Raw genomic sequence first — 288,358 nt, forward strand, 5'->3', positions numbered from 1 at the left:
CTTTCAAAGCTGTTTGTCTCTCCAATGCTGTTGTTACTGTATAAATTGTTCTTTTCGCTCTGCTTACCTTGTTCTCCATGAAGAACTCATTGTCTTGGAAGTCAAGATATAGAGTAAGAGAAATAGTAAAGCTTTGCTTCCCTAACAAACCTTCTCCACAAAGATCCCCAAAACTACACCAGACCTAATTCTGATTGGGAACACCAAGGAAAATTTAGTGAGGCATTTTTCCAGCCCCGGGTAATTTAGGGAGACAAAGAGTCTGGAACCCTGAGGACAGAATTTGGCCAATACCATGTATGCTAGTGCCCAGGGAATGAAAAATATCTGAGACTAAGAAACAGGGCAGGAAGCACCTGGACAGGAAAAAGTCCCAGGGATCCCTAAACTAGCATAGGGTACAGTGCACCTAGTTCACTGACTACCTACTTCACAGTCATACTGAGGAGGACACAATCTGCAAATGGGAGTTGTGAACAGAAGGAACAACTCATGGACCCTAGCTATGTACTGGGAAAGAAACAAGTCTAAAAACAAATGGCAGTGTGGCTCTGATGCCAGGAGAAGAGCAGGATCTTAAGTCTAGCCTCCAGTCCAGGGTGGGAGCCTTCAGTGGAATAACCAGGGCAGGAGTCCTAGACCAAAGGGGAGCCTGAAATTCAATCACTCTGAACCTAGAACACATCCCAGCTCTGGACTCAGTGGCTGACTCCAGCTGCAGTCTACTAAAGCCCCTAACCAGATTCAAGCTGAAAGACCCAAATCTGGGTCAGGAGCATGCAAAGCTCTGATCAGGAGGGCAATGAGCAGAATTCAAACCCCAATCACATCACTTTGGGAGAACTAAAAACTCAGACTGGAAGAGTTAAGGAGTTTTGTTTTTGATTTTGTTTTTAACCTAAAAATGATTTTAAAAAGCAAATGAGAGCAGGAGAGGAAAAAATGAGGAAAGAGATGAGAGATATGGAAGAAAAATGTTAAAAAGAGAAATAACTGCTTGGAACAAGACATATGAAATCTTGCCCCCAAAAACTAACTCCTTGAAAATTAAGATGGAGCAAATGGAAGCTAATAATTCTATGACACAATAAGAAATGTTAAAGCAAAGTCAAAAGGTGGAGAAGATAGAAGAATATGTACAGTATCTCATATCAAAAACAAATGACTAAAAAAAAACCCTGAGAGATAATTTAAGAATCACTAGACTATCTGAAAGACATGACCAAAAAAAACCAGATTAGACATCATATTTCAAGAAGTTACAGAAGAAAACTGTCTAAATCTTTTGGAAATAGAGGGAAAAGTAGAAATTGAAAGAATCTACTGGTCACCACCTGAAACTCCAAAATAAAAATTTCAATAATATTACAGCCAAAATCAGAGTTCATGTGTCAAATTTAAAAATATTACAAGTAGAGGCGGCCAGGTAGCACAGCAAGTAAGAGCACCGGCTCCAGTGTTGAGAAGACCTGGAGATCGAATCCTGGGCTCAGACACTTAGCACCCACCCAGAAACACCTGGCCGTGTAACCTTGAGCAAGTTACTTAACCCCGATTGCTAAAATTAAAAAAAATATATATTACAAGTATCCAGAAAGAAAGAATTCAAGTACCAAGGAATCAAGAGTCAGGATCACACATGATTTAGCATCTACCACTTTAGTAGAGAGCCTAGAATATGATATTCCAGAAAGCAAAAGATCTAGGCTTACAACCAAGAATAATTTACCCAGAAAATATGAATATAATTTTATAGGGGAAAATGGACCTTTAACAAAATAAAGTACTTCCAAGCATTCCTGATGAAAATAACAGAGCTGAGTAGAAAATTTGACAGGCAAACACAGGAGTCAAGAGAAGCACAAAAAAAGGTAAATATAAGTAAGCAATCATAAAAGACTAATCAAAGTTAAAATCTTTATATTCTTAAATGTGGAAATGATATATGCAATCCCACAGAACTCTATCACTATTAAGGATCATAGACAGAAGATCTGAGAGTATTTTCTTATTTTTTATGGTCTTAAAAGAAAAATAGAAAGTGTGTGGAAAAGGAATACACTGGAGAGGAGGGAAGGGAGAGAAAGAATATGGAAAATTATCTCACCTACGTGGTGTACTCAAATAGAAGTCAACAAAGAGGAGAGAGTTTGGGGGTGGGGGGAATGGGTGACATTTGACCCTTACTCTTATCTGAACTGATCAAAGGAATATACATGCACACACAGATGGGTAAAAAATATATTTCGTTCAGCAAGGAAACAAGAGGAAAAAGGATTAGGGGAAAGGAGGGGGAATAAGAGGGAAAGTAAATTAAGGGAGTGATTAGTCAAAAAGTAAAACAAACCCCAAACTCTTAAAGAGAGGACTGAAAATAAAAAGAAGGAAAAGCATAAGAAAATAGGACAGAGAGGAATACACAATTAGCAGTCATAACTGTGAATATAAATGGGATGAACTTGTCCATAAAATGGAATATGACAGAACTAATTAGAAAATAGAATCCAATAATGTGTTGTTTACAAGAAATACATCAAATATAGAGATAAACACATAGTTAAAATAAGGGTCTGGAAAAGAATCTATTATTCTTTTGCTGAAGTGAAAAAAGGCAGGGGTAGACTGGGGTAGGAGTGGGTGGGAAACTTCCATTTATCCCTCTCAGATCTGGAAAAATTTAGCAAGAAGAAGAAGAAGAAATGAAGGGCCTAAAAAGAATTTTAGAAAAGTAAAATATCATAGATCTCTGAAGAATATTGAATGGGAACAGAAAGGAGTGTACCTATTTCCTGGCACTTTTAGAAAAATTGACCATGTATTAAACCATAAAAACTTCATAAACAAATGTAGAAAAACAGAAGTTTTAAGTTCATCTTTTACTGACATAATGCACTAAATATTATATTCAATAAAGGACTTTTGAAGCAAAGATTAAAAAGTAATTAGAAACTAAATAATTTAATCTTAAAGAACAAATCCTAGAAACAATCAATAATTTAATTAAAGATAATAGTAACAATTAGACAACATATCAAAATTTGTGGAATGCAGCCAAAGCATTACTTAGGGGAAAATTTATATCTCTAAACATTTTCATCAATAAAGAAAGAAAGAACAGATCAATGAATTGAATGCATAACTTAACCAAAAAAAAAAATCTAGGAAAAACTAACAAATTTTAAAACTCCAATTAAATACCAAAATAGAAATCTTCAAGATCAGAGGAGAGATTATCAAAATTGAAAGCAAAAAAAAACAAACAAAAAACAAAACCCAAACCCTATTAAATTAAAAATTAAACTAGGAGCTTTAAAAAAAAACTAGTAAAAAGATAAGCTATTAGGTAACATGATTTTAGAAAAGAAAGAAGAAAACCAAATTACCAATATTCAAAAAAGAAAAAAAGAGGAATTCAAAATCAATGAAGAAGGAATAAAAACAATTTTTAGGAACCATTTCATCTAAATATATGCCAATAAAACTGACAGCATAAATGAAATTGATAAATATTTACAAAAATATACATTGTTCAGTTTAATTGAACAGGAAATAGAGTATTTAATAGCCCTATCTTAGGGGGAAAAAATTATATAAGCCATAAATAAACTCCCAAAGGAAAAAAGCTCAACACCAGATAGATTTATAGATGCATTCCACCAAACATTTAAATAACAATTAATTGCAATACTATATAACCTTTTTGGAAAAAATAAGAAAAGAAAGAATCCTACCAAATACCTTCTATGATGTAAATATGGTCTTAATACTTGAACAAGGGAGAGTCAAAACAATGAAAGAAAACTAATGAATGTTGATGCAAAAATTTTAATTAAAGTATTAGCAAGGAGACTCCAGCTACATATTACAGACATCATATATTATTATCAAACTGGATTTATTATGCCAAGAATGAAAAGCTGATTGTATATTGGGAAAACTATAAGCATAATTGACAATATCAATAACAAAAATAGCAAAAATTATGATTATATCAATTAATGCAGAAAAAGCTTTTGACAAGTACAATTCACATTCCTCTTCTTATTATTATTAAAATGCTAGAAAATATGTGAATAAGTAGAACTTTCCTTAAAATGATAAGTAGTTATCCATCTAAAACTAAGAGTTAGCTTTATATGTAATGGAGATAAGCTAGAGGCTTTTTCAAAAAGATCAAGAGTAAAGCAAAAATGTCCATTATCACCATTACTATTTAGTATTTGCTAGAAATTCTAGTTATAACAATAAGACACACACAAAAAAAATTGAAGAAATTTTGTTGTTGCTGCTGCTGTTATTTAGTCATTTCAGTCATATCTGACTCTGTGATCCCATTTGGAGTTTTCTTGGCAAAGATACTGGACTGGTTTGCCATTTCCTTCACCAGTTCATTTTACAGATGAGGAACAGTGACATAAGTGACTCGCCCAGGGTCACAAAGCTAGTAAATGTCTGAAGCCAAATTTGAACTCAGGTCCTTCTGACTCTAGGACTCTGTATCATCTAGTAGTGAAAGAATAAGCATAGGCAAAAAAACCAAAAATACTACTTTTTGCAGGTGATAATAAATAAACCCACATAAATCACCAGCATTCCTGTATATTATAAACAATATCCAGCAGGAAGAAATTAAAAGAGAAAATCATTTAAAATAATTACAAAATGTATAAAATAGTTCGGTGTCTACCTTCCAGGACACACACTGGAATTATAAGAACACAATTACTCTTTACACAAATAAAGACAGATCTAAATAATTGGAGAAATAGTCATTGTTCATGGGTAGGCCAAACCAATATAATAAAAATGATAATATTACCTAAATTAATTTATTTATTCAGTGCCATGTCAATCAAACTACCAAAGAATTACTTTATGGAGCTAGAAGAAAAAATAATAAAATGCATCAGAAGAAACAAAAGATCAAGAATCTCAAGTGAATTGATGAAAAAAAAAGTGGAGAGAAAGGGATCCTAGCAGTACCAGATCTTAAACTACACTACTAAACCATAATCATCAAAGCAGTTTGTAGTGGGTAAGACATAGAGTTTAATCAGTGGAAACAGATCACAACATAATATAGAAAAGGAAAAAAGTGCAGTGTTTTACAAATGCAGAGATTCCAGCTATTGGGACAAGAATTCACTATTTGACGAAAATTGTTGGGGCAGCTAGGTGATGCAGTGAATAGAGCACCAGCCCTGGAGTCATAAGAACCTGAGTTCAAATCTAGTTTCAGACATTTGACACTTACTAGCTTAATGATTTTGGGCAAGTCACTTAACCCCAATTCCCTTGCCTATCCCCCTCCAAAAAAAAATTGTTGGGAAAACTGAAAAGCAATCTGACAAAAACTAGGTATAGGATAGCATTTTATACTGTCTTACCAAGACAAGCTCCAAATGAATGCATGATTTAGACATAAAGAGTAACATTATAAACATAAATTAGGGGAGCATAGAAGAAATTACCTGCCAGATTTGTGGATGGGGGAAGGGTTTATGATCAAACAAAAGACAGAGAAGCTCACAGGATGTAAAATGGGCAATTTTGATTGCATAATATTTTTTAAAGCTTTTTTTGAACAAGCAAAATCAATGCAGCAAAAATTAGAAGAAAGAAAACAAGGGAAAAAGTCTTTGTCACGAGTTTTGATAACAATCTGATCTCTAACATATGTAGGAAACTGATTAAAATTTCTAAGAATAAGACCTATTCACCCACTGATAAATGGTTAAAGGATATGAATCCACAGCGTTAAGAGGAAAACATTCAAGGTGTCAATAGCCATATGAAAAATGCTCTAAATTACTACTAAGTAGAAGGATGCAAATTAAACAAGTCTGAGATATTGCCTCACAGCCATCAGATTGGCAATATTTAAAAAAAACAACTAGCAGTGGTGGGGGAATGACAAGAAAGGCTAGAAGAAATCAGGTAAATTAATACACTGTTGCTGGACTTGTGAATTGGTCCAGTCATTCTGGAAAGCAATTTGGAACTATGGTCAAGAAGTTATTAAATTGTGCTTACCCTTTGACCCAGAGATCTATACATTAAAGAGATTAAAGAAAGAGGAAAAAGATCTATAAGTTTACAAAAATAACACCTCTTTCTATGGTGGCAAAAAATTGGAAACTGAGGGGAAGCCTATCAATTAGGGAATGACTGAACAAGTTATGGCATATGAATGTGATGGAATACTATTGTGCTATAAGAAATGATGAATGGAATAGGATGAATTCAGAAAAACCTAGGAAGACTTGGATAAAGTGGTGCAAGGTGAAGTGAGCAGAACCAGGAAAACAATTATAGGTAATAACAATAACATTGTAATGGAGGAGTGTCCTAAGCTATATATCTAAGACTTAACTTCCTTCCCACCAGATTCCATTTCCATAATAAACACATATAACAGCAAATAAATTCATTTATCCAAGTTAATAACAAAACAGAAATCAGAGAAAATATACATAGGAGAATATATACTACATGATACACAGAATGAATAAGCTCTCCTTCTGGGAGTGAGATAACTCAGCTGAACCAAGAGGGAGAGTCCCATATCTCTCCTAAGGGGAAATTCCCCAAAGTCTCTAGTGTGATAGTCTGGAAATAATCTGATGTTAGTGATTGCCAGCTCCTCAACATGGAGGGCTCTTCCCAAAGTCTTTCTCTTCCTTCAGGGTCCTAAAGAGAGACTGGAATGCCTTATCTTTTCTATAGAAGCTGGAAGCCCTGAAAAAGACCAGGATTGTCTTTGAGAATGAGAATCCTATGCAAATGGATTTTTTGTTTGTTTGTTTTTGGAGGGGGAAAGGCAGGGCAATTAGTTTAAGTGACTTGCCCAAAGTCACACAGCTAGTTTATATGTTATATGTCTGAGGCTGGATTTGAACTCAGGTCCTCCTGACTCCAGGGTCTGTGCTCTATTCACTTTGCCACCTAGCCACCCCTGCAAATGGCTTTTGAGCCAAGGGTTATACTTTTTATGGGTATATGTTATCTCCTCTGATAGAACTTAATCTCCTTGAAGGCAGGAATGATTTAATTTTTATCTTTGTATCCCTAGCACTTAGCACAGTGCCTGTCAAGCTGTGCTTGATAAATGCTTGTTGATTGATTAATTGATTGACTAGACACTGGGCAGACCAAAAAGAAAAGATAGTTGGGGAGGAAAGGGAGAAAAAGAAGATGGAATGAAGGGTAGTTTGGTCAGCTAGCACTGCAGCAATTCACCTTCCTGTCTTTGTTTATTCCCTTCCCTTGTTCTGAAGGGAGCACAGGACGTCAGAGCTTAGAGCACAGAACATGAGATTTGGAAAGAATCTTAGGACCCAGAATGTCACAGGACATTGAATTTTAGAAGTCAAAAATTCAAACTCAAAAAACAGTAATTAAACCCCTGTTGAGTGGGCAGCCAGGTCGAGCAGCAAATACAGTATTGGGCCTGGAGTCAAGAAAACTCATCTTCCTGAGTTCAAATCTGGCCTCATTCATTTACTGTCTGTGTGACCTTGGGCAAATCACTTCACCCTGTTTGCCTCAGTTTCCTCATCTGTAAAATGAGTTGGAGAAGGAAATGGCAAACCAGTCCAGTATCTCTGCCAAGAAGCTCCCAAATGAGATCACAAAGAGTCAGACATGACTAAAAGCCCCTATTAAATTAAATTCAACAAATATTTATTATTTATTATCATATTCTCTGTACAGGCTTGATATATGATATATCATATCATGATGATATATCATATCAATATCATAATATTATCATATTCTCTGTACAGGCTTCATACTAAGCACTGGGGATATAAGGGCTAAAACAAAGCACTACCTGCCCTCAAGGAACTTACATTTTATTGAGTTATAACATCAAGTAAATACAAAATAATTTAAAGAGAGAGAGAACAAGCAATGGGGGATTTAAAAGACTTGGTGGTGGAGATGGAAACTGAGCTAAACCCTGAGGAAAGATAGTAATTTTGAAAGGCATAGATGAAGAAGGAATGCATTCTGGGAGGCTGGGTAGGAAGATGGCTAAGGTGAGAGAGTGCCTGGAGGTGAGAGATGAAGTGTAGACTTTCAGGAACAGCTTAGTAACCCAATTTGGCTGGAATGGAGAGCTCAGAAAGGAGAGGAGGATAAAATAAACCTGGAAAGGTAGGTGTTAGTGAAATTGTAGCAAGCCTTGAAGGCCAATTGAAAGAGTTAGTATTTGATCTTAGAAGCAACAGGGACCCACTGAAGGTTTGTGTGTAGGGCAGTTAATGGTCAGACTTGTGGTTTAGAAAGATTATGTTGGCTTGAAGAAAGGATAGACAGGAGTCAGGGAAATCAATTAGGAGACTTTTGCAATAGTCCAAGTGACAGATAATGAGATACTGAATTATGATGGTGGCTGAGAATCAAGAGACACAAGTAGAATCAACAGGACTTGAAAACTAATTAGATATGGGGGTTGAGGGAGAAGGAAAGTTAAGGATGACTCTGACATTAGGAAGCTAACTGACCAGGGAAGTTTAGGGGCGGCTAGGTGGTGCAGTGAGTAGAGCACCGGCCCTGGAGTCAGGAGGACCTGAGTTCAAAGCCGACCTCAGGCACTTAACACATAAACTAGCCATATGATCTTGGGTAAGTCACCTAACCCCAACTGCCCTACCTTCCCCTCTCCAAAAAGAAAAAAAAAATAGGGAAGTTTGGAGGAGGGTAAGGTTGGGGGGGGGGGGGTCAGACAGGGTAGAGAAGAAGATGAATTAGGCTTTAAAGCATAATTGAGTTTGAGATCCAAGGTGAAATAGAAACATCCAGCTGGAATGAGTAGGAGTGATTGAAGGATCTGTGCTGAGGTAAAAAAAAGCATTGGATTTCTACTCAGAGGTCCTGGGTTCAAATCTCACCTCTGCTATTTGGGAAAATTTCCTCTCTCTGGGCCTAAATTCTTTTGAGGGATTAGGATAGACTGCTACTGCAGTCCTTTCTAACCCTAAAGGCTATGACTGATTGCAGCTGCAGAAAACAGGCACTTTCTGTCTGCTAGAAATGAGGATGGAGGATTGCTCAGACTTGGTGGGGGGGAGGGGAGTAAGGGAGAGATACCAAGAAAGGCCTACTGGGAGGTTGCTCCTGCTTGGGAAAGCACAGTTCACTGCTCATCTCTACTGGGCTCTGCTGAGGCATATTTTTAGCTTCCTTCTGCACAGGGCCTCATCAGGGGCCACCCTCCTCCTAACCTCCCAGAAGTACAGGCATCCCTTAAATCTCTGATTGAAGTTTTCACCAGCTACCAGTCTCATGGGGCAGTCCCTCCCTACCCACCTCACTACCCCAGGAGACCTGTTTAGTGATTTTCATGTCTTTTGAGGGCAGTCACAGGCACATTAACAACCTTCCCCCTCACCTTCACCCCCAACCCTCCGTTGGATCCCTGGGGAAATCCATATAGGCTCCATCTGGAGAGCCCTGCCAAATGGCTCTTTCAGTTGCCAATAAATAAAAACTCTCTAAAAAAAAGCTTTCCAAAATAATCCAGATAATTGACCAAGTTTAGAGAGTTCTAGATTCATTAGATTCCAAATATATCAAATTATAAATTCTTTAAATTTCAAATTTTAAATTCCCCCTGACATGGTAGGAAAAGGCTGTACTTTGAATCAGAAGGCCTAAATTCCAGTTGCCACTCGACTAGCTGTGTTACCTTGGACAAGTCCTTTCCCTTCTCTGGGTTTCAGATGGGGGTGACAGCCATTTACATTCCAATAGCCCTTTAAAGTTTACAGAGTATCTTCTTTACAATACCCTATGAAAGAGTACTATTATTGATGTTGCCCCATTTTACAGATGAGGAAATGTAGGCCCACAGGGATAAAGGGATTTGTCCATGATCACAAAATACTGGATTCAAACCCAGGTCTCCGAACCCATCTCCAAGGCCAGGGCTATTTCTACTTTACCACACTACCTCTGAGATAATAACACTGTTCCTCTTCTCTCACTGGATTGTCTGAGGTCCAAACTCCATAGTGAATACCTAGCACTTTGTAGTTCTAAAATACTTCAGAAGTGTTGGACATTACTATTATCCAGATGTTCAGCCCATGTGACCACAGCCGGAGGCTGGGAGCATCAGCCCTCTCTCCCTTCAGCTCTCACCCCTATACAGCTGGAAGGACATCTGTTGGGTTATCTTGTCCACTGCTTGCCCCCTCACTGTTCTGTGTGGGACTGGGGGCCTGAGAGACCCAGGAAATAGATGTTTTTGGAGGTCTCAGGCAGGGAGGATGTTTCCGTGGTGAAAGACACTGGTATAGTCCACCAATCAGAATAAGCGCTGCCTGTGTCATGGGGCAGAGTCCCTTCGGTCTGGTGAGAGGAAGCTGCAGGGGCTTTAGACCTCTACCCTGAAACCACTGGACTGAATTTCTGGCATTCTCATCAACTTCCAAACACCAGGCTAGGCCAGAAGTAAAGTCTGTATCCAAGTCAACAAACAGCAGAGTGAAAAGAGCTGGGAAGGCAGATCAAACACAAACAGAGACAAATGTAATTCATTATATTACATGTAAAGTGCATTATATGCACATGAAAAGATTTCTAAAAGGAAGGCAAACTCTGAGTACCTGGAAAGACCCATAAAGGTCCCAGAGAACAGATAACAAAAGATACCTCCCTGTCCTCTCACAGCAGGGAGGCAGAGGACTGACCAGTAACATTGTCAGATGTGGCCATTATATCAAATAATTTTTGTTTCACTATTTTTCTTTGTTCTACCTGAGGAATCAAAATGATTGAGATATAAAAACAAAAGGCCCATAAAAATTTTTAAGCACATCAGAGAGGAGTGAAACAAAATACTTTGTGAGGTCTGCTAGGTATCTCCAATTGCCTTTCAGATATCTTGAACTGGATGTCCAGTAGACATCTTAAACTCAACATGTCCGAAACGGAACTTATTGTCTTTTCCTCTGAACCCTCCCCACTCCTACCTTCCCTATTACTGTAGAGGGCAATACCATCCTCCCTCAGGCTCAAGACCTAGGACTCATCTTGGATCTTCACTATCTCTCACTCCCCATATTCAAGCTGTCAAGGTGTATCAGCAATGCCATATTCACAATGCCTATAGAGATTACAAATATGCTGATATAATTATCCATTAGAAAATACGTCATGTTTGCCATATGAGGAAATAAACTAGAAAATTTATTAAGATACCAAAAGACTGAGTCCCAAAACCAGAAAGTGAAAGCCATCAGAGTAGTTATGACATTGGCACAGGTAGATAAAGTAGAAAGCACCCACATTTTCAAGCCTTTAAAACAGAACAGGCTACCTCAGGCAAAGGTCCTCCTCTCCCCACTCACAGCAACCACCCAGCGTCCTGGAAGAGCGCTCCCAGCAGCTCCGGCCCCTGGCAGTCCTCAGCAGGAGTCCTTAGCAGAAAGTCCTTAGCAGTTCTAACTCAAAAAGGGCTTCGCGCTGCCACTGCCTCTGCTGCTGCCGCCGTCACCACCACCGCCAGCCACCGAAGGAACGCTAGCTTGGCTTCCGCTTCCTCTTGCTCCACCCCTTCCTGCTACGTCAGCAAGTCCAACGGGGCATGGAAGATCTTTAAATCCCATAACCCTTACACAAGGATTTTTGATTTCACCTTTGCAACAACTCTTCAATATACTACCTTCTCTTCTCTGACACTGCCACCACTCTAGTGCAGACCCTCATTTCCTTATGCCTGGATTATTGCAATAACCTGCCTGAGTCTCTCCCTACTCCAATCCATCCTCCATTCAGCCACCAAAGTAATTTTCCCAAAGTGCAGGTCTGACCATGTGTAGTGCCAATGTGATATTCACAGCACCAACGACAACTATGAATATGTCAGCGTAGTTCTGAATGGCAAAATATAACAGACTCTCCATATAGAAGGCAGAAGCAAAACATTTATTCAAATCCCAGAAAGCCCCAACATCAGAAAACCGAGTTCATCACAGCAACAAAGAAATCTATATACAATAACACCATGGAGAGCAATACCATCCCACAGCCTTCCCACAAACAAACATTCAAAAGTCTAGCTGTTTCCTTGCCTGCATCCTCTCTCTTCCCTCCATTGTAACTGCTCTCACCTCCAGCTTGCTCTGGGCTCTGCTCCACCCTTCCTGATCTACCCATTCAGCAAACTCCTCCCACCACAGACTCCATGTGATTACATCTGGCCTATTAAGGGACAGGGAGGATCTTCAAATTCCCATTACTATTATACCGTGTCACTCATCTACTCAACAAACTCTAGTGGCTCCCTATTACCTCCAGGATCAAATGTAAAATGTTCTGTTTGACATTCAAAGTCCTTCATAACCAAGTTACCTTTTCAGTCTTCTTATATCTTTCTCCCCAACACATACTCTTTAATCTCTTTAATCCAGTGACACTGGCCTTCTGGCTGTTTCACTAACAAGACACTCCATTTTTCAGCTCTGGGCATTTTCTTTGGCTATCCTCCATGCCTGGAATGCTACTTCATCATCTCTGCCTTCTGGCTTCCTTTAAGTCACAACTAAAATATCCATCGTTCCTAAGAGGCCTTTCCCAACCCCTCTTAATTCTAGCACCTTCTTTCTGTTATTTTCTACTTATCCCATATATAGCTTGTTTTGTTTATATTTCCATGTTGTCTCTTCCATTAAACTGTAAGTTCTTTGAGCACAGGGACTACCTTTTGTCTCTTTTTGGATCCCCATCACTTATCACTGTGCCTGGCACATAGTAGGAGCTTGATGAATGTTTATTGAATGACTGATAGAAAAAGGTCATTGCCAATGTCGTGGGGAGGGAAGATTGAAAGACTTTGTGATGGAAGTGGCCTTGAGCTGGGTTTTAAAGGACTGGGAGAAATATAGGGGGAAAAAAAGAGGGAGAGAAATTAATCTAGGTATAGTAAGCAGAATGGGACATAATATAGCATATTAAAAGGACTGTGAACACACCTTGGATCATGAAATTTAGACCTGTAACAATAGCTAGGTAGCATTTTATGGTGTGTTAAGGTTTACAAAGTACTTTATAAATACTATTTCAATTTAATCTCACAACAACTCTGGGAGGTAAGTACTATTAACATCCCCATTTTACAGATGAGGAAATTGAAGGAGACACAGGTTAAGTGACTTGCCCAGGGTCATAAAGTAGTAAGTGTCTGAGGCTAGACCTTGAGACTTAGCCCCTAAAGAAAACACCATCAGAGTGGAGGGAGTCAAGAAGTGATCAATGGAGAGAAATAAGGGGGCAGGGAGGAAGTTGAAATTACCAAAGATCTCTGGAAGAGGAGAACTTAAAGACCTTGAACACAAACAGATAAATCAATAGTCTTACCTGTAAGGGTTGGGGGGAGGAGAAGTTGGAGGGAGAAGAGCAATTGGCCCTCCTAAGGGCAACTTGGCAGGGAGATGCCTTTGAGGCAAATGGGGAAAGAAGGTAACCACAGGGAAGGTATAAATCAGTGGTAGACTGCATAATGAGGGATGTTGGTGGAGGGGTGTCCTACCATGGGGCATTATCATCATATCATCTGTAGGAATTGGCATCATTCTTGGACAATAAAAAAGGAGAATCCATAGGGTAAACTCTACAAGGTAGTGGCTGAGACTGCCTAGAGGAGAGGGCTCCGAATGGATCCCTGGAAAGTTTTGATTCCATGAGGAATAGAGAACAGAGAAGGACTAGACAATTATAGGAGTCATGAACCAAAGAATGAGAGTCTAGACTATACAGAGAGGATAGATAACAAGAGATTGAGAGAAATTCTCTCTGGAAAGGGGTACAAAAATGAAGTTTAAAAAGCTAATGAACAGGACTAGTTGAAGGGGAAAAGAGGAATGGGGGAATCTACTTTATTGAGAGAAAAAATAGAGGAAAAAATAAATAATCAGATAAAACAGAAAAGAAAGAAGAATTAATAGGCAAAACTCCAAAGGAAAAGGGATCAGGAGTGAGGCAAATCAAGTCACAGGGAATAGTGTCACTAAAAATGATAAAGCTAAAGTAACCTGAGAGACACAGAAGAGGGGGGAAAATCATAGCATGAAAGAGGAAAAGGACCCATATATACAAAAATATTGATGTAGTTCTTTTTTGTGAAACTAAGGGAGTGCCCATCAATTGGGGCATGGTCGAACAAATTATGGTATATGCATGTCATGGAATATTATTATGCCATAAGAAATAATGAAAAGAATTATTTCAGGGAACTCTCAGAAAACTTGTATGAACTAATGCAGATTTAAGTGAGCAAAACTAGGAGAACAATTTATATAATGGGGGGACGAGGAGAAAGGAAGGGAATAAAGTGTTCGTTTAACACCTACCATGTGATAGACATTATACTAAGTATTTACAAAATAATCCCATTTGATCCTCACAACAATCCTACAAGGTAGGTGCTGTTATTCTCCTCATTTTACAGTTGAGGAAACTGAGGCAAACAAGTCAGGTGACTTACCAAGGGTCACACAGCTAACACGTATCTGAGGTTGAATTTTGAACTCAGATCTTCCTTTCTCCAGGTACAGCACTCTGTGCATTGCATCACCTAGCTACAACTAAAAAAAGAATTAAGTATTCCCATAACAATGACAAAGCATGACTCCAGAAGACTGCTGATGAAAAATGCCACCTACCTCCTTACAATGAGGAGGTGATGGACTCAAGGTTGCACAATAAGATACTTTTCCAGAAATGGCCAATACAGGAATTTCTTTTGCTTGACTATGCACATTTGATATGAAGGTTTTGTTTTTCTTTCAATTTATTTTAATTTCCTTCTTAATTTCTTTCACTTTGATTGGAATTGGGAAGAGGAAAGTGAAAGCTACCGAAATGAGAGAGAGACAGACAGAGAAAGAGAGACAGAGAGAGAGAGGGAGAGAGAGAGAGAGAGAGAGAGAGAGAGAGAGAGAGAGAGAGAGAGAGAGAGAGAGAGAGAGAGAGAGAGAGAGAGAGAGAGAGAGAGAGAGAGAGAGAGAGAGAGAGAGAGAGAGAGAGAGAGAGAGAGAGAGAGAGAGAGGAGGAGAGAGAGGGAGAGAGAGAGAGAGAGAGAGAGAGAGAGAGAGAGAGAGAGAGAGAGAGAGAGAGAGAGAGAGAGAGAGAGAGAGAGAGAGATTGGAAAAGAGGTTCCTTGTAACATTTTAAAATTCACAGAAGAGAAAAGAAGGAACATCAGTAGGAAACAGACAAGCAGGATGGTTTTGATGATAACATTGAACCATGACCAACCACAATTCCAGAGTTCCCATGATTAAACAGGCTATGAAGAGAGTGAGAGAAATTCTCTGTGGAAAGGGGAACAAAAAAATGAAATTTAAAAAACTAATGAACAAGTCTAGTTGAAGGGAAAGAGAAGTAGGGGGAATCTAGCTTTTAGATCCTATTTATTGAGATCTATTTACTGAGTCTGATAGACTTAGATTGCAGATTGAGACTTTTTTTTTTTGGCCCTGGCCAATGTGGGAATTTCTTTTGTATGATTTTGCATGTTTATAATAGGGGGATTTTGTTTTACTTGCTTTCTCAAAGAGGGGAGAGGGAGGAAGGAGGAGGAAACTGTCTCCTCGTTTAGGGGAAAAAAAAGTAAATTAAATTAAAAAAAAAGAAATAGCATGCTGAATTTGTTGAATATTTGGAGAGAGAAGCAGGATGTACATAATGTAGGTTTGCTGTTACATGTACAATCCTCTTTTTCTGTTCTGCTCTCTGTATGGAAATGCTCATCTCATTTGTGAAAAGTTATAAATAAAAAAAAAAATTCAAACTAAAAAAAGAAAGGAGGAGCTGGGTACCAGCAGCAGATCCATCAGGACTTGACAACACAGTGGATCTGTGGAGTGTTGGAGAGAGGGATGGGGACACCAAAGAGGAGAAGTTGGAATGGGGGCAGGGAAGGGAGGGAGGGAGGTGAGAGGGAAAGTTCCTAAAGAGACACTTCCTATTGTTCAAAATGAGACCCTGATGGCACTTCCAGATTAATCTTACTAAAGCATAACTCAGATCCCTTCCCTCATTTGGCTAAAAAACAAAAAACAAAGTGCCAAACCCCATTATCCACCAGACAAGGTTCAGACTCTTAGACCTGGCTCTTGGGCCCCCACAAACTGATTCTAGCCTACCTATCTTGTTTTATCTCCTGCTGCTCCCCTGCAAGTACGGTAAGTGCTCTATGCCAGCCAAGCTGTCACTCAGTGTTCTGGGGCACACCCCTGCCCTGCTGCCTCTGGTCTGTATTTTTGCTCATCAGCCGCCTTAGGTCAGAATTCCTTCCTCTCCCACCAGTAACTCCACCAGTTAAAATCCTGCTCATCCTTGAAGGCCGGTTCAAATGTCACTTCCTCCAGGAAGCTTTCCCTGTAGCCTTCTAGTTCACATTTCACCATACCTTCTAGATTGTGAACTCCATTGGGGATGGGGGAGGAAAAAGGGTGTAAAAAGGGAATCACGTCTCATATGGAGTAATTCCTTTTTGTTGTTGTTCAGTCATTTTCAGATCTGACTCTTCGTGATCCTCTCCCTGGGGTTTTCTTGGCAAAGATACTGGAATGGTTTGCTGTTTCCTTCTCCAGCTCATTTTACAGATGAGGAAACTGAGGCAAGCAGGGTTTGGTGACTTACCCAGGGTCACATAGCTAGTAAATGTCTGAAAATGAATTTGAACTCAGAAAGTTGAATCTTCCTGACTCCAGGCCCAGCACTTTGCCACCTAACTATCCTGAAGTCAGGAAGACCTGAGTTCAAATCCTGCCTCAGAACTTACTAGCTGTGTGACTCTGGATAAGTCACTTAACCTCTGTTTGCCTAGGAGGCAGCTAGTCTCAGTTTTTTCATCTGTAAAATGAGCTGGAGAAAGGAAAGGCAAACCACTCCAGCATCTTTGCCAAAAAAAACCCAAAATGAGGTCACAAAGAGTTGAACATGCCTGAAAACACCTAAACAACAATAAACAATAACTTCCTGACTCTAGGTCCAGCCATCTATCCACTGGGGCACCTAACTGCCCCACATTCCTTTTAGAACCTACCTTATAGATACTTGGGACCATAGAATATTGGAGATGCAGGTTTTTATTAACTATGTAGTTAATGAATGAATGAATATTTGTCAAATGAATATTGTTGAATGAAATGAGGAGACTAGATTATATTGAATGAATATTTACTAAATAAATGAATGGGAAATAAGCATGGACCAGGTGGCCTTACTCATTAATGTGGCCTTTTTGGCAGCACCCTTCAGAGGAGAAATAACAGTTCTCAGATTTCTAAAGCACTTTCCTTACAGCTCCCCTGTGAGGAAGACAGTATAAGCATGACTATTCCTGATTTACAGACCAGAAAATTTAGGCCCCCAAAAAGGGAAGCAAATTGTTCATTCCCACTTAGCTAATTTTGGAGTTAACCCAAATCTGCAGATTCCAAGGCCAGTGCTATTTCTACTACACAATTCTGTCTCTTAAATAATCCTGGAGCTGGGGGTAGGGAGACAATTTGGGTCAGGAGTCCCTCATGCCGCACACCAGTCGGCCCCTCTCTATTACAGAGGTGTCAAACATGCTACATGCAGCCCCAGCATGCCCAAATGCTGCTGAACTAGTCTGAACTATTTAACAACAACAAAAATACAATAAAACATAGATGATATTATAATTTCAAACTAAGCCAATATGCAACCCTCATGGATCTTTATATATGTGCTGGCCCCTTGAGCATGTCCAGTTTGGCTAACATGGCACCTGCCGCATACCCTACCTACTATGTGGGTAGGAGCTGCCTCCTTGATTGGTTGCTAACATTTTAAAAGGTGACTGAGGCTGAGTAGTTAACTCTTTTTTTCTGCCATCTTTTCATCTTCACTTGTCTGTGTGCCCATTGGAAACCGTGAACTGAACTGGTGAGGGAGAGGAAAGACTTGCTTTCCCCTGTTTACCTTTCTTTTACTGCTGGCTCTGAGGAATGGGTCTAGGTGTGCTTGTTTCTGCATTGTTTGCCCTCATTTTCAGGTTAGGGAGGTGATCTATATCAGACTCAGGACTTATAGCCATGGCAACCTTGGAGACAGGATTGTAGATGGGGTGGAAACCCTGAGAAGCCAGGGTGCTTGGGACTTGAGCCCAAGGAGTGATTTGGACTTGGAACTGGAACTGTGCTCTATGAAAATCCAGTCCAGTTATGAACCTAATCCCCTTTTGCCTCTGGAGAGCCTGAGGTCCTGGTGGGGACTGGGGATGGAGGGAGAGGAGAGTGGTGTTAGAGGTGGGGAAAATCATTATGCCTCCCATTTGCTGTGGGAAGCAAGTTTGCATATTAGGCGGGTTTTTACCTTTTTTTAAAAAAAAATAGTTTATTTATTTTTAGTTTTCAACATTCACTTCTTGGGGCAGCGAGGTGGTGCAGTGAGTAGAGCGCCGGCCCTGGAGCCAGGAGGATCCGAGTTCAGATCTGGCCCCAGACACTTAACGCACACATACAAAAACTAGCCGTGTGATCTTGGGCAAGTTACTTAACCCCAATTGCCCTCAAAAAAAAAAAAAACATTCATTTCTGTAAGATTTTAAGTTTTAATTTTTCTCTCCCTCCCTTTCCTCCCCCATCCCCAAGACAATGTGCAATCTGATATAGGCTCCACTTATACATTCATATTAAACATATTTTCACATTAAGTATGATGTAAAGAAGAATTACATTTAATGGGAGGAACCATGAGAAAGAAGAAACAAACAAAACAACAAAAGGAGAGAAAACAGTGTACTTGCCTCTGCATTCTGGCTCCCCGGTTCTTTCTCTGGACGTGAACAGCGCTTTCCATCGTGAGTCTTTTGGAGTTGTCTTAGATCCTTACATTGCTGAGAGGAGCTAAGCCTATCAGTCAGTCATTGCACAATGTGCTTGTTACTGTGTACAATGTTCTGGTTCTGCTCATTTCACTCAGTGTCAGTTCATGGAAGTCTTTCCAGGTTTTTCTGAAGTCTGCCTGCTCATCATTTCTTACAGCACAATAGTATTCCACTACATTCATATATCACAACTTGTTCAGCCGTTCCCCAATAGATAAACATCCTCTCAATTTCTAATTCTTGGCCACCACAAAAAGAGCTGCTATAAATATTTTTGTACATGTGGGCCCTTTTCCCTTTTTATGATCTCTTTGGGATACAGACCCAGAAGTGTTATTGCTGGGTCAAAGGGTATGCACATTTTTATAGCCCTTTGGGCATAGTTCAGAATTGCTCTCCAGAATGGTTGGATCAGTTCACAACTCCACCAACAATGCATTAGTGTTTCAGTTTTCCCACGTCTTCTCCAACATTTATCATTTTCCTGTTTTGTCATATTAGCCAATCTGATGTCTAAGGTGGTACCTCAGAGTTGTTTTGATTTGCATTGCTCTAATCAATAGTAATTTAGAGCATTTTTTTTATATGACTATAGATAGCTTTAATTTCTTCATCTGAAAACTCCCTGTTCATATCCTTTCATCATTTATGAATTGGGGAATGACTGCATTCGTATAAATTCAATTCAGTTTTCTATACATTTTAGACATGAAGCCTTTATCAGAGATACTAGCTGTAAAAAATTGTTTCCCAGCTTTCTGCTTCCCTTCTAATCTTGGTTACCTTGGCTTTGCTTGTGCAAAAACTTTTCAATTTAATATAATCAAAATCATTTATTTTGCATTTCATAATGTTTTCTGTCTCTTGTTTGGTCATAAATTCTTCTCTTCTCCATAGATCTGACAGTAAACTATTCTTTGTTCTCCTTGTTTGTTTATAATATCAGCCTTTATATTTAAATCATGTACCCATTTTGACTTTATCTTGGTATAAGGTGTGAGATGTTGTTCTATGCCTAGTTTTTGCAATATTGTTTTACAATTTTCCCAGCAGTTTTTGTTAAGTAGTAAATTCTTATCCCAGAACTAAGAGTCTTTGGATTTATCGAATAGTAGATCATTATAGTCATTGACTACTGTGTCTTGCATTCCTAACCTATTCCACCAGTCTATTTCTTAGCCAGTACCAAGTAGTTTTTATGATTACTGCTTTATAATACAATTTAAGAACAAATACAAAGTCACCTTCCTTTGCATTTCTTTTCATTAATTCCCTTGATACTCTGTATCTTTTGTTCTTCCAGATGAATTTTGCTACTGTTTTTTTCTAGCTCTATAAAATAACTTTTTGGTTTGGGACTGAATAATTGCCATTATTATTAAAATAATTTGATTGGTATGGCACTAAATAAGTAAATTAATTTAGGTAGAATTTCTGTTTTTATTATATTACCTCAGCCTCCCCATGAACAACTGTTTTTCCATTTATTTGGATCTGACTTCATTTGTGTGCAAAGTATTTTGTAAACTGCATTCATATAGTTTCTGGGTTTGTTTTGGAAGGTAGACTCCCAAATATTTTATAATGTTTACAGTAACTTCAAATGGAATTTCTCTTTCTATCTCTTGCTGTTGGGCTTTGTTAGTAATGTATAGCAAAGGGGATGATTTATGTGGGTTTATTTTATATCCTGAACTTTGCAGGTTTTTAGCTGATTCTCTAGGATTCTCTAAGTATACCATCATATCATCTGCAAAGAGTGATAGCTTTGTTTCTTTTTTGCCTATTCTAATTCCTTTGATTTTTTTTCTTCTCTTATTGTTAAAACTGACATTTCTAGCACAATATTGAATAACAGTGTTGATAATGGACATCTGATTTTTGTATCTTTTGAAGTAAATATTCCTTTGTAAATGGTCCCCTGTGTTGCATATAGATTTGTTGTTCAGTCATTTTAGTCATTTCTGAATCTACATGACCTCATTTGGTTTTTCTTGGCAATGATGCTGGGATTGGTTTGCCATTTTCTTTTCCAGCTCATTTTACAGTTGAGGAAACTGAGGTAAACTGCCTGGGGTTAATAGCTATTAAGGGTCTGAGGCTGGATTTGAACTTAAGAAGATGAGTCTTCTGACTCCAGGCCCAGCACTCTATGCACCGCACCACTTAGCCTCGCATGCATACAGATTAGTGACCTGTTTCTTTTGGAGTTTGATAGCATTACTCTCTTTGTACCTAGACCAGACACCAACCCTTCCCATCCAGGACTCCCATGAAATGCAGTTTTCATTCCATCAGCCTCCCTCCCAGTTGAGCCTCTATTCTTAGAAGAAGGAAAGGCTTCTTAACCTCTTTTGTAGACCCTTTTGGCAGAGTGGTGACTACTTTTCAGAATAATGTGTATTGCCTATCTACAGAACTGAAGGAAATGCTAAATTTCACTTAGAGGTCAGTGAAAATAAAGATATAAATATTTTTCCATCCTTCCTTGAAATCTAGCCACTTAGGATCTGTGGACTCCAGGTTAAGAACCTCTGGAGTTCTTTAAGTTTCCAACATTTAGGCCCCCAAAAGGGGAAGAAGCAAATTGTCCAGTCTCAACTAGTTTTGGAGTTAGCTATCAGTCTAGCTGATAATAATATTAACAGTAAGTCAAATGTATATAGTTTGCAAAAAAAAAAAAAACTTTGCAAAACAGTATATAACATAATAAATGTTTGCCTTAATCCAGAGAAGAATCCAGAGAAGAAAATAGCAAACCACTTCAGTATCTTTGCCAAGGAAACCCCATGGACAATATTGGCCTGCTATGTCCATCGGGTCACGAAGAACTGGATACGACTGAAAGACTGAAGAACAACAGTAAATGCTTGATAAATTTGTGTTGATTAATTGACAGAAATAAACAAACAAAAAGCCTTGATTCTTCTCTGATGAGACCAGGTACCTACAGGACTGAACCTGGTCCATTGGGAGTGGAAAACTAGAGGACACAGTGGGAGAGGGTATCTCAGGTCTTTGGGCCATCAGGTCCATTTACACTGATAACTGGGGGAGGAAACAAATTGGGAAGCCAAGCCCTGGGTGTTTGTGATAAAATGTAGAGGAGGGGGAAGACCGGAAATTAGCATTTGACTTGAATGACCTTGGTTTTGAAGCTCATGGAGCCTTCCTATGAGTGAACGATGGGAGAAGATATTAAATATACCAATCTCTGGGCAATTTCAGGAGGGTTTTCAAGATTCTTGGTATAAACCCTCAGAGCCCATTCTGTTTTCAGAGTGTGGCAATGAATCTTAAATTGTGGGTATATGGAAAGAGTGAATTCTGGAACTAGGCAGATGTCTCTGGCCATTGAGATTGTTTGGTCCAGGGTCCTAGTGAGAATTTCCAAAGTAATACCAACATTTGGGAGCAGTGAAGGCGGGCCCTGAAAGATCCGAAGATACCTGAACAGTTCTGAGCTCTGTACCGAGACAGAGAGAGACAGACAGAGATAAAGACAGACAGACAGACACATACACACATGCGTACACACACACAGACAAAGACAGAGACAAAACAGAGAGAGAGACACACACACACACACACAGACAGAGACAGAGAGAGGCACACACACAGAGACAGACAGACAGAGACAGAGAGGGGCACACACACAGAGACAGACAGACAGAGATGGGAACGGAAGGGGAGGGGGCAATCACAAGCAGACGGGCCACAGCTGTAGAGTGCTGGTGTCACTGTGTCCAAGTGCATGTTAACCCAGACCCAAGGGGCCTAAAAATAGGCAAGGTCTGCAGTGCCTAATTAGCAGGGGACTCTGTGACTTCTCTAATGTCTCTTCCAGACTTAACATTATATTTATTTTCTAACATTTTCTTGCTCAAAGGTCCCTCCAAGCTCTAATAATCTATGTTCTATTTTCTAACACTCTATAGTTCTAAGGTTGCCAACACAAAATTTACATGCTATTCCTCAAAAACAAAAAACCAAAACAAAACTGGAGACAAACTATATAGAAACTCTTTAACTGTGTCTCCATCTTAGAGAAAAATGGAGGGCACAATCACTGAGCCAGTAAAGCAGAGAAATTTCCCTTCTGGCCTGAGGGAAGTAGGAATGCAGATGTTTGCTAATCTGTAGGAATTCCTCTTCCCTTGGCAGCCTAGGACTGGAAAGAAGAGGGTGGAACCATCTATTATCTGCTGGGTGCAAGGGGGCACATTCCTTGGCCATTTGCTTTTCTTTCGCCAGTCTACCCCCAGTTAGAACGCCAGAGAGATCATAAAGTGGCTGCTCCTGTTATTTAAAGGTCAGTGCTTTTTGACCCCCTCTCAAATTTCTCAATTGGGCATAGCAGAAAAAATCTTTGGGAAAGTTTCAGGTTAGAGCCGCTCGCTCTGGCCCTTTCTACCTTTATGACTTTGGGCAAGTTACTTCATCCCTCAGTTTCCTCTTCAACATCCTCTGCCCGTGAAGGAAGCAAGGCGACAAGTATTTATTTATTTATTAAAACCTATTTTATGCCAGGCATTGTGCTAAGAGATTTACAATCCTTATTTCATTTGAAACTCACTGCAATCCCAGAAAGTAAGTACTGTTATTATCTCCATTTGACAAATGAGAAAAGGGCCAAGGTTAAGTGACTTGCCCAGGGTCAAGCAGCTAGTAAATTTCTGAGGCAGAATTTGATAATAATAAAAATAGTTGGGGGCAGCTAGGTGGTGCAGTGAATAGAGCACTGGTCCTGAAGTCAGGAGGACCTGAGTTCAAATCCAACCTCAGATACTTGACACTTAATTAGCTGTGTGACCCTGGGCAAGTCACTTCACCCCCAATTGCTTTGCCATCCCCCGTCCAAAAAAAAACCACCAAAATAATAATAATAATAATAGCTAACATTTATAGAGCGCTTACTCTGTGCCAGGCACTGAGTTTGGCACTTTACAATTACTATCTGATTGGATCCTCACAACAACCCTGGGAGGCAGGTGCTAGTATTGTCTCCACTTTGCAGATAAGGTAGATATAGGTTAAGTGACTTGCTTGTGGTCACTTGACCAGTGAGTGTTTTGAGGCTGGATTTGAAGGTGTTTGTGGCCCTACCTAGCTGAGTCCAGGATCATAAAATGAGCATAGATTCATGGCTGGACAGGACCTCAGGAGGGTCTGATTCCTTCGTAATATATGGGAAAACTGGGACGGTAACGAGACTTGTCCAGTGTCACGTTACCAGGCCTCCAGACTTCAAGTCCAGTGCTTTTCTCAGGCTATCCTCATTCTTCTGTCCACTTACACAAATCCCAAATCTTCAAAATTCAGTTAAGCCCTCCTCCTTCCAAGAGCATTAGAACTGGGACTTAGCACCGTGCCTGGCATACAGTAGATGCTTAATAAAGGCTTATTGACTGACTGGGAAATCATCTAATCCAATCCCTTTATTTTACCTGAAAGGAAACTGAATCCCTCAAGAAGGGAGGTGCCTCACCTAGGGCCGTTCATCTAGCTGGTGGCAGAGATGAAACTAATAAATGATATTAATAATTGTCATGTGTAGTACTTATGGTTTTAATATTTGCCATTATAGTGTAATAAACTTTGTGAAGGGTCTTATGTGTATTATTTGATTTAGCCCCATGGGAAGTGCCCTGATTTTAGAATCAGAAGACTTGGGTTGAAATCCTACCTCTGACTCCTGATTTTCTTTTTCTTTTTCTTTTTTTTTTTTGCTTTTTGGAGAGAAAAGGTAAGGCAATTGGGGTTAAGTGACTTGCCCAAGGTCACATGGCTAGTAAGTGTCTGAGGCTGGATTTGAACTCAGGTCAAATGACTCCAGGGCCAGTGCTCTGTTCACTTTGCCACCTAGCCGCCCCTGACTCCTGATTTTCTATGTGACCTTGGACATTTTACCTATCTGAGCCTCAGTTTTCTCATCTGTAAAATGGGGGCTTGAACTAGATTGTCTAAGATCCCTTTTTACCTTAAATCTATTATCTTCACAACAATCCTGTCAGGTACTTTAGATGTCATTAGCCTTAATTTTTTAGATAAGGAAACTGAGACTTAGAGAAGCTTGCCACTGTTACTAGTAATAATAATAGTAGTAGTAATAGTAATAATGATTGCTAGTATTTATATAGTACTTTAAGGTTTGCAAAGTACTTTACAAATACTATTTCATTGTTATCTTCACAACAACCCTGGGAGGTTGCTGTTATTATTATCCCTATTTTATAGATGAGGAAACTGAGGCAAGCAGGTTAAGTGAATTACCCAGGGTCATATAGCTAGTTAGTGTCTGAGGACAGAATTAAACTTAGGTCTTCCTTATTCCAGGTCCATCTCTCTCTCCAGCTTCATCTAGGCTATTTTGGAGTCAGATCTGACTCCAAGGTCAACACTTATTCCATTACATTGGAGAAAAAATGTAAGTCTTCTGAATTATAGTCTAGGGTGCTTACCTCTTCAATACAACTAAAGAATTTCAGATTTGTAGGGAACCTCATTGACCATCCACTCTGAACCTGATGGGGCTGATGGGGCAATGGGACCCCTAAAAGAGAAAGACCCTCAGTCCTTGAACTTTCTCACCCATTTCAGCCCCATCAAGCTCATCATATACGAGAAAGGATCAACCTCTTCAGTATAACTGACAAGTGGCCATCCAGTCTTTCCTGAAATACTTCCAATGAGGGGAAATTCATTCCCCTCCCACAGCAACCCTTTCAGCTTTTGGTTAGTTCTAATTGTCAGGATTTTTTTTCCCCTTAAATCAAGCTTAAAATTGACTCTTTGCAACTTTGCACCCACTGTTTCTACTTTTGCCCTATGGAGCAAAACAAAACAAATCTAATCTTTCTTTCCTGGGGTCAGCCCTTCAAATACTTGAGGACAGCTCTCACATTCTTCCTGCCCCCCTCCCCTTCTCTTCTCCAGGCTAAACAGAACCAGTTCCTGCTCTTTTGTCATGAACTTGAAGCCCTCCATCATCCTGGTTGCCCTCCTCAGGACAACTCTCCAGTTTATTAATATCCTTCCTAATGAAACACTTTCCCTATGAGTCACACTGAGTGTGAACAAGTCAATGTGTTTCTCCACTAGGGATGTAGATTGGAGCAGCTGCTGCAGGATGCTGTGTCTATAAACTACCAAGTGATGCTGGAAGCTTGATCTGCATCAGCTCATTCTAAAACCAACCTGCAAAGGAGTGAGTGCCTCAGTCCCCAGGCTTTTCTTAGAGCTCGTTCCAGTGCTCCAAATTCCCATCTAAAGAGTATGAATAAAGCTGTAGGGGGGGAAACATCACTGATGACTCTTTTTGGCTTTTCTCCCACAGGGGTGACCTACAATGACCAATTTTAGTACTGGGTGAGAGAAGGGATCAGGCCTTTTTTTCTTCCCATTCCCTGGTTCATTATATCCCCATCCCAATGTATGAAAGATAATCTCTTTTAAAAAAAAATTTATTGGGGCAGCTACCGTGTTTCCCCGATAATAAGACACTGTCTTATTAATTTTTTTGGACAGAAAAACACCAGAGGGCTTATTTTCAGGGGAGGGCTTATTTTAATGAACATTGACAGCAATTTTAATAAACAGGTAAATGTGAACAAAAAAATGTACCTTTATTCAATAATGAATTCAATAAAGAATAGGATGACGCACTCACTGCTGCAGCTCTGATTGGATGCAGCTCGGAGCGTGGCATGTGTTTCACAGGGGGGGGGGGGAAACGGTGCATACAGAGGGTACCGTAATGTAGCGTGTAGCACAGGGGATCACCTTCACTACAGTAGCAATCTCAATAGGGCTTTTTAGAGGAATCTTACACAGTAAGGGGAGGGCTTATTTTCAGGATAGGTCTTATTATCGGGGAAACACGGTAGGTGGCACAGTGAATAGAGCACCAGCCCTGGAGTCAGGAGAACCTGAGTTCAAATCCGGCCTCAGACACTTAACACAAAAACTAGCTGTGTGATCTTGGGCAAGTCACTTAACTCCAATTGCTCTGCCTTTTCCCCTCCAAAAAGACCAAAAAAAATTATTTTATTTTTAATTTATGGAATAAAACAAACATTTCCATAACAATAACTAAAAGATGATTGCACATAAAACTGCAAATCTACTGTGTACAACTTGCTATTCCTTTTAATTTTTTTTTTGTCTTTTTGGAGGAGGGAAGGTAGGGCAATTGGGGTTAAGTGACTTGTCCAAGGTCACACAGTTAGTGTTAAGTGTCTGAGGCCGGATTTGAACTTAGGTCCTCCTGACTCCAGGGTCAGTGCTCTATTCACTGCACCACCTAGCTGCCCCTATTGCTATTCCTTTTAAATATATAAAAAAGTTATTATTTCTTTTTTCTTTTTTTCTTCCCTCCCCCTCCAACCCTAGAGATGGCCACTAGTAGACACAAATAGGTGTATATATAGATGTATATTATACACATATACACACATATATGCACACACATGTATATAAACATAAAATTATCCTATACATACTTCTGTTTTTTAGTTCTTTTTCTAGATGCAGATAGCATCTTTCTTCATGTATTCTTTACAGTTAGTTAATTTAATAGTGAAAATAAATTTTATATATTAGTCAAAAAAATTTGCAGTTAATATAATAATCAAAATAATTTATTTGCTCAAAGCCCTTCAATAATCTCTTAAATAAAGCCTAAGTATGGTTCTTGTGTAGGGTTTCTAAAAAGAAATTATCAAGGTCCTTTCCAGTGAAAATACTCACTGTACAAAGTCCTAGACATCAGATATAGGACAGTTAATTTGTTTTCTCTACCACAAAAGAAATAATTAAAGCAAAAGACTCATAAGTCTTTTGAATATGTGAATGAACACATTTGATGTATCATTCTTCTCTCTGGAGCACTTTGTGGATCTGCTGAATAGACCACACATATTTAGCTCAGATCGGAGGAGCTCACAAAGTTGAAATCTCCTGACAAGTGAGAACATGTGTTGGCCTTTAGCCCAAGACCCAGACTCTTCTTGGTGCTTTCTCCTGGAGCTGGTTTGTCTTCTCTCACAGAATTGCTGTAATTACAGAATCTGGCTCCCACTTCCAGTCAGTTCCTAAGAACTGACCTCCCAGACTCATGGGCTTATCACCAGCACCAGAAACATCCTTCTCTCAGGATCACTCTTTGGTTGCTTGTATTCAAAGAACAAGCAGACAGGGATTTGAGGTCCAGTCCCCCCAGGCAAACACGTGTTCTTACTGCCACATGCATATGGCTGCCCTAGCTACTGTAGGCATCAAACAGCAGGACCTCCACCACCATGATTCCATCTAAGTAGAGGGGTCTCAGATACTAGGCTCAACCAGGAGCCAAGCAAATGCTCCATACTCAAGAGATCTTCTGGATCCGTTTTCTCCATGGGTTCAGGCAGGTTCCTAGGGACCTTATCACTGGATATTTACCAACCCAGACAGAAAACACTCTCCCTACTGGTTCAACCCCAGTATGTAAGAGAGAACACAAGGCCTAATCAAGACTTGTAGCTCCAGGGATGTGAAAAATATGAATGTGTGTGCTGATATATATGGGAGTGCACATATGTCAGGGTCTTAGACAGGAGTCTTCTATATCTAGTAAACCCTTACTTCCAACTGATATCTGATAGGTAAAAATACCTTTCCCCTGCTACCAAGAGAGAACTTCTCTCTCATCCTTGTCTATCTCAGCCCTATCCTTCTTCAACACCCATTCTTCTATTCCATCCTTCTATTTTGTTTGACTCAGTTTCCTCAGTTGTAAAATGAGGGTGATAATAGCACCTACCTCACAGGTTGTTGTGAGAATCAAATGAAACAATATTTATAAAAATAATTTAGGGGGCGGCCAGGTAGCACAGCGAGTAAGAGCACCGGCTCCAGTGTTGAGAAGACCTGGAGATCGAATCCCGGGCTCAAACACTTAGCAACCACCCAGAAACACCTGGCCGTGTAACCTTGAGCAGTTAACCCCAATTGCTTAGGGGTGGCCAGGTAGCACAGCAAGTAAGAGCACCGGCCCCAGAGGCAGGATGACCTGGATCAAATCCGGGCTCAGATACTCAGCACCACACCCAGAAATAACTGGCCGTGTAACCTTGAGCAAGTTACTTAACCCTGATTGCTTTAGGGAAAAAAAAAAAGAATTTAGCACAGTGTCTGGCACATAATAGGTACTACATACTTATTCCCCTCTCTTTGCCTCCTCTTCCTTTCCCTTCCCTTCCCTTCTCCTTTTTCCTTTCCCTCCTCTTCCCTTTCCTTCCCTACAGTCCCCTCCCCTCACCATTTCAATTATCCTCTCTGGTCCTGACTCCCCTCACCCCAATTTCATTGCTAACAAATCTCCTATCATCCTAGACTTCTTCCTCTAACATTTTTTGAATCTTCTTGCCCTTGTAAAAACCTGGCTCCTGATGAAAGACACTCATGCTCTTTCCTATCTATGTAATCATCCTCTCATGTCCTTTGAAGCACTGACTAGGAGAGATGCTCTGGGCTCCTTCTCTAAGAGTCAGGCCTGCCATATCTCTGGTTCAGGGTTCTAGGGTTATTCCCTAAGGGATTGGAGTGTCTATTCTCTAATGCCATGAACTCAAGCCTCCATTCTTAGAGATTCCCAGATGGCTCACACTCCTGATCTTTCAAAACTTAGAAGCTTGTAACCTCCCACTTAATCAGTCTCTGTCACTTTAAAAGAAAGAACAAAGCAGGGTAGCTTCTCACAACATTGTCTCTCACCTGATATTGTCTAACAGGTAGAAGTAAGCCAAAGAAGAAATCAAACCAAGGGAAGGAGAGGCCCTTTGAAGTAGCCCCCTTCACCCAGTTCTGGTTCAGCAAATCCAGTCACACCAAAGAGGCTGCAATTCACTACATGGTTGGCAGACCAGAAGTAGTTACAGAATGTTTGCACACACTCCTAAGACTCTCCAAGGCACTTCTATTATGCTTCATTGCAATTCTCCAAAAATCAGGTTCTCTGGCCTTGTCCACATAGGGAATTATATAAGCATGCTCTGGGCCTTTCTCTATGGTACAACAATTCTTTCATTCTTTGATTTACTCTCAACCACACTTGCTATGGGAACTGTTCTAAATGACTTATCTCCTCCAGCACTCGATACTCCCTTCCAATACCCCTCAGAAGAGTAGGACCTCTCCTCCTTCTTTACTGAAAGAATCCAGGCCAACTGTGGCAAGCTCCCTCTCCAACCTCATAGCTCAAATCCTACATTATCTCCTGTTCTTTCTTCCATTGTTCCAGTCTCTGGGAAAGAGGAAGTCCTTCTCCTTGCTAAGGCCGTCTTATCTACATACACCCTTGATCTCATCCTTTTCTATCTCTTCCAGGAGCTTGCTCACCCACCTACCCACCAGAGTGCTCTCTACCTGATTCTAGCCAACCACATGTGTAACTTAGCATTTGAGTGTGCCAGAGAAGACAAATTCCCTAGCAAGGGCCACGAAAACTAAGGCATCTAGCCATGTTGAGTCCTCCAGCTAAAAAGACTTGGTGTTTTGTTACAGTATGGCAGCTCTCACAGGATAGGGAGATTACCAAGGCACCACTGCAGGTTTCCCCTGTATTCCAAAACATCACATGGGCAGAAGCAGCCAGGGAGTTCTTCATCTCCAGTGCACTCAAATGCTGAGTCACACAGGTTGGCCAGAAGCAGTCAGGGAATATCTGTGCACACTGGGAGCCAGGGAAGTGGAGGAAGGTGACAGTGATGACCTCCACCATCCTCCTTTGATCGTCTTTCCCCTCTTATCTTCAGTCTCTCCTTGTCTATCTAATTGTTCCATCTCTGCTATATATGAGCATGTTCAGGTCTTTCCCATTATTAAAAGATTTCACTTGACCCTGCCATCCTCTCAAGCTATATGTATTTATATTCTATATATCTTCTCTCTTTCATAGACAGATACCTATCGCTTTGACTTTACATATAGAGATGCCTCCCCCCAAGCCCCATCCCCTGAATTAGAAACCTTAGATTCCTTCAAGGTTTAGTTGAGTTCCCCTTCCTATCATCCCCCCAGCCCCCATGGCTTTCTCGAGCCCAATCACTACCACCACCCCACAGTTGTCATTACTACCTTCCTTCTCAAACAAAGGAGTTATTGTTTTTACTTATCCATGTATATGTTGAATCCTCCAATAGAATGTAAGTTCCTTGAGGACAGAACTATATTTTTGTGTTTGTATTCCTAGTGCCACACTCATGGTAGATGCATAATAAATGCTTGTAAACTGAATCTAATAGTCTATGGCTTCTGATATTTACATTTCTGTATCACTTTAAAGTTTCTGAAATCCTTGGCACACACTAACCCTATAAAGGAAAAAATACAAGGGTTAGCATCTCTGCTTCACAGATGAGAAAAGCAGCTGAGAACTTAAAATATTTCTGCTCACATGACTAGTAGGAATTGGAACAGGTACCTGAACTCAGGCCTTGTGGCTTTACTACCCAGATTCTTAGCACTGTATCATGTCTCTCTGACCCAGTGTTCTTGAACACTGAGCCAGCCTCCAGGATAAAAGATGGGAAATAGGTTCTGGGTTATAGGACCCTAATATCCAGTTGATTGGGGACTGAGCCCTGCACAGGTAACTGGCTTTGGGACACAGATGAGAGGCAGTGGATGGGGGGGAAGGGGAAAATGTGGGCAGGGACGCTGGTGTGGGTACCAACAACTCTGCGGTATTTAAATCAGCCCATAAATATTTCACACCGAGCTTAGGCTAAAATAAACCTTCTGCCTGGTTATTGCAAGGCTGCAGCGGCCTGTCTGCTTGTCTTAATTTGTAGGCAGCTAGTGGGCTATTTGTGTGACATACAATTCCGTTAGGCCTCCCAGCAGAAACCCAAGAAATCAATGGCCTTAAATAAGTAATTAGAATTAGCTGACGACATTTTGGTTATCAAATAGCAAATGGTATAAATAAAAACTCATAACCCTGTCCTTATTGCTATTAAAGATGCCTGCTACATTTATTTGTCAGGTCAAGTGGGGGACACAGAGGCTACAGTGAAAAAAGATTTAGATGAGCAGGGAAAACAGTGAAAGACAGACAGCTGGGAGCAGAGAGAGAGCCCTGGGCTTGGATTCCCAGGGATAAGATGCAATTCCTGACTCTTCTATTTACTCCCCATGTGACCTTGGGATTCATCTGTAAGATGAAGGGCCTGGATTAGGTGAACTCTGAATTCCTTCCTAACTCATAAGCCCTTTATGATCCTATGATCTCCTAAGTATGGTTAGGGATTATTGCATCATGAAAATGGGAGCTGAGTTTTAAGAAAACTGATTCATCGTCAGGAATGAACAATATTTCCATTTGTTCAGCAAACAATTATTAAGTACCTACTGTGTGTAGAGCTCTCCGCTAAACCTGGAAGGGTTACAAGATAGCTCTTGGTACAGCAGAGGGGGATTAACAATACACAAATTTACTTCCTAAATGCATTAGAGAGGTACAAGAGATAACTAAAATGCTATCTGAGGCCTGAAGGGAAGAGTCCTTACAGATTGAGGAAAATCAGGTAAAGGTTTCTGGAGGACAGCATGGTGATTGTGATGCACCTTAAGAAGAAGCAGTCTTAGGGGAAAGAGAATTGGATTTGAAATCAGAGGGATTCACTTTGATTCCCTGTTCTCCTACCTTACAACAATGTGACCTTGAGCAAATTACTTAATGTTTCTGAGCCTCTGTTTCCTCACCTGTAAAATGGGTATAATAATTTTACTAAACAAAAGCATTGTGAGGAAATGGCTTTGTAAACCTTAAAGTACTATAAAAATGGGAGCTATTGTTATTAAGAATGGATAAGACTTCAACAAGTGGAAAGAAGAAGGGAGGGCAATCTGGGCATAGAGAACCACAGAAAAAAAGGTATCAAGGTGGCAGAGTACAGTGCATTTCCTCAGGTAGAGAGCTATCCATTTTGGCAGGAGTATTGAATGTTTATGGGTAACAAGGTGGCACCATGGGGCACAGAGTGCTGGACCTGGAGTTAGGAAGACCCATCTGAGTTCAAATCTGACCCCAGACACTTACTAGCTGTGTTACGTGGGCCCTCAGTTCCTCATCTGAGAGATGAGTTGTAGAAGGAAATGGTAAATCACTCCAGTGTACTTTCTAAGAAAACCCCAAATGGAGTCACAAAGAGTCTGACACGACTGAGATGCCTGAACAACAACTGAGTGCTTGGAGGGGAGTAACAAAAGACAAGACTAGGAAGGGAGTAGCATGACCTGAGCAGTGTTTACTTCTCTAGTAATCTGAAAAGCATGAAAGTGGGAGTGTGTGCTGGTGTATATGTGTGTGCATGCAAGTAGCATTTATCAAGCAACTTCTAGGTACCAGGCATTGTGCTAAGCACTGGAGATACAAAGGAAGGCAAAAATCAAATAGGCCCTGGTCTCAAGGATCTCACACTCTGTCTGATAGGATAGGCAACATGCAAATACCTGTACAAAAAAAAAATATATATATATACATATATATGTATATACATATATATATCCAGTTATATGTGTATGCATACATATATATGAGGTAATCTCAGGTTCCAGTTTCTTTTTTTATTTTTTGGAGGGGGAAGGCAAGGCAATTGGGGTTAAATGATTTGGCCAAGGTCACACAGCTAGTAAGTATGTCAAGTGTCTGAGGCCGGATTTGAACTCAGGTCCTCCTGACTCCAGGGCTGGTGCTCGATTCACTGCCCCACCCAGCTGCCCCATATGTGAGGTAATCTCAGAGGGAAAACACTGAAGACTAGGAAATACTTCTTAAGGTGGGACTTCAGATAAGACTTAAAAGGCAGCCAGGTTATGTAGGAGGCGGAGATCGTTCCAGGCACAGGGGACAACTACTGAAAATGCTTGCAGCTGGCAGACTGAGCGCTTTGTGCAGGAAACATGGAAGAGGCCTGAGTCACTGGGTTGCAGAGTAAGTGGGATAGAGTAAGGTATAACAAGACTGGAAAGGTAGAAGGGGCCAAGTTCTCAAGGACTTTGAAAACCAGAGAATTTTATGTTTGATCCTGGAAACAATAGGGAGTCACTGAAGTTTATTTAATAGGGAGGTGATCTACATTTAGGTCTACATTTTAGGCAGGAGACAACTAGGTGGCTCAGTGGATAGAGCACTAGGCCCGGAGTCAGGAAGACTTGAGTTCAAATCTGGCCTCAGACAGTGACTAGCTGTGTGACCCTGGGCAAGTCACTTAACCCTGTTTGCCTTAATCCACTGGAGAAGGAAATGGCAAACCACTCTGGTATCTTTGCCAAGAAAATTCCACAGACAATATGATCCACAGGGTCACAAAGAATCAGATATGGCTGAACAACAACACATTTTAGGAAGATTAATTTGACAGCTAAATGGAGGATGGATTGGCAGGAGGAAAGACTTGAGTGAGAAAGACCAACCACCAGGCTATTGCAATATTCCAGGCATAAGGTGAAGAAGGACTGTACCAGGGTGGTGGCAATGTCAGAGAAGTGAAGGGGTATATATGAGAGATGTTACAAAGGTGAAATCTGTAGGATTTGGCAACAGATTGGACATGGGGGATGAGAGATAGAGAGGAGTCAAGAATGACACCTAGGGTGGCACGCATACCTGGTGGACGAGGAGGATGGTGGTGCCCTCAGCAGTAATAGGGAAGTTCGGAAGCGGGGAGAGTTTTGGCATAACATAATGAGTTGATTTTTGGACATGTTGAGTTTAAGATTTCTATAGGACATCTGATTCAAGATGTCTAAAAGGTAGTTGGTGATTGGAGACTGGAGATCAGGAGAGAGGATAGGGCTGGACAAACATGTCTCAGAATCATCTGCATAGAAAATGATCACTGAAACCATGGTAGCCGATGAGACCATCAAGGGAAATAGTAGAGGGAGAATAGGAGAGGGCCCAGGAGAATGCCTTGGGGGACTCCTATTGTGAGCCGGTGTCCTCGGTGAAGATCCACCAAAGGAGACAGAGAAGGAGAAGTCAAAAAAGCCAGAGAAGTGAGAGAGAGGGAGAGAGAGAGAGAGAGAGAGAGAGAGAGAGAGAGAGAGAGAGAGAGCAGTGTCACAGAAACCTGAAGAGAAGAAAATATCCGGAAGAGGGTGATTTTGGGTGTCAAAGGCTGCAGAGAGGTCAAGAAAGATGAAGACTGAGAAGAGATTCTTAGACTTTACAATTACGATATGTTTGATAACTTTGGAAAGAGGAGTTTCAGTTGAATGATGAGGTTGGAAGTCAGATTGTAAGGGTTTAAGAAGAGAGTGAGACGAAAGGAAGTAGAGGCACCTGATGTGGGCAGCCTTCTCAAGGGGCTTAGCCCCCAAAAGGAGCAGAGATACAGGATGATTGTCAGTGGGAATAGGCAGATCAAACGAGGGTTTTCTGAGGATGGGAGAGACATGGATATGTTTGTAGGCAGTAAAAAGGAGGCCATAGACATGGAACAAGTGAATCTAAGTGAGACAGTAGGAATGTTAGAGGGGTGGATGCTGGAGAAAGGGGGATTTCCAGAATGGGAGCTCTTATGCCTTGGCAAAGAGGAAGGCTTTGACTCAAGAGCCACTAGAAAACCTTCCTGATCATACCTCCCTCAAAGTGATTCTTTCTCTGCTTACCAGAGGACAAAGGAAGTGAGGAGTGAAAAGAACACTGGGCTTGGAGGGGGAGGGCCTGGGCTACTGGAATTTGGACCCTGTGACTTGTTCCTTTTGGGAAATGCCTTTGGGCGAATCACTTCTCATCCTCCAGATCATAGTTTTCCAATTTGTCAAATGGGGATGATTATAAGAAGTTATCAATGAATTACAATAATTATAATTACTATTGTTGCCTTCTCTCTTTGAGCTTCAATTGCATCATCTGTCATTGCCACATGTCATTGCCCTATTTCTGTTACCCACCTCAGAGGGCTGTTATTAGGACCATATGATATCATGGGTATAAAGTGCTTTTTAAATCACGATGAACTACACAAATGTAATGATAATAACACACACACGCATATATATAAAGCATTTTAAAGTTTTCACTTCTCTAGAGAAACTAAATTAAAAGTGGGATGTTAATTCCACCTCTGTGAGTAGTGAGTTCCCCATCACTGAAGGTATTCAAGTAGATACCAAATGACCATCTGTCAATGATATTGTATGAGGGATTCCTAGTCAGATCTCAGTTGCGCTAGACAACCTATAAGGTCATCTTCTAATCTTTTTTTTTTTTTGGAGGGAGGAAGGCAAGGCAATTGGGGTTAAGTGACTTGCCCAAGGTCTCACAGCTAGTAAATATCAAATGTCTGAGGATGGATTTGAACTCAAGTTCTCCTGACTCCAGGGCTGGTGCTCTATTCACTGCACCACCTAGTTGCCCCATCATCTTCTAATCTTGAAATTCGTTCTGTAACTTGAGTCCACAGGTAAAAGTTGAAGAGAAGCAGATTTTAGCCTCAGTTTCCTCATGTATAATATGGTGATAATAATATTTGGGAACCCATAGAGTACAGTATAGAAAGAAACTGGATTTGGAGTCAGAATACCTAGGTTGAGTACCACTTCTGATAATTATGACCTGGGATCAAAGTTTTGGCTTTATAGACTGGGTTCAATCTTCCAGGGCTTCTTACAAAGGTTTCCTATAGGAAAAACTCAACTTTACAACTCAAAGATTTTATGGTACTGGGAAGGAGGAAGGGAAGAAAAAGGAAGGGAAGGGAAGGAAGGAAGCAAGAAAGGAAGAAAAGAAAGAGGGAGGGAAGGAGGGAAGGAAGAGAGGAAAGGAGAGAGGGGAAGGAAGGAAGGAAAAAGGAAAGGAAAGAAAGGAAGAAGGGAGGGAGACCTAGTATTTCATAAGGTGCAGGGTATTTTGGTATTGGGTTTAGTGGGGTTAGTGCCTAGCAATTCCAAGAGGTGGTTAGTTGTAGTTTGGGGAAGATGGAGGGGGTCCTGTGCTGTGAGTCCCTGTCATGGTGAATCAATTGAAAAGACATCATTAATTCCTCTGACACTTTGTCCTCGGTTGTTTACCAGGGGACAGCTGAAGGGGTGGGGGAAGACCCATCCCACAAGAGCCCAGTTGCCTAAGCCATACAATGGGTCAGACAAGGGGTAATCCCTGCCTGCTTCCCATACCCTTATGGTCTCCCAGGGGCTTGGGCAGGCCCCATTGATTTCCCCCATGGCTGGAATGCAGTGGTCAGCTACCAACCACATGGTTAAATTATTCAGGATCCCCATGATTAAAAAGAAAGAGAGTGAGGGAGAGGGAGAGAAACCATTTACTTAAAACCATGCATGGTCATATCCCCTGCACTAGCAGAGCAGGGTGGGGAGGGACCAGTTGGTTAGATAGCTCCCAATAGACATCAAACCTGCCTGGTCCAGGCCCTGGGTTTGGAAACCTAAACCCTGCTGGAACACTTGATCACTCTGTGGCTGCCTCCGCCCAGTGCTTAAGTACTTGGGATTCAGTCAGAGGAGTGGGTTAGAATTATGGTTCTGCTACTTCCTTATTGTGTATCCTTGGGCAAGTCACTTCCTTCTGGACCTCACTTTTCTCCTCTGTAAAATGGGATGGGTGGGAGGAGAGTTAACTAGTTAGTTTTTTGGCTCTAAATCCTATGATCTCAATGGCCCTGAACTATCTAACTTGCCACCTCTATCCCATCAAGATGAGTCTGGGACAAATCATAGAATCCCAAAATCTCAAAATTAGAAAGAACCTCAACCTATATAGAACTATCCTCTATAAGACAATCATAGAAGCAAGCATTTATGTAGTGCTTTAAAGTATACAAAGTACATTACAAGTATTATCATATTTTATTCTCACAACAACACTGGAAGGCAAGTGCTATCATTGTTCCAATTTTACAGATGAGGAAACTGAGTCTGACAGCAGTTTTAAGACTAGCCTAGCGTCACACTGCTACTAAATGTCTGAGGCTAGGTTTGAACTCAGGTCTTCCTAACTTCAGTTCCAATGCTCTATCCGTTTTAACACCTTAGCCTCAAAATCCCTGACAAAGCTTCTCCCTGATCACATTCAGAGACAGAGAATTCACAGTCTCCCCAGGGAGCCAATTTTGCTTCGTGATAGCTCTAATTGTTAGAAATCTTTCTTTCCCATCCCTATTTTGAGATGCAAAGTTTCATTTATAAAGGCACAAGTTCACAGAATCTCAGAGCTGGAAGGGGCTTCCAAGGCCATATTTAGCAGCCCTTTTCTTCAGCAGGAATCCTCCCACCCGTGACATTCTGACAGGTAGGCACTCAGCCTTTTCTTGAATCCCTCCAATGATATGTTTGCGTGACTTCACATGTATAATCGATATCATAGTGCTTGCCTCCTCAAGGAATGAGGTAGGGGGTTGTGTTTTTTCTTCGTTTTCGCAGAGGATCATGGCATCAGGGAAATGACAACATGACTTGCAGGTGACTTTGATTTGAGCTGAGGGAAGGCTGTGCAAGGTCACCAGTCTCACTTTCTCCTCCAGAGCTATCTGGATCCAGGGACCAGACATTCATCAGGATGACTGGAGATAACTCAGGATGCAATGGGAGACTCTGGTTCTTTTAGACTAAGGCCTTTTCACCGATTCACTTACAGTGAGGTAATGCCCATTCAGTGAATAGGCCTCTTTAAGAAGTGAGTCAAGGGATGGCCCCTTTAATTAGAAAAAAAGAAAAAAAAAATCAAGCTGGACAGTGAAGACCCTCAAGTTTGTTGTTCCAAAGAAAAACAGTTACCGTTGACATTCATTCCAAGCCAGGAGGGCCCAAAATACAGCCATTAAGTAGAGCTTGGGCTGGGACCTATTGTGGTCCAATCTATGAACTTCAGATTGAACTGGTTCAAGGTTTTGAGGAGGGAGAAAGAAAGAAAGAGAGGAAGAAAGAAAGAAAGAAAGAAAGAAAGAAAGAAAGAAAGAAAGAAAGAAAGAAAGAAAGAAAGAAAGAAAGAAAGAAAGAAAGAAAGAAAGAAAGAAAGAAAGAAAGGAAGGAAGGAAGGAAGGAAGGAAGGAAGGAAGGAAGGAAGGAAGGAAGGAAGGAAGAAAGAAAGAAAGAAAGAAAGAAAGAAAGAAAGAAAGAAAGAAAGAAAGAAAGAAAGAAAGAAAGAAAGAGAAAGGAAGGAAGGAAGGAAGGAAGGAAGGAAGGAAGGAAGGAAGGAAGGAAGGAAGGAAGGAAGGAAGGAAGGAAGGAAGGAAGGAAGGAAGGAAAGGACATCTAGTTAATAAACCTGAGGTTAAGTGGGTAGCTTCTGGCCATCAAAATTTGCCTTCCTTTGGAGAGAAGGAGAGGGAGAGGGAGAAAATGAGCTGAGTTACCCAACTAGTTGGATTCCCATTCAGGCAGTTCCGTCTACTCACAGGTTGTCTTTGACTTTAGTATTTAAAGAGGACCATGGCATCAGGGAAATGATGATATGACTTGCAGTTGACTTTGAGTGAGAGAGGGGTGTGCAAGGTCACCAGCCATAGAAGAGAAGGAAGAGAATTTGAAACTCATGTTACTGGAAAATATTTAACAAAATAAATAAAATATCCTTTCTGCAGTGATGGGGAGTTCACTATTTTACAAAACTATCTAGTCCATCTTTGTCAGGGATGTCCTTCTTGTACTGAAGCAAAATTTACTGCTGCCCTCCCTCTATTACTCTGAATTCTGCCCTGTGAGGCTGAGCAGAATTGGTCTAATTCCTTCACTCCTGAAAGTCCTTCACCTAAAGTCTCGTATTTCACAGGGCAAGTATTCCCAGATGTTTCAGCTGATCAAGTTCCAGAATCCTAGTTATCCTCATCGCTGGTGCTTTGACCAAATGCTGAGGAGTCAAAGATTCAGAAAAGGAACCCTAGTCCCCTCCCTTTACTTTCAGTCCAGTGCTCTTTCTTTCTTTCTTTGCTTTTCGGAAGGGGGAAGGCAGGACAATTGGGGTTAAGTGACTTGCCCAAGGTTACACAGCTAATAAGTGTTAAGTGTCTGAGACCAGATTTGAACTCATGTCCTCCTGACTCCAGGGCCGATGCTCTATTCACTGCACCACTTAGTCACCCCAGTGCTCTTTCTTTCTAGAGGACAAGGCCATGGGCAATGTTACACCAAGACAAGATTACCCTTGAGGATATCTGGGCCTAGGCCTAGTAGGTTTTTCCTGAGTTCTCAAGTGCTTAGCTCTCTAGCTTAGCTTCCTTGATGTATGGACCTAGCCAACTACTGAGAGGACATGAGGAGGTATAGCATGCTGCCTTGCCTTTCTCACACTGCATCTTGTGGTTGTGTGTCTTCCAAATTGCAGAGATTTTTTTGGTGCCCTCTTGCCCAGAGCTAGACCATCCTGTCTTGTTTCTCCTCTAAAACCACTGAGGAGGATATTCTTCTAGAAATTGTGCTTCCAGAAACAAAGGGTTTGAGGACAGATGGCTTATCAGTGTAGCACAATGTAATGAGGCATGATGACTCTGGAGTCAGAAGATCAGCATTTGAACCCTACCTTTAACTCTGTGTGATTTCACATGCATTTAACGTTCTTGAGCCTCAATTTCCTTGTCTGTAAAAGGAGGTAGTTGGACTAAATGGCATCTGAGGTCCTTTCCAGGTTAGGTCTAAGAGGTGACCCTTCATTTCTAACATGATTTTCTAGGTTGCCTTCTGAGCTTTAAAATTCTAAGGCTCTTCCAACCCCTAACATTCCGTGTTCTAAGGGTTTCTTTCAATTCTGACATTCTGTATTCTGACATTCTTTATTCTAATGTCCCTTCCAGCTCTGTTGTTCTATATTCTAATGATTCTTTCAATTCTGACAATCTATGTTTGAAAGCACTTTAATCTTCTCTCCTAGCTCTAATTTCCATAAAGAGAAAGCAAAGACTGTGACAGATCTGCCGAGTGAGGCCCACATTTGTAAGTTCCACTTGGATTCTCCTTGAGAAGTGGAAACAGAGGTAGTTATCTCAAACTGCTGTCTCTACCATTCATACTACAAAGGGGGTCCCACCTATGTTGTTTTGTTTTGTGGAAGGGAAAAACAACCCCCCCCCAAGATGGAGCAGAGAAGTGTTCCCATGAAGACTGGCCTTGAATGGCTTTCAAGAATAGAGATAGTTTATTTAGAGGTTCCAGAGAAGAAGCCAGGCACACTGTTTGGAAACCAGGAATAACAATTGGGCTGTGTTTTTTCTCAAGTTTGATATAGTGCGGAAAACATGAGGCTTCATGTTAGGAAACATGGATTCAAGGCCAGTTTCTGCCCTGTCCTACCCTGGTGAAACTTAGATAAATCATTTCACTTTGGTGTAGGGATAGTAAGTACTAGACTTTATCTCAGAAAATAGGGGTTCAAATCCTGACTATCACATATTTACCTTAGACAAGTCACTTAATCTCTCTGGGTCTTAGCTTCTTCGCAGGTAATATGGAGATACCACATGGAATATAATACATATAATATGGGAAGATGTATGATATAATGGAGAGAGAGAGAGAGTCACTTGATGTGTGGTCAAAAGACCTAGATTTCAATCGCAGCACTGATACTTATGACCTAAAGCTAGAGCTGTGGGTTTACACAGATTGGGCTTCATTTTGAAGGGCCTCTTACCTAACTCACAGTACAAGGGGAGAGCAAGGCTGAGGTTTGATCCTCCATGTTGTGCCTCTATTCCTTGGTGCTACTTGCATCCACCTCCTGCTCGGTTCAGGAACTCACTATTGTTTGAAAAAAAAAAAAAAACAACTTGCCATTGATGTTCAGGACCTTTGGTCCCAGAATTCTTCTGATCAGTTGGGAAATTGGTTCACTATTCCACCATTAATACTCCATTGCTGTCACCTTGAGTTTTTATAAATGCTGACTTGGCCCAGGAACTCTTCACTGTTGTATGGTTGCCTTTGGCCACTACCATCTCTGGTTCTCTCTTTTCCTCTGGCCAAGTGTCTCCCTGGAGGTGCCTCAAAGATAGGTAGACTCTTGTGATAGTAATGGCATTTAAAGATTCCCCTGTATTGGCTTGGTTTTCAAATTGATTGTGTTAAAACCCAGAGTTGTTAATCCCACCTGTGGGATGGACTTGTTGATGTTAAAAGAAAGTCCTGAACTGGGAGGAGATGGTGACTTAGATTTGCAGAGACACAAGAGAGAGGCAGAAGAACTTTTTGGAAGCAGCACCTCGTGGAGGCAGAGAGAGAGACTGAGAGAATTGCTGGGGGCCACTTTGAATTGCCCTGGACTTTTGAGACCTGCCCCCTGAGCTGCCAAGGACTGAGGAGACATGGCTGTTTTGCTGATACTTTGTCTGTCTGTTTTGATGTTGTTTTGCCAGATTTGTCCACTGGTGAAAGACAGTCCTGTTGTTGAAGAAGTCCTGGAACCTGGCTTTTGGTTAAGAAGCCCTGAGACTGTCCTGCAGACAGAGAGTGAATACTGTCCACTGGTGAAGGACAGTGCTGTTGTTGCAGGGGTCTGGGAACCTTTCTGTTGGTTCAGAAGCCCTGAAGAAGGATTTTCTTGTTGTATGTTTACAGAAATCCTGGGAGAGGGTTTTGCTAATGTGTTCAGGGGTTCTAGGACTGTTCTACAGACAGAGGATGAATTAATGAAGGGACTGGCAATGTATCTTGTGGTTTTGCTAAGCCTTGTCTCCCCAGGAACTAAGATTGCTGAGAACTTGCCTCCTGTCAAGATGAAGAAAAGACCTCCATTTGGGTATTAAGTGCTGTGCTTAAACTTGATGTAACTCTGGGGTAGATTCAATTGTGATCCAGGGGTGGGGAACTTTTGACCTTTTTGTGCTCTGTGATTGAACAAATGAAGGTACTTTACTTATGTTTGGAAACTAATCTCCATTTGAGAAAAGGGGCTTTGTGGTGGACTAAATGAAGGTACAGCCTAGGGGTGGAGTAGTATTTAGAACAGGGACTTTGTAATTGATTGAATGATTGGAAGGTCCTGGGGTGGGGTAGTACTTGGAGATTATTTAATCACACTTAGTAAATGCTGTATTTTGAATGATGTCATGTTTTGATCTTCTCTGTTCTTGGTTTGTCACTGAATAAAATGGAGAGCACCTATGCTGGTATTTTGAACCTTGGGAAGTTGCCTTTCCTTGGCATTACATTACAACTCTCCCTATAGCAAACTGTGTCCCAATCTCTGTGTGCATCTCCTTTGCTCTCTATATCTCTTGTTATCCTGGTTCTCTCCATCTGTCTGTGTCTGCTCTTCCTTTTTTTTTTTTTTTGAGATTTATTTTCTTTATTTTTGACATTAGCATTCCAATATAAGAACAATAACAAAAGGAAACAAAGAAACCGAAATGACAAAAACAATGACATATAGATGAACCTATATTGAATTACATACTCCATTTGATTTTTGAAAGAAACTAAAGTTGTGTATATTAACTTTAATAATATATTCCAACGTATTTAATTTGGATTTTGTTTCTTTTTATTGTTATCTTTGTTAACGTATTTATATATATGGTTCTTTTGGGTCTTTACTTTGGGTCTTTACTTAATCTTCATGTCTTCTAATAATTCTTTGAATTATTCATATTTTTATTTCTTTTTTATAGTATTGATTTTAGAATATATTTTTGAATTAAATTTTATGTGTATTTTTCTCCCCATTTTTCAATTTAATAAGAAAATTACAAATTTTCTCCCCATTTTCCCCCTACCCACCACCCCAAAACAGTGATCCCATTGAATATCCCCTCCCCCAATCTGCTCTCTCCTATATTTTCATCCATCCTTCCTCCTACTTTCTAGTAGGGCCCGGTGGATCTCTATGCTCCAGTGCCTGAATATCTTATTTCCCAGCTACATGTAAAATAATAATAACATATATATGTATATATGTATGTATATATACATATATATATATTTTAAATATTTGATTTTAAAACTTTGAATTCCAGATTCTTTCCCTTCCTCCTTCGTCACCCACCCTTACTGGGAAAATAAGCAATTCAATATAGGTTGTACATGTGTAGCTATGCAAAACATTTTCATAGTGGATATATTGTGAAAGACTGACTATATTTCCCTCCATCCTATCCCACCCTCCATTTGTTCTATTCTCTACTTTGATCCTGTCCCTTTTCAAAAGTGTGTGCTTCCAACTTCCCTCTCCCACCCTAGCCTGCCCTCCCTTCCATCATCCCCCATCTCATCCCCTTCCCCCCTACTCTCTTGGAGGGTGAGATACCTTATTTAGTGTGTATGTCATTCACTCCCTAAGCCAAATTCAATGAGAGTAGGGTTTACTCATTCCCTTTTGCCTTCTTGTTCTTCCCCTCCATTGTAACAGTTTTCCCTTGCCTCTTTTATATGAGATAATTTACCCCATTCTGTCTCTCCCCATCTCCTCTCATTATATTCCTCTCTCACCTCTTAATTTCACCTTTTAAGTATTATCCCTTCCTGTTAAATTGGTCCTGTGCCCTCTGTCTATGTATACCTGTAAACATATATACACATACTCACATATGTATTCATATGCCCATATACCCTCCTATATATATATATATATATATATACACACACACACACATTTCTATTCTCTTCAACTATTCTAATACTGAGAAAAATAAATTACTATTATTGTTTTTCCATGTAGGAATGTAAATAGTTCAACTTTGAAAAGTTCCTTATGATTTCTTTTCCCTGTTTACCTTTTCATGCTTCTCTTGCTTCTTGTATCTGAATGTCCAATTTTCTATTCAACTCTGTTTTTTTCATCATGAATGCTTGAAAGTCCTCTATTCCATTGAATAACCATATTTTCCCTTGAATCATGATACTCAGTTTTGCTGGGTAGGTGATTCTTGGTTTTAATCCCAGCTCCTTTCACCTCTGGAACATCATATTCCAAGCCCTTCGATCCCTCAATATAGAAGCTGTCAGATCCTGTGTTATCCTAATCGTGTTTCCACAGTATTCAAATTGTTTCTTCCTGGCTGCTTGTAATATTTTTCTCCTTGATCTGGGAACTCTGAAACCTGGCTATAATATTCCTAGGAGTTTTCTTTTGGGGATCTTTTTCAGGAGGTGATCAGTGGATTCTTTCAACCTCTATTTTGCCCTCTGGTTCTAAAACATCAGGGCAATTTTCCTTGAGAACTTCTTGAAGGATGATTTCTAGGTTCTTTTTTTGATCATGGCTTTCAGATAGTCCAATAATTTTTAAATTGTCTCTCCTGGATCTATTTTTCAGGTCAGTGGTTTTTCCCATGAGATATTTCACATTGCCTTCTATTTCTTTGTTTGAATCTGTTTAATAGCATCTTGATTTCTCATAAAGTCACTAGCTTCCATTTGCTCCAATCTAATTCTGAAGGAATGATTCTCTTTAGTGAGCTTTTGAGATTCTTTTTCCATCGGGCAAATTTGGCTTTTTAAGGCATTCTTCTCCTTATTGGCTTTTTGAGCCTCTTTTGCCATTTGAGTTACATTTGAGGTGTTATTTTCTTCAATCAGGTTGTTGACTCTCTTTTCATAATTTTCTTGCATCATTCTCATTTCTCTTCCCAATTTTTCCTCCACTTCTCTTATTTGGTTTTCAAAATCCTACTTAAGCTCCTTTATGGCCTGTAACCAACTCATATTTTTCTTGGAAGCTTTTGGTGCAGGAGTTCTGACTTCACTGTCTTCCTCCTGTTCCATGCTTTGATTCTTTTTGTCCCCAAAATAGGAGTGTAAAGTCAGATTGCTGTGCTTGCTTTGCTTCCTTTGCTTGCTCATGTTGCCACTCAATTACTTGACTTTTGAGCTTTTTGACACAGTAGAACTCTGCTACCAGAGAGGGGAGCTTTGTCCCAAATCACTGAGTTTTTTGCAGCTGCTGGAGGTATTAGTTGGGTGTCCTCTCTGAAGCCTCCACAAGCTCTGGCAAACTGGTCACACACTCCAGGACCTCTACCCTACACACTGATCCAGATCCAAGCAGGTTAAAGCAAGAGTGATTACCCCTCAGACTGGTCACTTGGTCCCCCTACAATCTGCAAGCCAGGAGCTCTGAAGCAGCCACCACGTGGTGGCTACTTGGCTGTGGTGCCTCAGCTGCTTCTCCCTCCAGGGGGTAAAGGCCAGACTGCACTCTCAAACTCCTGGTTTCCAAAGTCCACACTGCACTGACCTCTCACTTTGTCCTTAGTATCTATATGTTGATGATTCTGGAAACCACTACAGCTACTGGTCATCTGAATTTCCTCCAGCCAGCTGCTGATTGTGGCCACCCTGAGGCTAAAACCTCTGGCTCACATGGGGCTGGGGCTCGGCTCCCAGAGAACTGCTGGCCCCTTCCTGCTGGTCTGCCAGACTGTCTTCAGTGGGAAGTTAGCTTCTCTCTGTTATTTTGTGGGTTCTGTAGCTCCAAAGTTTGTTTAGAGTCACTTTTTACATGAATTGGAGGAGGTGGAAGTGGGAGCCGCAAGGAAGTCCTGTTTCTACTCCCCCATCTTGACTCTGCGCCCTCTGCTCTTCCTTTTTAAGGCCAAGGCAGAGGATATGGTTCTGCTTTATGCCTTAATCAGCTGGTCTCAAATATGATGGATGTTTCTACCTGGTATGTTCAATACAGAACAATGCTCTCATTAGCATGTGGCAAGGAAGATCCAAGAAGGAAAAAACTTGTATCTGCCTCCTTACAATGTTTACTTGAGTAATCTTAGCCAAGTGGCTTCCCCTTTCTGGACCATCTGTAAAAAGAATGAGTTGGGGGCAGCTAGGTGGTGCAGTAAATAGAGCACCAGCCCAGGAGTCAGGAGGACCTGAGTTCAAATCTGGCCTCAGACATTTAACACACACACACAAAACTAGCTGTGTGACCTTGGGCAAGTCACGTAACCCCAATTGCCCTACATTCCCCCCTCAAAAAAAAAAGAATGAGTTGGATTAAATGATCTCTTATAATTCCTTTTCAACATTAAATTCCATGATCCTCTGAGTATTCTACAAAATGAAAATCCTGCCCTGTCTAAATAATTGGAATATTCTGAAGATCACATGAATGATTTTATAACATTTTATAAACCATGAGGTGCTATGCACATGTGATTTATTATTATTTCAATGGAAAGAGCCCTAGATTTAGAATCAGAAGATCTGGACTTGTCATTTCCTAAATGTGTGGCCTTGAGCAAGTCTCCTCTTCTCTCCATATTCTCCTCTGTAAAATACTAGCACCTCTGTGGTTGTTTCAGGGAAAGAATTTGTATTTTTTTTAAGTATGTGATAGGGGAAAGCATTAGGGAGGGGAGAATGGAGTGAAGAGAATGACAAGTGGGGTTTGGGATTTGTGTTCGATTCTCCTTTTCCTGAGTAGAGCTGGATGACTGACCATTGTTTCATAGGATGCCCAGACTCTCCCAGTTTCTTTGTTTCCCTTCCTCAAAAATTCCTCCAAACCACTGACCCTTCAAAGAACAAGATAATCATGTGTGACACCAGCCAGGAAAATAATTAAATAGAAAAATGTCAGAGCTGGGAGGAGACTTAGAACATTGAACGTCAGAGCTGAAATGGACTTTAAATCATAGGATTGTAGAGCTCAGAGGGTGTTAGAGATCATAGGGTCATAAGTGTAGAAGGAACTTGAGAGGCCCTTTAGTTCCAGCCCCCTTGTTTCATAAACAAGGAAAGTGAGACCAGGAGAGTTTAAATGACTTACCCAAAGTCAAAAAAACTTTTTGTGTAAATTCTAGGATACTGAGGTCTTCTAACAACGATTCAGAACTAGTTAATTTACTCTATTCCTTTCATTTTATTGAGGAAAAAATTGGAGCCCAGGAAGGGTAGGTAGAAAGAGTATTGGACTTGGATTTTAAAAGGCATGGGTTCAAATTCTGCTCTCATCTCTGACTAACTGTAATCATGGGTACTATTTACACTCAGAATCCTCATCTGTAAAATGGGAATCAATCAATCAACAAGCATTTATGAAACACCCACTATGCACTGGGCACTATGCTAAGTGCTAGTGATACAAAGACAAAAATGGAACAGTTCCTGGCCTCATGGAGCTTACATTCCACTGGGGGAAACAATATGAACATAATAAATATATGTAAAATAGACACAATATATTTTGGTAAAAGGAAGGGAGGAGGGCAGCGAGGTAGCACAGTGGATAGAGCACTGGCCCTAGAATCAGGAGGATCTGAGTTCAATCCAGGCTCAGAAATGTGACATTAAGGAGAAGCTAGGTGGAGCAGTGAGTAAAGAGCCGGCCCCGGAGTCGGGAGGACCCAAATTTGGTTCTGGCCTCAGACACTTAACACACACACACAAAAGAAAAAAAAAACTAGCCGTGTAAACTTGGGCAAGTTACTTAACCCCAATTGCCCTCCAAAAGGCAAAAAAAAAAAGAAAAGAAAAGAAAGAAAGAAATGTGACATTAGCTGTGTGACCCTAGGCAAATCAATTAACCCAGACTGCCTTGCAAAAAAAAAAAAAAAAGGAAGGAAGGAAACACTTATTAAGTGCCTATTATGTCCAGGCACTGTGCACTAAATATTATCTCTTTCCTTTTTATGCCATTTATATAGCACCTACTCTGCGCCAGGCACTGTGCTAAATATTTTATAAATATTATCTCATTTGATTCTTATAACACCCCTGGGAAGTATGTGCTATTATGTTTTTGTCTTTTTGTAGGGGGAAGGCAGGGCAATTGGGGTTAAGTGACTTGCCCAAGGTCACACAGCTAGTAATTGTTAAGTATCTGAGGCCGCATTTGAACTCAGGTCCTCCTGATTCCAGGGCCGGTGCTCTATGCACTGTGCCACCTAGCTGCCCCAGTATGTGCTATTATGATATCCCTATTAGAGATAAGGAAACTGAGTCAGACAAAGGTTAAGTAACTTACCCAGGGTCATCTTGTTAGTAAATGTCTGAGGCTATATTTTAACTCAGGTCTTCCTAGCCCCAGACCCAGCACTCTATACATTGCTCCACCTGGTGGGAGAGTACTAATAGCTGGAGGAATCAGGAAAGACTTCATGTAAAAGATGGTATTTGAGCTGAATCTTGAGGGAAATGAGTGATTCTAATAGGCAGAGTTGAGGAGGGCATACATTCTAAACATAAGGGTTAGCCAGTGCAAAAGAAAAGGAGGCAGGAAATGAGGAACAGCAGGAAGGACAGTTTGACAGGATCACGTAGTGAGAAAAGGCAAAATAACATATAATAAGATTGGAAACGTAGTTTGGTGTGAGGCTCTGAAGGGTTTTAAAAGCCAAACAGAGGAGTTTATGCTAATTCCTATAGGTAATAGGGAGTCACAGAAGTTTATTGAGCAAGGGAGTGATGATCAGACATGGGAAAATCACCTTGGCAGATCTATAGAGGATGAATTGAAATGGGGATAGGCTTGAGGGAGGGAGACCAATTAGATTATTGCAATAGTTCAGGCAAGAGATGATGAAGTCCTAGCCTAAGGTGGTGACTACATGATTGGAGAGGAGAAAAGAGATTAGATGGGTTGAGTGGAAACAAGGAATTAAGGATGACCCCAAGGTAGTCAGCCTGAATGATTGGAAGGAAGGCCGTGTCATCAACAGAAATAGGAAGTTTGGAAGAGGAGTGGGTTTGGGGAGAAAGAGAATGAGTTCTCTTTGGGGCAGATTGAGAAAGTAATGTCATGAATGTAGCCCATGTAAACTCCTAGGAGCCTTAGCCCAAGTTTTACTCCCATCCACAAGTTGGGTCCTCAGAGCTTGTCTTGCTACACTGCCCTATCGGGGCCTAGGCTACCCATGAGGAGGAAGGGATTATTCTCTACCACTGTCTCAAACCCCCTTGGTGTGCTTCCCTCCCAGATTGTCAGTTGAGAATCAATATTGTCAGTCAGCCTTGTGCAGTTTTTTTAAAAGTATTAACTAAGTATAATGAGAACATCTGGTACAAAACAATCCCCCAAGGTTTATGATGTGCTTCTCTCCACATGCACACAGGATACTGGGAATAGTGGGCTCAGGTTTAGAGATCCCATACAGCCAAGGGATAACTCACAGCTCCAAGGTGGTAAACATCCTTTCCTACCATTTGTGAGGTACTCATGGCATAGTTTCTTTGTTGTGCTTCTTGCAATCATAAATCCCATCTTTTCTGAGCACCTGATGCTGACACTGCTGTCTCTGGTATGGTGGGGTAGGAAGAAGGAAGGATGCTAGGCCACCAGCAGAAAGATGGGAAGTTCAAAATCCTCTGGATCCTTCAGAGTTCTCTAGATCATCCTCCAGCAAAAGGGACAGGGGGAGAAGGAGACCTGGTCGAGGGCAAAGCCAAGTCTCCTCTCTCTCTCCCAGATAGAGTCCCTCGGTGATGTGCTAGAAAGCCCTGCTTGCTACAGTTTCTGGAATTCAATTCCTTCTCAACTCACTTGATAATTTATAGACGATCCTTTTGGTGAAGCCAAGTTTCCTCTGCACATTGGAACAAGATTCTTGAGGAGTACGAGGCCTATGGGTGACTGACTGATTGACTGAGATGTGTTCTCAGCTAAAGCTGTTGTTGTTACTGAGTTGTTTCAGTTTCCAATTCTCCATGACCCCATTTGGGGTTTGGGGCAAAAATACTAGAGTGGTTTGCCATTTCTTACTCCAGTTCAATTCACAGATGAGAAAAGTGAGGCAAATGGGATTAAGTTTGTTTCCAAGGTCAGATTTGAACTCAGATCTTCCTGACCCTGGGTCCAGTGCTCTGTCCACTGTGCCATCTAGTTAGGATATCAAGGCTAAAATGGGGTGGGATGGTTTCACCCCAACCCTTACAGGAAAACTCAGAAAGGAGAATGTTCAGGAGGTATCCACAGTGTTTAATGCTGTACAGAGGTCAAGAAAGATGAGGAAAGAACAAAGTTCGTCCGTTTTGGCAGTGGAGGAGATGATCAGATAACTTTAGAGAGAGCAGTTTTAGTTCAGTGATGAGGTTGAAAGCCAGATTGTAGGAGGTTTAGGAGAGGAAGTGGAGGCAGGCAGCACCGGGTGTTGGCAGCAGGATAATAATACCTTTAATTTGTACTTCACAGGATGGTTGTGAGGATCAAAGCAGATAATTTATGTAGAGCATTTTGCAAGACTTGAAGTGCTATAAAAATGTCAGCTCCCATTATTGTCCCAGGATCACACGAGTAGTACATGACACAAGCAGAATTTGAATCTGTATCTTTCAACTCCCAAGTCCAAAGACCTCCCTATTGTGCCAGGTTTCACATGCTGCCCAGAAAAATCCTGCCTTTGTGGGAGCAACAGTATGCTTTGCAGAAACATCCCCATCCCCACCCCACCCCCCAGCAGCTTCCCAGCCCCGTTTATTTTTGGTGGTAGCAAACAGGTGGCCGCGTAGGCTGGAGCTGGGTTGTCTCTGAGCTGGGCCTGATGGCACTGCAGAGAGATCTGAGGGTTTCTCAGGCATTTTACATTCAAAATTGTTGGGGGATTTTAAGGGCTGGAAATTGCAACCTTCAAGGATGAGAGACAGGGGTAGCTCTTGGGGAGGGGTATTTGTGTGGTAGCTACAGATAGAGACCCATAGAGTGAGGAACCAAAGGTAGGGATATTGGGGGTGGAGAGGCATTATAGGAGAAAGCCTGGAGATGGAAAAGGTCCAGGCAAAGACCCTGAGGATTTAGGGTTTACAGACAGACCTTGGGGATCTTGGGGAGGACAGGCAGAATCCCCCGGGGTAGAGGTAGGAGAATATAACTTGCTAGAGCCAATTGTTAAACCTTCTGGGTGAGGATTTACACCTCAGAAATAAGGAAATGCTACAAATCAGGGCTTGATTTATTGTTTTGTTGATTGCCCAGACTTAAGAAAATGATGGAGAAAATGGTAATATACACATTAGACTTAAACGTGTGCCCTATACAAATTTTTTTTTGAAGAGCCAGTTGTTTTTTTGTTTTTTCTTTTTGGAGGGGGGAGGGCAGGGCAATTGGGATAAAGCGACTTGCCCAGGGTCACACAGCTAGTAAGTGTGTCAAGTGTCTGAAGCCGCATTTGAACTCAGGTCCTTCTGACTCCAGGGCTGGTGCTCTATTCACTGCCACCTACCCGCCTCATTAAAGAGCCAGTTGTTAAAAATATTTACAAACACACTGCTGGATAGAGGGATCATGTGCAGGGAACTTGGGACAGAAGGAAGTGTAGGCAGAGAAGCTAGGGATGGGAATGCTAAAACAAGGGACCTTGGGTCCAGTCAGTAACATAGGAAGAGCCTTGAAATGGGGGAAGCACAGACAGAGACAATGGGAATGGAGGGAGAAGGTGGTGAGGAGGAAGTCACAGATAAGTACCTTAGGAATAGCTCAACTAGAAGCAACCCAACCCAATAAGCATTTATTAAAGACCAACTGCATTCAACATACTGTGCGATAAAAAAAATTAAATAGAAAGTAATCCTTTCCCTCAAGGAGCTAACATTTGAAAAGGTGGGACTTAATATGTAAACACACATATTTTTGATAATTTCAGGAGATACCACTAACAATTATGAGGATTAAGAAAAGCTTCCCATAGAAAATGGTACTTGGGATGAGAAGCTAGAGATTGTAAGAAGCAGAGGTGGAAGGGAATCCATTTTAGGCATAGCAGACAGTCTGTGCATAGATCCATGGGAAAAAAAACATGGGAAAGAACAAGGAGGCTGGCTAGGCAGGAACGTAGAGTGTGTGAAGGGTAGTAATACATAATAATCCCAGAATGAAAGGCTGGCATCCAATTTTGAAGGGCTTTAAAATGTCCACAAATGGGAGTTTATTTTTTGTGACAGAGAAGCAATAGGGAGCCACTAAAGTTTCTTGAGCAGAGGAATGACATGGTCAGACTTATGTTTAAAAAAATTAATTTGATAGTTATATAGAGAGTAGATTGAACAGTTTTAAATTAATAAGTATTTATTTTTTCTTCCTCCTACCTCCTCCCCCTCATTGGAAAGAAAAAGAAAATAATTTTTAACAAATATGCATAGTCAAGGAAAAAAAATTTCCTACATTTGCCCAAAAATGTATATCTCTTTCTGTCCATCACCATCCTGTCAGGAGAAGTGGGTAGTATGCATCATCCTAGGTCCTCTAGAATCATGGTTGGCATTTGATCAAAGTTCTTAAGTTTTTCAAAATTGTTTATCTTTATAATATTGTTAATATAGATATCCTGTCTCATGGAGATTACATAACAAATTTGGATTGAAAACAGTTATCACAATTGTGTGACTTCCTGCAGTGGATTAGAGAGGAGGCAAATGGGGTATGTGAAGGGGGAGAAGGATTGGGGGAGAATATTACCCTAGGACTGGAGTCTGAAAAAGAGCAATAATAACGCAAGGCATTCAAGAGTTGAGGGCAATATATGAATCATAGGCTTATAATGTAACAGTAATGAGCTCTTCTGGGTGTAAGGCTGGAGTGCTATGCCGTCTCCCACTCCACGAAGGGACGACTCTGCTCTGGACCTATGAACACATTAGCAAAGTTCAGTCCCAAAGAGGCTAACCTCTAACAAGAGAGGTTAGGCTCTTTTTCTTGTACTCTTTGACTCTTTGCACCCCCTTCTTTAGAGCTCTGGGGGAAAATTACTTAAAGTGTAGATGTGGTTCCTGTCCAGGACCTTCTCAAATCAGGGAGTAGAATGGTACTCAGTATCTAGTCTAAATTAGGTATAGGACTGCTCCTAATTCCTTCAAACAAAGGAAATGCTAAAAAGAAAAGATTCACAAGGACACATTGATAGAAAAGTGTCAAAAAGTAGCAACAAGAACTTAATTATGGTTATACTCTCCTGGGAGGTTGATGCTTAAAGCATAAAGACATGTTTGCAGAATTATCAAATAGTTATTTGAACTCCTTTTTCATTTAGTAGTGATCCTCTCCAATAGAGGAACTCTCATTGCTGCCAATTAGCTCCAGGTAAGGGACTTTGGATCTCCAACCTCTCGAACTCAAAAGATTTCCTCCAAGACCAGATGTATCCATCCCAGGATCACTTTTTAGTCACCTATGCTCAGAGAAGAAAGTGCAAAATGGTAGCCAGGGTTGAGATCTAGTCTCAGGATGACCTAAACCAGGGGAGGGGAACCTGTGACTTTGAGGTCACATGTGGTCCTTGGATGTGACCTTTTGACTGAGTCCAAGTTTTACAGAACAAATCCTTTTGTTAAGGGGATTTGTTCTATGAAGCTTGAATTCAGTCAAAAGGTCACATTTGATGATCTAGAGGGCCACATGTGGCCTCAAGGCCACAGGTTCCCCTCCCCTGGCTAAACCAACACAGGTACTCTAGCTGTCATTCATTTTCAGTCTGCCATTTCTGCTAAGGTGTGGAAAAGGATGAGTCGTCCCTTCCCTCACCTTCTCGGGGAACTCAGAGAGAGAAAACTATTTGCCTTACATTCCAAAGACAGGAAGGAAGAGGAGGAGTCAGAGGTTATCTCTGTCTTTTAAACATCCATCATCGGGTTAAAGGATCATTAAGATGATTTCTTTTATATTCCAGAGTAGTAGAGTCCTTTAACCAGAGTCCTGGTCTGCTGAAAGTAGTGGGGGTATTCTGTGCTCCATGGGATGTGGTTCCTGTTACAACAGACTATTAAGGAAGGAAAATGAGGCCAGAGGAGGGATGAGAAAAGGGAGGGGTAGAGTGTCTAGAGGCAGAAACCCTGGGGATGGAGAGATCACAAGCAGAGATACTAGTGATGGGGTATAACACATCCCCTGAGGATGGAGGAGTCATAGGAAGAGGCCCTGGAGTCACTATTAGGCTCAAGGAGAACAAATTGCTTTACCATGGCAGTTCCTCCCACATTACCTAGCCACAGACAGGAAGACCTGAAAGCTGAATTATCCTATCCCCGTCCTGATGCAACCTACAACCAAAGAAACCACATTCAATGCAGGGACCTGTGGTGAGAAACTTTTGTTGTTATTCAGTCATTTTCAGTCAGGTCTGACTCTTTGTGACCCCATTTGGTATTTTCTTGGCAAAGATCCTGGAGTGGTTTGCCATTTCCTTCTCCAGCTCATTTTACAGATGGGGAAACTGAGACACACAGGGTTAAGTGACTCACCCAGGGTCACACAGCTAGTAAGTGTCTAAGGCCAGATTTGAACTCAGGAAGATGAGTCTTGCCAACTCTAGGCTTAGCGCTCTTTCCATTGTACCACCTAGCGGGGGTGAGAAACCAGGGGCACTTCAAACCTCTGCTTGGGCAACACTGTCAAGAACACAGGCAGGGAGAAGGTGCTGTCACAGAAAGGACAGTACTCTCTGCACATGTTTCCTCTCTCTATTTTTCGGTTGCATTTTTAGCTCCTTTTTCCTTGGTTGTCACTCAGCTGGCCAACGGTGTGCCTCTGGGTGTCTCTCAGGTCGCTTCTTTATCATCTCTATTCCCTTTCTCTTCTAAAATATCCACATTGCCATTCTTTGTTTTCAAACGAGGTTTATTTTCCAGCGGTGGAATGATTGACTCGGACTTCAAGAATCATAGGATCACAGGGCCATCGATTTAGAGCTAGAAGGGACCTCAGAGGCCATCTAGTCTAACATCTCCTCAATTTGCAGATGAAAAAACTGAAATCCAAAAAGATTAAGTGACTCTTTCATTTTAAAAAATGCTTTATTGATGATTTCCTCACATTGCTGTCACTTTTCGATGACCTCCCTTTCTCCCAATAAAATCTTCCCTTGTGACCCAGAAGCATAGTTAAGCAAAGTAAGCCAGTGTATTGGCCATGACTGACATGTGTCTCACTGGGCACCTCTCTGCCTAGAGGAGAGAAGTGGATTTTGTCCTTGAATCTCTGAAGTCAATCTTGGTCACTGTGTTGCTCAAAGTTCTAATGTATTTTCAAGTTTGTTGTCCTTTATAGGATTGAGGTCACTGTGTAAATTGATATCTTGGTTCTGCTTTAAAAAAAATGAATTTTTTTTTGGAGGGGGAGGGTCGGGCAGTTGGGGTTAAGTGACTTGCCCAAAGTCACACAGCTAGTAAGTGTTAAGTGTCTGGGGCAGGGATCTGAACTGAGGTCCTCCTGACTCCAGGGCTGGTGCTCTATTCACTGCACCACCTAGCCACCCCAATGTTTTCTTTCTTTATCTATTTATGTACATATTCATTCGTTCATTCACCTGGTTGCTTACTGCTTAAAGTAACTTTCCCAACATATCTAGTTAGTGGGAGGTTTCAAAGAAGAACCCAGGTTTCCTGTCTTCCAGTTCATTGCTTTCTAGTTGCTAGTGTTCTTTCCCTCCCCAAATTAGCACCTTTAACTAAAAGGAAGTCATACTATGAGTTAAGTGTAAAAACCAATATTGGTCCCAGAGAAGGGATGATGAAACATACTTCCCTTCTTTTGGCAGAGAAGCAAGGGATAATGGGGACATAATGTTGAATGCATTGTGAGACACATTATATTAGTTGTTTTTGCTTAACTGTTTTCCTTTCTTGTAAAAGAGAGTTCAGTTCTGGGGTGAATGGGGTATATATTATCCAGAAATCACTGTAATATAAAAATAAAAAATCATCAATATACCCCATTTTTAAATGTATCCTGCATATATTTATCTCTTTTCAGGTTGTATCCTACTTCCCAATTGAATGTAAGCTCCCTGAGGGCAGCAATGTGTTTTTGTCTTTGTATCTTCAGGCTCTTTGTTACACGATTTTGCTACTAGAAGGTGTTTAATAAATGCTTGCTGACTTGTATTGGAAATAGCAAGTTTAGACAATGGTGTCATTAGACAAATTGATTGTTAGAATTGGCTTTTTGCCACAGTCTTGTAGTCTGAACTCACTTAGCTTGCTTCTTGTTTGAAGCTAATGGGTTTTTATCGGGGCGGAGGCGGGGGCGGGTTTGGATAGGAGGGATGCTGGATGCTATTTGTCTTCCTGGCTTCCATCACTCTTTTGCCACATCCTGCCTGGCACTTAGTGCCCTCTCCTGGATGCTTATTCCAAGGTAAACTATTTAAAGATACTGCAATTCAATTCAATTCAACAACCTTCTAGAAACAATCCTTGTTTAAGCCAATCAATTAATCAATTAAACATTTACTGAGATCTGATATGAAAATGAATTGTAACTTGGTCCCCAATTGACAATGTACTCAGCCCGCATTAGACCCTAATAGTGTTTGCTTATTGATTGACTTTTAGACTCCCATTCCCACCCCCTGGCTATTTGTGTGACCTTTGGTGAGTCATTCTCCTTATGGTTCTTAGTTTCTTCATATGTCAAATTGAGGGAATTAGATTACAGGATCTCTTAATAGTCTATGTTCTAATATCCTATGTTCCTTTCTAGCTCTAAAATTCTGTGTATTAGCTTTCCCAAATTTAAATGTCTATATTTTAAGGTCCCTTTCAGTTCTCACACTTTTATTTCCTATAAGGTCTTCCTCTAGCTCTAACATATTATGTGTTATGCTCTAGCATTCCATATTCAAAGTTCCCTTATAGCTCTAAAAAAAATGCATGTAAAAGATGAAGCATGAAAAGCCTTTTATGATCATACTTTTTTATTTTGGTACTTCAGGGGAGTCTTGATTTCATCTCTTTATTGATGGAAATCACACCTCCCTCATGATTTTGAAATATGAGTTGTTATGACCCCAAACCCATCATCATGTAGGACCCACATGGTAATGAATCAGACTGATTTTCTATCACAAAGAATACTTCCCTGGACAAAAACTCTGCAGTTTGGTAGGAACTATGCCCTTGTTGACATAGCCTTTGAGAAACAATTTTCACTTTAATGGAGGTGAAAAGAAATTTCATTTCTTTTTTTCTTTACATATATTTTTAGTTTTCAACATTCATTTTTATAAGATTTTGAGTTCCAAAATTTTTCCCCCTCCCCAAAACAGCATGCAATCTGATATAGGCTATACATGTACAATCTTATTAAACATATTTCCACATTATCATGTTGTGAAAGAAGAATCAAAACAAAAGGGTAAAACCACAAGAAAGAAAAAATGGAGAGAGAATAGTAAGCTTTGTTCTGTGCTCAGACCCCAACTTTCTCTAAAGTAGATAGCATTTTCCATCTTGAGTCTTTTGGAATTGTCTTAGAGCATTGTGTTGCTGAGAAGAATTAAGTCTATCAAAGTTTATCCTCACACAACATTGCTTTTACTGTGTATAATGTTCTGGTTCTTCTCATTTCACTCAGCATCACTTCATGTAAGGAAAACTTTCCTAACAATTCTGCTGTTAGCAATGTGGTAGATCAGCTTTGGAGGTAGTGGACTTTCCATTGCTCAGCATTTGCAAGGGGAAGATGGATGGATAACCTCTTGTCCAAAATGCCATAGAGGAGATTCAGGCACTGAGTCGGAAGTTGTACTGGATAACAACTCAACTCTACAGTTCTAGGTTTTCTGCCTCTCTGCTCTTGCTCATATCTTCTCAAATATCTTTCCCTCTCTATTCTACTTAAGCAAATCTTGTTTCATCCTTAAAGATCCAATTCAAGTTCCCCCTCTCCTAGGAAGCCTTCCCTGACTTCTCTAACTGTTAACCGTCTCTATATCCTCCAAACTCCTTATAGTTAGTATATAATAACCTCCAAACTTACAATCACACAATTTAGCATGTAACTATCTACTATTTTGTGTCTTTAGATCTATACTTTAAGAAGATTATCTTGAAATCTGTGTTGAGTAGGAGTGAAGAGGCGGGGGAGAGGTTGGAAGTAGGAAGACCATCATCAATCATAAAGTAATTGCAATAATATAGATGAAGGATAGTAGCTGGTATGTAAGTTTAGAGGAGACAGATAACAAGAGATGTTGTATAAGTAGAACTAATTGAACTTGGTAACTAATTGGATATGGAGAAGGAAGGAAAGGAAATAATGAAGAATCACACTGGCATGACTGGAAGCCTGATTGTGCCCTCAGCAGAAACAGGAAAGGCAGGAGGAGGTTTGATCATCCAAATGGAGATGTTAAGTAGGCAATTGTTAATGTAAGATCAGCGTTCAGGAGGATAAGGCCTGGGTAAGAAGATTTGGGAAACCTACAAAAAGAGATAATAATTGAATTCATGGCAGGTGATAAGATAATCAAGGAAGGGTAGGGATCCAGGACAGGACTTTGGGGTACACACATGCTTAGGTGTTAGCAAATGAATGATAATTTCACAAAGAAGACTGAGCAGTTGGACAGGTAGGACAAGATGTAGGAAAGAGCAGTGTCATAAAGGCTGAGAGATCATTTTCTTTTGTTCACTCCCCATATCCAACCATTTCTAGATCTTGTCATTTCCTTCTTTACAATATCTCTAGCATATGTTCCTTTCTCTTTGTTTTCACAGTAACCATTCTGTTTCAGGCTCTTATCCCCTCTTACCTGGGCTATTGCAATAGCCTTCTATTCAATAGTCTTCTTGCCTCAAGTCTTTTCCGCACTAGGATGCATCCTTTACTGGGTTGCTGAAGGTAAAGTACAGGTCTGAACATGTAACCTCTCTGCTCAAATGACTCCCTATTACCTCTGGGATGTGAAGTCCTTTATTTCCAATCTTCTTATGAACTCTCTATCCCCCTTGGGGCTCACTTGCCCAGCTCTTTTAATTAATTGCTGGTTAGGAGTGCTGTTACTATCCCCAGAATTCTAGTAGTAATTCTGTGGGATCTAGCCTAGCTCTTGAGCCCCCTCTGGTATTTTGTTTGGTCATTTTTCAGTCACGTCAGACATTTTGTGTCACGATTTGGGGCTATCTTGGCAAAAATACTAGAGAGGTTTTCCATTTCCTTTTCCAGCCCATTTTACAGATGAGGAAACTGAGGCAAACAGGTTTAAGTGACTTGCCCAGTTTCACACAGTAAGTGTCTGAATCCAGATTTGAACTCATGAAGATGAGTCTTCCCGACTCTAGTCAAAGTGCTCTATCCACCTAGCTGCCGCTATGCTTCCCCTTAATTACCTACTAGACTTAGTTCTTTAAGAAATTATTTATTTGGGGGCAGCTAGGTGGTACAATGAATAGAGCACCATCCCTGGAGTCAGGAGGACCTGAGTTCAAATCTGGCTTCAGACAGTTAACACAAAAAAAAAACTAGCCATGTGACCTTGGGCAAGTCACTTAACCCCAATTGCCCTCCAAAAAGCAAAAAAAAGTTATTTATTTAAGTGACTTAGCAAGAACAATAGTTACAAACTATTTCTAGAACACTATGGCCACAGTCTCTTACAAACACATGCAGAGTCCAGGAGGGTAGAAGAATGGTCATGAATCCAGGTATAATGCTAGCTCCTCACCAACTTCTATTGCTAATTGGCAGCACCAGACAGTTCTGTAGGTCATTGTACACTCCTCAGCAGGGTGGGATGTCTCTGATAGACTGATCTGTTGATCTCCTGAGTTTGTTCTTTGCTGGGCAGTTGTAGTTCTTTTTTCCACCTTCAGCCAGGGGCTCAGACCAGCAGTACTGTGCTGTCTTTGGTTAGAATTACCCAGCTCCTTCAACTAGAGAAATAATCCTTAGCTTTTCTTTTTTTTTTTTTTAGTTATTTTCTTGTGTGTGTGTGTGTGTGTGTGTGTGTGTGTGTGTGTGTGCGTGCACTCACGCACGCATGTGTTTTGCTTTTTATGGAGGGGGAAGGCAGGGCAATTGGGGTTAAGTGACTTGCCCAAGGTCACACGGCTAGTAAGTGTTAAGTGATGCCAAATTTGAATTCATGTCCTCCTGACTCCAGTGTTCTATTGACTGTACCACCTAGCCACCCCGAATCCTTATCTTTTCAATGTATTATTATTATTATTATTATTTTGCTTTTTGGAGGGGGAAAGGCTGGGTAGTTGGGGTTAAGTGACTTGCCCAAGGTCACATGGCTAGTAAGTGTTAAGTGTCTGAGGTTCAACTAATTATTGCTGATTCTAATTTTCCTCCCCTCCTTAAGCTAATATGGTGCTGCCTTGGGATGATTAGGTTCAGTGTAGTCATTTTTCATCTCCCCTACTTCTTGGTGAATCTAGTTGATGACTAGCTAAGGACAAAGGTATGAATGTAGTCTGTGCACTAGAGGAATATTCCTTGTCTTTCTGTCCTCTTCATTTGCAATTAAAGTATTCACAACTCCCACCTTTTCTAGGGATGTTTCTGTCTTTTAGTCTCTGCAAACCTTCAGGTTTTGCTCAAGTTTCCCTGAGTTATTCTTCCTATCACCCACCACTCACAGTTAGTTTTCAGGATCATAGGCTTTATAGTGGGAAAAGAACTATTATTAGTCCAGGGGTTCTTAACCTGGGGTCTGCAAACTTGTTTTGAAAGATATCTTGGTAACTGCATTTCAATAAAATGGGTTTCCTTTGTAATTTTATGCGTTATGCCATAGGCTTCACAAGACAGCCAAAAGGTCTATAACACATTAAAAAAAAAAAGGTTAAGAACTTCTGATAAAGATAGTCCAACCCTTCATTTTATAGATGAGGAAACTGAGGCCCAGAGGTCATATGAAGTAGTTCAGAGTCACTCATGTATTAAGTGACAAAGTCAAAATTTGAACCCAGGTCCTCTAGTTCCAAATCCAGCATATAGTCTAATACACTACCTAGGACAAAGACGTTTTGCCTTCCTCTTTCTAAATAACTATTTCTCCTGAGAGACTCTATTTACCTTGTTCTTCCAGAACATCAAATTTGATATGGTCACTAGACCTGTTTGACTTCTTTTTTATTTATGATTTTTGGCTCATTTCCTAGGGTGCTTCCTAAAATAGCTTCTGATCTTGCTCCCTCACAAGAGCAGTGAAACCAAATCTTCCTAGACTGACTCCTTAGGCCATAGGCAACTTTGCCGATGTAAGCCTTCATTTGACTCAGAACTAGCCCATTACACTTTTATGCTTTTCGGCCTAAAGTCCCTTCAGCTCTCACAATCTGTGTTCTGAGTTCTAACATTTTGTGTTTTAAGATCCAGGACCTTCTGAGGTTCTAATATGCTCCTTTCTGTGTTCTAACATTGGGTTCTAGATTCCTTCTAGTTATAACTTTCCATGTTCTATGTCCTAAGGTTAGGCTATGAGGTCCTTGAGAGCAGAGTCTGTTTTGTTTTTGTTTTTGTTTTGCTTTGCTTTGTATTATCAGTGTTTAGCACAGTACATGGCACATGTTGTTGTTCAGTCATGTCTGACTCTTCAAAAACCCCAAGGACCATACATAGCACTCCAGTGCTGTCCATGGTGTTTTCTCGTTAAAGACACTGGAGTGGTTTGCCATTTCCTTCTCCAGTTCATTTTACAGATGAGGAAACTGAGACAAACAGGGTTAAGTGACTTGCCCAGGGTCACACAGTTAGTAAGGGTTGGAGGCCAAATTTGAACTCAGGAAGATGAGTCTTTCTGACTCCAGGTTTAGCACCTTATCCACTGCTCTCCCTAGAAGTCCCTTCTAGATTGGCAGGACTTGCCAGATCTGCTTTCCTGGAGGAGCCACTGTGACTCCATGGTCCCCTTTACATCCCCAAGAATCATCAGTGACTAGTGGAAGATTATAATAGCCATATAGGACTTAAAAAGTAATGTCTCATTCTGACAAACGTCCTGTTTTGAGGCCATTTCCATTTTCCTCCTTTCACCATGTACTTAATTTTTAAATTGAATTCAACAAACACTGATTAATCCTCAAGTAGGTATGAGTCCTTGATCTGGTAGTGGAGACACAAAGATTGATAGCTACAACCCAGGCTCTGTCCTCAAGTTTACAATCTAACATGCACAAATAACAGTGGTACAAAGGTACATGAAGTGTGTATAGAGGAGGAAAAGGGTGCCAAGTCAAAGCAGTTATCTGGAGAATAGGGGGTGGTCAGGGAAAAGGTAGTGTCTGAGCTGGGCCTTGAAGGAAGGGAAAAATTATAATAGATAAAGATGGAGGGGGGCATTGGAGAGGGAAGCTCGTTCTAGATGAGGGGCAGGGAGAGCTGAAGGTAGAAGAGTTTTGAGTAAAGGTATATAAATAGGAGAGGCCTGGACAAAGAATGGAAAAAAAAAAGAGTTGGTTAGTTTGCTTGGGACATTGAGTATGTGAATTTAAGACTAGAAAATTAGGCTAGAACCAGATTGTGGAGAACCTTGAATGCCAAGAGAAGAAGAAGGAGGAGAAGGAGAAGGAGGAGGAGGAGGAGGAGAAGAAGAAGGTGGTAGTGATAATGATGATTTTGGTAGGCTCTGCAGAGTCACTAAAGGTTTTTATCATATGAGTAACTTGCTTAGACCTATGTGTTAGGAAGATGATTCTGTCAGCCTGGAGAGTGAGGTAGGAGGCAGGCAATGGTTCAGGTGAGATGAGATGAGGACCTGTATTTGAGTTATAGGGCTAGGATATGGATCCCAAAGAAATGGGACAGACAAGAAAGGAGTACTGCTGCTCCAATGTTTTCTTTTTCTTTTCTTTTTTAAATTCAAGAAATATTTATTGAACATCTATTTTGTACAAAGCATTGTGTCAAGTGGCATACTAAGTATTAGGAAGGATATAAAAATGAACAAAGTATTGTCTGTGCTCCTAAAAAGACCTCTCTAAGTAGGAGAAATAAGAAAAGGCATAGTAGATGATATAAAGGTGCTCTGATGTTTCCTTGAGTTCCCAGTTTGTACCCTCTGTGCATCTGTGGTTACTAGTTTATATAAAAGAAAGCCCTCTTTCTGCAAAGCCCATCACAGACCTTGACTTTTGACCCAATAGTCTTTCTGCTTTAAGTAAATAGAACTTGGGAAATCCTCAGATGTTGAAGCAAGCATTTTTCTGAAAGTGATTTTCTTTCAAAGCCACAAATGCATTTTTCTTTTGATTTGAGGTGATATTATCCTTCATGTGATGGATGAATTTGGAGGCACAGCCTAAAGCCCTGTCTAGCACTCTATAAGCTTCCATTCTACATAAAAAGAGCAGAGACTTTTTTCCACTGTTAGGGAATGTGGATTGCTGGACAAAGCCCTCTTGCCCTATACAATTATTTTTCATTCCTCTTTAATATAACCTTCAGTAATATGGTTGACAAAATAAAAATAGTTGATCATAAAAAGACTATAGAAATGATGGCACACAAAGTATATAAATAGGCAAATTATAGAACATAAGCAAAAGTAACTATGAGTTACTTATTGCTATATTCTTTCAAATATAAGTCTCCTTACTAATACTATTTTTTGGCAAACAGAAACATTAGACTTATGTACAATTTTGTGTAACATATCACAGGGTCCCTCCTTTACTGGATAGAGAACTGGCCTTGAAGCCAGGAAGGTTCCTGAACCTTCACTCCTATACAGTGAACTATCACTCCATTTATTAACTGAGTGATATGTATCGACTTTTCCATGTTTTATATTTGGAAAAGGACCCTAAGGTAATAGATCTAGAGCTAAAAGGAGCCTGAGAGACCATCTGGTCCATCCCTCTCATTTTGCAGATGAAGAAACTAAGTCACAGAAATGTTAAGTTATTGCCTAAGCTCATATGGGTTTTTGTTATCGTTCATTCATTTCAGTCTTGTACTACTCTTCATAATCCCATTTGGGGTTTTCTTGGCAAATATGCTGGAGTAGTTTATTATTTCCTTCTCCATATCATTTTACAGATGAGGAGATGGAAGCAAACAGGTTTGAGTGACTTGCCTGGGTCACACAGCTAATAAATGTCTGAGGCCGCATTTGAACTCAGGTCTTCCCAGCTGTAGGCCTGGTGCCCTTTCCATTCTGTCATCTAGTTACCCTCACAAGGGTAATGTCAGAAATTGAATGAAATCTTTATTTTTCTTTCCTTAAAAATGCTTCTTTTGGAGCGGCTAGGTGGCTCAGTGAGTTGAGTGCCGGCCTCAGAGTCAGGAGGACCTGAGTTTGTATCTGGCCTCAGATGCTTAACACACACACACTCACACACACACACACATACACAAACAAAACACCTAGCCATGTGGCCTTGGGCAAGTTACTTAATCCCAATTGCCCTCCAAAAAAAAATGCTTCTTTTGTATGGAAATAGCTCTGGTTTGGTAGTTAGGTGACCTGGATTCATAATGGTTTTAGAGATCATTTGGTCTAACTCCTCATTTTATAGACAAGAAAGCTGGGGCCAACAGAGACTTAGTGACATACCAAAGATTATGCAGGTCATGTGGCAGAATGAAGATTCCAACTTCAGCTCCAAATCAAGTATTCTTCCCACACTGCTCTGAAGTCCCATCTATGTCACTAACCAGATGTTGGACTTCAAGAACAGTACTGTCCTTTTCTGACATTGTTTTGTCATCTTGTAAATAAGGAAAGACTCAGTTCACATTCCACCTTTTGTAGAAGGCTTTTCCCTGTCCCTCCCACCACTGCTAGTGTTATCCCTCTGAAATTGCCCTCCATCTCTTATGAATATGCGTCTCCACCATTACAAATATGAGCTCCTTGAGAATAGGAACTATTTTTTGCCTTTCTTTAGATCCCAGAGCTTAGCAGAGCATCCTGTAGCCTGTAAGTGTTTCATTAAATGTTTGTTGATTGACTCACTGACCCTCTATCTCCCAACTCCAGTCATTTTCGCTGGCTGTCTCTTATACCTGGAATGATCTTCCTCCACATCTCTGCCTCCTGACTTCCTTCAAGTCTCAGTTAAAATTCCACCTTCTACAGGAAGCATTTCCCTATCTCTAAATTCCATTTCCTTCTCTCTCTTCTTTCCTGTTTCTCTTGTATATAGCTTGTTTGTACATAGTTGTTTGCATGTCTTCTCCCCATCAGATTGTGAGCTCCTTGAGGGCAGAGACTATCTTTTACCTTTCTTTGTATTTCTAGTGCTTAGCACAGTGCCTGGAATATCCTATGGATTTAATAATTGTTTATTGACTAACTGACTGTAGTTGGACTAGACAATTTTGAAGGTTCCTTTTCAGCTCCAACTATATGTTCCAAAATCTTCCAGTTCTAACAAAGTTCTGACATGTCAGGTACTACAGTTCATTCCAGCTTTAACATTCTATGATTTAATTATGCTGAAATTTCAAGGAAAAAGATCATATTAACCCATGCTGTGTGAACTGGGTAAAGGTTTTTAATAGGCTAATATCTGTCAACCCTGAATTCTTGCCATATAGGTAAGTTGACAGATGTTAGCCTATTAATTAATAGTGTATATAATAGCTAAAAGCGTTTTTAGATTTTTAGATACCGGAAGTTCAGAAAGGGGTACTGCTGCTCTGCCGACCCAGACTGGAGGTGTAACTCCAGGGAATCACACAGGCAATTCTCCCAAAAGTCTTAGTGCAGTTTTAATCTTTAATACCTTAAAATTGAACTAAGATTTTCAGGATACCTTGTATAATAGGAACACAAGGGAATGGAATTTAGGAAAATTCTCTGGGAAGTATCAATTTTGTTTGTATTTCTATATGTATATGTCACCTCGCCTGAGGAAATGTAAGCTTGTTGAGGGCAGGGACTTTTTCACTTCTTTTTTTTGTCCTATCAACACCAAACACAGTGCTGGCACATAACAAATAATACTTGTTAATTAATTGGATTGATTGTTCAATTGAAGTAATCCCTATTTCCCTCTTCATAACCTAAATACCACATTTAGTAACCACAATAAAAAAAATGTATATGTAGGCTCCTTGTTAGAGTGGGGAGCATCTTTAATGATCACCTAGACCAAAGATTCCCAAACGACTCCCTTAAAAGAAAAAATTACTCAGTGCCCTCCTGGAAATCTACTTTTTTTTTCTCCTTTTGGAGGGGAGAGGGGAAGGCAATTGAGGTTAAGTAACTTGTCCAAGGTCACATGGCTAGTTTTTGTGTTAAGTGTCTGAGGCCACATTTGAACTCAGGCCCTCCTTACTCCAGGGCCAGTGCTCTATTTATTGCACCACCTAGCCACCCCATAAATCTATTTTCTTTAAACCTTTAGTGATTTTTTTTTTTAAGCAATCAGGGTTAAGTAACTTGCTCAAGGTTACACGGCCAGTTATTTCTGGGTGTGGTGCTGAGTGTCTGAGGCCGGGATTTGATCTCCAGGTCTTCTCAACACTGGAGCCGGTGCTCTTACTCGCTGAGCCACCTGGCCGCCCCTAAGCAATTGGGGTTAAGTAACTTGCTCAAGGTTACACGGCCAGGTGTTTCTGGGTGGGTGCCAAGTGTCTGAGCCCGAGATTCGATCTCCAGGTCTTCTCAACACTGGAGCCGGTGCTCTTACTTGCTGTGCTACCTGGCCTCCCCCTTTAGTGATTTTTTTGAAATTTGTATCATTTCAAAAAAAAAGAAAGTGTTTTTAATGATGCATATTAAATTTAATAATTTATTGTAAATTTGTGGTTTCCCCCCCAATTGAAATTTTGATGATGCAATATTGCATCATTTAGCCATAGGCAGATAGTATTGTAAACAAATCATTACATGCACATATTCCTACTGCTGCATCCTGGACTTCCCAATGGTGTGCAACATGGCTCACTTGCCAACACTTGCTTGTTAAGACTTGTTGGCAGATTTGACCACTGATAGGTTAAAACTTGCATTTTGTGGGTCTAATTGGAAAATAATGTAATCACTATGACTTTAAGTCTGTTCCGCAACAGAGGAAACATGAATGAACGGTTTTTCAAAATTTTCCACTACCTCCTTATTTTTATTCAATGCCCCCCAATTACACTCCAGGCTATCACCCCTCCCTGCCATTGTTCCAGCTTCCCCCAGGGGGCAGTATTCCCCACTTTGGGAACCTATGAAGACTAACCTCATTTTACATTTATGTAGTAACTTGCTCAAGGTCCCACAGAGAGTCAGCATTAAAACAAGGAGGAAAGAATTCAGTTGTTTTTTTTTTTTTCTGGTCATATTTAGAATCATAAAATCATAGAATGATGGGACCAGAAGAGCCTTTAGAGCATAGGATGTAAGAGATGTTAGAAAATAGAATGTTGGAGATGGAAGAGACCTTAGAACAAAGATGTGGCATTGGATACACTGAGGAAATAAGGCTAGTGAAACAGGTGATTCTGAAAGGGAACACATTGGAGATGCAGCAGAAAAAGTGGGCTTGGATCATGTTATAGAAACCCTTTCATGCCAAACTAAGAATGTCACTTCCTATGAGACAGAGAAAAGAGAAAGTCTTCTTTTTAAAAAGAAATCAATGTAATGTATGTCTTTTTGCATAAGATTTTCTCTGCCTCTCTATTGTAAGGTGAGCCAAGAGGGAATCTTTTTCTTATTAATTAACTAGGGTTTTATTAATCACCTTAGCAGTTAGCAGACAGCAATCTGACCCAGCTATTACAGGGACAAAATTAGATAAGAATTCCTGGGTTCTACTTTAGATACTTTTCCTCCTAACAGTACTGTAAGGTTGGTAGGGTAGAAATTATTACCTCCATTTAGCAGATAAGAAACAGAATGAGAGAAGGGGAAGGACTTGATTAAAGTCATGTAGCTAGTCAAGTGAAAGAACTGGGACACAAACCCAAGTTTACTGACTCCAGGACCAGTGTTCTCTCCAAAACAACACACTGTCCTCTCAGGAAGGTTATAGTCTAGTTGGTGATATGTAATGTTAATTAAGAAGCACAAGACAACATTATATTTACCCAATAGTGAACTGAAATGATTTACTGAGGGTCAAAGTTACAAAGAGAGCTAGTGATGAGGTGCAGGCTCTAGGAACCCCCTTGAGCTCTCTTTGCTGGAATGAAGAGGTATACCCATAAAGAGGGTTAGGGTTGCTCTGGGGACCCCAAAATACCAATACACCAAGTCGTGCTGAATGAATTAGACTCAAGTCTTCTCAGCCAAAGAAAAGTAAAGTTTATTAAAAGTTTGCTTGTATTAGACACAGAATAAGTCTGTGCTAGGTCATTCTATGGTGCTCTCACACACAGAGGGAAGATGGGGTCTTATATACAGAAAGCTGTGGGAGGAATCTAGGGGTGGTCTAGAGGAGGAGTTTGGGGAGGGTCTTTAGGAGAAGTCAGATGAGGCCAATGAGTGATTAAGGGTGGGAAGTTGCTGGAGGCTACCTGGAGCCAACAGACAATGATGGGCTAGGTCAGTTCACAGGTGGATTGATATTTTGATAGACTCAAGGGTGGGAAGTAGATGGACAATGGAGGGCTAGGGTAGTAACAGAGGTCTGGGCCCAGCCATAATGTAAGGCTTATAGCCTCATGCAAATGCCTCATCAAGGGGTGGCCAGGTAGCACAGCGAGTAAGAGGAGTAAGAGCACCTGCTCCAGTGTCAGGATGACCTGGAGATTGAATCCCAGGCTCAGATACTCAGCACCACACCCAGAAATAACTGGTCTGTAACCTTGAGCAAGTTACTTAACCCTGATTACTTATTTAAAAAAATGCCTCATCAAATGGGATGATTTAATCAGAGTTTAAGGGGAGGGGGTTCCCAGAGCCTGTACCTCAAAGATTCAAGGAGAGCTCAAGGGGGTTCCCAGAGCCTGCACCTCATCACTAGAATGAAGACTCAGGTCTAAGCCCAAAGTTATTTTCATTATAGATACTGGAGTGGTTTGCCATCATTGTGAATTTTACTGGTCTTTTTTGAAAATGAAAGGTGAACAACATTTTCACTATATCATAGGTTTTGAGAAACAGGAACGGTAGCATCTGAGGGTGAATACAGAGGCGGAAAAAAGATCCCTCAGGATCTCAAATTGGAACTAAATAGTAGTATAGGCAATAGTTTCTGTTTCCTCATCTGTAAAGTAATTGTGTCTGGATTATCTTATAGGGTACTTTCCAGATCTAATATTTTGTGTTCTAACATTCTACATGCTTTGATGGCTTTTCAATCAGGAAACTTTTACCTGTTACCCTTATAAGAACTTTACCTGTTTACCAGGTAAAGTTTAAACTCCTTTGCCTGGTAATCAAGGCTTCCTACGACCTGTAGTGCATTTTACCTTCCCTTCTACCATGATTTCATTCTGGAATCTGAAATCTTCCCCCATCCTACACTCCCTTCCAACCTGTTATTACTCTCTTCCCCAAGTACTTGTCTTGCATTTTTCCACTTCTGTATTTTCACTTATTCCCTTGCCCCTCAAGCTGGTAACTATTGTCTCCAGTAGGTGTTTGATCAATGAAATGATGGATCTTAATTAGTCCTTTGTACTTCTCTACAGTAATACACTATCATTTTCTGTAATCTCTCTAACATACCTTATATTTATGTTTTCTTCATAAGTACATAGACCTTGTCTTATTGTCATATATTGGAAAGAGCACTGGAGTCAGAAAATTTGGGTTCGAGTCTCCATTCTGAGACTTATGCATTAATTATTTGACCTTGGGCAAGTTACTTCATCTCTTCAGGCCTCAATTTACTTATCTGTTAAATAGGACTAAATAAATCTTCTTATGACTTTTCTGGTAAGTTTGTGGTAGAGGTGCCTTATAAATCTTAACATTAGGGGCAGCTAGGTGGCATAGTGAATAGAGTACCAGCCCTGGAGTCAGGAGGACCTGAGTTCAAATGTGGCCTCAGATACTTACCACTTACTAACTGTGTGACCTTGGGCAAGTCACTTAACTGCAATTGCCCTGCCCTCCCCCATCCAAAAAAAAATAAACCATAACATTATATACACATTAATAATTTATTTTTTATTTATCCCTGTCTCTTTACAGAACCATGATCAATGAATAAGAAGCCTTGTCTGGAAACAAAGGAGTGTCATATGGGTGCTTTACATGGTGAATAGAACATTGACCTAAGGGTCAGAAGACTTTGGACATGTTATTTTCCTTCTCTGCTGGTGTTATGGAAAAAATGCTAATGATGGGGATGGGATCTGAACCCCAAAAGGAAAAGACCATGTCTTTGGGATCTGGACCCCAAAAAGGAAAAGCCCCTGGATTTTCCCACTGTGGCCTAGGTTTCTGGCATTTGCCTGGGGCAATTTGCCCTTTCCAGTCAATTAACTGCCCCTTCATTGTCTGCACTATCTAGACCCCTTCTCTATTCCACAGTCTTCTGTATAAAAGATCCATCTTGCCTCCATGAAAGTGCTCAGATTCGATTTGACTTGTCAATACAAGCATCACAAATTCTTAGATTCCTTAAGAGTCTGACCGATCTGACCAATTTTTAGAATCACACCTACCCTCTATTGACTCGAAATCCATTTTCTTTAAAAACAAAACAAAACTGGTTCTAGACTTGGGAATCAAAATAAAAAAAAAAAGAACATTTCCATACACACAGCAGACCACAAAAAGAGGATTGTATAAGAAACTTGAATCTTGCTTTCATATTTCATGCTTTTAAATAAAAAAATATAATAAATTCTACATATTATTTTCAAAACTGTCCTGTTTGTCTATGTTTCCTTCTAAACTTCTGTTTTCTTCTATCTTAAAAAAAAGTTAGAATGCCCCACTCCTTTCCCCCCTTACTATTGCTAACTTCATCCACTTGTCCCTCCCATTAACCTGGAGTAAAAAAGAAAAAAATAAATAAAAACCTGTAACACATAAGTCAAGCAAAATGAACCCATACAATGGCTGTGTACGAATTCGCATTTCTTTGAACCTTATGTACATCATGTCCATCATCAACACTACAAGATGGGTAATGGACTTCATTATATAGCTCCTCTAGAGACATGGTTGATCAGTGCTTTGTTATAAGGTCTCACAGTTGTTTTCTTTTACAATGTGATTGTCCCTGTATAAATTGTTCTCTTGGTTCTGCCTCAGTTCATATTGTCTGGAGAACAAAAGATGAATAACGACAAGGGTTCTGCATGAAGTCTCTATACAGAGAGGATTTCCAGAGCAGGTGTCATGAGTTAAACCTTGTCACACATATTTCTTAAACATGTGCCTCACTGCAGTTATGGTGGTCTAAGTTTAAACATACTCCTTGCAAGATGTTTTGTATTAACTGGGTTTACCATGTTATCTGAGAATAGTAGTCATTTGTCCTCTGGGGACCAAACTTGTCAGTGTAAGCAGAAGTTGGGGAATGCTGTTATTTCTTCTTCTCCTCCTCCTCTTCTTTTTCTTCTTCCTCTTCCTCTTTTCTCCCCCCAAAGATGGAACAATTTATGGTTTTCATTTTTGATTTCTTGAAATGTAGCTCTGACAAGACAGACTTTAAAAAAATCATCTTTTAAATGGCACTACTTCACCTTAAAATTTAAATCCCTCTACCTTTCATTGAATGCCCCAAAATACCCTACCCAAAAAAGCCCCTACCCAGAGTTAGAATGAGTGTAAATAGCAATTGTTTTCTGTTCCAGTTGGAAACTGGAAGGGTCTTCCCTTTCAGGATTGATATCTTTGTGATGGTAAACTGAGCCATGTTTTGTCTCAACTGTTACTCGGCCCCTAGTCATTGAGGGGTGTGGCCTCAGACAAACTGACCCCCTTGGAAAAACTTTAATTTAGAAAGCCAAAGGTCACCCACTGCATACTGGGCCATAGCCAGTCTGTCTTGACCTTTGTCTTGCCACTCAACTTTGATGACTCTGGAGGAGAGAATGACACTGATGACTTTGTGCAGCTCTGCTTCACTCATTGAATGCGTGTGCAGGTCAAGACAGCATCCGTGTGATGTAATTGGTACTCTTCCAGAATGAAGGAAGAATAACAATATTGTCCAGTATTCTCTAAAATCATCTCTTTCACCATTTCTTATGGAGGCAGTAATAATCCAATACCTTCATATACAATTTGTTCAGCTATATTCCATTTGTTTACAAGAAACAATCTAAGGCCCTCCTTGAAATTCTAGTTTTCTTTCTTTTTTCTCTTTTGAAGGTCCTCCACTTAAGAATTAGGAAGTTTGTTTTCCTTGTTACCATTCTATCCCAGGTATTATCCTCCCTCTTTACCACCCCTTCCCACTTGCTTCCCTGTTGAGTTTGGTATTTTTACACCAAACTCTCTACATGTGTCTCTGTGTATATTCAACTCTTTTTTTGTTTGTTGTACATAAGAGTTAGGTTCATTTGATGCCAACTCCCCCACCACCTTCCTCCATGTTTGTATATTCTTTTTAAACCCTCCAGTTATAAGAAGTAGCAAATTTTAACTCTTTCTTCCTTTCTACACTAGTATATGCCTCCTTTTACTTTCCTTTTTCCTCCTTCTTAAAATTCCCAGAATGGAACCAATCTACCTTCTCCCTGGTTTTTTATTTCTTTGAATAGTCAATAAACATTTATTAAGCACCTAATATATTCCAGGCATTATGCTAAGTTCTAGGGATACAAATATAAAGAAAGCAGTCTCTGGCCTCAAAGAGCTTACATTTTAGTAGGGGAAGACATGCAAAAGGAAAATGAAAAGTATTGGGAGAAGGTACTGGACATGGAGGCATAATGGAGAAGTCCAAAAGGAGTGTAGCTGGTGGGAAATAAAGAGCTGACTGTTCTGGGACTGTCCCCTTAAAGGATGGTTTTAGAGCTTATGGCTCTACCCTCTAACCAGAGGAGCTAAGGGTGATAAGATGTGAATACTAAGACTAATTCTGATTTGATCTTATAAGATTTCCCAATGATGAAGATACAATGAAGAAATTTTTTTTAAATGCCCATTGAATACATTAAAATATTGAAGAGATGCTTGTGTCTTCTCTGTCTCTTAGAATGTTAACACTATATCATCATATAGCTCCTTCCAATTGCTCAAATAAATTTACCTTTATAGATTTTTTTGGACTCTTAGATTTGCATTTTAAAGTTCATATTCAGCTTTGGTCTTTTAGTCAGAAATGCTTGAAAGTGCTTTATTAAAGATTCAATATTTTATTTCCTGTAGGATATTACTAAGCTTTCCAGGGTAAGTTGTTTTAGTTGTAGGTCTATATATGTATGTATGTATAGAAGCTACCAAATCTTATGTGATCCTGACAGTAATTCCTTTGCACTTGAACTGCTTCTTTCTGGATACTTAGTAGCATTTTTTTTCTTTGACATGAGAGCTGCAAAACATGAATTTTGGTTATGACATTTCTGGGACTTTTCTGGTTCATTTCAGGAGGAGACTGGTGGATTTTCTTTCTTTTTTTTAGTCATGGTTTTCAGAGAGATAAATGATTTTTAAATTGTTTTTATCTCAGATACTGTGTATTTTCTTCTATTTTTCTCAGATCTTTGGATTTTATTTTTCTAATACTTCTTGCTGTTTCATGGAGTCATTGATATGGTTGGTCTATTCTAGTTTTCAAGGGATTATGTTTCTTCAGCAAGGTTTACTGGTTTGTCTTCTAAGAAACTTATTCCCTTTCCAATTCTCTCCTCAAGAGCTTAATTTTTTTTTTATAGTTTTAGCACTTGTTCCATTTCATCTAGACTAATCATGTAGTTCTTGTGGAAAATGCATTTTTTCCCTTTTATATCTGTGTGCAGTTGTTATTGAGATAGATTTACAATAAGTATTATACTGGATGATGGTAATTTCTTATATTTATTCATCTCTCCACTTTTAGTTCTTGATTTAGGGACTTTTATCAGGGCCTGACTGTTCCCTCTTGCACTTCCGGATGGAATAGTTGGTTCTGCTTGGTCTCACTCTGGATTCTCTGAATTCTTTTGCTGACTTCCAACTTCCACGTTCTGGCCCCTCTGAATCTTTGAGGTTTAGATGTTTGGATTTCTCTGGGTTAGGAGCTATCATCTTTTTGACTTCCTCAGTCTAGGGGGAATTTTTCTTTATGGAAACTTCAGTAAATGTTTGTTCAGCCACTACTGAGTCATGACAAAGGTGTGTTTCACACTTAAACAAAAGGTTCAGATGCTATTTTTTACACTTGTATAACAAGTTATTTTTAAAATCTTAAACTTGAGAAAACTCAAATCAAATATTATGACCTTTTGGAGAGAGAGGGTAAGAGAAAGAGAGAGGGAGAGAGAGAGAGAGAGAGAGAGAGAGAGAGAGAGAGAGAGAGAGAGAAATGCTATCTGATTGGAAAATTAGTTTATTTGATTTTTTGCAGCAAGGTTTTAACCTCTTTGAAAGTGCAGTTTAACTTCAAGAACTAAAGAAAGGGAATTTTAGATTGATTCTAGAATCTTGGATTCTAGTCTTACCTTTGCCACTAATTAATTGTGATTCAGGATAAATAATTTCCTTTCTTTCTAAATGTGTTTCCTCATCTGCAAACTGAGAGGTCAGAGTAGATAACCTCTAAGATCAGACATTGTGTTCTTTGTACTAACATTCTGTGGTATAATGTAAAATCCTAATGTATTTTATTTGTGTTCTGAATTATATCCTACTCACAGTTCTCCAAAATCAGTATTCTATCGCTATGCCTTTGCATAGGCTTCCCCCATTTCTTTAGTGCATTCCTTCCTCTCTCACATCTTAGAATCCTTAGTCTTCTTCAAAGCTTCGCTTGGATGATAACCTCCTACTGGAAATCTTTCCTGATCTTTCTCGTCAGTCCTATTTTCTGCTTTATCTTGCTTTAAAAGTTGTTTTGTTTTACATGCTCTATCTCCCAGTAGAATGTAAGCTCAAGAGCAAGGACTGTGGTTTTAAAATTCTGTATCCCAGACCCTGGCACAGTACCTTGTACCTTGGACACAGTGGGCACTTAATGTTCCTTGAATTTTCCCATTCTATGCTTTGATGCTTCTTTCAGCTCTATGACTGTGTGACTCTATGATTCTAAGTCATTCATTTTACCCTGGCTATCTGATTTTCCTCAAATTAGAGGGTATATAGCAATGGCCCCAAAGGAGTATTAGGATGGTGGTGGCAGGAAGGCCATAGAGTATTCATGTAACTTTCTTCAGTTCTAAAATAGGCTTTCAAGCTGCTATGTCCCCAAGTACGGACTCATGGATAACAAGTTTGACAAAGGTGTGAACAATGAAGAAAGCTGATTTACCTGTGTAAGGCTTTTTGTCCACTGCCCAAATATGAATCAACTCCCTATCTTCCCACTTTCAACAATTCAATTCAAATCAACATTTTTTTTTTTTGCATTTGTTACGTGTCCCTCACTATGTTAGGTGCTGGGGATATAAAGAGAAAACAAGACAATCTCTGTGTTCATGGAGCATACATTCTATTGGGGGGGAAACAAGAGTACATAGATGAGTTCATACAAATTTATACAAAGTACATGCCAAGTATAGAGGCTATATGGTGTAGTGGAAAGAGAGCTGGCCTTGTAGATAGAAAGTTTTCTTTAGATTCAGGAGCCCCTGGCTGTTAAGTCTTGTCTTTTGCATATTGGCTCTATGCTGAGTAAATCACTTAACCTCTGTGGCCCAAGACTATAAAAATGCTGTGTAGGTGTCAGTCTGTATTGGTAGAGGGAATCTCCTTACTAGAAATTCCTTATGCCATTTAAATCACAGACGGGGAAATAAAAATACAAAGTAATTTTTTTTTTGGGGGGGGGATGTGTAGTGAGGAGAAAGGGAGAACATTAACCACTCTGGAATCAGGAAAGATCTCATGTTGGAAGAGGCACTTGAATTGAGCATTGAATTCTAAGAGGCAGTAGAGAGATCATTCTGGGTCAATTCCATGCCATCTTGTTTTGGAAGTGCTTTTCATATTAGTTTGTGAACTCCAAGGATAAAATAAAGAATTCCACATACATAGTAGGCACTTAATAGAAGTCTGCTTGGTACTTGTCTAAAAAGTACCAGAACTGGGCTCCTTTGTAACTAAGAAAATGTAGCTCCTTAAAGGGAGAAATTGTGTTTTCTCTGATCCCATCCCCCAAATAAGAATTTAATAAATATTTGTTGAATTGAATTGACAGAGATATCATACTAGAACTTTTGATTCTATTTTGATTCTATTTAATAGACTGGCCAGACCTATTCTCCAGCAGTTTCTGGTTGGGGAGAAAGGATATATACATAAAAAGGTAACCAAAGGCACAGAGGTCTCAAGAAAAGGACCTGAGGTTTATGGATAAAGTATATTGGAAAGAGAACTGGATTTGGAATCAGAAGATAATTTGGATTCAAATCTTAGTTTTTCCACTTACTACCTGTATGACCTTGGGGGCAGCTAGAGTCCAGAGTATCTGAGATCAAATCTCATCTCAGACATTTACTAGCTGTGTCATTTAACGGCTATTTGCCTCAGTTTTCTCAATTGTAAAATGGGAATAACAACAGCATTTACTTTCCAGATTGTGAGAATCAAATGAAATATTAGTACAGTACTTAGCATAGTATAGCTTGGCACACTGTAGGCACTTAATAAATCCATTCTCCCCTTGGTCAAGTTAACCTCTGTAAGACCACACTTCCTCATCTTTTACAGATGAGGGGGTTGGACTAAATGATCTCTGAGATCCTTTTCAGCCCTAATCTATGATCCTATGACCTGTGTGACTTTGGGCAAGTCTCTCTGAATCTCAGTTTGTCTCCCAGCCCTTCCAGCTCTAGCTCTAAGGTTCTGTAACAATTGAGGGGCAGCATAATTTTCATGCAAGGTGAAGGGTATTAAGAGGTGAGAATGCATGTATTTTATAGTATTTGCAAAGAGTGACAGGAGCTGATTCTCCAAGGTTCTCACCAAGATTGAGTCACTAAATCAATGTCTTGGACAAATCATCTTATTTTTCCTACCCAATTAGAATGTAAGCTCCTTGAGGGAGACTGTTCCTACCAAAAGTGTTGGGCACATTTCTTTGCACATACTAAGCATTCAATAACCATCGCTGGCAAATTCCCCCCCCCCCCATCATAAGATCATTTATTCATTTCTCTAGTTCCGATTTCTTCTGTAAGAGGAAAGGGTTTGACTAAATAATTTCACATTATCACAAAATTTCAGAACTGAGGCTTAGAGCCCCTACAGTACACTTCCTCCCTCATTTGACTGAAGAGGAAATTGAAACCCAGAGGAGTGAAGCGATTTGCCAAGGTTACACAGATATTAGGTGGAAGGACTCTTGTTTATTGCACTTGTCGAAACGCACCTAGGGTCATTTAAATAAACTAAGTAAGCATTTATAGAAGATTTAGATAGGATGGAAGGGGCTCTAGTCAAATCTCCACCTTTTACAGGAGGTGGAGAGCGAAATGCCCTCCGCCAAGGTCACATATGGTAAATAGCAGGGAGGGGACTCGAACCTGAGACTTCAGACTCCAAATCTAGTCCTCTTTTAAATGCACCCTGTTGCCTTCCAGCAGTGAAGGCGGTCGTTTGTTTAAAAGGCAAACACCCCCTGACCCCCAATATTTTAAGCTCTCTTCTCTCCTTCTCCTCTGTCCTGGTCGCCACTATCTTCTTTTGCCTGGAAACAGCCCCAATAAGCACCGCAGGGAGCGAACCCCTGCCGGTAACTGGGGTCAGACCGGCTCCTAGGTAAGGAATCCGGCCCCCTCCGCCTCCTCCGGGAAGCGTCAGAGTTTCCGAGCCCCGAGCACGCAGCTCGCGCGCTCCAAGGTCCCTCGCTCCGACAATGGCGCAGCACGGCTCAGGTGTAGCCCTGGGAACGTGGGGAGAGAGAGAAGGGGAGGGGCCGGAGGGAAGCGGGGATAGAATTTCGGTCGCTCCGGCCCAGGCAGGTGCTGCCGGCCGAGTCGGCAGTTCCCACGCGTGCGCACTAGCGTGCCCCAGGTGCGTAGTTGGCGCAAGCGGCAGCGGGCGCTGGCTCAGGCTCTCAGGTGCGGCACAACAGGCAGGAGGGGGAAAGAGAGAGAAGGAAAAGGAGGGGGGGCGAGGCGAGGGCGAGGGGCGGGCTTCCGTTCCTCAGCGGCGGCGAGGCCCGCCCCTTCCCCAGGCCCACCTATGAGGAGACCTAGAGAGGTCACGTGCTCGCCGCCTAAGCCCCGCTCGCCGCCAGAGCAGCCGCGGCAGCAGCAGCAGCAGCAGTAGGAGCCGGAGCCGCCGCCGCTAGACCGAGGAGCCGGAGCTGAGGAGGCGGCGGCGGCGGCGGCGGTGCGGGGAGCCCAGAGGGAGCCCGGGTTTGGGCCCGGCAAGCGGGAACTGGGCGCCGGCTCGGGTAGGCGTCAGGGGGTGGTCGGGCAGTCCGCGGTTGGAGGCGGTTGACTGCGGCCGTTGTGGCGGTTGGGAGCCGGCCGAGCGCTGCTCCGCATTGTTTATTGTGTGTGTCCTTAGCAGCAGCAGCCGCGGCCGCGGGGAGCCCCTAGGAGCTTGGAGCCGGGGGAGGGATCCTAGCGCCTCCCCCACCTCTCCCGGGCCCGGCCCCGGCCCCGGCGGGGAGGATGGGCGGGCTTTGTATCCGCCGCCGCCGCGTCCCGGGAACGACAAGGGCAGGACGGTACATTCACCTTTGGAGGGGGAGGGGGAAAAGGACGAAGATGAAGCATGGGATATGTGTGGGAGAGCTAGCTCGCGCTCAGCCCGGCCAGATCCGGGAAGGGGAGAGGCTGGTGGTCGAGGATGGAGACGTGTGTGTGTGTGTGGGAGGGGTGGGGGTGGTCGAGGGAAGGTGGGGAGGGAGTGAAGGGGGAACTCGAAAATGGAGAGAGGGTGGGGAGCTCCGAGGGTAGGGAGAGGATGGTGGGAGGGTCGAGGATGGGGAGAGGGTTATGGGAGGGTCGAGGACGGGAAGGTGGAGTGGGGGCCTAGAAGATGGGGGGGAGAAATGAGGTTCGAGGATAGGAGAGAGGGAGTTCGAGGATGGGGAAGAGAATGGGGCTCGAGGATAGGGTCAGAGGATGGAGGCCGAGGAGGGGGTGAAAGTATGGGGGGGGGGGGTCAAGAACAGGGAGAGAGCCAGTGGTGTAGGTATAGTGAATGATAGAGAGACAGGAAAGGTAAGTATAGTGAGTTGGGGGGCTCGCGGCATTATAGTGGGGAGAGGTGTACGATGGCACCCAGTGGGAAGTAGTAAACGATTTGGGATTCTTATTCTAAGGAGGAAGGCTTGGGTAGTGGGTGGGGTGGGGAGCAGGGTTTTTTTTTTGTTGTTGTTGTTAGGCGAAGCACAGCAAAAGATCCTCTGGGTAAGGCATGGATAGTGAAGGTAGACTGTAACTTACCTGGTAGGTAGGGCAAGGATATGTTTGTGTGTGTGTGGGGGGGGGAGCAATAGAGGGAGGGGCATAGGTAGAAGAGAAGTGATGGGAGTGATGCAAAATTCTTGAGTTTGGGTTAAGAATAGAACAAGAACAGAAGGGCAGGATTGTTGGAGTTTGAAGAAGATATCAGAAAGGGCCTAAGTTAAGCTATTAGAGGTAAAAATAGGGTTTTTGGTTAGAGAAGAAATGAGAGGATGGTAGGGTGCTAGGGTAGTGGAAAATTGATCGGGCTTATGGATTTGAGGTTAGAGTAAGGTAATATCTTGGAGACAAGGTTCCCAGTATTCATGATAATGAAAAGTTGAAGGGCAGATCTCCCAAGATGCAAAAGCATTGTTTCCTTAGGGCAATGGAGGTTAGCTGGAAGTGGTTCACTTCCTTAGAATGAATGGGGAGGGGGTAAATGATAAGCAGCTTCTGGTAGGCCTTAAGTTAGAAGATTTGGGTTTAAGCTTTGATACTTACTAGTCATGTGAACAACTTGAGGTTACTTGAGCTTTCTGAACCTCTGTTCTTATCTGCAAAATTCTGAAAAATAATACCTGAGCTAGCTTACAGGTCTGTCAGATAGTTTTGAAACCGAGTTTAAGTAGTATCTAAGGGCAGAACTGCAAGATTAAGAGGAATATTCCGTGGAAGGGAGGGTTGGGGAAGGCTTTGAGATTGTGGGGCAACCTTCTGCACTGTTAGGTGTATCAGTGCTTAGGGCTAAAAGTTCTGAACTTGTGAGTGCCAAGCACCTTGGACTGGAAGATGGATGCATGAATGCTCAAATTTCTCAGGTAAGGTGTAACAAGAGGACAACTGAAAACAGGAAGATACTGTCTCCTGGTGATGGCCATACTCTTAGTGCCAGTTAGAGGTCATCTTGAACTGGAGAGCCAGGTCTGGGCCTCAAACTTAAGGGGATCCTTAAATTTCATAAGAGTCACAGAAAATTAGCACTTGGAGGGAACTTAGAAGGCCTCTATTCCTATCCCCTCATGGAGGTGACTTGCTCAGGGTAAGTAGTCATTAGCAGAAATGAGATTGTATCCCAAGTCTTCCAGTTCCCTGTTCAGTACTCTTCCACTTCATCATGCTGTCTTTCTAATTTAGTATGAAAAGAACTCTTTTGACTGAGCTGTGGCTGCCTGAAAACTGTTTTGCTTTTGTGCTTTTGGACACAAAAGTCCAGTAAAGCATTTGTTAAATTAAAAAAAATATATGTTATTGAACTTTTTCATTTTGTTTTTTTGTTGTCAAGTGTCTGTTATGTCTCTGGGCCTTCAGATGTAACTGGCTGGACACTTTGCCGTGGAGATTCTGCAAATAGTGTGTTCTGGTTAGTTTTTAAGTAGAAGACATGAATTTTATCCTGGTGACCTAGTCACTGGGCTAGAGTACTTGATCTGTTCCAGTTTTGTAGGCCTGCTCTCTGTGGCCTCACAGGGAGAAAATAGGTCTGCAGGAATTTATTTTACCATTTGAGTCTTGTTGGGTGTATTTTCTGTCATCCTGATGGGCCGGCCTGGCTTCTTCCTGGGCAGCTAGCTTTAGAGCTGTTGAAGTGAGCAGGTTCTGTGGCTGGTACAGGCATTTTTCCACTAGGCTGCCAAACACACGGGGAAATAACTGTTAGGGGTTTGAGGACAGATATTTTAGTGCTATTCCCACTCTGTATTCTGTGGCTAGTGTTACATTCTTGGGGATTTGAAAGGATCAAGGAACCTTGCTTTGAGTGCCTCCATAAGCTAGGTGGTTCCCTAATAGACCAGTAAAAGGTGGCCCTATTCAATGTCTCTCAATTTAGTCTATTTAGACATTTTAATGGCTAATTTGATCATATTTATCAGAAATGATACTGCTTCTCTGACTTCATATAATGTGTAATGTCCCTTGTGTGGTTTTAAAACAAAAGACTAACTCGTGAGCTTTCTGCACAATTGTTCCAACTTTTGACAATTTAGAAGATGTCTGTGAACATTTTTAGTTAAGGATATTCTTATTGGGTCTCTCCTTTGACTAAATTTTAACTATAAACAGGCAGGCTAAGTGGAGAGTGGCTAAACATAAAATAATTTGAATTTGTAAATGTGCACATTTTGAAATTATTATTCTCTTAGAATAAACTATCTTTAGCCTAATAGTTTTTTTAAAATTCCAGATCACGAAATAGCAAACTAAGAGAATAAATTTATTCCATATTCTCTTTGAAAGGAGGAAGAGTTTTTGAGAATGTGATTTGCCACAGATTTCAACTATACATACTGTGACACCTACTGGAAGCTCTGTTGAGGTGTGATAAAGCCTATGGAATTACTGTTATTGGCAGACATGTTTGACCTTAATTTTTTGGCAGTGATTTGTGCAGTTTTGGACAAGAATTGGGGGTGGGGGTGGGGGGTGTAATCTTTGAAAATTCCTATCAGCATTGCTAATTTTTTGTTTTGCATTTCCCATTTTTTGTGAGGCTATTTGGGTGATCTAGGGCTAGGAAGAAAATGACTTTAGAACATCGAATGTTAGAATTGGGAGAGGGACGTTGGAAATTGTCTACTTGTTCAACACTTTTTTTTTTAAAACTTCAGAAACTGAGGTGTAGTGCAATTTTAGCATAGTGGTTATACTTTGGAACTTTATGAAGTGATAGGACTCAGGACAGTCATTTCTGAATTCTTCCAAACTATTCCAAATTTATGAACCTCTGAACTCAGACTATCTCCTGAATACTTGGGAGTCTACATAACTGGGTTCCGGTTTCTATTTTCCCAGTGACTTGCTGGATGAGATACTTAATCCTTTTATACTCCTTTCTCCTACAGAAACCTGATCCTTCTCTATCTCAAGAGAATGGAGATGGTTTATATTAAGTAAGTTTGAGTCCTTTGAAAGAATAGATCTAAGTAAATATTGGTCATAAATGTTATTTCCTTCTGTCCTTTTCCATCCCCCTTTCTGCAGAATTAAAAAGTAGTTAATGCTTTCTATACTTTGTTATTTGTATGTTCATTTTGCAATGGGAACATTGGATAGAGGAAAGATTCTGTTTCCTTGAATTGTAGTTACTCTGCAAAATGAGGCTATCTCCTTTGCTGTATAGCTGTCTCATATATGTCCATATATATGTCCATATATGTCCATAGCTGTCTCATATATGCAATATTCTGTTGCTGAGTGCTAGGCTGGTCTGGATTCTTCAGTCATCACTGCTTATGAGGGACAGTATTTGCTGGCTATTCCTTAAAATTGTTTCCCCAGAAACTAAGTCACTTTGGGCTACTAAACACATGGGTAATAAAAACAGATAGTGGACCTTTGCAATAAGTTTTGCAAATATTTAATCAAAGTTGAATTTTCATTGTCTTTTTGAATACCTTGAAAAGAATTGACATCGCCTCAAAGCAAGTGCATTTGATTTGAGTGCTTTTTCGTTTTTTAAAAAAATTTTCTGTACTCCTAGAATCAGAGAGTGAGCTTATAAAATAGAATGTCAGTGCTAGAAGGAATTTTAGAATTCATCTACTCTAGTCCCCCTTCTTTTACAGATAAAGGGACTGAGGCCCTGGGAGATGAAGTGATTTTCCCCAAGGTTACCTGGAAAGTTAGTTAAAGATCAAGAGGAGAACTCAGGTCTTCCCAGTCTACTGCTTATCTCTCCTATACCTTACTGCTGTCTGTTGAGGTGCTGCTGTATGATTTCTAGTCCCACTGACAGTTCACAACTCTTTCTGAGGGAATGATTTTAAAATATATGCGTGTGTGTTATAGTTTAGTTTTCTTAATTTTGAAAAGCTTCCGAATACTGGTTATGATCGACATGGCAAAATGTAAATAGTAAATTGCTTTATTAGTCATTAATTTATTTCACCAGAGGGTTGTGACATTGAGCATTCATTCATGGCAGAATGTAAATAGTAAATTGCTTTATTAGTCATTAATTTATTTCACCAGAGGGTTGTGACATTGAGCTTCATTGGTAATTTCTCTTTATGCTGACTGAGAGGGTTCACCAGCTTGTGGAACAATTGAGGTGTCTTGCATTTTTACCTCATTTTTATTTGTTTTCACATAGTTTTTTTTTTTAATTGGAAGATTGGTTGTTTTTTTTTTTTTCAGAATCTGTTTAGCTGTAGAAAAACTTTGCCTGAATAGGCAATTTAAAAACTTCGTAGTCCAATCTAATTTTAGGAAGCTATTTATTGAGATGTTAGATAAATTTATGTGGCAATTAAAATTGAAAGAATGAAGTAATGAGACCAGGTTAGTGGTGATATAATCAAATATTGGTGTGAAATTGGAGGATTTGTAAGTCTTTAATATAGGTTCCTCTGCTTAAGTGGTGAGTTGACTAGATGAATTTATCTCATCTATACCTAATTTGAATATTTCTTGCTTCAGGGTTATAGAGTCATTCAGGATCTTACAATCATAGAATATTAGACTCGGAAATAACCTGAGAACATAGAATGTTAGAAGTGGAAAGAGAATTCTAAAATTGTCTTGTCCATCCCCCTCATTTTGGAGAATGGAGGAAGCTCGGGCCATAGAGATGAAATGCCTTTCTGAAGGTCACACAGCAAGTAAGTAAATGTAGTTGGTGTCTTTGTCTGATGCTCTTTCTACTATATGATGGTATTCTTTAAGTGTAACCCTATTTGATGAATAGCCTAGGGATCCAGGTTTTTGGTTTCCTAATTATATTTAACAAGACATAATAAATACAGCTTTATTAGAAATATTATATTCATTAGTTTATTCATCTTCAGTAGAATTCAAATGGGTACAATTGTTTGTCTCAATAATAAAATCACAGCCCTTTTGAATTGTGTGACTTCATGGCTCATTTCCATTTGAAAAGTGAGAATTCTGCAGCAGGTTGTGTAATAAATCCCCTGGCATTTCTAGGTCACTGGTTAGGTGTAGCTCTTTAACTCTCTACACCTGCAGGTTTTTTTTTTTTTTTTTTTTGCTCATCTGCAGTATTTTCCAGGTGCCAGGGCTTTTCATAATCTCCCATTGGTCTGCTCTGCTTTTGTTCATTGAAATGAATTTAACCATTTCAGTGCAGGTAACTACTGTCTAAAAGTCAGTGGAGAAGGAAGGATACATATAATTTTGGAAGGAGTTTAGCTGCCATGTATTGTTTTGTTTCTGCTGTCATAGTGTTCTAGAATCATGGAATGTCACAATTATAAGAGACTTTAGAATTTAGAATAGAATGTTAGAGCATTGGAGCTAAAGGAACTAGATTAGGGTCTTTTAATCCAGGGTCTTATAACCTTTTTTTGTGTCACGGACCTCTCTGACTGGTGAAATCATTGGATCCCTTCTTAGAATGTTTTTAAATGTATAAAATAAAATACATAAGTTTATGAAGGAAACCAATTATTGAAATACATATCACAATGTTTTGAAAAAAGTTCATGGACCCCAAGGCTAACAAATCCCTTATCCATGCTGATCCTTTTCATTTGAATTAAGGAGGAGCTGAGGTCTAGAGACTTGAAGTGACTTGAGCAAGGTCACATAACTAATTTAATGGCAGTCAGAATTAGAAAAAACGGCTTCTGCCCATTTCTTCCTCTGTAAAATTAGGCAGGATTAGATGACCTCTGAGGCCCCTTCCAGCTCTAAATTTATGATTTTATAAATGGTAGTAAATGTGATTTTCTCATAGAACAGGTATTTAAATAGAATACTTTGGAAAGGACTAACATTCTGTAACTCCCTTTCCCCTCACCCCTTTCTGTCAGCTGTGTCACTTAGATACATAGTTTTTGCACATAGTAGGCAGTCAATAAATAATACTTAGTCTGTTTGATGTGAGTTCAAAGACTACCACTTGTATTGCTAAAGTTATTTTGTTTTGGGTTCCTATCACCCTTGCTGGAAATGAAAATTCTTGGATTTATAAATTAAAAGGGAATGAGAGGAGATAACTTTGTGAAAGGGAAAATATAGGTAATTCTTCTACTTTTCTATTTAGTTACAAAAGAACCTGGAACTCACCAAATATTACACATAGTAATTAGTTTTCCTCCTGGTTACACAAGCAGCTGTATTACAACTTAAATGAGATTGTGAAGTATATGGAAAGAACACAGCCTTTAGGAATTAGAAGGCCTGAATTCAAATTGTGGCCCTGCCACTAATTTGTTATATGACCATATGCAAGTTATTTCCTCTCTCTTGGCCTTATTATCCTGTTGTCATAGCTCCATTTTTGTGCTAGACATTAACCTTTAATGCTTACTACTCTATGACCTTGAAAACAGTCATTTAACTTTTGAGTTTTAGTTATCTGTAAAATAGGGATAACTTGTACTACTTACCTCATAGGATACCTGGGAGGAAAGTACTTTGTACATCTTTAAAAATCTATATAGAAATGGGAGTTACTATCATATATACTTCCTGACATTTTTGTCCACAGAACCATTCAGTGGCTTTCTGTTGTTTTATGATAAAGTCCAAACTCCTTAAAATGATATTCAAGACCATCCTTACTTTGTCTACTGCAATCGGTGTTTTTCCAGTTTTATCTCCTATAACCTTGATCCACATGCCAAAACTAGATGACTTCCAATTCCTTCTTCTAGGCTGTTTTGTTTCAACTTTGTTAATAGTCTTTCCCATGCCTGGTGTACTTCTGCATCCCTAACTATCAAAATCTTGTCCATTCTTCAAGGCTTAGCTCAAGCACTATCTTCTCCAAGAAACCTTCTTTGATTTTTTTACCTTCCTATTCTACCCAATGAGGTTGCTTTCCTAGTACTTTGTACCCTCAACACATTTACTTTATTTTCTGCACTACAGGTTTTCCCTCCTGTGGTATGTTTGTGCCTTTCTGTGCTGTATCTCTTCTGCTGGATTATAAACTTCATAAAGGCAAAGACTATGTATTATTTATCTTTTTATCTCCTCCTCCTTATAAAAGTTAAATTTTAGGTGAAATAGACACCTAAAAGGTGGTTGAATGAGCAAGAGAGTTTTGCTAGATTCCATGACAACAGCAACCATATAGGTTTTCCTTTTTTATTCTGTAGCATTGTACATGGTATCCTGCATCAGATAATCCTTTAATAATTTTTTTGTGAGAGCAGCTAGGTGGTGCAGTAGATGGAGCACCAACCTGGAGTCAGGAGGACCTGAGTTCAAAATAGGCCTCAGACACTTATTAGCTTTGTGACTCTGGGCAAGTCTCTTTACCTTGATTGCCTTTCTTTCTTCCCTCCCCCTTACTCCCATTTATTTTTGGTGTGAAATAGATATGATGCTGACTTCTGAATTCCATTATTAGCCTTATATTTATGGTGTTCTTTAATCCCTAAATACAGAGTTTACATATTTGTTCTGTGCTATTTATGATATCCATATGAGATAAGTGATATGCTCTTATACTTTTTTTTTACACATGGGGAAACTGAGATACAAGAAACAGGTGTTAGCAACCTTTCAGAGAAAACTTACCTGAAATATTGTACCAAGTTGCTGATTCTTCAAAGGAAAGAATACCTGGTTTGAGGTTAGAGTCTCTTTGTTAAGTACCAGCACTTCTAGCTGTTCGACTTTGGACAGTTCAGTTAATCATTTAAAAAATACAAAGCACCTGCTTTGTATAGGTATTTCCCTTCTCTTTTTTTTTTCGGAGGTAGGAGTTGATTAACTGGGTTATGAGAATGGCAGTTGATGGAGTTTCTATGGGATAGCTTTAACATCATTCAGTAAGCATTTACTCACCTACTACAGCATGTGAGGCACTATGCTAGGTGTTAGGGACTCAAAGACAAAAATCAAATAGCTCCTTCTTCTGAGGAGCTTACTTACCAGACCAGACATGTGCAAATATATTTGAACTATAATCAAAATATATATGAGGTAATTTTTAAGGGGAAAGACATTAGCAACTTGGGGAATTGGGAAAACCACACAAGAGGTGATATTTGAGGTGAACTTTGAAGGAATTTAGGGATTCTAAGATGTAGAGGCAAAGAAAATAAAATACTATAAAGAAGCCATGGTCACACACATGATCAGATAATAATGGGAGATAAAATATCGTGTGGAAGGAACAGTAAGTAAATCAGAATGGCTGAAATATAAGATAGAATGCAGGGAGGGGAATAACTATATAGTCCTGGAAAAGTAAGTTGGAGGCAGATTATGAAGGCCTTAAATGCCAAACAAAGAAGTTTGTATTTCATTCTGAGGTAGTAGGGAGGTATTAGAGTTTATTGAGAAAGGGAGTAATTATAGTCAGATCTATGTTTTTAGGATATCAGTTTGTCAACTTTGTGAAGGGGGAATTGGAGAGGGGAGAGCCTGGAAATGGAGGCCAATTAGGAAGCTATTGAAAGAATGAATGAGGGTGGTATGAACTGGAGGGAGGGGGTAGGTGAGATATATTGTGGAGACAGAGTTAGACAAGGTCTGGCACTTAGACATGGGGGATGAGGGAAAGTAAAGACTTGAATATGATAGGATTGTGGACCTAGGTGACTAGAAAGATGGTAGTATCCATAAGAGAAGTAGGTAAGATTGGGGAGGAGGGAAGATGAATTCTGTTTTAGACATGTTAAATTTGAGATGCCTATGGGACATCCACTTGGAAATATTCAATGGACAGTTGGGGATGTAGGCCTGTATGTAGGGGAAAGATTAGGGATGCATATAGAGATCTAATAGACATCTATGCAGAGATGCTAATTAAACTCCTGAGAATTGATGAGGTCACCAAGAAAGAATATGAAGCAAAATTTCTTTTTTTTTTTTTATAAGCAATTGGGGTTAAGTAACTTGCTCAAGGTTACACGGCCAGTTATTTCTGGGTGTGGTGCTGAGTATCTGAGCCCGGATATGATCCAGGTCATCCTGGATGCTGGAGCCGGTGCTCTTACTCGCTGTGCTACCTGCCCGCCCCAAGCAAAATTTCTTAATCTGCTGTCTGTGGGCTTTATTTAAATTTTGGAGGCATGGTTACATGACTTGCCCGGGGTCACTTAGCTAGTAAGTGTCTGAGTTCAAATTTAAACTCGGGTCCTTTTGACTCCAGGGCTTTTAACTATCCACTGTGTCACTGAGCTACTTTGGGTCTGTGAACTTTTTAAAAAGTTATTTTCAGTTCTGAATACTCCCTCTCTTCTTCCCATCTGCACTATTTGAGAAGGCAACATGAATATATTGTATTACATATATATATATAACAGAACGTGTATGTATTGCCGTGCCAATGAAATTCTCACATTCTCCCCGCCTCCCCAGTTAATGCTTCATTCTGGACTCAGTCCATCAGCTCTCTATCTGGATAGTATGTTTCAGCATGTATCCTTTGGTATTATAATTGGTCATTATATTGATCAGTTGTTTACCTTTAACACTGTTCTTGTATGAATTGTACTGATTCTGTTTACTTTGCATCAGTTGTGAATTTGTATTTTAAAAATATTTTAATGTTTGTAATCCTATGCATTTTATTTTATGCATTTAAAAACCTTATTCTGAGAAAGGCTTCACTAAATTGGCCAAAGGGGTCCATGACACAGACACACCCGAGCACACACCCACACACCCATACATGCATGTGTGTGCTCACATACAAAACAACCTGTCCAAGATGGGTAAGAATATCTGGTTCTTAATAGAGAGGAGAGCCCAGGATAGAATCTTGGGGTGCCCTCAGAGTTAGGGGCTGCAGCATCCAGCAAAGGAGACTGAGAAGGAGCAGGCACATAGGCAAGAGAAGAGCCAAGAAAGCAGTATCATGAAAACCTAGAGAGATCAGTATCCTAGAGGAGAACTTATCTAGGAGGATAAGGGTAGTCAAACTGTCAAATGCTGTAGAGAGGTCAAGAAGGATGAATGTTGAGAAAAGGCAGTGGTAGATTGCATGTAGTTTAGAAGTAAGAAAGTAAACGGAAGCAGAGTGGATAGCTTTTTTTCTAGGAATTTGGCTTTGAAAAAGGAGATATAGGATGATAATTTGAGGAGATATAAGGGTCAAGTAAAATGTTTTTATGTATGAGGGATACTTGGGTGGTTTATAGGCAGCAGGAAATAAACCAGTATTTATAGAGAGATTGGAAATTAGAGGGATTGATTGTATGGGATCAAGGGTACAAATTCTCAGCGAAGGAATCTCTCATCTGGTGAAATACAGTACTTGAGATGGTAGAACAGTTGTTGATCAGTGGTGAGGACCCAGATGAAGTCATACTCTGATAGACCCTAATATCAGTGGTTCAAATGTTTCCTCATCTACAGAGGGTCGGTAATCTTACTTTGCATTTATTTGTGAGGAGAGTCCTTTTTTAAAACTATAATGTGCTAGAAATTATCATAAAACAAGTTCAAGAACAGAAGTGAGCTCAGGGACAGGCCAGAAGTTTTCCAAAAGTTGATGTGTCCCTAGGGAAAGCAGAATGAATCAGAGAGGGAAGCTGGTCTACCTACAGACGTGTATATAAACCCCTTCTCTGCAGCTTGGGCTACATTGAATCTCTAGTTTGTCCCAAGCACCATAGGTTAGTTGTCTCTCTATTCCATTCAGTTCCATTCAGCAAATATTTATTAAGTCCTTTGTGCAAATGATTGTGCTAAGCATGGGGAGAGATAGAAAGTTTATATAAGGCATATATATATAGTTCTTGTGTTGAATTTTTAATTGACATTTTAATAATGCTTTAAGTTTTATGTTATCTCTTAATCTTTTTAGTTCTATTGTTGTTTTTTGCCTTTTGGAGGTCAATTGGGGTTAAGTAACTTGCTCAAGGTTACACGGCTAGGTTGTGTGTGTGTGTGTGTGTGTGTGTGTTGTGTCTGAGGCTGGATCTGAACCCAGGACCTCCTGACTCTGGGGCTGGCGCTTTACTCACTGCGCCACCTAGCCGCCCCTTTTTAGTTCTGTTGTTGATACTATCGGTATCATTCACATTTTATAGATAGGAAAGCTAAGTCAAATGATTATCAGTGCTTATGCAGCTAATAAGTGTCAGTCATCATATAAACCCAGCCTCTTCAATTTTCTTTCTAGTGTGCCATGTTGCCTACTACCATACAGTGCTGGGGGTGGGAGTGAGGGGTGATAAAGCAGCATTGTATAGTGAATACAGAGCTAGCCTGAGAGTCATAAACAACTAGATTCATGGGCAAGTCACTTAGTCCTTCAGTACCCTGGTCAATTCTCTTAAGATTGTGAGTTGTAGAATAGTTGCTGCTTTGCATTGGTATAGGTAGCTTTCTCACCAGAAGTTCCCTATATTGGTGAAATCAGATTTGTTCCCATGTGCAAAAGTGCATCACTTAGGTACAAAACATGTCTGAGAGTCATTACTAATTTTAGAGGTCACTGAAGGCTTTAGAGAAGGTCCTGTGTGAATTGGGCCTTAAAAGATTAATAGTGAATTCAGTAGGTAAAGAAAGGGAGAGAGAAGACATTCTAGGCATAAGGACAGTGTGAGCGAAGACATGGAAGTGATTTCTGTTCCAAAATTTCACAAAAAGTCATCCAGAAGCCCATGTGCAAAAAGAAAGGGAGCAGACAGTAGAGCTAGTGCCAGTGTAGTGTGATAGTAATGGAATGTGGAGATTCCCCTGTATTGGGCTTGGTTTTCAAATTGATTGTATTAAAACCCAGAGCTTGTTAATCCCACCTGTGGGATGGACTTTTTGATGTGAAAAGAAAGTCCTGACTGGGAGGAGCTGGTGACGTAGATTTGGAGAGACACTAGAGAGAGGCGGAAGATTTTTTTTTTTGGAAGCAGCACCTCGTGGAGAGAGAGAGACTAAGAGGATTGCTGGTGGCCGCTTTGAATTGCCCTGGACTTTTGAGACCTGCCCCCTGAGCTGCCAAGGACTGAGGAGACATGGCTGTTTTGCTGGTACTTTGTCTGTCTGTTTTGATGTTATTTTGCCAGATATGTCCACTGGTGAAAGACTGTCCTGTTGAAGAAGTCCTGGAACCTGGCATTTGGTTAAGAAGGCCTGAGACTGTCCTGCAGACAGAGAGTGAATACTGTCCACTGGTGAGGGACAGTACTGTTGTTGCAGGGGTCTGGAGACTGTCCTGCAGACAGAATGAATACTGTCCACTGGTGAGGGACAGTACTGTTGTTGCAGGGGTCTGGGAGCCTTTCTGTTGGTTCAGAAGCCCTGAAGAAGGATTTTCTTGTTGTATGTTTACAGAAATCCTGGGAGAGGGCTTTGCTAATGAGTTCAGGGGTTCTAGGACTGTTCTACAGACAGAGGATAAATTCATGAAGGGACTGGCAATGTATCTTGTGGCTTTGCTAAGCCTTGTCTCCCCAGGAACTAAGATTGCTGAGAACTTGCCTCGTGTCAAGATGAAGAAAAGACCTCCATTTGGGTATTAAGTGCTGTGTTTAAACTTGATGTAACTCTGGGGTAGATTCAATTGTGATCCAGGGGTGGGGAACTTTTGACCTTATGTTTGGAAACTAATCTCCATTTGAGAAGAGGGGCTTTGTGGTGGACTTAATTAAGGTATAGCCTAGGGGTGGAGAAGCATTTAGAACAGAGACTTTGTAATTGATTGAATGATTGGAAGGTCCTGGGGTGAGGTAGTACTTGGAGATTATTTAATCACATTTAGTAAGTGCTGTATTTGGAATGATGTCATGTTTTGATCTTCTCTGTTCTTGGTTTGTCACTAAATAAAATAGAGAGCACCTATGCTGGTATTTTGAACCTGGGAAGTTGCCTTTGCTTGATATTACATTACATGTAGTCATTCAAGTCTGTAGCCTTCCAGTGACCCAGAGACATGTCCAAGACATGGGCCCAAAACACTAGAGGTCAGAGTAAGAATCCAGGTGATCCAGGGTGAAACAAAGTAGAACCTACCGTTCAACCAAAGGAACATACTAGGGGGAAAGACCTACTTCAGGAGCTAATACTGGAGAAATTAATTAACTAAAGTTAATTTAGTTATTAATTATTATTATTTAACTATTATAAACTAAATAATAAATTATTAACTATTAAAACTATATTAAATTAAAAATAAAAATTCAAATAAATTAAATATTAATATTAAATACATTATTATTAATTAATTACCAACCAGTAAAAAAAAGTATTGCAAATCTATTGATGCCCCCAATACAAGGAGAGGATAATTCTCCTGTGACTTGTGAGCAGGAACTCAAAAGGAAAAAAGTGTATTTTCCACTAGGATTACATGAATATTTATTTAAAAAAAAATGAAACTAGAGATTAAAACAAGCGCTGGAGGAGAGAATTGAAACTAGAATAAATAGAAGGGACAAATCTCACCCAAATAACAGAATCCATGAAAAACTAGACCAAACAGATCAATGATAGGTACAAAACATGTCTGAGAATGATAAAAGTTTGAAAGAAAAATAGTGGAAGAGATATAGTAGCAAAAATATTTGATCTAGAAAACAGATTAGGAAGAGGTACTTTTAGAATCAGTCACTAAAAACCTAAGGTTATAAAAAGAACTTGTATACTATATTTTTAAAATTCATAAATGAAAATTGCTCATATCTGTTAGAACTAGAGGACAAAGTGAAGATAGATACCACTGATTACCTATTGTGGAGGTGTCAAACATGGTCCATAGGCCACATGTGGCCTACTACACTCTGAGTGAGGTCTGAACCAGATTAAAATATAATTGGTAAATATTTATTATAATAAATAAAAGTACAATAAAACATAGATAATATATTTTTAAAACTAAGTCAATATATGACCCTGAAGAATTCTTATGTATGGATTAGTGGCCCTCATTTCTACTTGAGTTTGATACCACTGGCGTACTAAAAGGAACCTGGAAAGAAAAAGTCTGAGGAATGTTAAAACTAAAATCTTGAGCTTCCATGTGACAGGAAGAGTACTGCAAGAATCCAGGAAGTAGAACTTCCAAATGCTAAAGAATCATTATCAGTATTACACCAGACCTGGAAGTTTCTATAGTAAGTGAGGAGATCTAGGAATACATTATTTCAAAATGCAGAAGCAAAATCTTCCAAATGAATAAGAACTTACTTTGCAGTATAGTCCTCCAGGGGGAAAAATGGATCTTTAATGGAATAGAAGACTCTCCCTCCCCTCCTTCCCATCCCTCTCTTCCTTCTTACCTTTTCCTTCCCTTTCCTTCTCCCCTCCCTTTACCTTTCTTTCCTTCCTCTCTTTTCTTCTCCCCCCCCTTTCCTTTCCTTCCCTTCCCTTCCTTTCTTTCTTCCTCCATTCCTCCCTCCCTCTCTTAATCATGGAATGCCCCCCTCCTGTCCTTCCCCTGCACTTATAAACATTTATACTCAAGGAGCGGCTAGGTGGAGCAGTGAATAAAGCACCGGCCCTGGAGTCAGGAGGACCTGAGTTCAAATCTGGCTGGCCCCAGATACTTAACACAAAACTAGCCATGTGACCTTGGGTAAGTCACTTAACCCCAAATGCCCTACCTCCAAAAAAAGACAAAAACAAAAAAAACCCCAACAAAAACAAAGCCATTTATACTCAAGCAAAACACATTTTTGCACAGATCCCTTCATCTTTCTCAGGAGGTCCTTGGGAATCATGGTTGGTCATCACACCAATCAGAATTTCTAGGTCTTTTCAATTTAAATTATAGCTATAATATTGTTGTTGCTGTATAAGGTCTCTTGGTTCTTTTTACATCAGTTCATACATGTATTCTCTGAAACTGTCCCTTCATAATTTTTTATAGCACAGCAGTATTCCATTATATTTTCATACCATAATTTGTTTAGCCATTTGCCAAATGATTTCCACCCCCCCCCCCCCCCCCCAGTTTCCATTCTTTGCCATAGCAGGAAAGAACTGTTATATTTTTATACATCCTTAGTTTGTTTTGCTTAAACCTGATTCTTCTCTTAATCAGCCCTTCCTCTCATATCCCTTTCTCCCTCTTGCTTGTTTAATGAAAATATATTTCTGTATCCAACTGTGTTTGTATGTGTATATTCTTTCCTCTTTTGAACAGATGAAAATGAGGTTCAGGTGTCACCTGTTCTCCCATTCTTTCCTCCTCATTTGCATAGACTTATACTTTCACACCCTTATTATGTGAGATAATTTTCCCTAACCTTCCTCTCCCTTTCCCTCATTAGTATATTCCTTTTCCTTTCTTTTGGTATTATCAAGATATAAAAGAACTACTCTTTGACCCTCTTTTGAATTAGATGTTCTTTATGACCCCTGATGGATGATAGGGTTTGGGGGGGAGGAGAACAGGACATATACATAAGTTTTCTGTATTATAATGTAAATTGTTTATATTTGTTTAGTCTCTTATGATAACTCATGTTTACTTCAAGGTTTTGATATCCTGTGTTTATACTTCAAAATTTCTATGCAGCTCAGGTTTTTTCATTAGTAATGTATGGAATTCCTTGATTTCATTGAAGGTTCAATTTTTCCCCTGTAGGATTATATTCCTTTTTACTGAATAAGTTATTCTTCTTGTAAGCCTATTTATCCTTTGCATTCTAGAATATCGTATTCTAAGATCTCTGCTTCTGTTTGTGGCTGATAAATTTTGTGTGATTCTTACTACTTATTGGTACTGGAAGGCTACTTTCAGTATTTTTCTATGACATGAAAACTGGATGTTGGCCATGTTTCTGGCATTTTTCATTTTGGTGTTTCTTTCAAGAGGTGACTAGTGATCCTTTCATATTTCTATTTGGCTCTAGTTTTAAGAGATCTGGGCAGTTTTTTAATAACTTCTTGAAATCTGATGTCTAGTCTTTTCCCCCCTTCTCCTGAGGTCAGGGCTTTCAGGTAGTCCAGTGATTCTTAAATCTCTTCCTTTTTTTCCGCTCTTTTTACTTCATTTTAATATTTCTTGTCTCATGGAGTCATTATCTTCTGGTTGATCCATAATAATTTTCAGGGAGTTTTATTACTTGATTAAGATTTTATAACTCTTATGTGAAACTGTCACTTAACCCTTTCCAATTCTTTCCTTCATAACTCATTTCTTTTTCAATTTTTACTCTAGCACTCTTGTTTCATTTATAAAAAAAAAATTTTAATGCTACTTATGTTTGTGCCTGTGCTACATTTTTCTTTGAGGTTTTGCTTATAGATGTTTTGGAGTTAATTCTCTAATTCTGGGTTTATGTCTTGAGCATCTCTGTCACTATTTTTTATGTTGGTATTCTTTTTTCCTGTTTACTCATTCTTCCCAGTTTAATTCCTGATTTCAGAATGAATGTTAGGGATAGGCTTTGCTCACTTATGTAGGGAATGTCTGTTGCTGCTGATATTGAGTGTTGGGTATTCCAGGATTACAAGGATAGACCAGACTGGGTCCTTGGAAGCTTTCAGTTTTTCCAAAGTGATCTGATTCAAGACAAAATCTGATTGCTACCCCCGTGATCTGAGCTCTGCAAGTTCCTGACCTGGATTTGGATAGGAGCAATACTGTGAATTTTTCAGATTGGAAGTTTTAGTAGATTGCTGTTGAATTAAGCTATCTCTAAAGTTGTGCTTTTTCAGAATGACAGAATAAAAGACTTCCTTTTGGTCTGGGAAGCTGGAACTGAGAATCAGCTCTGCTTCTTGGGTTTGCTTCTAAACTTGCTCCTTGTTTGGTATACAGTATAGGGCCTGTGATTGCTCTTTGTCCTGGAATGCCACCACTAGGCATGGATCCCCTTCTCAGTCTGTCCTGCATCTGTGATCTGGAATTGGTTGAGTGTCAGAGCTACTAGTTGCAACTCTTCCTCCACTCTACACATGCTTAGGCCCTTTGTATTGGATCTGGGACCTCTTATTTCCTTGGTGCAAAATCCTTGCTGCACTCTGGAATACTGTCTGCTTGCTAGAGTTGCTGGTCAGATCCCACCTCCAGTGTCTTCAGACCCCTCTGACTGTGATTTTTATTGGCTTTCTTCATTTGAATTTTGTCTGGTGCATTTTCTAGCTCTGTTTAAATGCATTTGGTGGGAGTGTAGGGGATGATACCTTGCTGTACTTTTTTTTTTTTTTTGGAGGGGGGAAGGCAAAGCATTTGGGGTTAAGTGACTTGCCCAAGGTCGGACAGCTAGTAAGTGTGTCAGGTGTCTGAGGCCAGATTTGAACTCAGGTCCTCCTGACTCCAGGGCCAGTGCTCTATTCACTGTGCCACCTAGCTGCCCCAGTTGCTTTATTTCTTTGTACTCTACTATCTTGATTTTGCTTCTGGAATAAAGTACTTTGAAGCATTTCTGATGAAAAGACCAGAGCTGAATTGGAACTTTGAAATATTAACTGCAGAGTATAGAGAAACCTTGAAGGTAAATGTATTTGAGCAACTAGAAAGACTTTTGTGTAATGTAGTAAAGTTAGCAGTCAGTTATTGTGCACTTAGCTATGTACCAAACAGTGTAATAAGCTCTACGGTTACAAATATAAACGATAAGAAAATCTAGGCTGTCTAGGCTTCTTGAGAAGCTAACATTCTAATAGAGGGAGAGGAAGCAAGTGTCTCTTTAGAACCTAATCTTTTTTAAAGGGTATTGAAGAGAAGTTAAGTAAGAAAAAGAGGACCTAAGGAAGGGATTGGTTCTATTCTGAGGGTTTTAAAGGGAAAAAGAGAAGGGCAAGGATAAAAGGGATGTATGAATGTAGAAAGGAAGAATGAGGTGAAATTTACTCCCTCATATTTTGGATGAATGAGAAAAATATACAAATGTGAAGTCAGCAGTGGGGGGTGTTAATCTGATGAACCTCACTTTTTCTGAAATAGATGAGAGTTGACAATACATAGCTTGATGTAAAAAATAAATCAAACTTAGTAGGAAAAGAAGTGAGGATGGGAGAAAGGGTTAAGAAGTAGGATAATAAGGGGGAAGAGATAGTTTCAAATGAAATTTCGTCATCTATAGGCAGGTATTAAAAGGGGTGTGTGAAAGAAATACAAAAAAACTAGATTTTAAAGGGGAGATGCAAGTAATTGGTGAATAGCTGAATAAATTGTGTATGTAATGGTTTATTATTGCACCACAACAAATTTTGAAAGAAACAATTTCAGAGATGCCTGGGTAGTACAAATTGAAGCAGAGTGAATTGAGCAGAATGAGAGAACAATTAAAGCAACAAGGTAAAGGAAAACACATTTTTTAAAAATAGTAGCTTATTTTTTCCAATTATATGTAAAGATAGTTTTCAGTATTCATCTTTTTTTTTTAGATTTTGATTTCCAAATATTTTCTCCCTCCCATCCCTCATCCCCAAGACAGCAAGCAGTCCAATAGAGGTATACATGTGCAATCACATAAATAAAATTCCATGTTAGTCATGTTGTGAAAGAAGAAATACAACAAAAGGGAGAAGCCACAGAAAATAAACCCCAAACTCCCCAAAAGTAAAAATACTATATTTTAATTAGCGTTCAGACTCCATCTCTGGATGTGGTTAGCATTTTCTGATATGAATTTTCTGTCTTAGATCATTGTATTGTTGAGAAAATCTAAGACTGCCATATTGATCGTCACAAAATGTTGCTGTTACTGTGTACAGTGTTTTCCTGGTTCTGCTCACTTCACTCAGTATCTGTTCATGTAAGTCTTTCTGGGTTTTTCTTTCTTTTTTTTTTTTTTAAAGCAATCGGGGTTAAGTAACTTGCTCAAGGTTACACGGCCAGTTATTTCTGGGTGTGGTGATAAGTATCTGAGCCCGGATTTGATCCCCAGGTCATCCCGACACTGGAGCCGGTGCTCTTACTCGCTGTGCTACCTGGCCGCCCCTTTTCTGGGTTTTTCTGAAAGCTTCTTGTTCATCATTTCTTACAGCTCAGTAGTATTACATTACATTCATATACCACAAGTTGTTCAGACATTCCCCAAATGTTATTCATTCCTTCAATTTCCAGTTCTTTGCCACCACGAAAAGAACTGCTATAAATATTTTTGTATATGTAAGGCCTTTTCTCTTTTTTATGATCTCTTTGGGATACAGACCTAGAAGTAGTATTGCTGGATCAAAAGGTGTACACAGTTTTATGGCCTTTTGGGCATAGTTTCAAATTGTTCTCCAGAATGATTGGATCAGTTCACAACACTAACAATGTATTAGCGTCCCAATTATCCTATATCTTCTCCGTTAGTTGTCATTTTCTTTTTGTCCAATTAGCCTAGCTGATAGGTTTGAGGTGGTACTTAGAGTTGTTTTAATTTGCATTTCTCTAATAGTAATTTAATAGTAAATAATAATTTAGAGCATTTTTTATATGATTATAGATAGCTTTCATTTTTTCATCTGAAAACTGCCTGTTCATATCCTTTGACCATTTCTCAGGGAATGACTTGTCTTATAAATTTGACTCAATTCTCTATATATTTTAGAAAGGAAACCGTTATTAGAAACACTGGCTGTAAAAATTGTTTCCCAGCTTTCTGCTTCCCTTCATAATCTCGTATGTGTTTGCTTTATTTGTGCAAAAGCCTTTTCATTTAATGTAATTAAACTTATCCATTTTGCATTTTGTATTGTTCTCTGTCTCTTGTTTGGTAATAAATTCTTTCCTTCTCCATAGATCTGACAAGTAAAATATTCCTTGCCCTTCTAATTTGCTTATGATATTGCCCTTTCTTTCTGAATCATGTACCCATTTTGAACTTATCTTGGTATATTTATGGTGTGAGATGTTGGTCTATGCCTAGTTTCTGCCATACTATTTTCCAGTTTTCCCAGCAGTTTTTATTAGATAATGAGTTCTTATCCTAGAAGCTGGAGTCTTTGGGTTTATCAAACAGTAGAGTCACTGACTCTAGACATTGACTACTGTGGCTTGTACTTAATCTATTCCACTGATTCAGCACACTATTTCTTAGGCAGAACCAAATAGCTTTGATGATTACTGCTGTGATTTACAGTATAGTTTCAGATCTGGTATGGATAGGGCACCTTCCTTTGCATTTTTTTCATTAATTCCCTTGATATTCTTGACCTTTTGTTCTTCTAGATGAATTTTGTTGTTATTTTTTCCAGGTCTATAAGATAATTTTTTGGTAGTTTGATTGGTATGGCACTGAATAAGTAAATTTACTTAGGTAGGATTGTCATTTTTATTATATTAACTTAGCCTACCCATGAGCAATTGATATTTTTCCAAAGTTTACATCTGATTTTATTTGTGTGAAAAGTGTTTTGTAATTGTGTTCATATAATTCCTGGTTTTGTCTTGGCAAGTAGACTCCCAAATATTTTGTTATCTGTAGTCATTTTAAATGGAATTTATCTCTTGCTGCTGAAGTTTCATTGGTAATATATAGAAATGCCGATGATTTGTGTGGGTTTATTTTATATCCTGCAAGTTTGCTTTAGTTCTTAATTAGTTCAAGTATTTTTTTAGTTAATTCTCTAGGCTTCTCTAAGTATACCAGCATATCATTTGCAAAGTGTAATAGTTTTGTTTCCTCATTGCCTATTCTAATTCCTTCAATTTCTTTTTCTTTTCTTAATGCTAAAGCCAACATTTCTAGTATAATATGATAGTGGTGATGATGGCCATCCTTGTTTCACCTCTGATCCTATTATGAAGGCTTCTAGCTTGTCCCCATTACAGATTATACTTGCTGATAATTTAGATAGATAGTACTTGTCATTTAAAGGAAAGCTCCATTTGTTCCTATGCTCTCTAGTGTTTTTAATAGGAATGGATGCTGTACTTTGTCAAAAGCTTCTTCTGCGTTTATTGATAATCATATGATTTCTGTTGGTTTTGTTATTGATATGGTCAATTATGCTGGTTTAAGGAAAACATATTTAAAAGATTTAACTGATGAAAACACTGATGAACCATAGCTCCAGAGGACCTATTTAAAACATGTTACCCACCTCTTTCTGGAGCAAATGATGTACTCAAGGTGCAGTGACACATTTTTTTGGAGGGGAAAGGCAAGACAATTGGGGTTAAGTGATTTGCCCAAGGTCACACAGTAAGTGTCAAGTGTCTGAGGCCAAATTTGAACTAGGGTTCTCCTGACTCTAGGGCCTGTGCTCTAATCATTGTGCCACCTAGGCTGCCCCAGGTTACACATTTTTGGACATTGTCACTGTGTGGATTGATTTTGCTTTCCTTTGCTGATTTTATTTTAGAAGTTTTTCTCCCCAGCGTTTTTTATTTTTTAATGGGTAAGTGGGTTGGGGTAAATGGATTAGAAAGTGTAGTGTTGTGCTTCCCCCTTCCCCCCCTCAAAAAAAGGATGGTCATTGAAACATTTTAAAATATGGTGAAGACTGAGGGGCAGAGGAGGGAGAGAAGGAGAAAGAGATGGAGAGAGAGTTGCCTTTCATGATCAGAGTAAGTTTGAAGGGGCATAAAAATCAGGAACTATTGCTTAGCTTATGTACTTGAAGCTGGAAATGCTAGAGCATTGTAAAGGTCCCTGGGTACCAAGTTAAGTATTGAACATAATACATTAGACCTGGAAGGAATAGGACTCTGCTTGGTCTCAGCATAGCTAGGAGTAATGGATGGAAGCTGTAGTAATGCAGATTTTATCTCAGTTTAAAGAAAGATTTCTAAAAATATATCTATGTAAAATAACAAAAATTTTCTGTTTCCCAGTCCTCAACTTGAGGACTTTTACTGAAGAGTTCAACTTTCATTCTTACTGTTCTTTTCATTACATTATTATTATTATTGGGTGAATTTTTCTGGTTCTGCTTGCTTTTCTCTGCTCCAGTTTATATAAAACTTGCCATGACTTTCTGAATTATTAATATTCATTGTTTCTCACAGTGTAGTAATACTCCTTTACATTTATGTAACAGAGCTTGTTTAGCCATTCCCATTAGATGGACATCTACTTTGTTTCCAGTTAGAGCATGTTTAGCCATTCCCATTCAGTGGACATCTACTTTGTTTCCAGTTAGAGCATGTTTAGCCATTCCCATTCAGTGGACATCTACTTTGTTTCCAGTTCTTTGCTACTACAACTAGAGGGGCTCTAAATATTTTGGTATATATAAAACTTTTTTTCTATCTCAGACCTTCTTGGAGTATTGCTTAGCAGTGAGATTCTTGGGTCAGAGGGTATGTAAACTTTAGATAACTTGTCTTATCATAATTACAAATTGATCTCCAGAATGGTTGAACCAATTCACGATGCCACCAACAATGTATAAGGAAATTGAGGGATTTCTGTTGAGGTATAGAATGGATTGTAGATGACTTCTGCAATCTCCAATGCTAAATTTCTTTGATTCTAGACATCATTTACTTAAACTCCTTCATTTTACAGATGAAGAAACTGTATAGTCCACAAGGTTTTAGTGACCTGTCCAGTATCACATAGGTAGTAATAAGTAGAGCTGAGATGCAAACCCAATTTCTTCTGATTCCAAACTGCACGAAGGTTTTCATCTTAGATGAAAACAAAAAGAGTTGGTGGTGCCATTGGCAGAGAGAGAGGGATCTGATATAAAATGATAGAATATAGAATAGCAGATATAGAATGAGCATGTATTTTTGAAACACATGATCAGAAATTTGACAAATGTGGGCATGTTATTTCTATCTTTGATGCACACGCTGGGTCTTAACTAATTGCTTTTCATTATCAATATCAAGATAAAAGATCTAATTTCAAAAGTTGTTTTTGAAAAGGTGGATCTTTGGATTTCATAGCATCATTTGATTTAAATAAGTTTCCTTAAATAGCTGGGTTCTTATGTGTGGATTCTGAATCTAGGTAATTGATTTGGAAAACCTTTTACTTTTATAAAGCCTGTAAGAACTCCATGTCTTCAGTCTAAGTGCAACTTATGTATATAAAGTTTACCAAATGGAGTTGCAGTCGACATTTCTTACTGTATTAATGGAAGTTGAAAATAGTGTCTCTTCCCCTGAATACACCTTCATAGTTTGACTCTTGGATGTAGATCTACATTAGGTGATCATCCCTTTGAAAGCAGCAGATGAAAGTTGCAACTAGAAAGCCATCCATTTGAGGTAAGCAATGTTTTTTCTTTTAAACCAAAAGGAGTTCAGGTTCATACTCTTGGAGCCTCACTCTGTTCTGCTTCTTTCTGTGCTGTTTACTAGCTATGTGACCTTAGATGGATAAGGCCTCTCTTTCCTTCTTTGTACAGTGAAGGAATTGGAATAGATGACTATAAGGTCCCTTTCAACTATGCTTTATGCCTTACTATTTTCTGTCCTAAGACCTCTTTGTGCTATGATGGTCTTTGTGACTCTTCTGTGATGTGATCTGAGGCTAAAAGGTAGCCATACAAATTTTTGTCCACCTGTCTGTATTTCTTGATTCAACTCTGTCAGGCAGCCATGGTATAGTGGAAAGAGTATTGGATTCTGTTTCATAGTATGTGTTTCAAATTCTTGTGTTGCTTACTCCTTCCAGTAACAATGAGCAAATCATGATTCTAAGTCTCATTTTAATGGAAATAAAATACCGATAGCTCTCACCTCATAAAGTTGTCATGAGGAACAAATGAGAGAATGTGTTACATGCTTTGTTAAAAACCTTAAAATGCTATAGAAATTTTAATTATTGTTATACCTAGTTTTACAAAATTTTTGATGGAGTTCAGAACTTGATACTTCAGTTTCTCATGAACCTCAGTTTCCTCATTTGAGAAACTTAGATTAGACCAGATCTTTATGGGTCCTTTCAGTTCTTTTATCATGTGATTCTGCAAGTATGAGAACTGAGCAAGAAAAAATATGAGGCAGTTAGAATTACAGAACTTTAGATGTTTTTGGTCCTTGAAAGCCCAGTCTTTGTATTGGTTCCATTTCCCATCTTTTTAGAACCATATACCTTAGGTCATTTTTATAACTTGAAAATAGCCTAGAGGTTTGATTCCAATTTACCCTAGGGAAAAAACAAAAACATTTTCCCCAAAATAGTTCAGGCATTTCTGTAGCTCTTTTAGGATATTTAATAATTCATGATGTATTTACATTTAACGCATTCTTTAAAATATCTGAAGCAATATACATCTAATTTGTTGTTTAAAAAAACTTTTTCATGGCTTACACATTTTGCACAGAATTAAAAAAGGAGAAACTAGGTCATATGTAGATTCTGAAAGCCAGGACAAACCTTAGAAAACAGGATATTTTAGCTGGAAGGAATATTAGACATGATCTAGTCCAGACTCCTAATTTTACAGATGGGAAAACTGAAGCCCATAGAAATCAAGTGATTTGCCCAGGTTCCACAACTGTTAAGTGTTGGAACCAGGACAGTAAACCAGGTCTTCTGCCTCTTTGTTGGGTTTTCCAGTCTCCTGTGATGCTGCCTCCTATTTCCTTCTGAGTATGTGTGGTAATAATCTCTATTGAGGAAGTGACCTTTTAATATTTATAATGGGCTTCATAATAATCAGAGAAGATAATGTTGTTTCCTAAGAATAGCTTAAGTTTCTTCATTTAGTATAGATGCTGTTGAGTAGTTTCAGTCTTATCTAGCTTTTCTTGACCCCATTTGGGGTCAAGATACTGGAGTGGTTGACCATTTCCTTCTTCAGCTCATTTTATAGTTGAGGAAACTGAAGCAAACAAGGTTATGTGACTTGTGCAGGGCCACAGGTAGTGTCTGAAGCCAGATTTGAACTCAGGAAAGATGAGTCTTCCCCACTTCAGAACCAATGTTTGATTTACTGTGCCACCTATCTGCCCCCTTCATTTAACATCAGTGAGCCTTTAATTAGATTTTAAGCTCGTCGAGGAAGTTGGCTTGGTTTCTTATGATTAGTACTGTGAGTAATGACACTTTACTGGTCTTTGAATTTTTAAGACAGTCTTGACTGCTTTCTGAGAACCCAACTTAACTAAATTCAGAGAAGCTCTTCACTGAAAAATTGACCTCCAGATATGTTTTTGGCCATATTGATCCTAAATTATAAGTGTCCAGAGTCAATATAAAATAGAACCGTTGAAAAGATAGAAAAGTTCAAAATTATCAATAGTAATAATATTTTTTGGCAGCTAGATGGTACAGTGGTTAGAGTACTGGGTCTGAAGTCAGGAAGACCTGAATTCAAATGTGGCCTCAGATACTTACTACCTATATGACCCTGGGCAAGTAATTTAACCCTGTTTGCCTCAGTTTCCTCATCTGTAAAATGAGCTGGAGAAGGCAGTGGCAAACTACTCCAGTACCTTTGCCAAGAAAACTTCAAAATGGGGTCACAAAGAGTTGGACATGACTGAAATGACTGAACAACATAGTTTCTAGTTCTCCAACACTTCAGAAAGTACTAAGCACTTGACTCACAAAGATGAAATAGAGTTAGGCAGTATAAATATGATTCCCATTTTACAGATTAGGGTGTTGAGATTTAGAGAAGAAAGGGACTGACCCAAAAACACAAAGAAATTAAGTGGCAAAAATTGGTCTCAAATTTAAGTCTTTTGATTAGTCCAATGCCAAAAGAAAAGAAAGATTCATTTTAGGTTTCTTTAGAGGTTAAGGGAACTTCAGAGAAGCAAGGATTCAGTGTGAAACTATCAAGAACACTATCCTTTGGGCTGCTAGGTGGTATAGTGAATGGAGCACCTGCTCTCGAGTCAGGAGGACCTGAGTTCAAATCCAGCCTCAGACACTTAACACAAAAACTAGCCATGTGACCTTGGACAATCACTTAATCCCAGTTGCCCTCCAAAAAGAAAAAGAAAAAAAAAGAACACTACCCTTTTCTCTTATAAGAGGTTTGTAACTGACTGGACAGGTATGTGGTGGAAAGACCAATTCTTAGACAGGGAGTTAGTAGATCTCAGTGAGAATTGTAGAACTTTTGATATGTTCAGGCCACTTAAATACTGTTAAGATGGCAGCATAGTGAAGAGGACACTGGATTTGGAATCAGATTTAGTTTGAATCCTGGCCTTGCTATTTACTACCTGTGTGATATTCTTTAGGTTTTTCTTTTCTCTTGTGTACAACTGATGGCTAACTGATAATTATTCAGTTCCTTTCCACCTCAAAATACTGTGATCTTTTTAGAGCAAGTAAAGCAACTTGATCATCATTATGCTCTCTGAGGAGTCAGGATTTTAGTGTTAGAGTGAGAATTATGCCTTTGATCTTCTGATTCATCTTGGTCTAAGATTGTTTTTCCCTTTGACCATACTGACCTGCTTACATCTCTTTTGTTAATTTGTTTTGTGAACTTGGGCAAGTCACTTACCCTCTCTTTATTTACTCCTCTAATATGAGTTATTGTCCTAGATCATCTTTAAGGACTGTTCTAGTTCTAATGATCTCTGTATTGTTTAACCAAAAAACAGCATAAATGCAGATATAATGAAATCCTTGAAGTTTATTGTAATTGTTATTTTTTGTGCAGTTTTTACTTTTGCCCTTGGATTCATTTATTATGTTGCTAATGGACTATATTTCTGCAATTTTCAAGGTATTTCCTCCTGAAGTTTATCTTCTATTTCTCAGAACTTCCTGGGAAATAGTCCCCATTGATTATGATATTAACCTGAAAGAACAGATGGAATTTCCTCTAAGAACTGATCATGGTTGATTAGTACCTTGCTCCTTTTTTTTTTTTTGGAGGGGGGAAGATAGGGCAATTGAGGTTAAATGACTTGCCCAAGGTTACACGGCTAGCTTAAGTGTCTGAGGCTGGATTTCAACTCAGGTCCTTCTGACTCCAAGGCCGATGCTCTATTCATTGGGCCACCTAGCTGCCCTGATTAGTACCTTTCTTAAAGGGCATCAGTTTTAGGGATGGCTAGGTGGTGCAGTGAATAGAGCATGGGCCCTGGAGTCAGGAGGACCTGAGTTCAAATCTGGCCTCAGACATTTAATACTTACTAGCCATGTGACCTTGGGCAAGTCACTTAACCCCAATTGCCCTCCCTTCCCCTCTCCCAAAAAAAGAAAAAAAAAACCCCAACAAACAAAGATGACAGTTTCCCTTCAGCATGCATTGCATCAGAGCCCTATAATACAAGGACCTAAGAAATGCTCACAATTTGGTCTGACGTTCTAGATAAAATAATAATTACCAGGGATGAGGAAAGTCCATAGTGACCAATTGAGGGGATTACAGACTAGGGTGTTCTTCCTTTCTTTAATGTTCTATCGGTAGCACAGTGGATAGAGCTCTGCACCTGGAATCAGGAAGACTTTGAGTTCAAATCCAATTTCAGAAACTTTGTGACCTTGGTCAAGTCACTTAAACACTCTGCCTCTATCTTACAGGGTTGTTGTGAGGATGAAATGAAATATTTGTGAAGTGCGTAGCACAGTATCTGGCACATAGTAGGTACTTAAAAATACTATTTCCTTTCCCTTCCCTTTGTGACCATTTCTGCTTCTAGCTCATACTCAAGCTTATGGGATAACAGAGTGCCCTGGGAAAGATGCTGACCTCAGAGTCAGAGGGTTCTAAACTTGTTTCTACTACTTATTTCCTATGTCAAGGTAACAGACATTTGTTAATTTTCTACTGTGTTAGTATTAGTTAATGGACTAGGTACTGAGCACCTATTGTGTGTTAGGCAACTCTGCTTGCTATTTGATGGGGATACAAAGAATGGTAAAAGACAGTTGTTGCTCCTAAGGAACTTATAGTCTAATGGGGGAGACAACATGCAAACAATTATGTGCAAACAAGATATATAAATTGGAGATAGTTAAAGGAAAAGCACTAGCATTAAAGGGGAGTTGGGAAAGATTTATTGTAGATGATGGGATTTTAGTTGATACTTGAAGGAAGTCAGGAGGCAGAGATGAAAAGGGAAAGAGTTCTAGACCTGAAGGGCTAGAAGTGAAAATGCGCAAAGTTGTGAGATGAGTGCCTAGTTTGAAGAACAGCAAGGTTTGTTACTGGACTTGTATACTTATAGTTAGAAGGCTGAAAAGATAGAAAGGGGCCAGATTATGGAGAACTTAAAAGAACCAAACAGGATTTTATATTTGATCTTGGAGGCGTTGATGAGCCAACCAGAGTTTATTGACTAGGGAGGTGACAGTTTGACAGCTGAATGGAGCATGGAGAAACCTGGGGAGTTACTTGAAGCAGGGAGACTAATCAGGTTATGGAGTCATTATCAGAGGAGAGAATGGAGTTATGAAGGTAGAAAATGACATGACTTAGCAACTGATTGGATATGGGGAATAAGAGAGAAAGTTGGGAGTTTAGGATAACCTAGGTTATGAGCCTGGGTCACTGGGAGTAGGGTGATACCCTTTAAAATAATAGAGAAGGTGGGCATGGGGGTGTATGGGTAGAGGGAAAAGACCTATGTTAAAGTCAGAAGTTAAGTTGTCTGCAATACATCTATTTTGAGATATCCAGTAGGCAGTTGGAGAAGTGAGACTGGAGGTCCGGTGAAGCCCTGTGAATCTTTTCTCTGAATAATATTTTTAAATGCATAAACTGCAATCGTAGGATTACAAAGGAAACACAAAAAAAGTTAATTGAATTCCTATCTATAAGCAATGGGCAACATTTGAAGGTCTTGAATAAAAATGATGTGGTCCAAAGTACATAGTTTGGTGTAGTGTAGGATTATTGAGTTTGGAGATAGGAAGTGTCGAGTTCAGATTTAGCCTGTACTTTGGGTGACCATAGGCCAGTCACTTAAACTTTCTGAACTTTTGTTTCCTTATCTGTAAAATGGATATGGTGATGTTTATGAGGTTGTTTTGGTCACATGAAATAACATCTAAAGTGTTTTATCAACTATAAGTGATCTGTCAAAGTCAGTTATTTTTCATGAAAGAGATTATCTTGGCAGTTGTACTGATGTATGGATTGCACAGTCTGGTGGCAGGGAGACCACTGAGGAGGTCGTTGTAGTATTGTAGTGCAGGCAAGCAGTAATGAGAACTTGAACTAGAATAGTGACAGTGTTAGTCGAGATGAGGGGGTTGTATGTTTATATGAGAGAGTTTACAAGATAGAAGCAGTAGGTGTTGGCAATTGATTGTATATGGGAGAGGGTGGTTATGGGGAGAGGATGGTTAAGGGAAAATAAAGATTACAAATGACTTTGAGACTTTGAACCTGGGTAGATGATGTTACCATTATCACAAATAGGGAAATTGGGAAGGGGAGAAACAGACTTTGGACAAGAGAATTTAAGTTTTAGGCAGCTTGAGTTTTGAAGTGCCAGTGGTATATCCAGGTGGAGATGTCCAGAAAGCAGATGGAAACTTGGGACTGGAGGTTTGGAGAGAGATCAGGATAGGATAATGTAAGCTATAAAGGAAAAACATTCACTTAGAGTACATATCAGGTTGCATTTTAACTGCCAGTATATAAACTCAAGCAGATGGAAAAATTGTTCACAACTTTTAATCTGAAGAGCCCCCAGTTCTCAGTCTCTAAATTAGGGGTGGAGAATCTTGGGTCTGTTGGCCCATAGTTTGGTTTTTATAGGCTTATGGAGGATTAAGTCTGGCCTATGAAGGCCTGAGAATTTCTCTTCAGTGGTTTGCTGTCTTATTTTTGTCAATAACATGCTGTTTTGGGCCACCATTTCCTCATTTCTCTCTTACAGGAACCTTGGACTCTGCCCCTGTCTCTTCCAGTTCTGATGAATGAGCTTTTTATCTTTTCAGGGCCCAGGCTTCCATAGCTTTTTCAGCTGTACCCACACTGTCCTGCTACAGCATCTCTCCCTGTCTTCCCAGTTCCAGCACTCATTTATGTCTTGTTTTGCTCCATTAGAATCTAAGTTTCTTCAGGGCAGGGACTATTTGGCTGATATTTAGATCCTCATTACTTAGCATAGTGCTTGGCACTGGAATTGAAGTATTTTTTAAAATGATTACCTGTATTTATTGAAATAGGTTCAAGTTTTCTATTTCTAATTTTTAAAACTCAGTTGACATTACCTTTTTATATTTTTGGTAGTAAGAAATCTCCCAAACCTAGTTAAGTTCTCTCTTGTGTCCTAATGGTCTGTGTTTTTGCTCCTACACTTCATAATGTTTTTAATGTGCTTTTATGCTTCTTATTAATATTAAAGATGGAAGATTCTAGTAATTTTAATTTTGCTTGAATTACTTGTCTATAGCATTTCTTTTAAGTCTCAGAAAATAAACAAAAAGGACTTTATAGTGTGTTGATCCTTGATCATGTAGGTTAGTATCTGTTTGCCAAAGGTTTTTACTTATAATTCTATGGTGGGATAACACTATAAGGACGGTTTTATGTCAGACACAGTGATGAGGAACTGAAGTTCAGAGAGTTTGTAAAGTTTGTCCAAGGTCATACCTAATAAGCTTGTCAGAATTTGGATTTGATTCCAGGTGTCCTTGGACTTAAAAGTCCAAGGCTCTTTCCAACTCACCTTGCTATCTCCTGTACTAAATGAATGTGGTAGGGAGTAAATGCTGAAGGCATTCAGAGAAATTTAGAATTTATATAATAGTCTACCTGAAGGACTTTGCAGATTGGGGAAACCAGTTGAAAAAAGATATGGATGTGAAGGGAGTGCATTGGGACAGTGATTAGATTACAGTTTGGCAGGCTTATACTGAAGTATCTCAAACATGCAAAGTACCCTGCAAAATTCTTCCTTAAATAGTGATAACTAAAAATATAATTCCTAAGCAATATATTAACAAAGCTATGTAGGTAGATATGACCTTTTCAGGTGTGAGAATTGCCATGTGTTGTTGGTAAGGTGGCTCTTGGGTTTTCCTAATTATGTTTTGGGAGCAATTTTGAAAGGAACAAAACCCTGAAAGGAAAAAACAACACTGCCATAGGATTCTGATCTCAATATCCCTTTTATTGCTTTATTTTATTATCTTTGTTACCTGCTGATTTATCATATAATCTTAGAGCTGGAAGTTTCCAAAGCCTACCTTAGATACTGTCTAATCTAGCATCCTCATTTTATAGACATTCGGGCCCAGAGTGATTACCTAACTTCCTCCTAACCTAAAGAAATACTTTTTATTTATAAATTTATTTATAAATTTTATTTATAAAACATATATGAAACATTAGGGCCCAGATTGATTACCTAACTTAAAGAAATACTTTTTATTTATAAATTTATTTATAAAACATGTGGGTCTTTTTATTGCCGTGAGGGGAGGGAATGCCACCATTTTTAGTTCTCTCTCAGTAGGCTAGATTCCAAATGATTGCTCAGAAATGACCTATTTAAGGTGGTGTTTTGTAACATTTCGAGTTGCCTTGCTCCTATATGATGGAATCTTAAGGCACCAAACTTTACAGAAACTGTTAGACCTACAAGGTAGTTTACCACAAAGGTTTCATGTCTTGTGAAGATCAAGACTTTTGAGTCAGATTATCTTTGTTATGTGGGTAAACATAGTGTTATGTAAGTAAAATAGAATGTTTTCCTACTAGACTCATAAGAATCATGACTTGAAAAGGATTTTTGAACGCAAAATATTTAGAACAAAAGACCATGGAAGGTAAGAACTAGAGGAACTTGAGAATTTAGTGGTAAGGCTAGAATTGACTTTATAGAAATGCTAGTCCAAACCAATTCATTTTATAGAGTGGAACCTGAGTCCTAGGCAGGAGGATTTGGATAGCTCAAGGTTGCACAGCAAGTGGCAGGACTATGAATACAAGCCAGGTCCCCAGATTAATGCTGCTTTAACTATACCACTCTGTCTTTGTTCTCATTCCTTTCTGGATATTGCTTTCAGACCTCTTGGTGAATGTAAATTCTAGATTTTTAGTCATTTCAAAAATATTGGTTGTACTCAGCTCATGTTTATTCACCTTCCTTGGAGGCCTCAAGGAAAATAATAGGGGATCAAGAGGAGAATGTGCCTAGCAGTAGACTCTATAGACCATCTGTGTCAAGAGGCAGACAGGTCAGTGATGCCATATCTTTCCCTCATTTTGCAAGATTTCATCTGGGGAAGAATACTTGTACATTGGGTAAGGAAAGGAGAGTAAAGACAGTGCATACACGCATAAAATTTTTCTTGTTTTGAACACACCCACCCCAGTTATATGTGGCAAGAGAAACCAAATGGGATCATGGAGTCATGGGTTCAATACCCCTGTTTATAACTGTATTATTTTGGGCAAGCTAGTCTCATTAAGTTTCAGTTTCCTTATCATTGGATTATGAAATCAAGTCAAATGTATAAAAGAGCTTTGCAAACATTAGGCTAATATATTATAAAATGTGAGCTATTATTATCAGTAGCTTAATTACAAATAGAAAAATGAAAGATCATAATGCATAAGTGGACCTTAATGGCAGGATGTTCATGTTCAGTTTAATTGGTGGTACTCTTCATCATATTGTACATATTAGTAATATTTCTTTCCAATTTTTATAACTTGAAAAAAGTAAAATTGGGCAGAGAGTATCAAACATTTCAATAATGTCTTGGAGGTTTACTACTGTTTAAAGTTCTGGTTAATTTTGTGTGTGACAATCTGGGGTTAGGAATGAAGAGAATTGTGTTCTAGTGTTTATTTGGTCACTAATTAAGATGTGTTATATATCATTTTACTTGTCATTGTTTAGATTGAGAAATCTGAGACTCATAGGGATTTGTGATAGATGATTTCTAAGTACCTTTTCAGTCTTTATCATTTCATAATAATGAATAATAAATAATAATAATAGTTCATTTATCTACTTTTTTTTAAGTGACCAAGAATTTTCCTTACAACCTTTCTTGTGAAAGAAATATCTGTATTTTAGTGATTAGTAACTCTAAGGCTTAGAGAAACTTGTCTAAATTTGCACTTGGGCAGATTTGGACTTTGAATTATGTGATTTAAAATATAGTGATATTTCAGCTGTATCAGGCTGCACCAAGGTCTTGTTAGTTCCATCTCTGATTTTCTGTATTCTTTGGTCCTTTGAGCTAAATCCTTCTTCCTCCAATCTGTGATCCATGAATATATATTTTTCAGTCCTTTGAATATTGGATCATATTTGTTTTCCAAAGTTTTTGATTTTTTTTTTTTTAATTTTTAAGCAACCGGGCTTAAGTAACTTGCTCAAGGTTACCTGGCCAGTTATTTCTGGGTGTGGTGCTAAGTATCTGAGCCCGGATTTGAACCCCACGTCATCCTGACACTGCAGCCGGTGCCCTTACTCGCTGAGCCATCTGGCCACCCCTAAGCAATTGGGGTTAAGTAACTTGCTCAAGGTTACACAGCCAGGTGTTTCTGGATGGTTGCTAAGTGTCTGAGCCTGGATTCAATCCATAGGTCATCCTGACACTGGAGCCGGTGCTGTTACTCGCTGTGCTACCTGGCTGTCCCTAAAGTGTTTTTGATTTTATAATTAAAAAATGCATATGTATACATATACACACACTTTGTAGTGATGAAAGAGGAGTGTGTGCCAGTTGGAAACACCTTTCCTTTCCTCAGCTTCTTTCCAAAGTAACATTTTTTTTATTTTTTGGCCTTGAGTAGAATATTTTGCTGGAGAAAGGTTGTAAGGGTTTCTTGGCTTATTTGTAGGTTTACTGTTTTCACTTAGCCTTTAGTTATGGTTACTCCATATTAGCCAAATATTAGCTTACTTTTTTCTGTTTAACTTTTTGGATTGAATAATATGGTTATTTATTTATTTATTTTTTGAGTAGAAATCTATTGTGGCATACAAAACTGGAGGGGAGAGGATATTTATATGGGCAGTCAGCCAACATTTTATAAGCTACAATTTTCCTTTGAATAGCTAGTGGTTTGGTAGGTCTGTAATTTGTGGTTTTCTGAACTTGTAAAATGATTACATGTATTTAAAAATGACCTTATCATTTTAAAGCTTTAAACAGCAGATGAATGTCAAACCTTGTTCTATCAAGTCCATTGTGTGTTGCTAAATTTTTGAAGGTTTTTTAGCCCTATGATTTAAATTAATTTGCATCCCTAACTGAAAAGATAAATCCTTCCACCTTTGATATTGTATCAGCACAGTTGAAGGCAAAAGAAATATGAACTTGACCACGTAGTTCTGTCAGAATTCACTGTTAGCCATATTGTTGTATTCCTTAGCCACAGCTGTCAGGATATGTTGTTATTATGTACTATGTGGGTTTGTTTGGTTGTTTTTGGTGCCCTCTATGATATTTAGTGGGGGGATGTGGTCATTTTCACTTTTGATGGAGTTAAATGGCTTTTTTTAAAGAGTCAAAGTCATAGAATGTCAGAGTTGCAAAGAACACAGAATATAAACTGTTAGACTTAGAAGGGGCACAGGTCAGTTTCTTTTTTCTTTTTAAAATTTAATATTTCATTTTTTCCCCAGTTACATGTAAGAACAATTTTTTAGCTTTCATTTAATTTTTTTTAATTTTCAATTTTTCTTCTTCCCTCCCCGTCATTGAGAAGTAAAACAATTTGATAGACTATACATGTGCAGTCATGTGAAACATATTTTCATGTTAGTCATGTTGTAAAAGGAACCAACAGACCAAAAAACCCCCAAGGAAAATAAATAAAAAGTATGCTGTGATCTGCATTTATACTTCATTAGTTTTTTCTCTGGAGATGGATAGCTTTTTTCATCATAAGTCCTTCAGAATTGTATTGGATCACTGTATTGCTAAGGATAGCTAAGTCATTGACAGGTGATCATATGGTAATTGCTGTTGCTGTATACAGTGTTCTCCTATTTCTTCTCATTTCACATGTTATCAGTTAATGTAAGCTTTTCCAGGTTTTTCTGAGAACGTCTTGCTCATCATTTCTTTTAGCACAGTGGCATTCTGTTACAATTACAACAACTTATTTGTTCGGCCATTCTCCAGTTTGACCGACATCCCCTTAATTTTGGATTCTTTGCCACCACTAAAAGTTGCTATAAATATTTTTGTACTTATAAGTCTTTTTCCTTTTTGTTTTTTATCTCTTTGGGATCCAGACTTAGTATTGGTATTGTTTGGTCAAAGGTTAGGAATGGTTTTCATTCAATTTCACAGCTCTTTGGGCATAGCCCCAAATTGCTCTACAGAATGGTTGAATTGTTGTACAACTTCACCAAGAGTACATTAGGGTCTCAGATTTCCCACATCCCCTCTAATATTTGTCATTTTTCTGTCACATTAGCCAATCTGATAGGTATGGGGTGGTAGCTCAGAGATGTTTTAATTTGTATTTCTCTAATCAGTAGTGATTCAGAGCATTTTTTATATGACTATAGATAGCTTTGATTACTGCATCTGAAAACTGCCTGTTCATACTCTTTGACCATTTATCAATTGAGGAATGGCTCTTATTTTGAAACTTTGACTCAGTTCTCTATGTATTTGAGAAATGAGGTCTCCATCAGAGAAACTTGCTGTAAAAATTTTTCTCACAGTTATGTTTACTAACTCTGTATTTGCCTCCATCTTATTTTTCCCCAGTTTATCCTAATCTCTCTTTTTACCCTGTCCATTCTCAAAAGTGTTTTGCTTTTGACTCCCCTAATTCACCCTCTCTTCTGTCAGGTGTGCCCCTGCCCCCATTTTATCTCCTTTCCCCTCCCACTTTCCTTATAGGGTAAGATAGATTTCTGTACCGAACTCAATGTGTGAATTGGCTCTTTGAGCCAATTCCAGTGAGAGTAAAGTTCACATACTCTTCCCCACTCCTGTCATCTTCCGCTCCATTGTAAAAGCTTTCGCACCTCTTTTATGTCAAATAATTTACCCCATTCTATCTCTCCCTTGTTCTTTCTCACCCCTTAATTTTATCTTTTAGGTAATCATCCTATTATACTCAACTAATAATTGTGCCCTCTGCATATACTTCTAACTGCTCTAATAATGAGAAAGGTTTTAGGACTTCTGAGTATCATCTTCTCATGTAGAAATGTAAACAATTTAATCTTATTGAATCCCTTCTGATTCTCTTTCTTGTTTATCTTTTTATACTTTTCTTGAGTCTTGTATTTGAAAGTCAAATTTTCTCCATCCCCCCCCCCCCCCCCCCCCATGATACTCTGTTTTGTTTGGTAGGTGATTCTTGGTTGTAATCCTAGCTCTTTTACCCTCTGGAATATCGAATTTCAAGCCCTCCAGTACTTTAATGTAGAAACTACTAGGTCTTGTGTTGTCCTGATTATGACTCCACAGTATTTGAATTGTTTCTTTTTGACTGTTTGCAATATTTTCTCCTTGACTTGGGAGCTCTGGAATTTAACTATAATATTCCTGGACGTTTTCATTTTGGGATTTCTTTTTGGAGATGATCAGTAGATTCTTTCCATTTCTATTTTACCCTCTGGTTCTAGGATATCAGACAGTTTTCCTTGATAATTTTTTTGAAAGATGATGTCTAGGGCCCCTCTCTTCTTTTTTTTTTTTTTAATGGTGGCTTTCAGGTAGTTCAGTAATTCTCGAATTATCTCTCCTCAATCTGTTTTCTAGGTCAGTTTTTTTTTCAATGAGATATTAAATATTTTTCTTCTAATTTTCATTCTTTTGATTTTTGTTTTTGATTGTTTCTTGATGTCTCAAAGTCATTAGCCTTCACTTGCCCAGTTCTGATTTTTAAGGAATTATTTTCTTCAGTGATCTTTCATACATCCTTTTCCATTTGACCAGTTCTACTTTTTAAGGAGTCCTTTTCTTCATTGAATTTTTATCCCTCTTTCCATTTGCCAGTTCTGCTTTTCAAGGCATTCTTCTTTTCATTGGATATTTGTGCGTCTTTTACTGTTTGGCCTCTTCCATTTTTTGAGGTGTTATTTTCTTTGGTATTATTTGTGCCTCTTTTACCAAGCTGTTAATTGTCTTTTCATAATTTTCGTGTATCACTTTAAATTCTTTTCCCATTTTTTCTCTGCCCTTGATTTTAAAAAAGCTCCTTCATGTCCTGAGACCAATTCATATTTTTCTTTGAGACTTTGTACTAGTTTTGACCTTGTTGTCTTCTACTGACTTTGTGTTGTGATTTTCCCTGTCACTGTAGTAACTTTTTATAATCATGATCTTTTTCTACTGCTTGTTCATTTATCTGACCTATTTCTTAACTTTTAGCTCTATGCTAAAGGGGTGTTCTGCTTCTGGAGTGGAGGAGGTACTGCCTAAGCTTTAGCTTCTTTGTGCAGTTGAGAAACCTCTAAGTTTTTGGTTTTTCTAAATTAGTATAATTTCGAGAGAGGTATGTTTACTATTCTGCTGACCTTTGAGTGAGCACAGTTTTTTCTGCCCTGAAACTGTGACCCATATCCCATTTCTCTTGCAGATGAAAGCTCTGCTGTGCTAGTGCTCCTTCTCACCCCATGACTGAGACCCAGATCCAAGTATGAGCAGTGCAACAAGAGTTCAGCCCCTGGTGCTAGCAAAGGGGACCCCTGTAATCTCCTTCTGACCAGCTAGCTGTCTGACCCTTTTACTGTCTGTGCACTGACAGTAAAGACTGACTGGAAATTGCCGCTACCATGATTGATTCAGTTGCCCCCAGGGTCTACTGCTGGTTTGTTGGTGTGTCCACCATCCTTACCCAGGTGCAGCATACCTTTTCTGCTGACCTTCTAATTTGTCTTTGGCTGGAAAATTGTTTCACCCCATCCTTTTGTGGGTTCTGCTGCTCCACAATTTGTTTGGGGGAATTATTATTTATTTATTTTGATACAACATTCAGTTCCACAAGCTTTCATGTTTTCAATTTTCTCCCACTCCTTTCCCTCCCCCTTCCCCAAGACAGTGTACAATCTGATATAGGCTCTACACATACATTTATATTAAACATATTTTCATGTTAGTCATGTTGTAAAAAAGAATTATAACCACTGGAAAGAAATGTGAAAAAGCAGAAAGAACAAAACAAAAGAGAGAGAGAACAAATAGTATGTTTTGATCTGCATTCAGACTCCCAAGTTCTTTTTCTGGATGTGGATAGCATTTTCCATCATGTGCCTTTTGGAACTGTCTTAGAACCTTGCTTTGCTGAGAAGATCCAAATCTATCAAAGCTAGTCATTGCACAATGTGGTTGTAACTCTGTACAATGTTCTCCTTGTTCTGCATTGGGGAATTATTTAAAGTTGTTTGGAGGGGTTTTAGGGAGAGCTCAGGCAAATCCCTGCTATTTCTCTACCTTCTTGGCTCTGCCTCCCTAGTTGTCTTTTCCTTGGGAGATCATCATGGGAATTTTATAACCTATTTGAAATGCTGATGTTATACTTTTCCAATTAAATACTATAGATTTGTTCATGTTGTTTGTGAATAGTATAATTTATAAATACAGTGAATGGATTTTATTTTTATGTTTGGATTTAGGGCACTTGAATCCTTGAATGGTAATGTTTGTTTAGCAAGATTTTTGTTGGCCAGATAAATTATTGCATTTTGTAGCTATAATTTTAATTGATAACATTTTAATAGATTTTTCAGCTGATAACCCTTTTCAAAGATCCCTTGCACTTTCCTCAACATCCTCACTCCCAAAACTTCTCTTCTCCAGGTTAAAGATTCCCAGTTTCTTCAATATTCCCAGTTTCTTCTTTTTACAACATAGCTCTGATCCTCATCTAATTTAACTTCTTCATTTCACGAAAGAGCAGAGGTCCAAAAAAAATGTAGTGACTTGAATATCAGAGGCAGGCTTGTCAGATCAATGATCATTCCACAGTTACGGCAACCTCAAGGATCAATTATTTCAAATCAATTGCTGAATTAGGACATCTTGTAGGATATGGTCTCCTGACCTTCACCATCATGAACATACTCCACTATATGAATTGTAGTTTTTCTATATTTTCAATAGATGGATATAGTGCTCCAGATGGGGACTGACTTTGGCACAGGACCGTGGAGCTCTAGATATATGACTAACCCATTTCCTTTACACATTTGCATTTCGTTTATCTCAATTATTTCTCATGCATAAATTACAACTGGTAATATGCTGCAACCTTATTTATCTACTTTGCATGTTTCATTGCCTATTGTATCACCTGCAAGTGTGATACTTAATCATATGGTAATGTTTTAAGATTGACTTAGTGATAACTATGATAATAATACAAGATAGAATATGAAAGTATTCCACAAAAGCAAAGTGAGTAGAAAGGATTCCTTTCTAATTTGAGGTGGGGGGCAGAATGTCCAAGAGAAATATTAAGTACTGAAGTATAGTATTGACCTATTAAAGAAATAAGACTTCAAAAAAGACAGAGATTAATGTGGGCAGAGCATTCTGGGAAATTTTCTTGGAGTATAGTAGTCTCTTGAGCTGTTGAATAACTCAAGTTTGTTTAAGATTGTACTGGAGATGAAGAGCTGGATGGACTGTTAGAACCCGTCCATTCAGCCTCGCCAATTTACACATAAGGAAACCGAGGCCCCATGTTTAGATTTGACCATGTTCATGTCAGAAGTGGGATTTCAAGCTAGGTCTTCAGGCCCCAGTAATTATTCTTTCCCCTTAACTACACTGCCTTCCCTAGCATTTTATAGCCCCTTGGAGTGAGGGATGGTGTGAATATGAATTTGCTTTTTATCCTGATCCATGTCGTTTTGCCCCTTCTTGTCTGAATTCTCTACCCTTTGGGACCAAACAAAACAAATCTAATCCTTTCATGCTTTTCAGATACTTGAAGATATTTTTCATTTCCCCCCTAAGTCTTATTTTTTAGAGTTTGAATATCCCCCATTACTTTAATCTTTTTTATGGTTTGGTTTCCAGTCCTTTGATCATTCTGGTCCACATCTCCTGTATGTACTTTAGCTTGTCAGTGTCCTTCCTAAATTATGAAGGGATAGATGAGATGATCCTTTCATTTTAACATGCTGTGATTTAAAGAGATGAACTTATTTAGTACTTGGAGCTAGAAGAAATATTCAAAAGTCAACTAGTCTACTTCCCACCTAAAGCAGGAATTTCTTCTAAAGAAAATTGGACAGAAGCAGAATACTATATAGGAGTGATTTTTACTTTATTATTTCATTTATCTCAGCACTGAGCACAATGCATTGCACATTTTTCTTTTGGTTTAGATTTGTGATTTCATTATGATAAGAAAGTCTTAGGAAACTCCCTTCAGTAATGCAGGATGGCAAATTTTAATTTATAGACTTTGTTGCCTGGGGTACTAATTTTAAGTGACTTGCCAAGAGTCATTTATGACAGTTTAGACTTGAAACCTGGTCTTCCTGACTTTAGCCAGCTAAATCTCTACCCACGATTTCACACTGCCTCTCATTGCATATAGCAGGTGCCTAATACATGATCATATCATTCATGGGGTACTAGATATTTACATTCTTCCCTATAAGATGTGTAAAGTTAAATTTTAAATGAATGTTGATACTTAAGCATCCAAGACTGAATAATTGGATTCCAACTTCTTTTACTTGTCCCTGGTACACATTATACACTTTTTGTACATTTATCCTGGACTATTGTGTCCCACATTCTCAGTCTCTCATCTCTGTTTACCTATTTTCATGCCCATATTTGAAATGCTTCCCTCATTTCTCTTCCCTCATTTCTACCTGTTGAAATTTCTTCTTTTCAAGCCCAATTCAGACATCTTCTCCATTACTATCTCTGAAGAACCTTCCCTTGTCTTTTCAGGTGAAAGTGGTTTTTCCTTCAAATTTGTCATAATACTTTGCCTGTATCTTTCTAACTTTTGCACCACAGTTTCTAGCATATTTTGTCATTCTTGATCTCCTGTTCTTCCATTAGATTGGAAGTGCTTTGAGAGCAGACTGTATTGTGAGAGCTTTGGTATCATATAAAGAAGAGGTTCTCAAAACCTTTTCAGAGGGTCTGTGAGATCAAGATTACTTTCATAATAATGCTAATGCTAAGACATTTTAATTTCTAATATGGTAAATATTAATAGATATAAGTCTTTTGGGTTCCTTAATAATTTTTAAGTGTAAAGGGGTTATCCTGATACTAAAAGGTTTTCTCTAGTGCATAGCACAGAGCCTGCCTTACTGAATGTTTATTGAATTGAAACTATAAAGGCAAATCTTTCATTTGCTTTAGTAAAGGCAGAGGTGTATTTTCTTTAAAAATTGCTTATATGTACATAATTCACAGATGGTTGTGCTTTAACAACATGGAAAAAATATCATTTTAGTACATGCTACCAAAGATATATTGATGACTTTTAAATTCTAGAGCATCTGGAAAACTATTTCCTCAGCTGCTATCACCAACATGTGACCTCTGTCATTCTTTGTATACTTGATTTATTGGAGTAGCTTTCGATGCTTTTATTTGCTTTTGGGCAGTTCATCTTTATCTGCACTGATTGAGAGCCTCTGACTATAAGAGATTGAAAATCCCCTGAACTCTTTGGGGGAAAATGGTAATTCCTTGAGTAGTTCCAATATCACTATTTGTCCCAAAGCACTGAACTGGGAGTCAGAAAATGGGTTCTACTCCTACAGCTTGAATATATGATAATCTTGGAAAATGTGATGATAGTCTGGGATATATGATAGCAAGGAATGAGAGAATTAAACTAGATGACCTTAAAGGTCTTGAGGTCCCTTTCTGTTCTGATGTTTTATGATTTATGAAACTTGACAGCTTAATTAGTGATGAGTCTTTTTCTAGTTGTCTTTTTTCGATTATCATTTATTCATTTAACAAACTTAAAATTTATCAATTGTGTGCATACCATTGTGCTCAGTGTCAGGCATAAAGATATAAAAATATGGGAGAGATAAAATAACAACCTACAAAGTCTTAATGCTTCCTTCCTACTTCCCAAAGACATGCCTCGTCCCCCATAGCACCCTCTCCTATAACCAGAAAGTATGTGTGAATAAAATAAAACCACATAATGACTTTGTCTGAAAATGTATACCTCATTTGGCCACCACCTTCTGCCACCACTGTTGTCCAGAGAATAGGGAGGCATGTTTACTGTTAGCAACTGTTTAACATGGATGTCACGTGTATGTTTTATATAAATGTAGAAGATATGACATATTTCACTCTTTCTTGGGATAACAAATTGTCTTTTATTGGATTTCCTACCCCAAAACTTAATTTCAGTAAATAAATTGCTTGTTTGAGTAGGTGGGAAAAGCATGGCTTTAAACTTGTTCCTACCATGTGGTGCCCTTGTCACCTTTCCACATTGTCATGAAAGTAGGAGAGTCAAATGAAAAGAAATATTAGATTTTTTTTTAGACATTGATAATGCAGAGAGTTCAGGGATAATAGCATACCTTACTGTAAGCCATACCTTAAGTGATTTAGTCTTTATCTTTAGAAATACAGTGATTATTAAAATTCTGAGCTATTTTTATGGTACCCAAGGTGAATTACAGAGAAGTCTGAAGTATCTGTGTATTCCACAGTTCATTATTTTGTGTATTATTTAGTATTCATCATCATTATTTGTTATTTAAGCATAAATCCCTGAAGACTTAAGTAATAAAAGGTTTATAGCATATGAATAAGTACTAGTCTTCTGGAAAGCTTCATGTAGGGTTATCTCAATCTATTCAGACAAGCCTTGATGTTTTCGTGAAATTCTGTTAGTGGTTTTCTGTACATTGAAGACAATGGGACATTCTCTTTCTGGGCAGTTTTGATGAAGTTATGGTAAATTACAGTGGGTTATTTTTGAAAATTGGTTGTAAGAAATGAGACTTACATGGATATTTAAATTGAGGGATACTTTCTATAAAAAAAAAAAGAAAAAAGCCACTTGAAGCTGAAATGAATACCTTAGTCCAGTTTTATGTTCCAAACCTATACTAACTTTTTTTTTTTTTGCTTTTGTCAAGTGAAAAAGCTATAAAGAGCTATAAAACATTATAATTTTATGTAGTTCATTTAATGCTCTGGGCCTTAATTTTCTCCCTTGTTAAAAAAAAAGTGGAAATTAGCAGCATATATAACATAATATGTTGGTATAATTAATAGAGCTAGGAGATTGGACTAAGAGGATCTTTAAAGGTCTTTTCTAGCATTGGCATTCTCCTATTCTAAATAGTTGGGACTGAGAGATATCAAAGGGATATCTCTTGTATTTGTTTGGTACTGTACTGTTTAGAAGGCAATTTTCACATATAATGGCAAGGCCTGCTTTTAGAAAACCTCACCAAATAACAGAATGTCCAAACTGGGAAGAACTTTAGAGATCATCTAGTTCAGCTCCCTTATCCCTGCACCTTTGTGAAGTAGATGAATTCTTAGGATCCCCATTTATAAATGAGGAACTGAAAGTTGAGAAGATTGTCCTTTCTCAAGGTCATTCAGTTTACAAGTGATAGTGTGGTATTCGTGGTAGGAAGTAGGTAATTTCCATGCTATTTACAATTCCATGATTTTTTTTTCAAGTTAGTAATAGCTATTTTCCACAAGAGTAATTTTTGTCTCCTTGGATTAAGTGAGACTCTACTGGTGCTACTGGCAGGTAAGCATTCACCCTTATTTATTTTGGCTCTGGAAAGATAGCGAAAGGCAAAATACTTTGAAAAGCTAATGTTCAGTGACAAGAAATGTTCTATTTTACTTAATATAAAAGTATTTGCAGCTTTCTTTTCAAGAAAGAAGCTAAAGAGCAATTGTATGAATGACTAAAGAAAAATTTGTTACATGTGGAATTTCATGTTCAATATATTGCTGGTTTCTACTACTTTTTTTAATTAAAAAATTGTTAGCACTTGTCTCTTGCTGTAGAAATATGCTCGAATTTACTTTTTCCTCAGTTGAAAATACCACAAAGAAACTTTGTCAGGAATTTAATGGCCTGGATCTCTATTTACATATTAGTCAAGTCCTTATCCACTAAGTTGGAGGTGATTTTCCCATCTGATGGCATTTTGATAATATACACTTATTTAATCTGTGTCTGTTTTGTTTCCTGTAAGATTGGAAGCTTGGGGAAGGGGGGTGGCTTTTCTTAGGGATCTAGGTTTTTTCGTTGTTCAGAATCTTAGAGTTAGTTTAATTTAACGTTTTATTTTGCATATGAGGGAAGGATTTACTTGAGGCTTCATAGGTAGTGAATAGGGCTAGGGATCAGACTGTATAATTTCTTCTTCTCTTTTTTTTTTTGCCTTTTGGAGGGCAATTGGGGTTAAGTAATTTGCCCAAGGTTACACTGCTAATTTTTTTGGTGTGGGTGTGGGTGTTAAGTGTCTGAGGCCAGAACTGAACTCTGGTATTCCTGACTCCAGGGCTGGCACTTTATTCACTGCGCCACCTAGCCGCCCCCCCCCCCCCATAGCCTGTATAATTTCTGATTCCAAATGCAATATTCTTTGCATTACATAGCTGTCTTATGTCATTTCCCCTCCTTCAACACTCTGCATGCAGGTGTTTGATAAATGAATGAAATAACTGGAGAATTGTTAAACTTCTGGTTATTTCAGTATTGGATTTGAAGAGTTGGTCATGGAAAGGAGAGGTTGGCTCTGTTTTCTGTTAGCATTCTCTGAACCTTCAGGTTTCTCATTCTCAGAAAGAAATAAATGTGAGTATTTACCCTTATTCCTAAATTTCCTCTCTAAAACTTTCCATACAACTTTAAGAATTCCTTTCCTAATTTTTCAATAGGAGAAACATTCCTGTGGTTATGACCTTTGGCTAGGCACTTGTCCTCTCTTGGGTTCCATAGTTTGAAGAAATTGGATGATATAGTTTATGGTAGTCTAATGATTCTTAGATAAACTCTCCATGACCTCTTTTCTGGGTCACTTGATTCTGATAACTATATACATCTTACATTTCCTTCTGATCTTTAAAAAATGTTTTTTCTTGTCTTTTTGAGTCATTTTTCTGTTTGGCCTTTTCTGGTTTTTAGGGAGTTCAGTAATGTTAGGTAAGTTTACCACTTTACATTCCAAGGTATTAATTCTCTTTGCCATTTTTTACTTCACTAGTATTCCATTTTGTATCTCTTGTTTTATTTTACCTGGGTATTTTTGTAGTCCTTGTGGCATTCTTTTCTCTGAAGTTTTTTTTAGGTTTATTATAGATTTTTTTTTTCTCTTTTGGACTTATCCCTTGGATGCCTCTCAGTCCAAACTATTTCTTCATTGAGTTAAGCATTTTTTCCACCTTTTTACTCATTTCTCTAGCCTCACTTTCCGGATTGGGGGGCATGAGTTTATGCTTGGGTCAAATAATGCTCATATACTCATGAGTTCAGTGGCCAACACCAGGCCCTGCCTTCTGCAGGAATTGTCTAGCTCTGTGTTCTTCTGTGGTTCATAATGCTGGAATGGACCTCCCTAGGTACTGAGGCAGGCATAGGTTGCTTGAATGCCAGTCTAGGCCTGTCTCATTGAATGGAACGGGTATATCACCTCAAGCTGGGTTCTGTTATGGCCTTGTCTTCTTTTGTTAGACTAGGCTGCTTTGCATCTTACTTTCTACCTACTCTAGCTTATCACTGCTCTGTACTGCAGGATTCTAGCAGTGTTTTTGTTTAGTCTTGAACTGTATAAAGGAGTTTATAGTTGATTCTCTTTGGATTTCTTTATCACTGTTCCTTCTGGTACATTTTTAGAGCTTTATTGGGATATTTGTGGTAGAACTGGTCTCCCTTAGGTCCTAACATGGCATCATTTCCCCATAATCCTCTAGACTATATAGTTTCTAAGGTTCCTTCTAACTTATATTTTGATTTATATTTCATATCCATTATGTCTGAGACTTATGAACTCTATTAACTTCATATTATCACTGTTAGTTAATGTATAGCTATTAAAACTTTACAACTGCATTAAGACTTTTGGGACAGTCTATATGAGATGACCCTATGGTTCATGAAATGATATTTCTTATTGCTTGTGGACACATGATAAAAGCAACTTGATGTATCATTTAGTCCAGGCCCTAAGGGGGCCCCCCCCTCCCCCGTCATCTTTTTTCAACATCCCTCTCTTCTATTATCCCCCTTCATCATTATCACAGGGTCTCCCTGTCTTGCCCATGCTGGAAGTGCAGTAGCTTCTTATGGGCCTGATCACATTATTGATTACCACAGAAGCTTTCATGTACTCTGTTTCTGACTTGGGCCAGTTTGCCCCTCCTTAGGCAGCCTGGTGTCTTACTACTCTTAGGTGCTTACTATATTGGTTCCAGACTTAGTGTGGACACCCTATCAGCTTTAGCCTATTGTAGTTTAGAAATTCAGAGCTCTGGGATCAGCTAGCCTCAGCATCTCTAGTAGCAAGGGTGAAAGGTATGTTCAGTGCCTGACTTAGCCCCTTCATTTTACCAAATGTTTTTGTGCAATCTGAGTGGGAATTGTTAACAGAGGAAAAAAACCAAACTTTCCTTACATCATCTCTTTCAAATCCATTTCCAGAATGATTCTGACTTGGTAAATGTCATTTGGTGAATATTGGATATTGTTATTGTGAATTCAAGGTTCATATTTAACTATTTCAGTTCACAGCTCCTTCAAGCCACTTTTTGAATCCAGATAAATACCTCCATTAAGACAGCAGGCTGACATGTTCCCTTCCTTTTTAAGTTTATTTTACTGGCCAGTCGGACACACTGTAACTTGACTTTTAACAAAGTGATATCATTTAGGTCCTCTTAAAGAATGAAGGACAACAACCAACCAGTCCCTCTCTTTTACTTTTCTAAAGGCAATCCATTTAAAGAAGACTTTCTCTTCTTTTAATACATCATAGATACCTTCATAGGAGCAGTGTGGTTATAGTTGAAAGTACTATACTTGGATTCAGGAGACCTGAGTTCAAGTTCTGATAATAATTGTATGACTTGTGACAAGGCATTTAACCTTTCCTTATCTGTAAAGTTGGAAGTGCTTTGCCAAACCTTAAAACACTATAGAAATGTGAGTTGTGGTTGTGGTTGGTGGTTGTTGAGGAGTTAAAAAAAATGATCCAAATAATAAGACATCTAACACTCTGAAGTGCTAGGAAGCATTTTAAAGCTTTAGCATGGTTATTTTAAGTCGGTAGACTAGTTATTTCAGTGTTTTGTTAACTTAAGTGAGTTATACTTTCTTTTTTTGGTGAGGTTGAGAGAAGAGCTACTTTTAAGTGGTCTTTTTAAAAATTAAATGATTTAGTTTTAGTTTTCAAACTCACATTTATAAGTTTTAAATTCCCCCTCCCCATTCCCCACCCAAAGATAGCTTGCAGTCTGATATGGGCGCTACACATTCCTACTAAGCACATTTTCTCATTAGTCATGTTGCATAGAAGAATTATAATGAATGGGAAAAACCACGAGAAAGAAAAAAAACCAAAATAAAACAAAAAAGAAAATAGTCTGCTTCATTCTTCTTCTCGACTCCATAGTTCTTTCTCTGGATGTGGCTGGCATTTTCCATCTTGTGTTCTTTGGAATTGTTTTAGGTCCTTGCATTGTGGAGAAGGGCTAAGTCTATCAAAATCATTCCTCACACACTGGTTTTTACTGTGTACAATGCTCTCCTGGTTCTGCTCCCCTCACTCAGCATCAGTTCATATAAGTCTTTCCAGTTGTCTCTGAAGTCCACCTGTTCATCATTTCTTGCTTTTAAGTAGTCTTGACAGGAAGGAAGGAAGAAAGAAGAGCAACAGCCTCTTAGGAATACATGTCCTACTAATACACTGTTGATGGATCTGTGAATTGGGCCAGTCATTTTGGAAAGCAGTTTGGAACTGTGTCACAAAAGTCATACATCTCCAACTGCTTATTGGATATCTCAAACTGGATGTCTTGTAGACATCTTAAAATACCTGTCCAAAAATGAACTCATTTTCTTTCCTTCCAGATCCTTTCCTTGTCTAAACTTCTGTTACTATCAAGGGTACCAACCATCCTCTTAGTTTCCCAGGCATACAATCCTTGTCCCTTTCTCACCCTCCAGTTCAGTCCATTGCTAAGTCCTGTTGTTTCTGCCTTCTTTCTTCTGATGCTACCATCACCTTGGTGCATGCCTTCATCACCTCACACATGTATTATTTCAATAGCCTGCTACTTGCTTTCCCTGCCTCAGGTCTCTCCATATTCCATCTTGCACTTGGTGTCAGATTGATATTTTTAAAGTACAAGTCTGACCATATTATCGTCCTATTCAATCAAGTCCAGTGGTTCCTTTTACCTCCAGCATCAAATATTAAAGTCTTCTGTTTGGCTTTTAAAGTGCTTCATAACCTGGGTCCTTGCTACCTTTTTAACTTTTTTTTTTTTTTTAATACCTTACTCCCGTCAGGTACTCAGAAATCCTGTAATCCTGGCCTTCTTGCTGTTTATGTTCCTTGTAATAGTCTGTCTTTGAACTCTGGACCTTTTCACTTCCAGTCTTCTTGTCTAGAACTCTGTCCTACCACCTCTGTCACCCAGCTCCCTTCAAATCTCATCTAAAAGTTTTTTCCTTCTGCAAAAAAAAAGCCTTTCCCAGTCTTAGTGCCTTCCCTCTGAGAGAATCTCTAGTTGTAGATAGCTTGTTTGTATCTAATTATGTATGTTTCCCTTTTTAGACTGTGAGCTCCTTGAGAACAGGGACTGGTTTTATGTTTTTGGCCTTTCTTTCTTTTTCAGTACTTAGCACGGTACCTGGGATGCAGTGGGTGGATGTATAATAAATGCCTGTTGTGTGAATATCCTTTGTCTCAGCAATACCACTATTAGCCATGAGCCCCAAAGATATCAAAGAAAGAGGAAAATGGACCCACATGTGCAAAAATATTTATAGAAACTTTTTTTGTAGTAACAAAAAACCCCTGGAAGCTAAAGAAGTGCCTATTTTGGGTAATGTCAAAACAAATTTTGGTATATGTACAGAAAGGGATATTACTATGCCATAAGAAACAACAAAATAAAGTTTCAGAAACCTAGTAACATTATAAACTAGTGCAGAGTGAAGTGAGCAGAACTTGTGAAGCAATTTATCTAAGTAGAACACCATTAAAAAGGAAAAAAACGGGTGGCCAGGTGGCTCAGCGAGTAAGAGCATCAGCTCCAGTGTCGGGATGACCTGGGGATCCAATCCAGGCTCCGACACTTAGCACCACACCCAGAAATAACTGGCTGTGTAACCTTGAGCAAGTTACTTAACCCTGATTGCTCATAAAAAAAAAAAGGAAAAAAACAGTTTAGACTTTAGAATGCTGGTAAATGCAATGATGAACCCCAATTCCAGAGCACCAAAGATGAAACATGCTACCTGTCTCCTGACAGAGGTGTGATAGATTCAAAATGCAGAATACATGAGCATTTTTGGATATGGATAATGAAGAAATTTGTTTTACTTGACACATATTTGTTATCAGGGTTTTCTTTTTCTTGTAATATTGCTTGTTGATGCTGAGGAATAAGTGAGGGGGAGGGAGAGAAAGTATCCTTGTTAATTGGAACATAATAAAATTAAATATAAAAATTTAAAAAAAAGAAATGCATGTACTGTTAGATAATGGATCTTGATAGGAAAATAAGGTTGCCTATACAGACTTTTATTTCTTTAGTCACATATCTATTCTGAATGTTGGGAGATACCTGTCCTGACTTTAAAGACCCTATTCTTACCATGACTTTCCTCCCTTTTGAGCCGATTGATTTAGCTCTTATTTGAGATGTAGTTCTTATTTGAGATTTTAATGGGCCTTATAGTGTACAAATTTACTTCTCAAATCAGTTCAATAAGTGCTGGTTAGATAGATACCTCTATTAAAAATTATTTTTATTTGTTTTTATATGCACCTAAATTTTCTCTTGTATTCTTTCCTCTTCTCCCAGAGAATCTTCCCTTATAACAAGGCATTAAGAAAAAAGGAAAAAGATGAAAAAATTCAGTGAAACTGAATACATTGAAAAAGTTAGTTATATGCAGTGATAGTGTGGTATTTGTGGTAGGAAGTATTTTAGGAGTAAACCTTCCAAAAAGAGGGTGGTTTGAGTGACACCTGGGAAAATACATGAACTAACAAAATGAAATGCACAGAACTATCCTCAATTTATATAATACCAACAATATTGTAAAGACAACCGAAAGATTTGAGAATTCTGATCAACACAATGACCAACTGCATTTCCAAAAGACTCATGATGAAACATACTATATCCACCCTCTAGAAATAGAGTATGGGATAGACTCGCAATGTAGATGAAGACATTCTGTCTTTTTTTTTTAACCTATCTAATGTGGGAATGGAGAGCTAAGTGACACAGTGGACAGAGTGCTGAGCCTAGATTCAGGAAGACTCAATTCATCTTCCTGAGTTCAAATCAAATCTCAGATACTTCCTGGCTGTGTGACTATGGGCAAGACACTTAATCCTGTTTGCCTAAGTTTCCTCATCTGTAAAATGAGCTAGAGAAGGAAATAGCATAGTATCTTTGCCAAGAAAATCCCATATGGGGTAAAGAAGAGTCAGACATGACTAAAGATAATTATAAATGTGGGAATATTTTTCCTTTACTACATGTTTGTAACCAGTTCTAGTTTTCTTGCTTTTTCAACGAGAGGAGAGAATTCAAAAAATAAAATGGTGACCATGAAGAAAAACACAGAGAGAAACACAGATTTACATGAACTTATACAAAATGAAGTTTAAAGAGACAAAATATACACAAAAACTTTAACAATGTAAAAGGAAAAAACAACTACAACGTAACAAATGAAACTCATTGTCATGAAATTATAAAGAACTTGACCTCAAAGAAGATACTTGAAGACACCACCCCCTCCCTCTTCAGAAATCAAGGCTTCTAAGACAGTTACCACCCCATCCCTCTTCAAAAGTCAAGGCCTCTAAACAGTTTCAGTTCATGATCTGGTAGGGCTGATTAACTAGAAAAATATAAATTGCCCAAGAAGAGTTCAAAGTTCACAAGAGGGAGAAATCTTTTCCAGATGAGGAAGATCAGTAATGGGGAGAGGGTGACATTTGAAGGATAGTTACATCAAGAGTCAGAGATAGGAATAGAAGACATTCCAAATGTACAACAAAAGTATAGAGGTTAGAGAGTGTGGGCTGTGTTTTGGGAAGGTAGAGTATATGAAAGAGGAAGTAGTGTGAGGTAAAGTTGAAAGGTACACAGTGTGCCCATTGATGTTGAAGTTATGGATGAAGAGACCAATTCCTACCCTCAAGGAGCTTAGAATTAAATTCTCTAATGAATGAGACAGGAGGTACTGAGGAAATCAAAAAAAGGTGAGGATATTTCATTTTAGTCAATCATTCAATAATCATTAAGTTCTTAGTATTTGCCAGGCACTGAGCTGAATTCTGGGAGAGTAAAAAGAAAGACCAAGGAGCTCACATCTTAATGGGGAAGAAAACATAAGGTAGTTGCAAAGGGTTGGAGGAGAAGGTACCTGGAGGGAGTCTTATGGAGCATGATGGAGTCCAGGATTGCAGTCTGGTGAAAAACAACGAGATGACTGGCTTGGACCATCCAGCTTAAATGGAAGTTATGAGATGAGCCATCCAGTTAGAGAGAGGAAAAGGAACAGCTGGGCGCTATGGGTATTTGCTAGGTATAAGTTCCAGGACTGAAATGATCTTTTGGGATGAAGAATTTAGTGAGACAATCTGAACAAAGGTTCCATGTCAGGTCCAGAAATTTATACTGACAGTAAGGTAAGGAGATCATCTTGTCTGGAATAGTGGGAAATAAAAAATGTTGGCTAGTTGAAGAGGGGGATCAGATTATGAAGGCTTTGAGTTATAAGGTTGAGGAGCTCTGGAACTTCATTTTTAGGCAGTTGTGAGGCAGTCTGTTGATGCTTTTGATAGAAGTGGAACATTAGGAAGATTAGTTTGCTGGTAAGGGTGGCATCAGGATGAATTTTCCTGCTTAGATCTGACTCTTCTGGATAGTGATTTTGCATGAAGCATGCAAAAAAAAGGGGGGAAAGGGGTGCCCTTTCAAGTTACATTTTGTGTATAGGTATGATGGACAGTCTGTATAATACAATAAAGCAGTGTGCATAAATATAGTAGATAAATAACTGGATGGGGTCAGAAATACATGGATTTAGTTTCTTCCTCTGCTAACTAGCTGTTAGCAAATTATTTAAACTCTGAACCTTAATTTCTTTATCTGTTAAATGGGGAGTACATCTATAGTACCCATCTCAGAGGGTGATTGGGAGTCTCAAATTAGATGATAAATTGTAAAGTGCTTTGCCAGCTTTGGAACAAATGTTGTAATTATGTTATTCCCATCTTTTGTGATGAGGTTTAGATACAAAAATTAGCCTGATATTTCTTTACATTCTGTGTTATGTGGCTTATTGCACAGGTAGATAAATCAATTGCCTTTTGTACTTGAATATAAATATTAGTTTGTAAGCTTATCCTTTGTAGGCTCGCTGAAAACATCTTTGGTTTGATACCAGTGACAGACAGGACAGTAGGGATGATCTGTATCCCATTTCATTCCAATGTGATTTTAGCGTTATTACTGTACCTTTTGTGGCTACATGTTTCATGTAGTTCCTAAAACATTCCTTAGTTAATGGTCTGTTTTGTCAAGGTAAAAAAAAAATAGTTTACCTGAGGAGAACATTCAGTCTTAATTGAGAATATGAGATCTGATTTATAGCAGGGATTCTTAATCATTTTTTGTCGTGGATCCTTTTGGCAGTCTGGTGAAGGCTATGGAATTCTCAGAATAATTTTAGTTCTTAAATGCATAAAAAAATTCATTGGATTACAAAGGAAACCAATTACATTGAAATATAATTAAGAAGATAATTTTAAAATAAGTTCACACACTCTTGAACTAGAGGGATAGATGGCACCCTAGTTAAAATCATTGTTAAATGAGTTTAACATTGAAGAGAAAATATGGTAAGGGAGGTTGCTAGAGCAAAGGATTGAGAATTGTAGAAATCTTAGCTAAATTTAGAAGCAGTTGTCCTAAATCTTGAAGAAACCTTAAGAAATGAATATTTAAGCTTATTTGTTGTTCAGTCATTTTCAGTTGTATCAGGCTCTTGGTGACCCTTTTGGGGGTTTTCTTGGCAAAGATACTGGAGTGGTTTGCCATTTCCTTCTCCAGCATATTTTACAAATGAGGAAACTGAAGCAAACATGATTAAATGACTTGCCCAGGATCACATAGCTAATAAGTTTCTGAGGCCAGATTTGAACCAACTCTGGGCCTATCACTATCCATTGTTTCACCTAGCTGCCCCATGTTAGGGCATACAGTTTTAGAATTAGAAAGAACTTTAAGTGTATTAGGACACGAAGGGATCTGTGAATATATAGTGTTTGAACATAATGTAGATTTTCCTTAATTTGGTCATTTCTGGAAGCTATGATTAGCCTGAGGCTGCTAACCAGCATCCCTTGAAAAGTAAGCAGTAAAAAACTGACTTCTGTTGAAATTTTATTTCTATGAAATCATATAAAGCTACTGAGGCATTAGGACTGCCAGCCTTGAAATGCGTTAAAACTAAGACTCATTAATCTTTAGCAAGTTGAAAAGCAATTGTATAGCTCAGTTACCAGTGTAGGTTGCAGTATTAAAAGTGTCTGTAAACATTTTCAGGAAAGGACAGTGAGAAGTTATTTTAGAATGGAAATTACTGATAAATTCCTGTAAGGTAAAACTCAGAATAAAATGAGAGAAATTGAATGTTTATTTTACTCCTTGCTAATTATGTTTTGAAATGTTGTTTACCTATAGAAAGTACCCATTGGAATGACTTTTAAGTGGAGAAATTATTTTTAGTGACCCCAATTATAAATCAAAAGCAATGTGTTGTTAGGGATTGAGTGTTGAATTTGTTGTTAAGGAATGTGGGTAACAGTAGGAAGGACCAGAGGTTTGGGGCACTGTTGCCCATACTCTGGGACTAGAGCTAATTATAATAACAATCTGATAAAGATAAAATAAAAATGAATAAGCAAAGGAGAAAGAACCAAACCATAGAGCGCTACTGTGGGGATAGAGAAGATCTGGATTCATATTCAGAGGAAGATGCTGAAATTAAAAAAAACAAAATAAAACACTCCTACCCCAAAGAGCAGTGTCAAATGATCACAAGCCCAAAAAGAATTATTGAAAGAAGTTTAAAAGGATTTTAAAAATTAAATAAGAGTGATCAAGGAAAAATTGGAAGGAAAAAAGAGAAATCCAATAAAATTATAAAAAGGAAGTCAACAAACTGGAAAAAGAGATCCAAAACCTTAAGGAAGAGAACAACTCCTTGAAAACTAGAATTGAAGAAAGACATCAAGAAATAATAAAGACAAAATCAAAATAATGAATAAATAGAACGGAATGTGAAACATCTCATTAGAAAAACAACTCATCTGGAAGACATTGAGAAGAAATTATATAAAGAATTATTGGACTACCTGAAAGTTAAAATCTAAAAAAAGAATCTTGATACAATAGTACAATAAATAATTAAAGAAAATTGCCCTGAAGTTCTAGAACTAGAGGAGTAAGTAGAAATTGGGGGGCGGGGGAGGGAGGGGAATACCACCACCCATCATCACCTAAAAGAGATCCCAGGATGAAAACCTACAGTAATATCATAGCCAAGTTTCAAAACTCCCAGGTTAGGAAGAAAATGTTATGAGCAACAAGAAAAAAAAAAACTTCATTACTGTGGAACAACAATCAGAATTATACAAGAATTCTACAAGCAACTGCTGCACTAAAAGACTATAGGTCTTGGAGCACTGTATTTTGAAGAGCAAAAGAGCTGGGGTTACAGCCAAAAATAATTTACCCAGCAAAGTTAAGTATAATTTTAACAAAAAACTATGGACATTCATTGAATTGACAGACTTTCAGGTATTTGTCACAAAAAGACCAGAACTTAATGGAAAAATTGACGTAGGAAATCCAGGAGAAATATGAATGTAAACATCAAAGACCTCAAAAAATGTTTACTTTTTGTATGTGAAAATGTTACCAGTATTCTTAAGATTGTCATCAGTACTTAGGTAGTTTGAAAGAAAGATTGGGGCTGAACTGAATATAATGGGGGGACTTCTGAAAAACAAATGTGGGTAGGAAAAGGTAAAAAGGAGCAAATTATCTCATACAACAAATGAGTCATGAAAAGACCTGATACAGAAGAAACAGATTGGGGTGGAGGGCTGGTAGTGCTGGAACCTTCCTCTTATCAGAGCTGGATTAAAGAGGGAACAACATATACATCAAGAAGAGTATAAAAGTCTTTTAAATTTATAAGGAAATAAGAGGGTGAGGGAGCAGATTGGGGGGAGGATTTTTAGAAGGGTATGTAGACTAAAATTTAGGAGGGTTGAGGGGAAGGAAAAAGGAAAGGACTCTTAGAAGGGTGGGTAGAATAAGGAATAGGAAGGTTGGGGAGAATAGGAGAGAGATTCTTTAAAAGGGTATGGATTAAAGAGGTATTGTGCTTAGAAGTAAACTAGAGGAGGGAGAGGGTAAAAAGACTGAGAAGGACAATAGTGAGGAAAAAGAGGATGGAGGGAAATATATACCTCAATTTTAACTTTGAATGTGAGTGGAATGAACTCACCCATAAAATAGGAAATGAATAGCAGAACAAAGTAAAAATCCAAGTCTGACAATATGCTCCTTGCTCTTAAGAAACACATTTAAAAATTAGAGATATACACAGAGTTAAAATAAGGGGCTAGAGTAGAATTTATGATGTGTCAGCCTATGCAAAAAAAGCAAGGGTAACAATCATGATATCAGACAAAGTTAAAGCTAAAATAGGTTTAATTAAAAGAGACAAATAGGGAATTACATTATGAAAGGAACTGTAGATAAGTAATATCCATACTAAACCTATATGTACCAAATAGCATCTAAATTTTTAAGAGAAAAGTTAAATGAATTATATAGGTGGAAATAGATATTAGTAATATGACAGTGGTGAACTTTAGTCTTTCCCTCTCAGAACAAAATGTTTAGCCAAAAAATAAATAAGAGGGGAAGCTAGGTGGCACAGTGAATAGAGTACTGGTCCTGGAGTCAGGAGGACCTGATTTCAAATGTGGACTCAAACACTTTTCACATTTATTAGCTGTGTGACCTTGGGCAAGTCACTTAACCCCAATTGCCTTGCCTTTTCCCCTCCAAAAATAAATGAGTAAATAAATAAGAAAAAATTAAGGAAGTGAATACAATTTTAGATTAGATATGGTTCATGTCTGGAGAAAATTTAGTGGGAATAGGCTACACCTTTTTCTCAGCAGTACATGGTACCTTTATAAAGATTTAAGGCATAAAAATTTTATGGCTAAAAAGCAAAAACATTAAATGCTTCCTTTCTAGACCACAATGCAATAAAAATTATATTTAATGCAGGGACCATGGAAACAGGGAAAGAATAACTAATTGGAGACTAGACAGTGTAATCTTAAAGAATGTGTGAGTTAAAGAACAAAACATAGAAACGATAATTTCATTAAATAAAATGACAATAATGATACAACATATCAAAACTTATGGGATACAGCAAAAGCAGAAATCAGAAGAAAATTTTACCTTTAAGTGCTTATATCAATAAAATGGAGAAAGAACAGACTAAGGAATTGGCAATTCAACTAGAAAAAAGCAAATTAAAAATTCCCAAATAAACACTAAATTGGAAATCCTAAAAATTAAAGATGAATTTAATAAAATTGAGTGTAAGAAAACCATTGAATTAATAAATTAAATGAGGAGTTGGTATTATGAAAAAAAACAATAAAATAGACCATTGTTTGATAGGATTCAAAAAAGAGAAAGCCAAATTACTAGTATAAGAAATAGAAAGGGTGCATATACTAGTAGCAAAACATGAAATTAAAGCAATTGTAAGAAGTTATTTTGCCCAATTAAGTGTCAGAATACTTTTCTGTAGCTTTGATGGAATTCCAATAAAACTGCCCCTAGCCCCAGTATTCTAATTTCCTTATGGGCCCCAATGAACAGTAGGCATGTTCTAATTTAACCTAGCTTTAACCGTATCATAGGCCCCACTGAACAGTAGCCCCACTGCTCCCTTACTCACTATCCTAATTTCTTCATATATGCCTTATTGCTCACTAGAACAGCAGTATGTCCATGTACTCATATTTTTCACAGGAAGAGCAGGCCTGTCCATCTTGTGGGATCCCTGCCACAGTTTGTAGCTAGCCACTGCCCGCAGACCCATTCGTCCTATTTCCTACAGAAATAGCAGGTGTGTCCATTCACTCAGTCATAACCACATCCATCTAGTCTCAGACAGGGCCATATTAGTCAGCCAGTCAGAAAGTAGCAGTACCAAGATGCCCAAGTAGGATGGAGACCCCAAAACAATAGAAGGGCCTTTCCCTAAGTAGGCACCTTTGCAGTAATAACAAAAATTGGCCTTCATTTAGGTGAACTTATGACATAGAGAGGCTTATTATAATATTATTATCATGTTTCCCCTCCCCCCATTTTTTTTTTAAAGCAATTGGGGTTAAGTAACTTGCTCAAGGTTACATGGCCAGCTATTATTTCTGGGTGTGGTGCTGAGTATCTGAACCCGGATTTGATCCAGGTCATCCCGACACTGGAGCCGGTGTTCTTACTCGCTGAGCCACCTGGCCGCCCCTAAGCAATTGGGGTTAAGTAACTTGCTCAAGGTTACACGGCCAGGTGTTTCTGGGTGGGTGCTAAGTGTCTGAGCCCGGGATTCGATCTCCAGGTCTTCTCAACACTGGAGCCGGTGCTCTTACTCGCTGTGCTACCTGGCCACTCCCAACCCCCATTTTTTTTTTGCATTGTGGATAGTCATATGTGCAGTTCTAATGAGACTGGGACCCCTCTCCTATTATCTAATCCCTTAACGATCCCCCCTGCCTTTGTAGTAGTCATAATTTCTGTTATGTAATTGCATCTTTACCATATGAAAAAATCTATCTTGCTTTCATTAAAGTTGCTGGTTCCTCTTGGAACTTAGCCTACTTCATGAAAGGTGTCAGTCTCAATAAATACCTATACTTGGATTAGAGGTGGTCTTACTGAGTTCTTTGAGACAGTTCTACCTCAACACATCAAGAAACCACATCAGCTTCATTAAAAAATCTACAATCCTAAGTATTCAAAGCATCATCTTATTACTTTTATTTACTCTTTTATATTTTGAGTAACTAGTTAAAATTTGTTTTTAATTTTCAGAGTCTGGAAATATTTAATATGGAAATATAATTTATCTTGCCTTGTCATAGCATAGGCTGGAAAGTAGCATAAATTGTTGAGAAGTATAGGGGATACAAGCTTATGACTCACCTAGAATTTGTGTTCTCCTTTCTGTCTTCCTTCCTATTCTTATGATTCTTTTCTCCCTCTTCCCTTCCACTTCATCACTTATTAGATGGTGTTCAGGAGTTGCGATGACCCCTAAATTTATTACCCTGGTGACTACTGTGGTTATTAATCCCTCATTTAGCTTAGCTGGGCTGGAACTCTCTCTCTCTCTCTCTCTCTCTCTCTCTCTCTCTCTCTCTCTCTCCATTATTGTCGTCACACTCAAAAGGATTCCCACTTTAGTAAGACCTTGCAGAAATAGTTCTTGAGAGCTCATGATTATGTCCACAGTGAGGTATCAAAATAGAACTTGGATGTTACTTCTTATGCACGATGCTGACTTTATATTTTCAACAAAATTGTTGCAGTGAAAAAGTTTGAAGTGACCTTTTAGTTTATCTAGTACAGTTGCTACCAGTATCATGGATCTAAGTCATAGTATAATGAAACTAGAAGAGTCTGTAGGAGGTCTTCCTTTATGCTCTTATTTTTCAGAAGAGAAAACTGAGGCCCTGAGACTTGTCTGCCTCAGGAAATAATAGAAATTGGTGTACCATATACCATATCTGGGAGAATGTCTGTGCTTCCTTCAAAACCATCATATGTGTATATGTGTGTGTGGGGGTGGCTGGGGGGTAAAGATAAGGAATATGGTGTTGGTACACAGTGTACTGAAACTCCAAACCAAGAATTCTTCAAGTATGCTAATAGAATCATAATCAGAAGAGACCCTTGTTGTTTAGTTGTGTCAGTTGTGTCTTACTCTGTGATCCCATTTGACGTTTTCTTGGCAAAGATGCTGGAGTGGCTCGCTGTTGTTACTTTCTCCAGCTCATTTTTAAAAATTATTTTTTATTTTTTTGGTCTTTATTAATTTGTTTACTTTTAGTTTACAAGATTCATTTCCACAATTCCTTGAGTTTCTAATTTTCTCCCTCTCCCCCCCATGGCGGCATACAGTCAGGTATATAGTATCTGCAAATATTTTCGCATTAGACATTAGTCAGGTATAAGGAAGGATTGTATCAGACGGAATGAACAATGGGAAAGAGGAAACAAAACCAAACAAAAAGAAAAAGAGCTAGTAGTTTGCTTCAATCTGGGTTCAATATCAGTTCTTTCTCTCGATATAGACATCTCTCTCCATCAAAAGTCTTTTGGGGTTGACTTATAACACCTGTATTGCTGAGAAGAGTCCAGTCTATCAAAGTTGGTCGTCACACATACGTTGTGTCTGTAATTGTGTACAAATTTCTCCTGGCTCTGCTCTTCTCACTCAGCATCACTTCGTATAAGCCTCTCCAGGTAAATATGAAGTCCATCTCCTCCTCGTTTCTTATAGCACAATAGTATTCCATTACATGCATATACTTGTTCAGCCATTCCCCAATTGATGGGCACCCCCTTAATTTCCAATTCTTTGCCATCACAAAAAGAGCTGCTATAAATATTTTTGTACATATGGGTCTTCCTCCCACTTCTGTGATCTCTTTGGGATATAACCCTAGAAGTGGTATTGCTGGGTCAATGGGTTTGAAATTATTTATAGTCTTTTGGGGATAATTCCAGATTGCTCTCCAGAATGGTTAGATCACTTCACAACTCTACCAGCAATGCATTAGTGTTCCAATTTGTCCACATCTTCTCTAGCATTTGTCATTTTCTTGTTTTGTCATCTTAGCCAATCTGACTGGTGAGATGTGGTACCTCGGAGTTGTTTTGATTTGCATTTCTCTAATCAATAATGATTTAGAGCATTTTTTCATATGCTTATAGATATCTTTAATTTCTTCCTCTGAAAACTGCCTGTTCATATCCTTTGACCATTTATCAATTGGGGAATGACTTGTATTCTTATAGATTTGACTCAATTCTCTTATATTTTAGAAATGAGGCCTTTGTCAGAGACATAGGTTATAAAAATTCTTTCCCAATTTTTCACTTTCCTCTTAAATCCTGGTTACGTTGTCTTTGTACAGAAGCTTTTCAATTTAATGTAATCAAAATTATCCATCTTGCATTTTATAATGCTGTCTAATTCTTGTTTAGTCACAAAGTCTGCCCCTCTCCACAAATCTGACAGGTAAACTATTCCTTGCTTTCCCAGATTGCTTAGAGTATCAACCTTTATACCTAGATCATGCACCCATTTAGACTTGATTTTGGTATATGGTGTTAGATAATGTTCTATGCCTAGTTTCTGCCATACTGTATTCCAGTTTTCCCAGCAGTTTTTGTCAAATAGTGAGTTCTTATCCAAAAAGCTGGGGTCTTTGGGTTTATCAAATAGTAGATTACTATAGTCATTGACTGCTGAATCTCATGTACCCAATCTATTCCATTGATCCAGTACTGTATTCCTCAGCCACTACCAAGTAGTTTTGAGGACTGCTGCTTTATAGTACAGATTAAAATCTGGTATAGCTAGACCACCTTCCCTAGCATTTCTTTTCATTGATTCCCTTGATATTCTGGACCTTTTGTTCTTCCAAATGAATTTTGTTACTATTTTTTTCTAGCTCTATAAGGTAGTTTTTTGGTAAATTGATTGGTATGGCACTAAATATGTAATTTAATTTAGGTAGAGTTGTCATTTTTATTATATTAGCTCGACCCAGCCATGGCAATTGATGTCTTTCCAGTTAGTTAGATCTGACTTTATTTGTGTGGAAAGTGTTTTGTAGTTGTGTTCATATAGGTCTTGGGTTTGTTTTGGCAGGTAGATCCCAAAATATTTTATAATGTTTACAGTAACTTTAAATGGAATTTCTCTTTCTATGTCTTGCTGTTGGAATTTCATTAGAAATATACAGGAATGACGAGGATTTATGTGAGTTTATTTTATATCCTGCAACTTTGTCAAATTTATTCATTGTCTCAAGTAGTTTTTTACTTGTCTAGGATTCTCTAAGTATATCATCATATCATCTGCAAAGAGTGATAGCTTGGTCTCTTGTTTGCCTAATTTGATTTCTTTTTCTTCTCTAATTGCTACTGCTAACATTTCTAGTACCAGATTGAATAAGAGGGGTGATAGTGGACACCCTTGTTTCACCCCTGATCTTATTGGAAATGCTTCTAGCTTTTCCGCATTACATGTAATACTTGCCTCCATCTCATTTTTGCAGAGTACTAAATTGAGGCAAACCTGGTTAACTCACAGCTAATAAGTGTCTAAGGCTAGATTTGAACTCAGGGTGATAAGTTTTCCTGACTCCAAGGCCTGGCTCTCTATCTGCTTCACCACCTATATTTATATAGTCTAATTCACAGTTGTTGAAGGAATCCCTTTATAGCCATCTCTGACAAATGGTCATCCCTCTTCCTTGAACACCTCCAATAATGAGGAATTCATTAGCCTGCGAAGATGTCTATTCCATTGTTAGACAACTCTTGATTATTGGGAAGAGCTTTCTCCTATTGAGGAAACCTAGTTTTCTGTGTCTTCTGTTATTATCCAGCTTCTGTCCTTGGGTCTAAGCAGAATAACTCTTAATTCTTCTTTAAGATTCTGCCACATAATTTCTTTTATCCAGGCTCCAGTTCCTTTAACTGTAGCATAGGGCATGACTTTGAGTTCCTTTCAGTATCCTTTTTAGCTTACCAGTGTCCATTTAAAATTAATTCTGAAGTGGACACACTATCCAGATTTGCAATGCAATAGACACGTAATAATCTCTTTGAATTTTCTGAGGCTAAAGTGAATTTTTAATAGAAGGTGGTAGGGATGAAATTTAGAATTTCCCATTTAGAGTCCAGTTTTGCCTCCTGACAGCAAAAGAGCATTGAATAGAAACTCTAAACAGCATTGGTTATATACAACCTGAGATTTGAGAGTTAGGGAGAGTGTGGGTTCAGATCTTCTCTTTGGCATCTATAATACCCGTGGATCTTTTTTTTTTTTCATCCACACAATAAGCATTTATTAAGAACTAAATAGTGCCAGGTACTGCGCCAAGTACAGGGCATGCAAAGAAAAATACATTCCTATTCTCAAAAAACTTAACATTTTTTAAAAATTAAATTTTATTTTTTTCTATAAGCAAAAATCCTCCCTCCCTCTCCCCCTTTCCTCCTGGTTCCCGAATTAAAAAAGGAAAACAAAGTGGTTGGTCATTGCAACAATTTGAGTTCTTAGGTCTTTTTAACTTATTTGACTTTATAATGTTTCTGTACAAATTGTCCTACTGATTCCACTTATTTCATTCTGTATCAGTTCCTATAAGTGTTCCTAGTTATTTCTGTAATCTTCATCATTTCTTGTAGCATAATAGCATTTCATCAGTGATTAATCAATAAACATTTATTAAGCACCTGCTATGTGCCAGGTACTGTGCTAAATTCTGGGGATACAAAAAGAGACAAAAGATGGTTCTTGGTTTTTTTGTTTTTTTTTGTTTTTTTGCTTTTTGCTTTTTGGAGGGGGGAAGTCATGGCAATTAGGGTTAAGTGACTTGCCCAAGGTCACATGGCTAGTAAGTGTTAAATGTCTGAGGTCAAATTTGAACTCAGGTCCTCCTGACTCCAGGGCCAGTGCTCTATTCACTGTGCCACCTAGCTGCCCCCAGATAGTCCTTATTCTTAAGGAGCTTACAGTCTGTGTTTATATACTGGAACCTATTCATACATCCTTCAATTTATGGACCCCCCCTCTCGAAATTCTCATTTTTTTCCCCACCTGAAAAATAGCTATAATTGTTTTAATAATTTGTTTCCAAAAATGAGTTTTTTTTCCCCTAGGATAACCAACTTCTCCCTTAATCTATCCTCTCTCTAATTCCTCTGCCCTTCCATCCTGTTTCCCTATTATAACACTTGTGATCTTGAGAAACTTACTTAACCTCCTTGGGCTTCATTTTCCTCATTTGTGAAATGAGAATTTGGACTAGACGGGGGGTCAGAAGAACATTTTGAATATATCTTGTTAAGGGTCTGGAAATTTTCCGCTTCTAGGACAGAGGCAGTAAATAATCATTCTTGAGTCTCTTCAAACTTTTAAGCTGAAGAAAAAGTTTGACTTACTGCTTAGGAAAGGAAGGTATTTAGTGATAGCTTGTACAGTGGAGAGATTTACTAGTCTACATATCAGAAACCTTAAGGTTGAGTCCTGGCTCCTAGTTATTTGTGGTATGACTTGGGATAAGTAATTTTTATAAGAAATGAGGATTTTGGAATCTCAATCATGTCATATGTAAAATGGAAATTATAATATTTATATAGTCTCATTAAATGGGTTGTCAAGAATGTACTAGGCACTTACTGAAGTGGTAGCTATTATCACTAATAGAGATAGAATGGAACACGGTAGAGTGGGGGGGGGCTCATTTCTGTGTAGATCTCAGTTGCTAATGGCACAGGTGGTATAATATTTATCTGTTTTATTTTGCCCATGTTACTTGATCAGCTTGATTTCTTTTCTGGTTGTGTGTATATTTTTTTAAAATTTTATTTTAGACTCAAACACCAGAACATAAATCCAGAATAGAGAAAAGAAAAAAACAAACATAAGTTTATATATTGGAACTTAAATACAAAGTAAGAAAAGGAAAAAAAAGCTCATGTACATAGCAGAACATAAAGAGGATTCAAAATATGTAATGATAAATTTTCATTTCAAGAAAGCCTGTATGATAAATACTGAACATTGTGTTGAGAGCTGTCCTTTTGTTTGCTTCCTTGTAAGTTTTTTATTTTCTGCTGTGTACTTTTTACTCTGTTCTTTTTTCGCCCTTTCTCCCCACCACCTCCTGAAGGCTACAATTAAGTGTGGATATATTACTATGTAAATATAGATATATACATACACATATAGACATATATTTTCCCTAACAAATTCTATTCCTGAGCTTTATTTTTATGTTTGTGCCTATTTCTTGTTTCCTATCCCTCCTGACTCCTTTGCTTTACTTCTGCCTTGCCCTCCTTTTACTTAGCCTACTACCCTCCAAGGATCCCTCCCCTATCCTCCCATTCCCATAAATCTAAACACCTTTCTGTAGCCCCCTATAACCTATTCCCTCACCCTTCCCTCTAGAGATCCCTCCTTTGTCATCTCTCCCCTGCTTATTCCTTTACTGTTTTATTTCTTCTGAATTTAGAAGACTTTTATGCTCTTCTAAATATTTATGTATTTATTTTATGTACATATTTTAAATATGTATTATTCCCTCTTAAACCCATTCCCGATGAAAGTAGTTTACTAAAACTACCAGCCTTCTTCCCCATCCAAATTCCTCTGTATCAATTCTTCCTCTTGTACTTCATCTAAATAAAATTAATTACTCTTTTTAGCTGTTCCTAATTGGTTTTACTCTTTTTTTTTGCTTTTTGGAGGGGGGAGGGCAGGGCAGTTGGGGTTAAGTGACTTGCCCAAGGTCACATGGCTAGTAAGTGTCAAGTATCTGAGTCTGGATTTGAAGTCAGGTCCTCCTGAGTGTCAGGGCCAGTGCTTTATTCACTGCGCCACCTAGCTGCCCCAATGGTTTTACTTTTGAAAGTTATATCATATTCAGGTCTACCCCAATCTTTCTTACAAGCTACCTACTAATGACAATCTTAGACGTACATACATTTTACGTATATAAAAAGTAAATGGTCTGTCCTTGTTGAATTCCTTGTAATCAGTCTTTAGTATGTACTTTATGTTTCTCTTGGCTCTTGTATGTCAAATCTTCTATTAAGTTCAGTTTTTTTTTTTTAACAAAGTCTCAAAAGTCTGACAGCTGATCAGATGTCCGTTTTTTTTTCATTCAGGATTATGCTTAACTTTGCTGGGTATGATATTTTTGGCCACAGCCCCATTTCTTTTGCTCTTTGATATATAGTGTTCCAAGACCTGACATTCTTTAGTGTCTCCACGGCCAGGTCTTATGTGATTCTAATTATGGCACCATCATATTTAAATTGATTTTTTCTTGTTGCTTTTAATATTTACCCTTGAACTGGGGGGTATATATAATGTTTTGTACCACTTCTGGTCCGCAATACATTGTTAGTAATACAGCTTATTTGTGCCTGGCATGTTTGTCTTTCTCTTACCCTTTGTATAAACTGAGATTTAAAATCTTCAGAAACTCTGGTACTATGTGGTTTGTAGCCATATAGCATCATAGGAACAATATTGTTACTGAGAAGGTAGACATTTGTCTCAAAGAGATGATGATGGCTCATTAAAAGCACTGCAAAGTTTTCCAGGTACATTCCAGGTTACTCTCTTTCTCCTATATAATTCTGGATCCAGTTTTTTCTCTATCTGCAGTGCCTTAAGATATGTGAACTAATAGATTAGCTATATAGAGCCTTCTATCTAGCTGTATGTCATAGTCTGAACAATAAACATTTTTATCTATTGATAGGTAGCACTATATAACTAAATAAACTATCACTATTTCTATATGTTAAGAACAGAAGTCAGGAGTAAATAAGAAAAAAATCCTGTTTGAAAGAAATACAGAAATGAATATAGTATTTGGATACATTTAAAACTTATGAATAATCATATTGATTTTGGAGGTATTTTTCTGGTAGTTTTAGTACAAGCACAGTGGCTGGCACATGGCAGGTGCTTAATGTTGACTGATTTTCTAGTCTGTTCCAGAGGTACTGTTCTAGGTGGCAAGAGGCAGGGTAGCAGCATGTTAGATGGCAAAATGGTCAGAATGGGCAGCTGAATGGGATGTGAAGCACTTTGAGTGAATAGTACTTAGACACCTAAATTACAAACCAGTAATTGTCAAAACTATTTGGTACTAGTAAAAAAAAAAATAGAATTGATCAGTGTGGAATTGATGAGATAAGCAAGAATCAGAAACAAACTTGCTAGTCTAATGTTTAACAAATTACAAACTTTAAGGGAAACTTCCTCCTTTGATAATTCTGGGAAAATCAGAAAGTAGTCCTCCCTCCCCCAAAAGGCTTATTATTAGACTGGCATCTTACATATGCCATAATAAGTTCCAAATGGGATTGTGATCTAAATATAAAAGCTCACATTAAAAAAAAATACAGAGAAAAATAGGGATGTATCTTTTACAACCGTTGCTAGGACGAAAATGCTTAATCAAAGAAGCAATAGATGTGATGGTAAGAGATAAAATTAGCAATTTCAGTTGCATAAGATTTCAAAAAAGATTTTGGATGAACAAAATGTAGCTAGGATAACAGGGAGGACTGTCACTTGAGGGGGGAAAAATCTTTTCATGAAATGTTTGATAAAAAGTCAAGGTATCTAGGTTTTTAAAACAAATATAGGCAGTTCTGATATAACAGGACATAGGCGTTTCCAAAAAGTACTGTGCTATATTGCAAAATCCTGCAATAAAGACCACAGGACTTTTGGAGAAATAGGACTTGGGATACAACACTCTAAAACTTTATCAGTGACATAAAAGAGATAAGAACTAGTAAGTGATGGCAGTTTATATATGTTAAATGATTGAGAAATACATAGATAATACAATAAATAGTAGTGGTGAATGGGTGCCTTGAGCTGCTGCTGTCTTAGCATCCTGGGGGAAGCAAGTTGGGCAGGCACAACCCCCCAGCTTCAAGAGGCCATGGGGAAGAGGGTGGAGAGGGTCTGGGAGTACTGTGAATCAGCCCTACTTAGCCCACAGCTCCTATAGCAGCAGAAGGTATATGATGGCAGTTTACCTTGACAAAGACCTGACATTTTCCTTTTGAAGTGGGACTCAGCTTGTGGGTTAAGTGGTGTGATTTTTCTGCATTCTCACTTTCTCTTACATTTATGCTTAAAATGTTTTCTAATCCCTTTGGAATATTAGTCACATTGGAAGAATTTACATTTTCAAAACACATGCACAGTTGACCAAGAACCATTTTCTCTTCAAATATATGAACAGTTCTCAAAAGAATGGCAGTCGTCGTTTAATCTAAAGATTTCTCTTAATCACTGATAAGAATAATACAAATAAAAAAACCATAATGTTTCACCTCAGTGATTTAGGAAAGGTGACAAAAAACATGGAATAGTCTTGTATGACCATTATCTGCATGGAAGATGCTTTATTGGATGGAGGACAATGAGAGCCTTTAAAATGATGTTTTGCTTTTTTTTCAATCACAATAAGTATCTAGAATTTCAATTTTTCACATCTTGAGGGGTGACTGTAAGGATATGATTTTCTGTAGAACATCCTTTGCAAAAGCCTTGTTCCTTTCTTAATTCTTTTTTCATCAAAGATGACTTCAATATATGTATAGATTATCTTCATAAAGAATATGCTGAGAGGGTAAAAGTAAAGCACAGGGGTCAGGAGTTAGTGATATTTCCTCAGTTCCCAGATTTCTCCCCTATGTATTTGATATCCTCACTTTCATATGTCTTAACTATGTATTTGGTATCCCCACGTTCGTGTAACTTCTTCATTGTTCTCAAAATTGTGCTGCCCTACAACATGGATTCATTCATTCATTTGTTTATTTATTTTGGTTTACTTCACCAGATGTTTTGTTCTTTGCTTTCTTTAGTGCCATTTCTTTTTCTTCACACAGCATATTTGGGCACTGTTGCTATAGGAATGTTGACAGAAGTGATCTGACTTAAATTGGGTGTCTGGTCAAGCTTTCTCTAAACTTGTTTTGCCTTTTTGAAAGTTATATATATAATTATATTTAATATAAATATATTTATATCTGTTTCAGTCAACAAAAAAATTATCTTTCCCCTTCCTCCCCCGTCTACCACCTTGAGAACAGAAGAAAAGCAAAACCCTCGTCACAAGCTTTTATAGTCAAAGCAAATTTTTACACCGACCATGTCCAAAAAACATGTCTCATTTTGTATTCTGACCCCTTAACCTCTCTGTCATAAAGTGGGTAGCATGTTTCATCATTAGTTCTTAGCTAGCATTCATTGGTGCTTAGTTAGCAAAACTGAATATAATCCTACAAGAAAAAAAAAATGTTGAATGAAATACAAAGATTCCTGATGAAAAGACTAGGGCTGTATATAGAAACTCTGAAGTTTAAACACAGGAATTAAGAGAAACATAGAACACTAAATATATAAGTGAATAAAGAAAAAGGACTAAACAAGGATAATGTGCTTACATTTTAATATGGGGAGATGATATTTGTGTCCCCTCTGAAACCCTGTCATCATCAGGGGTCATAAAGAAAATATAATGAGGCAAGGCCTGGGAGTGGTTCTGTTATTTCATGATGATCCTAAAATAATGGAAAGAGAATAGGGGGACTTAGGAGGGAGGAAAGAAGAGTTAGGGAAAATTATCTCACATAACACTGTGCAAGTAGACAGCTATACAAACAAGGAGGAGCCAGGGGTGAAGGAGAAGAAGAAGCCAAGGAGAAGCAGCTGACACTTGCACTTCACTCTCATCTGAACTGGTCAAAGAAGGGAAGCATATAGATATATACTTTCTCTCTAGTGATAATAATGGTTGGTGATTATGCTGATTAGAGTTAGAAAGTCTTTTGAAATGATGTATGTTTACCAAATTGTTGTCATTGGATAAATTGTTCTCTTGGTACTGTTCATTTCACTCTATATCAGTTTGTAGAAGTTTTACAGATTTCCCTAAGTGTTCCATCACCTTTACATACCATAACTTCTGCCATTCCCCAGTTTATGGATACTCCCTTAGATTCCCATTCTTTACCACCTCAAAATGAGCTATAAATATTTGTATATCCTTGCTTTATTTTGCTTAGAACTAAACCTTCCAGAAATCTCTCCTAATTTCCCTTTCGCCTTTTGCTCTTTCCCTTCTTTTGAAGTGTACTTTTGTACCAAACAATGTCTGTCTATATGGCCCTGCTCTCAGCATCTCCCTATAGTGGTGCAAGACTTGGTATAGCTGCTCATTTTGCTTTGTTCTACTGCAGCTCAGAACTCCAGAGCTCAAGTGATCTACTACCTTAGCTTTCCTTTTAGCAGAGATTACAGGTGTGTGCCACTATTTTACAGGCTACTAAATCCTTTTCTCACAACATTCTTTCTTGCAGGGGGAGACTTGTTAAATGAGACTTGCCTATGGTTACATAAATTTGTAAATGAGCTAAAATCTGAGTTCATATACCAGTTATGCTACTTAATACCTGGATGGCCGTGGGCAAGTCATTTCTCTCTGGGTTTCAGTTTCTTCTCAGAAATGAAGGGATTAAAATAAATAATTCTTAAGGTCTCTTCCAGTATGAAAACCTATGATCCTATGACAGATTTCTTAGCTATACAGTCCTTTGTAGAGGTAAAATTTCCATATTTTTCTTCAATCTATTTTTGTTAGCAATTTGCTTGATTTTCTAAATTTTGACTTTGTCTCAATTTTATGTCTGTTATTTGAAAGGATGCTTCTGAAAGGGTGGAATTACAATATTCATACTTTGTGCTGAAGGTACTGAACTCCAGAAAGCAACTTATCTTTTCTGACCTAGATACACAGTTTCCATCTGTAGTGTATGGTGCCAGGGAGTAGCGTGTTGGCAAAGGCCCAGAAATAAAATTATTATATTACAGAAGAACCTAGCTTGATTTTTTTCAAGTAGTATTCTGTAGTGTAGTAGGAAAAACATTTCTTTGTGCTCCAGCTTCACGAATTGAAGGCCTATTTAAAAGCTACAGGTTCCCATTTTGCTAAAATGAGAAAAGATGCATTTCTGAAGTTTTATTAGCAAAATTGGGGTATCTTAGCTTCCTTTTCCACCAACTACCTCCATTCGAGTGCTGTCACATAACAAGATTACCAGCCAAACTCATCTTGCAAACTTAACTAATTAAGAAATAACGTTTTGTCCAGTCTGTCTCCAGATTTTAATTTCCCTTCACATAGTTACTCAGTTCTGTGGAATAGCAACAGATGATCTTTTGATAATAAAAGGTGCTGTTTAAAGACTGTTTACTAAGGTACCACTTTATCTTTCAGTGTTTGATACCTGGTTTTGTGTCTTGCTTTAGAGACTTAGATACTTAACCTTTTGGGGGGAGTACATTAGGCCTTTCCTCTTTCATATAATTGTTATAAGATGACAAAACTTGATAGACATTCAGGAACAGGAATACCTAAATCAGCATTACAGTAAAATATAGTTACTTTGAAGGGTACAGCTTAGGTACTGGTTTCCATTCCTTTTTTTTTTTTTTCCCTTTCCCCAATGGGTTTTATATTACCATAGCAGTGCAAATAAAATCACCACAAAGACACAGCAAAACTCTAGTCAAATACAGCAGTCATTATTTATTTCTTATTTGTGTTAATTTGGGGGGGAACATATACTTTTTTTTTTTTTAAGCAATTGGGGTTAAGTAACTTGCTTAAGGTTACACAGCCAGTTATTTCTAGGTGGGTGCTAAGTGTCTGAGCCCAGGTCATCCCAACTCTGGGGTTGGTGCTCTTACTCACTGTGCTACCTGGCTGCCCTGGACATATACTTTCTATGGTATTTGTTTAGAGTGTTTTTTTGGGGGAAGTAGTATTTAGTCTAAACAATGTGCCAGTAAATTTAAATTATTGAAAGATATGTCATTTCATCAATGTAGGGAACTCTTGGTGATGGGAGCTTCCTGTACCAACAGATCAAGTCAAAACTCATGTCTGACTTAGTAGATATGTTCTAGATCTCAAGTCACAGAATTGAGAAACAATGACTTGCCTAAGTTTGAACAGCTATTAAGTGTCAGAGGTGGGATTTATGACTAGGTCTTCCTGAGTCTGAGCCCAGTGCTCTTTCTACTAGATCATTTTGCTTCCATCACAGGAAATTAAATATTAAAGCAAACAATCTGAAGCTGCCCTAGAAATTATCTACTCCAATCTCATTTTATAGATTTGGAAACTATGTGACCTAGAGAAGTAAGGTGACTTGCCCAACGCAGTAAGAAATTGAACAAGGATTTGAAGGGGGGAACTTTAGTCAAAGATTGTCATTGTTAACTATGTCATCTTCATTATCATCAGAGTACAAATTGAAACAGCTTTTACTTATTAGAACCTTTTGCAGTACTAGATTTATGTGGTGTCCATGAAGACATAACTCAGGTGAATTTGCTGAAATCAGAAAATTTGAGTAATGACATGGGTAATTTTTCTTGTGGATCATAATTGTATTATCAGACACAAATGTGCAAATGTATTTGCATGTAAGTTACTGTGTTTCTTACCCAGATCCACTGAAAAAAAGGAGTGGGACTTTCTTTGGAGGACAGAGCAGCTATTTCTATTGGTTGAGTTGTTGGTATTCATTTTCTGGATATCTTTTCAATGGAGAGGTAGGGAAGGGAAATAGTTTTCCCTTATGTTTTGAGTTAGGTGATAAACAGTTTTAATTACTCCCTTTGCTACCTCTGTGGCTGAAACACCTGTTGTACTTTGGTGTTAACTCTCTAGGTTAGCTTTGTTTGTAAACTGTTTGGATTATATGTAACTTTCAGAATTTTTTACTGATGCTATACATGTTCACATATTTTTCTAAACAGTAGAATAAATTGGTTCCCGCAGAGGTTGTGCAAAGTAGATATAGCACAGTGGTGTTGGGAGCTCATGGAAGTTAAATGTTGTCTTAGAATTATGCAGATCTAGGTCTGAAAACGGTGAAAGTACCTTGAATTTGGTTCATTCTCTGAAAAATGGGCAAGATGGTGTAGCATTTGCCATTTTATAGAAGAGAACACCGATGCCAAAGTATGTAAAGTGACATATCCAGTGTTAGTTTGTTATTAGATAACTGAATCTGGAGAAAGGATTGCTTTGGTGCATTGGGAAGAATCCTGAACTCGGAATCAGAGGTTGGGTTTAAATCATTGTTCTGTCACTGACTAGATCTTGGGAAAACCAGTTCCCTAAGTCTTAGTTTTCTTATCTGGAAAATGGATTGATAATCTCTGTACTGTTTACTTCTTATGACTATATTAGAAAATCACTTTGTGATATTTCAGTTTATTTCTAACAAATTTCCGTTCAAATAAATTCAACTAACGTTTAGGCATTTATTATGTACCAAGGTAGTGGGGACATAATTAAAAAAAAAAAACACCTCCTTATTCCCAAGGAATTACACTGGGAATTGGAGGGAGGAAATGAGGTAGGACGGGGAGGAAGATAAGACATGTATACAGGCAGTATAATACAAAGTAAGTAGGGATGTGGGGGTGTAAAAGGGCTGGTTAGGAAAATTATTTTAGGAAAATGTGAGGAAGTAAATTATATAATTGTAAGACAAATCTCTTCTGAGATTTCTTTTTGGTAAAATGGGAATGATATACTGTTTACTTCCACAAGTTGATTGTGAGATAAGTGTTAGAGAAGCTTGTCCAAGCACTTAATGAAATGTATGCTTCTGTTGTTATATACCTTTATACTGTTTATACCTTTTCAGGTATAAATATCTTAACCGAATTTTCCCATATTATGTAGGTCCTGAAATTTACATTTTCTCTGACTGTATCAGCTTCTTAAACAGCAAAACAAAAAAACCCACAATGATTTTTTCCCCTAAAGCCCTCTTGCCTTTTAATTAGTGGTATTATAATTGAGTTAGACACTGACTTGATAGTAATTACAACTTCATGTTTTAAAGTTATTTTTTTTTTCCCTATTCCTCTTTCAGGTATTTTCCAGAGAGCAGTTTTTGGGGCATCTTTGCCACATTAACTCAATCTGTCAGGGGACTGAAAGGCTTATGAGGAGGTTCTGTCTCACAAAACAGTGTCTATTGAAGACAACAAGGAAGAGGGAAAAAGAACGGAAAAAAAGAAGCTAAAACATTTTAGCAAACCATGGTAGGTAATTCCCACCAATCCTCTTAATCTTAGTCAAAATATTCTTTTAACTTGATATTGGAAAAGTTAACATTAGAAAAAAGTGTTAATTTTTTTGGCTCTAATGCTAGGACAGAGATGGGAATGTGCTGCTATTTAAGCAAAGCAGATGAGGTATGATTTATTATAGAGTCCTTTAAACCACAAAATGGAGCCCTGTGAGCCTATAGGCCATGAATTATTAAATTCAAGTGAAAGAATGTTCATAAATAATGGTTTCTAATAAAACTGGCAAACTGTTGCAGATGACTAAATGACCTTGAACTGTAGTTTAAATGAATTGCTTCCGGACTTCTACTTCAAGGTCAATTATTTTTTTCTCCTTAAAAACATATACCTCCCCTGATGTTTTCATCGTGTCATGGAGAAGTCTCTGGGCACTGACTGCCTGTGGAGCACAAGTTCTGCTAGGCCCTACCAACCTGAAAAGTTTCAAACACTGCCCCAGGAGTAGACTTTGTGTTTATTGTCTGAGGACCACAAACAAGTTTCTTTTTCCTCCCTGGGCCTCAGTTGTATCCTTTGCCAATGAGAAGGGATAGATGATCCCAGTTTCTTCTGTTCTCAGATCTCATCCTCTGTCACCCCTAAATGGAGAGGCTCCACAGCTGCAGACTGGTGCTGGGGTGGGGCAGGGCAGGCAAGGTAGGGGGAGGAGAGAGGAGAAAGGGTAGGATAAGTAGCTCCTTTATGCTAGAGGTGCAGAAGGGCTGGATACTGTATGCACATGGATACAGTCATTGTTGTTTGTCATATTGAAGTGAACACTTCTTAGTAACTGGACTATAGTACCTCTGTCCTTTATTATCTGAGCCACGCCTATTTTTCAGAAGCAAAATTATCAGATATGTAAATTGTCAAAAAAAAAAAAAAAAAAGGATGATCCCAATGTCACTCACTCATTCTTGTTTCAGACTTCATGAACTTTTCTCAAATTATTTAATGTCTCTTGACCCAAATTCTACATTTATAAAACTTGGTCAATTCTTTTACTTGTCTCTTTCTGGGGAATGTTAGGTAAATCTATTTTGTAAATTCACTTCTTGTGAGTTAACAATGAAGGAGAGATTTTAAGATGTTTTAATCCTTGGGGGGAAAACACAAAAATGATATTAATCAATGTACTAGAGTATATTGATTAGAGGCAGCATGGTGGTTTATTGAAACAACTATTGTAATTTGAATCTTGGCTTTATTTTAGCTGTGTGACCCTGGAAAAATCACTTCAGCTCTTTGTAGAGCTGTAGTTTTCTCATCTGACAAATAGGGATAGAGTACCCTGCTTCCTTCCCAAGATTGCTCTGGGAAGTGCCAGTTATTATTAATTTTACTGTTACTGTAGTGCAGTAATAGCATTATAGTATTTAACTCTTATAAATTGTAACTTATAATGCTCATAATGAGTTGCAGTGTGGTAGAGAGAAAAAGTACTTTGAGTTTTGGATCATGAATTCTTCGGTATACTTTCTGCTCCACCACTTAGTTGATTGTGATCCTGGTCAAGTTATTTTTACCTCTGGGTGATGCGTCTTCTTCATCTGTCAGGATGGATGTGATAATACTTATATTTATAGGGTTATGGTAGGGAAAATCCATTTTGTACTTTAACATTCTGCAAATGTGAGTAGATGATATTCTTTAACGCTTCGTGGACCATTGATTTTGTTGGTATAGATTCTTCTGATGGTGATTGTAGACCTTTTACACTTCTATAGACTAAGCCACTTTGGTCAAAATAATTATCACCAGTGGCCAAACATTTAGTGATGAGTTGCGCCAATTTAGCTGGTCTGGTTTTGGGATGACAAATACTCCTTCCAATTGGTCCATATGCAAGTCCATAGCTTGAGAGAATCATATTAGAAATTCTTATTAGAACTCCATTGTGATAGAATTGCCCTCATCCTAACCCTACTCCCCCAACTCACCAGTGGATTCAAGTAGTTGTTGCAGGGTCTTTGAAACTGCTTTCAGACCACATAGCTTGAGACTCTTCTCTAAGTTTTGTTTATGAGCCCTAAGACCAATGTAAATTGGACTGCTATTACCCCTTCTCATCAGACATGACAGTGATAGTGTTACTCTTACATAACTTTTTGAAAAACTAAAAAGGTAAATTGAAATGCTTTTAAACTCTCCCTCACCTGGAAACTTTATTTTCTAAAATTTTATTGCTATCTTTGGTTTTAAAAAGATGTACCTTACCCAGTGTGCTTTTTTTCCCAGAGAACCACCTCTCATAACAAGTAATAAAAGGAAGGGAAAAAACCCCTAGCTCAACAGAACTAACCAGCAAATTGAAAAAGTTTAACGTATGCAGTATTTCACATTCAGTATCTTTCACTTCTGCAAAGAAGGCAGAGGGATGATTTCTCATACCTCTTTGGGGCAAGATTGAATCATATAATTACACAGTGTCCAGTTTTTATTGTTTTTGTTGTCATTACTACATTAAAACAATAATGTTTTTTTAATACTTGTTTTTGTTTTTTCTGGTTTTGCTTCCTTCCACTTTTCATCAGTTTATATGTTTTCCCATGATTCTTTGTGTTCCTCATATTTGTCATTTCTTAAAGTGCAGCAACATATCATTACATTTACCATAATTTGTTTGGCCATTCCTCAATTAATGGGCATTGTTTCCAGTTCTTTACTACCACAGAAATGTGCTGCTATAAATATTTTGATGTATATATGTCATTTTAAAAAATTATTGACCTCCTTGGGGGAGTATATACTTAGCAGTGCATTCCCCTCAGAGTGTGTTGATATTTTTGTCATTTTCTTAGCATGCTTTTAAATTTTTTTCCAGGATCTTTGGACCAATTCATAGCTCCACTAAAAGTGCATTAGTAAGCCTGTCTTTCTAACAACATTGACTCTTCTTATCTTTTGTAATCTTTGCCAGTTTGCTTGGTGTGAAGTAAAACCCCAAGAGTTGTTTGGATTTTTATTTTTTAAATGATAGTAGTTTGGAACATTCTTTTATGTTTTTTTTTCCCAGCAGTTTATAGTTCTCCTGAGAACCGTTCATATCTAGAGGCAATTTTAAGATGACATTTGGGCTAATCTTTTTTCAGAAAATTTCAAGAGTTGTAGTAGAAAGAAGTGTGGTCTTAAGAATCAGACGCTTTAGTTGGCCTCATGGCTCTGATCCAAAAAAAGTTGCAACCTTTCTGAGTTTGTTTTTGCATTGGAAAAGTTGTAATGATATTTGGTGCTGCCTATCCTTTGTAAGTCATAAAGCAGCATAGTAACGGAAGCTACAGTTATTATTATCTTAATCTAGTAATATTTTCCCCTTACTTTTTTTAACAGAGATCTATCAGATCTTTTGCTAATGACGATCGCCATGTTATGGTGAAACATTCAACAATTTATCCATCTCCAGAAGAACTCGAAGCTGTCCAGAACATGGTATCCACTGTTGAATGTGCCCTTAAACATGTCTCAGATTGGATGGATGAAATGAGCAAATCTGGGAAAACAGAGGGAGATGTAGATGTGAAAAAGGATGATCCTGGAGAAAACTCTGCCAAGTGAGTGAACTGACCTTTATAATGCTCTACTGTGCAGTATGTTTCTTGATATATCTGGGTATAATTAGCTGGGTATGGAAGTTGGTCAGCCAACTAGCATTTATTAATTTTCTGACAGGCTTAATGCTTTGAATTCAGGGGGAAAAAATTAATAGTGGATTCTAGAAAGAAGACCTAAAACTGCTTTAATTCTCATTTCTGTACTTTTTGAAGGTTTACAAAGTTTATTCCTTAATGACAGTCCTGTTACATAGATTTTACTGTCCCATTAATAAGTTGAACACAACACTGAAAAATATCTTTGTTCTTTAAGGATATCCTTTTAGAAAGCATCATCAGATTTTTTTCCTTTTATTTATTTGAAATAACTAGTAGCATTTTTGGGGGACAGGATGATGGGTATTATACTATAATAAATCATTTAAAATCTCAGTAAAAAATCATTCAGTGTGGATAGCACACTGAAATGGAACTCAAGAATTAGGAGCCAACAGACCTGGGTTCTAGTCCATACTTTTTGACCTTAGTTGAATGGTTTCATCTCTCTGAATCTCAGCAGTTTCATTTGTCAAGTGAAAGAGTTTGAAGTAACTGACTTTTAAAGAATTAAAAATTTTTTTTTCAGGGGCAGCTAGGTGATGCAGTGAATAGAGCACAGGCCCTGGAGTCAGGAGGACCTGAGTTCAAATCCGGCCTCACACACACACACACACACACACACACACACACACACACACTAGCCGTGTGACCTTGGGCAAGTCACTTAACCCCAATTGCCCTCCAAAAAGCAAAAAAAAAAATTTTTTTTCAGTTTCTTTCATTTACATTATCTTTGCTTCTGAATGTCTTTTCCCCCAAACCTTACCTAGTCAGCTTTCCCTTAATTAAACAAAAACAAACAAGCAAAAAAACAGGAAGAAAGGAGAAACAGAAAAAAAAAGAAAATAGCTCAGTTAAACTAACCAACACTTCAGTTGAGTCTGAAAGTATGTCTTGCTATCTTTTCTAAAAAAAGCAGTAATATTTCATTATTTTCTTGTACTGCAGTTTGTTTAGTCATTCCTCAGTTGGTTTATAGTTTTTTTTGTTATCAGAAAAAATATTGCTACAAATATTTTGGTGTATGTGAGATCTTAATTTTTGTCTTTGACTTTCTAGCAGTGAGATTTCTGGGTATTACTTTGTGAATATTTCTTAGTTAATTCTTAGCATAATTCCACCTCTTCAGAATCATGGGCCCAATTAAAATTCTGCTCCATATTTGAGAATAGATTATTTTTATTGCCTTTTATGTTAATAACATTCTGTGCCTTAAGATCCTTTTCTGCTAAAGTAGAATATTTCTTTACTTGATGGTCTTATTTTTGGGGAAGACACACTATATTTGGTGATGTCTTATCTTAGGATCACAGATGTAGATAGGCTTCAGGAGTCTTATTGTCTACTCCATATGATAAATTTCTTTTGCCAATGTTCCTAACAAGTGATCATCTAGCATTTCCTTGAAGATTTCCAGTGATGGAGAAACTCCCTCTTTGGAGGCAGACAATTTCATTTTAGGACAGCTTTAATTTGTTGGGCTTAAAAGTGTAAGTGGCCAAAATACACAATATAGAATGTTAGATGTAGATTGGATTTTAGAATGGATAATGTTAGAGCTGGAAGCGTTCTTAGTCTTGTTTCTCAGTCCCTTGGCAGTACTTCAGTACCCTTCTAATATAGATAAAACACATAATGGCTTTTAAAAATGCTACTGGTGAATTTGGGACTGATGTGAGGTCTTAATGAGGTCATTCAGTAATCTCTTTTTATTTCCCTGAGTTTATGTGTATGTTGAACAGTTCTGCCTCCAAATTTAGAGTCTGCTTAGGTAGGGGCCTTGGTTTTCTTAACAAGTTTTATCTTGGAAAATGTTTTTATGTAGAGCTGGCAGACCCTGGAAAAACTCTCCAGGTGACTATTGTTTAACTTGGTGAGGTCACTGTATTTTAAAGATTTTTAAAGGTTTATGGGTCTCAGAATTAACTTAGGTTTTGTAACAGAGGTGGACATGTTAGTAAAGTCAATTCTTGACTGACCACAAATCCACAAATGGATCATGCAATTTGTGCAGTAATCCTCGTGAATATTTGAATCCAAGCTGATGGCATTTCTCCCTTACCATTCTTACTGGAGACTAGAAATGGTAATTCAGGAAGGGCCACAAATTGCAATTTGTTAGAGTTGGCTCTGGAACTAGCAAGGTACATGAATCATGAGTTAATGTCTCTGGGTCTCAGTTTTCACATATATCAAGGTAGACTAACATTCCTTCAGAGGCTACCTGTTACTTCTGCAAAGCCTTTCTTGAGCTACACAATCAAAAATGATCTTCCTCTTCTTTATTCCTGAATAACTTTTTATACTTTTCAAGCATTTCTCATTCTTCATTTTGTATTGTTATCTGTGTATATGTTATATCTCTCTACTTGAATCTGAATTTCAACAGGACAGGGAATTTAGCTTTCATTTTTATATCCTCTGATGCTTAACACAGTGATACGTGCATATTAAGTAATTAATGTTTAGTTGAATCTTTAAAGCAGTTTCTAATTCTTAACATTCTATATTCAAACATGCTGTGGTGTTTATATTTTTATATTCTGTGATCTCCTAGTTCTGATGTTTGGTGCTATAAGATCTCTTTCAGCTCTGATATTCTGGGATTCTTTTTCAATTAGCATGACTTGCAAACTGATATTACCATCTGATCAAAATAGGAAGGTAAATTTGTTGGGGGTAGGGGGAGGAGTGTAATGTTTTTTTATAAACCAAATGATTCCCTTTTCTCCCCCATTAATTGCTGTTTTAGATTATTCATGCCATCCTTTGCATTTTTTGGCTAGATAACCAGGAGTGACTATAGATCAATTAAATATTTAAACATCATCTCCAATCTCCTCTCTCAGAGAGTAAAACATTTTATAACCATTCATTGCTGGGGAAGAGACCTGCTTTTGTAGCTCACATTCCCAGGAGGGAAGAACAAACAAAGGACTCATGAATTATCTTCCTTTGTATACTTCTGGCAGACAAACTAATTGTTTAAGAGTTTATTGTTGTCATACATATGTTTTTAATGAGTAAAGCAGTTTAGTATTCACAAATCTTTTCTGATTAGGGGTTTTGTAGTCACCTTGGTTGGGAAACTTTGAATCACCTTCAGTTCTTCCTGCTGTTATCTATATCTAATTCTTCAGATCTTTTCTTTAAAATGATGCATTTTGCCTCTCACATTTATCCCTTACCAATGTCATTAGTCTTTGAAACATTGACATTTCACAGGAGCCTTGTAAATGCTCTCTCTGGTCCTTTTAATTTATCCTACATTCTGCCGGCAGAGTAATATTAGAAGCTTTGATAATACCCTTAATCACACTCCCTTCTCACCCCTTCCACCTTCATTGTACATAGGATCAAATTTACATTCTTAGTTTAGCATTCAATTACTTTTACACTCTTCCCAGTCTTAACTTTTCAACCTTTTATCTCCTAGGATCATGTATTTAATGTTGGAAGAGATAGTCAAGAGTCTGACTCTTTGTAGAGGAGGAAATTGAGGTATAGAGAAGGGAAATGACTTGGCTAAGATCATAAAGTAAGCAGCAGATCAGGGATTTATATATATATATTTCTGTTGTACATTACTGCTTCTGCTTGCCATTGTCTGTCCAAGCCTAGTTGGCCTGTATTCCTATTTTTTGTCATTGCCCCTCTTGGAATGATTTTTTTTCATTTAAATGAGTCAAATCTCCCCTCCTTTAAGAGAACTTCCTCCAGCTTTTACCCACATTGATGATATTCTTCTTTTAAACTCTCATGGCTATTGATGTTTATGTCATGTGGGCACTTTATTATATCCCTTCTTAACAGTGATTTATATGTGTTTCAAGTGTGAATGATGTACATATTCCTATAGCACTGTTAAAAGAATTTTTCACAATAGATATGCAGTACAAGTATTTTCCTTTTTTTTATAGTTTGGAAACTGAGACTTGATTTATGTCTTGTTTTCCCAGTTAACTTCTCTTGAGCAAAAAGCAAGCTTTTCCCATCCCACAGTGTTATCTGTTTAGTAGTTCAAAGCACTCTTAGAACTACATACTTTTATAGCTGAAAAGGTGAAATAGTGAAAGTGAAAAGTGAAAGCAGTGCAGTACTTCATTGTGGTTTTGAGTCTTGTCTTTTACTAACAGTGTATAACCTTGTGTGACAAGTCATGAGATCATAGAATTTAGAGCAAAGAGAACTTAGAGATTGTTTCCTTCAACCTTTCCATTGGACATTTGAGAAACCAGATCCAGAAAGTTAAATTGATTTGCCCCACACCATCGTGTGAGCCACTGACAGAACTAGAACTCAGGTCTTTTTTTTTTTTTTAAGCAATTGAGGTTAAGTAACTTGCTCAAGGTTACATGGTCAGTTATTTTGTGTGGGTGCTAAGTATCTGAGGCTGGAACTGATCCCGGGTCTCCCGACTCCAGGGCAGGCGCTCTTACTCACTGTGCCACCTGGCTGCCCCTAGAACTCAAGTCTTTTGAACCTTAGTCCTAGAGACTCTTTTAGTTGTAGTTGTCTTTTAAAAAATGCAAATTTTAACAGTGAGGCAACCTAACATTTTGAGTATAATTTAATGATGAAAATAGCAATTCTTTCTTTCCCCAAGGGAGTTATGCTGTAGAATGAGATTCTTAGAGTTCTAAAATGTCCTGAGGTTGTGATGATTTCCAGGGGTACTTATTCAAATAATCTCAGAATAGAAAAAGCCTGGAAGGGCCCTTAGGAATTAACAATTCATTTTTCAAGTGAGGAAACTGAGGGCCAGAGTGATTAAAAAATGTATCCAATATCATTATATACATAGTTTATATTGCTATTCCACTTTTAGAGTCCTGTATCTTGGGTTACTTGTTTACCTTGGAGCCTTAGTTTCTTCATCCATAAAAAGGGTATAATATATTTTTTTTCTTTTTTGTTGTACTCATAGGAAAGCAGACTTTTTAGAATTTTATTCTCCTTTGCATCTACTTTTTTACTCCTTAGTTGTACTTTTAGACTGTGGAATAGCCTGGTGCACATGTGTAGAGATAACCATTCAAAATTTTCTTTTGAAGGGATCAAGGTGGCCGGACACTCTGTGGTGTAATGAGAATTGGCCTAGTTGCAAAAGGCTTGCTGATAAAAGATGATATGGATCTTGAGCTGGTTCTGATGTGCAAAGATAAACCCACAGAAACTCTATTACACACTGTCAAAGACAATCTTCCTATTCAAATTCAGGTGAGTTCTGTTGTAAAATTACCCTTCCAGGTAGATTTTACTTAGGCAAAAGTAGTAACTATCCATTCAAGTCAAAAAGCATTTATTATGCATCTGCTATGTGCCAGTTAGCACTGGGGATAGAAAGAAAGACAACAAACCCTCTTCATTTCCTGTTCTCCTGCAGCTCACAGTCTAATGAGGGAGATAGCATGCAAATAACTGTGTATAAATAAGTTATACAGGATGTCTCAATAGTCAGTGCAATTTTAAGCTTTAATTGTTTAAACCCATTGATTAAGATTAAATAGCTTAAAACTACACTAAGATTTTTAGGATGCATTGTATGCAAGATATATTGGAGGTAATTTTGGAGAGAAGTCATTAGCATTAAGGAGGACCAGAAGGAGCTTTTTGACAGAGATGGGATTTTAGCTGAGACCTGAAGATAGCCATGAAAGGCAGAAGATATAGATAGATAGTGAGAACATGCCAGGTATGAGGGACAACCAGTAAAAATACCAAGTCAGGAGACACATTGTCTAGTTGAAGGAATGGTAAGGAGAGCAGTGTCTGGGTTATATAGTATGTGAAGGGGAATAAAGTGTAAGAAGCTGGTCAAGTAGGTGGAGGCTAGGTTATGAAGAGCTTTAAAAGTCAGAGGATTTATTTGATCCTAGTGGTAATAGGGAGCCACAGAAGTTTATTGAATGGGAGGATTATATGGTCAGGCTTTAAGAAGATCACTTTGATAGTTTAGTGGAGGATAGGGAGACGAACTAACAGGTTTTGGCAGTAGTCCATGTGTGAAGTGATTAGGACCTGCACCAAAGTGGTGGCAGTGTTAAGAGGAAAGAAGAGGGTATACAGGAGGAATCCTTTGAAGGTTGAATTGACAGGACTTGGCAACATATTGGGTTCAGGGTGTGTTGAGAATGACACCTCGGGGGTGAGCCTGGGTTACTGGAGAATGGTGGTGGCCTCAGCAGCAATAGGGAAATTAGGAAGAGAGGAGGACTTTTTGGGAAAGATATTACATTCCATTTTGGAAACATTGGGTATAATATTTATGTTAGATATTCAATTCAAGATCTCTGGTAGGTAGTTGGAGATGCAAGAATGGATTAAGAGAGAGGGTTAGGAGGTTAGTCACATCTGGGGATGACTTGAATAGAGGTGATAGTTGAAGCCATAAAAGCAGATAAAATCAAGTGAAATAGTATAGAGGAAGAAGAAAAAAGGGCCCAGGACCCACCCTGTGGGGGGACACCCAGGGATAGTCATATAACTTAGCTGAAGATGTAGTAAAAGACTTGAGAAGGAACAGTCAGATAATTAGGACAATCAGGAAAGAAGTGTTGGGAAAATCTGAAGAGAAGGGAAAATCAAGGAAAAGAAGATAATTGATCGTGTCAGTGGAGAGGTCAAGAAGGATAAGGAATGAAAAAAGGTTATTTGATTTGGCATTTAAGAAGTCATTGGTAGCTTTGGAATGAATGATGAGGTCAAAAGTTAGACTACAAAGAAAACAAATATTTTAAGTATAGATCTGTGAATACGACATGTGACATAAAGGAAACTTGTGGTGATGAAAGTGGAGAAAATGGTTACTAAGTTAAGGTTTCTACTAAATTAACAACAACCCCACACTTCCTTAAAGTAATTCTTTTGGAGTGAACTTCATAGAACTGTGTGTGGACTCTGTAAAGCTAGAACGACTGGTGGGTTGATTCATAGTAAACTGAAATACATTTTAAGTTCCTTGAGGGACAATATAGCTTAGCTTTTTATCCTTGTTTCTTTGTTTGAGTCTACCTGAAATTGTCACTTAACCTTTGGAAAGCCTAGAAGACCGGAGATGTTCCTGGATAATAAGTTATTAGTACTTTAAGGTTCACTGAGCACTTTCCTCACAACAGCCACGTGAGGTGGGGATCACAATATTCTCTCCATTTTATTAATGAAGAAATGGAGGTGCAGAGAAGGGAGGTAACTTGTCCATGGTCACACATTCAGTAAGTATTAGAGTTGGGATTTGAATGTAAGTTTTATGAAATCTTACTTTTAGAGCTATGAGGAACTGACTCTAGTGCTTTTCACTATGCTACTTCTCTTAAGTGATAATGCACATTTCTAGAGTTCTTAGATACTCTAAAATCCTTTCCTCATTCTTTGAGGTCAGCAGACTTACCCCTGTTTTACTGAATATATTCCTGTTTTGTAAAATTACAAGATTAATAAAAAGCATGCTTTGAGCTCCCTTTAAAGAATTAATGCATTAATTTAATGACAGCTCCATCAATTTTTTGGTGTAAAGGTTATGTTAGATTTTTAAAAGTTTCCATTTTTGGAAACTTTGGAGTTATAGTAATTCTTTTAGGCCCTTGTTAAATCGTCAAGTCAACAGGCAAGTTAGGTTAGGTGTTTGCTAAAACTTCTTCCAGTTCTGATATTTACTTAAGTTTATGAACATGACATCCTTTAGTCTTATTTTTTTATGTATCAGATGTTCATGATTTCAAAACTGGTTATAGTAGTCAACTCTTCAGTTATCTTTTTTACCCTTACAGATGGGAAATAACACCCCAAAAATCACAAACCAGAAAATTGTTTTTTCTCTTTTCAAGAGGCAGAATGGACAAAGGAAAGAGTTCTAGCTTTGGTGTCTTAGGACCTTGGTTTGAATCCTGGCTGTCACTTTCTGTCAGCATGACATTAGACAAGCTAAGACTTAAATTTTGTGGGCCTCAATTTTTTTGTCTGTAAAATGAGATTGGACTAGGTAATCTTTAAAGGTCTGTTCTGCTTTAAATTCTATTCTAAAGAATCCCTTTTATAAGAATGAAAATAGCTAAAATTTATGTGAATAAGATTTTCTCTCACATTCTAAGATTCTAAGTTATAGGCAAGTTGCTAGCCTGCATCATATCATCCTAAGGAATTTCTCTTATCAGGAGTTCTTTACATTGATGAAATCACAGATCTAAACCAGAAGAAAACAAAATTAAAAATTCTTTTTACTGCTCCTCCTTTTCTCTGATGTGTCTAGGGGAGGGAATAGGCAACAATGTAATTGGCATTACTGAACTTGGCATTAGGAGGTGTGATTTTCAGTCCCAGCTTTGCATTTATTGCTACATGACATTAGGAGAGTATTTCCCCCATCTAGGTGTGTCTTCTGTTCCCTCATCATAGCATTGTTTTGTGAGGAAAGTGCTTTGAGAAATGCAAAGCCTTTATTATTCATATCATCCTCTTTCTCTCTTACTCTCAGGCTTCTAAATTCTGCTGGAAGAAGTCAAAGAACATTGGTGACTGGGCCCACTATAAATTTATCTAATCTTAGCTGCTCTTTCATTACAAGCCATATTCTTTCCTGATTGACTTGTACTTTTGTTCTAGACCTTCTCTTCTCTCCTCAAGCCCTGTATATTAATTACACTTAACCCTTACCTCTCAGCAGAGGACCTTGCTTCATGTTTGATTGAAAAATTTTGAGATCATGTATTTTAATCTTCTTCTCTGATCCTATAACTCAGATCCTTTCAACATCATCCACCATTCTCTCCTCCTTTGCTCTACAGTCTTGGAGTAAAAGGGGGACTCCTTTCCCAGGTTAACCACTATACTCTTGATCTCTTATGCCATCTCCTGGGAGTTCCTCCTTTGAACTTCTTTTTATAATTTTTTCTCCTATCTCTTGGATCCTCCCCTGCTATCTACAAACAGCCAGAGATTTCTCCTGTCTTTACAAAATCTTGATTTGACCCTGCTATCCCATCAGGCTATTAAGCTATTGTATTATATAGCTCCCTTTTGTTGACAAAATCCTAGAAGTTTTCTATCCTTGTACCTTCACTTTCTCATCTTGACTTGCAGTGTACCGCTAAACTGAAACTGCTTTCCCTTAAGCCATGAGCAATCTCTGTATCACTAAACCAGCAGCCATTTCTCACTTCTCATCCTTTTTTGACCTAGATGCATCATTTGACTCTTTTGACTAACGATTCCTCCTGATTGTTCTGTTATTACTGTGTTTCCTTATTCTGCTTCTTCCTGGTTCTTTTATCTGCCAGTTCCTTTTCTATATATTTTATACCATTGTCATCCATATTCCATCCCTAACCAAGGGCTCTGTCCTGGGTCTCCCCTCCTCTTTTTAGAATTATTATTAGTTTTATGACTTCACCTATCTTTTGAGCTCTAGTTCTACTTCTCCACCAAAAAGACCTTTTGGTCATATCTAGCTGGATGTCCCATAGTCCCCTGAAACTCATCATGTCCATATGGGGCTCATTCTTTTCCCTAAGCCAAACTGTTTCTGAACTTTGCTATTTCTGATGGGGATACCAGCTTTTGAGTCACCTAGGTATTTAAACATGAGAGTGTCATCTTCAACTCATTCCTCTCCCTTATTTTCCATATCCAGCCAGTTGCTGTGTCTTCTTGTTTTTGCCTTCAAAATATCTCTCCTCTTCTCACTTACTTAGCCATCGCCCCAATTTAGATCCTTATCACTTACCTAAACTATTACAATTACCCTACTTGTTGATCTGCTTTGATTCAGGTGCTACCTCCTCTCCTCTCTTTCCCTCCCCAGTCCTCTGCCTAAATTGATATTCCTACTACAGAGCTTGCCTTTCAGAGCTGTCTTTGATATCCCTGACTCAATTTGGCTGTCAATGCTCATATTCATGTTGATCTTTGACTTATCTCCTTGTATTCATATTGGGGTTTTGATTTTTTTAAGGATCTTATTAGGTATCCTTCATTGCTTTGCCTCATTCTTCTTGTACCATAAAGTAATTTTACCAGACTCATCCATCATAAAAAGGACAAATCTCTCCCCCCCCCCCCCCGATTTTTTATACAAGTCTGGATGTATATAAAATTTTTTGATCATTTGTTCAGAGCCAAAAAATCCACGGATTGGTAGAAACTATGGAGTATAATAAAACTTTGATTCACTAGAATATTAAGGAAATAATGTCTTTTTAATAAACTGATGGTAAATTCCTATATTGTTTCAATTCTTATTTTCATATGTCTAAAATATCAAGTCCATTTTTTCCCTTACTGTTATGATTACAAAATTTTTTCCAAGATCATCAAAAATGTTATAGTTTCTCTGAGTTAATATTCTGAACATTTGGGAGTATGATATAAGGATAATGCTTTTGTTAATTTTAAACATTGAGTCAGGAATTAAAAAATATGGAATGATAGTAATTCTAACAACTCACATTTCTGTTGCACTTGAGGATTTGCCAAGTGTTTTCTTCTCACCAATTCTTTGAAATAGATTTTGTAAATGTTATTATTTTATCAGTGATGTATGGTTTTGTCAGGTGAAATTATTTGTTCCAGTTTACATAGCTAAGTAGTTTTTATAATTTGATTTTGATTGGCTACCTCACTCCAGGTTCAGCATATTAGTATAGTGTAATGGAATAGTATTAGACTTTGAATGGGGACACCTGCATTTTAATCCTGGTTCTAATGCTATCTTCCGGTATGATAACTCATTTTCTGCATCTGAGCCTTGGTTTACTCATCTATCAAATGAGGGCTAGATGATCTTTGAAATTATTTTATCCTAGCTCTGGTCCCTCTAATTACTGTGTGACTATACATTCATATAACTTGGTTTTCCTGTCTCATGCATGGGGATGTAATGTACCTTACTTTGTGGGACTGTCTCATAAAAGATTTTTAGGTCAGAATCTTTGACCTTTTTGTCAGATGCTTTCAATGTTCTTTCACTAGAGCAAAGATACCCCATAGATATAAATATTATTATAGGTATTGGGCCTGGAGGGACCTTGGAGATCCAGTTCCCTCCCCTCATTTGGAAATGAGGAAACTGAGATCCAAGAAAGTAAAGTGACTTTTCCAGTTCCAGATAACTAGTTAAATGAAAACCAGGACTTGCACCCTGACTTTTAGTCCAGTGCTTTTTTTGTGTGGGCGTGCAAGAAGTACTAAATGTCACGAGCATGCCTTTATATTTGTAATGCATTGTAATAGTTGGAAGGTGATTGCTATACTGTGCCAGACACTTAAATTATAATGTTATTATACTGACAACATAAAACATAGTCATGTTTCCCTGTGAATGTCAAATGCCTTGTCCTGTAATCTTGAGTCTCACCAGTCTCTCAGCTTCAGACAGGGTACATTTGCAGGCTTGTATTCATCCACTGAAAACAGATCATCATGGCTCCCTGTTCTTATTCATGTTCAAATGCTTTTCTTTAAAAACAAAACCAAACCCTGTTTTTATGAGGACTTAGGAATTAGTAGTTAAATGTTTGAGAGGATCTGTCTTAGTGTGCTCCCATGCAGTTTATTTTTCAGTAATATATCTCCAATAGTTAGAAGTGGAGAGTTCCCTCTTAGGTGTAGAGCCTTGCAGTGGTGGAAAGAACACTAAACTTGAATCATAATCTTTAGGGTTCTAGTTTTGATGATGTTACTCTCCGTGTAACCTTGGATAATTCACTTTGCGTCTTTTGGCTCATTTTATCATCTTTAATTTAAACTGGAGATAGATTTTCATTGCCTTCCTTACAGCATTGATGAAAGGAGCAAATGAGACAATGTATGTGAAATACTTTTGTAAAGTTCTTTATAAATGCCAGTTATAATATTGTGGGCTGTTTCTTAAATAGTAGGTTAGACACTTCTATTTAGTAAAAAAAAAAAAGTATGAATATCCCGCCTTTAACATTGATAATTGTTTCCTTCAAAGCACCATCTTTGCCAGCCATTCAGTTTGTATCTCTAGCAGTCAGGAACCATATTATAGCAAGGTTTTATGAAGTTTGGCTATCAGTGGCACAGGGGAAAGGATTGGAAGTTAAACCCTGGCTTTTAATCCTACTTCTGCCACTGACTCATTGTAGCACAATGGCTAAGTCATTTGACCCCTTTGGACACCAGTTTACTCAGCCATAAAATGTAGAGAGTTGGTCTGCATCTCCAAGATTACTGCCATCTCTGACATTCTGTGTTCTGACATTTGTTACAGTACTGACATTTTCTGTTCATAATTTTGATGACTAAAGTGAGGTGAAAGAAAGGGGAGAGGAAGGAAGGAATAAGCATTTATATAGAGCCTACCATGTGCCATGTTACTGTACTAACTGCTTTTACAAATACTATTTCATTTGATCCTCACATCATCCTGGCAAAATGGGTGCTAAATGTTATCTTCCTTTTACAATTGAGGAAACTGAGACTAGTTGGTTAAATGACTTGATCAGGGTCACACAGCTTGTATGTGTCTGAAAGTGGATTTGAACTCAGGTTTTCCCAGTTTCAAGACCAGCACTCTTATCTACTGCATCACCAGCTGCCTCTAACCACAAAAAAAAAAAAAGTAATTGTTTTTATTTGGTACCAAGTAATTTAGAAGAAAACCCAAGAAGCTAGGTATCCATTGTTGTTCAAGCATTTGGAGGGCTTCCTCACTTAAACACAGTAACATCATTAGTTCATTGTTGCAGTTTGAGATCCTTTTACATACAGTACAAACAGTCCTTTTTTATGTGATTTGTAATTTTAATTAATTGAACATTTTAAAGATCTTATTTGGTGACTTTCAGAAACTTACAGAAGAGAGATATGAAGTGGAGCAGTGTATAAAAGAGGCATCTATTATTATCCGAAATACAAAAGAGCCAACGTTAACGCTGAAGGTGATACTTACTTCCCCTCTAATTAGGGATGAATTGGAGAAGAAAGATGGAGGTATATAAAGCTTTTTCTTTCCTTTTTAATTTTGTTTACATAAGACTTCTGTCTCAGATGTTATGTTGGCTGTGTCATATAGGTTTGAGCATATAACTGTTCTCTTTTGTCTTATGTTTGTAACATTAAAAATAACCAAATGTGTATTCTTGCATATTTGGTAAAAAGTTCAGTGTAGAAATGTATAGAATGTTTAATGTATGAAGAACCCTGTGCTTATTTTTAGAATTCTATCATGACTACTATAGCTTTAATAGCATTTGAGGACCATCTTGCTTTATTTAAAATTGCAATACATAGTTGGTAGTGATTTAAACAAACATCCTGGCTTTGATTAGGATGATAGATTTTATGGTCTAGTAGAGTGTAACAAATTGCTATTATATGTTTTGTTGATTTCTTAAATAAGGCCTGTTATCTTCTCAGTTGTAGCTTAGATCCCTTTGTTATCTGATTTTACTTATGTACAGTTATACTCATGTATGTTTTTCTTTTTAATGTTAAAGATCCCACTTGGGGGGTGAATTGGATTTTATTTCTAAATTTCTTTTTTTATACATATTACATATTTCCTCTTGGGAGATTTCTGATATTCCATATACTGTTTATTCTGAGTTAATCTGCAGAGATTATGCTTCATACCTTCCTAGTGTTTGAGTGCCTACCATGTGTTGAATATTGGGGGCCATCCAAAAGTGACTCATCACAAGAAAGATTGGGAATTGTTAACCTTGAAGCTATGTGATTGGTCAGGTCTAACACAACATACAGCCCTTGGTATAGTGTACAGGCCTATTTTACATCCTCTCCATTTTTTTCAGGCCACCTGAAATACTTTGGTGGGCTGTAAGTGGCCTGCGGGTGGTATTTAACAGATTGGCCACCAGGTATTGGTGCTTTGTCACAAGAATTCCTGAAGACTTGCTTCTGATTTGTGGAGAACTTTTGATCTGGGTTAGTGGCAGGATTGTACACAAGGATCAGATGGTTCCTTTTGATTTGAAGGATTTTTTATCTTGTACATTTTTGCTTCTAACTTCACTCTCTGTTCCTAGAATCTTGTTTTGCAGTATTGCTCTTTGTCAGACCTTTGACCAACTGGCTATTTTCTGTCATTACGGCATAGGCAGTTGGGTTTATTTGGACCAACGTGGGGAACTCCTTGTTGCTTTTCCATCTGTAGATGTGTCACATATCTTTTTGCATATTTCTCCACCCGAAATCTCAATACAGTAAGAAATATTGGTCAGTTTCTCATTCAGTTTCAAGAAGGTAATGAGGGCAACAGAGACTGATTTCACCAGTTATAGTAAACATTTAATATTTATAGTTATGAGTCTTGGGCCATTTATCAAAGTTAAGTGAACATTTTGAAATTTGGAATCTTAAAATAAGCTTTACTCCAGTCAATAAATATAAATCAGTTGCATTTTTTTTTTTTAAGGCAATCAGGGTTAAGTAACTTGCTCAAGGTTACACGGCCAGTTATTTCTGGGTGTGGTGCTGAGTATCTGAGCCCGGATTTGATCCAGGTCATCCCGACACTGGAGCCGGTGCTCTTACTCACTGAGCCACCTGGCCGCCCTTAAGCAATTGGGGTTAAGTAACTTGCTCAAGGTTACAGGGCCAGGTGTTTCTGGGTGGTTGCTAAGTGTCTGAGCCTGGGATTCGATCTCCAGGTCTTCTCAACACTGGAGCCAGTGCTCTTATTTGCTGTGCTACCTGGCCGCCCCTAAATCAGTTGCATTTTGTGAGTCATATTTAAAAATTTTGGCATTACTATGTTTGACAATTTAGATTCATCTCTGTATATGTACATTTATTGCTATCGTTATCTTTAGAATCATTTTTAAAACTTGTGTTAAATGACTAGATTTTTTTTTTCTATTAGCATTGCAGTTCATCATGAACACTAGCCTTTTCAAAATGTATCTGCAGTGTCACGATTTTTATTAGCTTTGGGAAACAGAGACCTGACCACTAGAAAAAAACTTGAACATTGTTAAGTCAAAGTGACTTTGTATTTTTGTTTTGGGATTCATTCATTGATTTCAGAGACATCAGTTGCCATCTGAGGTTACTTGAAAGCTAATAATTTCTGTCTGAGTACAGTATTAATTAAATGGCATGGCAATGGAGCCGTGTTTAATTGCTTTCTGTAAAATCTTAGTATAGAGCTTTCTTAAAGTTCAGGCCATGATGGCTTTGCTAAAAACATGGAGTTGTTTCCTTTTACTTTGCCTTTCAGAGACCTTTTTAAAGGTCTTAATATGAAGAGAGAGAGTATTATGGTAGAAAGGTGTAGATTGGGAGTAAGGAGACCAGAGTTTGAACTGGTCTGCCATTAAAACTCTGAACTTTGGCAAATCACTTCTCCTTTCTGGGCCTCAGTTTTCTCATTTATCAAATAATGGTGTTTGTCAAATGATTTCCATTCTGGGCTGTAGTCTGTCCCTTTGTAGAAAGCTGATATTTAAGTGTCTGTAAAACTTATCCTATCTGTACTAGGTGAAGGGTCATGTCGTCCTCTCCCCCTACCCCCCCAACACACACACAATGTGATGTAGAACAGAATTTTGTTTAATTGTAGGATTAAAGATTCCTTCCAAAGATGCTGGTTTACTAAGGAGATTCAACATTGCTACTTTTAGAATGATTTAACCTTTGTATTCAGACTTTTGTGGCACTTAAATGTGTATAAAATGTGTTCAACAACTCTGAGGTAGGTAATGTAGGTATATAGTCATTTTGAAGCTGGGGAAATTGAGGCATAGGAATGTTCAGGTGACTTTCTGACAGTTACCCAGCAGTAATTAATTAGAGCTGGAACTCATTCTTAGGTCTTCTGATTTGATGACCAGTGTTCTTTCTGCAATATAAGAATCTAAAAGAGAGTTCTTTGAAATGGAGAGAGCTTAGGACAGTATTTTAGTGAGGGTACAGGTTTATGAAGAAAAACTTAGTTGGATCTGTTGGTCTAGAACCATTTCTCCTGATAATTTTTGGAAATGAAAAGAATCCTTTCTTTGACATTTATAAAAGTTGTCCACAAGAGGTCCCCCAGTTCTCTTTGATTGCTTTTTGTGTCCTTTGTTATTTGTTTGTTGTGGAATTTGAATTTCTCCAGAGGTGACTCTTTTATTTGGCAGGGCTTTTGAAAGCTCCAAACCAACTTGAAGAATTTAGAATGATGGAGTTGGGGGGAGTTAGGTGGAAGGTCCAGGAGTTTTCCTTCATTTTTCCTGTCTTTTTTTCAGGAACCCCTTGTCTCATCCTTGGCATAATTTCTTCCAGCTATTAGTAATAAAAGGACCTGAAACCTTTTTTTTTTTCTACTCCTGACTTTCCCATAAGTTGGTGTCCTATTAACTTGATTTCTCTCCTTCCGCCTCTTGTCTTCTTATCACAGACTTGAGTGAAGTCTGCATCCAGGGAAACAGCAAACAGATTACTAGAATTTTATTAGTTTTTTTACTAGTACATATTTTGGCTTAATATAAGGAAAGACTTCCCAACAAGTAGAATTGTTCAAGAATGAAATGGACTGCTTGCACTGAAAATCTTTTGAGTGTTGGTTAGATGGTCACTTATTGAAAATACTAGGAGTGATGATATTTTAGTCATATAATAAGTTCACAAGAGAAGAATGAGGTTGAATGATGAGAAGATAGAAGGAGGTAGATTTTGACTCAATAGAGTGAAGTGTATTTCTTTATTGGTTGAATTTTATGAAAATGGAACTTAATCTCTTGTGCTGGGGGGGTTTGGGATATAATGACATGGACATATAAAACTGCTAGAATGTAGAATCAGACAATGGAGAAATCAAAGTGAGATGGGGGCATTAGGAGAAGTTTTATAGATAAATTGTTACCTTTGCTGGGGCTTGAAGTGATTGTAAAAGTAAAATGCAAGAGCATTAAGGTAAAATCATAGATGATGATTTATTGATCCCCTTCAAAGCATGGGACAGTTATGAGCCAGATATTCAGAGAAGCTAGGGTGATATCTGTAGTTTGAATTAAAATAGAGTTTATCCATTATTGGATAGTGTAGATTTCCAAAGGTTTATGGAGAAGTTGACTAAGTGAACTTGAATTGATAACCTGGCAGGTTTACAACACTTTGGGTGAGAACCCTATAGATGGCAGTTCAACCTAGTCTATAAGGGTCTTGGAAACAAAATTTACCACATTATTCTGTCTTCTAATATTTGCAACAAATGCAGACACTTTCTAGAAAGCCTTTTTATATCTCTCTACTGGGTACAGATTATCTATTATTGCTTCAAGTAAAAGTCTCATAGTAAGATAAATCACTAAATAGCAGTTGGTATGAAAAAGAACTGGGTGTTTTAACATGAATTGTAAACTGTTTGAGTCATCATTGTGATGATGGCAGTAAAAAAAATTGGAATTTTCAGCTGCTTTTGTAGAAAGTCTGATATGTAGAATTGGGAGGTGTGAGTAGGGATGTATTGCTGATTGTAGTGCCACCCTGTGTGGTAGACAGCATAAGTATTTTCATTTTACAAATAAGGAAACTGAAGATTAGAGAGGCTAAGTGATCTGTTTAAGATTGCATAGTTTGCATTTGTCCCATTCTGGCCTTTGAATGAAAAGACTCTTGAATCCCTTATTGGTTGCGCTAAAAATTTGTTACTGGTGTGAAGTGTTAATAATCTTTCCTTGCATATTCTCTGCCTCTATCTCTGGAGTAATGTGTTTAGTTCTGGATGCCACATTCTAGGTATTTTGAAAAAGTAGACGTCCATTACTCCAAAGTATTAACTTAAGAGGATAAGTTGGAGAAATTTGAGTTCTTTAGCATTGGAGAAGACGTTGGAAGAACATGATAATTTTTTCATGGACTTTTGTGTGGAAGAGCAACTATATTTATTTTGCTTGTTTTCAGGAAACAGAAAGAACATTGGTAGATTTACAGGCATGCAAATTTCACCCATATACAAGAAAGAGCTTTCTAAAAGAGTCTTCTGTTTGAAAATTATCTCAGAAACTATCTAATATAACTTATGTCTGAACAAGAATCTGAACTTTCAAAAAATGAAATTACTTGACATTAGAGAGTTCTTTGTAGGTGTTAAAGTAAGAGGCCCAATAACCACTTCTTGAGTGAGTCATACTTCAGTTAGGATTTAAACCAATGTCTTTCAACTTTGAGGTTCTGTGAGAAAATAATTGTTCTCTTTGAATTCACCTCGTCACAATTTTCTTGCTATATCTAATTCTTTGGTAGTTTCTCTGTTGATGCTATATACATATACATATACATATACATGTCTCTATATATGAGAGAAAGAATATATGTAGGGGGAGAGAATGAAAATATAAACATACACACACATATATACAAGCATACATATATCTTTGTGTGTATATATGAGTTTTTTGCCCATAGTAAGCACTTAATAAATGCCTTTTCGTTCATTCATAGTAGAAAAATCAATCATTTCTCTACCCAGCCTGAGCTAGTTAGTTCTACCCAATGCAGGAAGCATTAAGCCCCTAGATATAAGTTTAGGTAAATTATAGTCCCTTTTCTCTTGGAAGCTTATAGTTTAAAACATTAACTCCATGTAGTTCGGTTTATTTTAAGTTATTAAGGAGCCATGGAGAGCCTAGACTAGCAAGAGTGAAAAATCCATTTTTGGAGAATAAAGGCTACAGATGGCTAACTGCCATCTTTAATCAGGTTGCATTTATACTTTATTTCTTTTTATCTATAGCCTGGCATTTTCATTAGGAGGGCCAAGTAATTAGCATTTATTGAGAGGGGATTGAGAGAAACTGACCAAGATTTCCTTCTTGTATGGTTTGATTCTAGTGATTATTCTAACATCTAACCAATTAAAACATGGGTTAGGCATAATGGACCTCTCTTTCAGTGCTCACATTGTTCATGAATGTGGTATGTGCCTTCATGCCCTATCTATCAGGTTGTTGAATAACATTTATATACCTTCTTCCCTCCTCTCCCCCCCCCCCCCCCCCCTTTTTGCTTTGTTTTTAGTATGTTTTTCCAAAATAAAAGTCCAGGGTGGAAGTGCAGGTGAATTAGTCATAATAATAACAACTCACACTTAAGTACTTAGCTCAAAAGTACTCTGTGAGTCAGGTAATATAACTATTACTCTCATTTTATAGATGAAGAAACCAGAGCTCACAGAGGTTAAATGATTTGTCCAAGGTCATGTAATTGGCAGTTTTCAGAACTTAACGCTAAGAATTTCCCCTTCTGGGCATTGAATTAAAAGACCCTTGAATCCTTCACAGGTTATGTTATAATCTGTTTGTGGACAGAAGTAGCAAGGTTTATACATGCATGCTCTTTCCCTTCACCAACAAGCATTTATACTCCTGACTGAGAATCAGTTAAGATTTAATGGACTGAATGTAGAACACTGAATTGCATCGGAAGTCATGGGTTCAGTTCTACCACAGCCATTCAGCTGCATGACTTTGGACATATCAGGTTTTCTCTCTCTGGGGTTCAGTTTTTCTTTTCTCTGGTTGTATTTGGGTCCTTTTTTTTCCCCCTTCTCTAAAATAAGGGTTTTGAATTTAGCTGATCTCTAAGATCCCTCTTAGTGTTGAAATCTCATGTTGTGATCCATATTTCTGGTCACTGGTCACTGGAGAAAGAATCAGTAGATGGTGGTTTTGGTAGAAAACCTCAAAACAATTCTAGAGCTTAGGAGAAATATTTGCCATTTTATTTCTTAACCACCTCACTTAATAAATGATAGTGTCTCAGAAATGAGAAGTAACTTTGCCTTGGTCACACCATCATAAATTATCAAGGTCAAGAGTGAAATTCATTTCTCCTTATTTTTGTTCCATCATGTTGCATCTTCACTAGTAATTCCTTGAAGTTTTCTTTCTTTTAGAAGTCTAATTTCTGGGGCAGCTAGGAGGTGTAGTGAATAGAGCACTGGCCCTGGAGACAGGAGGACCCGAGTTCAAATGCGGCCTCAGACACTTAACACTTTACTAGCCATGTGACCTTGGACAAGTCACTTAACCCCAGTTGCCCTGCCTTTCCTCCTCCAAAAAAAGAAAAAGAAGTAGAAGTCTAATTTTTCTGTTTAGAAAATTGAAGCAAGGGATGGGTAAGTGGTACAGTGAGTAAGAGTGCCGGCCCCAGAGTCAGGAGGACCCGGGATTGGTTCCGTCCTCAGATACTTAACATCCACACAAAAAAACTGGCCATGTAACCTTGGGCAAGTTACTTAGCCCCAATTGCCTTTAAAATAAAATTGAAGCAACTATTTTGAACCTTGTTTAGTCATGTAAAATTGGAGTCTTCAGACTTTTGTTGGTCAAAGCAACAGATTTTCATAGTAATTGTTTTTTCACAATCGTACTAAAGAAGTTTTCTTTAAGAATATATTCAGGGTTAAAGATTGTTTACTTCATAAACCAAGTAGTCAACCACCTAGACACATGAAATTTTATTATAATATTTAGATTGTGCAAACCAAATTAGGAGCTCACTATCTGCTAGTGAGGCATTGTAGAAAGTATGTTGGATTTAGAGTCACAAGACCTCAATTCACATCACAGATCTGCTACTTATGTTGGACAGAATTCACTTCTCCCTAAGACTCAGTTTTCACATCTGTGAAATGAGAGTTGAACTAAATGTTCTCTACCGTTTCTTCCAATTTTGAATTCCTCAGATTTGTGGCTGTCTTTTTTTTTCTTGAACAGATTATAGCTTCTCAGTTTAATAGCATCTTAGAGATGAAGGATCTTAGAGAACATGGAGTCCACTTGTTTCATTTTATAGATGAAAAAGGTGAGGTCTAGAATGGTGAAGTGACTTGCCAAAATCATGTCAGGTGGCAGTCAGAATTCTAATCCAGGTCTTTTGACTCTTAAATTTACTGTTAAACCCTTAAATGGGTTGGTCCTGTTGAGAGACCTTATAATATATATATATATATATATATATATATATATATATATATTTTTTTTTTTTTTAAGCAATTGGGGTTAGGTAACTTGCTCAAGATTACAGGACCAGTTATTTCTGGGTGTGGTGCTAAGTATCTGAGCCCGGATTCGATCCCAGGTCATCCCGACTCTGGGACCGGTGCTCTTACTCACTGCGCCAGCTGGCTGCTCCTTGAGACATTATAATATTCTCTGTGAAGAAAAGTAGTAAGCAGTTTTTTCCTATATAATGAAATACTTGGAGACCAGTTCAATGTTTCTCAACCCAAATCAAACCTTGAACTAGTGAAATACTGAAATTCTCTTGTGTGGAAAGCATTCCCTTCCCCCTCCAGCCTCAGTGTGATGACCTTATAAAGTGGGTCACCTGGGAGAAAGAATGGATTATTAGAAGTTAGAGAAAGAGAATCAGATTTTTTTTAATTTATAAAGTTTGATTTTAAAAAGTAAGGACTTATTAAGTAGCCATGATACAGTTTCAGTCCAGTACAACAAACATTTATTAAATAAGTACAGTGTAGGTAGGCATTAGGAATATAAGTGAAAAAATTAACCAGTAGGCATGAATTAAGTGCCAGGTACTGTGCTAAGGTGATGGGGGAGGCACTGTAAAATAGTTAAAAGAGTATTGATTTTGAACTCAAAAGACTTAGGTTTAAGTCTTGGTTAAGCAGCTTTGTGACCTTGGGCAAGTCACATTTCCTTTCTGGGCTTTATTTCCTCTTCTGTAAAGCAGTTATCAGTATAATACTTCTTTCTCCAGGCTGTTATGAGAATAAAATGAATAGGTTTACATAAAGCATTTTGTAAACTGAAATGCTAGGTAAAAGTTAGTGCTGTTTTGTTAAAAATTTTGTGGATTGGTAAAAAAAAATTTTCCACAGACTGACATTTGGGAACCACTGGACCAGATAATCACTTAAGTTCCCTCTCAACCCTAAAATTTTGTAAGTATAAGGTAGTTATCTGATGCAGAAGGTATAAAGTATTTTAGAAGCCAGTAGCAAGGGAAAATAAATAGAAAAAGAATAAGTAAATACCCTGTTTTGTTTGCTGGAATTTGATTGTATGATGTTTGATTAAAAAGAACTTTTAAATGAACATTTACATGTTATCCCCTTCTTATCTAATAAAAAAAAATGAAACCAACAACAAAACCACAACCTCCCAAATATACTGAAAAATCTTGAGTAGTTCACTTCCTGACCGGCAGAGCATGAAGAAACATGGCCATTTTGATGATGGAGTAAAAAAGGAATATAGTTGTCTCTTTACTGCCTGTCCCTTTCTTCCTTTCTTTCTCTTTTTTTCTTCCTTCCTTCCTTTCTTTTTTTTTTGTAGAATCTTGCACCAAATGTTGACTGTCTGCAACAAAATCATGTAAACATTCTCTAAGATGCTGAATGCTTATACTTTGGGGATTGAATGTGATATCTATGTGAAAGATATTTCTTCTTTTTTTTTTTTTTTTTTTTTTCATCCTGGTGCCAGAATTCTTTCCAGGAACAATAAAATGTTGTTAAAATTGAGTACTGACTGTCCAAAGCAGCATGGTAACTTCCATTTGCTTCCTAACGGATGAAGTGGGAGATCCAAGAATCAATCTGAATCAGAATGTAGGCTAATAAAACCTATATTTGAGTCCTGGCTCCTCCATTTCTTAGTTAACTTGTTTATGGGCAAAACATACTACCTCTGTAGGCCTTAGATGATTCATAAAATAGAGCCTTTCCAGGAGTATTTGGAAGAGGCTATTCTGTCAAACACAGCATGCATATAAAAGTTTAAGATGCATTTATTATTCTTTGGTTACTGAGTGAAAATTGCCTTCTAGCACCCCACTTTGATTATAATTCTAACTCCCCAATCAACCTCCCCCCCAAAAAAACACAAAACAACAAACCTCCATTTGGTAAAATAATGGGTATAAACTTTAGCTTGTTTAGAATACTATTTTGACGTAAGTTTATGATAATCATTATTATTAGTTGTAAAGCTGTTTAGCTGGAGTTAGGGGCGAGGAGTGGATGAGATGATTTCTGAGGTCCCTTCTATTCCTGACGTTTTAGGCTTCTAAAGTACTCTGTGATTTATTTTTGAATAAACCTTCAGAATATTCAGGTTCAAGTCCCCTTTGATGGTTTAAGCTACTTTGCAGTCAGTCAACCTTTGCCATTTCTAACTTTTCAAAAAATTCTAATTAATCATTTATAGTAGTTGTTTTATCTGCTATATGAGCTTTTTTTGCAGATGCTTGCATGTATTGCCCACGGTTGTACTTTTAGATACTAATGCAACAAAGCCCAGTACAAGTGCTCCCTAATAAATGGAGGCATTAAAGGATTTGGGTTTTGAATCCCAAGAGCCAAATGTTAACCAATAAAGTTTTGCAGACAGTGGAATTTCCTATGCTGGGAAACCCACCAAGTATATCAACTCTTTTGACACTTCCTACTTTTATGGAAAAAGGGGTTGGAAGTCAGCCCTACCTGGTATTTTGGGTTACATTGCAATGGATGATGGGAACACATGCAAATATCTGCTTTTGGGCTCACCAGGTCAGAAAATAAGCATGTAGCACTTCATCCTTTGGTGAACATAACTAGCTGAGTGTACCACAAAATGACAAAAACCACTGATAGCTTTGTTCTCTATAGCACTTTACAACTTAGCTTTTAGTTTATGATGTTTTTTTAATCTGCCAAGATACACATTGAATGTGCAGCAATAGTTTCCCCAGAACACTGTAGGAAGTGGAGAGACATCAGTGTTAAAATAACACTACTCACACCACTCTTTAAGAAGATAGGGGTTTCACTTTTGTGGGGATGGTGGTGGTGGGTGGGTCATGGATACCCTTTGACTGTCTAGTGAAGCCTGTTTTCCTCTTATAATATTTTTATATGCATAAAATAAGATTAATGGGATCATAAAGGGAACCACTTATGTTGAAATATAATTACCAAAATATTAAAAAACAAAACTAGATTCATGGACCCTAGATTATGAACTCCTCATGAGATCCTTCTGTCTCTCCATTCATTCCCCCTCCTCCTTTTCCCTCTTGCTCCTTCCTTCTTTTTGCTTCCCCTTTTCTCCTTCCCCTCTTTACCCCCTCTTTCCTTTTCTTCTCCTCATTCCTTTTCATTTCTATCTTAGTGGAAAAAGTTTGAACACATCAGTGAGCTACACGAAAATGATGATTATTCTGATTTAGGTCAGATAATGAGTTGGGAATTGACCTTATGGGATCGATTTTGTGTTTCCAGAGCTCTCAGATTAAAAAAAAAATCAGTAATTTTGGCATATGTGTGGGAAATTTGTTTATTTACCATTTGACTGGCATATACTGGCACATAGTTCTTACTATGATACAAGACCCCATACTACACCCTGGGGGAGATGAAGAGATGAATATGACTTTAATATTACCTTTAAGGGACTTATACTTCAGTAATATGGAGAAAGTATTCTTCTGTATGTAGCTTAGCTTTAACTTCACATTCTATATGTCAATTGCATATTTCCTTCCTTTCTCCACTAAGTTACCAGATTATAACTATTAGACACAGTGTGGTATAGTAGAAACAGCACAGGATCGATCTATTGCTGTGGATCTTATCTGATAATCATTAGTAGTCACATGATCCTGATCAAGTTACTTAACATCCTTATGCTTAATTGTACAGCTATATTGTATAATATTGTAAAATAGACATGATACTACTTGCATCAGCCACTTCATAAAATCATAGCAAGGGAGGTGCTAAAAATCTCTCTTTGGCATGTTAATGTTGTTAATAATTATTTACATATTAGACATTTCAGTTCTAATATGGATTTAGCCTCCAAATTTTAAACAAGATATTTGTTAATCATATAATTTTAAAATGGAAATTAAAAATTAAATGTGAAGAAAACTTAACCTTTCAAAACCACCATGATTGGGGCAGCTAGGTGGCGCAGTGAACACAGGCCCTGGAGTCAGGAGGATCTGAGTTCAAATTTGGCCTCAGACACTTTTAACACTTACTAGCCATGTGACCTTGGGCAAGTCACTTAACCCCAATTGCCCTGCCCTTCCCCCTCCAAAAAGCAAAAAACAAAAACAAAACCACCATGATTTAAAATAAAATAACTTTTGTTTGGAGAAGGAGCTGAGGTACACATCCCCTAGGTGACTTCAGGAAGTGCTCTTTGGGTTCAGTGGGCAACAATTTTGGTTAATAAGCAATTTCACATAGCTGTGGAGAATTTAGCCAATCTTTTTTAAAGTAGGCTTTGGTTAAATGTGAGCTGACCAGGGACCAAAACCTTTTTGGAAAGAAAAATTACTATTGCTCAGTAGTTCCTACCTAAATGTTGTCTCTGAATAAAAAGGAAACAGTGCTACATCCCTATTTTGTGCCCTCCAACAATGTGTTATTGTTATACATTTTCAATAAGATCCCAGACTGTATGTAGCAATGGTCATTGATCTGTATACTGAGTGAATGCCTTTCTGCTATATCTTATACATGTGCACATTACTACTTTTAATGGCTGTTGAATTAAATAACTCTGTGCACTTCTTAAAACACCATTAAACCTTCTGGGAGTCTTATTAGCTTACTGAGATGCTGCTGCAATCTTTTGTTTTGTTTTTCTTTTTGGTAATGTGACAGAAACCCCTTGGTCAAATTGTATCTGTCTCTTTTTATCCCATTTTACCAGTAGAAAATGTTTCGATGAAAGACCCTCCGGACTTATTGGACAGGCAGAAATGCCTGAACGCCTTGGCGTCTCTCCGACATGCCAAATGGTTTCAGGTTGGCTATTTGTTCTTACCTCATTGTTATTGTAGCCTTATGAGGGTTAGATTGTTAATACTCACTGGAATAGTTTAAGTCGGCAACATAGTCTAGTAGAAATATGCCCCAGCCTGAGAGTCAGAAAGATTTGATTCTGAAGACCTTGGGCAAGTCACTTATTTTCTTGAGTCTTAATTTTTCCAAATTCTGTAAATTAAGAGTGTGAGGTAGGTGTCTTCTAATGCCCCCATATAGCTTAGACTTTTTTACAGTCTTTGATTCCATACTTCTCAGCCTGTGTTCTAAGTTCCTTCCCATTTGAATACTCTTGTTCCAAAGCCTCTTCTAGGTTGACTGCCTTATGAATCAGTACTTGTTTGATATCTAGTTCTTAGAAATTCAAGTCTTGGAAAAAAAAAACAGTCTGGGGAATGTGAAAAAGTTACAGATGGATAGATAATTAATGGGTATTTGGTTATCATGAGGCTACAAAAGCAATTTTAACATTAAGCTTCTTTCTTTTACTTTTGAGCCTGCCTTTCTAAACACAGAACTTGCTTTATTTTGTTTGTTTGCATGAATCTGATTTATTAACTGGCTAATTAGTAATCATTTATAAAGGACCTATCCAAGGCCAATGTGCATAAATTGAAGAATGGATTTCAGTAGGTGTATTGGAACCCTTTTGTTTGTTTTAGGCAAGGGCAAATGGACTAAAATCATGTGTAATTGTCCTCCGCATTCTGCGTGATTTGTGCAACAGAGTACCCACATGGGCTCCATTAAAAGGATGGGTAAGTACGTAAAAAATGGCTAATGGGTAAACTGACAAATGTCTAGGCTGCTGTTTTTGGAAAGCCTTCAGAAATTCCACGTTCCCTCTGGATTTTAATACTCCTGATTTTGTCTTATTAGAAAATAGTTGAGAAATGCATTATCTGATGCTCCCTTTTCATATATGAGCCCATTTGAAGTCTTGTTATCTGCACCTGGCACTTCTCATCTTGTCCATATGCATGTTATGGCTTTATTTCCCAGTATTAGTGCTGTGCATATCCCTGGTTTATTTCTTACCATGTATTCAGAAGTGATTAAGTGCCTGCTGTGTGTAGTGCTCTGTGCTAGACAGCAAGAGAGATACGAAGATAATTAAAACAAGGTTCCAACTTTGGTTATTTAATGTAGGTGTAACCTTGTTCAAATAATTTCCCTTCTTTGAACCTCATTTTCTTCATCTGTAAAATTCGAATATTGGGCCTGGTGATCTTTAGGTTCCCTTCCAGATCTAATCTTCCAATCGTGGAGTTTGTAATCTTAATAAATGTAACCAACCAATACATGATTGCATTCTGTTGATCTGAATATAGGGTTTACCTCTAAAATTACATCCTTTGAAAGGAAGAGCTTTTATATATTCATAGGTAATATCCGAAAAAGACAATTGTTCAGCATATTAAATAACACTGAAAGGTGTTTGGGTTTTTTTAAAGCTGTAAGAACATGTGTTCTTATTTATCACCACTATTCATTGCTTTGCGATTATAAGCTCCACTTAAATTTTATACCCTAAATTGGGTATAATTCGCCTATATTCTAAGTAACACAGTACTTTAATGCAAAATAGATCCACCCTGTCATTACCTTTGAAAGACTATTTTGCTGTCATCTTTTGTTGAGTGTCTTGGGCAAATATTTCTAAAATCCATTAAGAAAAGATCTCCTACCCTTATAGTAGAATGCCCTGATAAATGCCATTAAGCCATGGCCTTTTAAAATTATTTTTATTCTTTGTAGTTGAGAATGATTGACTCTGATTTCTTAAAAGGGTGTAGTCTTTTTTGTGTTGAATTTTGAAACTTACAATAGGTAGAAATAATAGTAGTGAGTATATATAATATATATGTGAGATATATATTTGTATATATGTATGGATATGTGTATATGCATACACACATATATGTAGTGAATTTATATCTAGTACATGATGTTTATTGCAAACGTTATTTGATGTGGGAATTCCCATGGTGGACTTCATCTTCTGCTTTTTTATAGATCTGTTGGAATAAAAGGTCATCTCTAGCAACAGCATCAGTATAATACTAAGCAAAAATTTGAACGGAGAACCCACAAATTAATCAAGAAAATGTTATTATTTTTGACCTGATTAAGCTGTCCACAATCATTATGAGTATCTAACAGTATTAAGAATGGTTACATGATAATTCCCTTTTACTTATTTTAAGTGTAGGCCACTCTGGACAGTTTCCTTTTGTGATGTTTGTGATGCTGTTTGCTGTTTGAATGCTTTGTTCAGCTAGCTGTGTGACCTTTGGCTAGTCACTTCACCTTTCTCAACCTCAGGTTCCTCATGTGTAAAATGAGGAGATTGAACTAGATGGTCTCTAAGGTCCCGTCTTGTGTAATATTCTGTGTTACATGGTTGTGCATTCTGATTTTCTGAGGTCTTGTCCAACTTTAACATTCTAGATTCTAACATTCTATGACTAAGGCACTTTCTAGTTTTAACAGTCTTTGTTTTAACATCCTATGTTAAAAATGTCCTTTGCCCTCTGTTGTCTATGAGTTTGTGAATATTAGAACATAGCACATAGAATGTTAGAACCAGAATTGGACCTTATAGATCATCTAGTATAACCCCTTTATTTTATAAATGAGCAAACTGAAACACAGAGAAGTGACTTGTCCAAATCCTCATAGTGAGTTATTAGCTCACATTTTAACTGGATTCCTTTTTAACACTTGATGCATGTACTAATTTGTAATTTAATATCTTTTAGCCACTAGAGCTTATATGTGAAAAGTCTATAGGTACCTGTAATAGACCTTTGGGCGCTGGGGAGGCTTTGAGACGAGTAATGGAGTGTTTGGCATCTGGAATACTTCTTCCTGGTAAGGGTTTCAAACTCTGGGAGCAAAAATAAGTAAAATCTCATCTGTCTATTTTTAAAATGTCTGCTAAATGTGTGCTCTGCACAGTACTGTAGTATGGGGGAGGCATTCCATTTGGAATTCTTAGCTAGAAGAGTGAGGGAATTTGAAAAGCTTCATTGGAAAAGCCCATCTTTCAGTCATTATAATCTGAGTTTTCTGTTTACTAACACAAAAGTACTAATAATGCAGGATGCTAATTGTGGTATTGCTTTACTTACATCTCTGTGATTGGAAAATAAAGCCTTTTTTGTTTCATGGAGGTTGTTTAAAGAGAAATCATGAAATATGTAGCTATAACTGTGTTTGGGCAGGTAAATCATTTTCTTATTTTTGTATTATGATTCCTTTAAGGATTTGGGGGTTTGTATAGGGAGTGTAAATCATATTCTCTTTATATATGCGATTCCTTTTATAGATGTTTGGGGGGGGTGTTAAATAATTTTTTTTCTTTTTAGAGAGTTGAAGTGATTGATCTTAGTCTTTCTGCCATAAACTTTCTCTGTGATCTTAGGCCAGTCATTTTTCCTGTGGGCCTCATTTTCCTTCTCAGTAACATGAGGGGATTTTACTGGATCTAACATCCCTGTCAGTTTTGAATCTCATAAACATGTACTTTTCAAAATATGATGTAATTTTGGCCTTTTCAAAACTAATTGTATCTATTAAAACTCATGGTACTAACAGGCAGAGAAGTTAAATGTGAGAACATAAAGTCCTGCCCCTAACCTGTAAGTGCTGATTTGAATCTAATTCTTTCAAACTTGAGCCTCATTCTGAATTGTATGGGGGGTTTTTCTCTCTTTTCTTATAGGGGGGCCAGGTCTCCATGATCCCTGTGAGAGGGATCCGACTGATGCGTTGAGTTATATGACAATTCAGCAAAAAGAAGACATTACACACAGTGCCCAGGTAAAACACATTAATCCCAAGGACCTGGATTTAGCTGACATTTTGTGACTAAAAGTAGAATAAATCCTTTGGAAATGTTTCTTTTGGAAAGATTTGAGTGAATAAGAGAATTCTAAAAAAATTTCTGACCACGTACAAGATGGGGTAAGGTATTGGCATTCAACAGTTCATATGATAGAAGACTTTGAGGTTTCAGTGGATAACAAGATTAATAAAAGTAATACAATGTGACGTGGCATCCACAAAGCTAATGTACTCTGATGCTCTGTAAAATGAATGATGTCCAGAGTGCTTAGTGTTAAGAGTCAGGTAGGTGTAGTGTTACTATTTATCTCTACATTAATCAAACAGCGTTTGAAGTGTTGTTTCTGGTTCTGGAAACCAAACTGTAGCAGAAGCACTGATAATCTAGAGAGCATCTAGAAAGAGAAAGTCTCCAGATTGGTGAGATTGGAAAACATGTTGTACAAAGAACCTTACTGTGGAAATGGAGGGGTGACAACTTGTGAAGACAGTTGTTGGTAGGGCTGTCATGTGAAAGTGGAATTAAACTTTCTCTACTTGGCCTCAGTAGGCAGAATTGGGAACAGTGAGTGAATGTTGCAATAACAGATAGTAATGACCGACTCATAGGGCTCTCTCAAAGTGTACTGGGTTTTCACTTGGGAAGTACCCATCACTGGAGGTTTCCAGACAGAGGTTAAATGACCATTTGTCATGGGTTGTAATGGGGATTTCTGTTCAGGTTAAGAGGTAGTCTGTGATTAATGAAGTCCTGGACTATGATGCTATGATTCAGTTTTGATGGTGAAAATTTTTTTCTATTCTGTTAGTCTTAGATTTTTGGCTTCATGATAAGGTATCTTTCCAGTTGATCCTATATCTTTCTTACTAGTGGTTCAGGACTTTTCTTTAGTGGGGGAGGTATGTGTTATTGAATGTGAATATATGAAATGTTTTTTTTTTCTTCAGCATGCACTCAGACTATCAGCTTTTGGTCAGATTTATAAAGTGCTTGAGATGGATCCCCTCCCATCTAATAAACCTTTCCAGAAATATTCCTGGTCTGTTACTGATAAAGAAGGTGCGTAATAATTATTTATTTGGGGTGAGGGAGGAGTGGGAAATGAATTTTCAATACTTGGGCCTGAGGGATCTTCCACAACTAATATTCTCTATTCTAAATTCTGTTGAGCTCTTAACATTTTGTATTCTAAGAGATAAGAGTAATAGAAAAAGTGCTAAATTTTGACTACCAACTCTGACATTTATTACCTTATGTGACCTTGGATAAATCAGTTAACCTTTCTGGGACTCAGTTTCTTCCGTTAAAATCAGGGGAGTTGAGTAGGTAGTCTTGTAAGATTGTTTCAAGCTTTAAATCTATCTTGCTTCAATCCTTTTTGCCAGTGAAATTTTAACTGCTTTTCTAAGGCACTTGGAAAAAAATGAAAAGACTCTCCCCTTTCTTTGAATCCCTACTCATGGCCTCATCTTGGCATTCTTAAAAAGGAAGCTTGGTGTTAGGGGAAGAGAATTTAATTCTAAGTCACAAGAAATGGGTTTACATCATGGCTTTCCTTAAGAAAGCCACTAGACCTCTCCAGGTCTTTGTCCTCATATATAAACTGAGGTAGTTGGCTTAAATGATCTCTAAGATTCCTTCTGTTTCTGACAGAAATGAGTCTCTAAGAGAACTTGTCAGTTATCCATAGTACCTAGCACAGGAATTTGTCACAGTATGCCTTCAATAAATGATTACCAGAATGAATTAGTAATTTTACTTGTAATTTTATACTTGCTTTTACATGGTATAGTTACTCTATTTTCCAGAAATATGGAAAGACATATTTCTAAGAAGGAAAAACCTTCCTATATTTCTTTGACTGTGGAACAGATAATGGGTACATTCTTCACCCAGTTTTTAAAGTGAATTTGCTTGCCTTGGACCTTTGGATTAGTAACGTTTAATTTGCCAGCACTATTAATCCAGCTTAGGAGAATAGTATTTGTCAAGTCTTTCTCAACTGGAGCCTCTGATATGTTAGGTTCCAGATTGAGTCTATATCATTTGGTGGTAGAATCTCATGGGTCCAAAACATACTGTTGCTTAGTTACTTTTAACAAACATTCAGTTGAATGAAATTAGTGTTTTAATTTCAGTTTTCTAATCAGGAAAATGGTAGGGCTGGACTACATAATTAATCTCTAAGGTCACTTCTGTCTATAACTTATAAGACCCTCTCCAACTTTAATGTATTAATATTCTATATTCTAAGGTCCTTAAAGTCCAAATCTGATGCTGTAATAAAAGAGTAATAAAAAAAAATCTTGGTTTTAATACTTTAAGGTTTGCAAAGTACTTTTCTTACAACCATCCTGGGAGGAATCTGTTATAAGTAGTCTCCTGATTTTATAATTGAGGAAAAAGTACATTTGGGGGGGGCTTCAGTAACTTACCTAAGATCACATTGATAGTATCAAAGCAGAGACTTAAACCCAGAGCTCTCTTAATATATCATATGTTCTTTCTGTGGAGTTAAAAAGATTCTCGGGGTGGCTAGGTGACTCAGTGAATAGAGTGCCAGCCATGGAGTAAGGAGGACCTGAGTTCAAATATGACCTCAGACCCTAAACACTTACTAGCTCGTGTGACCTTGGGCAAGTCACCAAACCCCAATTGCCCTACTTCCCCCCCTGCAAAAAAAAGAAATCTCTTTTCCCTCTTCTTCTCTCCCTTCCCCCCCATTTTAATGAAAATCTTAGTAGATGGATATTTGGTAAACTCATTAGTGGAGTCTTTCTTGATTCTGTTTTCAATATGGTCTAAAAAAGTTTGGTGTGAATATTACATCTTGGGGACAGGAAACTGATACGTGAGTAGTAATTGATTAATATTTGTAGTCCTTTATTTAAAAAGCACATTCCTACAATTTATAAAGATATGTATTATGATTTCATTTTACTACAGCTTACTTTAATGTATATTATTATACTTGAATTCTCCAGTGACCTTAAGGGTTAGACAAAGTGCCTAGTTATATGAAACCAAATCTCCATCTTTCTTGATAAGCCAAACATTTAGCATATCTACTCTGTGCTAGGCACTGTTCTGGGGGATACAGATATAAAACTTAGATAGTTACTACTCTCAAGGAGCTTAAATTATACTGGATGCTGCATAAGACAAAGAAACAAACAAGGGGAAGCTAATGACTAGACCCAGATATTCTTAGCTTCTACTTGTGCTCATTCAACTACATTATGTTGGTACTATCTTACTGAATAAAAACCAAACCTGTGTTTTTAAAGAGAATCACTTCCATTGATATTTTATAAGTATTTTTATATTTTTACTATTTTTAAAAGTTTGCACATTCTTTGAAAGAGGCAGCATAGTATAAGACGGGAGACCTCTGGCCTTGTAGGTTGTCCATGGGTGTGGCCTTTTGACTGAGTCCAAATTTTACAAAACAAATCCTTTTATTAAGAGGATTCGTTCTGTGAAGTCTGGATATAGTCAGACGACCACACTTGAGGACTTACAAGGTCACATGTGGCCTTGAGGCCATAGGTCCCATCCACCCCCAGTTTAGGGGATAATATTTGGGTAAAACACTTTCTACAGGCCTTTTTTTTTTCTCCTCTGTAAAATGAAGTAGTGAAGTTTCCTTTGTGCTCCGAAGTTTATGGTTTCCTTGGATGATTTGTTCACAGTAGAGAAAGCTGTGCCCATGGACACATAGTTTACATAGTTGGACAGCAAACTTATCTAGTTTAAGCCAACCTGTGAATTCTAGGCAGTTTGGAGGAAGCGACTTTTGATATATTTTAATGAAATGGAGTGTGATTAGAACAGACCTTGTTTCATCTTAACTTTGGTCCAAGTCTACAGTCTCCAGCCTAGCACACTCACCATTTTTATGTATTGTTTTTGATTTGAATTATAAAGCATATATTACTTTCTATTGGAATGAACATCAAGATTGACCTGATTGGGAAGTATTGATTAATGGAGTAGCTGAGGTCAGTATTTACTTCAAGAGACAGTAAATCTTGGTGATTATAGAATATGGAGTTAATTTCTGTATTGTTGCAACCTTTTGTGAAAAACACTTGCACATCTTTCTATTGTGGTATCAGTTTATTGAGTATTAAAGAATGATGTATAGAGGGAAGAGCCCTGGGCTAGAAGCCAGCAGACCAAGGTTCTCATAATGACTTTTTACTATCTGAACTTCGGCAAATCACTTAACCTCTTTGGCCTTCATTTTTTTCTTCTTAATATGATTAGGTTGCATTGCATAGTCTCAAAGACCTCCTTATAGTCTACCCAGCTGAGATGGTTCTGTAAGTTTCTCTCCTCTATACTACTCATCTTCTTGGCACCCCTGTTAAAAAGATTTGAATTAGAATTGTTCAGCTTCTGAATCATGAAACTTGTTGAAGTCATCTTTGAACTTGTAGCGCATAAGTGATTTAGAGCACTTGAGCAATCAGAAGACATTAAAATCTTGGTTTTGCTAGTTATTCTATGATCCAAACCTAAAATGAGATCCCTTACCCCCTTCTAAACATAATATTAATATATAAAATGCCACGAATATTGCTTATAATTGACATTAGTTTAGTAAATCTGAAAGTTTCATAAAATTTGCATTTGTGTATAACTTGAAGGTCTTATACAAGGAGATTTTGGGAATAGGATATGACTTAATAGGATATAGTAATGGTTGTAATGTGTGAACATCTCTTACGCAAGATCATTTCCTATCTCTTACTTCAGTTCTCTTATCTTTAAGATAAAGTTTAGACTACATGATCTTTAAGATCCCTTTCAGCATTATGTCCTGTGTCCATTCTTCATCATTCTGAAACTCGTGGTTCTTGCCTGTAAAATGTGGGGATATTAATACTTGAACTGTCTGCTGCTAAAAGGGTTGTTGTCAGGATTAATAGTTTACGTTTAAAGTGCTGTGCAAAAGTAAGTTGCTATTTTTCCTATCAGAAATAAAGTTTTTACCCTAATATGATCCTGGGCAGCAATTTTCTCCTGTTATCTGACAGATTTTATTGAGAACTGACCATATGCTCGACTTTGTGTTATTAAAAGGAGACGTGACTTTTGCTTTTCAGAGAACTTCCAGTTGCTTTGGAGAAACATAATATAGTGTTATTACTATTCTGATTGAGTAGAATGACATACAACTGCATAAGATAATTACTCAAAATGTGTAATATTGAGAATAAGAGCTATAAAAGTATAGCTAGGGAAGACTCCCTGGAGCAAGTGGTCTGTGAAATAAGTATTGAAAGGGAAGTTTTTTTGTTAAACAGAGACAAGGGAGGAAGAAGGGATACTATGGACTGTTTGTAAACGGTTTTTTTTTGTTTAAAAGCTCAGACTCAGTTCATAGACTTTCTTACAACTTGGATGGACAATACAGATGAGGACACTAAGAGAGGTAAAGTTATTTCCCTAAGGTGATAGTAGTAGCAAGATACTTGCCTTTTTGTGACTCACTTCAATATGTATAATTACAGTTTTGTTTTTAAATTAAATGGCACAGATATGAGCAGATAAATAGCATTTGGCTTAAGAAATTCTGTTTAGGCTAAGAGGTTGTAAAGTGGCTTTTTCAGGATATTAGTCTTATTTGAAAGAGAAGAGAGAGAGAGAGCAGCTAGATGTATTGGAAAGTGTATTGGAATTGGGCATTGGCAAAGATCAGTTGAGTTTTGACTTAAGCACTTGGCACCTTTTTGAATTTGACTAAGTCTTTTCACCTAAGCTTCATTTTTTTTCATCTGTAAAATGAAGGTAACAGAACCTTTCACTACCATTTTCATGGGATTGTTGGGATGACAGAGTTATATATATTGTTAAGGATGATATCAACATGATGATTTTTGCAATTATTCTGTTTTTGACTAACAAATCCATTGCACTGTCTTCTCAGGTGCTGGTTCCTCAGCTCTGAAGAGACCTTTTGAAGATGGATTAGATGACAAAGATCCCAATAAAAAGATGAAGAGAAATTTAAGGAAGAGTACGTATAGGTTGTCTTCCTATCTTTCTTCATTTAAAATAGATGTGATCTGGAAAAGATTCCTAGTATTAAATAGGAGAACAAGTTCAAAGATGAACTTCGGAGTTTTGAGAATATTGAAAGAAAAATTTTGTATTTTGGCTAAGAGGTGGATGATATTGATGTTTAATATAGTGACTATCCCTTGAGTGTCTGGCTTAATTTCTTAAGTTTATTGTAGTGTTCATGAGCTATAGTGTAGTACTTTTCAAAGTTAGGTTGATAGTTTTAAAATTAGAAAGTATTCTTCAGATTAACCCTTCTACTAAAGTCATCTGCCCATGATTCATCATGCTGTGAAGGTGAATCTTCACAAAAATTATGCCTATGCAGCACGTGATTTGGCAACTCAAATATGATGCACAAGCTTTGAGTCTGGCCTGTATACCAACTGTTTGTCTTATTTAAGGATCATCTTAGAAAAGCATAGAGGCTTTTCACAAGAAAGTTGACCACTGGGTGACAAAAAATTTTTTTTGAACCATAGATTTTCATGAAAACCACTTAATAATTTGCAATTTATGTCAGTGGAAGGAATAACCCACTATAATGTAATGACAGTTCCTTAAAGTAGTGAGGATAGTGAGAAAAACTTCTCTGCCAAAGCCCTACGCTAATGCTTCATTGGGGTATGGCGGTGACTCAGGCTTCTAGATAGGCTTTTGCAAGTCCTATAGAAGGGGGTTATCTTAAAGGACTAAGAGCAGGAAGGCTCTTCATACACTGAGCCCTAGGTTATCTCCTCATGATTGTTTCTTTTTTTTTTCCAATCACAGCCACGAGCTGCTGTCTTAGTTGTAGAGTGAGTGTGAGGTCTAACAATGGAGTAGATATCTGCACCGATAAAGTGCCAAATCTCATGTTTTGAATTAACCAATCAGCATACATTGTGATGCATTTGTTTCTGTGCTGAGGATACCTAGACAAAAAAAACATGGTCTTTGATTGTAAGGAGCTTGCAGTCTATTGAGGGAAATAGCTTGTACATCTCTAAGTAAACACAAAATGTATACAAAATACAAACTCCTTTTTTTTTTTTTTTTTTGAGGAGGGGGCAGCCAGGAAAGCCCCACCTCAGATAGGAAGTGACACTTGATATGAGCTGTGAAGAAGCTTAGAATAGGAGAGGTGAAAACAAATTGTTGGCCAACTTTGTGCCGTGCTTAACCCCTCTTTTAAACCTGGTGCTACTTTTTTGGAGCAAAGATTATTTATGTGCAATGATAATAAAGCTTTTCTCATTCTTTTTTCTTCTTGTTCCTCATTGCCCTATAGTTCTGGATAGTAAAGCAATAGATCTAATGAATGCCCTTATGAGGCTAAACCAGATCAGGCCTGGTCTCCAATATAAACTCTTATCCCAGTCTGGCCCTGTTCATGCACCAGTCTTCACAATGTCTGTAGACGTGGATGGCACAACTTATGAAGCATCAGGACCATCTAAGAAAACTGCAAAACTTCATGTAGCAGTGAAGGTAAATTCATTGAGCTTATTTATCTATAAATCACTTAGCTATTTAAGTATTTATGCATATCTGGACTTGCGTAGAATCTAATAATTAAAAATTTAACAACTTTAGAATTGCATTTCTGTCACTGTCTGTACTTGATTTCTCTAGCATGTAATTTCCAGTTGTTCTCTTTCCTCTTTCAATGGTAATTACAATATAACACTGGTTAACCTAATTTTTTTCACTAAATATTAGATAAAGGTAAAAATTGAGCTTGGAACTAATTATACTCTGGTGTTCTATGTTTTCTTTTAAAGTGTATTTTACCTGTATTTTGCCTTTTGTTCTTTTTTTTTTATTCATGTAGGTTTTGCAGGCAATGGGCTATCCAACAGGCTTTGATGCAGATATTGAATGTATGAGCTCCGATGAAAAGTCAGATAATGAAGGCAAAAATGAAACGGTTTCTTCAAACTCAAGCAATAATACTGGAAATTCTACAACTGAAACCTCCAGTACCTTAGAGGTATAGTTTTTTTTTTTTTCATATTAAAAACCTGGAATGTGACAAGATTTGTCAGTAACATCTACAGGGGGCCCATGAAAAGTTTTACTATGAATTGGGAACATTTAAATAATGTGATTAGCAAAGGGTAGTTTGGGTCTGTGCTAAGAGGCAGGGAGATAGAGACAGATAGGAGAGGTAGCATGGTATAGTAGAAAAGGAATGATAATGGATTTAAAATCAGGAGAATTTGTATCTGATTCTTAAATTGACATTCACAGACTGAGTGACCATGGGTAAGACATTTTACTCATGATCCTGTTTCCTCATCAGTAAAGTGAGGATTGTACTTATACTATTCACCTTATAGTGCCATTGTGGGGAAAGTGCTTTGTAAAATACTATATAAATATGACTTATTGTTACTGTTTGTCACCATTGTCATTGTTACAGGCTTGTTGAATGAAAAGAGCACTGCCTAAATTTGAGATTTAGAGCTTTGAATTTGCGTATTCTCTGAGTTCCAATAGAATTCAACCGGTTTTTTTTTTACACAAATAGCAGCCCCAGGAATGGTTCCTAGCCTGTGAGTAGTAGACTATTGGAGGCCTGTGGAGTTTTGAAAGGGACTCATGAATCTGTATGTGTACAAAGCAGTGCTATTTGATGAGGTTCCAATAATGTGAGGGAGTTGGCATTATGTAGGAGTCAGTAGACCACGGTTGAATTCTAAATTTCTACAACTTATTAATAACTGTAGACCTTGGGTGAATCTCCAAACTTGAGTTTCCTTATCTATAAAGTGAGAGGAATAACTCTTAGTAAGATGTTCTATAGATCAAATGAGATAATATATAGAATGTGGTATATGATTGAAAATGCTGTGTAACTCTGTCATTATCATTATGTGAGCTAAGAATGAGAATTTCACAACATTCCCTCAGAAGACATCTGTCATTTAACTTAAGGCATTTGGAAAACTTAGTTTCAATATGTGTAGATAAAGAACTTTGTACTGTGTTTACTTTGACTATTTATTCATTATCAACAACATAGTCACAGCCTTTCTGGATTTTTGAGACTTGTGCTGTGTCTACCTCTTTTAGGCATTCTGGTTGCAAAAGAAATAAAGGTATGGCAGCTTCCTACAAGAAAATTAGTATCTATCTGGGCAGATGCCACAAGAATGGGAATGTTTAGTAAACAAGTGTTTCATCCTGAAATACTGAAATTGCCATACAATTACAAAACCCAGATGATTGTGTTACAAGATGCTAACTGTGGTACATGAGAAGGGACAATGTGGCCTGTGATAATATGAACCACATATATGAGAATACATTTTATTGGCTTTTAGATACAATGTAGCTTTAAGAATATTAATGAAGCAAAAGAGTTTATCTGTGAAATAACATAGTAGCCATAAAAAGACAAGGGTTCATTCCCCCTCCCCTGCCCCCAAAACAACAACACCATCACCACCACACACAAAGCAAAAAGAAGTAACACCACCATTGAAACTTGGCACATTTTTTGAAGAGTAGTCTAAGGCTTGATTAGACAAGGTAATAACCAATTAATATTTTACTTCGATAGATCTTATTGACATGGCTGGTTTTTTTTTTACACAAATAGCAGCCCCAGGAATGGTTCCTAGCCTGTGAGTAGTAGACTATTGGAGGCCTGTGGAGTTTTGAAAGGGACTCATGAATCTGTATGTGTACAAAGCAGTGCTATTTTCATCACCACATAGGATAACTACTGCTATATGAGAATCTGTGAAAGTTTGAAATTAATAAAGAGGTTATCATACTCCTTAAGACTGGGAACCAGAGCCTTACGTTCAGTAATTGCTGTGATTATAAAACATTATTCAGTGATGATAAGGCTCTCTGTACTTAAAGTTATGCTGGTCAGATAACAGGCATAGTCTTTGGGCCCACGTGTGAAGCCTTTCCAACTTGGCAGAAGTTGTCAGAATTTGTACTCGATTGTGGCACAACCTTCAGGTCACGAATCCCTCCATCTAGTCATTGGAGCAGAACTTAAAAATTGAATGGAGGCAATAATAAATACCTAATCTCACAAGTTACTTTTCGTCAACTTTTAAAAATTGATCTTTTAGAATCTAAAATGCAAATTTTAAAAGTGCGGTTGGGCTTACAATGTTCTTAAATCAAAATGCTTCCTACCAAAAAACCAGGAATATTGCACAGGCTGGCTAATTAAGAGAATCTTGCTTCTTCCCCTCACCCCTCCTAGATGGGAGACCTTTGCTCCTTGTTAGATTGATTGGTTTTGTGGTCTAGAAAATGAAGGTAATAATAATTAGTTGTAGACCTGGCAAGTTGTATATTAGTATCAGTTACTTTTTTGTAAAATGGAATAATAATATCTCCAGTCCCCATGTTGACTTGTTGAGAGGAAAAGTCCTTGTTAATGCTATAGATTTGGAACCTTTTATTAATGTTGTACAGTGCTTCCCCTAGCACTTGGCTTTGTTGTAGTGATGCCTTCTGAGATCATGGATATTGGTGAATATTCTCTGGGGTGAGGAACCTACAGCCTCGAGGCCACATTTGTTCCTCTAGATCCTCAAGTGCAGACCTTTGACTGAATCTAGCCTTCACAGAACAAGTCCCCTTAATAAAAAGATTTGTTCTATAGAACTTTAATTCAGTCAAAAGGCCACACTTAAGGACCTACAAGTCTACATGTGACCTCGTGGCCGCAGGTTCCCCACCCCTGGTAGGTGTAGCCATAGAGGTTACTTTCTTGAGAACGGAGTAGTTTAGAGATGTAGTTAAGAATGAACACTGACTTGGAAGTATAGAGACCTGGATTCTGTACCTCTCCCTAATAATAATGATAGCCTACATTTTGATAGTGCTTGATGGTTTTCAGAATCTCCTTTAAAATCTTCCAATATGTTACCAATCAATTTACCAAAAAATTACTTTATAGACCTAGAAAAAATAGTAACAAAATTCATTTGGAAGAACAGAAGGTCCAGAATATCAAGGGAATTAATGAAAAGAAATGCTAGGGATGGTGGCCTAGCTATACCAGATTTTAATCTGTATTATAAAGCAGGAGTCGTCAAAATTACTTGGTACCGGCTGAGGAATAGAGCAGTGGATCAGTGGAATAGATTGGGTACACGAGACTCAGCAGTCAATGACTATAATAATCTACTCTTTGATAAACCCAAAGGCTACAGTTTTTGGGATAAGAACTCACTATTTGACAAAAACTGCTGGGAAAACTGGAATGTAGTATGGCAGAAACTGGGCATAGACCATTATCTAACACCGTTTACCAAAATTAAATTTAAATGGGTGTGTGATCTAGGTATAAAGGATGATACTGTAAGAAATCTGGGAAAGCAAGGAATAGTTTACCTGTCAGATTTATGGAGAGGGGAAGATTTCATGACCAAACAAGAATTAGAGAGCATTATAAAATGCAAAATGGGTAACTTTGATTACATGAAACTGAAAAGCTTCTGTGCAAACAAAGACAATGTAACCAAGATTAAGAGGGAAGTGGAAAATTGGGAAAGAATTTTTACAACCAATGTCTCTGATAAAGGCCTCATTTCTAAAATATACAGAGAATTGAGTCAAATCTATAAGAATACAAGTCATTCCCCAATTGATAAATGGTCAAAGGATATGAACAGGCAGTTCTCAGAGGAAGAAATTAAAGATATTTATAAGCATATGAAAAAATGCTCTAAATCATTGTTGATTAGAGAAATGCAAATCAAAACAACTCTGAGGTACCACATCTCCCCAGTCAGATTGGCTAATATGACAAAACAGGAAAATGATAAATGCTGGAGAGGATGTGGAAAATTGGAACACTAACACATTGTTGGTGGAGTTGTGAACTGATCCAACCATTCTGGACAACAATCTGGAATTATGCCCAAAGGGCTATAAGTAATTTCATATCCTTTGACCCAGCAATACCACTTCTAGGGTTGTATCCTAAAGAGATCATAGAAGTGGGAGGAAGACCCATATGTACAAAAATATTTCTAGCAGCTCTTTTTGTGGTGGCAAAGAATTGGAAATGAAGAGGATGCCCATCAATTGGGGAATGGCTAAACAAGTTATGGTATATGAATGTAATGGAATACTAATGTGCCATGAGAAACGAGGAGTAGATGGACTTCATATTTACCTGGAGAGTCTAATATGAACTGATGCTGAGTGAGAAGAGCAGAACCAGGAGAAATCTGTACACAATTACAGATACAATGTATGTATTATGACTAACTTTGATAGACTGGACTCTTAGAAATGCAGGGCTATAAGTCAACTCTAAAAGACTCATGATGGAGAGAGATGTCTATATTCAGAGAAAGAACCAGAAAGAACAGAGTTTAAATGAAGATTGAAGCAAATTACCTGCTCTCTTTCTTTTTCTTGTTTGGTTTGGTTTCCTCTTTCCCATTGTTCATTCAATCTGATTCAATCTTTTTTTATAACCTGACCAATGTCTAATGTGAAAGTATCTCTAGATCTTATACTTGATTGTATGCTGCCATGTGGGGGGGGGGGGGGGAGGAGTTTGAAACTCAAAGAACTGGGGAACTGAATCTTGTAAACTCAAGGTAAATGAACAAATTAATAAAAACCAAAAAAAAAAAAAATCTTCCAAAATGTAGTACCTTGTTGTGGCAAGAACAAAGAGCAAGGCAAAAACCTGGGTTTTTGAAGGTTATACTAGTGGACTAGAAGCTTTGACAGTGTTACCAAAAATGGAAAGGCTTCAAATATGGTCAGTAATGGACCATCTGCCTGTCATCTGAGGACCAACCTAATTAAATTCAAAGAGGCTCTGTTACCTGATTGGAGGAATAGTTATCTATTATTCAATCACAGCAACTTATGAAGACTGTTGACTAAGCCATGGAAAGATGTTATAAGGGAAAGGGAGGATGGACACTGATAAAATCTTAGATCCTTAGAAAGTAAGTTTTCTAATGTTTATACAGTACTTTAACCACAATAATACTGTGAAGTGAGGTATTTCAAGTTATTATCTCCATTTTCCAGATGAGGAAACTGAGCTAATAAGTAATTACAGCTCTAATTTCTGCTCATCCTTTTGGTTTACAGAGTGTATTCTAATCTTAGGTGGTCAGTCGTTCAGGGATTGTTATTTCATTTTTATAGATGATTGAATTGATCCTCAGAAAGGAAATGACTTGGCCTGTTTTCACAGGGAGAATAAATTTTGTAGCTATATTTATACTCAGGGCTCTTGACTCCCAAGTCTAGTGTAGTCTTTCTACTCTACCATACCTGTCTCAGTAGGAATGTAAACCTTGATTGTATAAGTCTTCTTGCTCACCATTGATAATATTTTTGTTTCTCCTTTGTAAATGATTTCCTTCTCCATTTCTGCCCTTGGGCAATGAAGAAACCATTTTATAAATAAACAAGTTGGTTTATTGAGAGTCTTTTGTCTTCTAAATCTGTTTCTTCATTCCTGTGATGGGCATAACGATATTTGCATTTATAATGCAATTTTGCTTTCTAGCAATTAAATCATGCATTTCAGTTTGTTAAATTTTCTTAGAACAAGTAACTTTCTTAATTAGGGAGTTCAGATTTCAGGAATTTTATATGATGTGATATTTCCCCAGTTTAAATGTTTTCTTTTGTTTTCTCAGGTAAGAACTCAGGGCCCTATACTTACAGCAAGTGGTAAGAACCCTGTCATGGAGCTCAATGAAAAAAGAAGAGGTCTTAAATATGAACTCATCTCTGAAACAGGTGGAAGCCATGATAAGCGATTTGTTATGGAGGTGCGTTTAATAAAGATTAAGCCAACCTTTGAGTCATTTCAAAGGGCTTGTCTCCCTGGAGAGTTGTGGCTTTTAAGTTTCCTGAATAAAAGACCACTATTCAGGGCAAAGGAGGTGATAGTCCCATTTTCTTCTGCCTTTCTTCTATTGTATTTGGAGCATTGTGTCTGGTTCTTGACAATACAGTTTAGGAAGTGCAATGAAAATGTACAGTGTGTCTTTTTGGCATACTTTGGGCAAAACTAAGACTAGTGGGTGGAAGTTATAGGAGAGGCAGATTTTTGGCTTGTTATAAGATAAAAGTTTCTAATAAGCATCTAAAAGTAAAATGGGATGCCTTGGAAGGTAGTGAGAGCTCCTTATCACTGAGCTTTTTAAGTAGAGGCTGAATTACTACCTTTAAAATGCTTCTCATCCCTTTAAGTCCCCTTTTAACTCTGATATTCTGTCTGGATGAAAATGAGTCGGATGGTGAGAAGGAGTATGAAAGGAACTGTGAACGTTTTGCCTAGAGTACATTTAGGAGAGACCTTACTTTCTGTCACTGAAGCCCTACCAAGGGGAAGAAGGACTGGATTGATTCTTCTTTGCTGCAAAGGGTAGAACTAGGAGCAATGAAGAGAAATTGCAGAAAAGCAGAGTTTGACTAGATGTACCTAAAATTTTTTCACAAATCATATCTCCCCAAAAGTAGAATGGGCTGCTTCAGATAGTATGCAGTTTTCTCCCATCACGAGTCTTCAAACTAAAGCTGGACAACCATTTGTCTAGGATGTTGTAGAGAGTGTTTATGGGTATCTTTGAGATTTTCTGATTCTTTCCCTTATTTTGTGTTTTTGAATATATTTCATGCTTGATTCTTCTTTATGTCATTACCACTGGCACTGAAAAGGTTGTGGATGAAAGCAAGAAATGCTTTCCTTTTTTTTTTTGTCATAAAGAGAAAAGGATAAAGGGAGAATGGAAGATGTCAAATATCTTGTCTTGACATTTATAGAAATTAGAGGAAAAAAAATACAGGCCTCTCACCCAACCGATAATAACTCTTTGAGGACACCTTTTATCTTATGTTCCTCATGGAGTCTGTTGTTTGTACATAGATAATTTCATGTCCTGGCATTGGGGAGAAAAGGCAGAATTTCTCCCAAATTTAAAGTTTTTTTTTTTTATTCAAAAACCTTAGTGAAATAAAATATGGCAGCTTTAGTGGGTAAAAGTGCAACTTTTTTTATTTCAGGTAGAAGTAGATGGACAGAAATTCCGTGGTGCAGGTCCAAATAAGAAGGTAGCAAAAGCCAGTGCAGCATTAGCTGCCTTGGAGAAGCTATTTTCTGGGCCCAATGCAGCAAATAATAAGAAAAAGAAGATTATTCCTCAGGTATGGTCTGTTGTCTTAAATTTTGTTTTAATTTTCCAAATTTTGCTGAGTTCCCAGTTAAGAACCAGTGTCTGTGCTAGGCACTTTGTCAAATTATTTCTTCAGGAGATTTTAAGATTTTCTTCTATGGGTCACCATTCCACTACATCAATCAGCCTCTTCATAATTTAGCTGATTTTTTTCGTGATGTGCCCTGATGAGCGACTCCTGATGGCCAGTGTCTTCTGTTAGCTAGGACGGTACTCAGTAGTCTGTCACATCATCTATCCCCACTTTCTACTTGAAGAAAGAAGTTTGTACATCTATGCTGTGGTAAGGCATTTGAAATAGATGGAATTGAGGTTTTTCAAAATACCCCTGTAGTTTATAAGAGGGGTTCATTTCTATATGTTCATATTGCATACTTTCTCACCATGGGTAGGATGGTGAATTCAGCATACCTAATTCAGTTCCTATTATGACCAGATCACAATAGTGAATTTAGTAGAAGAGAGACAGTCTTCATTCCCAAGGAATGAGTTAATGGAAAAAGATAACTCAAATAGACCAAGTATATGGTACTGGGTGGGATCTGAGGAAGAGCTTAACTTTTGTTTGGATGAGCAGTAGTATAAGGAAGGCTTCGTGGAATTGGTTCCTTGGCTGAAAGGATGAGGAAGATTTTAGTAGTTTATAGAGCTAGAAAGAGAAGGATAATTCTAGGTGTGTGGGAAAGGGTATGCAGATGAATAGAGTTTGGAAAAGGTAGGGTGACCTCAGGGAAAGGTAAGTAGTTTAACTAGAGAATGGAGTGTGAGATAGAGTGAGAGAAGATGACATTTTGCCTGACAAAAGTCCTACTTATTTGTGCCATTTTCTTTGTCCTTTTCTACCTTCCGTTAGATTAAGGCAGGGTGTGTTATTTCTCATTTTTGTATCCCCATTCCTAAGCATGCTGCCCTGTACCTAGTTGTTGCTAAATAAATGTTTGAAATAAGTTGTTGAGTAAGACTAGAAAGATGGTTTGGAACCAAATTTGGAGTGCTTTTGAATATCAAGCTAAGGTGCCTTACACTTTATTTACTGAGAACTTGGGGAAAATTCAGGGTATTTTCAAGGGAATAGCATGATTAGAGACATTCCTTGTGAAAATTAATTTGTCAGTGGGACGTATTGTAGTTGGAGCAAGAAAAAAGCCAAAGAAATGGGAGAGGCTGAGACACTTGAAAAAACTGAAAACATAGTGTCTTCATGTATTTTTCCATGACATCTTTTTCTTAGATCACTGACTTTACAGTTTGAGGACAAACATAGCAATTCCTGATAATTAAATTATGATTGGGCATGAAGAACTTTTAAGTCATTTTGTTGAGACAGGAGTTGCCAAACATTGTCTTGTTTTACTTTCAGCTCTATTTCCTACCTCCTTTCCCCATCTCTAGGTTGGACTTTGCTTGGGAATTTTTTTTTTTAAAGCAATTGGGGTTAAGTAACTTGCTCAAGTTTACACAGCCAGTTATTATTTTTGTGTGGGTGCCGAGTATCTGAGGCCGGAACCGATGCTGGGGCTGATGCTTTCACTGCACCACCTGGCCGCCCCTTGCTTGGGAATTTTTATAACTTTACTTGCTCTCCTATTTAAATCTTGGTAATGTTAATAGCTATTATACTTAAAGACTTGCAGAGTTTTTATCTTACAGTATTTCAGTAAGGTCAGCAATGTATATGTTAATCACCATTATATAGAAACCAAGGCTCTGAGATGGTCAGTCACTTGCCTAAGAGTCACATAACTTGTTACTCTTTAAGGCTTGGATTTAAATTTTGGTTAACTAAAGATAGAGGACCTTAAAATCAGTTTTAGTGACCATAGTTTCACAATCCTAAAGGCTTCCCTGGGCTTCATTTTGATGCTGGTATATTTTTCCAAATACATATTGAGGTAACTTGGTGATGCATCAGCTTTTGATGAATTGACTGGTTCTTTTGTGATATAGCATATTATAGTAAAACTCATAAATTTATTTATTAGTTTTAACTACCACACTTTTATGTCTGTATAAAGAATAAAAACTGTAGCATTGTTTGAACTCTATAGGATTATAGCTTTATTTTAATACTAGTTATTTTAATCCATATTGAGTTGGATGCCACCTTTACTGACACATCACAACCCTCTGTATAACTTAGACATTTTCATTAGTTTCTGTGTCCATCTTTCTGATGATGAGCTTTTGTACTTAACTTGTCTTTTTGGATGATGGGCATAATATCTGCTCACTCTAGGTTTATAACACATGAGGGTGACCTTGAGTTCTTGAAACTTATGCCAGTGGAGTGTAAACTCTAGCAGTTCTTAAATCTGAAGGACTTTGAATCCAAGTACTCGTCTACCCCATGGTAGAAAGGTGGTTTATCACCAGAAAACTGGTGACGATAAGTTAAAAAAAGAAAAAAATGATTATCTTAATATTATCTTACTGTGAGATAAAAGACTTGGGATTTGTTAGGGGAAGGAATATATATCCTTATGAAGCTGTAGGTCTTTTAAAGTATCTCAGTATGTGTATAATATATGTGTTAAAGAGGTAAGATGATGACATTTTCATTTTCTGTAAGTAATGAACAGTGTGTCATTGGTAACAGGCTAAGGGTGTAGTAAATACAGCTGTGTCGGCAGCTGTCCAGGCAGCTCGGGGGAGAGGAAGAGGAACCCTTGCAAGAGGAGCTTTTGTTGGCGCTGCAGCTGCCCCTGGTTACATAGCTCCAGGTAGGACACCGTATTTGAGGTGGGGTGGGGATAAGCATTTATTAAATGCTTATTATGTGCCAGGCACTGTGCTAACAAATGCTTTACAAATATTCTTTCGTTTGATCCTTGCTGTGGTCCCCATTTTATAGTTGATTAAACTGGGTTGGGGGGAAAGACAGGTTAAATTAACTTGCTCATAGGCCAAATTCGAACTCAGGTATTCCTGGTTCCAGGCCTAGCTGCCTATAAAGGGTCTGACTTCTTTTCTCAACTGAACTTTGAAAGCTAACCCGCTAAGCCCCAACTGCTCAACACGCCTTTTTTTTTTCTTTTTACACAAACCCCATTGGACAGATGAGGAAACTGATTGAGTGGTGAAGTGCTTAGTCCAGGGCCACATGACTAGTAAGTAGAAGGACCTGGGTTTGTGCTCACATCTTGGGTGCACTACATTGTGCTGCTTGCAGACACACAAAAGAAGAAAACACAAGCCATTGTCCACAAACTCCCTCCTCTTCTTTTCATCTCAGAACTCTTTGATGTCACTATCCATATTCTCTTCCTTTTGCTTGGGTTCCAGTAATGAGGTGCCCTTCATCCTCACCCCTGCTTTTTCTCGAGGTTCCAATTTCCTCCCTCCTGCTTTCTCTCATTTCCTATTTCCTTTCTTCCTCCTTCAAACCTCTTTGTATTCAGTGGTTCTTTCCTTACTGCCTTCAAACACTCAGATTTCCCCCCTTCCTTAAAAAACCTAGACCCTATCAACCTCTCATTCTGTATCTGTGTAAAAGCTGTCTCTACTTGTTGCCTTCACTTCTGTCTTACACCCATTCCTTAACCCTTGATACTCTGGCATCTAATCTTATCATTCACCTGAAACTACTCTTTCCTAAGTTACCTGATGGCTTAAATGGCAAATTTGATAGTTTTCTCAGTTCTCATGTTTCTTGACCTATCTGCATGCTGCAGTTGCAGCTGTTGACTACTTTCTTCTCTTGAATACTCTTCTATGAGTTTTCGTGATGCTGTTTTACTTTCTCTAGTTTTCTGCTGAGCCTTCCCCCCCGGCCTTTTTTTTTTTTCTAGACTGCTCCTCTGTTTCTCTTATTGGATTTTCTTACCTTTCATGACCCCTAACTGGGTGTTCCCTAAGGCTTTCTCGTTGGTCCTTCTTTTTCTGTACTCTTGGTGACTTCATCAGCTCCCTTTGGATTAATAATTATCTCTATGCAGATGACTCACAGATCTATATATCTGACCTCAAATCTCTTCCCCTGAGCTTTTGTCCTGCATCAGTAATTGCCTGATAGTCACTTCTAACTATGTCCTGAAGACATCTCGAAGTCACCATGTTCAAAACAATTCATTTTCTTTCTCTCATACCCACTCTTCTTAACAGCTTCTTTATTTCTGCCCAAAGTATCACCATTCTTCAGCATTATGATCAGCTCCTCTCTTTCCCTTATCTCACATATCCTATCAATTACCATGTCACGTCATTTCTATATCCCTTGACTACTCATAGCCACTCCTTGCCACCTTTCACCTAGATTATTGCAGTGGTCATCTAATTGGTTCTGCTTCAGTTTCTCCTTACTCCAGGCTTTCCTGCACATGGCAACTAAAAGGATTTTCCTAAAACCCAGGTCTGATCATGTCATTTTCCCCACTTTCGACTGCCTATTACTTCTAGGATCAAATATAAACTCCTTTGTTTAGTTATTAATACTTTTTACAGCTTGGTGGTCTTCTAAACTTTCTTTGCAGCCTCATTTGACACTACTACTCCTGCAGTCTATGATGCAATCTGGTGGTCTTTGTCTTCTTTGCACATGCCATTCCGTTTCCTGCCTTTGTACTGACTTTCCCCCACATTTGGAATACTCCCTGCTTATTCCTGCCTCATCTCATTCCTTTCTTCCTTCTACACACCTTCTACATGAAGCCTTTCCTGATTCCCCTCAACTGCTAGTGCCCTCACTCTCAAACTACCTTGTATTCTGCTTATACTTTTCTATGTACTTGTTTCTTCAATTAGACTATGCATTCTTTGAGAATAGGGATTGTTTCATTCTTTGTATTTGTATCCCTAGCTCATACCTTATAGCACAGTGCCATTCACATAGTAGGCAATATGCTTTTTGAGTGATCTAAATGTTTCAATTAATATAAAATCATCCTGTAATACATGTAGTTAAAAAAAAACTTATCTAATGGGGTCTTTAGAGGAACTAGAGCTAGGTGAGATTAAATATGAGAGGACTTCATGTTCTGGGCATTGTTTTTATTACTTGTTAGAGACATGTTCTTGCATATATTGGGGGAGGGTTTTAACTAGATGATTTCTAAGGTCCTGGCTCTGAGGTTCTCTGATTTTATTTTTCCTTTTGAAATCTACTGTCCTGTAGCTTCTTAGTTCTGCACTACAATATAGCCCTTCAAATACTTGAAGACAGTAATCATCTCCCATTTATCCCCCAGTATTTTTCTTTAGTTCTTTGAATTGATGATTATAATATTTAGTCTTTTCTAACTCTCTTAAGGTTTCTAAAGTGCTTTACTAACAATAACCTTGTGAAATAAGTACTACAAAAACATTTGCTGATATTGCTGCTCCCTGTTTTATATATGAGGAAACTCACACTTGGATTATAACTTGCTCAGGGTCTCTTCCAGTAAGTCCTAGAAATGGGACTTGAACTCAGGTCTCCTAACTCCCAAATTCATTGCTGTTTCCATTATCAATCTTCAGAGTGCTATGTAAATGTCAGCCTTTGTTACCAATATATGTATAGTATGGTTACCAGACTCTTTACTATCCTAGTTTCCAAAAGTTTTAGCTTGCCAGTGTCATTCTTAAAATTGTGACAGCTGCAGTTGTACATAATATTTCACGTGACCTAACTAGAGCAAGGGACATAAGTATATATTCGTTCTCTTCTTGACGCCCTCCTTCCATTTATGCAACCTTATCCAGCCCTTATCTTTGAGGAACTGTTATTTTTCATTATTAAATAACTGTTGAAGCTCACATTTCCTTCTAAAAAAGAGCTGAAAGAAATTTTTTTGAGGGGAGAGGCATAGGGACTGAATTTTATCTTCATCTGTAAAATGAATGGTTGGATTAGATGGCCTTAAAGGTACCTTCCAGTTCTAGGTCTGTGATATTATATAGCTAATAAGTATCAAGGAAATGATGTTAGCTCAGATCTGTGATCTCCCAAGTCCTTAGAAAAGTTTTCACCATATTTTCCTATAGCTCAGTTTTTCCTACTGTTTTTTTTTTTAAAGAGCTCCATTATGGGAAGCTGACCTACTTTGACTGGCATGCCAATGTAATTGAAAAAAAAACTATGTTAATACGTTTTAATAAAAAAATTGATATGTAATGTATTTTCCTGAAGAGTTGATACTTCTAGAGCTAGACTTTCTCTTGTTAAAGTTATTTTGTTTCTTCTGACTTATTTTTGTATCTCATGCTTACCATTCATGTTCACTACTTAGGTGAACCTATGGTGAAGAGATGTTCCTTCTGATCATACATTTATATATTAGCACTTTTGGGTTACAAAACAATCTAACATGTGAGTGATTCACTTGATTTCTACAACTACCTTATTATTATTATTGATATTTTATAAACGAGGAAATTTTTTCCCCAACCCAGGGTCATAAAATAGAGCCAGGATTCAGGTCTACTGACCCTTAAGTACATAGTTTCCTTTTCCCACTAAACCATGGTGCTTTTCCCTATTATATGATTAGGACATAGAATGACTTAACCTAAGGGCCGTGGATATATGACTGTGGGTGTGGAGGCGAAAGCTGTGATTTGAGGTGAGAAGACCTGAGTTAGTACCAGTAATTGATGTGACCTTGGGAAAGTCATTTCGTCTGCTGTTTAATACCTGTGTGATAATACCCTGTGTAAATAGATTCCTCTCTCAACCTCATTTTCTTCATCTGTAAAAATGAGAAGATTGTATTAAGTGATCTCCCAAGTTCCTCTTTCTCAATCCACTAATCCTTTCTGATGTTAAGTTTTGTCATCTCTAATTGAGGAATAATAAAACCATGGCCAGTCTCTCTTGCAGGATCACATGGGAGATAGACATGAATGGGCTTTGTTGCCACAGTGTTTTATAAATATCCACTACAATTGTTATTATTATTTTTCCTTTTCCTAGATTTAAATTCACTGAGTAATTCATTTTTAGTTTGCTTCTGTCTGTGATGTACTTGTTACCTTTTGTCTTCCACAGATGTTTGCAATTGAATATTGGTTTTCTTAAGACCCTAAATAAAAGTTTGCAGACTAAAATTAGTTCTGCTGTTAAGATTGCTGATTGTTGACTTAATAAGAGAGCTTAGCATGGTGGAAGGAGTCCTGTATCTGGAGTAAAAAGACATGGAATATAATCCAGTTCTGTCACAGATTCTACACATTTTGAACCATTAGTACTCTCAGGGACTTTGCAGGGATAGAGGGGGAAGGAACAGCTTGGTGGAAGGGAAATTTGAATTTGAACTGTAAGAAAGTAATTCATTTCTGACTCTTTTCCTTTGGGTAGATAATTAAACTCCTCTGGACTTCAGATTCTTTACATGTAAAATGGACTGGACTATATGATCTTTAATGGCTCTTCTGGTTCTAAATCTTATTGTGTAGTTCAACCCAGTCATTTTTATAGTTGAAGAAGCTGAAATTGAGAGATGGGATGTGATTGTTGTGACCTTAGAGAGCTAATAAATGGCAGAGCCAGTTAGGTGGGGATCATACTAGGGTCTCCTAACTGTAGGTCCAAAGATTGTTTTACTTACTATTTTCCAGTCTAATGCCTGTGGGCAAATCACTTGTGTTCTCTGCCTCTTACTTTCCTCAACTGCTAAAATGGGTGTGATAATCATTGCTCTTTCTCCATCTCAGGTGTATGGTCGAGCAATTGGTTTGTAACCTGTAGAGAATTATAGGAGTGAGAATCATTACTATACAGATATTTTTCTAAGGTCCCTTCTGACTCTGGTATGTTTTAAAGATACTTCCACCTTTAAGGATCATTGCAACTCTGATGTTCTATATTTTGGTGGACATGTTTAGCCCATTTTTCTGAGTGTTTAGTACAGGGGTTGATTTTCATTTTTCAAGCCTTTATCTCTTATTTCATTGTTTGCTCTAGGTTACGGCACACCCTATGGCTATAGCACAGCTGCTCCGGCCTATGGTATGTACAACCTCTTACTGACCTCTGCCATTCCTGACTCTATCCCAGCAGTCCAAACTCCAGTTTGATTTCAGGGTTCGTATCAATTAACTAGAGGGACCCTAAAAAACTCAGTTAGTATGGTGACCACACTAAAATTCACTTTGAACAATGCCATAACCTTGTGGTTCTTGGTTTGGTTGGAGTAGCTTCCTTCCTTTGTTGCTTTTCCTGGTTGTTGAAGGACTGCTTGTCTAACTGCTTGTTTTCTTACCATATTGAATTTGACTATTGTAACAAGTTCTCCTTACAGCCGAGTTATACTCTATTCAAAGACAACCTAAGGGCCATGAGCATTATCTGATATAGAATTGGATTCTGGGGGTGTGCAAATTGTATAGGCTGCTCTCAGTTGTAGGTAACGGTAATTAACTGTAATACTGAACCTTATTGATAAGAGTTAGGAATGTGCAGCAAATACCAAATAGTAAAAGTATCTATCCCTTCACTTCCACATGTGTTGCTTTGGGAATTCATTGCTCCTAGAATATAAACTGGGAGTTAAATCCCTTTATAGATTAAAGGGCTAGAGAATAGGCCTGACAGTATAGTGTAATGGAAGTCATTCTGTCTTGGGAGCTGGGACACACAGATTTTAAATCTGGCTCTAACGAAATCATCCTCTGACACTGGGCAAGTCAGTTTTTACTTTCTGGGTTTCAATTTCCTCATCTGTCAAATGAGGCAGTTGAACTCAGTGATTATTAAGGTTCTTTCTAACTCTCCTTAATCCCACTGACTGATTGTTCTAAAGAGAACCTTACAGTTCTAGGGAAGATTTCAGTTGGCTGGATGGAATCTTCTTTTACCACTGTGTGAACAGTAGAAAGACTCCAATAGCCAATCATGGGTTTGTCCCACCTGGCTCTTTTGGTAACTTTGAATGAGGTCTATGTGGTAATGGAGGCAGAACATTTTGGAGTCAGTAATATGGTCACACATACTTGCCCTGACTTGGGCTTCATGTTTTTGGAATTAATTGTTTGAAAAATGTCAGTGTGTATGTGTGTGTGTGGTGTGTGTATGGAAATGAACAGTATATTTAGAATAACAGGAAAAAAATCCTTAATATGATCTCTAGAAGCCATATTAGTAATGCCCTTGTCTTGGAGCTAGTCCTTCTATACTTTTTCATTGCATATACCATTATTATACTTTTAACTTTAAACTATTGTCAAATGGAAACCTTGCTTGACCCTGTTATATTTGTCATACCTACCATAGGAAGTTGTATTAGTATATATTCCCCAAAATGAGACACTTGCATCCTGGAAGAATATAGTAAAGCCAAAATGAATTTTATATCCTCCTTCAGTCATTAAGTGCCATTTTACCATACATTATACCTAGAGTCAAAAGACCTGATTTGAGTGATGGCTTTGTCATCTACTGGCTATATGACCTTGACACAGGTCTATGAGAATGGGGATGGTAATTATTTACACTGTGGTATAGTGATAAGATCTTAGAGTCAGAAGATTTGAGTTTAAGCTCTGGTTCTAGCATTTACTAGTTTTATGACTAGCTCAATTTTGTCATCTGTAAAGTGGGATTAATTTCAGTAATGATGATGATAAAATTACTGACCTTAAAACATAGTTGTGAGGATAGTATTTATATCGTGGTATAGCAATGTGAATTGTTATCTGTCTCATGCTTGGAAGGATCAGATGAGATAATGTATGTAAAACTCTACGTGTAGATAAGTTTTTGCCCTCCTTGAGCTCCTTCTAATGAAAATTTTCATATTCAGCAATTCATTTTGATAACCATTTATTAGGTATATTATGTATAGAACCCTGTGTTGTGTTTCATCCTCTCTTAAGGGTTCCTGTTCCCATCCTTCTATTCTTTGCCAAACTAGGGTATGTAGTAAATATTTTTTTGAAGTTTTTTCCCTTGCCTCATATAATATTGCTGGCCCAAGGACAGAACAAATTATAACATAAATAAATGGGGGGAAAAAGTGATTAGGGTTTAGAAATTAATGTATTGAGGGGCGGCCAGGTGGCTCAGCGAGTAAGAGCACTGGCTCCAGTGTCGGGATGACCTGGATCAAATCCGGGCTCAGATACTCAGCACCGCACCCAGAAATAATAACTGGCCGTGTAACCTTGAGCAAGTTACTTAACCCCGATTGCTTAAAAAAAAAATGGGAAAAAAAAGAAATTAATATATTGAGTTCATGAATTCTCTTTTCACAGATAAAACTTCTGTATTTCTCTCTAAGCTTATGCATTTTTGAATCTCTTATTGTCTGGTTTTTAAATGTCTTCTACTTCCCAATTCTCTGCTGAATATTATAAGTATTAATTAATGAGGACAGAAAATTTCAAATCTACATATTTACATTCTCATTTGATCCTTGTAATATCCTTGCAAAATTAGGGGAAGTAATTTTACTCCATTTTGCAGATGAGCAAACTGAGTTGTAGAGAGGTGTTAGTAACTTTTAGCTCATGTGTGACTTGATAAGTGGTAGAGCCTAGTATTTAAATCTGGATCCCTGTACTCTTAAGCTAACATATGAACACGGATTGAATGATTACCACTTAGTATATAGGGATGGCCATCCTGTGTCCAAGCTAAATTTCTATTTCCTTTTATTGCTCTTTACCTAATCACTATTCTCTGTCCTCTGTTAACACTGTGCTTCTGTTCACATAGAGCCTGACTTGCAAATGTTCCCATCCTCTTTGTCCCATATAACTGACTTCAAAAATGTGTGATATTAGATGCCCCTATTTTTCCACATAAAGAGTTGTTTTTTTTTTAAAGAAATGTTCTTGTGATGCAAAACTACTTAAATGGCGCTTTCTTTTTGGCTGTAAGGGAAACATGTCTTTTGGCCTTTGTAAAGCTGTTGCATGTTGGGAAATGTTCCTCTGATCATCTGGTGCTCTTAAATACCTGCTGTTGCTGCTTTGTGATTTCTATATAGGTTAAATCTGAGCGAACAGAAACAGGAGCCGATTTTCAAACCCTATCTGAGTATGCAGAAGTTTGCGAGGCCACAAGAACTGATTTAATCATGAAATTCAGCAAGCCATTAATCTTTCCAGATTTGCCATGCCAATATTACCATGATATTGCCCCCTCCTGTGTTAAGGATTTTATTGGTTGGGGCTGTATTTCAGCATTTTTTCCAGTTGGCTGATCTCCAGAGAACAGAGTTGGGCTTAACTTTCATAATTTATTTTGGTCCCATAAAATGCACACCACCAAACTTCCAAGAAAAGGCATTTATATTTTGAAAGTAATTTCAGAATTACAACCCCACAGTATTACTCTCGTCATTTGGTTATTCATAGTAAGATCATTTACCTAAGTCTATTTTGGGGGAGTGGGGAGAAGGGGGTGGATTGGAGCCTTCCCAAAGCAGTTATTGTTAGGCAAAGTATTGTATATAATAACAAAAGAATAATTGGTGATGCCTGTTGCTGGACCTCTCCTGAAAACAAATGCATTGACTGACTAATCTGGAAAGGGTTAATAATATTACTGTTAAGACTTTTTAACCTGATTTTTGGATTGTTAAACTCATTTGGAGTCCTCTCCGTTTCTTCTCTCTGTAGGTTTACCCAAGAGAATGGTTCTGTTGCCCGTTATGAAATTCCCAACCTATCCAGTTCCCCACTACTCATTCTTTTAGCAAATGGCTGAAGCTAATTCCTATTGATTGAGCAACAATCCAGTCCAGTCCCGAATATTAGAAGAGAGAACAAGCCTTTTTATCCGGTTTCCTTTGAACATATAACTTGCGCAAAAATGATTTGTAAAGAACATCTTTTCCTACTTTTGATTTTTTGATTTTAACAAATGCAAATTTAGTTCTCTAAAACTTGAAAAAAAATACACACAAACCTTCCATTTCCTTACCCCCAACAAAAAACCTAGTTCTGTGAAACGTTACCTCATTTTCCGATAATAACTTATACCAGCCCTTCTGTTCTAGGGGACAAACTAGCCGCTCAAAGTTTGTTTTAAATGAAGTCTCAGATTATGTAAAATTAAATTTGTGAAGGATGTATAGAGTATAAAACAAGGATCACAAATAAACTGTTTTTGTTGTAACACAGAGTAATGCCTGGTTCCTGATGCAGTCATCTATTCTTGGCCAGGGTTAACTCAGTTCAGGCTGCAGTTGTTTATTTATTTTTTAGTAAGAGAGAAACTTAACTTAATGTCCAATTCTGTAAATACTAAGTGTGTAATCAGGCCAATGAATGAAATTGGGGTTTGACATAGTGTTTTAGCTTATTTTTTATACTTGCTATCTGAGCATACTTAAAACTTCATAGGGCTTAAAAATGAAGGACATAGTCATAACTCACTGCTTTATAATTTAGTAGGGTAGAAATGGACCCTCACATCCGTAAGCAGATTGCCAAATAAACAACAACACAAAAAGATGTTGTTAATGGTAGATGAGCCCTTAAATTTTGTGAGCCTACTTGGACCAGGGACTAATATCCTCTTCTTCTATCCCAATCTGAGTTCAAGATTGATTCTGTGAACAGAGGATTACTTTTAAATGTAGATATTGCCCAGAGATGAGAGTTGGGAGGCAGTGAGGAGAAGAAATGTAATTGTTTTTTAGTTCAAGCCAGCTTGTTACAGTGGAAAGAGTCCTAGGAGTCAGGAGCCTTGGATTCAAGTCATGGCTCTGTCATTTAATGTGTGTCCTTGGGCAAGTCCTTTATCCTTTTAGGCCTCAGTTTCTGCCTCTGTCAAATAAAGGTTGGACTAGACCATCTCGAAGGTCCCTTCCATTTTTAACAATCAGTGAACCATAAAAGATGACAAATCAAGCAATCAGCCCTCTTGTTCTTGTGGCCTTCACTCTGTAAGCTACTGTGTTCACTCCTGGGACTTTACAGGCAGAGCTGATTAACAATTTTCCTTGGATTCCATGAAGGGATTTCCTTTTTCCACTTTAATTCTTGGAGATCAAAGCAGCAACAAGGTCCCCATGAAAACTTGCTATTCAATTGTCCCAATTCTTGTTGAGTGCTGCTGTGGAAAGTGACAGATTTCAGCCATGGGTCAGCATTTCTTCTCAGGCTAAGGATTTGAGCTGGTGCAAAGCAGCAGGGTCGGGGTTAGCAGCCTTGAGGCGCTCCACTTCTGTCACTGTTCACAATGGGAAAGCTCATGCTACTGTGACTAGAAAAGTAGCGGCTTGGTTTAAAATACCCCCTTATGAAGCCAAGAGTTTGGGCCTGTGAGGCTTTCAAACCTATATCTCAGGAATGGGTTGATTGTCTTCTTGTGTTCCCCCATTCTTCAGAGTCGACTGTTGTGGCTTTCTAAGAATGAGGTTTTCTTTCGCATTCAAATGATTGATCTTTATATGTGAAAGCTTTTTGATGTGTATGATGGTAGGAAGTACATGATACGATATTGGATCATTACCATTTAATGAAAATATTTTACTCTCAGTAGCATCGAGCCTTTGGAATATAGATAAAATCTATAAACCTGCCCTTTCTTTGCCTTCACTAGTGATGGGTGATATTTTAATCAGACATTATTTTTGTTGAAAATGGATCACAAGGGGATAATTTAAAAGGGGAGTTTTAACCATGGTTTTTGATTGTATTCTGCTGACCTATGGATGAAATAAAGCCATCACTGAGAAGAAAAAGCATGGCTGGTAGCATCCAGTTTTTAAAAATTAATCATCCATTAGAATTATGTCTTCTCTTTCATTTTGGAGTCCTACTAATAATTGATGTCTGCAGCTATACTGTTATTTGAAATTGACCGCCCAGTTATTTAAAATTGACCATCCAATTTGAGTTCCAAGTTCTAATCTCTAGAAAATTCTTTGACATAGCTCACTTGGTGTACTTACCAGAGCCCTCTACAACTCCAAGAAAGGGAGCTGTGCTCTTTTCCAACATGATGGCAGTCATTTCAAACGATTTCTACAGAGTCCATTCTCTTTCTTTCTTTCTTTTTTTTAAAATTTTGTTGTTTGTTGGGAGTTACTAACCACATTGTAAACTTGCCCAGTTGCCGCATTACTTTACATTTCTCTGCTTTTACTGATAATGAATGAGCTGTCAGTTTCCTGGTAGAAGTGATAACCCTCCTGTAAGTTCGAACTTTTGAGAGACCGTGATGAGTTCAAAGTGTCCTCTTCCTCCCTCCCTCCATTTGTAATGAAAATTCCACTTACAGCTGAAAGAGCAGAGAAATCTAAATGGAGCCCTTGGCTCTACCAAACTGCTGGAATTAACCGGAAATTTTCTCTACTCTTTTCCTTGTTGTAGGTGGTTTTTTCATTGACAGCCCCTATTGTCAGCCTCTGAGCGTCGCACCTTTTATTATACACTTGGGCCCTCAAGATTTCTTCTCTGACTTCTAGAACCATCAGGTTGTGTGGCTCCAAATGGCTATTTCTCTGTCTTGGTCTTGAGAACAAATGTGACTTAATGCAGCTTTCAAATCCACAGCTTGGGTATCTTCCTTTTGAAAGCGCTGACTTGACATGAACTCAGATCTTTTGATGGAAGAGCAATACTTTGACTCAAAGCCATGGGGGTCTCTTTCCTCTTTTGGGAAACTCAGCAATAGATGTATATATAGCACTTCTTATATCCTTATAGCTTAGTTTCAAGTTAGGAAGTTAGAGACTTACATAGAATTTGTAGTTAATCTGTGAGCTCCTGAGCCTGTTAACCTCTGCTGGTTTTTGTTTGTTTTTTGTTTTTTGTTTTTGTTTTTGTTTTTTTTTGTGTGTGTTTTTTAAAGCTTTTTCTCACAGAAACCGAAGAGTTGAATTCCTAACTGCGTAAGTTAGCACCAACAATTCAACAAGCATTTATCAAGCGCCTGCTTGCTGTGTGCAAAGCACTGTGTAGGCGCTTGGGGGCGGTGGGGATGAGAATGAGTAACATCTAGTCCCTATCCTAATGGAATGTTCTGGGCTAGTGGGGTGGGGTAGGGTGTGATAGAAGGGATCTTGTTATCTGTTAGTCCAAAGCAGGTATCTTTCTTGAAGCCATTTCCCCCTGCATGTTGGACAAGATATGGGCTATGATATTCAGCAGGTATCACTTGAGTCTGCTAGATTCTCACTAAGATTAATTTGGTCCTTTAGCTTCTGAGGGTCACAGAACCTCACAGCCTAACTGTTGCAGTGCCAGGAAAAATGATACAGGAAGTTTTATGGTTACTTCTAGGGTGAGAGAAGTCATTCCTCAGTTAGGTCTGGAGGTGTGGTCTTCTGTCCCTGCCAGAATGAGTTAACTGCCAGGCTTTGTTGACTATAAGACAAGATTGTTCTGGGGGAACAATTGAGCAAATACTTGAAGATCATAACCTATTTAAAACTACAAACGGCAGTAGCACTGAGGAAATACCTCTTGTTGTATTTCACTCACATACTGGTGTTGGCCCCTCTCTGTGTTGCAGGTTAATACTTTTAAGCAGTTTTCAGCCTGTTTCTTTATAACTCTTTATTCGTGTTCTCCTTGGACCTTCGTAGCCATAGACACTTGTATAAAATAGGCTGAAATGTAGTGGCTAAGCTGTGATGTCAATATAAAAAGGTAAGATCTTTTCTTTTCTGATTAAAGAGAAAACGCAACATTATAAAGCAACTTACACCCACTTGCATCTATGACAATCATACAGGATGCACTTATTAATCTATTAGGTCTTAGAGATGTTTGATCTTTGTAAGTGTCATGGTCTGAATGTGTGATATTTAACTTTTCCTTTTAAAGACATGCAGTTATTTTCGTCTGAAGATAAATAATTTCCCCATTGCTGGGGGTGTGTGTATGTACATATGTGTGTCTACATATGGAAAAGTGTGTATTCACCTATATATAGATAATATATATATAAAGCTATACATGTGCATATACACACATATAGTAGTATGTTTGTATATTCACACACAGATGTCACAAATATGCATGTAAGACACGTGCATCTATACATGTATATATGTAAGTAAAATATGTGCACTTGCACGTATATCAAATATGTATATACATGCCTATGTATACAATGTATGTTTATGTAGTTACATATATGTGTCCTAAATATCCATACATATATGTACCCAAAGTGTGTGTATATGCATGCATTTGTATCTCAAGTATGTGTGTGTATTTATATGGACATTTGTATCCACAATTATGTGTGTACATATACATATATACAAAATGTACATGTGGTGTACATACATATATGTATAGTGTGCATGTAAATTAGATACATGTATGTACACAACTTTAAAAAGAATTGTGAGATGGTAAGAGCAAAGCCATCTTCCGGTGGTTTCTAACATCAGAGCACTGTTTATAGTCTGTATCCTGCCGTTTTGAAAACTGGAAGGTCAGCCTTGGTGCTCAGAACTTCCTCCTTTCCCTTATATGTAGTACCACATTTATATACTCTGAGGCTCAAATAGCCAGTTTCTTAAGGGGCAGACAGTTCTTTGAGGAAGGAAAATCTACGTTGCCCATTGCCTGTACCCATATAGTTGTAGTAGGAAGGTAACCTCAGTAAAAGTTATCGAAATAACAAGAAGTTTTAGAACCTGAATATAAAGCCAACTTTGGAAGACTTTCACTGAATCAAATGACTCATAATGTTGTCCATGTTGGCTTTGCTGAAAGAATAATGAAAAGTCCATTCTGTAGAGACCACCTAGATTTAAGACAGAGAAATTTGTCTTTAACAATTCTGATGATTTATTTTGCATTTCAATAAACTAGCTTGGTCTTAATTAAAAAAATCTGGGGATTAGACCAGATGTTTTAATAAGTAATTTTTTTTTTAATTTCAAGCATATCTTGTGGACTAGCGATTGAAATGTATTTGATATGTATAGATTAAAATGAACTTATGTTTTATATTTGCTTCTAAGTAGCGATTTTATTTCTATTATGAACTGTAAAGTTGCTGGGACAACTTTTTTTTCATACAGAATCTGTACATTTTATATGGCTTTGAAATTCAGGGTAGTTTCTTATCCTAGCATAAAGTTTGGGACAGCTGGGTAAGAGACTTAATACTTCCTTAATAATAAACATCGGTCTGCATGATATCTGGACACAGCAGATTCTGGGGCAGCTTTTTAATTGATTATGAAATGCAAAAGAAATAGACCTTTTGGAAATACTTCTCAGCTAAAACATGCTTACCATGGGCAAGTTGACACTTCTTTTTTGTTGATTGTATTGATATGATCATTGTACATGCCCCTAGCCTTTGGGAAATCTGATGTAACAGTAGCTAGTAAAGATATTACTAAGCTGATATTCAGTCCCCAGGTCATTGGTAAATAAAGAATGTAAAAAAGTTCACTGGGTCCAAAAGTGTCACCTGGTTTTGAGTTCCCAAAATCACCACTGGTTAAAATAAATAAGAATCCAAGTCTGGGAAATGATTTTAAAATCACTTAGCAATATGACATTCTTAAGAGACCTAAAACCATGTTAGTGCATTCTCTGACGGTTTTTTTGGTGTTAGGATAAAATGCATTGAGGTGTTGAGAATTGCATCTGTTGGGAAGGGAATTGCACTGTACACTCCTTCTTGCTCTAGGATTTGATGATTTTCCCCTTTGCCCTTGATACTCATGATATGCATACATTTATCTGTGTTGACATTTTTCCAGATGTGATACAAAGTGAGAATAATTAGGCCTCTGGGGTGAGTTGAAGACAGTGCTGAACTGGATATTTTCATTTTAGGCATTTAGCAAGAAGAAGTAGGTAGGCCTGATTTGGAAAATTGAATAGAGATTCACAACCACAATGTTGAGAAATGTTCAGACTAAAAATCCTTGCTTAAATGAATAATGTCTTCCTAAAAATTTCCCTTTCATCTTCTCAGTACCTCTTAAAAGATCTCTTAGGTTCCTTCCCCCCAACCAAGATGTGTCTGTTGAATTCAGCTTCATCTAAAAAGATGGGCATTTGGTATTGGCCACTGGCTCCTTAGTAGAATGGAGGTGGGAGGTTAAATGTTAGTGAAGACTTTATTTCTTGTTGTAGCATGTCTTTCTTTCTCTCTGCTCATGTGAAGGATCTTTTCCTAGCAATTATTTATATAGAACTTAACAGCTGTCTTTCTGTATAAACAAGTCGACTTTTAGTGGCCTTTCTTCTTGATTGCTAAGTAAGTTAAATAAGTTTATCGATACAAAGCAAATGAGTTGTACCCAAAGACCCCCACTAAACCATGTTTCCTCAGGATTTATTCCTCTGGTGCAATGAATACAAATTTAGTAGTGATCCTAGGAAATCTTATAGGACTTGAATATTTTTGACAGGGATGGAATGAGAGAAAAACAGAGGGAGGTGGGTGGTGGGGGGTGGAAGGGAAAGAGAGAGAGAGAACACATCTTTGAAGGTTACAAATTCTTCATGTTTATTTGTTAAAGAGAATGCATTTTAAATTGACTTTTTAGGATCATAGTCTTTGGAATTCATTCCTACCACCTCTTAACTGAAGATTGAAATAGGGCCTTGAGAGCTTAACTGATTTGCTTAATGTCATACACAGGTAAGAAGTAGGTAAAATGGTAGTGCCAAGATTCAAAACACATCTTCTTTTAAAGTCAGTGTGGTTTTGTAGATCTCCCAGCTCTAGTGCTTTCAGTCATAGAAAAAGAACATGAAACCAGTTGTTCCAGGTCCTCAGATTTTAGCTTAGAGTAGCATAATCTGATTCTCCCTGGGAACAGTGAGATTAGATGATGGTCTCATGGAGAGCCTTGGCAGACTCAGAATAGTTATTGTCCAGTTCTTGGGGTTTATGTCCTAAAGCAGTCAGCAGGTTTGGGTATAGATATTGTATCTAGTGATTTCTTTTATTCCAGCTTCATCCAGAGAGAAGATACTTGAAGTAGAAATTTCAAGATCTGTACAGCAGCAAAAGTGAATTTCTTGAATTTGGCCAACTCATTTTACTGATAGTAGCTAATAATGACCTTTTTGTTTGGCTTCCAGCCTCATTAGATATGCATTTAAAATAGTGCTTTAGCTTTCATGTGGGAGGGAGGTTAAACTTTGTATATTTGCACCAAAGAGTAGAATTAGTACCAGTGGGTAGAAATTTGAAAAAAAAAAACATTTTTCCTCAAAATATGAGAAACTATTTTCTAATAGTTGGTACTATCCAAAAGTATAATGAACTGTTTGGGGGCCATTGTGTTCCTCATCACTGAAGATCTGAATTCAAGCAGAATTTGGATAAATACTACTGAGAATGTTGTAGAGGGGATTCCTCAGGCCCAGGTCAGACTATAGATGACCTCTGAGATTCATAACAATCCTTAAATTCATTGATTTAATGAATTCCGTTAGATAAGTTTCACTGTATTGTGTGACATAGGCAATCAAAGTCTTCTGTTGTACAGGTTCAGTCATGTCCAACTCTTGATGATCACATTTGGGGTTTTTGCCATCTCTTCTTCCTGCTCATTTTACACATAAAGAAACTGAGGCAAACAATTAAGTGACTTGCCCAGAGTCCCACAGGTAATAAGTGTCTGAGGCCAGATTTGAACTCAGGAAGATGTCTTCCTGACTCTAGACCTGGCATTCTATCCACTGCTGCACCTAGCTGCCCAAAATACATCTTTCACCTAAAGAATCTCAGAATATATTTGTGTTTGGAACGACTTATAGGGAAGATAGTGAGCAAGAATTGGGTAGAGAGGTTCATAAACCCTGAACCTGGGTTTTGAAGAGCTCCATCGCAACTAGGTACTTATGAACAACCCTGTACTTAAAAAAAAAAACCCAGGGTAAATGTGTTTTTATAAATTAGATGATGTCTCCATCTTGATGAATTACCATTTAGTGTAGTATAGTAGAAACAGCAATGGATTTGGAGACAAGAGGATCCACTTTCAGAGTGTACCACTGCAACTTAGTACCTGTGTAACCTTAGGCAAGTCACTTACCTCTCTGAACTCCATTACCTCATTTTTGAAGTGAGGGAATTGTTCTATATGGCCTCATATGGCCTCTGAGGTCTCTTCCTGCTCTAAATCTATGATCTTATTAACCTCTTGGTGCTAGTAGGTCTGGTGCTAATTTGCTTTGAGAATAATATTTCTTCCATTGGGAGGTTACAACAGTAACAACAAAAACCAAAGACTCAGTGGTAAATAAATGCTGGGAATGTCTCCTGGATTATATTTGGAACTCATTTGTTCATGAGTTAATTCTGACATGACATTTGTACAGTGGACCAGCCTTATGTGTGTTAAGTGCTTATATGTTGGCTTTCAAGAGAAAAAAAGCTGCTTTTTAAAAGAAGTGAATTTTTTTGTCACTGGAAGTGTTCAGGTTGTGCCTAGATGGTGACTTGTCACCAGTGCTATAGAGGGTATTTGTTTTTCAGGTAGTGGGCTGGGATTAAATATACTTCAGTAAACAATTAGCAAGGCATTGTGCCAAGGGATGGGGATACAAAGACAATTGAAACAATCTCTTACAATCTGTGGTGGGGGAGGGGAGTGGGGAGAAGATATATATATATAGACAGGATAAGTATAGTAGAAAGTAATTTGAGGAGAGAAAACACAATTATGGAAATACAGGAACATTTTACTTGAGGGAGAGATAGAGGTTGAGCTGAATCTTGAAAGAAGATAAAGATTCTTACTGTTAGAAATAAGGAGGGAGTGCATTCCCATCATGGAGTGCAGCTTGCTGTGTTACAGTCTGTAAAAGGTCTGTTTTTTAGAGTTCTACCTTTTCACATTTGTTTATGGTTTTTATGAATTCCTGATGACCTAGCATGTAATCAATCTTCATAAAAATGAAGAGGTTACCCATAAAAAGGGTTAGGTTGCTCTGGAGACCCCAAAACACCAACACCCAGATCCTGCTGAATGAATTCGACTCAAGCCTTCTCTCAGCCAAAGAAAAGTAAAGTTTATTAAAAGTTTGCTTGTATTAGACACAGAGTAAGCCTGTGCTAGGTCATTTTATGGCACTCTCACTGTTCTGTGGCATTCTCACTAAGTTCCATGGCAGCCTGATAAATATATTTTCTAATATTCCTGTTCAGAAATTTCACTAAATCTTTCAAACCCATTTCCCCCTGCTGCCCCACTCATTCAATTCAATGTAATTTCTGGCTTCTTTTCTGTGTCTCAACTAAATAGGTATTTTTTTGTAAAATTTCAGTTGTTTTCTTTTTAAGACCTTATTGGCTGTGCCATTTGGCACATATAATTTAATGTTGAAACTGTTGAATTATTTTTAATCAGAATATTGTTTCCCTGATTTTGATGGCATATGTTTGCACTTACCTTATCCAAAATTGTGATTGCAGTTGCTGACTTTTTTGTTTTTGTTTTGGATCCATCTGACATTTGGTTTTACTTCATCTCTTCTTTGGACGTCAATATAAATCCTTATGTTTTGATGTATTATTATAAACAGCACATTATTGGATTTTGCTTTCTACTTTTGCAGTTCTCTTCATTTTTATTGGTGAGTTTATCCCATTAAAGATTATATTTTTAAAGTTGGCTTTCCCTCCATTTGATCCTATTATTACCTTCATTTCTTTTTTATCAACACAAGGTACTCTATTGTCTATTTTATTTTTAGCAGTTTTAACAAATTCTTGCCATTTGTACTAAAGCCTCCATACATTTTATCTTACTCTCTAGTCTCCAGTCTTAATCATCACTACCTCCTGTTCACACATACATTAGAAGACAAATCCCAGGATTCTTTTATGATGATGTCATTTTAAATTAAAAATATTTTTTTCAGTGAATAAAAATATTTTTTCTCTTTCTGTCTCCTACACCTCTTTGAAAAAGAAAGAAAAATAAGATTCCTTGTAACAAATATGCATAGTCAGCCACAATAAATTCTGGCATTCCTATGTCCAAAAAATAGATTTCTCAATGCACCCTAAGTCTGTTATCTTTCAGGAAGTAGGTAATCTGTTTCATTTTATGATAGAATTTTGAATTTTTTGTTTTGTTTATCCTTCCCTGAAACTTGTTTAAGTGTGACTTAGGAGTCACCTTTTCTCCCACCTCATTTGGGGTTCCAGAATTCAAGAAACAACATTTCATATTTTACCTTTACCTTTTCCCTTCTGCTCTCTTAAGGGAGAACTTGTGCATATACAGTAAGAGAAGGCCTGAGATACAGTATTGAGTTGGCTGAATAGCTGGTAGGTAAGTTTGGCTCAAATGTGTCATACATTAAGGGGAAAAATATGAAGTAAGGCTGGAAGGGTAACTTGGACCTAGATTGTGGAGAGTTTTCAGTGCCAGGCTAAGGACTTTATATTTTTTAGTAGAAGCAGAAGAGGGCTCCTGAAGATTTTTGAGCAAGTGAATGTTGTGATTAGACTTGTGCTGTAGGTGGATAAGATTGTTTTGGCAGCTGTGGTGAGAGTGGTTTGAATGGGTGGTGTGATCAGAGGTCAACAGAAAATGTATCAGGCACCTGTTTTGTGAAGAGGATTGTATTTGGATAATAAAAAGTAGAGGTAATACAATTCCAACTTTCCTGGAATGCACAGCCTAAATAAAGCTCAACTATATATAAGTGTGATGCCTGGTGTTTCTTGATGAGTATATTGGAGCATTAGAAAACAACTTAAGACATCCTAAGGGGAAGGGCATTATTTACTGGTTAGGATTGGCTACCAGAAAAAGGTGGCAGTCGACTTGGGTGTTAAAGGATTGGTAGGAAGGAGAGGAAATGAGGATATTATAGGACTAGGAAACTGTTGTGAGCAAGGGCACAGAGGTGGGAGAGCAGAGGACATGTTTTGGGGTCAGAAAGCTCTTGAATTGGGAGGGGCAGAGAGTGTGGAAGGAATTAGAATAAGGTAATGCTGGATAACTTGGGTGACATCAGATTATGGAAAACATTGAATGCTAGGTGAAGAAATTTGATTATTAATGCATAGAGAGCCACTGAAGAGTTTTAACAAGAAAAATGTCAGTACTAGGCTTGTAGAGGCATTTACATTGGAAAAGGAAGATAGGGAAGAGAGTGAGGAATGTGGGGAGGTAGGATGACATCTAAGAAAATGTATGCCTTGCTCAATGCAGGTGCTGCTCCCTTTATTGTTCTGTTTGGTAGATCTAGTTGCCTTGGTATTTGTCCTCAGAAGTCAGGGCATCTCTTCCTGTGATAGACTTGGGGTTCTTGTAAGTTCCTTTGATATGCAAAGACCAGCCTCTGCATCTGGGGAAAAAACAAAAACCAAAAAACCCCCAAACAAATCCTCCAAAAACAAGAATTTAGTTTCAGCCAAGAAGAGATATTTAAATGAAACTCACAGAAACTGCAATCTTCCTTGATGAAATGGTAGGGCAGCACCATGTCTTTCTATATGTGTTTTATGTTCTTTGGAGGTTAGAGCCTCTTGAGCTTCCCCATAGTCCAAACCATTCAAAAGTGATTGAGTAATGAGAACCCTGTTGTCACAGGAGATTTTTAAATGAAGTCCAGGGGAGCAACTTTCAGGGATGCTAATGAGAGGAATTATATAACCCTAGAATTTAGAGTCAAAGGCAATCTAGTTGAATCCCTTCATTTTTTACAAATGAGGAAATTGAGAGGAAATGGTTTGTCTGAAGTTACAAAGATAGCAAATTGCAGAGACAGGATTTGAACCCAGTGTACTTACCATTAGATTGATGTTTCAGATAGTGGTTGTTAAACCTAACTTTTATGGTCCCTTTATGGTATCCTGCTGTACTGGAGTTTCTTCTGAGATTAGGTAGTGTAAATTTCCCCCCAAAAATGAATAGTAAAATGAAGAAGCAGGAAGCTAGTACTAGAAATGGGAGGGCAAAGACTTTGAAGTTAAGAATTATGGGTCAGAGATATTTTAATACTTGGGAATCAAGGTGAAACAGTGAAGGCCAGACACGCAAAAACAGATAGAATGTTCTGGGGAAAGGAAGACCTTGAAATGTAGCAGGAAGCTTCTTAACAGTATTTATGCTGTAGCAGGGTTTCCAGGGTTTGGTCTGCATAGAGTCTGAACTTGTCAGGGGTATGTAGAGGAGATTCTTGTGTAAGGGGTAGGGATGTAGCTAAATTGTTTCAAGAGAGACCGAGAGTAAATGACTTGAAACAAAGGGAACTTATTAAATTGAACCTTTTTTCGGGGCAGGAGCAGGAGGTCCTTAATTACCAGTGACAGTGTTCTTGAGATCAAGGATACCTTTCTTAGAACTTATTGGAGCTTTCCTTCATTCTGCAAGCATGTATCCAGTTTCCATTATGTACCCTGCTCTTTGCTCTATAGGCCCAGAAAAGAAAAAGTCATAGTCCCTACTCAAGAAGAAAAAGGTAGTGTAATGCAATAGAAAAAGAACTTGGGCTGGGAAGCAGGGGACCTGGCTTCTTGTGCCATCCTGCCATCACCTCCACTAGGTAATTCCTCAAGGAGGGTTACCTTTTCTTAAGTTCTTATTCAACATTCTATGTCTTAAGACTCCTCCTAGCCTTATCAGTCTCTGGTTCTTGTGGCCCAGGTGCCTCTAGCTTTCTAGCTATCTCTTCTAGCTTTAAATCTATGATTCTAATTACATAGCCATATAGTAAAGTGGGTCATTGTGTTAAATAAATGAGGATTCCTGTAGTTATCCTCCTCCTGAGAACTGAAGAATCTTGCCCACAGCTAGCTTTTTTCATTGCCCATAATAATGAGTCGCTAACTAGAAGATACTGGCTGTTTCCTTTCTCCCTGACTAAGGTGTGTAAAATTTATAGGTTGCAGTTTGTATCAGTCTATTCACCAGTTCATTCAATTTAATCTGCCTTTCTTCCTAGGACTCAGAAGAGTTGGGGAGGAAGTAATAGGAAAAGCCTCCCCTGTCCTAATTTTATTAGAGGGGAAAAAAAAGTCTACCTTATCGTAAAAAATTGTTAGTGCTGGAAGTAATCTTAGGTCTAAAAGGACAAGATGTTTAGAACTTAAAAAGGACCCTAGAACAGAGAATGTCAGAACTGAAAAAGGCTTTAGAAATAATAAGGTTCATCTTCATTTGTTAGATGGGGAAACTGAGGCCCAACAAAATCAAAGGGACAGATCAACTATACGGGATAATATTGACTTTTTGTAGCCTGCAGAAGGCAATTGGCTTAATAGTGAATCAGTACTGTCAAATCCGTTAGGTTAGATTTCACCTCCCAGCTTCCTTGCTTCATTAGGCTAGCTCACCACATCAAACTATTTATGATAAATGACAAGAGGTGGGTTTTATTAACAGTCCTGCTTTTTCTTTCTAAACAGTTTTACTTATTTCTCCCCCGAAGATGATTGGAGTTGAATGAACTCTGTATTTGGATGACAGTCTCATTAGCCATGAGAGAGACTTGAAATCTTAGGGTGTGGTTTTTTGTTTGTTTTTAAGGAAAAAAAAAATAGATTCTGTGACATTACCTTAGATGTTATTAACAGGTTCCTTACTTTGGACCAGAGGCAGTGGATTGTTAAATGGATTTGAAATTGATTGAATGACAGGACCCAGTAAGTGAAAAGGTGACATGGTGTCAATGGAAAGAGTACTAGATTTGGAGTTGTAGGTTCTGAGTTTGACTCCCACTTCTGCTGTTCACTGCTTGTGTTACCCTGGTCAAGTCACTTAATCTTTTTGGACCTCATTTTCTTTTGTGTAAAATCAAGAGTTTGGATTAGGTAACCCCTCAGGTTCCTCTTAGATCTCTAGTGGAGTATCCCAGGGCTCGTTCTTTGTCCTGATTGTTTAACATTCTTAATAATGACTAGGGTGAAGGTAAATGTTTACCAAATTTGTGGATGAAACCAAGCTTGAAGAGGATAAGCAATGTGTAGGCCAAGAGTAAGGATCCCAAAATTTTGATGACCTAAATAAAATAAAATGCAATAGAAATAAAGAATATAGAATTTGAACTGATAGAAATTATAAGAAAATAGAGTTTGGTTCTAAAAAGGAAGCATGTACTAACAATTCATGGTCTCCCAGAATGGAATGGTAATGTCTCAAAAAAGAAGTGAAATCTGTCTTTGGAGGCTGTATGACTATGACCACTTGTTTGGAACTGAAGATTCTTTTCCATGGCTACCTAGAGGGGTATTCCTTGTCAGGTTCAGGTTGAATTGGAGGAACTCTGAAAGTCTGTGATTAGATGTGCCCCAGGCCTCCAGCATCAGAGTGAGAGTCTTCTCAAGGTTTATGGCTTTTCTGTATATTCCCAGTGGATGGAGATGTGTCATATGAGTAAGGTATCTCTAGAACTCGACATGCCTGCTCAGCCAGGTGGTAGTAAATTTAAGTGGAGAGAGTCCAATCATGGTAAGGTAGTAGAGAGAAAAAAGCCACACCAGGCCCTTGTGTCAGTTCATTAGTACTGTTTTTGAACAAAATGTTATTTTACATTACATTCCTTCCCTGTGACTCTGATTGGATTCTAGTTTTTAACGTTATGTCTTATGTGCTTTGTCTTTTGCTTATTCTCTCTGAAACACAATTTGCCAGACAGAAAGTGTGTACCGGCTTTTGATTGTAGGGAGCACACTCCGCACGCACGCACCCCCACTTACTCTCATTTCCCGAATGGCAGGAACCTTTCTAGTTGTTAGTCATCTGAATTCTAAGGCAAATGAGACTGTACCCTAGAAACTTGGTGCTGAGAGAGAGGGGGCTGTATCATAGCTCATGATCAGCGTTTGGAGAGAAGAGGGGAAGGAAAAGTTTTGGTGGTCAGTCCTCCACAAATAAATATTGGTGCTTTTTGAGAGTATCAGGAAAGCTAGTTAACTGTCCTAAAGAATAATGCAGGAACTTGAGAAGTAGCTTCAGTTGTTGGGATTCTTGTTCCCATAAAGATGTGGTTTTTATCTGGGGGTGGGGAATAAGATTGGAGGGAGTGATGAGAGGGCATTCACTGGACTGCAGAAAGCTGGATTTCCTACTTTAAGAATGCATGGCCTTTTTCCTATTAAGAGAAAGCCTACTTCCTTTAGAAAAACAATTTGGGTTCCATGCTTATAGTCAGGAAGTTCTTCTTTAACTTGAACATAAATAATTTATGCTTCAAGAGCTTTTTTTTTTGTCCTGTGCAAATGGAGAACAGCTGGCCATGATTATTTTTATATAGCATTTTTTCATAGGTGTGAAAACTTGTTAGACTGTATCTTTTCAAAGTAAAAAAAAAAGTAAAGTATGATGTGAATTCCACAAATTCTTAAATCCCAGAACCATGATAACCAGCCCTTAGAACGTGGAATGTTAGAGCTAGAAGGGACCTTAGAGTATAAAGTCAGTTGAAAGGAACCTTAGAGATCATTGAGATCAACATTTCCTTTTACAGGGAGTCACAGAAAAATGAGTTGGCCAAGGCAATAACAACTAAACAAATGGACTAGATTTTCTTGATTTTTGAATTGGATCTTCCTTTCCACGTCTTCAGCCTTTTAGATTATGGCATAGCAGAAAGAGCAGTGGATTGGGGTGGGTGGGGGTGGTCAGAGGACTGAGGTTCAAACTGTGGTTCTTCATTATACCTTTATGACCTTAGGCAAGTCACTTCCTTTCCTCTTGGCCTCAGTTTTCTCATCTGTAAAGTAACATTGGAGAAAATAGTTTCTAAGTTCCCTTCTGACTGTAGTAGTAGTCCAGGATTCTGCAAGACATTGTCAGGCTAAAGATTAGCTGGTTGGTTTGCTTTGTTTTCCTGTCTAGGGTCAGCTTTAATGTAGTCTGTCCTTCAGGATCTAGAGGTTTCTGGAGTCTTCCCACAGTTTGGTTCTGAAACCATGCCCTTCTCTCCCCATCCCACCCTTCACCCCCCCCCCCCCAAAAAAAAAAGAGGGAAAAAGTTTGCCTTGTTTGAATTCTGGGGAAACAAGACCTTCCTTCTGGGAATTTGGAGCGGGGACAGGTGATGGAGACACACATGACATTTGGCTGCACTGCTTGTGGCCCTTAGTTAGCCATTGTAAAGTTAATTTCCAGTTCTTGAATTGTTCCTGGAATCTTTGTTGGAGTGTGGCCACAGCTTGATTTCCAGATCCCTTTTAGATATTAATGCAACCTCTTTAGTATTTTTCATTTTTTTGGTGTTTTTGTTTATGTACTTCATGTTATATGATCTACATGTGATTGAAAGCCACTTAACCTCTCTAGCCTGTTTTTTGTTTTAGCTGTAAAAATTTTTTTAGTGAGACCATATTATCTCTTACAATGTTTCCTCTAGTTCTGATGTTGTGTACTTACATTTTAGATTATAAGTTATTTTCCATCTCTAAATCCTTGGTATATTTTGTGACAACCTTGGAAGGTGTTCAGGGCAAGTGATGCTAGCCCCATTTTACAGATGGAAAAAAAAAAAGAAAGGGAGGCTTTTGTCTTTAACTGAAGAAAAGTGGGATAGGCTGTATGAAAAGTCATAAGAATCATATAAGGGGGTTCATGCTTCAGGTATGACTGGGTGATTTCTGAGGCCTTTTCTAGTTCTGAGATTCTTTAGTTTTATAACATTTGTTAAGAGTGTTAGAGCCCATGGTGCTTTATCATCCTCTCAGTTTCCTAGCAAACAGTTTGTTTTATTGCTTCACCCACAGAAAGGGCTCATAGCACTCAAGTTTATCTGAAAGTTTTTGGTGATGAGGCATATGGATCTGGAGCTGTTGGTTTGGCTGGTTCCAGTGAGCTGATGTTATTCTTCTGAATCAAAGTTGAATTCTGTGTTCTATGGTCCCTTCCAACTCTTGCATTGTATTTTTTAAAATCCAGCAAGCTTCTTAACATTATTTTTTATAGTCCCTTCTAGTTCTAATATTCTTTGTTGGTCTAACATTGTGACTCAATGAAATTCAACCCTTAGGTTTGTTTTTTTCCAGCCTCTTTGATGGTATCATGTGTAACTGTAGCCACAGGTAAAGAAGAATTATAATGTACTAACACTGCACTGTCAAGCACAGAGAAAATCCCTGTTGGATTACAAACTACATCTTTCTCAGTTGGCCATTCTTGTGTGAGATGTGGCTGAGTTGTTGTAATCTATTTTTTAAAAAGCATTTTGTTTCTTTGAATATGAAAATGTAAATACTGTAATTTGTGGTGGAAAGTCATTTGGCAATAACTTTCATTGTTTGCACTGATGAAAAAGAAAAAAAAACACCACCAGCCGAGGTGTAATCTCAGTAATTTTAATATATGATTGTACTTTGGGAATTGCTTGTATCATGGGATTTTTAACCTGGGGTAATGGACTTTATGGCTCCAAACTATGACTGTGAATTTGATTCCAACGCTGTTTTGTATCAGACCTTGCCCTCCTCCCTGCAGACCTGTATGTTCCTTTTACCCAATGCTTTCTTAAGAGGTTTCTTTGCTGAGGTTCCTCAGTGAAGTAGGGCCTCTTGGGAGTTGCCCATCCAGTGGGGCACTGAGCCTTGACTCTGCTGCTCCCTCATTCCTGCCCTGCGTTCTCTGCCATAGACTGCCCTTTGGTTCTGCTGTTGTCTTTGTAATACCCTGCCATATTATGTTTACTTAACTCTAAATAAAAGCTTCTGGCTTAAAAAAAAAGAAAAAGAAAGAAAATTGGGTGAGTTATTTCATGAAGAGCTGGCTTTTCAAAAAACCTGTGAAGAATCATGATGTTGGAGCTCCTTTCCTCTTCAGAGTTTCTTCAGTTCTGAAAATAATAGCAGCTGCCTTTTTTGATGGTGCTTTGTGTTTTACAGAATGTTCTCCTTATCATATACCTTCAAGGTAGATGGAAGGTTATCCCTACTTCACAAAGGTGGGCACTGGGGCTCAAGGGGGAAATTACTTGTCAAAGCAAGGAAGCAGCAATTTATGGACTCCCATCTAGGTCTCCTCTGATTTTTTAGGAGTTTTTCCTGGATCATTGTGTATTTAAAGATGCCTTAGATTTTAGAGTCCGAAGACTTGGCTTGAAAGTAGGTCCTTTTTGCCCCCTCCTAGCTGTGTCACCTTAGACTAGTGACTTGAACCTCCTTGAATCTATTTTCTTATCTGTAAAATGGGAATAGTGACTCTTATACTAATGACTTTTCAAGTGCTGTAAGGATCCAATGATCCAGAAATGCATATAATTCACATTTATCAAGCACCTACTGTGTTTAAATACAGCTCCTTAAGGCATTGTGGCAGACAGCTTCAAGCACTATTGAAATTATTATATGATGCTGCCTCTTCACTCTAAATCCCAGGCCTCCTTGTTTGGTCTCCGTGTTTCTCCTGGGAACATCCCTCATTTACTGTGAATCTGAGTACTACATTTTTCCTTTCTAGACTTACTGACTATAACAAAAGACTACACAGTCTCTAAGGCTCCTTTTAGTTCTAATCTTACATTATCTTAAAATCATGAAGGACTGACTTCCCCCTTGTGAGGCCTGGGGTATCTACACAAGACTAAAACCATTTACTGGTAGAGATTGAAAGGGAAATTGCAGGGTTATCAGTGGGACAAGGGCTCTTTACCCAAGACTAATCTTTTGTTTTTGCAGAAATTCCCCATTGTCTGAGGCTGTCCTGTGTGTCCCCTTATCCTCCCTCCACAGCTAACCTGTTTTGGTTGGCATTTAGGGAATTAGGCATGTGATAGAAAATGATCTATAGGCTCTTTGAGCTTGCCCTGCACTTTCCTCACCTCCAAGCTGGGTCTTTAGTTTCTGCAAGGGCTTTCTGGTAGAGAACTCGTGGAATCAGGAGGTTTGGATTCCAGTCCCAATTCTCCAGTTTTCCTGTAGGAACCTGGACAAGTTCCTTTCCTTCTCTGGGTTTCATGGCCTGTAAAGAGCAATAAAACTTGTTTTTCTTTACCCTCAGAAGCAGGACTCAGTAAGCAGCAGTGTGAAAGTTGCAGAAAGGCAGATTTCAGTTTAGGAAAAACTGACAACAAGCCTAATTCACCAAACATCTCAATCTCTATGTGCCAGGAATTGGGATAAAAAGCAAAAGCAAAAAGAACCCCAGCCCTCAAGGAATGAACATTCTGATGGGAGAGATAACATATATAAGTAAATATGCCAGATAAATACAGAACTGAGGAAAGGGAACGTTAAAGGGGGTGGCAGTGGTAGCCATGAGATCAGGAACGGTCTACGGGAGGTAGGTATTGCTTGGGCTTAGTCTTAAGAGAAGCCAGGGGATTCTGGAGGTTGGACAGAGCACATTCCAGGCCTTGGGACCAGCCAATGCAAAAGCATAGGGATGGGGTAACAATTTTGAGAAACAGAATGTACAGGTTGGCTATATTGTATAGTATGTGAAGGGGAAAAGAATATAACCAGATTGGAAAGTTAGGAAGGAGCCAGGTTTGAAGAACTTTAAATGCCAAAAGGTTTTATATTTGGTCCTAGATGCAATAGGGAGCTACTGAAGTTTATTGAACCAGGGGAGTGATATGGTCAGATCTACTTTTTAGGAAACTCATTTTTGGCAGCTGTGTGGAAGATGGATGGGAGTGGGCACACTAAGGTCAGGGGCAACAGTCCTTCAAACTTCCTGCTATTGTATCTCCTGCAAGCTAAGAAGAATTTTAAATCTTAAATTAACAATAAAACTTTGAAGATATAAAAACTATTTTTAGTTTGAAGGTTCAGGCTGAGGGCTGAGTTTGGTCCTCTGACCATAGTTTGCTGACCTTTGAACAAGAGGCAGGGAGACCAATTAGAAGGACGTTCCAGTAGTCCCAGTGAAGGGTGATAATTGAACTAAGTAAGCTCTGTGAGTGGAAAGAAAAGGAAGTATGTGAGAGCTGTGTGAAGGACAGAACTAATCAGATTTGGCACCTGATTGGATACGTGAGTGAGGAGGATGGCACTGGAGTTTGGAACCTGAGCCACTGAGGAAGGATGGTGCTCTTGAAAACATGGACAGGGAAGTGAGAGGAGGGAGGGGAGAGGCTGGGAGGGAGTGCTGCTTTGGATGTGTTTTAAGAAATATACAGAGCATCCTTTCTGAAATGTCAGGTGATTCCTGAATGAGAGACAGAGAGACAAAGACACACTGGGGGGGGGGGGGTGTTAAGAGAATGAATGAGAATCAAGCTTATCACAGAACTCACACCTTTGGAGTGAAAAGGATGCAGATCCAGCTAGAGACTTAGAAGCAGCGGGCTGACAGGCTTACAGGTAGGAGGGGACCCATGATAGAGCTGAGTCATGAAAATCCAAAGAGTGATCTAGGGAGGAGGGTAGTAAGGAATGGATTTTCTTTTCATTGGAGGTCTTCGGTCAGGCTGGATGACCACAACCACTTGTTTGAGGTATAGATGACTGCTGAAATTCCTTCAACTGTGGAATTTTCTAAGTTTCTAAGGTCAATTCCAGCAGTCAGTCCATATTCCGTGGTGTTTTTTAGTTCTAACATTTTATTACCCAATTAGTGGCTAAGAGGCAGGTTGTGAGGGGGAGGGTGCCCTGTTCAAAGGGCTTCTTTGCCAGGGAGACCTTATTTTGTGGCCCTTTTTGTCTCTGCTGGAGAGAGGTGCTGTGCTCTCTGCTTCTCTTTGGGACACATGGGATGGGTCGGGTCCCTATGCTCATGGTGGGAGTGGGGGGCCATTAGTGTTTCTTTGAGAGGTAGAGGAGAGCCCCCCTTCTCACTCCATGACCACTACCTTTTTCAAAGTCTTACCTTGGAGAGTGACTTTCTATAAAGAGCCCTAGATTTGGAGTTGGGAGACTTGGGTTTGAATCCTAGCATTGCGGATTGATTGTATGTGATCATGGACAAGTTATTTAATCTTTTCCTGGTTCCTCTTTTGCAAAACAAGGGGGCATAAGGCCTATAGGCCCAAGGGTGGCTTTTCTTGGTCAGTACTAGAGGAGCTTAGGGGCTCAGCCCAGTCATAACTAATTTTTTCCCTCTGAGGAACTGCTGTGAGCTGAGGGCCCAGTTTCAGTCCCCCAGTACTTAATGCTTGTTGATTGACAGGAATCTTTGCTGCCCAAATTGGGCGTGCTTTCAGGGAGACCTGTGGCCTATCCTGAGGTTTCAGGAGCCAGGCCAGGAGGGAATGAGCTACCAATTACTTTGGTAAAAGTCTTCCTCAGTCTCCTTACATTCAGCCATGAAAAAACCTCAGGTCTCTCCTAAGTTTCCTATTCCATAAGCAGTTTAAAGCTCATGGCATGAGTGATTCCAGGTCTGGGGCACACACTAACCTGTCAGGGCAGAATGGGCATTGAACACTGAATCAGTTTAGGAAGTCATTGCCTAGTGGGAATTTATTTGGAACCAGCACACTTAGGCATCCTGCCCTTGGGATCAGGATGTTCATCCCTGAGAAATTCATAGGGCTCAGATCGCTACTTCTTGAGGATTCTCTCAGCCTAAAAGTGGGTAAGTAACTTGCTCAAGGTTACACGGCCAGTTGTTTTTCTGTGGGTGTTGAGTATCTGAGGCTGGAACCGATCCCAGGTCTCCTGATGCTGGGGCCAGAGCTCTTAGTACGCCACCTGGCCGCCCCAAGTGGGTTGCTCTTACTCGAGGAAGTGGGCTGTGGGAAGAAACCACCTAGTCTTATTCTGGGAAGAAGTGTGTAGAGCACTGCTTCAGGAAATCCAAATTTAAGACTTGTCCCTATTAGTTGCAAGACAAGTCACTACTATCATTTTCTCTTCTGTGAAATAAGAATTAAAGCAAAAATGAATGCCTCCTGCTGGGGATCCAAAGACAGTCCCTGTCCTCAAGGAGCTTCTATTCTACATCATCCTTGTGTCACTTGACAAGGGTCTTATAAAAAAATTTAATTTTGTAAACCTTAAAGCACTATAGAAACATGCACTATAATTTTCAAATAATTGGTAGGAAGAGGTGTGACCTACTATCCAAGTATCCCCTGATCCCCCCATTCTAAAAGGGTCCTGTGGCGGACAGAAAGGATTCCCATGAGAGCAGGGTATATGAAAGACCTCTGTCCCTAAAATTTGAAAATGGTATAATCACTATCCCAGTAGGGACAACAGAAGCAGCCTCAGTAACCTGGGGTAATGAAGCCTGAGGGTATCTATATTATAGTTTGTTCCATCTGTCCATACTCTGCTGATTTCAAATGCCAGCTCTGCTGTTTATTGCCTTTGTCAACTTGGGCAAGTCACTTCCTATCTCTGGGCCCTCAGTTTCCTTCTAAAACGAGGCTGTTGGACTAGTCCGGGAGTTAACCTTGGGTTTGTGAACATGTTAAATTTTTTTTTAAAGAATAAGTTTCAATATAATTGGTTTCATTTGTAATCTTATGTATCTCATATTTAAAATGTTAATTCCAAGAAGGGTTCTTCCTGTAGGCTTCACCAGATTGCAAAGGGGTCCACAATAGAAAACAAGATTAAGATTGCTAATGTTCCTTCCAGTTTCATAACTATCATACTACTACTACTACTACCCTACTTACTACAGGTCCTTACAATAACCTACCTGGAAGATAATAAATAGCCTCTTGCCTGAATAATATCTCCTAGTCCTGTTAACAAATTCTACAGCCCGACAGAACTGGGCATCTCTTCTCAGCTTCCTGCCCTCCTCCTCCCCCAATATACAATTTATATTCCCCATGCCTTAGCTCATGTTATTCTTTATTCTTGGAGAATGTCTTCCCTCCCCTTTGCCTACTAAATCCTTACCCTATCCCAACCTTTAAAGCCCAAGTCATGCGATCTCCGTGAAACCTTTACTAATGCTCCCTATCTAAAATAATCTCCCCCTTAACTGCCTTTGAAGAATACTGTTTTTACACATCCCCAATATCGTTATCTTGTTTGTATATATAGTTGTTTGTATTTTATTCATCTATTAGACTGTGAGCTCCATGAGGGCAGGGAGCATGTCTTGTCCAGACTATGTATCTCTGAACAGTGTTCTTCAAACAGTAGGTGCTCAATAAATACTTGAATCTCAATCTTTGCTTTTGGTGATTTCTTCCAAGTTGTGGTAAAACTTCAATATCTGAAGGGCTCCCAAATGGAAAAAGGGAAGACTTTTCTTGTAACATTAAAAGAACTAAAAGAAGCAGAACTTAGAGAGATTTGGACCATGTACATGGAAAAAACTTAAGAGCTGTTCAACAATGGAGTATGTCATCCCCTATAATTGAGTTTCTATCACTGTAAATATTCAAAAGGAGGCAGGCTGGAAGAGAAGCATAGAGCTAAATCACATGTAGGGCAGAAAATCTTGTACCTCTGGAGAATATCCCCTAACCTCCAATTTTAGGATCACAGATTTGGAGACAGATGGGATAGTCTTTTTTCTTTTCTATGAAGGAGGCCTAACATCACGTGTAGTAATAATACCAGAGCTGGGATTTGAACTTGGGTCAAATTCATTGTACTTTTTAGATGACCTGGCAACTACAGAAACCAGCTTTATGTGTCTAGCATCCAAATAAGTTGAGAGTGAAGAACTAAATAGAAGCACTGAATCTGGAGTTAGGAGTCAGTTTCAAATCTCCACCTGTTAGCTTATTTTAGGCATTCTTCTGTGAAAGGACAATGTCATTTATAAACTACCTCTCACTTCATAAAAGGCAAAGTAAACGAAGAAATGTGAGCAGTTATTCCCAACTGCAGCCCCAGTCAGCAGGATAAGGATGAAAGCAGCAGCACCAGGTATAGACTATAACCAGCTTGTGCCAAAGATAGTCCCAAGGTGCAGGACCCCAAGCTCTCTTCAGATGTAAAGAGGGGATCACAGTGCAACTGAAAACTTGCAGATAGATTGCTGACACTGCAGAATTAGAAGATGTAGAAAGTGCACAGGATGGAAGGGGAGCCTTGGTTGGGCTTCTCATTTTCCACTTTCAGAGCAGCCACTGTACTCCTGGAATCTGGGGAACAAGCAGAGATCCAAAACTGGCTCTCATATTCCCCATCTGAAAATGAGCTCTCTTCCTATAGAAGCAGTTGTTATTAATCATAACTACCTGCAGAGCACTGGGGGAAATACTTTAGATAAGACACTTTCCCTTCATGGAGCTTACAAGCCATAAGGATAAACAAAGACATGTATGTTAAAAAGGTAACAAACACTGAATTGTGTTATCAGGCAAACTTTCCTGGAAGAGGTAGCATCTAAGTTGAGCTGGTTAGGAATTTATTAGGTGAAGGAGAATAATTTGGGAGTTGAACCCAGATTTTTTTTTCTTTTTGGAGAGGGGAGGGCAGGGCAATTGGGGTTAAGTGACTTGCCCAAGGTCACATGGCTAATAAGTGTTAAATGTCTGAGGCCGAATTTGAACTCAGGTCCTCCTGACTCCAGGGCTGGTGCTCTATTCACTGCACCAACTAGCCACCCCAAACCCAGATCTTCTGATTGCAAATCTAGTCCTCTTTCTGCTATACCTTGAACAGAGTTTGGGCTTCATGAGCAGCAGGAAGAAAGCAAAGGGCATGTTTGAGCTTATGTCCAGTGCAGCTGAGGTGTAGAGCACATGAGAAAGGGTTGTAATCCTGTGTCAGAGGGCCTGGACAGTCAGACTTAATTCTGGAATGAAGTGTTTTGAATAGGAGCCATATAACCAGACCGGCATCGTTGAACCAAGATCTGTCCTGAGGAAGAGAACAAGCTCACCAGCCTGTTGGCAAGTTGCATACCACCTCCTCTAAGAAAGCCTTATAAAGATCCACAGTCTAGGCTTGTACCTTTCTTATACACAAGATGCAGGTATCATAGCAATTTGTTGCCTCCTAAAAACTCTGAGAGCAGAAACCGAGGCTTATCTAAACTGTCTCCCCCAGGGCTCTGTTTACCAAGCAGGTAGCAAGGTAAGGAAGACGAGTTGAACTAAATGGTCTGAAAGGGATTATGTTAAAGATGACCTCTGAACCCTAGGTCGGGGCCACTCTATTTGTGCCTTAGGCAAGGTTTGAAAGAATGTGTTCCCTAAATCCACTGGTGGCTTTGAGTCTTTACTATAAAAATATCATTTAGTGGAAAATATTGGAGAAGTTTTATCAGCACTTAAACCATTTCAGAACATTTTCAATTCCTAAGTAGTGGAAACCATCCTTTAAAGAGGGGGAGCCGCAAGAGGCTTCCAACTGAAGATGCTGACATCACTGAGAGCAGGGACACAGACTTCCATTTAATTCTTAATAGATAATCTTCCTTTAGCTGAGTAGAGGGAGTGGCCACTTGTCTATGCATTACTCTGCTGCTGAGTAAGTTGGGGCTGGGGGAGAGGGGCATTTCTGTGGCAAAATGGTCAAAGAATACTTCAAGAAAAGCCATAATTTTCATACCTCGGCAACTTTGCCACTTTAGAAGATTTAATGAATGAGTTACTTGGTTTAAAAAACGAAAACCAGAAAAAACTCACTGCTCGGTGGCCAGCTTCTGGTGACAAGCTTCTCCAAACTGAAACAGACTGGTCTAGGACAAAAGACACACAGTCTATTGTTGGGTCTCCTGAACTCGAAGGCTTTCCAGTTTGGTAGGAACTAAATCCAGCTTATGCTCAGTGGGAGCTCTCAAGACAAATGTGAGTGGAATGAATGCCTATGCTTATTAAAATGAAATAAAACTGAAGAAATAATAATAATACAATGTTACTGGTTTATATTTCAATTCATAAAGTTTACACACTGAAACTACCCCAGCACAATGTCCACACAACTTAATATTGGACGCACTTACAGTTGTTTGGGTGATTAAACAATAAAGATGATGGAAGCAGTTAAGGAAAGGGTTTGGGTATATAGCTGCATGTCACCTCTGTCGTCACAGGTCACATTAGCGAGCATTAGTACAGTCAACAAGAAAAGAAGGACAAAATAAACCAAGTATCTTTATATACAAACCAGTGTCTCCTCTTGTAACCAGCTTGCTCACACTGCACATAGGGTAAAGGGAAAAAAAAGTATCCACTGATACAAGAGAGATTTGTCAGCACAACATAAACCATTATAAATTAAAAACGAAAGTGAAAATAACAATCTTTAAAAAAAAGGAACAAGGTGCTAAAATCTTCATTCCATAGCTTTCAAGTGAGAACTTCAAGCCAGTGTGAATGGGGAGAGGCCCACGCACAGGAAGTACTCTGAGAACAGGGCTCCTGAAACCTGGCTCACAGATCCAGAGTCTGAGCAGGTGCAACGTCCCCAGAGAGTCAGTGAAAGTATATGGCTGGTGAGTCCCAGAGCACCACTACCTTGCTGCAAGTGCAGGTGAATACATACACAGCCCAAAAGACCAACTGCATGTGTACAATTCAGCTTCTCCTCATTCATACATATGTGCAAACTAAAAACCTTGATGTTGGGGAACTCGGCTTGTCATTGGGGTGTGGGGGGAGAAACAGGCGCAGCCTCCAACAGAACCCGTTGTCCAAATGGCCACATAATGAGTTACACGTCGGCAGTCCTGGTGTTGGCATTCCAACATGGCTGATTCTGTGTGGTCCTGGGAAAGACCCATTACACCTGTCTGGATGACACAGGTGGAATGACATTTGCCCCAATTTTGATTTTCACATCTCACATTCAAAGACAAGTCACCCAACATGGAACTATGAAGTCATTTGGCAGCTAGTGCTTAACAAAAAAAAAAGAATTGCATAGAATTGATTAGAAACATGTAAATAATGCCAAACAGAAAAATGTGCGGTGTGTTGTCTAACAAAACCAGATGGTGCCAACCACAGTCCTAAAACCTTTCAAATTTTTTTCCTTTCAAAAACCTCCCTGGATCCTACCTGGAAGGACCCCTTATAGACAGACTTGAGTTGTATTCTTGGTTAGTGATATTCCACCCCTGCCATTCTCTCTATATGTATATATACACACGTGTGCATATATCAACACACACATATACACATGTGCATGCACGTATATATACAAACGTGCATATATGTATATACACACTTATATATACACATGTTCATGTATGTATGTGTGTATATATACACACATGGACACACACACAAATTAAGGTAAAAAAGATCCAAACTGACCAAAAGATCCCTACACCTGTAATGTAAACTTGGCCACAGGGCATGTTAATTTTTCATACCTACTTTGACTTTGTGAAAAAGGCCTCTTAGGGGTCTCAATAGAGCGCTTCTCTGCAGAGTTTCAGTCTAGCTAGAACACCTGTTAAATATCAGTAGTATGGAGAGTCCTACACAGGAAGCCTTGTTTTGCATGTTTCCATCCACTTTATCATTGATCTATTAAAATCCTGACATGCTGCTGTGTTTCTAGGTTATATACATTCTGGTCCTCTGACATGTCACAAAATCAAACATCTGGCCGAGGAAGGCAGCCAAAGGCGGTGTGTTAAGAAGGTGTCTCTTTTTCGCCTCAACAAGTCTCTTTCCCTTGGACACCAGTCACTGTCTTTATAGAACTTATGGTTCGGTTGAACCAAGTCTTCTTGGCAGCCTGGACCTCATTCAGTGCAAGACCCAAATGGTGTTCCAGGTCCTGAAAGAGAAAACATGACCCACAATTACATTTCTGCTGCTGCCACCAGCCACACAACCTGATGGAGCCAGGAAACTGAGTGTAGAAAAGTCCAGCCTTCAGCTGGCTCAGAGCCATGAAGTCTTAGATCTGAATCCTGTTTAGAGACACTGAGTGCCCCTGGGCAAACCATTTCATGAGGCAGTGTGGCCGGCCTAGTGGCTGGAGTAAGGAAGAAATTAGTTCCAATCCCACTTCTGCCACATCCCATTTGTGTCCCTCTTCAGGACTCCTAGATTGTAGAGAAGGGGACCACCAGTACAGCGCGACCAGAGGAGGTTCTCCCTCCACAGAAGCCATTACAGGTATGCTCCAAGGTAAAAGGACTTCTCCAGGTTGATGGGAGGCTAAAAGGAAGGAGTGTATCTAATGGGCTATGCATATGTCAGGAGCTATCATGTTACTGACTTGTGCTTTATAGAATCCTAACATTTAGCTCTTGGAAGGGACCTCAGAGATAACTTAGACCAAGCGGGTCCCATAGCAGGGTTAACTCTAGGTCCTTTCACTGCATATTCACCTCTCTTCAGTGCACCATGCTACCTTCTTACATTAAAACCCTGCACTGTGAAGCTGAGTATTTTTTTTGCCAACTGCTCATTTTTAACAACATTCCTATAGAGCCAAGTGTCCCCCCTGTAATGTTATTTTGCCTTAAGCTGTTTGGTTTGTTTTTTTTTTTGCAAAGCTGTTTCTTTCTAGCACCACAGAGCAACAGTGCTTAAATGCCAACTTAACATCTTATTAATTAATTCTCTATCACATTCATGTGCTCAACTCATGCAATGAATTCTCCATTTATTCAGCTAAATAGGTCTTTTATGTACAGGACATGGTTGAGGACACAGAAATGGAGAACACAGTGTCTCTGCCCTTATGTCCAGTCGGTCTTTCCTTATAATACAGAAGAAGAGACATGTCCAAATAACTTTGAGACCACATGAATCTGAATGTAGCTAGCTAAGCTTTCTCTTCTATCTACACCTCTCCAAATCTGGTTTTTAGAAAAACATCTCTTTACATTTTTTCCTTTCAAAGAAATGTCACCTTAAGAAAGTGGCTTATGAAGCTACCAACTTGGGTAAAAGACAGTCATGATAAGGGCCTTGTAAGTGCAGGATAAATTTTCATTTCAGTGGGATTTAAACTCCTCCTATGACATACTTTGAAAGAAAAAAGTCCTCCAGATTCTCTGGTCTCAGAAGGAAGGGGCTGGGAAAAAGCACAGGTCACTCAGACTGGCTCATCTGCACGTGTTTTGAGTCAGGCACAGAATCCTCCCCTTAATGTTCACCCCGAGGCCGCCCCTGGGCCTCCTCACCTGGATTTTACATTCTGCCTCAACCAGCTGCAGTTTGGTTTGCGCCAGCTCCAGCTCCATCTCCCTCAGCTGGTTCTTCAGGGTCTCCTTCTCCTCATCCGTGTCTTCATCTGAAGCCTCTGTGGCTGAGCTGATGACCTTCACACGCCCTTCCTTGTTGAAGAACTCTCTGCAGCGTTCACAGTCATCCACCTTATGCTGAAACCAGAGGGCAGACAGTCAAGGACAGTATCGTTGACTGGCCCACAGGGGAGGAGGGGTTACTTTTGTCTCCTTTTTAAAAAAAATATAACTTTTTATTGATGTTTTTGTTTCTTATATCACCACAGTTATCCCCAGTATTCCTTCCCCTCCCCAATAGTCATCCCTTATGATAGTATTTTCAGAGAGAAAAAACAAATCAGCTCAGCAGATCAACTCATTGAAAAAAATCCCCAACACCTGTGGGCCTCCCCACTTCACAAAGGTGTATGTTGGGGGGGGGGTGTCCTCTCATATCTCTCCATTTTAGTCCTACTGGATCTTTATAATTTTATTGCATTCGCTTTTGGTATTTTGGTGTGTGGTTGTTATTTCCATTTACATTGTAATTACTGTGTATGCTATTTTCTTGGGCTCTGCTTATATGCATCATTTCTTCCAATACAGAAATATTCCATTACATTCATGTACCATAATTTTGTTTAGCCATGCCCTGATTGGTGGACATCTACTCTGTCTTCCAACTCTTCATAAATATTTGGTGTATATGGAGATGTCTTATAGATAGCTTCCTTGGGGAATTAAATCCAGTAATGGAGTCTGGGCATTTTAGTCACATTATTTGCAAAATTCCAAATTGATTTTCAAAATGGTTGTAACATTTCACAGCTCCACCAAAAATATATTTAGGGTGCCTATCCTTCCACTACCCCTCCAGCACTGACTGTTGTCAATTTTTGTTATTTTAGCAGGGATTACTTTCATGAAACAGCCACACAGAGTGGGAACCAGATGACAACTTCTTTTAAGTAATGTGATAAATCTTTTCCTAAAAATGCTGCAGATCAAGTTTTGACATAAACTGTAGCAATATATAATTTCATATAATGAGGCCATTTCTATGTTCTAGGTAACAGCTTCCAAAACACAGCTTTTCTAACATGGCTAGTGATTAAAAACTGTTTTGGGCAAGAAATCCTGTATATAACTAAGATTATGAATCCTTGCAGCAAATGGAGAGTGGAATATTGTTGGAAGAACATTTTACCTAGAATCTTGGTGTGTCAAAGCTGCAAAGGATAACTGAACACAGATGATAGCATACATAACATTAGAGCAGGAAGAAACCTGAGAACAGAGAATGATGGAACAAAGAATGTCAGGGCTGGGCTATCCCAGCGCTTAGTAGGCACTCAATAGAAGTTTATTGATTGATTGCTACCACATAGCTAATTCAGTAGAGTTGCTGAAGAAATAAAAAAAACAAATCTGGAAAGCTAAAACTAGATGACCAAAAGAACAAGAGGTTATTCATCCAGAGCCATTACAAGAAGGTGACAGTTGGGAGATATAAATAACAGAGTCTCCTGGCAAGTCAGTCTTCAAAGGCAAGGCTAAGTGAGAAGCCTAGAACTCTTTGAAAGGCACAGCCAAAGACAACTCCATGAAAGTGTAAAATTGCAAACGTGTAAGAACTAAAAGGCAGATACAGAGTATAAGTGACACTGGATTCAGACATGATCAGTCGTGCACTTGGAACCTTAACTAAATTAAGGCCTGGATTTCCTCATTCTGCAGGTGAAATAGAATAATGAAAACAACAGGCCGCATGTTACACAGCTGACTAGCTGCTGAGCTGGGAGGGGGAAGCTGTTACTGATCTTTGCTGGGCAGCATTTATCTGCAGATCAATACCTTGCTTTGGAACGTAAAAAAAGAATTTTAGGGCTGGACGGGACTGCAGAGCACAGAATCTTGTAGGATCACAGACTGAGAGCTAGAAAGCCCTTCAGTGGTAATCTAGTCTAAACCCATTTTACAGATGAGAAAACAGGAAGAGGTATAGTGACCTAACTAAGATCAAAGAGCTACAGACCAGAAGAAAGACTTAAGTTCTGGATCTGCCACTTGCAAGAAGATGACCTGTCGTCAGCAATATTTTAGAACGTGTTCCTGTTCACATCTAAGTTAGGCCAGAGCTCTGAGGCCCTTAGAGCTCAGGAGTTCTATGAGTCCTCCTTACCTTAATGGCACCCTTCCTTATAACTGCACAGCCCTGCAGGAAGCAGTCAGCTAAGAACCCCTCAATACTCAATTAAATCAGTACCATGATTTAATAAACCTGTCAATTTCTCCTCTGCAGGGGTCTTCTTCCTATGCCTTTTGGTATGGAAGCGACTCTTGATGGCTCCACAAAATAAAAAGTGAGTATCAGCAGTACTCATTAGGCCACACTATCTCTCTGTCAGAGGACAGAGATGCATATGTATGTAACGTGTGTAGACACACACACACATACAATATGCCTCTTCTACATACACTAGTAACAAGTTCCATTTTTATGAGGAATTTCTAATAATGATGTCTGATATACTATAGCAATGTAATATCCTTTTCAGTTCAATAAAATGATCCTACCTTATGTGTAATAATATTTTTTGATTTGTCAAAGAAATTACAACTAGAAGGTACCTTAAAGGTCCTTTAGCTTAACCCGTTCTTTTGATAAATGAGGAAGGCGGGGAAGTGACTTATTTGAGGTCACATGGTGAATTTCTGACAGAGCTGGGCGTTAAACAGTTCCCTAACTGCTAATCCAGTGTAAAAGAAAGGTGAATTTTTACCTGGTAGGAAAGCGCTCTATAGAAAGCATAAAACCTGAGTTCTGGTTCTAGCCCAACATCTATTGGCTCTGAGACCATGGGCAGCTTTGTGTTTCTAAGTCTCAGGGTCATAATCTGTTAGGGGGAATTGGACTTGATCAGTCCTGCTGGGCCCCTCCAATTGCTGCCATTCTAGAGTGTAAAGTCTTTTCCATCTTGAACAGTGTGTGCTCTCTGTTTTAACATGTTCTATTCTCAGGTCTATTCCTTTTCTAACTTTGGGATTCTGCTGCCCAAGGGCCTTATAACATTACAACCCCTAATAGTAAAGCATTCATGGTCCTGACCCATGGGAAGTAAGGTTTACATACAATTTTCTTAATTTCCACTTGACATCACTGGAAAATGTCATTGCCACTGTTTGTCCTGCTGTAAATAAAGTTCAGAAATTCTTTGCCTTAAATTAAAAGCAAATTGTACCAATACACTAAAGAAAGCCACTTACCCGGATTTTCTCAATTTCTGCTTTATTCACTGACTGCTGCTTTTCCAATCTCTCACTCAACTGGGAACAAATCTAAGGGAATACAATCCACAAAGCACTTGAAGCAGTACAATCATCTGAGCAAGCTAAGCTTATGACTTGCTTAAGGCCCAAAGTGGGCAGCAGAACATTCAGGAATAATTTTGGGGGGAGAGTGAGTGCTATTTGGGGGCCCCATGAGGGGGACAAAAGTTGGAATATTCAGAATGTAAGTTCTCTTAGTTGTGTTAACACCACTCCCAAGTCCCCTGAGGGCAAGGCCTAGATGATCCCTGAAAATGTACAAAACATGCAAAGCTGAATGAGGAGGCACAGCAAAGGAAAAAACAACTACTGCTAGATATTCATGTAAATAAAATCCAGCCAGTCCAGAGGGAAGAGACAGCTGCTAAGAGTCTGCTCCTCAGTGTGTGTCTGACCAGTGTTAACACAACAGAGATGGGTAAAGGGTTTACAAGTTGGGACAGCAAGGGATAGTGCAAACAGCACTGGATTTAGAGTTAACAGGCCTGTGTTTGAGTCTCAGGCATCAGCACTAACTAGCTGTGTTACCTAGGACAAGTCACTTAACTCCTCTGAGTCTCAGTCTCACCTATCTGTAGAATGGAGATAACAGTAAAAATTACCTAACAGGATTGTGAGGAAAGCTTTTCGGAACCCTCAAAGTACTACAGAAACAGGAATTATTATTATTATTACTTAAGGACTTACGGGGAATGGGGAGAATAAGTTTCTCCTAGGAAAACATCTGCCAATATTCTCTAGAGGAGAAGGCAGCGTCAGTGGCACATACCTGCTTGTAATCACCAATGATAGAACTATTTTTTTTAATCTCTGACTCTGCTTTGTCCAGCTCCCGGCGGCACATTTCTTTCAGCTGCAAGAAAAAAGTGAAAACGGAATCAAAGTCCTGAAACAGAAGCAACACCAAGAACTGTGTGCCCGCTTCTGCAGGACTCTAGAGAGAAAAAAGCCCCAGACTTGGAGAAAGATGACATGGCACTGAGTCCAAAGCCCCCTGTGGAGCCTAAGTGGACAGTCACTTGGCACCCCTGGGCTCCACTTTCTTCACCCGTAAGATGTAGATGATGATAGTAATTGCATTTATATACTTCCAGGGCTGGGAGGGGAGAGCACTTTGGCCATGTTGAAACTCTCTAGAAATGAGTCATTATTATCATTGATAATAAGTTAGAAAAACAGTCATATACTTTCAAACACTATGGGAATGGGTGTTGTTATTATCAATGTTTGATATAGCCAACTATCTTGTTCCTGGAGTCAGTAGAGGGGAAAGCATTTATTAGCTCAAACCACAATCAGTTCTCATAAGTATTTACTGAATGCCTGTCAAGGGCTAGGGATATAGAAACGGTTTGCAAACGACAGTCCCTGTCCTCAAGGAACTCACATCGTGGGGAAACAAATATGTACAAACAAGCTATAGAGGAAAAAAACAGAATAGAAAAAATAAAAAAGGCACTAGAATTAAGAAGGGGTGGGAAAAGTTTCCTTTAGAAGATGGAATTTTATTTGGGACTTGAAGGAAGCCAGCAGGTGAGGATGAGGAGGGGGAGCATTGCAAGACATGGGGGAAAGTCAGAAATTGCCTAGAGTCAAGAAATGAAGTGCTTCTCAAGGAAGAGCAAGGAGGTGAATGTCAGTGAATCAAAGAGTACCTGTTGGGGAATAAGCTATAAGAAGACTGGAAAGGTGGTGGTGATTAAGTTATCCTACCTTTTGAATGACAAACAGAAGATTTTTGTGTATATGATTGTAGATCCAAGGAACCACTGAAATATATTGAGGAGGGTGATATGGATGGATCTGTGCTTTAGGAAAATCACTGGTGGCTAAATGGAGGATGGATTGGAGTAGGGAGAGACTTGAGGCAGACAGACCCATAAGCAGGCTATTGCAATAGTCTAAATGTGAAGTGATAAAAGGACCTGCTGGTGGGAAGCAGCATCAGAGAAGAGAAGGGGTATGTTTGAAAGACACTCTAGAAACAAAATTGATAGTTCTTGGCAACAGCGTGGATATGAGGCAGTGAGGAGTCAAGGATGCCACCAAGTCAGAGAGACTAGGAAGATAGTGTTACCCTTGACAATAACAGGGAAGTTAGGAAGGGTATAGGGTTTAGGGGAAAAGAGAATGGGTTTGGTTTTGGATATGGTGAGTTTACGATGCCTACTGGATATAGTTTGAAACATCAAAAGACATTTCAAGAGGTGAGACTGGAGGTTATAAGAGAGGCTGGGAAGAAATATGTCAGAGAATCATCAGGATAGAGATGATAATTAAATCTATGGGAGCTGATGAGATCACCAAGTAAAGTATATAGAGGGAGAAGGAAGCCAGGATAGATCCCTGTGGGACACACTCCTGGTAAGAGAATGTGACCAGGATAAGTATCCAGCAAAGGAGAATGAGAAATGATCAGATAGGTTGGAGGAGAAATCAGAAGAGAGCAGTGTCTCAAAAAAACTAGAGAAGAGAGTATCAAGAAGGAGGAGGTGATTAACAGTGACAAAGGCTGAAGAGAAGACGTAAAGGAAAGTGAGCTTGAGAAAACAATATAGGACTTGGCAACTTTGGAGAGAGTGCGGTGATACTCTCATTCCTGTGGAATAATGAAGTTAAAAGCCAGATTGTAAAGGAATTAAGAAAAGAGTGACACAAGGAAATTGAGGAATATATAGAATATGGCCTTTTCAAGTTTGGCAACCAGGAATAGAAGAGATGCGGGGATGGAAGAAGGATCAAGTGGGGTCTTTTTTGAGGATGGTGGGGGATGGATATGAGCATGTTTGTGGGTGGTAGAGAGGAGCCAGTAGAGAAGGAGAGACTGAAAATAAGTGAAAAAGTGGGGATGCCAGAGGGGGCAATCTGTTGGGAGGGGATGGGAAGGGTTGGGGTAATACAGAAAACCCAAAACTTTGCTTCAGGTTTTGGGCACCATCTACAATGGCCCATAGGTTGTCTTTTCTAGCCCTGCTCAGCTGTAGATATCAAACTCGAAGGGGTAGATAAAATGAGGCTGGTATTTCATTTCTTTCCTCTTCTCTGGATTCTCAGGAGATGTTAATAAATGAAGAAACAGCCAAGAATCAGGATGAGTAGCAAGATACTTACCAATTAGTTGCACAGTGTTATAGCCCATCTGCCTGAGGGTATACTCTGAAAAGTTTTTCAGAGTAAATGAATTTTAATTTGCACATAAGAAGTAGTATACAGGGGTGGCTGGGTGGTGCAATGAATAGAGTACCAGTCCATGAATCTGGAGGACCTGAGTTCAAATGTGGCCTTAGGCACTTAACACTTAATAGCCCAGTGACCTTGGGCAAATCACTTAATCCCAACTGCCCTGCCCTCCTCCCAGCAAAAAAAAAAAAAAAAAAAAGTGGCATACAAGATTTTCCATGAGATGTATAATCTGAAAAGAAGGGACAGACATGCAAGAATAGGCTGAAGAAGCTGACAGCCTGAGTGCTGTTTGTGTACGTGTGCAATTGTAAGAAGGCCTCAGTAGGTCTGGTGGACTGTGGCCCCTCCCCCACTCGGGGGTTACAGGAGGCTGTGAACAGAATTACACAGGAGGTGCCGAGGGACCCTGCTCTGCACTGCTGTTATCAAAGATCTGTGAGAGAGCAATGGCTCCTCAGCCAGATCATCAAGGATGCCTGTCATTCTGTGTACCTGTCACAGAATCAGGTATGCTACTATGGGGAGGAACCATAGACACCACTTAGCCCAAATTTTATGGGTAAAACAGGCCTGGAGGGGTGGGGGGATGAGACTTGGCCGAGGGTGGCCAGAGGTATTCACGGAGATAGGATCCAAGTCTGGTTCTAAAAACTCCTGGTCTGCTGCTTCCTGTCACTCCCAGTAAGGTTCTAGGGAAGCAAATATTAAGCTATAGTAATTTTTTCTTGCCATATGAAACAATGGACACTGACATTGTCTCCTTTCCAGTTTTAATTAAGGACCATTAGGCTTTAAGCAGTAAATAGAGCCTTTGAAGAGAAACATAATCCAGCTGTTTCAGGTTTTTTCCATGCCAACAGGAAATACAGTGCTTGCCCTCTATGATTTCCTTTTAGTCCTCAGTTATAGTATGACAGGGTGTTAGAATGTAGAGCAACACGTGAGAGGAAGCTTAGAGCTGGACTCTTAAGGGTAGAAGAGATTTTGAAACAGGGAATGTTTAGAATATAGAATGTCAGAGCTAGAGAGACTTGGAAAACACCTAATCCTATTCATTTCACAGATTAGGAAATTCTGAAACTAAGATTGGAGAAGTGTAAGCCCAAGTATCCACAGCGCTACTAAATAGCCCAGGCAGGACTTGAGCTTTGTCTCTTGCCCTCGGATCCAATGGTCTCTCTGCTCTATCCTACACTGCCCCCCATGTTCCTTTGCTTTCCAGGTTGCAGGAAGGAGAGGAAGTCTGGGGGCCCCGAGACACCAGTCACCTGAGCAGACTCCTCTTCCAGCCGCCTTTTCTCTTCCTCTGCATCAATCAGCTTCTGTTTGGTCATCAGCAGTTCCTTATTCAGGGCATCTGCCTTTTCCTCAGCCTGCAACACAAACATATTGCACTGGGGGTTGTCAGAGAATCTTGGAAAGTTAAGAGTTGAAAAATCATGTCGTTTAACACTCGATTTGAAGACAGGGAAATGGAAGCCAAGGAAGGAGAAGGAAGTGCCTTTTGTTGAAGGCTGCACAGCTGCTTAGTGGTGAGGCAGGGGTTAGATCCCAGGCTTCCTGCCTCTATGTAAAGTAAAGTTTTCTTTTGTCCAGGAATGACTTACCTTGTTCTGCTGATTTCTTCCATTTGATCATGAAAGGATCTGGGACTTTTCAGTTCCCACTCATTTCCCTGGGTGAAAACCTACTTTCTAATAGTCTGCTTGGTAAAAAGAATTCTGCACATAGACATTCAAGAGCTGACACCAGAATGAATCACTGAACAAGTTTTATCACATTAGAAAAAAATTATCATGAAAAATTGAGCCTAAAAGATATAGGCCTTCACAGAAAGGCTGAAAATTACTAAGTATGCAAGAGAGAAAGGCTCCTTCCTGAACTGAACTACAAACTGTACTTTCACCTATTGGAAGGGGAGAGAAAATCTGAGTGACAACTGAATGGTGTTCTAATGAACTGGTAGAAATTCAACAGGCACAAGAGGGGAGGAATGGCATTCACCTGAGGCAAAGGGAACAACAGGAAACACAAGGAGATGGGAAGGCTGTGTGTGTGCGTGTGTGTGTGTGTGTGTGTGTGTGTGTGTGTTTAGAGGTGGGACAGAGAGTAGCTCCATCTGCCTTGAACATAAAATATGTGGTGGATACTTGGCAATAATACAGGAAAGGTAAGATTGTTGCCAGATTGTGGGAGGGCAAAGGAGTTTGAACTTTATTTTGATGTCAATAGCAAGCCACTAAAAAATTTTGAGCAGAGGAATGATATAGTCAAGTCTTTCTCTATATAACAAAGACTGGTCTAATAACAAATAGAGGGTCCATTTGAGTGAGAAGAGTCAAACAGAAAGTCCTATCAGTGAACTACTGTAAAAGTCTAGTCATAGTGAAAGAGAAAGTGCAAGATGCAAGTTATATTGTGGAGACACAAATGGGACTGGGTAACTATGCATGAGAGGTGAGTTCAAGAGATAAGAAGCACAGGGAAATCATCACAGGATGCAAGCTATAATTGAAAAGGAAATGAAGAGAACCTGAAATCAAGGCAACATCAGTTAGAAGAAAAAAGTTTTATATTGTTTTGCACCACAGACCCAATACTTTTCCTTCCTCACATAAGAAATACTGAAAGCTGCCTGACTGATTTCATCATGAAATATCTATTATAACCTGGACCATTGAAACCCACTTTCATTTCTAGGGTTTAGAAAACCTGCTTAGATAAAAGCTTAGTTGAATATGAGGAGAAATGATAAAGAAATCATCATGACCTTTGGGAACACAAAGTCTGGTGGCAGCGAGCATTATATAATAATATCTAGGCTCATTTCTGGTATCAAGCACTTCCAAAAATTGGACCCCCCAGAGCATCCCACTGAAGTCAAGGTGCTGGTGAGGGAGGACTATGCTAGAACCCTTGTTGGAAGGGAACACTTTTTCTTTCTCTGTTGGTAGTATGACCACAAGTCCCTTTTCTAAATATCAGAGTCAGATCTTGGTGAGTATATTCAGAGGATGCCAAAAAACCACAGCAGGATGCTTACTGAAAAGAGAACTTTAGCCAGCGATGGCCTTGAGAAAAATAAACACACACCAAAACTTTCGGATCAATGAGAATCATTCCTCCATCCCAGTAACATCAATCGTTTGTTACCTCAGGGAGACAAGAAAACATTGTTGGGACTGTACCAAAAATGCTCACAGCTCCCAAGGATCAATTTAGATGCTGCACAGCTGCAGACTCATTACTGTCCCAAGGCTTTTAAGGATATTCATAAAAAAAGCCAAACAGCAACAAATCAAATTTTTATAGTACTGGAGGGTTTACAAAATACTCTCCCTACACTGATCCTGTCATATAGGTCCCTTGTACGAAGAGGAAACTGGAGGCTCCCAGAGCCTAACGTAGTGACAGATATGAAGTTGGGATGTGAACCGGGATCTTTCTACTATATTCACAGTGCCTTTTCTCCTCAGAAACCAATGAGAAAGAAATGGCAAAAGAGATGGAAGATAATTTTGCTAATGGGGGAAAATTCCAGAAATCCTTAAGATCAGCTAGTCAGTTTTCTGTCTTTTGGAAGGAAGGGACTGGGGAGAAAATGAGAGAGGACAGAAGCACCAACTGACATGAGTATAAGAAAAGCAGATCATCTTGTAAGAGAATCCACCTAGTTTCTAAATGGTTCAGAGACCCCACTGACTGAATTATGCTAAATAAAGTGAGAAGAGCTCAGTTTCCCCTCTCAATATGAGGGGAGGATGAATGCAGCCTTTTGGGGGTCATTGAGTTACTGTCCTTTTAGCTCTGCTTTGGACTTCAGTAAGAATCAGTGTTGAGAGATTTCCTCCAGCTTTTCAGTGCTCCTGATCTGAAGTAGGACATGGTACTGACGTGAGGAAAGCCACTAGTTCAGGCAGATGCCCTCTGTCTGACTCACTGTGATGTCTTTGAGTCAGAGATGAATGATCATGCTGCTAGAATATTTTGGATATTTTAGGGATAATTTCTATTTCTCATTCAGTCTTACATAAAAACCAGCTTATATCAACTTTGCACATGACTTCTGATTGATGACTCTTTAATTCTGGTATTACAAACCAGCCAATTAACTAACCTTTCTAAGTCTTAGTTCCTCATGTTTAAAATGGGTATAGCATTCCTTATGACTACTACTGGCTGGTAAGGATCTGGTTTATGCAGGTACTCCCTCCAATGCTGTAGAATGCAACCTATCCTATGTGCTTTGTAAACTGAAATCCTTATGATGTAAGTGAGGTATTATTGTTATACACTGATGAAATCATGGATGTAGTGGAGTATTGTTGACCAAACTCTGTGAATAGGATGCCAGGAGCAGACAATCAGTTGCTGTTTTTTGGTGATGGTTTATTGCTTTGATTATTTCCTTCTTTATAGCAATAGAAGGAAAAGTTTGAAAATCATTGTCTAAGAGTAATCGCCCTCTTGGGATCAGTACAAAAACTCTAAGTATAAAAGCACTTCTTTGGCACAAAAGTCAAGAACAAAATCCTCAATTCCCTTTTAAGCTGGTGGGATGGTTATGTTACCTTTACACTGTCAATTTCTGGCCAACACACAATGGCTCAGGCTACCTCCAGCTGGAACCAAATGAGAAACTGCTTCTTATATCTAGGAGGCAAAACCTATTCACTCAGGGAACAAGAAAGAACACCTTAGTTTTATCTACCTATGGAAAATTCTTCACCAGTCTGAACGTTAATAATAATTAGAGATACATGTAAACTGCTCTGGGACTTAAACTGTAGGAAATAGTGGGAAAAGTTCTGGCCTTAGAGTCTGAGGTTCCTGTCATTACTCTCATTGTCTGCATGATCCTGGGAAAATCACTTCACACATCTGATCCTTTTAAGTACTAACAAATTTTATTGGTAATAAAATGTGAAACCAAACAACAATACATGAAAAAGTCAGAAAACAGGCAGCAAGGTTAGGTACATAATAAGACTGTATGCAAAGCAAGGGAATGGGTGAATTTAAGTGCCAAAGGGATGTATCCTGGTTAATAAATGAAATGATATTTTCAAACTGGGCTGGGAGTAGGAATTTAACTGCTCCTAGATAAGTAGAAAAATCATTATAGTTTCTAGTAAGAAGTCATTTAAGGATGTAGGTAAGTTAAAAAAAACAACCCAGAAATCAAATGTACTAGTAAGCCTTTTAATTTATGCTGATTCCATATAAGTTTGGTCAGACTTACGTTATCCAGGTCCTTGCGCAGTGCGATCTTGCTGGTGACCAGCTCGTGGGCCAGGTCATCATTTTCTTGCTCCAGCCTCATGTTTGCTTCTTGGAGGCGCCTGTTTTCCCGCTGGGAAGTGAGGAGATATGAACACATAAATGGCAGAAAGGAAAAGATTCTCACCACTTGTTTCGTGTTAGAAAAACCACTAAACCATTTTGTGAATAAAAATTCATTTCTGGGGGTTCTATCAGAAACCTGCTTTATCCTGGAATGATTCCTAGGAACAAGAACCACGTCCTTTTTCCAATTTCCTACTTCCAGAAAGAAATAATTAAGTCAAGTGACCTTGGTCAAGTAGATGCTTATTATTACTTAACTATTATAGGAAGGTCAGTCTCAGGACTGAAGGTTGTTTGCTTTGCTAAATAGATACTTGGAAGCTTAATCTGAAACCTAAACCTAGAAAAAGTGAACTCTGGAAACAATGCTCATTGAGATTTGAAAGTCAAAACAGCTTAATTTAATAAAACAAAATACACAAGTCATGGCGACTAAGACCAGATTTTACATTGAATTCCTTGGCATGATACCTCAAATCTCTCAATGGGGTCTTCTTGCTGGGCCTGCTGCTCCCTCATGGTATGATATTCTTTTTCATACTTTTTCAACTTCTTCTGGCTAATCTATGAGAGATCAAAGAACAAATGTACAGACATATCAGAGAATAACAAATGCACATAGTTCTTGGGAAAAAATATGGAAATTTTCATGAGGTGGAAGCCAGGTTCAAGTCTACAATTAGACAAGGCAGCCCAAATGCTACCACCATCTTAAGCTCTATCCATCAAAGTGTAATGTCCTTTGTCTTGGTCCAATCATATCTGGAATGTTATGTTCAATTCTTTTGGGTGCTTTATTTTGGCAGGGGCATTGACAAACTAGTAGGGAAGGTAACTGGCATAGAAAGACATTTGGAGTCTATGCCATAAGAAAATTCATTGAAAGAAGTGGGGATGCTTGCCCTGGAGTTAGTCAACACATAAACAAATATTTTTTAAGTCCTAACTATAGGCCAGGACTGGAGAAGGAAATGGCAAACCACTGCAGTATTTTTGCCAAGACAACCTCATGGACAGGGTGGTCCATGTAGTCACAAAGAGTAAGACATGACTGAATGACTGAACAACAACATGGGCCAGACACTTCACCAACACTGGAGACACAAAGGCAAAAAAGAGTCCTTGTCTCAAGGAGCTGACATTCTAATGAGGGAAACAACATGCAAATGTCTGCCTATGGACAAGATACATGCAGGGTAAATTGGAGAGGGAAGTATTAAGGGAACCTGGGAAAGGCTTCTTGCAGAAGTTAACTGGCATTTAAGGAATGTGAACATGTGGAGAGAGAGAATACTAGGCAGGAGGCACACCCAGTGAAAAGGTGCAGAGCTAGAAAATGGAGTGTATTGTGCAAGGAATGGCAAGGAGCCCAGCATCATTGTACCACAGAATGTGCAGGGGGTTAGAGGGTTAAGGAGTAAAAAGACTGGAAAGGTGGGAAAGGAACAGGTTATGGAGAACTTTCAAAGCCAAACAAAGGATTTTAAATAGATGATCCTGGAGGTAATAAGGATTCACTTGGGTTAACTGAATGGGAGAGAAGAGGTGATGGCAGGGACAGCAGCTAACCTGGTCAAATGTGACCTTTAGCAGGGCCACTTGGGCAGCTGAGTGGAGGATGGACTGGAATGGGGAGACTCGAAGCAGGGAGATCAAGCAGAAAGCTCTGCAATACTCCAGATGTGAGGCAATGAGAAAACTTAGAAGAAAGAGTGATGACTGTTTCCAAGTATCTGAAGGGCTGTCACTTGCTTGGCTTGACCCCAGAGGGCAGAACTAGGAGCAATGGGTACAAGTTTTAGAGGGCAAACTTTGGATCACCATAATAAGAGATCAACAATAAAAGCTTTCCCAAAGTGGAAGGGATGCCTCAGGAGGTTCTACAATATTGACTCAAGGTCTTCATGTGGAGGCTGGATGGCCACTTGTTAGATATGCTGGGGAGTATATTTACATCCCAACTTGAGATTGTGTAATATTCAGATATAAATGGAAGATGAATCTAGGAATCCTATTATAAAAATGATTTTTGTTGCTGTTGGTTTGTTTTCTTTTTTAATTTTGAGATGACATTAGGATGATTGTGTAAGTAAGTGTCTGAATAATTATATGTAAGGTTTCCACTTTCATTTTAAAAGGGGTTGCTTTACTTGGTGAGATTTCTTTCATGATACTTTTGCTGTAACTATAATAACTTCAACCAATATTGTAAGTATATATATATATATATATATATATGTATCTATATCTATATATCTACCCTCTGGTTATGCCACCTCCACTCTGAATTCTATCCCTTTTTGTGTTATGGGAGTTGCTGTTTTCATATACCTCCTCCCTTCTCCTTTCTCCACTACCTTTAACCTCTCTACTGGCTGCTTCCGTTGTGCTGTCAAAGCCATATCATTATCTCCTAGCTTTAAGTAAATGTAGAAAAACTTCAACATAACTCTTTTTTCCTGTTTTGCTTCTCCCAAGTAGGCCGCATGATACCTTAGGTAAGGTGCTGGATTTGTAGTCACAGAGTCTTGGTTTGAATCCCTGTTACCTGTGTGACTTTGGACAAGTCAATCTGTCTTCTCTTCTAAGTCTGAGTCTATGATTCTCTAACCCACGGGCCTATATGCATTCCCTTTAATTCTTTATTAACTTTAACAGAAATAAGTTCAGATGGGGGTTGGCTTTGAGGAAAAGACAAGGAATTCTGTTTTGGACATGTTGGGTTTGAGACATCTATGGGACATCCTGTCTGCAATGTCCAACATTACCTCAAATCAAATACTACCTTTCTCTGAATTTCTATGTTAATTACATGTCATAAAACTTAGCACTTGATTTGCTGTCATAAATCATTCCATGATTCATATCTATTCAATCTTTTCTCTACTCCGTGGATAACTGATTTAGACATAGTAGGGTGTGATGCAACAAAATGAACTTATGGCTTGGAGTTGCTAGTCTTTGCCCTGCTAGGAACCATTCTTGTCACTTTATCACTAGGAGCCTCAATTTCTTCATCTGTTAAATGGAGGTAATTACCTGGATTATCTATCTCACAAGGCTATCACAGAAAGATTGCCTTGTCAACGGTAAAGTGCTACAGAAATGTGAAGCAGTGCCACAGGGTGGTAACGTTCCACACACTCCTCTCACCCAGTGCTGCTGGCTACCATCTAGACCTGCCTCAATAAGGACTTCTATTAATGGAGTCTTGGATCTTGCCCAAGCAGCGTCAGCCAAGAAAAGAGCATTGCTTTGGTTCTAGGCTGTAGGAAGACACCCATTAAACACTTCTGGGGAGGCCACAAAGCTTAAGGCATAGGTCAGCTTTAAATCCTAGTCTACTGTGGTTTAAGGCCAATGGCTGAGTATTCATTGAATTTCTAAGTGATACCCAGAGAAAGCACCTATATAAAACACTTGTATAGTTGGTAAATGGATAAACAATCGTAACAGATCAATATGGAGAAATGGAAAATAAATGCAAACAAATTAGAACCGTGGCCAGAACACAATTCCTGCTGTAGCTTGCTATTAGTCTTGCAAGATAATGGCATGCAAGAAAACCAGGGATGAGGCTCCCCCTAGTGAGAAGCATGCAGCAATGAATTCACCATATCCAACATGACCTAGCTTCCTTAGCTTCCAGATCTAAAACTGAAAAATTACAAAATCTCAGAGCTGCATGGTATTTCTGACTTCATCTATTTCACACTGTACCTGTGACTTCCTACAACATGTCAGACAAGTATATGGCCTCCCCATGAAGACCTCCGCTGATGGGGAACTCACTATCTCAGAAAGGTACTTTGTTCCATTTTTGGTATCTTTGATTATTAGAAAGTTTTAGATAACATGAGCCAAAAACTGGTAACTTCCACCACTGGTCCTAGTACCTCAGAACCCATGAGACAGCACTACTGTAAGACCCATCTAATTTAGGTCAGTGAGAACTTCCCATTTTCAATACTGAGATATATAAAATGGGTTGCTATAATCTGCCAAAAGCTACCTACCTTTTCTCATGATATTTTCTACTTATACTTCTAAAGAGATTACTAACCAAAACAGTCACTAAAAAACAGTATTTCTCAAAAGAGTGACATCTTTCATTTCCCCCCAACATTTTCTCTTTGAAAAGAAACTAAGGAGCCTGTAACGTGATCTGTCAGGCTCCTCTCCATTAAAGCTAAGACCACACCTGTTCCACTGGCTGGCAGGCCTTAGCCTCTGAGTTGGTCGTGGGGGGTCTACAGATTAGACCTGGAAACAGTTACAGTTTTTCACCATGATAGTATGGCCCCAGGGAAATGGAAAGTCAAAATAGATATCTGGATAAGAGGATCAGGTATAAACAGCAAATTTTAATTAATTTTTTCTGATTAATCTTTTGGACTTCAGAAACCAGATTCCTAAAACAGGCCTCTTGCTGACAGTCACTTGTGAGATCGATTTTAAGTGGAGAAAATTCTGGGAAAGGACACAGTTGAACCTGGGGTTCAACTGTGCTTTGTAAATGAATAAAGATGGAAGAGAATCCAAAGATGTTACTCATAACAGTAAAAACACATTGGCCAGTTTGGTGGGGCAATGGACAGAGCACTGGACTTGGAGTGAGGAAGACCTGACTTCAAATCCAGCCTCGAGTACTTATTACCCATGTGAACCTTAGCAAATGATTCAGCCTGTCTGCCTCGGTTTTCCTCTTATGTAAAACGAAGATAACAGTATTTGCTGCGCAGGGTTTTTGTGAGGCTAAAATGAGATTTATTTGCAAAGGGCTCTGTCAATCTCAGTGTTGTATAAATGCTGTTATTATTATTGTTGTTGTTACTATTATTCTTTTTCTTTTCTCTCCCCTTCTGCCATTTCCATCTGATCCTGGAAGGTGGGTGGCCTACTATCAACACGACATAATAACCAAAAAAGCAAATATGATTTTAGACTGCAGTAGTAAAGTCATGGGGCAGGCAGGTGACACAATGGATGGAGAGTTCCAGGACTAGAGTCAGGAAGTCATCTTCCTGAGTTTAAATCTGGTCTCAGACACTTACTAGTTGTGGGACCCTGGGTAAGTCACTTCACCCTGTTTGCCTTGGTTTCCTCACCTGTAAAATAAGCTACAGAAAGAAATGGCAAACCACTCCAGTATCTTTGTCAAGAAGATCCCAGATGGGGTCATGGAGAGTCAGACATGATTAAAATGAAACGACAATAAAAGCAGACGTAGACAATGAAGGTAAGGAGTAATAATGGTCAGAATACATCTGGAGTATTATGTGCAGTTTAAGGATGACATTTTCAGAGGGACAACGTCAAGCTAGAGCACATCTGGAGGAAGGCAAGTGGTTTGGTGAGAGGACTGGATTTAGGGGATAACAAGGACAAGCTAATGATCAGGCTAATATTTACACAGCACTTTGATGTTTACAAAGTGATTTATATGCACTACCTTATTTAAACTTCATCAAAAAAGTTAATGAGACAAATACTAAGAGTGTCCCCTCCATTTTACAGATGAAACTGGGCCTCAGAGAAGTTACATGTTTTGCTCCTGGTCACAAAGGTAATAAATAGCGGAGGTGGAATTTCAAAAATTGGGTTTCTCCAGACTCAAGGGATTGTTTGACTATACTAACTGTGTCCCTGGAAGGGGGCTTAGAGATCAACTACAATACTTTTTTTTTTTTTAAAGCAATTGGGGTTAAGTAATTTGCTCAAGGTTACATGGCCAGTTATTTTGTGTGGGTGCCGAGCATCTGAGGCCAGAACCAATCCCAGGTCTCCTGATGCCGGGGCTCTTACTCACTGTGCCACCTGGCCACCCCACCCCCCTTTTTTTGCTTTTTTGGAGGGCAATTGGGGTTAAGTGACTTGCCCAAAGTGACATGGCTAGTAAGTGTATCAAGTGTCTGAGGTAGGATTTGAACTCAGGTCCTCCTGACTCCAGGACCAGTGCTCTATTCACTGCGCCAACTAGCCACCCCCAATATATTTTTTTTAAAGATGAGTAAACTGAGGCCCAGAAAAATTAAGTGAAGTGTACAAGGATATGTAGGCAAAGAAGTGGCAGTCCTGACAGTCAGAATGGGAGGACTGTTCTGTCAGGCATCTCTGGGGAGAAATGTGAGGACATGGAGCTGATCCTAAGGGAAGGAAGAAGCTGTCCCTCAGGAGACAGGCTAGATGACCACTTACTGGAGGAGTAAAGATGAGGTATGTTCTAAGGCTCATAAGGATCAAGGCAATTTGGGATTTCCAGGTCTTTGCTCTAACCTGATTGGAATGCTCTCAAGTATCTGGGTGACTTTCTCCTTCTCTTAGAAGCTCACCATCCTCCCTCCTCCACACTCTCTTAGGCATTTGTGATGTTTTGTAATGCATTTGTTGTGTCCCTGTCTTCCTAATTCCCGCAAAACTCATTACTGAAGTTCTTTAAGGGCTAAAATCATGTCTGATTTCTATTTGTAGTCAGTCTGCTGCCCTGCATGGAACACAAGGAAAACTGATTCCTTCTGTCAGAAGCTGAAACACTGATATCTCTCTCTCTCTCTCACACACACACACACACACGCACGCACGCACGCACACGTACGCGTGCGCACCCTCCTTTATACATGATTAAATTTGACAGCAGGCTTTTTTCTGCTCAAAAGTATATATGCATAAAAAGAAAAAGATTTCCTATGACAGGAGAGGATTTGTAGCTTAGAGCAAATAAATGACATACCCTATTCTAACTAGAGAAAAAGAGAGGGGTGGTAGGTACATACCAGTTTAGGATTTTGGCAGCCAGCATGTGTTTTGGTTATCTTCTTGTTAGTTTCTTTCAGGTGTGACTTATACAAACTCTGTTTATGCCTATGTCCTATCAATTACCCTCTTTATGCTCACGAGGAAAAAGCCAAGCCAGGACTAGTCAGATTACTCCTGGGGAAAGATCTGAATTTGGACTAAGGAGTCCTGGATTCAAAGCCTGACTGAATTTTCCCAGCTGTTTGACTCTGGATGTGTCACATAACCATTCTAAGACTCACTTACCTTATCCATTAAAAGGAGTTAATGATACTTGTACTACATACTTTACAGATTTTCCATGGGGAATGAATTTTGTGAGCCTCTTAAATGTTAACATCATACTTGTGGCAAAATAAATATTTTACTTAATTTCTGAGTTCGATATATTTAATGATGTTATAATTGTGATTTTTTTGGGCAATAAATTATTTAAAGACTTTAATATGAAATCACCTAGGTTAAGTGGTTCTGACGGCCATAAATATATCAACAATGACAGACAGCCTGTGTGTTTTCATTGTCCTAACTCATCCTGACCCTTTGTGAAACATGTAAATGATCATGGCTCTTGACTAGGTGAGACTCCCACTGAATACTGACGTCCATTCCTGGGGTCCCTGATTACCAGCTGAAGCCCTAACCCAGTTTCTGGTCCCATTCAGGAAAACTCCCCTACCTGACCCTGATATTGATAAGTTACCCAGGGAATTTCCCACTCACTTCTTGGTCTGATTAGGAATGCCCTCTATCTGTCATCATTTACCATTTCTCAAACAAGCTCATATTTAAGCTATAAACCTGTCCTGCTGAGACTCCACCCCAGGCACACGCTCCCACTGAGAGGTCTGCCACAGTCCCCATCTCCCTGTCTCACAGGAGTGAAGCTGGCCTTGTGTATGTTGCTGAATCTCTGCTGCACTGCTATGGAGAGTGTATACTTCTCTGCTTGCTGTACCAGAGTAGCAATGCTCAACCTGGTACTAGTTTCCAGAGTACTAAATTCCCTATCAATCCCTGAACTCAGGTCTTTGCTCTAACCTGAGCTGTGAGATCAAATATGGTAAACAGTTACTAAGAAAACTTTAATTCTTCATTAACTACTGAATAAAGTATGAACACTTCACCTAGCATTCAAGGTCTTCCAAGATTTTCCCCCAACCTAATTTTCAACTTTTCCCCCTCAGATTCCTCCTCTTCATTGACCCTGGGCTTCAGCTAAATCTGATAACTTACTGTACTTCAAATGTGCCCCTCAGTTTCTAGTCTTCTCATCTCTGCTTATGCTTTTCACAGGATTATAGACTCAGAGTCTGGAGGGATCACAGAAGTGCTCCACAACGTGAGGAGTTGAATGCTTCTCCAAGCTGATCTCGACAGTAAAGTGATAGAGCTGGGATCTGAATGATTCTGACTCCAAATCTAGCTATTCCCATTAAACCAGACTAATTCTTCCTGTTGTGTTGGAAGCAATCAGACTCCTTCTTGTCTCTTAAATAATAACATACGCTTAGTACTTAAGAATTTAAAAAATGTTAGGTGAGGGGCGGCCAGGTAGCACAGCGAGTAAGAGCACTGGCTCCAGTGTCAGGATGACCTGGAGATCGAATCCCGGGCTCAGACACTTAGCACCCACCCAGAAATAACTGGCCGTGTAACCTTGAGCAAGTTACTTAACCCTGACTGCTTAAAAAAAAAATGTTAGGTGAATAATTTGGACTTTATTCAAGAGATAAAAGAAGGTCATTTGATGTTTCTGAGTAACCACTAAATATACTATTCTTGGAAATTAAACACAATACTTATACTGCCACACTAGTCTGCCAGGAGTACTGAATTGGAGTAAAGGATTTCGGGTTGGTTTAACTGGTTTTTATCTGTGTGGTTCTGGGTAAGAATTAGGTCTAACCTTTCTGGGTCTTGGTTTTCTCATGAGGCTTAGATTAGTTATTTAAGCCCCTTCCAGGTATAAATCCTATGATCCTAGGATATTTAAGTATGGGGAACAACTTACTACTTCAGGGTTTTGGGAAGTCAGATGGCAAAAAATTATCAGATATTTTCACTACAAACATTTTAGTAGTACAATAAAGATGTGAAATGACAACTTTCATTCTCTCCCTCCCCAAGTACCCTGGGAATGTTGCAGTTTTCTTCTGAGAGGAAACATGGAATAATATATTAGAAAGAAAGACTCGTCTAAGGTCTATTAATCACTAGCTGTGTGGTTTAGGCCAGTCATTTAATTTTGCTGAACCTCAATTTCCTTATCTATGAACGGGGGGGATACTATACTTGTAGAACTGTGCCTAATACACACGTTCATCTGTTGTAAGAATTGCATAAGAAAATTCATTTAAAGGGCTTTGTAACCATAAAGCACTATATAAATTTAAGCTATGATTACATAATAATAATTATGATGATAATAATTAGCACTTTATTAAGAAGTCTGCCAATGCAATTCCAGTCACTTGAGAATAATCTCTCCAGAACAGGAATGATTTCTTAAACCATATGCTCCTATCAAGGGACAAAGACCTGTGGGGCATGGAGTATGGGAAATCAATCTAACAAATGGCCAAATGATCACCCATGATAGCCTAAAAATTTTTGGTATTAAATACAGCTAATAAAGATGTCTTTAACACAATTAACAAATGAGAACGGCTTACATTTTTGCATTGCTTTCACAACAGCACTATGAGCAAGGTAGTAAAAGTAAAAAGCCTCCATTTTAAAGGGTTCTCATTAGGGAAAATGGCTTGCCTAAAGTCACATAACTTCTGAGTGCTAGTGGCAGAAAGTTTTTGACTCTAAGATGAATGTTAAATCCACCACACCATACCGTGTCCCTAAAAATCTGAAGATCTGATCTTTTTTACATGAAATCTCATTCATCAGGTTGAACTGATTTCCATGATACTGTTTTCCTCCCATCTATCTGACTGCTTATTCTCAGGCCTCTCTCCCCTCAGCGAGGGTGTCCTATCTCGCAAGGCTCTGCCCAGGGTCCACTTCTTTCTCTAAATATATGTAGAGAGCCAGCTTCAGCTTCTCCTGAACTGCACCCACATTACACGATGCCTGTTGGATATCTTTTCTTGGGTGTTCAATCAGTATCTCAAATTCAACATGTCTAAAATGGAACTCATTTTCTCCCTAAACCTGTCCCTCCTTCTGACTTCCTTCTTTTTGTTGATAGCATTACCACTTCCCAGTCACTCAGGTTCATAATCTCAGACTCATCCCTCACCACCTCCAGTAAGTGGTCAATGCCAATGATTTCCCCCCTACATCTCTCATATCCTTTCTTTTCTGTCTCTCTATCTGGCTACCACTTTAGTCAGGGCCCTCATTATCACCAGACAAAACTACTGTGATAGCTTCCTAACTGGTTTTCCTGCTTCGAGTTTCTCCTTTTTCCAAAGCATCCTCTATACAAGTCACTCCCACGATCAAAAAACATCAGTGGCTCCTCACTGTTTAAAGGATAAAACCAAGCTGGCATTTTAGGATCTTACAATCTGGCTCCCACTTACCTTTCCATCCTTATTTCACATAACTCCCCATCATTAAGTCTCTATTCCAGACAACCTGGACTAGTTCTTCTACAAACTCAACAGGGCATCTCCATCTCCTTCCTCTTCCCCATGTTTAGCACGTACTTATCCTCACCTTTAAGGCCCAGTTCAGATGCTGCCTCCCTCCATGACCCCTTTCCCTCTTTTCCTTCTCCATTTTTCTGATATCATACTGATATTTATATTGTATCCTCTAACTCTCCAAGGGCAGGGAATGTTTCCTCTTTTTTTTTGTCTATGCATCCCTAGTATGTAGAATATTGCTTCACACATAGGAGGAGCTGAATAAATATTTATTGAATCAAGTTTGTTGAATTTTCATAACAGAAATCAGTTTCAGAGAATCCTAACATTTGACGCTATCTCAATGAAAGCTGCAAGCTGAAACATAATTCACTTGACAATTTCCTCATGCATACACTAACTCTTTCAAAGCAAAAAGTACCTCAAAGTCATATGCCTTCAACTACATACTTGCCCTAACCCAAGTCTAACCCTTAGGCTTGAGTCAAACTTGTCTACCACAGATTAAATCAAAATCCAACAGCAGCGACGTGGGACACCTTCCATTTGGATTCTTCTTGGAAACTAAGAGTATCAAAGGGTTTCAAGTTAACAGGAATTCAAAAGGGGCTAATGTGTGCAGTTATACTGATTTCTCTTCAGAGAGGTAGAGAAGGAGGGCATTTTAAGCCATACTGCTTCTTCTTCTCCTGTCTATGAATTCTCATAAACAATCTATTAGTACTATTCCTGGTATATATCTATTTTCTATTACATTACTAATATATTTACCTTATTCTTTCCTTACTAGATTTTTTTTTTTTTTGCCTTTTGGAGGGCAATTGGGGATAAGTAACTTGCCCAAGGTTACACCTAGTTTTTTTGTGTGGGTGTTAAGTGTGTGAGGCCGGAACCGAATTCGGGTCCTCCTAACTCCCGGCTGGTGTTTTACTCACTGCGCCACCTAGCTGCCCTTTCCTTACTAGATTTTAAGGTTAGGGAATATTTTCATTTTCCATTGATCCTTCCCCAATAGTTAGCATGGAGTGCAGCCCAAAATAGGTGCTTAATATTTGATGAAGACTGGATATGGAACCCTTCTATGCCATATCTGTAAAATGTGTATAGTAATTGTTTGCACAGAGATGTTGTGAAAACAGAATAAATTAAGAATGTGAAAACAGTGTGAAAATCATTAAAGTGTTACACCATTGCAAGAGATGAATATAGGACTTCTTGGTTTTTCTACTTAGATGACTTGGGGAAAGTCAGAAACTCTGGGCTTCAGTTTTCTCATCTGTAAAAAAATGAGGGCTTTGAATAAGACAAGCTCTAGGGATCTCTTCCAACTCTAAATCCTTTGATCTCATTATTAAACATTCAGTAACAATGTGCTCTCTTGGAAGAATCACAGACTTCTACCACGACATTTAGGTGAAACCTAGTAGAGGAAAGGGAAAGGAAAACTTAAAATGTATAAGTTACTTTTTACCTTCATATTGCAAGCTAATTCCATTAGCTTTTTTGCATTTTCTTCAGAGCGATATCGTTTAGGAAGCTGAACTCGAAAGAACTTCAAAGCCCCTTCAAAGTCTGTCAACAGCAGGTCATCCTTGGAAGTCTTCAAAAAAGAAAGCAAGAGAATACAAACAAACAAATATTTGCTATGAAAAAGCACAAGCGGTATTTAAATAAACCTAAAGACAGTGACTATACTAGTACTTTCCCCCCTTCATGTCTTTGCTTGAGCAATCATTCTCTAAGCCTGGAATGTCCTCCATTCTCTTCAGCTATCGAATCCCTACTCATCCATCAAAGCTTAACTCCAATGCTACATTACCCATGAAAGCCTCTTGGCTTCTGATGCCATCCCAACTCCTCCTGCGCCTCCCCTCATCAAAACGCACTTGGTTTTACACCTGCCTAATGCACCAAGCATGCATCATAGTTATCTCTCTCTACTATACTATAAGATTTATGAGGTAAATCTCATATTTTTCTAGTACCAAGTACAAGGGCCTGCACTTAGTATATACTTAATAAATGTTTGTCCAAAAAGGTCTCTTCAAGTCTTTATCAGAACCTCTTCTTTCAGTTTATGGCACTGCAGTACCAATATGTGGAAGCAATATGTGAAAACAGTGTGAGGGTGGCTGTTTAAGTTTACTTTAAGATAAGACTAACTGCTATATCGTGTATAGAACATGGATGAAATAAAAGTTTGTCAGAAAAGCTTACCTTTAATAAACCAAGGGCAACATTAAAAATAACACTTATTCCCTAAAGAGGAGGGACAAAATGAACAATTTTAGAAATTTAAAAATATATTTGCTTTATAAAAACTTAATTTGATATTTGAAAAAGTGATCTTCAATATCCTTTCCATCTCTAAATCCTAGGAACCATTAATTAAACTAGAGATCAGAATCTTGGGGGAAAGGGTAGGGCCAATGCTCTGTGCTGACAATCCATTTGAACTGTTGTCATCTCATGTTTTCCTGAGAAAGGATGCCTCTTGTACCACTCTCACACGCTTCCCGAAGGCTAATTTCCTAAATGGAATCATATGATTCAAAATAAAAATTTTATACTCTATTTGTTATGTAGTGAAGTACATCAAAACTTACTGATATAATGCAGATTTCAATGCTTTGTTGGCAATGTGTTATATGCGGGGCACCTCTGTCCAAGCAGCCTTTCCTTACCCCCATAAAGTGAAATCATAGAATCTCTGAGTTGGAAGAGCTTTCTGAAGTTCTTTAGTATTCAACCCAGACCTAAAGAGGGATCCCCTTGACAACATCCCTGAGGAGCGGCCAGCTACCTTCTCCTGAAAGACTTTCAAGACTGGGCAAGCTGCCACCTTCTGGCAACTCAGTGACCCTGTGGATAGCTCTAATGGAAAGGACACATACACCACACTGCCTGTCCATAACTTCTACCCACTGCTCCTTGTTCTGTCCTGTGGGGCAAAGCAGAGTATGGGCTCGGTAGAAGTGCTCTTCAGCGAATCATCTTCTCTCAGGCAACATGAAACAAGTTTTTGGTTCCTACTGTAATAGCCAGAATTTATTGTGATGGTTAGTATCATTTGGAATTTTGTCACAAGGGAGGGCTCATTATGAAGACTCATTATTTGGACATGACCATGATATGAAAATAAGACAATAAAAAATATCTGTAAAGTAGAAATCAAAATTTCCCTGTTACTAGGTTTGATATAAAGCCTTTTCCTCCCAAATGTTCTTTTAGGTGAATGTAATCCTGATGTTACAGAATAGCAAACAGATCATCAGAAAGGGAAAGTGATTCACAGACTTTTGTGGGAGTAAGGGAATTTAGAAATCATCTGTATATTTTGAACTTGAGGAATTGGGATCAAGAGGGAAAAAGTGACTCAGACAAGAAGCACAAAGCTACTGTTAGCTCTAAGATTGAAATTCAGATTTTTTCATTATAAATTCACTGGTCATTCCAGGATATGACATTGCCTTTCAATCAGACTCACGTGATGGCTAAGAAACCACTTTAAGACCTACATGTATACAAACCTTCCTTTTTTCTCCTCCTCCTTCCTTATAACAGTATTCTTTTCTAGACCTGCCTCCCCTCTCCTGTCTACTTGAATGGCTTTGTTCCCCTCCCTCTTTGTCAGTACAATGGGAAATTGACACATTTATGTGGATCACTGAATAAGAGAGCCTAGGAAATTCCTTTGCCTTTGCTTGCATTGTTTTCTATACCAAGAAGACCTTCTACCATTCTCTTTACTTCGTTTGCTGATATCCTACCTATCCTTCAAGGCTCCTCTATTATGAAACTTTTACTGATCCCCCTCATCTGGAAAGGACTTCCCATTCATCTGAACTCATAAGACTTTATAATCCTCTTACAGATTTACATATTCTAATTTACATTTCATTTATTTATGAACATCTCAATGTCTACCCCTTCAGACACTAGATTATAAATTCCTTGATGATAAGAAAGCATTCTTATTTTCTTTGTCTTCTCCTGGGATCTAGCAGAGTTTGAAGTAGAAGCCAGTGTACTGTAGTGGAAAGAAGCACTAGACTTGGGAGTCTGGGACTGAATTTTGGCTTTTTCTATGTGATCTCAAGTAAAACTGACATCATTAGCCTAGAGCTCCCTCTTTTCCCTTCCTTACTCAGGTATTTTCTCTCACTATCTTCTCTTTCATCTGCATCATGAGGAGATGGCCCATCTCCTTGCCAAGGCAAACCTTTCTACACTTAGCCTTTATCCCCCATTCTGTCATCTCCAGCAGATTAATTCATCTATTATCTCCACTCTGTCACTAAACTTCAATCTCTCCCTGTCTACTTGTTGTTTTCCTAAAACACACCTATTAGGCTGTTTTCCTGCCTAAAAACATACTTCTATCTCCACCATCCTTAAAAACTCCTTATTTGGTTCGATCATCTATTGTCAGCATCCCATTGAGGATCGTTGTCCTATATCTCTCCTCCTTTTCTTTTTTTTATAAGATTTTTCTCTTTGCTTTTTTAGAGGGAGGAAGGTAGGGCAATTGGGTGTTAAGCGACTTGCCCAAGGTCACAGGCCAGTTCTGTGTTAAGTATCTGAGGCTGGATTTGAACTCAGGTCCTCCTGACTGCAGGGCCAGTGCTCTATTCACTGCACCACCTAGCTGCCCCCAAATCTCCCCCCAAACTCCTTGAAAAAGTTATCTATGATAGGTGCCTCCCCTCCCGCCTTGTCCTTCCCCTCTCATCCATCCCTTCCCTTTCCCACTTGATTCTAAATCCTCAACAGTCAGATTTCTAGCCTCATCATTCAACTAAAATCCACTGTCTCCAAAGTTACCAATGAATGGTCCCTTAATGGTCAAATACAATGGCCTTCGATTTTCTCTTTTCCCTCTATGCTAATTCATTTGGTGATGTCATTAGCTCACATGGATTAAAGTATAATCTCTATGTCAGTGTTTCTCGGATTTACTTATTCAGTCCTAAACTCTCTTGTCATCCTCAATCTTGTATAGCCTTTTTGCCTGCTGGCCATCTCAAATTGGATCTTAAACTCAAAATGTCCACATGAGAACCAACTCCAAACCCTCCCTTCTTTTTTTTTTTTTTTAAGGCAATCGGGGTTAAGTAACTTGCTCAAGGTTACACGGCCAGTTATTTCTGGGTGTGGTGCTGAGTGTCTGATCCTGGGATTCGATCTCCAGGTCATCTTGACACTGGAGTCGGTGCTCTTACTCGCTGTGCTACCTGGCCGCCCCAAACCCTCCCTTCTTAATTTCCCTTTCAGCTATGCTTGTAGCCTAGGTGTCATCCTCAACAACTCTTGACTTGCACATGTTCCATATATCAAATCTGTCACCAAGTCTTTTGAAACCTCTCTTGAATACATTCCCTTCTCACCTCTGACATAGCTACCAGTCTGGTGAAGGCCTCTGTCACCTCACACCTGCACAGTGCAAGAGCCTACAAGTTAGTCTCCCTGCCTCCAGCCTCTAGTTTCTCTCTGTCCAGTCCAACCTTTGCTTAGTTATCAAAATGATCTCAATAAACACTAGATGATAAACACTAGATTAGATAAACACTAAATGATCTCAATAAACATCTTCCACCCAGCTGATGTGCCTGGTTTTCACCAACATCTCTAGTAATTCCTTTGAAACTCTGAAACTCACTCCTTCTCATTACTCCCTGGTCCTGGGAACCCTCCCTCCCTCTGAGTGGAAGGGTGGAGGGTAGATAGTAGAGATCTTCCCAGATCCTCCATTTAAGGAAGGTGGCCCAATGTAGACCACTTGTCATCCTCCAAAGATGCAGGTCTTCAACACACACCTGTACTGGGTACTCTCCTTCCCCCCATTTTTTAGGTGCTGTGTTCCCCCACTAGATTATGAGATCCTCAAAGGCATGAGCTGTCTTTTGCCTTTGTGCCTTCACTACTTAGCACAGTACCTGGCACAAAGAGTAGGTGCTTGATAAATGTTTATTGACTATTACCTCTAGGATCAAATATAAAATACTGTTTAGCTTTTAAAGCGCTTCAAAAACCATGCCCCTACCTACCTTTATGCTTTTACCCACTTCCATATACTCTATGATCCAGCGACATTCTTTCTGTTCCCTCTACACAACACTCCACGTCCCACGTCCATGCCTCTTCACTGGCTATTCCTTAAATCTGCAACACTTTCCCTCCTTTTCTCTACCTACTAGCTTCCTTGTCTTCCTTCAAGTGCTACTTAAAATCCATCTTCTGCCGCTTTTCCTGGTCACCCTGGGGAAGCTAGTGCCTTCCCTCTGTGATTATCTCCAATTCACCCCGTGCCTTCTTCGCACTGAATCGTTTACATGTTGCCTCCTCCATCAGACTGCGAGCTCCCTGAGAGTACGCTTTGGCTTTGCCTTCTTTCTACCCCCCGCGCTTAGCAGGATTTGGAGTCGGAGGGTTGTGTAAACTCCCTGAAGCAGACTTGTTTTTGCCTTTCTTTGCATCCTCACTCTCAGCACAGGGCCCGGTGCATAGTTAACATTCAGAGGTCTGGTGACTACTGACTCTCCTACTTGCCTTGCCTGAGCCTTAGTTTTATCGTCTGTAAAATAAGGGAGTTGGACAAAATGGTATGTAAGGTTTCTTTCACTCTATTTCCTAAGATCTTATAAATTTTTTATCTCCCTTACTGGTTTTATTCCAAGCACATCTTACCCATCTGTCTGCCCCGCAGCCTCTCTCAACATGGGACCTAGGACAGTGCACTTGTATGTGGCCCTGGCAGGAGGGTGGAGAGGGGGCACCAGTAGACTTAGCCCTGGCTTAAAATGTTAGTTCTGCATATACTAACTTAGAGATCTTGGACAAGTCACACAGTTACAGAATATCTGAACTGGAAGGGATCAGCTAGTCTAATCTCTTCATTTTACAGATGAGCATCTTGGAGCTCATAGAAATAAAGTGATTTTCTTAACGTTATCTGTAAAATGGGGATATTTGGCACAGGGGAATTACATGCTACACTTCGATTTTCCAACTCTGAACAACAGTTAGGAAGAAAACAACCATGTTATCTTTGAAATGGTGGGAAGAAGACTAAAAAACACAGGCAAAGTTGTGTGGTCACTGATACATACCTCACACAATAGTAGGTCAATTATATGGAAGACCATGTAGAGAGGGAATTTCGCAGTGAAGAGCGTAAGAAACCACTGGGAAGCATACATATGTGCTTCAAGGCTTATATCCAAAAAGTGGTTGTACAGGTCGGGAATGTATTCCTGAAATGGCAAACTGATTAGTTTTCTGGATAAATGTAGCTGTTGACTCACACTCTGAACACTCTTCAATCTGCCAGGAAGAAGACAATAAAGTCACATACTTATGAGAGTTCTTTGTCTCTTTTTTTCCCTTCAAAGCAGCAAGAGCAGTCACTGAGAAGAAAATATAGCATCTGGAATTCAATTGGAGCAAAGCCAATTCTTATTATTCCATTTATGAACTTGCTCTGAACAAAAAGAAAGAGCCCCTCCCAAATAATGACAAATACTTGAGAAATTAATTTTCTCTAACAGGTTAGAATATATTTGGGAAAGCTGGCTTTATTTCTAGTATAAGAACCATAAACAGAAAAAGCAAAAGTCTGTGAACAACATTTCTTGACTGATTTTGTTGTGATAAAGTCCCTTGAACATCATCTGACCTTTGGGATGTTTATGAAAATAGGAACAGACATCAGAGTCATACCTTATTAACTTTTGTACCATAAACATACAAAAAAAGTTACTTAAAAGAAAAAATAACTTCATGTGGAAATGTATGACAAAATTAAAATCCTCTCATGGCTCTTCCCCCCACCCAAATTTTAGAAACTTAAGAGTTGGAAGGGACCCTAGAAGTCATTCAGTCCAACTCCTAATTGTCTCATAAAAAAGTGATTATTCTCTGACAGAAAACATTTAGGGATGAGGCACTCACTAAAAATAAAGGCAGCTTATTTCATTGTTTAATATCTCTAGTTATCTGGAAGTTTTTTTTTTTATACTGAAGTTTATATTGTGCCCTTCTGTAGCTTCTAATTGTTGTTTCTAGTTCTGTTCTCCGAGTTCAGGCAGTTTTCCTGTTCATTCACCCTTTTCCAGGACTGCCTGCTACCTGTAGGGCAGGGGCTCCAGTCCCTTTCAGATCCTGGCTACTCTTCTCTGATTTGTTCTGGACTCAGTATTACACTGTAGGCGTGGTCTGCTTGGGGAAAAGCAGAGCTGCATTATCATTTCTTAAGTACAGTTTGACCCTGTACCTGCATGAGGCGCTCCAACTGGTAAAACTTGCAGTGCAAATCTTCAAAGTTTTGCTTGAAAAGTTCCCTGAGTCCATAGTCAAACATGATTTTGACCAGGACGCTGAAAGCCTGTTCCTCAGGCATCTATTAAAGAAAAGATAAAACAAAACTAGAAAACAGATTTTGCAGCAGTTTTTCTTCTTTTTAATACATGAAGCCCACGCCTCTGGGTCCTTATCTGAATGGCAGGAAGCAGAGAGGTAGACAACAACAGAGATCTACATTTACATTTCCTATCTTGTGCCAGATCTGACAAGAGGAAACAAGTGTCTCTTCTTTAAACTCAGCCAAAGAGGTAATAGTAAATCCCAATGCTGTGAAGAGCTAGCACTATTTTGTTAATTCTATTTGTTTTTCTGTGTATCTGTTGGAACGAGCATAAGACATGGAGAACAGGGTTTGTCATTTTAAAACTAAACAACTGAAAGGAATGCCAGGGCAGAAAGGGACTTTCTATTTTCTGTTTAAATTCATATCTTTCATTTTATGGAGGTGGAACTGAGGTCCAGAAAACAGAACTGACTTGCTTACGGCATATTCTATAGAGATTTAAAGAAGTAAACAAGGGCAGCTAGATGGCATAGTGACTAGAGCACCAACCCTATAGTCAGGAGGACCTGAGTTCAAATCCAGTCTGAGACACTTGACACTAGCTGTGTGACCCTGGGCAAGTCACTTAACCCTGATTACCTCAGCAAAAAACCCCCAGAAACCTAAAAAGAACAAGAGTAGCAAAATTGGAACTAGAACCTCAGTCTCTGGATTCCTGACCTAGTATTTTTCCTTTTATATTGAGCTGGCCTCCATCACATCAAGCATCTAACCCACTAAAGTTTCCTTGCTGTCAAAAATGTTAACTCTCCTCTCAACTGACCAGAAAAGACCTAACTAGCTAAAGATTGTTTGCCTTACTAATGAATGACAATTATACTGTAATTAAATTCCTACAAAAAAATCTTATTTGACTTTTGTTTATAAATGTCAACATTTATGTATATATCCAGAATGTGACAGAAAAATACTTGCCTGTGAACCTGGCATAATATCTAGCTGTTGTTTTAAAGCACTGGAAATTTTACACTTAGGACTCCATATTATTACAGTATCAATGTCTCAAAAAAAGGGGGAAGGTAGTAGATGGTGAGTAAGGAAATCCCAAGAAGGATCAGGTAAAGTAACAGCTAAAAGACTTCTAATGGGTTATTGTGTGGAGGGTATATTTAGAGGGCACGTCTATCCTTTATAAAGGGTCCACCCTGTTACACAGAGTCTAATGATGTCAATAACAAGAGTGCGCACTTATATGGCTCTTAGTATTTTAAAAAACACACATAAAAACCCCCAAACAATCCTAGAGGATTAGACTGGGGAAAGCAAGTGGGAAAGGAGAAACTTGATATCTAGATATCTATATCTAGACTTTAAGTTTAATGCTCTTTTTATGGTACCCTGCTCCTTGGAAAGGGTGGGAGAGAGACACACCTGACCTAGTATAACATTTCTGTGAATCACTGATCACTCAACAAACACTTATTAAACATCTATACTGCAGGCACTGTTCTTGGAATGAATGCAAGGAGGCTCAAAGCTTAGATAAGACAAACTCTCTAAGCTCAGGGAGCCATCATGAAACACAATATCACATGCTAAGAGCATTGTGGGAATCAAATGAGGACCCAGCAGGTGCTTTTATTACAGAGGAACAGAATGAAGTGCTATATGAGGTAAAGAGGGAAGGCTGATGTGGAGGATAAGGGAAGAGTTTCTAAAGAGGCAGGATGTGAGATGCATTTTACAGGAAGGGTAAGAATCCCAAAAGGAGAGGAATGTGATAAACTGCCTCAATAAACTCAGAGTAAGACTTGGCAACATTTGAAGTGATGCCACTGCAAGAGAGCTGACAGCCTCCATACAGCCAACATGGCAAGCACCAGCATCCTCCCAGAGATTTCAATAATTAAAGCCCATGAATTATGGTGGAAAAGCTGATCCACCTGTTCCATAAAGGGACCATGACTACTGCATCTCTTATTTCAGGTAAAACAATTATGAGGCTCAGTGCTAAGAACAAAACAAATCAAGATAATCTTGTGAAAACCCTGAAATCTGATGACAGATTGTAAAGCTGGGAAGGACAGCAAAGAGTACAAGACTGAGAGTCAGATGACTTGAATTTGAATCCTGGCTCCTGCTACTTCCTAGCTGTGTGTGACCTTGGACAAGTCACACCCTCTTTTTCAGCCTCTGTCACCCCTTTTGTAAAATGAAAAGGTTAGATTATATGAGCTCTAAGCTTTCTTCTAGTTCTAAATTTTATGTCCTTGGAATTTCCTTTGGCTATAACTATTCTTTCCTTTTTCAAGTCTGTCAGAGGCTCTCAGTCATAAAGACAAAGTTCAAACAGATTTCCTGGCTGCCAGTATTACCTTTGTGGTGCTCACAAAGTTCCTCTTATCAACATGGAAGTGATTATGTAAGTAAATTTTATGGAGAACTTTATTGATCGTGGTGTCAAACAGACACCATTGACTTCTGCCAAGTTCAAGAAACACTCACACAGAAGTACAAAACCAGACTAAGTTTATATGGGTACGCTGCATCTGGTAAATTCAGTCTGGCATTCAAGGCCCTATGAAATCTGGCACCTCTAGTTTTTCAGCTTCATCTAACGCTACTCCCCATCATGTAGGTGACAATCTAGTTAAACTGGTTTGCTTTCTGTACCATATATACATCAAGCCCTTTCCTGTATTCTTAGTCATACCATTCCATGTCTTGAATATACTTCTCAACTCTCCCAAATCTATTACCTTTTGAAATCCTACTCATCTCCAGATCAAATGTTGCTTCTTGCAGTAAGCCTTTCCTTTTCTTCCCAGTCAGAAATGATTTATCTTTGCAAAGCCTTTCTTATATTTTTATCATATCATATTTTGCATTACACCTAATGGTTAGTTTTTGTGCATGAGGGCATCATATAGCTAATATTTATATAGCGCTTACTGTGTACCAATCAATATCACATTTGATTTTGACAACAATCCTAGGAGGTAGGTGCTATTATCTCCACTTTGCAAAAGAAGAAGTGGAGGCCAAGAAGAATAAAGTGCTTTACTTAGGGTCCCACTGACAGGAAGGGTCTGAGCTTCCTGATTCCAGGCCTGGTGCTCTACTTATTGAGCCTGGTCTCTCCATCTCACTGCATCTATTTTCTCACCCTTGTTAGACTGTAAGCTCCATGAGGGCAGAAGGCTTAGCTATCTTTGCATCTCTTCCAGGACCTAACACGAGTTATCAAATAATCCGCACTTAACAAATGGCTGTGAATAAATGGGCTGTGTGGTGGAATGGAGAAACACTCTGGTCACCTACATGCAGAAGTAACACAGCAGCAAGGAACGACTGGCCCTGGCAATAGCCGATCTCTTCATCATATACAGAATAGGCCTGGAAAAAAGAACACAGATTTTAATATGTCAGATCACCCACCCACATATCAAGGAAAGCAACTGGACTTATCTGTGAGCAATGCAGTTGGCTTAGGAGAGTAGGAAGGAGGGAAAGGATAAAGTGTCATCCTGCCCAGCTCAATCATCTCCTAGCCTTGTCAGCTGGAGCTGGGAAGGCCCCGAAACATCATCCAGTCCAACAACATCATCTTACAGATGAGGAAATTTAGTCAGAAAAAAGGTTTCATCACACCAGGATCAGAGAGCTAATTAGATCTAGCATGGATCCTAGATCTAATCCTGCCAGGTCACTGAGAACCAATGAGCATCAAACATGATGCACCAGAGATACAGAAGCTTGGTAAAGCTGATTTAGTTTTCTTCCTCTGAGTGGTAGAAGGGGCACAGCCATATCTAAGACTTCCACGGGAATACATTTTTTGGTGAGAGTGATTTTTCTGAAAATATCATATTTGAAGGTTTGACTGGCTGTCATTCTTTTCTACCTATCTTCTAAGATCCTTTTCTTATAAAGTATATAGGTACCCAGTATTTGTCAGGATTTAGTCTTTGGCTTTTTTTGGCCTTTTCAGTTACTTTTCAAAGGTTTATAAAAAAAAAAAAATTTTTTTTTTTGAGTTTTCATGTCAGCTCCGGTAGAAAGGGAAATTTCATATGGATTTGAGATGGTTTTTTCCTGTTTAATAAATTCATTTCTAAGGAGGCTCCCCTTTATCCCTTCCTTTTTATTTTTCCACTTATGTCCCTTATCAAGATCTTTCCAATTCCAATAAAGCAAACATAAATATGTTTGGATTTTAGATCTCCCAGCATAAGATTCACTGTTTGATGACAGTACTAATAAAATAAAATTAGTTTTAAGAAAAAAAACCAATTGGGTTTCAAAGTTTAACATGTGATTAAATTGCATACAAGCTTTTTTCCTATTTTCTTCTACTTCTAGAGGCTCAGACCCAATTTTTTATAATCCAGTTATATAAATTTAGTAGTTATGTATTAAATACTTAACACCAAACTGCTCAAAAATCTAATGTCAGTCTCCTGATTTGGTGCTTTAAGGTTTAGAAGCCCTTTTCTCACAACAGCACTAAGGCAGTGTAATATAAATCTTAATCTCATACTCAGCTACCAATTCTTACCCGAGGTTTTTCCTGATCACCCACTGTTAGCACTCTTTCCTTCTTGAAGTGATTTAAATTTTACTTCATATTTATTCCCTATAAAATGGGAGCTCACTAAATATGGAGCCTATTTCATTTTTGTCTCTGTATTCCTAGACAGCATTCTGTGCCTTATACCTGTTGGGTGCTTAATAAATGTGGAGAGAATTGAATTTGCTTCAGTTTACCACTTGTGTGTCAGATGCTGAGTATATAAACATGAAAAATGGAAACAATCCTTGGCTTCAAGGTATTTACAATGCAATAGGAGAGATTAGACATTCAGTGTATCACTCCAAATCTACCATTTTTTTCCCTATACAAAGTGGCTTTACTGATCAATCTGATAATGTACAACAGGAGAAACTGAGTCTGTATGCTAACAAAGGACAACATAGATTCATGTGAAGCTTTAATGTTTTTATTTTTTTGGTGAATTCTTAATAATATTTTTTTTCTGGAAAAGTGGCTAGAAAATTGACAACCATGTAACAGGACAAGATAGAGGAAAAAGAAGATTGGCTTAAGATGATTAGAAAAGAAAAATATGATAGAAATGACAATCTTAAGCATCTGATGAAGAGATTAAAAGTAAAAGAAACTCTAGTTTGAACACCTGTAATACAACAGTTTGTATCATACAATCTAGCATTTAAAAGGACCTGGATAAATTTTTTTTTTTTTACTGAAATTCATCCCCTTCCTTCATGGTTCAGACAAGGTGCCATCTTCTCAATGATATTATCCTTGACTTGAAAGTACCTTTCCCATGGTACTTTGCTTGAATATCTCCTGTGTGCTTGTCAGTCAGTCAGTAAATAAGCATTTATTAATTGCATACTATATGTCAGATACTGTGCTAAGTGCTGAAGTTTACAAAGAATGTTAAAAGGCAATCTTTGCTCTCAAGGAACTCAGTCTAATGGAGAAGACAAAACATACAAATTATGTACAAACAAGTTATATATGCAGGAATAAAAAGAAAATAATCAACAAAGAGAATGCATTTGAATCAAGGAGAATTTTGAAAGGCTTACTGTAGAAGGTGATATTTTAGCTGGGATTTGAAGGAGCCAGGAGGTGGAGATGAGGAGGGAGAACATTTCAGGCAGGAGGGACAACCCAGAGAAAAACACCTCTGGACAGCCAGAGAATGTTTTGTTTGAGGAACAAGAGCCCAGTGTCACTGATGAAATGCAAAGAACATGGAGGCTGGGAGGTGGAGGGGATGTAAGGTGTAAGAAGATTAGAAAGGTTGGGGGGTGGGCAAGTTAAGATTTGACATTTGATCCTGTAGGGGCAGGGAACCACTGGAGTTTATTTAGTAGGGGAATGACCCTATGCATGCTTTAGGAAGATCGTGTTTTGATAGCTCCGTGGGGGACAGACTGGAGTGGGGAAAGACCAAGAGCAGGTGAGGTCGTGGCAATGTCAGAGGAGAGAAGGAGGCACATGTAGGAGTTACAGGGGTAAAATGGACGTGATTTGGCAATAGATTGAATATGGGGGGATGAGGGATGAGGGATGAGGGAGTGAAGAGCTGGGGACGACAACGAGGCACACCTAGGTCGTGAGCTTTGGTGACTGGGAGGATGGTGGTACTCTCAAGAGTAATAGGGAAATTAGGAAGAGGGGAAGGTTTAGTAGGAAAGATGAGTCCAGTTTTCATCATATTAAGTTTAAGATGTCTATAAGACATCCAATTTGAGATGTCCAATAGGCAAACAAGTGATGCAAGACTGCAAATCAGCAGAAGTTAGGGTTAGATAAGCAGGTAATGAGAATAATCAGGAGAAAGATGATAATTGAATCCACATGAATTGATGAAACCTGGGAGTGAAAGAGAAGAGAAGAGGATCCAGGAAAAAGCCCTGGGGACATCCATAGTTTGCTGTTGTTCAGCTGTATCTGACTCTGTGATCCTGTTTGGGCTTTTCTTGGCAAAGACACTGGTGTGGTCCGCCATCTCCTTCTCCAGCTCATTTTATAGATGAGGAACTGAGGCAAGCAGGGTTAAGGGCCTTGCCCAGGGTCACACAGCTAGGAAGTATCTGACGCCATATTTGAACTCAGGAGGATGAGTCTCCCTGATTTCAAGCCCAGCACTCTGTGCACTATGGTGCCACTTTGTCTGTCCTAACACCAATGGTTAGTGGGTGTAAACTGGATCAAGAATCAGCAAAAGAGATTGAGAAAGAATGGTGAAGTAGGAAGAAAGAGAACTAGGGAGAATAGTGTCACAAAAACCTAGAGAGAAGAAAGTATTACAATAAGAGGTTGAATGACAGTGTCAAAGGTTACAGAGAGGTCAAAAAGAATGAGAACTGAGAAAAGGTCACTAGATTTGGCAATTAAGAAAGCATTAATAACTTTGGAAACAGCAATTTTGGCTGAAAGATGAGGTCAGAAGTCAGAGTGTTGAGAGTTGAGAGGAGAAAAAGGTGGAGGCATCTTTGGAGATGGCTTCCTAAAGTAGTTGTCACAAAAAAGGAGGAGAAATAAGGGATAACAGCTAATGGAAGATGGATAGGTCAAATGTAGGGTTTCTGAGGATGGGAGAGACAAGGGGAAGTTTATAGACAGAGAAGCAGTCAGCAGGCAGGGAGACTGACTGAAGATAAGTGGGAAAGTGAGGATGGAGAATATGAGATGAAATGAGATTAATGGTGCGCAGAGAAGGGTTTGCTTTGGCAAGGAGAAGGGCTAACTCTTCATGAGAGATGGGCGTTAAAGGGGGAGATGGTGGCAGAAGGCATCTAGGTAATGTGGATGATGATGAGGGGACAATAGTAATAAATACTACTAATAATAGCTAACATTTATATAACGCTTCTGATGTGCCAGGCACTGAGCAAAGCACTTTACAATTATTATTTCATCCTCACAAATGCCCTAGGAGGCAATTACTACTATTTCTTCCATTTTATAGAATACCAAAATTAGACAAACTGAGGCAAACAGAGATTAAAGGCTGCATTTGTAGGCCTGGTAATCTATCCACTGTACCACCTGCCTTCCCCAAACAAAGTGCAATATTCTTATTTTTCTTGGCTGCTCCATAGTGCCTAGTACATAGAGGATGCCTATTAATGGCTTGCTAACTAACTGAAGAAAAGAATTAGAAAGCACCAAAATGCAACTCTCTGGTTCTGGGAATACTAAAAACTTCTGCTTCATTCCCAGACTTACATGCTGTAGGAAATGAATTCGAATGTAAAGTACAGAGTTATTATAAAACTCACTGTAACAAACGAGGGTAATGTGCCCAAAACTCTTAATAAATTATTGTAATTTAATACACTATTATCCCATTTCACTGCGTTTGACATTTTATACAAATAAACATTTATATTTTGTATTTATTTATTTACATTTCGTAAATATCCATCTATTTATTTGTCTCCCCCTCTTAGACTGTAAGTTCCTTGAGTGCAGGGGCTGTTTTCACTCTTCTTTGTATCTTTAGCACTTAGCACAAAGCCTGGCACATAATAAAGGCTCAACAAATGGTTTTTGATTAATTTACCACATCTTGGTAAAGGTGCTAAAATGACAACAATCATTTCAAAGGAGTTTATAACACGTCAATAAAAATGAAGCTTCTGAGATATAAAAGATTTCTTAAGAATTCATCATCTACTGGAAAAAACTCTGAATACTGATCAAGAGAGAGGGCTCTGAATATCCATTATGCTATTTTAATAGCTGTCTTACCTTGGGCAATGAATAAAAAAATCATTTATTTAGTGCTTACCAGGGTAGGTTAGCTAGCACTGTGCTAAGTTCAGGGGATAAAAAGACAAAAGCAAAGACAGTTCTTGTTCTCAAAAAACTGACATTCTAATAGGGGAAGACAACATGAATAGGGGAGTGGTGGTCAGGAAGGGTATTTTGGTTTGGAAAGTTACAGGGATGGTGGGTAGAATGACAGATTGATGGATATATCTTTTCTAGTAACAGTGGCAGTATGGACTTGATTGTGATTTCAGAACTGTAAGCGGGGTGGAAAGGTGTAATGGGAATTTGAAGATCTTCCCTGCCCCTCAATAACCTAGGGGGGTAGTTTGAGGACCTTCCCTGCTGTGAAAATAACCTCTACCCCTGATATGCTGAATGTAGTCACATGGCGCCTGTGGTGGAAGGAGTTTGCTGAGGAGAAGCCGACCCCACAAGAAGCTGGTAGTGAGCTAGCCAGACAGTTGGGGACAGAGGAGCTTAGGCAAGGAGATAAGAGAGTTTTGTGAGTAAATATTGAAACTGTATTGGTTTGTGGGGAGGCTAAAGGATGGCATGGCTCTCAGCATTATTATGGCTTCCGAATATCTTTGGTGCTATGATGGAACTGGCTTACTGGTTTTGGGATTCGGTTTTCTGGTGTCTAAATCCTTCAGTTGTATCCTCTAGATAGAGAGTTTGGTATATTTTGTGATTGAAAGTCACGAGATACTTATAGTCATGGTCTTTACTGTGATTGTGGGCATTGTAAATATTGCATTGGAGCTACATTTGGTGGTAAGGATGGGATTGTGAAATGTCAGACCTCTAGTTGGAGGCAGAAGGGATTTAGAAGAAGAAATGGCTATCCCAGGATGGGAAGGTTTACCTTATGCCTCCCTAGCAAGAGAGTGGTCTAAAAGTACTGTGAAAACTTGGAAGAGAGACTGCAGCAGGTAGAACCTAGAGATTTAGAAACATGTTTGCAAAGAATACCAATAAAATCTGGGAGAGAGCTGGAGGCAGTGAGTAGAAGATGCTGGGTTTTGCTGACAGACTACCATACTGTGTGTAAAAGCAGACAAGCTGTTACAAGAGTTGGTGAAGTGTCAGCATTTGCACCCTCCTTTAGAAAAAAGTACTAGAGTCTCTGGAAGCAGAGAGAGCTGTTATAAATGTGGCTCAGAAAAAGTAGCAAAAAAGTAACAGGAGGAAAGTTCATACAGCTTTGGGAGGGTCTGAACCTAGTTGCTATGATGACTCCCTAGAAAGTCCACGTGTTGTACAGAATGGTGATACAATATTGCCAGATGTTACATTGTTTCATGGTGAAGCCTTTACAGGGACAGAAACTTGACCTATACTGAGAAGGCAGAAGAGTCAGGGAGGGCAAGCAGTGTTTAAGGAGATACTCAAGGATTTCAGTCAACAGATTACTGATATCTTGAGCAGATTCACCCAAAGGATGGGAGAATCCTTAGTGTCTTGGATGGTAAGAGTCACGGATGAAGGAGCTGGTGGGATAGTGTCAGATAGAATGGACTGCTTGAAATTTATAAGTATTTGCCAGATTTTATCTAGCAAACTTTTAGAGATTTTCATTTGGCAGGAGGTAACAATATAACCAATGTTAGCTTTAGCTGCTGATGGATGCAATAGAATGTATCCCAGTGCTTCTATGTGACCTAGTGGAGACAGACCCTAGTTGTGACTTAGAGACTGTATGAGAAAGTCGAAAGAAGTAATGAAAACTGCTATCATGGTTGGAGATGCAGATAAGTACCATGAAATCCCCTTAGAAGTTCCTCATAAAAATATCATGGTGAAGACAGCTCTGCTTATAAGCACCTACTTCTGACTACTAATTGGTGAAATAGGGAACTCTCTTTCAGAGGTGCTGGGTAAGATTTCACAGCTAAGTGACTTAGGAGAATGGGAAAAAGATAAATTTTCTCGTGAGAGAAAAGTAAGTGGCCAGAGGATTCAAAATCAGAATAGATTGCCAAAAAAAGAACTGTTTACTGCTCTGTTGAGAGCAGGGGTTGATTTTAGAAAAATTGATGGTATTCCAAATAATGAACTATAAAAAATGTATCGTGATAAGGGGCTTAATGTCAGATGGAATAGAGAATTAAGGGCTGCCGCCACAGATGTTCCTGAACCATTGCATCCAAGTTTGTCACACCTTCACGGAAACTCAGACTAAAGAAAGTTCTGGGATAGGTTTAAGTGATGTGCTGAACTTGTGGCAGTGTATCAAGTCACTGGACTAGAGCTAAGAGGACAGTGTCATATATTCTACTGTGAATGAGGTTATGATAGTGAGTTCATGGATCCCAGAAACACATATTTGTCTCTTTTTGGCTTTTTGTCTGTTAAACTTGTTTGTAAGATTTGTTTTCTGCAAGTTTGGTGCCCTCTACCTGCAGATGCTTGATTGCTTGAGCCAGATGTCACCCCCTGTCCATGACTGTGATGTGCCACTTCTGGACTTGGTGCTGACCAAGTTCCAGATGACGGCTAAAGAAGTGACCTTTTGAATGGGACCTCCCAGACCTAGCACTGACCAAGTTCTGGATGACAGCTAAAGAACTGAACTCTTGAATGGGACCTCTTGGGGGCTGGGACAGCTCTATGTCCAATTTCAGCTTGGAGAAGAGACCTTCACCCCTTACCCCAAGATTCTGAGTCCCATTTGTTTGAGAGGGGAAGGATGGGGTGCTTGTGCCTAAGTCCCCACCCTAAGCTATTGTTTTACATGCAATTTTTTTCTATTATCCCTGTTATATTGCAAAGTTCTGTTGACACCAGTTTTTTTCCCACCAGTTATCCCTAAACTCTCATTTATTGTTAAAGTATTTTTGCTATGTAAGGGACATGAAAGATCTTGGGGCCAAATGTAATGGGAATGTGAAGATCTCCCCTGCCCTTTAATAGACCTGGGGGGAGTTTGAGGACCTTCCCTGCTGCGAAGATAAACTCTGCCCCCTGACAGGCTGAGTCATAGCCACATGGAGCCTGTGGTGGGAGGAGTTTGCTGAGGAGGAGCAGAGCCCACAAGAAGCTGGAAGAGAGCTAGCCAGACAGTTGGAGGTAGTTGGGGACAGAGGAGCTTAGGTAAAGAGATAGAGAGTTTTGTGAGTAAGTAACTGATCTTGTATTAGTTTGTGGGAAAGCTAAAGGATGGCATGACTCTCAGCATTATTATGGCTTCTGAATATCTTTGGTACTATGATGGAATTGGCTTACTGGTTTTGGGATTCGATTTTCTGGTGTCCAAATAAATCCTTCAGTTCTATCCTCTAGATAGAGAGTTTGGTATATTTTGTGATCGAAAGTCATCTCATTTGAGATACATACAGTCACGGTCTTTATTGTGATTGTGGGCACTGTAAATATTGCATTGGCAACAAGATGGCTGTCAAGGTCAGGAATGAAGTAAAGCCTGGCAGTAGTTATCCTAGATATAGTGTGCCATGTGGGCATTCACCAATCACACCTTCATATTGTCACCTGACCTTGCTGAATCTTAAGTTTCCTCATCTAAAGAGGTATTGAATTTGATTCCTAAGATTTCTTCCTATTTTAAATTTTTAAAAATTAATTCAGGAAGATTTCTAAATGGAGAAATGGAGCAGGGAACAACTTGAATCCTGAAATGCTCTAGTCAGACAACATATTTACATTACAGAGAAAAAAACGACAATTTGCTAGTAATCTTTTGTATTTAAAAAGCAGCTTAAACAGGTATTCCTCTTGTGTTTGCTTCCATTGCTACCTAAAGATCCATGATTAAAATCAAGAACTATTTCGAAAGAGCTGGCTCCCCATTACTGAGATCCTCTACCACAATTTGTGCTGTGATTTCTCAAAATTTATTATGAAATTGAGGTCCCAATTAGGAAGTACCTTTGATGATTTCAAACCCACTAAAAACTAGAACAAAACTATTTACCTTGCATATCTTATATAAGGAATCTTGGCCATCTCCTCCTGTGTCCTTAAAGTAGTCATGAGCCGGGAATGTACGGTTAATATCCCTAGTGATAGCACTGTCTTGAGGAGACTCCTGTGGAAATACAAGGTAAAAACGTTTTCATTATTAAGCAATCAAATGGTATAGCTTGCAAACTGCTAATTTGTAGGCTCTATCTCTCTGAGGTTGGTTCTTAGAACTGTTTTTTCATCACTATGGGTACCCCTACCATAATCCTTCTACAACTTGGTAGATGGAGAGATGCAGTGGCTGAAAAATTTATCAACCCATGGTCGGTCCTCTTGGTTTGACAATGTCCAAATGTAGCTAGGCTGGTCCTTGGACTATCCATCACTGGGCCCTTTATGGCTTTCCATCTTAGCAAGAGAACTTGGCACTTATACTCCTTCGACATAGAGTTCCAGGTCTCATTTCCATCAGGATAAGGCATTGGAGTCTTTTAAGTGAAGGACTATGACAAATGATTTACGGCCACTGTCATGTCTGGGAGCTCTAGAATCAGCAGAAGTTGTGATAGACAAACCCTTTCATCAAAACAGCATTAATGCCTGTCCTGCCCAATACTGTGCCATGTGTCATACCCTCACAGCACGGAAGTGCTGTTTCTAAAAAAGAAAAGAACTGGTGACCTTTTGGTTTGCATGAGGGAAAAAGGAGCTTTCCAAAACAGATTTCCCATAGGAATTAACCTAACCTAATGTCTCAAGGGAAGAGGTGAACAGTCAGCATATTCATGTCAGAAAAGGTTTGTTCTCCCTTACTGCTTGTGGTTGCCAAGATCAGTGGAGTGGGGGTGGAGAGGCTGGGCAATTGGATCCACAGTGGCTTAAGTGATCCCTTGGCACAAGGCCCATATACCAAAGCTTGTACATGGGAAGGATGACTCTTGAGTGTCCTAAAGGCAAACATGGTAAAAATGAAGATCTTCTCACAGATAGTAATCTGCTTACTGCGGAAACTTAAGTGCTGAATGCCAGAGGGACTCAGCCAAACAGGATACGGGAAAAGATGAAATTTTCCTGTTTTGGCCAAAGGAGTCAAACTCCTGGGAGGGTTAGCTATCCCCACCCAAGCTTTAATAACTTAAGTGCAACAAATATCAGTATCCATCTCTCCATAAGATTTATTCGGCATCTTGGTAGCTTTAACATTTGTTCCTTTATGAAGTGTATGTATGTATATATGTATGTATGTATGTATGTATGTATGTATGTATCTAGTCATATGTTAAGTGCCTACTGAAGCTAAGAAAAATGATGTTTCCCTTTATCATTTCATTGTCTTGCAATCTCCCTGAAGAGACCACAGAATTTATCTTCCCTTATAACTTCATTCTATAGTCAAAATGCAACCCCAAAGCCTGTTCCAACATGAATTGACTTCACGTTAGTCTTAGCTTATTCATCTGTAAAACACAGATAACACTAGGAATATTTGTCTCACAGTGTTATGAGGAAAAAGACTTGTAAACTTTGAAGAGTTAGGGCAGGGTGATACTTTTCACTAGTTTCTGTAATGTTAATGGAATATGACGATCTTCCCTGTCCATTAATAGACCAATGTGACTGCATGTGTTCTATCACAGATGCCTTACTGCTTTTTGCTCTGGCCCAGCTATGATACATCCTGGTCACACAGAGCCCATACAGAGATTTATATTGCCTTGGGGGAGGAGCTCGCTTAGGGGGAAGCTTGCTTGCAGGAAGGCTTTCACACCTTTTGGTACTGAGGTAATTAGGCACCTAGCCACATAGATTGTGATGCCTTCTGGCCCTATTAGTTGAAAACTATATATACTTGGAGGTTGGTATTTTACTTTGGGGATTCACTTAGGAAACTTTTGATTTCCTGAATGGGACTCTGAGTAGCTGTTTTGTTAAGAGCCTTCCCTCCCTTCCCTTCCCACACAGAGGTCTGTGCTCTCCCTGTGCAGTAATGTACATAGGAGGCTGTATTACTTGGTTCAGACAGTGGGAGCCCTATCTGTTGAATATCTGTGCTAATTTCTCTGCTTGTATTTTCTGTTTTTTTGTAATTAAAGTAAGATTGCTGACCCCTTTAAAAGTTATCTTTCCTTTAGCAAAGCAGATCAAAGAACATGTGGTAACAGGCCATCCTGGGTGTGCTAGGGTGCTTGTTATTGCAGCTTCTTTAGGAATGTTCTTACAGGTGGGTTAGTGTAAAACACTATGAGATTTCATGTGATTTCCTTTCAGTATAATCTAAACTGGTGAATGTGAAGGGAAGGCAAGCTGGGAAAAATCTGTAAAAGTGGTAATTTTTCTGTATTAATTTTCAAGGTTATTTTGAATATCTTACAAATGCTTTCTTTGTATTTGACTGTTGGTATAACTGTGGTAATTTATATATTTTAGAAACAGGAGGCTGAAAAAAGAAGCAGCATAATACAACAAAATGAACACTACATTTAGAGGCAAAAAGACCTGCCTTTGAGCTCTGGATTTTTTTAATTACTAGTTTATTATCTTGGACAAGTCATTTAACCAATTGAGGTTTCAGACTCCTAATCTGAAGAATAATACCAATTTAATACAATGATACAAAATGGCACTAAAAGAACAAGGAGAAAAAGGTCTTCAGAAGTACATCTACTTAAGACAGCTATTTTAAAAACATAAAAAATATTAACGCCATGAATAACACTTTATTCAGCCAGGGCATAAGCAAAGAAATGGAATGCATCAATTTTAACTACCTTTAACTGATACACAGAGAAATAAGACAAGAACAAAGAGATGAGAGAAAATTATGATACTCAGCAGGCTACTCTGCCTCTAAGAAATTTAATATGTCTAACTTTCATTTGCCATATGACCAAGAAGTAAAAGAGCCCCCCAAATCCCTGATTGTATTCAGCATGCTGCCGAATAGCAATTTATACTCCTTGTAGTCATTGATCATTTTCTGATAGGAAATTTTATGTCCTACCTTCTTTATATTGTTCTCTCTCTTTTTTTTTAAATTTGCTTTTTAGAGGGCAATTGGGGTTAAGTAACTTGCCCAAGGTAACACGGCTAGTTTTTTTTGTGTGGGGGTTAAGTGTCTGAGGCCAGAACCAAACTCTGGTCCTCCTAACCAGGGCCGGCGCTTTACTCACTGCGCCACCTAGCCTCCCTGCTCTCTCTCTCTCTCTTTTTTTTTTTTTAAAGCAATCGGGGTTAAGTAACTTGCTCAAGGTTACACAGCCAGTTATTTCTGGGTGTGGTGCTGAGTATCTGAGCCTGGATTTGATCCAGGTCATCCTGACACTGGAGCTGGTGCTCTTACTCGCTGAGCCACCTGGATGCCCCTAAGCAATTGGGGTTAAGTAACTTGCTCAAGGTTACACGGCCAGGTGTTTCTGGGTGGGTACTAAGTATCTGAGCCCAGGATTCGATCTCCACGTCTTCTCAACACTGGAGCTAGTGCTCTT

General features: G+C 38.6%; 2 protein-coding genes across 11 annotated transcripts in view; one reads left to right on the forward strand and one right to left on the reverse strand.

The window, feature by feature from the left end:
• Positions 1-78,659: 78,659 nt before the first annotated feature.
• On the forward strand, positions 78,660-213,258 carry STRBP (spermatid perinuclear RNA binding protein). Of its 6 annotated transcripts, XM_069073731.1 has the most exons (19): positions 78,661-78,850; positions 84,273-84,454; positions 152,522-152,693; positions 156,051-156,271; positions 161,425-161,590; positions 169,177-169,321; positions 182,011-182,105; positions 182,786-182,881; positions 184,886-184,997; positions 185,851-185,948; positions 186,921-187,032; positions 191,909-191,998; positions 193,313-193,512; positions 193,856-194,014; positions 199,680-199,814; positions 201,052-201,192; positions 203,818-203,941; positions 209,101-209,145; positions 212,760-213,258. In XM_069073731.1, the coding sequence occupies exons 3-19, from the start codon at positions 152,691-152,693 to the stop codon at positions 212,834-212,836; spliced, it is 2,019 nt and encodes a 672-aa protein (XP_068929832.1). In that variant the 5' UTR covers positions 78,661-78,850; positions 84,273-84,454; positions 152,522-152,690; the 3' UTR covers positions 212,837-213,258. The 6 variants fall into 6 exon arrangements, with proteins under 6 accessions (XP_068929834.1, XP_068929833.1, XP_068929832.1 ...); XM_069073733.1 differs by lacking the exon at positions 84,273-84,454 and having other exon boundaries at positions 78,660-78,850; positions 209,101-209,220; XM_069073732.1 differs by lacking the exon at positions 84,273-84,454 and having other exon boundaries at positions 78,660-78,850; positions 182,014-182,105.
• A 25,460-nt stretch (positions 213,259-238,718) lies between these two features.
• The window catches only part of RABGAP1 (RAB GTPase activating protein 1), a 215,354-nt gene continuing 165,714 nt past the window's right edge, over positions 238,719-288,358 (reverse strand). For 3 of the 5 annotated variants that reach the window (XM_069073725.1, XM_069073726.1, XM_069073727.1), the window contains exons 14-26: positions 284,884-284,997; positions 275,957-276,031; positions 272,543-272,668; positions 271,380-271,523; positions 266,488-266,529; positions 265,742-265,870; positions 254,339-254,431; positions 253,764-253,874; positions 249,790-249,894; positions 246,108-246,191; positions 245,276-245,347; positions 241,967-242,164; positions 238,719-240,606 (exon numbers count right to left, since the gene is read on the reverse strand). In XM_069073725.1, coding sequence (XP_068929826.1) covers positions 240,484-240,606; positions 241,967-242,164; positions 245,276-245,347; positions 246,108-246,191; positions 249,790-249,894; positions 253,764-253,874; positions 254,339-254,431; positions 265,742-265,870; positions 266,488-266,529; positions 271,380-271,523; positions 272,543-272,668; positions 275,957-276,031; positions 284,884-284,997 — 1,416 coding nt within the window. In that variant the 3' untranslated portion in view covers positions 238,719-240,483. Of the gene's footprint in view, positions 240,607-241,966; positions 242,165-245,275; positions 245,348-246,107; positions 246,192-249,789; positions 249,895-253,763; positions 253,875-254,338; positions 254,432-255,262; positions 255,644-265,741; positions 265,871-266,487; positions 266,530-271,379; positions 271,594-272,542; positions 272,669-275,956; positions 276,032-284,883; positions 284,998-288,358 lie in introns of those variants that run through there. The other 2 variants (XM_069073729.1, XM_069073728.1) reach the window with 2 other exon arrangements.

The sequence above is a fragment of the Petaurus breviceps genome, unplaced genomic scaffold (genome assembly GCF_028583685.1).
Source record: "Petaurus breviceps papuanus isolate PSGF00001 unplaced genomic scaffold, PetGlider_PUasm1.0 90879, whole genome shotgun sequence".
Lineage (NCBI taxonomy): Eukaryota > Metazoa > Chordata > Mammalia > Diprotodontia > Petauridae > Petaurus > Petaurus breviceps.

Bases quoted from the DNA above. Each gene is read 5' to 3' on its own strand.
- STRBP (XM_069073731.1), top strand. The intron at 161,591-169,176 runs GTGAGTTCTGTT...GGTGACTTTCAG, and splicing joins ATCTTCCTATTCAAATTCAG to AAACTTACAGAAGAGAGATA. The intron at 182,106-182,785 runs GTTGGCTATTTG...TGTTTGTTTTAG, and splicing joins GACATGCCAAATGGTTTCAG to GCAAGGGCAAATGGACTAAA.